Below are 288,358 nucleotides of genomic sequence, written 5' to 3' on the forward strand. Positions count from 1 at the left end.
TTATATCACTAATTACCCTTATTTGCTTTGTGCTATCTTCAATTGCATTTGTGTGTATAAGGCTGCTTTGAAGACTGGTATTTCAATAAAAGTGCCATCATTACAGAGGAAAAAATGGAGCAACTTTTCATTTTTTAAAGAGAAGTTATCTGAGGCTCAAGTGTCAGAGCAATTGTTCACTTACCTCTCAACGTGTCCTTGAACAAGACGAGAGCAAGACACAGACTGAAAGTTGCAAGCATTGGCAAGGCAGCTGCTAGTAAGACGTGTCTCTGAATCGGTGTGAAAAGATGGAAACATTTATTTGTGTCTTCTGATTCCAGGTAGGAAAACCATTTGTGTGCAGATGCACAACACAACACAATTCCATCATTTCTAATAAAGCAAAAAATATGGTGATAATAAATGACGGTGTCACTATGTAGGGGTTAGGAAACATGTTGTGTTTTGCATTTCCAGCCCTGCTTGAATGCCACAGTTTATGATAATGCACAAAGTTTACTGTCTAGTCTTTCATAAATAAATAAATACGAGCAGGAATCACCTATAAATGAGGTGATGGACGACATTATTTAGCTTGTTTTGACAGGGAACGTAATTGCCATCATTAGTCTCTGTGTCACTAACGTTCTACTTAATTATATATATTTGTGCTTACTCACTACATATCTTTGTTGTAATGTATTCACCTAGACAAGTGTGGACTGGCAGCTGCTGCACAACTGTCAACATCCCCAATTATAAATGAACAACAGTCAAAACAAGCTATTAAATATTTCTGTATTAAACAACTGTTCTTTTTCAGGTGATGTTTGTAAATTATTCCTACCCAGCCAGATTGCATTACAAATGCAAGTCACTTCCTACATTTTTAGTACTTAGTCTTAACAACAATTGTTTTAAACACATTTAAGGTTTTTCTCAAACCCTGGAGAAAAGCAAGATGCTTTATAGTTCAGATGTCTAGAAAATTATCGGTCGGTCAGCTCAGAACACATTATGATCTATTTTTATTGGTTCTACCTTTATTGTGAGTTGATATGTCCTAAAACAAGGGATAAAAAAGCTGATGACATTTCTAAAATACTTATTCATTGCAGTGGGGCAAAAAAGTATTTGGCAGCTGCAAATTGTGCACGTTCTCCCCATCAAAACGATGAAAGAGGTCTGTGAATTTCAAATGTAAAACATAATGTAAAAAAATTAATAAAACACAGGAAGTCACATTGTATGATGTTTTTATAGAATTTGTATATTGGTGCAGATAATATGTATTCGGTCAGTAACAAAAGTTCACTTTAATACTTTCGAATGTAACCTTTGTTGGCAATGACAGAGATCCAACATTTCCTTAATGTCTTCCCCAGATTTGTACCCGTTGTAGCTGGTATTCTGGCCCATTCTTTCCATGCAGATCGTATCTACAACAGTGATGTTTTGGGGTTGTTGCTGGGCAATACAGACTTTCAACCCCCTCCACAGATGCTCTATTGGACTGAGGTCTGGAGACCGACTAGGCCATCCAGAACCTTGAAATGCTTATTAGATAGCAACTCCTTTGTTGCCTGGGTGGTGTGTTTAAGATAATTGTCATGCTGAAATATCTTCAATGCTTTCACTTATTTTTGCCTAAAATCTCACGACACATGGTCCCATTCATTCTTAATACAGATCAGTCATCCTGTCCCCTTTGCAGAAAAGCAGCCCTAACGCATGATGCTTCTCCCACTCGCCCTGTTTGAGGGACACCGTCAGTGATCTTGTATTTATTATAATTTCTAATAATTGCTCCAATACTTGATCTCTTTTCATCAAGCTGCCTGCCTGTTGTCGATTGGCTCATCCCAGGTGCAAATCTAATTCCCCTGTATATTTGATGCCACCATTTTAGATGATATGTACTGTAACATGATATTGTGAATGCCCGGAACATTCACCCGAGACATTCATCCGCTGAGGAAAAAATGGGACCCTTTTTGACGAGTAAAAAGATAAAATCAATGTGACTGACAGAATGGACACAAAGTGTAAACCACTGTGTTTTCAGCTTGATTTTTTGTGTGTGTGGATGATTAAAGACCTTGTAGACTCAGATGGGGTTTAAATCTTATGATGACAGTACAGTTTTGGTCGTGAATCAAATTAACAAGAAGCGTTTTCTAGAAGAAATGGTAAATATTTGACCCATAGACATTTTCAGTGACTGACTTGAGCCATTTTTAACTCCTGATCTCCACATGTGTTCTTGTTTCCTTCAAATCGATCTTATGGTAAATGGTAAAATGGTAAATGGTCTGTATTTGATATAGCGCCTTCTAGAGTCCTGGAACCCCCCAAGGCGCTTTACAACACAATCAGTTATTCACCCATTCATACACACATTCACACACTGCTGGGGATGAGCTACGATGTAGCCACAGCTGCCCTGGGGCGCACTGACAGAGGCGAGGCTGCCGAGCACTGGCGCCACCGGTCCCTCCGACCACCACCAGCAGGCAATGTGGGTTAAGTGTCTTGCCCAAAGACACAACAACAGCAACAGACTGAGCGGGGCTCTAACCTGCAACCCTCCGATTACGGGGTGAGCACTTAACTCATGTGCCACCGTCGCCCCATATGGTAACATATGGTAACACGGAGGGAGTAGAACATAAGATAAATACAACAGTAGGCCATCCAACTTGTTTCAGAAAGCTTCAAATCAGGTTTCCAAGAATCTTTCTAAAACAAATACTCTGTCCTTTTTTTCTTGAAATTCAAAAAAAAAGAGAAAAAAAAGAACATCAAAGCAAGCTTCTGTGTTCCAGCCACAGTCAAAGTTCCTCAGTGCCTTCAGATGCCTTGGGGGAGTCCCTGGGTCTTTCAGCAGGATTTGGGTGTTTTTGTTTTTTTTTTTTTGGTTAGCCTTCCTAGTTTTGAAACCAATGAAGACAAGTCTTACACCCACCAATGGTGTCATCAATAATAAGAGAAGGTGAGGTGGAATTAAAGGGACAGACGAAACCACACTGGTGGAAGATGTGCCGTGACACTCCAGGAATCTGTTATTTGACAACTTCCTCTCTCTCATGTGAGAATCTGTCAGAGGACAGGAGACAGATTGCAAGGACACTGCCACCTCTTTTCATGTCCAGTCCTCCGGGTTTCATCAGGGAGGTGTGATTGAGGGTACGGAGAGTGGCAGAAACACTGGAGGATATCAGGTTCTAAACACCGCTGAATATTTCATTCTTTACAAAATGCAGTTAGTCCTCTTCTTCCACGTACGTTGAGGGAAACCAGCCCACCTGAGAGGAACAATTAGGTGGAACAACGTTAAATTTCTGCAAAAATAACATTTTCTGCCACCGTCGCCACAACTTGTCTTGAACGATCAAAATGTGATTAATCAATATTAATTAATTACAATGCCTCTAATTAATTAGCTTTTAATCAAGTCCGACCCAAAAAAATTAAAAAACAACTTTCCATTAAAAATTCTACTTGTCAATATCCTTTAGTTTAATCATTCTTAACTCCAAAACCCATTGTTTCATATTTATCAGCACCTTTGTTTCCCATAATAACCAACACTAATAGACTTGTGTTCCTAATTAGTAAAATTGTGTTACACCTACCCTGCCATCAACTTCTCCCTTCCACCACCCATTGGGCATCTTGGTGTAGATCCGGATGATGTCTCCCTTCTGTAGAGTGAGCTCCTGAATATCTTTGGAGCAGAAGTCATAACGTGCCACTGCGACCCCCACCACTCTAGGAGAAAACACTGAGAACGAGCAAAAGCTTTGGTTTAGTTCTGGGACCCATTCACAAAATATACTAGAACATTTTTTAAATTAAGATGCAGTTTCATGCAAAAATTCAATCAGTCTACTTTGCACGTTTGTGTCATCAGATGCAATGATTTCTTGTATTAGAAATAATAAAGGCAATAACATAAAAGCAACACGTGTGCCAAAGGAATGCTGTGTGTTTGTCAGGTTTTGTTGCACTTAAAAAGTGTAAAATGCTGTTAATGCAGCTTGAGTCATGCAGCACATGGATGCAAAATAAAAGTAACAAAGAGTTTCACGAGAAACTGTGGAAAAGAAATCCGACGTCCACCCTATTGGACCTGATGGTTCAAAAGTGAAAATTCATTCTAAAGTCAGTCCACGTGATGCATCCTAACTTATCAGGCTATGCAAGATTATTCCTACACATGCGGGTCAAGGCTCGTATCACATGTGAACACAAGTGTGGAGAGGTTTGCTTGCTTTATCTGCAAAAATACACATGGCACAACTGTGAAGATATGCTGCATGAAAGCAGCAGATTTACACCCACATGCTCACAAAGTCACATCATACCAAGAAAAAGGCTCCAGCCCACAAATGCATGCATGCATATACAATATGTGTGTACACAAGGCAACAAAAATAAACTATATCTAATCTATTAACACACATGCCATGCAAGCAAAACAAAAGCAGGGGAAACCTCCCAGTTTCTCACTTTTACTAATATTTTCAAGATATTCTCTGCTTTTAAGTTGGCTTTATTCTCAATTTTTATTGTAACTTGTTCTAACCGTGCACAAAAGAGCAAGCTCAAGTGTCTTTGTTGCCTTTTCTAATGTGTTTGTTGCAACTTTCTGTTGTTACTGTGTGTGCAACAAAATTTAGAGGTGTCAGAAGAATGCAGAATGACCAATTTATCATTCCAAAAAAGGGGGTCTTTAATGTGTTTAGGTGTGACTTAATTGAATCATCACAAGATTGCACACGTTAACAAAGATGTAGAAATGAAGACTGTTTATGTGGTGAAACCCAGAAAAAATGTGAACAGAGCAAACGAGAGACAAAGAGAGGAGAAAAGCTGCACCTGTACCTGACCAGAAAGGCGAGAAGGAGGGAGGAACAAAGCTGCAGCCGCCAACAGGAACTACAGAGAAACAGAGCAAGTGATGGAGGAGTGGGGGTGGAAGAGGGAGGAGAAAGGAGGAGGGGGGTTCAGGCCATAGTGGGAGCAAAGAGAGAACATAAGCAAAGTAAATAAGAGAGTGTGTGTGCAGGTAAAGGAAAGAGAAAAGTTGTCAGAGTCAATAAACAAGGAAAAGAGAACTGGTGAAGAGAGCTGAGTGAGAGAAAGGAGGGCAAAAACAGAAAAAACATCCAACAAATGGTCTTCTCACCTGGTAAATCAACACAAATCCACCAGTCATCAATCTTTTAATTGCTCATTTGTGTTTTTCACTTCATGACAACAGCCAAAAACTTTCACAAACTTTTGTTTTCCTTTAAGATTTTGGGAAGTAATTTTTGTGTTTCCTTCCTCAACGAGCGCAACAACTTTTATGCTCGTTTTGAGCGAGGGAACCTCACAAACACAACCATAACAGACATGACGCCAGACCACCAACCTCTGACTCTCTCCCCCACCGATGTACGAGCGGTGCTGAGCAGGATCAATGTCCACAAGGCTGCAGGCCCTGATGGCATCCCTGGGCGTGTTCTCAGAGCGTGCTCTGGGGAGCTCGCAGGAGTGCTCACAGACATATTCAACCTGTCCTTGGCCCATGCTGTGGTACCGGAATCCACCTCCATTGTCCCGATACCCAAAAACTCCAACCCATCTAGCCTCAATGACTACCGCCCGGTAGCACTCACCCCCATCACTAAGTGCTTAGAGCAGCTGGTCTTATCACACTTCAAATCCAGTCTCCCCCCAGCCCCCACCCTGGACCCCTACCAATTTGCATACTGCCAGAACAGGAGCACAGAGGATGCAGTCTCCATTGCACTGCACTCTGTCCTCTCACACTTGGACAACACCAACACCTATGCCAGAATGCTGTTTATAGACTTCAGTTCAGCATTCAATACAATCCACCCCTCACAACTCATCAGGAAAATGACAGACCTGGGGATCAGTTCCCTCACCTGCAAATGGTTACTGGACTTCCTGACCAACCGCCCTCAACATGTCCGACTGGATAACCGCTGCTCATCAACAATCACAATGAACACTGGTGTACCACAAGGCTGTGTGATGAGCCCTTTCCTCTACTCCCTTTTCACCCATGACTGCAGACCTGCTGATGGTTCCAACACCATCATTAAGTTTGCAGATGACACCACGGTGATTGGCCTCATCAGTGACAACGATGAGACCGCCTACAGGGAGGAGGTGGACCGTCTGACTGAGTGGTGCGACACAAACAACCTGCTGCTCAACACTGAGAAGACTAAGGAGCTCACCGTGGACTACAGGAGGAATGCTGACCCACATCCACCCATCCACATTAAGGGGACGGCAGTGGAGCGTGTGAGCAGCTTCAAGTTCCTGGGAGTCCACATCTCTGACTACCAACTGCTCCAAGCTGGTCAAGAAGGCTCACCAGCGACTCTACTTCTTGAGGACTCTGAGGAAGAACAACCTGTCCTCAGACATCCTGGTGAACTTCTATTGCTGCACCATTGAGAGCATCCTGACCAACTGTATAACAGTCTGGTATGGGAACTGCTCCGCCTCAGACCGGAAGGCATTGCAGAGGGTCGGAAAAACTGCCCAGCGCATCGCCGGAGCACCACTTCCTGCCATAAAGGACATCTACAGGAAGCGGTAACTGAAAAGGGCAGGGAAAATCATCAGAGACCACAGTCACCCATCACATGCACTGATCACCCTGCTGCCCTCTGGGAGGCGCTACAGGAGCCTCCGGACTAAGACCACCAGGTACCGGAACAGTTTCTTCCCACCAGCTGTCAGACTCCTGAACTCTGCCTCCTGACATATGACCCACGTTAAACTCATGGACTGCTTGTATTAACTACAGCCTGTACATACTTATAGTCATAGAATATTCATAACATACTTCATACCGTGTACATTATAACATACGTAATAGATCCATTTCTGTAATATACTTACACATCTACTATATTATTGCTAATATATATTGTAATACATCTATATCACGGCTAAAGCACTTCTGGATGGATGCAAACTGCATTTCGTTGCCCTGTACCTGTACATGTGCAATGACAATAAAGTTGAATTCTAAAAATTCTATTCTAATTTTGAAAGGATTTCAGTTACTGAATAAAAAAAGACAAATCAATATATTGTGAGAATAATAGTTGTAATAGCCAAAACAGCAGGAGAAATAACTGGCTACTTGTTTTTCCTTTCTTTTATTCAGCCATCATACTGGGCTAATATAAGTGCTAATATTCAGCTGGAATCATACTGAATTAGTATTTACAACTGGGATGTCCGATATCATCAGTCTGCCATTATTACCGGCCGATTTTGGCATTAAAATGTAATTTAGAAAAACATTGGTACTCTTTCTTTTAATGACACAACCTTTACATACCATACATATGTTATTCATCAAACTCTTCAGCTCTCTCTCAAAATATGACAGATCTGTGAAGTAAAAATGTGCCCTGTTTAGTGACAATATGCAGTCCTCACAGCACAAAGCTACATGTAGCTAGCAGCTAACAAACAACAAAAACAAGAGTCTTTACCCAAGGTTTGCTTTTCTCATCTGAAGATCTTTATACATGTTTTATCACCAAAATACTAACTAATACGCACAGCGTCACAGGAATGAGATTCAGCTGCGGTTGGAGACAAAATAAATATGGCGCTTTCCTCTTAATAACTTAAATTGAAGTTGTTTTCATTTTGCACAGAGAATGTTTACATTTTAAGCAAGAAAGATGGGAGCTATGTGATGTTAGTAATGTAAAATGGTTTCGTTTTTAATATTTTTACCCTGCAAATATCTGTTTCGGATTATATTGGTATCGGAAATTAGGAATCAGACTATATTGTTTTATCATATATCGACAAAACCGAGCATCCGTACTTCTAACATTTACAATATAAGACCAATTTAAGGGATTAAGTTCTAGATGATGTTTACGTTGCCATTTTAGTGCTGTCTCACATTCCATGCACTCTTCTGCAAAGAAAATACAAAATACATTTGAAGGGGTTTGAGGTGGGTGTACCACCAACTACTACAACCTGACTTTAGTCAGGAGCTGAAGGTATAAACCTTAATATTAAGACACCTTTTTTTAATATGCTGCGATCACATAAAGATCCAAACTCTTTTATTAAATCTCTCCTAGCTCTCTGTAGGTCATGCAACACAACTACCAGCATTACTCGCCTTTCCAGCTTCAGATCAGGTGAGCCAGAACAGCAGCAGGTGGGTAAGCGTGTGTCTGAGCACAGCACGGTGCCCTGACAGGGAGACGTCTCTGGTTCCATGTTACCGAGCCAGCGACGACTGCTCCCACGTAAAAGGTGTGAGCCAGCCGACCTTCACACCCCCTTCTATTAACACAACAATATAGTGCCATTCCTTCCACCTTCTTCCCTACAGGCAGCGGCCAACACATGCCAAGTGTCTGACCAAACTCCGGACAAAACAAACGAAAAGCCAAATTAACCTCCTGAAGCAATTAATCAGCTGCAAGTTGCTGATGCAGATGAATTAAGCACACTGCTTTTGAATCTCACCCATACATATTTTCAGTTGTTTCCACAATCATTACCGTAAGAAAATAAACCAGAGAATGCTTTTCTTGACAGACATAAAATTATCGTTCCATTGTGAATTATCTTCTGGCACCGGCGTTTGCACACATCCGCGATAAAACACACACAGCCAGACTTAATTAAACATTCTTGTTGGGGATTTTTCAAGCACATTTCTCCTGAGTTCTGATCGCTTTGCAGCAGCGTCTTGTGCACGCTCGCGCAGACTTGCAGCCTTCTTTTCTTCTTTGTCTGTTTTGTGATTCAAAAGCTTTTTTTTCCACCTTCTTTATTTTGCTTTTTTGTGACATCTATCTTTCCACAAAGGCTGTATACCTGACAGAGAATACAATGCCCACACTAGTCTGCTTATGGGGGTGGACGACTTAAGGCAATAATAATCTATCCCAGAATGCACAGAGCCAAGCGGCAGGTTTGTCAAGGCTTCGTGAGGAAAAACTGGTGCAATGAGTGGCAGGAAAACGCAAAAGCACCTCTTACCGAGCTGCTTTGAAGCCGGATGTGCTCGGAGACCGACTCTGCCAAAAGAAGCCGCGCAACGAGAATGCGGCAGAATTTTATATCCAAACAGAAACAAAGGGCTAACTTTGATTTTGTTCCAGCATTCATCTGTTCTGCTCGCCTCGGCTGCAGTTTGTTTACACATACATCTCTCTTTAAGTTAAGACAGTTTACCTTCAGCTGCTTCCTGCTATTCCAGATCAGTCCAGATTTGCAAACTTTTTCTCAGTTTTATGGAGGAAGTCATGGTCCCTCGACTGGACCGGGGTATTCCCCAGGTGTGTGTCAGCAGATGGCTGTCACATGTTGCTTTATTTATCTTTTTGCTGCAGCCAGCCCAAGTGGAATGTCATGTCAGTTCAGTAAAATTGTGAAGCCATCTCAGAGCTAAGCAGAGTGTGGAGTGTGACGTTTTGAAGTAGCAGGCTCCTGGTGCTTGCCTGAGGCACTGAGCCCTAACTGGGACCTCCCTGCCAAGCCTGGTGAGCTGCCGAGACTCTTTTTCATTCCTCTCAGTCGCCGTGTTTCCTGCTCTCTCTATTGTCTTTTTCTCTGTCTCTCCTATTCATACTGGGTTGGTTTTTGCTCTGTTTTGTAGCCACTTAAAACTATTATTACATAGTTAAAAAAAACTTCAGACAACACAACAACTTTAGAATCAACCAATAAATCATAACTGGCCCCACATATTAACTGGTCATGACAGCCTTGGTGGCAACAACTGCAGTTTCTCACATCGCTGCACGTGAAGGAATTTTGTCCCCCTTATTTTTACTATATTGTTTCAATTTATTGGAAGGTTTTACAGTGTGAACATGTTTAAAGGTGCAATTTGTAAGAATGAAATTCACATTTGGTTACTTCAGGCCGATTTTTAAGCTTTCTCACTGCCGTCCGTGAGCTTCGTGGTTGTTGCCAGTTACGCATCAGCGCCAGAAGATTCTAAATGACAAGCAAAGCAGAGTCATACACAGTGGGTGTTTTCCGGTAAGGAGCACTGACTACACGTATTATGGTAGAGTGTCTCCAGCAGTAGAGGAAGTGTGGTTGGTTACTGTCTTGCTGTTAGCTTGCTGTTATAGTTCTGAATGACTCATTCAAGGAAGTAAAATGCCACAAGTGGCTCATTATTCACTTCACAAACACATTTCATTGTAATATTGAGTTGATTATAATTGAAAAGTAGCTGGAGATTTTTTTAAAGCGACAGTGTGTATATTCCCTGGATAGGGGGCAGTAGATACCTAAATCATTGCAAGCAAGAATTATTTTTGTATTCAAGTAAGACCTTACCAACAGATGGCCATTAAGTCAAAAATCCCTGGGAGTGCAACCTCCAGCAAAATACAAGCACATCAGACTCCCTTTCATAATTGGCAATGAGTGGAGAGGTAAATGTGTACAACTAAACATTTATTATTGGTGAAAGTTTTGTAACTATTTGTTGCAAATCAGTAAATGTGTTTTGTCCTCACGAACTTCCGTAGAAGGAAACATGGCATTCAATATGGCGTTGCCCGGAGACTGAGACCCGCTCCCATGTATTTTAGAAGAGATTTTTATGGTTATATGTTATGGAACTGCCAATATTTGTCAACAACTGGGCATATTTTAATTCATTTACAACACTTGGATGGATATTTCCAGAGATTAATGGTAAAAACTATCCGTTGTCACTTTAAAGTGGACTGTTTGTTCCTAATTTATTGTTAGCATTGTTAGCTCAGCATTAGCCTCTAGCCTGCTTCACCCAATATCAACAAGATGATACAGTGACTTCTTATGTGTAAAAGAAAAAAACTCTGGATCCCTCTGGTTTACTGACTTCAGTTCTTTAAACAACTTTATGGCATTTTGCCGGCTGGTGTCGAATTACAAAATATTGCTGCATCAGCATTAGCTTGCTGCAGATTTTTCACAGATGAACAGTAACTACAGTAACTAACTAAGGAGAAATACTGACAATCCCCCCTGCCTGCTGAAAAGGAAATATGTTTCAATGTAACCTTCCTTACACATGATTGAGACATTAGACTGTTTTGGGATTATTTCACAGTAGAACTCTTACATATTGTACTTTTAGAAATTAACTCCTGATTTTTTTTTGTAATCTCGCAGCTCACGGATGTATCGCACTAAGACTTTGTTTCCACTTTTGTATTTATGACAAAAAGTTATGCTTCTCATTCATTAATGCGCTCCTCTAGCTGACAAAACAGAGCTAAAACACGTTATTTTACAATTATTATGCTCATGTTATGTTATGTTTTCATATATTTATATTTTAAAGATCTACTTGTCTACAAGAAAGGTCACTAGCTCTGCATCAGCCAAGGTATGTCCTCAAATGCCCAAGCACACTCTGTGATTGACATTTGTACATAAGCGATAGTCTAATGCTTTTTGGGAGGACTGACCGGCGCTCAGTTCATATTGCATGGAGCTCTATGGGATGGGGGGCGGTCTTAGCAGAAAAAAAAATACATGTATTGCCTATATTATATCACAGACAATCGCTTTTACATATTTTTTAAAAATCATACATAATTCCTGAAAAGGGAAAACTCCGTATTGCAGCTTTAAGGTCATTTTCCTATTGGATATTTCCAGCAAAGAGCAGAATCCATGGTTCCATTCTATCTATTACAGCAAGTCATCCTAGTCCATATACAGCAAAACAGCTCCAGACCATCATACTACCATCACCGTCATCACAATCGTCATGATATTCTTTTATCAGAAATGCAGAGTTAGTTTTACAACAAATATAGAAACTTTCAAAACCTCCTCCCACTTCTCCCAATAGTCTGGGGGATCATCAAGGTGGTTTTTAGGGAAATGCGTGACGAACCTTTGAGTATCTAGCTATTTTGCATTTGGAACTCCAGGAAATATTATTGTTGCTCAGTCTTTCTTAATGTTGAATCATGAACTCTGACCATAACCTCACATTAATGACACCTGCTGTGTTTTAAATGCTCTGTTTTTTGTTTGTTTGTTTGTTTGTTTGTTTGTTTTTGAATATATGTAGAAGGGGCCTGATGTGTTGCTATTTGAGTTCTTTTAGCCCAATTCAAATTGTCCTACTGTTTAATTCTACAGGTCTGACAGTAATCAGGCACCGGAGTAGCTAGTGAAACTGAACTCAGCTTTCCAAATATTGTTAAACCCAGTTATTTCATAATTTACTAATAGGCCCTATGTTGCCTTTAACACTAATAAATAAAACTTGAAAACTGCATTTTGTATTTACTCCGACTACATTTGTCTGCTATTGGATTGCGTTTGCTGATGTGAAACATTTGTGTAACAACAAAGGAATAACAGAAGTTTGTGAAGAGGCAACAAACGTTTTCGTAGCGATAAACACGAGCTGAGATCTAATTAGTTGGTTTCTTTTGGCAAACAGAACAAAACACATTTTGCTTTATTGTGTTTGTATAAGAACTTATAACTTTCTTCCAGACAATATAAAAATATTTCAGCGTTATATAACTTTTTTATGGTTAATGTTCATAGCCAAGTTAGCTAAACAACCTGTATCAAACTGACACCTTATGTCCTACTGTGAAGCTAATTTATCATATTCTGTTAATGTGTGATATTTAACAGTGCTGAACTTTAACAAGCTGTGTTTGCTTTTCCTTTTATATCCACACAGTCATCATGTCTAAAAAGAGGTTAGTTCTTTTGCTTGTTTTTAAAATATAAATGAGTCAGTTAAAGTAATAAAGACACTGCTGTCCATCCAGTGTTATTTTATTAGGTCATTTTAACTAATTACGAACGTGTGAGCTATAAGTAGTAAACATTCTGACTTGTCAAATAACTTGTTCAGGAGCTGTTGCTGTTATTTATCATTACAAAAAAAAATGTAAAGGTTGCATATCATGAAAAAACAACTTTTTGGAGCATTTTGTTGTAATTTCCTTGTGAGAAATACCCTAACCCTTTTTGGCTGCATTCATGCATTTTCCTGTCTCAGCTGCAATTTGGTCCATGTAAAGATTTTTCCTGCAAACTGAATAAATTAGTCCACTTGCGTCTAGTCTCGGTTCTGAAACCTGGATATTGTAGCGTGATGAATTGTCCATTTCTGACCTAAAAGGCCCTGCTCTGTTTTGCTCTGCTCAAAGCAAAACCAGAAGTTTCTGACACAGAACTAATCTGCATGAGATATTGCTCAAGGTCTCATGCTCTTCTTCTAAACTGTTTCTTATTTTCCAGCTCAAGAGAATCAAACAAAGTGTTAGTCCAATGATAAAATGTGAACCAATCTGTGAAATGACAATGTTTGTGATCAGTAGTATTTTAATAAGTAATATAACTTTAAACTAGCTGCACTGGACATTCTCATCCACATAATGCTTAAAGTCACATGACACATTTCCTTTTTCTGATCCAATCAGAACCTTCCAGATCTGACGCAAGGCGTGGTTTTGTTGGTGCTTGGCAAATCCCCTCTGGTTGTCCTTTTTTGATTCGACCGTAAATCAAAACATCCAAATTATAAAACTATGCCCACGTCATCTTAACCTCAGTTCAAAGCGTTCTAGAGAAGTTATCGGAGTGGCCAATCCATAAACTTTCCTTTTCAGCCGAAAGAACCTAACGACAAGCTGGATTAAATCTGTTGCATGTTCCACCTGCTGCAACGGTTCCTTTCAGAAAGCTGAACCATCACGACCCCTTTTTGGGTCTTGCTAGATGTCAATGAAACTGTTGTGACCTGGAAGTATCTCACCACTGGTCTGGTCGGCAGCCGCTGCTTTTCTACCGGCTTTGGTGCCAGAGGAGGTCAAGCTAGACCTCGACATTCCTGATCTAACGGGGACTTCCGCCAAGGGTATGCAGACCGGCAGAATGGCGTCTCAATGTGTGTTATAAATCTCCAAACCAAAGCTTAGAGCGAAACATCATCTTCACTCCCACCAGAACTAATCGTTTCTCTGGATTTGCTGGTTCTGACATATTTCGCACATACACCATCCTCAGTCTTACTTCACCGTAGTTACACCATACACCTAGTGTTTAAAGTTAGTCTTGTTTAATTTGTTTAGTAATAAATCTTTAAACTTTTAAACCTGACTCGCTCTCTTTCCTTGAAGTTAATACGAAGTGCTGCTCAAGCTCTGCAATAAAAAGATCCGATCTTCTGGTTAAATTTACTCAAAGATCCATTAAGGTGACATTTCATACCTCGTGATATTTCACATTTTATGGTTTCTAATTAAAGGTAAGAACATCTTCTCTACAATATTCTGTGGATATTCTGACAAATTATTTCTGCATTGGGGACAAAACACCGCCATAAAAACCATGCGTCCTGTACAAAGATGCATGCAATGGGGGCAGCACAGGATATGTGTGTGGACTGGGGTGGACTGGCCTATCTGGCATTCTGGCACTGTCCCGGTGGGCCGCTTAGCCAAGTGGGCTGCATGCCCAGCTTGGGCACCACTCCACAGTTGGTGATCTGCAGAACATTAGCTACATGGTAACCCAAAGCTAATGAGTTTTTCTCTGCGTTTTTAGCGAGAAAAATGCGGTAATGCATAACGAATCTTCTTATTGAGGAAATTGTCAATTTTATTTTACAAATGACCTCCTAAAAAAATGAAATAATACACAATGTGTAGAGCTTGGAATCTGAAAATGTGCAGTGCTAACTAGTTAAATAACTTGACTGTATGATAATATCAAAATGCTGTAGATGATGAGGATAAAGATTCCAGCTGTCCCTATGCAATGACACTGAAAATATTGGGCGGCAGTGGCACAGGAGTTAAGTGCTAGCCCCATTTTCGGAGGGTAGCTGGTTCAAGCCCTGCGCAGTCTGTCGCTGTTGTTGTGTCTTTGGACAAGACACTTAACCCACCTTGCCTGCTGGTGTTAGTCGGTGGCGCCTGCGTATGGTGGACCCACCTCTATCAGTGTGCCCCAGTGCAGCTACAATGTAGCACACTGTCAATGGCTGATTGTGTTGTAAAGTGCCTTTGGGGGTGCAGGACTCTACCTGCTATATGCAGGAGACAGATTCTTGAAAGGATGGGTGAAAAAACTCTGTTTTCCTGTTCATATCTGATCTATTTTTTTATGGGAACAGCCACAAAAGCTGGTCTTTGTAACATGTCAAAAACAAATACTTTGCTAAGAATGGCTTTCAGATATAACCGGCTCAAGGTATGATCTGAGCTTGTAGTATTTCCACCTGTCAGGTAAATAGTGTCAGGGAAAGAACCTGGATGCTTGTGTAGCAGACTCACCACTGCAAACCTTGGTAATGGCCTTAGGCATGTTTCCATTGGACAGCTCTCTGTAGGGAACCTGCAGAGTAGTGTCAAGGCTGCTGAAGCCCTCCTTCAGAGAGTGCTCTTTATAGTATTCTACCAAGTCCTGTGTAAAACCAGCAAAAAAGACAAAACACAACCATCACACCTTACACCTTTTAAGGCAATCACTTTATACTGTGTACAGATATAAAGACATGACTTTCAATACACTTAAGGAGGTTAAATGGAAAGGAGTAGCTAGTTTAATGTTGATAGAAGAACCTGAGAATTGTGAGAAACATTCACTCACCAGGCACTTCATTTAGTGTTAAATTAACAAGGGAACAACTCAATGGATTTAGCACCATGTCACCAAGATCAAATCAGCACTAACTGATTTCTTAAACACGATAATGAGTTCACCGGACTCCAACAGCCTCCTGAGTCACCGAATTTCAGTCTGGTCCAAAATCTTAAGGATGTGGCTGAATGAGATTGAGAAATCACATCACAGCTGACAAATCTGCAGGAACTATGTTACTATGCTAACACTTTTGTTAACTGTGAAGAATTAAGGCACTTCTAAAGGAAATCTACTTGATGTCCTACTTGATGCTAGGATGTACCTAAGAAGGAGGCCAATGATACGGCGTACATTTTAGGACACCCTCAGGTCTCAGGTGTCAGACATCAGACTATTAACCTTCAAAGACCTGCCATTGAACAGGTTCGCCAGAACTCATATTTACATTTTTACATGCTGTGGTGCCATTTTTTGGAGTATTTCAACTTTCTATACATCAATGCAACCCTTACATTCTAAATTTTAATTATATAAATGTAACATGTTCATAGCAACAAAATGTTTTACTAAACATTGCTATTATCTATCCAGAATTTGAAAATCGTTTTTTACACATATTTTTCATTATACAGAAAGGCCACAACTTTATCCCTCAAAAATGTCAATGGAAAAAAAGTTTCACACAATCCTTTCAAACAACCACTAATTTATTTGAAGTGCTTCCATAAAATAGCTTCTGAGATACACTCATTTATATAAACTGTAACAAAAATGAAAACATAAATAATAATAATCTGCAGGAGTCTAACAGTAGTGTTGAATATTTGTAGCTAATCTTTCAGTAGTATATGGTTTTCCTTTTCTCTCACTAATAATAATAACAATAATAAAAAATAATGCTTTAATATATACGTGAGGAAACTGAAAGTGAAACTTAACCCCTCCTTTCCACCGGAGCCGTCAGCAGCACGTTACTGCAGCAGCACGTCTTGCTCGCGTATGCTGCTGCTTGGCCCTTCCCACGAGACGCGAAGTAGCAGGGGAGCAGCTGTCACTGACAGAGCACGAAGTCATGCGATACTAGCAAAATCACGCGTGACTTCATCAGTAAACACAACAACAAGCAGGAGAAAACTACAACATGGCTCACATAACTCACCATCTTGCCCCAAAACCGCAGATACGTCACTCCATGCGTTATCCTTCTTGACGTTGTCTTTATAAAAACTGTGACTGGGATCAAACAGGATTGGGTACTTCTCCACTTCAGTAACCAAACTTTTGTCGTCCATTATGGAAAAACAAAGGAGACCGCTAGCTAGGTGATAACTGATTTTTTAAAGTAAAGCAACCGGAAGGCAGTACGTTTCTTTATTCTGAAAATCTCAGGAAGCTTCGTTCTGTTTCCGCGTCCGATTTCCTGTCTTTCCTTCCCCAAAAATGTCGAACTTGACCCGTTTCAGAGGCGTAGCGCGTAGAAAATAGAACCGGCACATAAGGGCTGTGACATGCTGCTCCTGAGACCCGGCTGACTCGCACTGCTGACGGCTCTGGTGGAAAAGGTTCTGTCAACCACAGCGGTTCCCATTAGCAGCTATGACGTGCTGCTGCAGTAAAGTGCTGCTGACGGCTCCGTCACAGCTCCGGTGGAAGGGAGGGGTAAGTATCCTCCGGTGTTGAAATGGCGTCAACAGCTTCGAGGAGGGAAGATGTACCTTTTGGCAGGTCCGTGAGTCATCAAAACGATCGTAGTATTGTGTGTGTCGGAAGATTGTAGTGGGAGTGTGATGTGTGTAGGATGTGTTTGCCTAAACGTATTATTGAAAAAAAGCACAAGAAAAAGCCGAAAGACTGGGATTTCAAAGAACTACAATTCGTGGGAAAATGGCGTCAAAGCAGGTGATTGGGTGAGTGATAATCATGCGACAGTTCATGTTGACACGAGCGTCTGTGTCTAAATGAAAACGCTTTTCTTATTTGCGCATTTTGGTTGTTTTTTTGCAAACTCATTAGCGGAAATACGCAGTGTTCTGGGACAGGTTCAGTGTGTGAGATTTAAGTTTAACTCCTCCTGTTTAATATGCGAAAAAAAAATTGTCCTATTTTATATAGTTTCAGTTCTACAAGCATTTGAACACAGATATGAAAATGGGAGCGCCGGCGCTCCCGCCGGTCTTAACGGGTTAAAGAAAAAAGCCTCAGGTTTCATTCAAAAATCCATTAGACATCTGAATAAATACTTCTAGTCAAAAAGGTCTCAGGAAAAAGCCAGTGGACAAAAAGGAATCAGGAAAAATAGCTTCAGAAAAATAAAGTTTTCCTAAGGAGTTTTTGTTTGACAACTTTTTTCCTAAAGCTGTCTTTCCTGAGACCTTTGTGACTGACACTCAGAAGCCTGATGGGTTTTTGAATGAAGCCTGAGGCTTTTCCCTCCATGGTTTGAAGTTTGACACCTGAGGATGTCCTAAAATCCACAATCAGGGTCTTTTCCCATTTCATTTCAACTGTCAGTACTTGAAACAAGCTTGCAAGCTACAAGTGTTTATTAACAGAATTTGTATTTCTATAAATAATATTTGCATTTTAAAAGAGAACTGCAACAGTTGTGTCAAAACAATTTAAATAATTTATTCTGCTGCAGTCAGTGGAGCAGAAAAAATGTCCCCACAAAGTCACATCCTTTACCAGTACAGTCTTGAACAGCCGACTCTCTGCGACGTAGAAGCATCCATCCTTGGTCAGAATCTTAATGTGCTTGACTTTGTCGTTGAACCTGTGGAGGATGAATATGACATGAGCTGCTAATCAACAATGCATGTTTACACAGCGATGGTGTCTATGGTGAATTCTCAAAGAGGTCTGCATGAACTGACTGTTGGCTGTCATCCGGAAAAACACCTTTGTTAAACTAAAAAGAATGATTACCACTGGCATTTCTTTGTTATTGTTACTGCTGTTATAAACCAATAGGTTTTCAGTCTAACATTGATTTTTTAATTTAGATGAGTTGTAGGAAGAAAAAAAAACAACACAAATCTGGTTAATTGGCCCTTTCGTAGCATTTTGACCTATTGTCAACTTTTTAAGTCAGGCAGATAAAGGTAGATATTGCAAAAATGAAACTAGAAAAAAGTTCAGTTGGGTATACAGGTTACCTCCCATTGCAAAAATGTCCCTTAAGGGATAAGTAAAGTACACATCTACAGATTAAAAAGGGCAGAAGTGCACATAAATTATTACCCATGTGTAGATGGTTGGAGACAGTTAAACATTGTAAATCTCCTAGTGCACTGCATAAAAGATGAGAAGAACACAGTCATGTTGCAAATTTCCTAATACATTATAAATATATGGGGAGAAATACAATGTGTGCTGAGTTATACACATTATAATGTACAGGGACTCCCTTACTCCTATATAATCCCAAGGCTGCAAACAAATAAAAACACATGGAAACTGACCGCTTGCAGTGTTTGACATTAGACAGTTTAGTTGATTAGTAGGAGCTCTCTGTATAAAGCCACATTATCTCAAACAGCCATCCTGATAAGGATCTTAAGCACTGAGACAGGCAATTAGGATTGGAGTGTTCAGAAACTGGCCCCGCAGATCAAAGCAGTGAATGAGTTATGGTATAAGCCCACTGAAATAAACCCGCTGAAATAGTGTGTCACGAACTAAACAGTCTTAACATCCCAACACCATCTCAGAGTGCTTCTTGCATCTGTGTAATCTGCTGCAAACACCATGCCAGATCACAAGGACTCAATGAGTGTTTACGTTTATTTAGGTTTTTTGGGGAAAAAATATTTTATGTCACTTGAAAGATATTCTGTATTAAACAAAGTTGCTTTTTGAGAGAGGAATAAAGCAGTGTCTAATATGCAGATAACGCCAGTTTTTATTGAAGATTCATGTGAAGAACGTTGTATCCGCTATTCTAGTGTGACAAGTAACCAGAAAGCATCATCAAGCTCTCAAGAAAACTGTGAGGTTGGGGACAAAAAAGTAAAGACCCATTAACGAGGGTGATGGGGCCACGGTGGCAGAGGAGTTAAGTGTCCACCCTATAACTGTAGGGTTGCAGGTTTGAGCCCTGTCTGTCATAGTCGTTGAGTCCTTGGGCAAGACGCCTAAGGGGGCCAGTGGTGCCAGTGAATCTATTTTCTGCCAGTGCACCCCAGGGCAGCTGTGGCTACAAAGTAGTTCGTCACCTGTATGTGTGGGTTAATGACTGGTTGGGTTGTAAAGTGCCTTGGGGGTTTGTAGAAGCCATGGTGCTTTATCAAATTCAGACCATTTACCAACCTTCCATGCCAGACTGAACTAAAAATCACCACAAGTTGGAAAATGGTAAAGAAAGAAAGAAAACTTTTATATAGCGCCTCTCACGATAAAAATCACAAGGCGCTTCACAAAAACAAAACAATTTATATATAAAAAAGATGTTTTTTTAATGATTAAAAAATGTTTCAAATGACAAAAAAATAAAAATTAATTTAAACATGTAAGGAAAGAGCAAGAGGAAAGTAATAGGAAAGAAGGAAATGGGTGGATCCCGGGAAAGGCGGAATAGGTAGAAAGAGCAGACTAAGTAGAGGGTGGTGATGAAGGTCACCAAAGCCAGCTTGAACAGGTGAGTTTAGCTGCTTTTTAAAGGAGACCACTGAGTCCACTGATCTCAGGCTGGGAGGGGGGCGGAGGGGGGGGGTTCCAGAATCTGGTGATGTTATACTCATTTAGGTTTATTCTTGGTATAAACATTATGGGATATCTCATGCACTATGACTTGGACAAAGACTGCACTGTTTGCATGTGTTGTAAATGACTGAGCTATTGTGGTTTTTATCTGTACAATTGACTCATCATTTGTCATTTTTGTATTTGAAAAGGTTGGTTAGGTGTGGTGGCCATTTTGAAAAGGGTTGGCTCTTAAAACTTTTGTAGGGAATCACCAAATAAGCTAGGCTTTGAACGAAAACATGGTCACAGAACACTCATCCCTCCCCTCGGGTATCTTCTCTCAGACACTTCTGCTGGAACCAGAAACCCACATTGCCAGAGGAAACGAGAAAGTGCTAAACACCAGTCATTGTTTTGTAGGTCCAAATGTCTTTTGTTGTCTGTGATTTCAATTGGTGTTTTTCTTTTTGGGACTCTGGTATTTTTTCCTACATTTGAAATGGTAGCGGTCGGCTTTTTCTCCTTATCTGATATTATTGAGCGGAGCGGCGCTGCTAATTTTCTCCACTCGTGTAGTGTTTGTGTTTCCAACATGTCTACTCAAATTGACTCATTCATTGGAAAGTAAACTGTCAATACAATGAATGTATGATTTTACAATACCATGCCTTATCCTGCGAGTAGAGGCCACTGCCAATAGGAATAATGTTTTTGTAAAGGAAGCTGTAATGATGTTTAGGCAGATCAAAGTAACATATAACACCTACATAAATCCCAGGATTTCTCAGCAGGGCGTTGTTCATAGGATCACATTTGCTGTCTTCCCATATAGCATCCTATACCACTAAACATTCTCAAGCTTTCCACATCAGATCAGCCTTCTATGTTCCATTGCTCGATCCACATCAGACTCTCACTTGTCCATTACAGACGCTTTCAGGGATGAATACAGCTCAGCAAGAGCGCTTTGACTGGTACACAGCCATGCAGTCCAATAAGCACCAAGCTGTGGGGCGCTGTGTGATCTGACACCTTTCTATCAGAGCCAATATAAAGGTTTTCACCAGTTTAATGGGTCTCTAATGGGATTGGCGGGATTTCACCACCTTCACACCTGGAACATATTCGTGAACATTGGGACCAGAGCTGATCCTGTAGCAATGTTCACTGATCATCTGTCATCAGATGCATGTAACTCACAAGAAATCCTTAAATTGGCCCATTTTTCCTGGTTCTTACAAATCAACTTTCTCGACTCATTATTTTTTACTTGCAGCGTAATACAAAATTTCTTGTGAGATATATGTGTAATAACTTGATTATTTGGTAATCAGGATATTTTGTGTTTTCTCTTACTCATAAATATGCAATGTATTTTCATAATTAATATGCACTGAAGCATTGAATGCATTTCATTTTGTTATTAGACAATTTAATTGTTCTACAGAAATGAGTTGAAAATAGAAAATCCATGTGATTATTTCATGATTGTTTGAGAGTTAAAATCCAGGTAATTAATTTCTGGCTAATTCATGATTTTGGAGGGTACTTGCGAGAAGTGGGTCAAGGAGAGAACGAGAGGAGAGTGGGAGGTGTGAGTTTGGAGCTGTAACATCCAGCAATGGTCAGTTTTCACCAACGGATTGACCTACATGTCACCGGTCATCTGCTGACATAAATTCCATTCTCTAAAGTGGATTTTACATCCTAGCTTCCAACAAACCCAGAAGAATACTGCAGCCTTGTTGACATTTTAGGAGGAACAAGATGTCAGGCCGTGTCCCAAGCAAAGCCTTCTGATAACACTGCAGGATTGCTCACTCTCTGAATAAAGTGACTATTTTTCAGCTCATATGAGTTAATCAATCGTGAAATGAATGAGCAAATGTTATATGAATAATAATAATGTCTTGATTAATCTGTGCTGAAATTAATAAAGTTGATTAATCTGTGCTTGAATTACTGAAGTTTGAAATGAATGGTATTATTACATTGAAAGATTTATATATTTGATGGTCAGTAATGTTTGATATGACAAGTGAATCATTATCTACACTCAGACACGAGGTTCATTAGAGATGAATTAAAGTTAAGTTAGACGTCATTCAATTCAATTCAAATTCAATTCAAAAATACTTTATTAATCCCAGAGGGAAATTAGAGTTTCAGTAAACACAATTATGAGATCAGACATACATACATAGACACATGACAAGAATTGGTGACTGTGGTCATTCGCAACTCGAGTCGCGCTACCGTAATAGGTCAAGAGGGTTTATATGAGGATAGAGTCAGGGGGAGGGGAAAAAAGGGCACTTCTGAGTTACCCTCAACAGAGAGGGTAGCTTTCCTATGCAAAACCCCCCCCCCCACCTCAGACAGATATGCATACAGACTTCAGACATTACACAACATAAGTGTCCACTAGGTGGGGAGGTAGGGTTAGGACTCTCCTCACTTCAGTGTGTGCAGCCGCATGGAGCAGCGCTCATCACCTCTGTTTGGACAGGGGAGGGAGATAATGGGTTTAAGGGCACATTGACTCCTAGATACGGTTCCACGGCCTTCACCGGTCACAGTCCCACCCAGGCTGGGATAGGGAGAAAGAGTTTCCATAGCGACGGCAGCATTCCACATTTCTTCTGGGGGAGTTCACACTTCAGCCTCACAGGCTCCAAGGGCACCAGATTCAGATAAGAATTGTTTTGGGGACAGACAGAGATAATTTCCTCTCTGCCTTAGAGTTCTGTTGGTTTTCAACCCCTCTAGATCCAATAATGGCGTAATTAATTCACAATTCAATACTTTATTTCACTCAAAGTTTAAATATACAAACTTCAAATCAGAATATAAGCATTCAAGTGAAATAGGGGGAGGAAGAAGAAAAAATCTTATATGACCTACCCCCTTTAACTAAGACAAGATAAATAACAAAAAGTGCAAAATAGCCTTATACACAAAAAATAAACCGCTCTCTTACTTCCACAAATAATATCACTACTAAAACATTAATCCTCCATCCTCAACTTACCAAATCATACGATTTTAGCATTTTATCTTTATACATTTTTTTGAATTGATCAGTAGTTGTACATTTTTTTAATTCATCATCCAGGTTATTCCATAATTTCACACCATATACTGAAATACACATTTGCTTTAATGTAGTACGAACAAATATCCTTTTAAACTCTGGTTTCTTTCTACTCTTATCATTTTTTGGGATTAAAACAAAGAACCTTTGTAGATTAGTTGGCAGCAAATTATTTCTAGCCTTAAACATAATTAGTAAAATTTTCAAGTTAACTAAGTCTTTGAATTTCATAATTTTAGATAGAACAAAATATTTGTTAGTATGTTCTCTTGGATTTGCTTTATATAGAATTCGCAAAACTTTCTTCTGTAACAGAAACAAAGGATTAGTGTTTGTTTTATATGTATTGCCCCAAACCTCAATACAGTAAGTTAAGTATGGTAAGATAAATGAGTAATATAATGTCTGAAGCGTTGAAATTTCTAGAAAACCTTTGACTTTGTTTAAAATTCCAATACTTTTGGATATTTTTTGTTTTATATATTTTATATGGGATTTCCAAGTAAGTTTATGGTCCAAGAGAACGACAATTCACAATTCAATACTTTATTTCACTCAAAATCTATCCCAATCTGTGCTGATCCATCAACTCTCTCCTTGATGGAATCCACCTTCTGTGCGAGAGCCTGAATCTCAGCCAAAGTTCCAAGCTTATGACTCATCTCGACAATTATATGAGTTTGTGCGTTCACAGCATGATGCATTCCATCCCTGAGCTCCGGGATTGAGCCAATATTCCTCGAAAGCTCATTAAATTTCCGGTAAGCCAGGTAACCGCTCAGGCCAAACAGCAGGAATCCCGACACCAAAACGACGAATATCCAGACATCTTCAGAATCCTCTACAGACACTTGAGAGAGGCAGATCAGGTTCCACTGTTTCCAGGAGTCCATGATATACCCAGCTGGCTCTGTCCCAGAGGGGCATCCGGGAGCCCGTTCTCCCGTTCTCATCGTTGAAAACATTTTGTCAATCGCGTTGAGACCAACTGACCAGATCCATTTTTAATAAATTCCAGTTTCCAGAAAAGATGCAGAAAGCGCCGTGCACACAAAGACAGGACAAAGAGCCTTGGGATGAGGAGGGAGAGGAGAAAAAAGCGTCTGTACTCTCCAAGAGCCGGAAGAAGAAAAAAAATGACACAGATATTTTCTTAGCCACAAATCAGAGCATCCTGTATCTGAAAGAAGGCGTGATGTTCTGAGGTTTGATTGTTAACACCCCTTAACATGGCACGTCCCGGTTGGCCAAGAAATCAATGTGAGAATATTAAAACAGAGCTCACTTGACGGTGAGTCAGTTCTAGAGAAAGCTATGGACGGGCCATCCGGAGCGAACCCTCTTTGACCCAGAGCATTTTCGACAAGCTGTCAAAAGCCCTGCTACACTCTGAAGCTGACACAGCAAACGGTTCCTGCAGAACAAAGCTGATACAGTTCCGACTCCTTAAGAGTCCTTCTAGACACAAACTAGTTCCAACCTGTGTGCCTGGCGACATCTCTGGACTGGAGAAGTCGGTACTGCGGCCAATCTACTGGACCTGGTTGCCCAGAGGTCCTCCGACCTCCTTGACCTCTGGATCCGCGAAGAGGGTCTCCAAAAAGGGTGAGGTAGAACACAGTAAGATTGCGTCTGATGCCATTTTGATAAGAATCAACTCCGTAGTTTAATGCAAACCAAATTCCTTTTATGTTTATGTTTGTTTATTTATTTGGCAGACGCATTTATCCAAAGCGACTTACAATTTATAACCTATAGAGCATGTTGTAATCTGTGGGGGAAACCGGAGTACCCGGAGAAAACCCACGCATGCATGGGGAGAACTCCACACAGAAAGGCCACAGCTGAGTTTCGAACCTGCAACCATCGTACCTTTTCACACCCAGAACTCAAGTTCTTCTAGATACAAGGTTCTGATAAAAAAAACACCATGAAATCACCATACATCACATCCCATCCTCTTAGATTCATCCATCGCAGTAGCCTTGGTTAACTTGTCAAGTTTTTATTTGTTTAGAAAATAAATTTATTATCTTTTATAAACCTGACTCTGTCTAAATTGAGACAAAGTGTGTTTGTTCCCTGGACAAAGCAAATAATCCTAGAATCTTCTGATTAAACATCCAAAGACCAAGCAGGTTGATACTCTATATTTATATAGAATATCACAGCTTATTGGTCATAAGTAAAGGTAGAATATTAAGCTTAAAAGCAACAACATTTACCCTCTACAGAGCTATCAAAGACAGAGTCAGAGGAGCTAAGCTAAGCTAAAGCTAGTGCTGCAGCCATCAGAGGGTTTGCCCTGGGGACAGCTGAACGGGAGGATCCAGCCACTCACCTGCATCATGGGACGAGAGCCAGAGAAGTTGGGACTAGGCGTTGTGTTTTTCTTGTGGTTGTGCGGACCACGAAATACTTTAGACTGGTAGTATTAATGTTTCCATTAAGGGATACAAGCTCCAACGCGCGCCACCGAACTTAAAGATAAGCTTGCATAGAATATTAAGAGTGCACACTAAAAAATTATTATTTTGGAACTGGGTATTTTTGTGTTCATTATTTGCTTTTGATTAATATAGAAACTTAAAATGCATTTTATTGTTAGTGTGTCATTTCTTTATTCAGTTGTGCATATAAAAATAGTATTTTACCACATATTGTTGTTTTGCCTTGGGAAACCTCTCAGGAATCAAAGTTAACCTTCTAAACTCAGTTTCTATTGACCCTTTGCACGTGACATCACGCCACTCATGTGACCGCCCTCTTCGCCATGATGGACGGCAAAAAGACAGTGTACACCCGTTGAAACTCCAGTGAAGGTAGTCAAAACAAGCCAGTTTGCAGCCTTTTATGGCTTTTATTTAGTTGATTTGACACTAAAATGTTTTTAGCTTGTTGCGTGGTTGGCTGCACTAACAGACAAGGACGTAAACTCAACTTGTTTTGTTTGTTTTTAATAACTTTGATGGAGACTGAGGACGGAGATGAACTGCAGCGATCAATCAAGCGGACTAGCAGCCCTCAGATTTACAGCAAACATATTTTTACCGGGTAAGATTAACGTTCATCTATTTCACGAGGAAGACAGGGACAGGGATAAATGTGATGTGTTTTATACAAGTTATTGATAATCCTGATGGGTGGGTATTTCACCACGGAGGATGCGCGCCGTCCACTGTAGTGTAAAGCGAGATAATTATTAATATTAAAGCTCCGATGTATAATTACGTGTTAAAATTACGTTATTTATTTATATGAGCGTCGGCGTTCAGAGATCTTCTCATTCCGGTGTGAGAGCAGCAGCTGAACCCGGTAACACCACCAGCAACAGAAGCTGGTAGGGATCCAGACTTTTTAAAAATCAGCTTTTGTGTGAAGTGAAACGCTGTTTACATCATAAAGTTGTAAATCCAGAGGGGTGAATTTAGGCAAAGTCAGCAACATGTTTACATCGGTGAATAGCTGCAGAGAGAACGTAAGCTAACGTTGGTAAGCTAGCTAACATACCGCTCTCTATGAGCCCCTGCTAGATGCGCTACTTCTTCTGATAACTGAACTGGGCATGAACTAGTTGAAGGAATGCTGGAAGAGTTTTGTTTTGGTTTTGATCGCAAAAACAATTTCAAGCTCTACTTTTCCCTTTGTTTAGTACTCGTGCCGCTCACTGTTTACATGCTTTTGCCGTCCAGCATGGTGGACCCACGTGATTAGGTGACGTGAGTGCAAAGGGTCAATACATTGGAATGTCTCTTTTGCCACAAACGTAACTAGAGATTAGAGGGAACCTATGCCCAGTAGCTAATACCATATTATATTGAGCTGGGTGGTGAAATGGCAGTGTGTCACAAGCAGAGTCACTGCTTTGCAAGTCACAAGTAAGTCACAAGTCTTTCCAGTCAAGTCTCGAGTCGAGCCCAAGTCAAAGACAACCAAGTTCAAGTCGAGTCCAAAGTCAATGATGTGGAAGTCCAAGTCAAGTCCAAGTCCTTAACTTTGAATTTTAAAGTTACAATCAAGTCATCTGTCGAACTTCAATTTAATGACAATGATAATAAATACATTCCAGAAATAAAGCTTCTTAAAATTTAATTTTTTGCTCAAACAAGCAGAAAGTGCAACTGAAACTGATTATAAACAAAGTGCTGCTGCATTTAGCAGTAAATCAAACCCAGAACGAAGAATGATTTATGATTTTTGTCCATGTCATGCCTCTTTTGTACTAAAATATCAAATATGCAAGTCATCATCAAGTCAACAGATGCAAGTTGATTCAAGTTGCAAGTCACCAAGTCGTAAGTCTTTATAGATTTTATCAAGTCAAGTCAGAAGTCATTAAAATAATGACTTGAGTCCAAGTCATGTGACTCGAGTCCACACCTCTGTGAAATGATTACATATGAATAAATGCTGAATTTTACTCTGTGTTTTGCGTATTGTGCTTGTTGTGAGTTATGTAGTGACATATAGAAGCCATCGTGTTACCTACTTTATACTGATGGCGTATTCGTTGAGCTCTTTACTCCTGTGTCGAACCAGATACGTGCTGTTGTCTCTGTCCATCAGCTCCAACTCTGCCTGGTACCTCTCCATCAGCCCTGCAAACCTGAACCATACATGAATAACTACAGCACTTACACTGTAATCAGTCATTCTGAATATGCTGATGAGTACACTGTCAATAAAATGGTGCGGGTGATCACACGCCATTTCCGCACACACACACACACACACACACTTACCAAAGGTATGCAGAATAATCGGCAGGTTTTGGAACCTGGCAGAGAAAAAAACTGTGGTTATTTTGTGTTTTGATACAGTCAATATAAAGGGGTGGGTGGTCATTAGTGGTAATGTGATATTCAAGCCACTTTTAATGGTTAAAACAAGTCTACAGCAAGAAAAAAGGCAATTCCCAGCACTACATCTCCTTGGCAAGACATCAATAGTAGTCATTATCTGCTGAATGCATTGTAATCACACTAAATTTTGCCTTATTGATTTGGAAAACCATAAACACTTACACATGGGTAAGGCCTCACAGCATCACTTGGAAAGAAGCCAATCTTGCTTGTCGCCAGATTTTTGCCCTGCAAAGGCAACCGCTCGTTAATCACATTATTTGTCTGGGTGCAACCACAATTCTTTCTGCCTCTCTTTGCCTGCATCCTCCCTTTTCCTCTTCCCCTCCCACTCTCACTCCAATAAATCCTCAGCAATTAGCACACAACAAGCAGTGCATCTAATTTGCAGGCCAAGTTAATTATGGTTCAAACACTGCCGGCAGTTAGACTTGTACTGCATCAAAACAAGAGCCTCGTTTAACACTAAATAATGGATCTTATTCTGGTCTTTTAATATCCAAACAGTGTGAGCTCTGGCTGATGCTCAGGACTCACTACTGCTTTTTAGGAAACCTGCCTGGAGCAAATTCAAGCTTTATATGCAAACTGTTAATTCCTTAAACAAATATTTAAAAGAAAATCTTTAGTCTTTTTCTAATTAAGCCATATTGGTAAAACTAATCACACTGGCTTGAATATGAAGTAGTTTTTTTGGTGTTCTAATTCCCAGCATTAAGGTTGGCATGAGTTTACAGATCTGAGTTTGGGGTCAATCGGCAGTCCATTCGAGTGAACCTGTGAGGACGAGAAGTGGTGACAGCGAGTGAAAGTCTTCCTGCCTCGTTTGTTTTTCTCCTCACTCCTCTTTATTAAAATGCTTTTTGGGGCCATGCAAGCTCTGGCAGTAACTAGATTGGAAAGCGAATCTTTACCCATCTCTATGATGCATTCTGAGTAATAACATTTCATCAAAGGTTTTTAGAGAGCCCTTCCCTATTTGTTATGCTTTCGATAAGCGTATGATAAAGATTAAACTTATTACTCTGCTGGCATAAACAGGCAGCAGCCAGAGGATCAAATGAAATTACAGTGATTGATTGTATTGTTCTGCCAGGGGGATGGGGGATAATTGCCTTCTGGGTAACAGGGGATATGAATTCTCAATGTTCTGTAATTCCATCCTCCGGTGCCACTGGGGAAGCGGGAGATTAAAGGCACCCTGTGGAGTTTTCTTTGTAAACAAACAGGGTTTTCTTAAGAGTCAGTGTTTCTCCCCAAATCATATTGTGTGTAACTATAAGACCTCAGAAACCTGTTGGAACACTGTCATTTATTGACTGCTCAAAAACAAAACTTCATTCATTAAATTGTTCTTCACCTTTTTATAGTGTATTCAACATTTACTGCTCTTTACTGCCACCAGCTGTCGATATACATATTTGACAGTAGTAATAGCGCAAGTGTTGATGATGCATGGCTATTCTGTAAGAATAGTCTAAACAGTTGTGTGCATGCTTTCACGATACTGTGTGTCCAAGTGCATTTTCCATGTTAATCCAAGGTCGTGTCACAGAGGAAACCAGATCCAGGAGGGAAATCCTCTCCCTAGCGACGCTCTCCAATCTGACCAGTAAAGATTAAAAATCTCTCCAACAAATACCAATCTGCCCTGAGGCCTATTCCCAGTGGGACATACATGGAAAACCACCAGAATGAGGCCCCCAGACATCCTAATCCCAAACCACCTCATGAAATTCTTTTTGATGCAAAGGAGGGATAGATGATGTAGCTTCTCACTCTTTCTAAGGAAGAGTCTGTCCATCATTCAAAGGAATCCCATTCCGTCTTTTTGTTTCAATGATCTTGTTCTTTTAGTTATGATCCAAACTTCCAGGGGGGTGGAACATCAACGGACCAATAAATCAAGAGCTTTGCCTTTCAGTGCAGCTCTGTGACACTATCTAAGACACTACTGCAGACAAAGTCCTGATGCACTGGTCCATCTCCTGCTCCATCCTACTGCCACTCATAAACAAGAAAGCCAAGTTGTTTGACTTACCTGGTCCTCACACTCAGCTATAGGTCATGGCTTGTCTTATGTAGGACTTTAGCCTGACAAGCCATGTGAATATATAATCTGGCCATGGCTCATAGACAGAGCTCCGTTGTGGGGCGCAATCTGTGGTTGTCTTTCAAACTGTACTCACCACCATGGATGTTAGTTAACTGGTTAGTCTACCATACTCCGTAGAAGAAGACCCAAATACATAATTTTTCTAAATAATACCTAAATCTACTCTTTACTCCAAAGTTGATGCCAAAGCTGTTTCAAACTTTGCCATCTTTGCTGTTTCGCTCCATCACAGCACTGGTGCTAATCCCGCCCACCAAATTGATAGAGCGCTGTGATTGGCAAGACATAAAACTGCTCAGGTCAATGGTAGACCACCTAAGGCTACAATGGAGCATGGCTAGACCGGCCTGCAGAGCAAAACCCTTTTCCTTCTGCTACTGTCTGTCTGGATTTCTAGGCTAGTAGAATTTATTTTTATACATTAAATGGAGCTTTTGAGTAATTCACATTGCAATGCAAACACATTTTAAGCTATTGATGTCGGAAAATTTGATGTTGTGATAATTGTTTTTATTTTCTAAGTTGTCTTGTAATTTATTCACTAAGATTTAAACCACAGCTATTATTTAGCTTCCACATAAAACGTTTAACTTGTAAAAATTTGAAGGAAAACATGCATGAGACGATTAAACACATCTGTGTCTGGTTTTTAACTCTAGTAAAATGTCTGTGTTTCTGAATAGCTGTTTGCTTTCTGCTAAGGATCAAACAAAGTTAAAGTCATCATCGTACTGATGAAATTATTTATCCAACCCATCCGCTGGGGGAGCGGTGAGCTGCAGACACAGCGGACCTTGAACTATTTGGTTGTTTAACCCCCAATCCAACCCTGTAATGCAGATTGTCAAGCAGAGAGGCACTGGGTCCCATTTTTAAGGTCTTCTTCATGACCTGACTGTGGATTTGAACCCATGATCTCCCAGTCTCAGGGTGGACACTCACACCACTAGGCCACTGAGCTGGTAGAGCCCAAAGTTTACACCAAAGGCATCCTCTCCAGTTAAAGACTGATAAGTTTTAAACACCATGTCTGTTTTTTCTGCTAAATCTAAATAATATGTTCCTATGTAAAGATTGTTCTGTAATGTTTGTTTTGTGCATTGGCACAAAAGATGGATGCGATCAAGGAGCGAGTGGACGAATCGGCATGGATTGGGATAGATTAATTTACGCCATTGTTGGATTTTGAGAGATTGAGGACCAGAGGAACTTTAAGACAGAGAAGAAATTGTCTCTATCTGGCCCCAAAACAATTTCTTATCTGAATCTGGTGCACTTGAGCCTGTGAGGCTGAAATGAATACCCCCCAGAAGAAATGTGGAATGCTACCGTCGCCATGGCAACTCTGTCTCCCTATCCCAGCCTGGGCAGGACTGCGAGCTGTGAAAACCGCTGAATCGTTCCAGGAGTCACTGTGCCCTCTAAACTCAACGACCTCCTCCCCCTGTCCAGACTGAGGTGACGAGCGCTGCTTATCGTGGCTGCATTCACTGACGTGTGGAGAGTCCCCAACCCTACCACCCCACCTAGTGGACATTTATGTTGTGTTATGTTTGAAATCTGTTGCATTTCTGTCTGAGGTGTTTATTGCATAGCAAAGCTGCCCTCCCTGTGGAGGGTACTCTGAAATGCCTTTTTTTACTCCACCTGACCCAGTCCTCATGTAAACCCTCTGATCTCTATTAAGGTAGCGTGACTCGGGTTGCGAATGACCACAGTCACCAATTCTTGTCATGTGTCTTTGCCTATGTATGTCTGATCTCAGAATTGTGTGTACTGAAACTCTAATTTCCCTCTGGGATTAATAAAGTATCTTTGCATTTGAATTGAATTGAATTGAACACTACAGTTTTACATTTTGAGGCACTAACTAACCAACAAAACTTCAACATTTTTGCAAGCTGTGCTGTTTGAGCAGCACTTTCATGCTTACACAAGATAGTTTTTATCACACACACACACACACACACACACACACACACACACACACACACACACTCACACACACACACACACACACACACACACACACACACACACACACGTGTGAGCCCTGGTGGAACAATGTAGGGTCCTGTTTATCAAAACACAGCTGTACATCTGGCTTTTAGTTAAGCTGTTTACAGTATCATTATGCTGCAGGCATGAATACACATGTGTCAATACATTATTCCTCTGGCTATCCTCTCCCAGCATGCATTGTTACCATGGCAACGAGCAACACAGTGCCATCGGGTCTGGTGCATGACATTCTGGTCATCGTTCAACTGGCTTACAAGAAGTCTCCTGGCATTCCTGTCCTCACCCTCCACCTTGTGCTGTGTCACAACATAAAGAAACACGGAACACTGGAAATTGGGGTAACTGCCCTCTCCCGGCTGTGCCGTTGGCAAAGTTAGCAGTCTGATTGGAGCTGCACCAGAAGGAGGATGAGGCGTTAATACCACCATAAAGCTGAGTTTGAAACAGCAAGGTAGGCTTCTGGAAAACCCAAGACAACGTTATCCTTTAAAAAATAGATGAGGTCAAACACCCTGGCATTGTAAGCGGGTTGCTAAATGTGCCAGAGTGTGAGGCTGTCCACCACCATTATAGCATCCACCAGAGGCTTAAGTGTTTGGTGTCAATAATCAACCAACACTGTGAATTACTTAAATCCTCTGATGTTGGTTCTGGTTCAGAAAAAAGAGTTAAAGACAGAACAGTTACACCGTCTAAAGGGAAACCGAAGTCCAACGGCAGTGACACAGATCGGTGAGCTAGTGAATACCAATACTCCACAATAGGCATGTTTCCAATAGGTTGATTTTACAGGAACTTCATGGCTTGTCTCCACTTCAGCTGGCTGAAAAGAAAATTTTCCAGGCCATTTTCAGAAACCAGCAGAGCACCTGAGCTGGGTTAGATACTTGGAATTGCCCAGTTGAAACGCTGAGCAAAACTTTTGGTAAATCTTGCTGATTTGGTTGTAACTGAGTAGGAAATTACATCAGCATATGCTGCCCCAAAGCATTTGTAAAAATTTGAAGAATTACTGGTGAAGCAGAATGGGAGTAAGAGAAAAAAAAAGCTGTGTTCACAAATTTGTATGGAGACTCAACAGCTGAGAGGACCGAGTCATCAAAATTTCCTGGAACTCCTATAGTAGAAACCCGGCTAATGTGGGACATGAGCCACTTCTTAGTGGAGAAGAAAATATGCAACACTGAGTCAAACTGGTGACTCTGCAAAGACTTTGCGTGAATCGCAGTCGCAGAAGTGGACATAAAACAAAAATGAGCTGAATGATACACACCTGCCACCAGGAGCTTTGCAGATCAGCAAACATCAACTCAATGACATCCCCTGCATGAATGCTCAGCGGGGGCCCACACTGGGGACTGGGGATGCCGCTGTAGTCTTTGATCACAATCATCCTCGGCAGACCTGGCAGACAAAGGACACGAACATAAACATTCTCTGCATTTAACCAAGACCCATGTTAACAATTGCATAAAACATGTCAGACACAAGAGCATTTTTATGTGGTCCGCAAGATAAATATCAAAAATATATTAAAACTGACCCGCTGGCCGATTTTACCTCAAAGACTACAACTCCCACAACGCTTTGCGGCATTAGCGCGGAGCCGAAGCACCCCCTCCTTCGTGTTTTTTCCAGCGTCTGCTGCCAGTGTCTGCAGCTCCGCTGTCTCGGACAAACTAAACACTCCTCTCACTCAGCGCCGGGTTTACTCAGCTATTTGCCGACGTTGAAGCCAAGAAACTGAGATTTTAACTGCTCAGTAATGTGTTCACTACTAAAAGAGAAAGTTTTCGAACTAACTTCCCGACATTGCTGATATAACTCCAGCGAGCAGCGACACGCTCAAATCAGCATGACTGTGTGGCTGCTGTAGTTTTTATTTTTCCTCCCCGACACACAACAACGTGGTCAAGCTGCTCAGACATATTCAGCAGCACAAACCTATTTGCGTATTTGATGTCATCTAATGTTGTCATTATTATGATGAAAATGAACAAAACAACAGGAGTCTCCTCCTCAGCTCAGAGCTCAACCCCATGATGCAGGTATCTGAGAGAGAGAGAGAGAGAGAGAGAGAGAGAGAGAGAGAGAGAGAGAGAGAGAGAGAGAGAGAGAGAGAGAGAGAGAGAGAGAGAGAGAGAGAGAGAGAGAGAGAGAGAGAGAGAGAGAGAGAGAGAGAGAGAGAGAGAGAGAGAGAGAGAGAGAGAGAGAGAGAGAGAGAGAGAGAGAGAGAGAGAGAGAGAGAGAGAGAGAGATTTTTTTGTCTCTGCGATGGACTGGCTCTCTGTCCAGGGTGTACCCCGTCTGATTGCCCATTGACTGCTGGAGATAGGCACCAGCCCCCCCGCGACCCTACGTGGACAAGCGGATTCAGAAAATGGATGGATGGATAAAATTATATATTTATTTTGTTGTTGGCCCGTTAGAAAATATTTAACCTACAGTAAAACAGAGTAGGAAGTGATGCCACTAGCAGCGTCTGAAGAAGTTTGCAGCCGCGAACAAAACTGTCAGCAAGGTAAAAAGAAACCTTTCCTGTGTTTTAAAAAAGAACCAACAGTGTATTTAGGAAATGCAAAGGCTGCAGATAGATGAATAGAATATAAAATCCCTTTATTGTTCCTCAGTGGGGAAAGCTAGATGTCACAGCAGCGATGACACTCATTAGAGGAGAAAAAAAGGAGAATAAAAATAAGAAAAATGAATAAATAACAAGAAAACATAAATCCTGAATAGATTTTAAAAATGCTGAATATACCACAAGTAATGAATACCACTGATGTGTTTTATTTAAAATTGACTTGCTTGTGTGTAATTTGATTATTCCACATTCAGGGTTAAGAAAAAAGATAATTTCTATAGCGCCTCTCAAGATAAAAATCACGAGGCCCTTCACAAAAACAAAAAATGTAAAAATATAAAAAATAATTTAGAAAATGGTTAAAAATATATTTAAAATGAGCAAAAAATAGACAATTGTGATTAAAAAATGTAAAGAAAGAGAGAGTGAATAGGAAAGAAGGAAAATGGTGGATCCTGAGGAAGGTAGAATAGGTAGGGGGAGCAGAACAAGGAGAGGATGATGAAGGTCATACAAATGCCAGCTTGAACAAGTGTCTTCAGCTGCTTTTTAAAGGAGACCACTGAGTCCACCGATCTCAGGCTCAGGGGGAGAGAGTTCCAGAGTCTGGGGGCCACAGCAGCAAATGATCTGTCATTTTTGGTCTTTAGCCTGGTGCGCTGCACAACCAGTAGGCTTTGATCACTGGACCTAAGGGACCTGCTGGGGGTGTAAGGACTGAGAAGGTCACCAATGTAAGATGGTGCTTGTCCATGTATGGCCCTATAGACCAGAACCAGCGGGATCTTGAAATGAACCCTGAAGTTGACTGGCAGCCAGTGAAGCTGGAGGAGAAGCGGGGTGATGTGGGTGTATTTGGAGGACTTGGTCAGAAGCCGAGCACAGGCCTTCTGAACCACCTGTAGACGGTTCAGGGAGGTTCTGCTCAGACACGTGAAAAGAGAGTTACAGTGTCTAAGCGTGAGGAGATGAAGGTGTGGATAACTGTCTCAAGTTCAGAGCAGGACAGAATGGGACTCAGCTTAGCAATGTTCCTGAGATAGAAGAAGGAAGAACGAACAAGAGAACTGACATGAGAATGCAGAAAGAGAGCTGGGTCAAAGGTCACACCAAGATTTCTGACGGAGGGTTTGGTGTGAGAAGCAAGCTGACCAAGAGAGTCTCTGACTTTGGGAACCAGCTTGTCTGGGGCACAGATGAGGATCTCAGTCTTATCTTCATTCAGCTGTAGAAAGCTCCCAGCCATCCAGGTTTTGATAGAGTCTAAGCAGGTGTGTAACAGCTGCAGCTTAGACATCTCATGGGGCTTAAAGAAGATGTACAGTTGGATGTCATCTGTGTAGATGGTAGAAGATTCCTTTGAAGGAGCTCAGGATGTGCTGAAGAGGAAGCAGATAGAGGAGGAAGAGCAGAGGCCCTAGCACAGAACCTTGTGGGACACCATGAGTAATAGAGGTGGTGGAGGACCTAAACTTGGAGACGGCCACAGAAAAGGAACACTCAGAGAGATAAGAAGAGAACCACTCCAGAGCAGATCCTGATAGGCCTACCCAGTCTCTCAGCCTCTCCAGTAGCAGGTGATGGTCAACAGTGTCAAAGGCTGCAGTCAGGTCCAGCAGGACCAGAACAGAACAGTCCCCTGTATCACTGTGAGTCAGAAGGTCATTGGAGACCCTAAGAAGAGCTGTTTCAGTAGAATGAGCTCTACAAAAACCTGACTGGAAGCTATCATAGATGTTATGTTCATCAAGAGCAGCTGTGAGTTGTTTAGCCACAACCTTTTCCAAGATCTTGGAGATGAACCGAAGTTTAGAGATGGGTCTGAAGCTGCTATGGAGAGAGGGGTCGAGACTCGTTTTTTTAAGAAGCGGGTGGATTACAGCGTTCTTAAAGTAAGTAGGGACCTGACCAGAAACCAGAGAAGCATTAATTATAGAGAGCACGCTGGGACCGATGGACTGAAAAGACTTTTAAACAAAGATGAGGGTAAGATGTCGAGGGGGCATTCAGAGGTCTTCGTAGAGTTAACTAGTTTGGTTATCTCAGGCAAAGAAACAGGAGCAAAGCTATCTAGGATGATGGGCCTGGTTGGAGTTGGGAGAGGCAGCGATAAGGCTGAAGGAGAGATGCTAGATCTAACTTTATTGACTTTGTCCAAAAAAGAAAGACAAAAAGTTCTCACAGTCTGTAACAGAGTGGATGGGGCTGTAGGAGTGGCAGGAGAGACAATACTGCTGATGGTGTTAAACAGCACCTTAGGGTTCCCTTTGCTCTGGGACACCAGGTTGGAAAAATAGGCAACCCTCGCATCTCTGACTGCAGAGTTAAAGGATGCCAGAAGATCCTTTAGGTGCAGCAGATGGATGTGGAGATGGGTTTTCTTCCACAAACGCTCAATTTTTCTGCATTGGCGCTTCAGGCTGCGAAGGCTGTCATTAAACCAGGGAGTAGGGTTCACTGCAGGAACTGATCTGGTTCTGACAGGACAGATGTTGTCCAGAATGGAGAGGCAGTGCTCATTAAACTGAGAAGTTAATGAATCTGGGTCGTTATCAGAAGAACAGGGTGGATTAAAAGCAGCAGAAAAATTGCTATCTGTGCTCTCATTAAGAAAACGAGAACTAACCATACGGCGAGCAGGAGGTGGGGATGCAGAAACTGACAAGTTAAAGAAAATGCAATGGTGATCTGAAATATAAACGTCCTCAGGACAAACACTGTCAGCATTTAGACTCAGGGTAAAAACAAGGTCTATAGTGTGCCCCCTGGTGTGTGTGGGGCCAGAAACATGCTGGGTAAAGCTGAAGGAGTCCATAAGGCTGGAGAAATTCATGGCAAAGTGATCAGAGGGATCATCAACGTGGATGTTAAAGTCACCAACAATCACCAGTCTGGACAGCTTCACAGTGGAGGATAGAAAGTCACTAAACTCCTGAAGGAAAGAACTGTTTGGACCAGGTGGACGACAGACCACAGCACAGTAGAACGGGTCCTTACGCCCGACTTTAATCAGCTGCAGTTCAAAGGAAGCAAAGTGACCAGAGGTTGTAGAGCTACATGGATGATGGTCTCTGAAAACAACAGCTAGGCCTCCACCACGACCAGAACCCCGGGGCTGGCTAAGAAAAGAATAGCCACTCGGGCAGAGTTCAATCAGACCAGAATAATCAGATGTTTGCTGCCAAACTTCAGTCAGAAACAGTTAATGCAAAAATAAGTTGGTTTCCAAATTAAAAGGCTCAAAATTGCATATAAGTTGATAAAAGAAACTGTGCAAATTTGCCGTCACTTTTTAAAAAAATATTAAGTTTGGCCCGCAACTTCGTCCCAGATTTTCATTTCGGCCCAGTGTGAATTTGAGTTCGACACCCCCGGCATAAAACATCAGCGGATGTGGCATGGCTGTTTCTTTGGATGAAGAGATAGTATGTGCACCAGTTTGGGTAATTTAATTTGTAGAACATTATGTCAAAAACATTACTGTTTTAACTTTTTTCACTACTGCAGCCTTGCAGCCAGTTATCCAATTTTTCTTTCCACTTTTTGCACAAAGTGCACCAACATTTACAACAACATCAAGCAATAAGAAAACTAAACAACAACAGCTCGTTTATAGATATATTCACTCACACATCCACCCACCAAACTTCTCACTTTTTTTTACACTCCCTAACTTACATGAAGCCAACATGCCAGGAGCAGACCTGGGCAAACTAGCTCTCACACACACACACACACACACACACACACACACACACATACACACACACACATACAGACAATAACACAGACCTGTATCCATCCAGATTCAAAAACAGGAGCACAACTGGGAAGGAGGGGCAATCTGAATAATGACTTGAGTGTTTCCTGTGTGAGTGATCGGTGGCATTACTATCACAGCATACTGCTAGGCTTTTCAATTCCGGGCCTTGAGGACCAGTATCCAGCACGTTTTGGTTTTAAATCTGCTTCAACACACCTGATTTCAGTCAGCAGGTGATTTACAGGTTTCTGCAGAGCCTGATGAGCTGCTGCACAGGTTATTAAACCACTGAATCTAGTGTATCGGACCAGACAAAACACTAAAACATGCTAGATATCGGCCCTCGCGGCACAGAATTGAATAGCCCTGGTGTATTGACACACCCTGGAGTATATGCTCATGTCACTGCAACAAGGTGAAACTGAAAGTTACTAGAAATAAAACTTTCTCCTGCAGAAAAGTTGCTATTTAAGATTGGTTTTTCGAGGTTCTGATGAAACTAAATCCTACAATGCAGCTCAAATGTTTCAGATTTCCTTCCAAAAAAGTTACGATTAGACAGAATGTTGCTCAAGAGAATGAGAGGCAGCCAGTGTTCCAAGTGGCAGTTTTTTTCCTGCTTCCCTGGCATACACAAAGTGTCACTGGGTAACATACCAACGGTTTCCTCTAGCTTTGAGGGGATGACAGGACTAGAAAAAGTATTGTGTACATTAGGTTCATATTAAGGCTGAACAATTTTAGGAAAATATTGAATTGCGATCATGATCTTTTTTTAGCAATCACACCCTTGTCTGGTAGACCATTGGCATTCTAGTCCTAATAGATGATGTGCGAGTTTAGCCCATGCTTCCTGGAGCCTTTCTGGAGGCTGTTGCTCCATTACAGTCGGATTATTCTTAAAATACTGCCGAGTTTAGTATCAAAAGCTTCAGTAGCTGCTTGTTCAACCTCATAAGATAACCAAGTCACCTCAACTTACTCCTCTCGATGTGGAGGAGAGTCTACTCTGAGTCCCTCCCAGATGGCCGAGCTTTTCACCCTATCTCTAAAGGGAGTGCCCAGGCCCCCTGCGGAGAAAACGCATTACTGCCATTTGTATCTGCAATCTCGTTCTTTCGGTCACAAGCTTATGACCATAGGTGAAGGTAGGAACATAGATCGACCAGTAAATATGGAGCTTTACCTTGTGGCTCAGCTCTCTCTTCACCACGACAGATTGGTACAATGCCCGCATCACCACAGATGTAGCAACAATCTGCCTATCAATCTCATGCTCCATCTTTCCCTCACTCATGAACAAGACCTCGAGATACTTGAGGCAGGACCTCATCTGTTACACAGTGAAGTGTAGTGAGGACAAAAGAAACATGATGACTTGGTCGATAAACAAGGAAAACCAATTTTATTTCCTCTGGTTCGAAAAAACAAAATCAGAAAATCCCAGCACTATTCAAAATGGCCACCCATCCAACTCTCTTAGCAGTCTCTGTCACTTTCAGAGAGAAAAAGATCCTTTGCCACACCCAGCAGTCCACCTGCATGTTACATTCCTGAATGAACACTCTTTGGTTTAAAGAAGACATGTTGCTACTCAACATCATCCCTGACCTGGAGAAGGCATTGTACCCTTATCTGACTCAAAACCATGGTCTCGGATTTAGAGGAGCTGATTCTCATCCAAGCTGCTTCACAACTGACTGCAAACCACTCCAGCGAAAGTCGGAGATCACGCTCTGAAGAAGCCAACAGGTCTGCATCATCTGCAAATAGTAGAGACCTGATCCTTTGGCCACCAAAACAGATCCCCTCAACTCCTTGGCTGCACCTAGAAATCCTGTACATAAAAGTTATGAACAGATTCTGTGACAAAGAGCAGCCTTGGTAGAGCCCAACTCTCACCGGGATCGAGCCCGACTTACTGCCAACAATGCAGACCAAGCTCTGACACCGGTCATAGAGGGACCTAACCAAAGGGACTGGAACCCTGGTTATCCAACACGAGAAAATGCCATAACCATTGGACGGCACTTTATTGAGGTCAATTTCACACTAAAACAAGATAATGACAAATATAACTTTAAAATATGCCAACAATCCCCAACCGTTGCATCCTAAATGATCAAATAATGCTTACAAAATGCATTGTGACAGAGTTGTACCCTAAAGCCTAATTTTTACTTCTCCGTCTGGACGGACGCATGCAATACCATTATTCGTCCTTTCAAGAGCTCTCAGACAGACTTGCAAGGATGGACAAAGTCAAGCTCTCTTTTCTAAACATCCGTCCAACAAGATGGAGAACGCACGCTCATGATTGGTCAGGACGCTGCTGTAGTTGACAGCGCCGCCATTGCGCCATCAAAAACATAAAGAGAGCTGAATATATCTAGCAGTAGACACGGAGAAGCTTTAAAAATTCCTTGCGGATAAACTCTAAAAATATGAACGTTTTATTCCCCCGTGACTGCAGGAGTGAAAATATACGCAGCAAGCCTTTTATTCGTGGCTGGAAATGATGGGAAACGTGGATTTAGAGGTGGCGACCGCATGGAGGTCAAGGAGAATGAGGGACTAATTTGTCCACATTAAATAGCAACAAATACAAAAAACACAAAACCTCACCACGGGAGTGTTGGGAATGCTCTAATTCACTATCAACCAGACCCTGTTTTACACATAACAGGGGGTCCGTTGGATTATTACACCCCTAAGACCTGTCCAAGACCCTGCAAAGACCGTCATCCTGAGTGAGGAGGGCCTAAACACTTCATTTAACTGAGAACACGGCTATGTCAGGGGTGTACGTCTTCAAATCGGTTATTCAAATAATGTTTTCATTATCAGGACTAATCACATTCACAAAAGAAAAATACATTTTCCTAACAGATCCCTAGTGCGTGCTTTGAATCTGCACTTGCAGGCAGTTCAGCTCTGACTGAAATCTAAACTGCCAAAGTGGCACCACCCTAAAAGCAGCAATTTATCATTCTGGGAAATCCATCTCTGTGATTCCTGAATGGCGCAACACCAATCTTTCCCTAGCGTGGCAGACTAACACAGCCACAAGCACAGGGCTAAGACTAAGACTAAACACTCCTGCCAACTTTAAAGACACGGCCACTAACTCTCCCCTGACTCACACATCTGGCTCGCCTCAGACAGATCACCCTTCCAGCTCCGGCTCCCCTGCAAACCAGCCTGAGGAAACTATTAGCTAGCTGTGACCTCTGATGAATGGGATATCTCACATTTGTGTTTTTAATAAGAACAATAAGCATGGCTGTCTTTCTCATAAACCCCTTATGGAAATTGATTTATCACAAAGGCTCAGCTCAGCAGTTGAGAATGAGGCGCACAGATTGCTGGGAGAGCTTTTATGCATTTCTTCTCCTGTGCCACTCTCATAATGATTCCTCCCACTCCAATTCATCTCAATGCCATCTAGGGTTTAGGAATCATGGCATGCAGTGAAAAAATAAGCTTTTTCCTTCTCTTCCTTCTACATATATTTGTTAAAAACTATTTTGTTAAATTTATCGGTCCATAGCTATTTTAAAATTGTTTCCGTTTCCTCCACCTAATTTCTCAGATTTTATTTTAAGGAGAGCATTTTTGAAAGTGTTTCACTGCTGAATAAAGTAAATGAGAGCAAATTCTCAAATCATTTCAAGGTTTGCTTTGTGCTGTCACTCATCCAGATTAAATCGAGGTCAGGTTTGGGGTAGGAGGATTTGGGTTAACCCTGATGTAAAGAATCCTTCGGGTTGGGATAACCACCTCTGTTTTATCCTGTTTGTGTTTCTACAGAGCTGAGATGAAAGAGCCAAAGGAATAACACGCTAAGCCATTGCAAGTTATAAAAACTGCTCAAGCGGTCAAACCATACTGACCTGAGCTTGGTGCTGTTGTGTTGTCCTGTGAATAGAGAAAAAAAGGTTAGAAAAGCAGGAAGGTAAGAGAACAGGCATGAAAACTGATAAATATAGATATAGAGGTCTCTAGCTTATGTGAAGGATCAAGCTGCCCTAAAAAACACATTTTTCTTTATCATCGTTGATCTTTAGGCTTTTGATTTGGTTATTTCAGTTAGTTAATTAGAACGTTATTATCCTTTTACATATTTTGTTTTAAATCCTGTTTCAGACTTACTGCTTGGTTTGATAAGGGTTATTCATACTTTTCCTTCAACTCTGGCATTTGTTACATCTTATGTATTTTTTTAAAAGCACAGATCCTATGATTCACCAATTGTTACAAGATGAAGACAATCGGAAATTCCTGATGCAAAAAAATAATGCATACAAATCTTTCAATTAATTGTAATTTTATTAATACATTTATCAGGTCTCATGAGCCAATGTTGATTTTTGTTGATAATACTTTGTAGCCAACATGCAATAAAAAGCTGAATAATGTTCTGGAAACAAAAACATAAACATGAAATAATTTTTATTGCTAATGTAATTCAGATCTTAGTGATGGTGCACATATATATAAAGTTTGGCTGCCTGCATGCACCCTGACCCTGTCATCCCCAGTTAGGTTCATCAGTCTCGGAGCAGGTCATAGATGGACCAGTGAGGATGCTTAGGCCCCAGCAGCATCCACTCCAATCTCCAACATTAACATAATAAACAAAACTTATATAATAAGTGTTGTTGTCAGCATGGATGTCACAAGCACATATTTCTTTACTTGCTTGTTATTATTATTATTATTATTATTATTATTGTTGTTGTTGTTGTTGTTGTTATTATTATTATTATTATTATTATTATTCCCTCTCCTTTTGTGTGTTTTCCATGTAAAGGAGGCCTCAAATGTCAAAAGCAGGATGTTTTACAGTGTTTTTTGTAATATATTTATAATTTAATTTATCTTCTGACTTACTTCCTGTGTTGTATTTGTGTTCTAAATATGTTTGGGGAGGGAGGACATGTTTTGTTTAATTAAACATAAAAGGTGTAAAATGATCAAATATGCTGTCCTTGTTTGTCTGTGGGGTTCATATATATATATATATATATATATATATATATATATATATATATATATATATATATATATATATATCATAGATGCCATCAGCATTTAATTTAATTCAATATGAGACTATTATTTTAATTCTTATTATCATTGCTTGGAACAATATTAGTTACAACAACATCCAATTTCCCTCTGTAGTTATTAAAGCATGTTTTTATTTGAATTCTGTTTGCAGTAGCTTGAATATCGGTTAGTGCTACGATGCTCCAGCAGACTCAGTGGAAGAAATCCATCACAAATTGGACATGAGCCAACTACAAGAAGGAAATAAAACTATAATACAGACATTTTATTAGTTTCATGAGAGAACTTCACAATTTATTTGAAATTCCAAAAAAAACAAATTTATCGTTGATGCTATTTGTTTTTAATGATCTTTCGTCAGTAATAAATTAGTCTGGATGGAGTTTAGCTGCTACGTTATTTCTCACCTATTAGGGCAGCTAAGATGTCTAAGTCAAGGAAGGGAAGCAGACCGGATCTTACCTTGGGCTTCTGCTTGACAGGATCTGCAGGCAGGTGAGAAACACACACAGTGAGAGGAATACAATACGAGCGTGGTGGCTTCTTGACATACAACCTCAGCTGTCAACCTCTGCTGGCCCCTTATCACGGCCCCTGAATGCATAAAACCCCTGACTGCTTCTGCTAAGGAAGCTTGTCAAAAGCTTGAGCTGGCTTAAGATGTCTGTTTTTAAGCAGTGGGGTAACTGACCTGAAAGCACAACTCTGGTGACTCGAACACAAGGCTGGACATACTATTAAAATTCAACTATGTATTTATACGACTGTTAAGACTATACATATAACTTAAGAATGTAAGAATGACATCCTGTGGTCAAATGTGATTACTACAAGCCATTTATTAAGCAAAAATATTAATCTCTCGCTCCTGTTTTGTGAGTTTGGTAGCTGTTTACGGGTCAGCACCAGAAGATTCTAGATAACAAGCAAAGACAACTAATGCACAGTAAGTTAATATGCAGATAAATACATTGTTATATCTGGTGTTAGCAGTCTTGGGTGTTTTACGGTAGGGAGCATTTACTATACTTATTATGGTAGTTTGTCTTTGGCATTAGAGGAAGTGTAGTTGTTTGCCATCTTGCTGTTAAAGTTCTGAACGACTCATCGAAGGAAATAAAACACCACGTTTGACTCATTCATTTCACACACACGTTTCACTCTAATATTGAGTTGTTTATTGAAAATGCAGCTTGAGATATCTTTAGAGTTGAATATTTGCTTCTAATTCACCGTTAGCATTGTTAGCTTTATGTTGGCCTCTAGCCTGCTTCACCCAATATCAGAGTAAAACAAAAAGAGGGCGTGGCTTTTAGTGGTATAAGAACTCAGTTTTACCGGCTTTGGTTATTGAAACAACTCTGGAGCTTTTGGGTGTTTTTGAAAGAAGAAAAACTGACTTTTTTTCACTGTTGAATTATTACATATTGCATATTTAAGGTGTTTGTTCACTGAAACTATGAGTGAAGTAAAAATGACGGATGAACGTCAAGTTTCCCACATCTATTTGTATTAAATCAAGAACTTTAAATCCTATTTTTTTAAATACCTGCCAGATATCTAACCAAAGAACAAAGTTTCCTGAATGGCACACAAGCAAATACTTTTACTCTAAGATGAATGAAAATACTTTGTAAATTTTAAGTACAGGTATTTATAGACTTTAATATTAAAGGCTGTAAGTTGGCGCCAGATAAAAGGTCACCAAAAACTTTCAGAAACACTCCGACTCACCTGTTCTCCCACAGACTCCCAGCCGACCCAGACACTCTTTATGAGCCCCCAGGCCACATTTTAGACAGAGATAACCCTGGTTAAAGATGCCCCTGGAGAGAGTAAAGTACTGGGTATATTTCACGTACAACAGAAAAGAAACACCTTGACATTTAAAATTTTCTGGCTTCTGTGACATTGTCAGGATAAATGAAATGACACAGGAAATGTCCTCCATCTTTTAAAGACCATAAAGCTTCAATTGTGAGCTCAAAACAGAGACAGCTAACAGTCTCCCTGACAGTACGTACATTATTTACATTCACTGGACTTCAACATGTTGTATTTAATTCAGCTGAGGCTATTTTGCAATTAATTTGAGGAAAAATGTCTAAGGAACCATCAATGTCATTGTGTCCGGTCATTCCTCCAGTATAGAAATGAAAATTGTCCTTATTCTGGAGCAAAATGTGTGCAGAGAAATAATTTTATGTATCAGTAATAATCCCTCCCATGATGTTTGCATCTTACCTGAGAAAAAGACGACAATTACTACAGGATGAGATCTTTTCAAACGTGTGCATCTTGAACTGGTGTGAGTTGTGATTAGCTTTTTCTGGATGGATATTTGATCTAAGACAGAAAAAGATACAAATTGATTGGATATCCTGTAAATTACTGAGTAAAATCACAGAAAATTTTACTTGATACTGCTGTTTGATAAAAAAAATTCAATACACTTTCCATTTGAGACAGCAATACTTTGTGTGAATAATTTATTAGAAGCTGAAAATCTACCTAAAATTGATCTAACAGCTGATCCAAACAGATTCCCAGCCTCCACAGTTGTTGTTTAAGTGTTTTTAATGCTGGATGAGTGAGTCATGATTTCTCAATAGCAAGCACGTTGTGACACGTGCATAAATCTAAAGAAGCAACGTAAAGCCTATCAAGCAATAAAACGGAGCAGTTTATTCGAGTCTCATTCAGGACAAAATTGTGTAGAAGTTAGAATCCTTACATGCATGCACACCGAACCATTTTGCAAAATGGTTAGTGAATATTGAAGAGCAAGTCACCCCCCAAATCAACTTTTTTATAAACGAGTGTCTAATCGTACTGTAGACATGTGTAGTCACTAATTGGCACTTTTGTGCATCTTAGTTCAAATTTAAATATTCTGCCTAAAACTGTTAGTGTTGCATTTTCTTCAGGTAAAAACTGCACTGCATTTGAATTTGAATCTGCCATCGCTATTGGCTAAGAGGTACCCTACGACATTAGCTGGTACCATATGATGTCACAATGCCGCTGTGAACTTGTGTGTGTGTGTTTGTTAGCGGCTCCGCCTTCTCTGTCTGTCAGGCAACGCCTCCTTGTGGCGCATTTTTCAAACATGAAACAGGAGTGGGGTTAAGCCAGGCGTACACTGTGTGACTTTTTCACTTTTTTGAGCTGATTTTCCACTCGTGCGAGAATCCACGAGATCGGGGCGAGTTTTGCGCCGAGCGTCGTGTAGTGTACAGGGGGTTACGAGAGGCGATTAACACCACGTGACCAGCTACCGATCAGCAGTCGTGAGCTCGCACAAACTTCTGGCGTGTTTAATATTTTGCTCGTCCCTCGTGAGGGTATCGCACTGTTGAAGCGGCACTGCGAGCAGCTGCGACCCAAAAAGTATCAGAACCGCTCACGGCGCATGCGCAATCCTGGATCGACACCGCTCGCCCGCTATTTCCCTAATCACACACGTTGTTCGTTTTTATTTCTACACGTTTTTTTTTAACTCACAAAGGATGTCAAAAAAGCGTGTTTGTTGTGTTCATGTCAAATTAAACTGATCACAAAACACAGATTTACTTTCTTTATTTCGTTTTCCTCATCCAACCCCCATAAATCCCTGTGTGTCCTCCTGCAGCACTCCTGAAGGACAACAGGCAAAACAAAAAAGTGTGACGTGTTGTGTAAAAACTGCTATTTTTAGCATATTTTTAGGGCCAACATGTTGCTACCAGACGTACAGTGTGAGCAGTCAGATCGCATCCGAGAACTGGGTCGTGCAGTGTGAGCACATGACTCGTGAGATCTGCCCTGCGAGGAAGTCGTACAGTTTGAGCTGAGGCTGAGTGCTACGAGTGAAAAAATCGCACAGTGTCCACCCAGCCTTAGACTCTGGTAGGGGGTGACTTGCTCTTTAAAGAGTGAACCGGCTCATCTTAGTTGTATAAGTTTGCATTTAAAAAGAAGAACATCGCAGAGTGGTCAAATGCAAACTGAATGAAGGATCTTGCTTTTGGTTGTCTGTGAATTCAATAATGAATGAAGAAAAAAAACTTTTGAGCAAGTTCCTATTTCCACATAAAATGTACAACTTGTGAAGGCTTTTCCAGGGAAGTTGCCATTTATTTCCAACTAACTGGAGGGAAATGTTTTCACCCAAATGTCAGCTCTGAGAGGAGCCAAAGCGTCAGCGAATCACATCCACAGGTGCTTATCGACACTAGGGGCACCAAGAGGTGTGTTTTCAAGTCCATCTGAGGACTTGAAAAGCACCGGGAGTGAAAAATACACTATTTCCTCTCCCCTCTCATGCATTGTGGGAAATGCACCCAACGATTTTCAGCTTGAACTCGTTGACCTTCATTCTGATACATGACTGGAAGAGCACTAAAGGTCAGAATCCCTGTTAGACTTGTATTCCTCTCTCTCGCTCAAACAGGAGGACTTTTCACACATGAGGAGGCATGATTGGAAAACATTGGCTCTCTTTGCACACAAGTCTGAACAAACACTGCTGGTCCAGATCCAGACTGACACTCTCTTTCTCTGCAATCAGCTTTTCAGGATTTGCTCAAAAATTTTACATAAAACTAAACTTTAAGTTTAATTTAATAAATTAAAAAAAAACAGTAATTTGCTTGTAATTCCAAGATGAGTTATTAGGATTTTCCAGCACATTATAATGGTGATGATAATTTACATATAAAACACTAGAGGTCCTTTACTTTAATACATTTGCAGGGGTTTATAGTAGAAATGGATGACTTGTAAGTTATACTCCTGTTAATCATTTGGATTTCTTTTTTAAATATTAATTAATAACTAAAATATGACACACTTTTTTTAAGCAGAGATTGTTTTTAGTGGGGAAACGGTAATATATATGAATAATAACAGCACATTAGGTTAGATTATTAGGCAACTAAACCCACAAGCTGACCGATTCTTTAGTTAGTTTTAGAATTTAAAGGTGTTAAGCCCTTGTTTAATCAAGGGTTAGGGTTAGGGTTAATAAATGCCTCTTAAGTCGTACTCTTGGGAAGAAAAACACTGGTGCACCATTTTCAGGAACTAGAAGTAAGCCACATCACAGCTAAGGGTGTTTCTCAATGCCAAGGAACCTCGCCTTGATGTCTTGGCCCTGTCCCGGTTGCCTAGGAGGTACGTCATCGGGAGCCACCAAGACGTGTTCCAAAGTTCATGTTCTACCAAGGCGTGTGTTCTCCGTTTGTCTTGTAGCCTAGCCTTGGTCAAAATTACCCAGAATACATTGCGTTATTTTCAAAAGAACGGCAGATCAGAAGCCGGCAGCTACTTCAGGGACAATTTTAAAGTTTAAAAGTCAACTAATTAAAAATGATTTTTTTTTAGATCCAAAGAAGTTATCTATGGTTGGTTAGATGCTTAGTAGTTGCAGCTTCGGTGGCTCGCGGGTAGTAACTCACTTCAATCAATCAATCAATTTTATTTGTAGCGCACCTTCCACAATGTTATCAGAAGCCCAAGGTGCTGAACAGCATCATCATAAAAACATTCCCAGTACCTGGGCATAAAAGCAAGATAAAAACATAAAATCATAAAATAACAAGCAAGCAATGTTACAAATACAGAGAGGTAACGGAATGAGACTGATCAATTAAAAACAAATGTTGGACAAAATAAAATCAAGCATCCTGATCAAAAAGAAGAAGTATTAAAAACCAAAATGTCAGGGCAATTCAATGAACCCTAGTGCTGAAAAGCAATCAAATAAAAATAAGTCTTTAGATGAGACTTAAAGACTTGAAGGGACGGCGCCTGCCTAATGCTCAATGGCAATTCATTCCACAGAGTTGGAGCCAAATCAGAAAATGCACGATAACCCCTCAATCGATATTTCGACCAAAGGACCACCAGACGTCCCTGCTCGGCTGAGCGAAGAGACCGAGATGGAGCATACTTGTGCAAAAGTGCAGTAATGTAAGAGGGGGCACTGCCCTGGAGGGCCTTATAAACAAGAGTTAAGATCTTAAATTTAGCTCGATATTGCACCGGGAGCCAGTGCAGAGTAGACAGCACTGGAGTAATGTGATCTCGACATCTGGTACCTGTCAGGAACCTAGCCACTGAGTTCTGTACAAATTGGAGCTGTGCAACCGTGCACTGGGCCAGACCGGCATACAGAGCGTCACAGTAGTCCAGACGGGACAGGATGAAAGCATGCAACACAGACTCCAGATGAGCTCTGGACAGCAGAGGCCTGATCCTGGATAGTCATTTCAGATTACAAAAACAGGACCTCACCACTGTATTTATGTGAGTGTCGAGATTAAGTGAGTCCATTTTTATCCCCAAATTACTGACTATTTCCTTTTCATAGGGGGTCAATGGGCCAAGGTCAAAATCAGCACCTGAGCCATTTCTTCTGCCAGGACTAAGTATTATGACTTCCGTTTTGCTCTCATTTACGTGCAAAAAATTAGAAGTCATCCAACATGTTATGTCCTTCAAACAGTCCAGTAAAGGAGAAAAAGATCTATCCTCCCCACATCGAAGGGGGAGATAGATCTGGCAGTCATCAGCAAAAAAATGACATTTCACATTATGCCGACGAAGAAGGACTCCAAGAGGAAGCAAATACACTGCAAATAGGAGAGGACCAAGGACAGAGCCCTGTGGCACACCCCAACGAAGTCTCACGCAGGGTGACGTCACCTCACCCATCTGAACACTAAATGTCCTGTCATGAAGGTAGGAGCGAAGCCATTGGAGGGCCTGCCCAGTTATCCCCACCCAACGCTGTAGTCGGTCCAGAAGGACTTTGTGGTCGACTGTATCAAAAGCTGCAGATAAGTCCAGCAATAGTAGGACAACATCGTTATCCATGTGTCACAGGCTATAAACGTGTCATTAAAAACCATTAAAAGAGCAGATTCAGTGCTGTGACCTGCCCTGAACCCTGACTGAAAGGTCTCCCATAAACCATTTGTATTCATAAAGGCGACCAATTGTGAATACACAACCTTCTCCAGCAGTATGGAAAGAAAAGGGAGTTTTGAGATGGGCCTGTAATTAGCTAAGGTTGTCACATCCAGCCCCGGCTTTTTTAACAGAGGATGAATAACAGCCTTCTTAAACAAGGACAGAACCATACTAGAAGTAAGACTGCCATTTATGATTGCCAAAAGTAAAGGGCCTATCACTGGAAAGAGTTCTTTATAAGTTCTAGGGGACAGCACATCACAAGGAGAGCCAGATGGTTTAAGATGAGCGACCAGTTTTTCCAAGTCCGATAAGGATACAGGCTCAAATGTTTCCAGTGTTGCCTGAGGTGGCTCTGGGAGTAGAGAGTCAGGTGGTGAGTTTGTAATGGCACCTCGAATAGCTGCAACCTTATCAACAAAAAAGTGAAGAAAGTCATTACAATTTTCAACTGTGGGAGGCAAAGAACTAGAATCAGAGAACTCAAATAGTGAATTTACTACAGAAAAAAAGAGTGCATGGATCAAGAGAATTTTTTTTCACGATATCAGCAAAGAACTTCACCCTCGCTTCCTTAAGAGTTTGCTGATAGTTAAACAAAGATTCTCTGAATATCTCACTTATATTTTTAATTTAATAAATATATATACAATTTAAAAAGTAAAAGCTTCGTTATATATGTAGAGGGGTGAATATTGTTGCTTTTAAGCTTAATATATTACCTTTACTTATGACCAATAAGCTGTGATATTCTATATAAATATAGAATATCAACCTGCTTGGTCTTTAGATGTTTAATCAGAAGATTCTAGGATTATTTGCTTTTTCAGGGATCAAACACACTTCATATCAATTCAGACAGTCAGGTTTATAAAAGATAAGAAATTTATTTTCTAAACAAATAAAAACATGACAAGTTAACCAAGGCTACTGTGATGGATGAATCTAAGAGGATAGGATGTGATGTGTGGTGATTTCATGGTGTGTGTTTATCAGAACCTTGTATCTAGAAGAACTGAGTTCTGGGTGTGAAAAGCATTTGGTTTGCATTAAACTATGGAGTTGATTCTTATCAAAACCACATCAGACGCAATCATGTGTGTCTACCTCACCCTTTCTTTGGAGATCCTCTTTGCGGATCCGGAGGTGAGGGAGGTCGAATGACCTCTGGGCACCGAGGTTCAGTAGATTAACCGCAGCACCGAAGCTTCAGTCCAGAGATGTCGCTAGGAACACAGGTTGGAACTAGTTTACGTCTAGAGAAGCTGCTTCTGAATAGCTGAAGGAACCGTTTTGCTGTGTCAGCTGTAGGCAGCTTTTAGCTTGTTGAAAACTTGTCAAGAGATGCGGTGGCTAGAGAGTTTTCCTCCGATGGCCAGTCAGAGTTAGCTCAACTAGCAGGATGCTGAATCTCTCAGAATGCTGAAATGATGAATCACTCCTCAGTGATTCTGTTTTAATATTCTCATATTATGGTTTACTTGGCCAGTCGGAACGTGCCATGTTCAGGGATGTTAACAACAAACCTTCAGAACATTGCGCCTTCTTTCAGATACAGGATGCTCTGATTTGTGGTTAAGAAAATATCTATATGCAGAAATTACTTTAACTTTAATTTATCTCTAATGAACATTGTGTCTGAGTGTAGATAATGATTCACCCTTTAAACCTAACATTACTGATCATCATAATAATATTCATTTCAACTTCAGTAATTCAAGCACAGATTAATCAACCTTATTAATTTAAGCACAGATTAATCCAAACATTATTATTATTATTTATCAACCATTATTGTTCATTCAACCATATGATTATTTACTATTATAACGGTTCAGTCCTTTATTCTGTGCAGGACAGCATAGATAAGCAGACAGGCTTGGCAGAGAAGAAACTTGAGAAGAGAACACGATGTTGACAATATGTTATCTGCCGTGGACGCCGCGGTCACGTGATGCAAGTCTGTTCCACTTAACTATTTTCTTTGACCAAGGAAGGACAGTGTTCTCGTAAGCAAGGCGCCTGGCCTTGCAAGGCGATGTCTTGCGAGGCCGGGTGCCTTGACATTTAGAAACACCCTAAGCTTCAGATGGCAGGATTTGGAGTCTTATTTCCTGATTTTTGTACATCTCGCCTCTGATTGGCTAAAAGCAACATGACTACCACCGACTTGCAACGCTGATGCTTTATCTCCACAAATAACACAGGCCTGAAGGGGTTATGCTGTGTGGTGAAGTTGCTAATGCTGATGATTAGCTTATACTAGTCGTGACATTCTCTGCTGTTTCCTGGATGCTAAACCAACAACAGCTTTTCCCGTCATTAGTCAAGATGGGTGAGTTCATGTGAAGGTGTGACGTAGATCTGTCAGGATTTTCAAATACTAGAGCTTCACTGTCGATTTTCTATCAGAAGTTAATTCAGGAGAAAGGTGTAGGAGACTATTCTCATGTTCCGTCTGCATGAAATACTCAAAGTGACCGATTATAATCAGACATAAGATTTAAAAAACGGTTATTCAGTGTTCCGCACTTTTCTAAATGAATATCTAAAGTAATTTGTATTTTCTACTTTGATTTAATATTTACTGTATGGATTTGCAGACAAACATATTCATAAGAAATGCTCGTTGAGATGAAAGACATTTTAACACAAAGATGTTTATATTTGTACAATCAGATAAAACACAAAAATACCTTAGCTTCTGCATGAGAACGCTTTTCATCCCCCTCAGTTTGTACACTTTTCACTTTCAGAGTTGGCCTCTTCTGGTGTCATCACCCAATGCACAGAGGCACACACAGCTCATTTCAGATAAACCCTCTAAATTGTTGAGAGGCAAAACAGCTTTAAGCCAGGGGTAATCTTTTATTTCTTTTTTTAATTTTGTAAAATATGCATTAAGCTTTGGGCATATATTAGCGGTTTTGTAAAACAGGAGTGTATAATTCATGTTACTGTGTTGAGAGAAAAGAGACGTATTAGACGTTTAATATACACCCTGGCAATCTGCCCTGCTGCTGCAGCAAACACATCCAAGATTATTGCAAAGAGCCATAAAAGGACCAAAACATCAAGGACGTATTAATGAAACACAAAAACCATTTTGTTCAGGTAGAAAATATAAATCACACAATTTAATAAAAAACACATTTATCTCCACATGACAGTGAACTGAAGAATCATCCAGACAGTATGTATTTTCAAAATGTAAAGGTGTTTGTGTGTGTGTGTGTGAGCGTGTGTGTGTGTGTTTTGTCATACTTTTGTCAGCCCGATTACAGCTAAAACCTGATCAAACAGCACATGAAAGAGTCAACAGTTCTTTCAGCTTTGAAACAACACATCTGCAAACAATGACAAACAAACAGCTTGTATGGTGTCGTCGTCCCCCCACCCCCCACCCACTCACACACACACACACACACACACACACACACACACACACACACACACACCCTCCTACTTTGTCATGCAAACTGTCACGACTGTGCCTCCCTGTACTCACATAGCCATTTCAAACTGCTCCAACCACTTCTTCTTCAGCTCTCTGGTCTTGAAGAAGAGTTCAAAACCAGTATGGCCCTGTTGGTGCGTCACATAGAACCCATAGCACCACTGTGGATGACAAGGAACACAACCGAAATTTAACAAGATGCTATCAGTCAGATCAGGTTAAAGTAAACTGTAAGGAAAATCGGAACGCTAAAATTGAGTTTGCTGGTGAAGATTCTCCGCGTTCCAGGTCATGGTAATCCAAAAGGGTTCAAATGAATGCAACTGGACTTCTTTGGTTTCTTGGAGACGTTTCACTTCTCATCCAAGGAGCTTTGTCAATTCTGACTGGTACATGAGAGAGTCGAGCTGTCTGTTGCTGCTTAATGAGCAGAAACTACCTATGAATACCCCTCCTTCCTACCCCCTGAGGAGTCATTGAAGACATCAGCCCCTATTGTACAGCAGCAAACAATAGAAAATTGAAGCTTGACCCTCCCATATTCCAGTCAGAAATGGCAAAGCTCTTCAGATGAGAAGAAAAATGTCTTCAAGAAACCAAGGAAGTCCAGTTGCCTTCATTCGAATCTCTTTGGATTAAAATAAATGTTAAAGTTTGAGGTTTTTTGCCATCTGCACATCAATTTTATGGAGTTTTTAACTTCGTTTATGCGTGTAATTCCTAAAACAAAAAACTGGTGTTAGAACAGCTACATAATTCAAATAAAATAAATAAAAATAACAATTCTTAAAAAATAAAAAGCATTTTGAAAGAATGAGTAAACTGTACTTTATCAAAATACACTTAGTAAGATTTAGTTACTAAATAAACAGAAATACATGTTTAGATTTAATCTTGCATGCACCCTGATTTTGAGAGACGTAACCTCTACACTTCATTTCTTTAAAAGCTCATTTTATTAACAGGACAAAACCTGTGAACAGGCTTTCCCCTCAACACAGATTCAAGTTTGAACTTACATCCACAATGCCCTTTGTGTCATTATAAAATCTCATTAAAAATAAGTACCAACTGAATTATTTCCAAAATTCCTTTAATTTAAACAGTGTATTGACAATGAAAAACATTTACGCACAAAATATTGAGTCACTTGAATGATTTACTCAAATCATTCTGAGTGAACCCTGAAGTTTCTGCTCATGATGCTCCAACAATGAAACGGTAGGAAAAAAAAAAGCATAGGGGCTGTAACGCTGTTGCTAATCCTCCGTGGTTCTACTGCCGGTGAGGTCACCAGCCTCACAGATCAACAAAAGTGTGCTGGCTGCTGGATTCTGTCAACATCAACAGAGCAGCAGCTGCACTGGGAGTTTAACCAGAGTTCAGCTCCAAGAGCACCGACAGACTTAAACTGTAAGAAAAACACTGAGTTAGTTTCTACTGAGAAAAAAATACTTAAAATGTATAAATAAATTATTCTCCACCACCCAGCCTTAGAGAAGTTGCACCCATTAGGACAAATATTCCCCAAAAATTGACCTTTTAATAAAAAAAATTGTGACACATTAAAGTGTCCAGGAACGCAATATTCTTTGTTTCCTGTTCTGAGTTCAGCATTCAGAGTCTGAAGTTTTATTTAGCAGGAAATGATTAGTGGTGCTAATTAGCCTGGGAAGACTTGGCTCATTTATCACCTGATATTAGGATCTCTGCCCTGAGGGGACAAATTTCCAGGAATACATTCAGAGTTAACTCTGTAAGTTACTCAGAATGATTTGAAAAGTTGAAAAGCAAAGTTTAAAGCTCTCATTAAGCTCACAGTTACGGGGCTGCCAACTTTTGAACATTTCAAAGAATGAGATAGGGTCATGGGGTTGGGAGCGGACAATTCACCGACTGTTTTAGAGCGTGCGGGAGGGGGGGGGGGGGTATTAATATTGAGACTATTTGTGCTCTACATTTTATTTATTTATTTCAACTCGAAAGATGATAGAGCCACTGACAAGAAAAAATAAAGAAAGAGAATTCTTTTTTTTTTCTTTTTTTTTTACCGTGTCCTGTCTGGCTGTGAAGCAAACAGAATTGATGTCTGAATGCTGGTAACAAGCCTTACAGATTTACTCTCAGGTGGAGCATTAAAGCGTCTGCTTTTAATGTCACGCCTGAAACTTAAAACTTTATTGTTATTGTTTTTGAATGCTTTGTAATTCCGACCAGACACAGAGACAGAGGTGAGAGAGAAAGGAAAAGAAAAGGTGGGGAGGGGGGTCCACAAAAATAAACAATAATGAACAAGAGTCTGCTTCTAGACCTGCAGAAAAAGACAAAAAAAAAGCAAAAGGGCAAAAAAATGGGACACAACAACAATACAACAAGATCAAGCTATCACTGCATCAACTTGATGAAGAAATTATATAATCAACATTGCTTAACTGAACAATAACACGATAATAAATCACAGTGCATTAAGTGCCCACCATAATCTTAAGACCTGTATTTAACGTGCCCAAGCCCATACTTTTGAGAGCACCATGTGAGCACCTGTGTGTGTACACGTGCTTGTTTATTTAAGGTTTCTCTATAGGAGCGTCCAACAGAGAGTGTGAGGGACCACAGATCCGCCCCCCAAAGATGCGCAGGAGATGGGGGGAGCTCCAAGTCTCAGAGATCCAGGCGCTGCCCCAGAACGCAGGAACCCCAAGGAGACTGCAACCAGAAAGGCCCCCGCCCCCCTCGAGAGGCACAGAGGATCGCCCCGGAGGGCCACAACCAGCAGCCGGCAGAGTCCCGGGAGACATCAGCGGCAAGCCCTCAAGCCCGCCCGCAGCCTCCCACCCCCTAGCCGGCCGAGCCCGGGACGCAGCGACCCGGGACCCAGGGGCGACCACCCCCGCCAGGGACCCAGCAGAGCCCAGGGACCCAGAGCCCAGGGACCCAGACCCCACCAGGCAGCCACCGGGATCTATCAGGCAGATGCCAAAATCTTAAACCCCCAGACCCGGTTGCCATGAACACTCAAGCAGACCAAGGCACAACCCCTCACACCAGGTGTGGCAGGGGGGAGGGGGGACGAGGATCTATATCATCAGAAGAAGTTCCAGGAGAGGGGAGGAGTCAAAGGCCCCACCTGACATATACAGTCATACACACACAAAAAAAGAAAAGAAAGAGAATTCTTACTTTTTCTCAGAATTCTGACTTTTAATCTCAGAATTCTGAGATTAAAAGTCAGAATTCTTTTTCTTTTCTTTTTTTCTTTTCTTTTCGTGTGGAAAATTTAACATCCAACTCTCCTGAACTTCTTCACATTATCTATCTATCTATCTATCTATCTATCTATCTATCTATCTATCTATCTATCTATCTATCTATCTATCTATCTATCTATCTATCTATCTATCTATCTATCTATCTATCATCTATCTATCTATCTATCTATCTATCTATCTATCTATCTATCTATCTATCTATCTATCTATCTCTGTCTGTCTGTCTGTCTGTCTGTCTGTCTGTCTGTCTGTCACACCCTGTCCTGTCTCCCCTTTTGGTTCAGCCTTGTGTCTCATTGACTGCTCCCACCTGCCTCTCGTTTTCCCAATCACTCTAGCTCCCGACCCCCTTGTATTTAAGCCCCTTCTGTTCTGCGTCTTGTGTTGGTTCATTGTTTCAGTGTCCTGCGTGCTTCTCATTAAAGTTACGATAAATGTCCTACCTGTCTGCCTGTCTTCCTCCCCGCGTTTGGATCCTCGCCTCACCTCCGCTCACCTCGCCCACACACTGTGACAGAATGAACCGACCCGTTAAAGGATCCAGCGGGGAGATTCTCCCGTGGGAGTACCTGCTCCGATGGCTCACCCCGAGCCACCAGCCAGCTTCTCCAGCTCCAGCTCCACCTCGCCGCAGACGACGGCACCGACCTGCACCCTCGGCTATCCTCTCCACCCTCCCGGAGCCTGATGAAAGATCGGACCGAGAGACGCACTCGGATCACTCCAGCTACGTGGGCACCCGCCTGGCTATGTGCTCCCCCGGGGTTGGTCCACGGCGTGGGGAGAGATGCTGGGCTCCACCGTAGTCCTGTGTTCCGGGACGGAGCTGTGAGCTCGCCGCTGCCCCTGCTCGGCGCAGCAGCTTGGACCTGCCCCCGGCCAGACCAGCAGTTCCGTCTCCGGCCCAATCGGCGCCTCCGTCATCTGCAGGCGGAGGAGCATTGGCTGCAGCCCAGCTGACAGAGCTCGTCAGTCTCCAGGCGGAGTTTGGCCGGGTCCGCCAGCTCGTCAGCTTCCAGGAGTCCCGCCTGGACGCTCTATCCTCCTCAGGCCGCCAGGAGAGGGTCTTGGTCCAGCCGGCGGCTCCCTCATCTCAGGGCCAGAGGAACGAGCCTGGGGTCCACCCAGCGGAGCTCGCCGGTCTCCGGACTGAGCTGGCACAGCTCCATCGGACGCTCAGCCTCAAGGAGTTTCAGCTGGACGGTCTGTCCTCCCTGCTCTCACAGTTTCTGGCACCACCAGTTCTGTCACAGCCTGTTCCAGCGGTGGCCCCTGTGGACGCACCGCATCCAGTTCCAGCGGTGGTCCCGGAGCTCGCACCACATCCAGTCCAGCCTGTCCAGCATCCAGCAGCCCCTCCCGCAGCAGCTCTGCCTCCGGCCCAGAAGCTGACAGTACCGGCCTGGAAGCAGGCGGTCCCGGTCCGGAAGAAGACGGTTCCGGTTCCGGTCCAGAAGCCGGCGGTCCAGGAGTCGACGCACCCGGTCCAGAAATCAGCGCCTCATCCAGTCTAGAGGTCGACGCCCTCTCCAGTCTAGAGGTCGACGCTCTCTCCAGTCCAACGCCGACGACGCCGCCTCCAGCTCAGAAGTCGAGGACGTCTCCTCCGGCGTCTCTGCTTCTGGTCACCGCCAGTCCTGCCCTCATCAGGTGCGGGCCCCCAAGAGTCCATCCTCGTCTCCTCCTCTGCCCCAGATGGAGGCCTCCAAGAACCCATCGTCGCCTCCTCCTCTGCCACAGACGCAGGCCCCCAAGAGCCCGTCGTCGCCGCCTCCTCTGCCACAGACGCAGGCCCCCAAGAGCCCGTCGTCGCCGCCTCCTCTGCCACAGACGCAGGCCCCCAGGAGCCCGTCGTCGCCTCCTCTGCCCCAGGCACAGGCCCCCGGACTCTGCTGGTCCCTGCCTCCTCTTCATCGGGCCCTCTGTCCCTCTCGGCCCTGCCTCCGAGTCCCCCTCCTCCAGCCCTGCTCTGTGTTCCTGTGGGTGTCTGGAATCTGCCCTTCGGGGGTTGGGGGGGGGGGGGGGGGGGGTGGTACTGTCACACCCTGTCCTGTCTCCCCTTTTGGTTCAGCCTTGTGTCTCATTGATTGCTCCCACCTGCCTCTCGTTTTCCCAATCACTCTAGCTCCCGACCCTCTTGTATTTAAGTCCCTTCTGTTCTGCGTCTTGTGTCGGTTCATTGTTTCAGTGTCCTGCGTGCTTCTCATTAAAGTTACGATAAATGTCCTACCTGTCTGCCTGTCTTCCTCCCCGCGTTTGGATCCTCACCTCACCTCTGCTCATCTTGCCCACACGCCGTGACACTATCTATCTATCTATCTATCTATCTATCTATCATTCTATCTATCTATCTATCTATCTATCTATCTATCTATCTATCTATCTATCTATCTATCTATCTATCTATCTATCTATCTATCTATCAACTATCTATCAGCAGTAAAGAGTTACAGCTACATGTCACAAATGGAACTTTTAATTATAATTAATGTAAATGTATTAAAATTCCATATAGGGGTGGGCAATATCATGTCATTCATAATATTACCAGTTATTATTTCCTGCAAAGAAAAAAATAATCTATCATGTTAAGCTAACTTCATGATGTAGTTGCATCCACTAAACAGAGGATTATGTTCATGTGGGTCATCACCATGAAGTTATTGAAGTTATCAAAGCAAACATGGCTGGAATCAGTTTCACTGTAATCTGTGTCTCTAAGTGTGTGTACTGCTGTAATGAGTGGATGTCCCCACTGTGGGACTAATAAAATGTACTATATTCTATTCTATTAATTCATACCAGCCAGTAGGGGGAAAAAACGTTTGAGGAATTTTGGCCTTTCTAGGCTTCCGTACAAGTAGCCTGGTTATAGAGGAGGGTTGTCTCACAAACAGGTGAAGCAGTGAATTTAAGGATTAGGATTCCTAATGTTTTAATTCACCGCGTCACAAACTAATGTAGGAGAGGGAACATGTGAATGAGTCATCACGGTAGGAAGCCCAGCTTGCTGTGAGCGAGAGTCGCGCGCGATCTGTGGCTGATGAGTGAAAACAAAAGAAAAGCATTCGGTACTGAAGCTCCATCAATTTGCATAAATTATGTGTGAGCATGGAACATCAAGACAATGATTGACTTTGTGAAGTGGCTTCTAATGACTCTTGTCGTGATTTGATGCTATATAAATTTACTGAATTGGATTGAATTGATTGATCATGTTAAATACGGGCTGCATGGTGGCGCAGTGGTTAGCACTGTTGCCTCACAACACGAAGGTTGCAGGTTCGAAACTCGGGTGTGGCTTTTCTGCGTGGAGTTGCGTGTTCTCCCCATGCATGCGTGGGTTTCCTCCGGGTACTCCGGTTTCCCCCACAGATCACAACATGCCCTATAGGTTATAAATTGTAAGTCGCTTTGGATAAAAGTGTCTGCCAAATAAATAAACATAAACATAAATACTAGTCACTGTCTTACACATGTCCCACGCCAGCACACAGCCAAATTACAACTGCACTATAGATGATGACAGTAGAGTGTTTTTCATAGGAAAAAGAAAACACGTCCCATTCTGGTGAGCTGTCAGATTCACATTAGCAATCAGCACCGTAGTGAGAAGACACCATCTGTGGACATCCATCAACAAGACATCAACAGGTCCTTTCCATGATAATATGGCCCACAAACGGTCCCTCAAGGCAAAGCAGGATTCTGCATAAGAACCTTAGAATGACTTAAAGAAGTCTTCCTAAATCTGGGTTTTCCAGAAGATAGAACCATGAAAAAATGTTTATTTTAGTGGTAAAATAGATGTTAAATCTGTAGTTCAGGTTGTGGATTCTCAGCTTCAAAGATAAAAGTACCTTTTTGCCTTCTCTGTCAGATGTGGGATTGTTGGTGACCTTAAAGAGGTTCAGATCTAATATGTCCTTCATCTCGTAGTTGTCGCCTCTTCGCTTGCAAACAACGGCTGCCACGTCAAACAGAAAGATGTGCCTAGAAAACAGGAAGATTGTTTCTTTTACTTTAGCAAAATGAACAAACTAATTGACAAAAAATAACACAGCTTGATGAATATTTCTTTGGTTTGACAAAAACATATGTTGACATAAGTAATGTATCGTGCTGAAGAAGAGCAACCTGTCCTGTTTCCTCTTGTCAATGTTGGACACCAGCCGCACCTCTCCGTCTCCTTTTGGTCGACCAAAAGTGAGAAGTGGCTGATTCTGCAAACAAAATGTGGACTTAGTTTAGAACATTGGACCTTCTACAATTAATTTTTTTAAACATACAATTTCAAATTTACTATGCATTGTCGTTAGGATAGAGTGAAAGAAATAGAAATCACGGAATAAAACTATGTCAGAATATGGTTGTAGGCCCAGTTCAGATGATGTCTAACCCAAATGTGCTAAAATGTCATAAAAGTAAAAACATTTAATGTCAGGGCTTTGCAGTATTGCAACTAAACACAAGAGACAGCACAGGTATGCAGCATTTTGAACAGTTGATCCATTAATTTGGTCCAAAAACAGCTGGATTTATCCTTGAGAGGAGTTATATAAACACGCGTTCCGATTGGTCATCACAGAATGTATACATTATTTTTTCAACAAAGAAAAAATTAAAAGTCTGTTATTTTTATTTTCAGTCTAGATTCTTTACTTCTGCATGAAAACATCTCAAGCAAACAAGGTTTAAATAATATTAGCATCTCGTTAACAGCTGATCACGTTAACAAGCCCAGAGTGCATGTTATTGATCCTGGTTTCTAAAAGTGCTCAGTAGGAAACTAGTGATTATCATATGTTCATCCATCATAGTCATCTTTATCTGACAATAATGTCCATGCCAATTTATTTATTTATTTAGCAGATTAAAAACAACTCAAGTTGACCAAAGAATTAGTGTAAAACAAAAGGTTTGAAAAACACATATTTAAAAATGACAACACAGGAAATGTAAAGGAACAAATAATACGCACAAAATAAATAAAAAAAATAAATCATCATCTGCTTGAATATAAAGCCAAGGAGAAACGTGTGCTTTTTTAAATCTACATATGATAGTGGTGTCCAATCCTGGTCATCAAGGGTGACCAATCTGCATGTTTTTGTTATTTCACCTGATTTATTAGCTGGGTTACCTGTTCAGGGGTGGTCAAGTTTTCCAGAAGCCTGGAAATCAGCCACTAATTAAAGGTGCATTGTGTAGAAATGAAGACATCCTGTGGTCAAATTTGGTTTAAACGACTCTGGAAGTTTTTGCCGGCCATCGTCACGTTTGTCGGTGCTGCAGTATTAGCTCGCAGGAGACACGACAACCCCACACTCACTGATGGTTAACAGTAGTCACGTCCCTCCTTCCTTTGTTTTGAAAGGAGAAAAACAGATAATCCTCGCAGCCAGCTGGATATAAAATATGTTTTAGTATAACCTTCCTTCCGAAATGACTGAAACTTTAAACTCTCTTGGGATTTTCTCACTGTAACATTCTCACTATATTCTTACATACTGCACCTTTAAAACATGGTGTGTTGATGTGAAAAGAAACTTATAAATATGCAGGATGATTGCTATTGAGGACCACGATTGGACATGACTGACAGGAAAAGGTTAGTATAGTTAGTATAGTGTTCTTACTGATCCTCTATGATGGTGCCAGGCCATTTGAATCCTTCAAAGTAAGCAGCAGAACCCTCAAGGTTATGTTAAAACGGACAAGGTTCCAGTACACAGAAGCTATGTCTAGATATCTTTGGTACGCTCTTGCTGTGTACTTCTAATTCCATTATTGGTTCTGTTTTAAACACAGAAAAGGTTTCTCTTTACCTTGCTGACAGTTTCGTTTGTGGCTGCAAACATCTTCAGAGCTGGCGCTGATGGTGGCATCACTTCCTACTCCGTTTATCCGCTGGCAGCAGAGGGCAACAACGTCCTCTGCTGCCAGCGGATAAACGGAGTAGGAAGTGATGCCACCATCAGCGCCAGCTCTGAAGATGTTTGCAGCCACAAACGAAACTGTCAGCAAGGTAAAGAGAAACCTTTTCTGTGTTTAAAAAAGAACCAAAAATGGGGCTATGTCTAGATGTTTGATGGGTAATTTGTTGTCAATGACTTTTCATTGGATACAAGTGGATTTAAATATTGCTGCAAATTTGCATGAAAGCATCCAGAGAAAGTATTAGGATTAGTACCTTCATCAAAAACCTGTCATATCCTTCACATGTCTTCTGCCCTCAAGTGGAGGCCAATATCTTTTCTGTTTATTATGGTTACTTTATTTCAGACATGAAAGGGTTAAAAACTGCAGTAATCTGTCAAAAATGAAAACAAAATACCTCATAGAGATCTCCATTGGTTTTTTTCTTGCTTAATCCACAAACCAATAAAGATTGAAAAAAAAAACAGAAAGAATATAACAAGAAGAACGACTGAGAGCATGGTAATTTGCATAACTGATGGCTGAGACTGACAGTTTCTTTTCGACCAGGTTCAGATGGTGGTTCAAGTGGAAGATCTGATTTTTTTTAAACTTTACAAAATAATTTTGACAGGAAATTGAGAGAATATTTAAAAAAAAAAACACTTATTCTAACAAATTAAAAACTAAATATTGTTTTGTTTACCAGATTTTCAATAGACCTCTGGTACTGGTCGATCTCCCTCAGAGTCTCATTATCTCTCTTCACTTCATTGACATACTGAGCGAGGTCCTATGGAAGCACAAAACACAAATACACAGAATGCCCATCACTTCAAATAGGAGGAAATAAAATATGTAAAAATAAAAAAATATTTATTTTTTAAAAGGTTACAGTCCAGTGCTTTAAAAAAATGGAACATTGAAAAAACTCACTTCCTCTGTTGTTGCATGATATGATCAATACTACATGGTGATTCCTAATGTTGCCTTTTGAATGTGTTAAATCCAGTGGTTTCAAATCCACCTTTATGATGATATGCTTAGGTATTGCCTCATACTTTGCACTCATATACTGTATAGTATTTTTATAAATGTTTTACTGTTTTATTCTAAATGTATGATTGTGTTAAGTTGTGTGCTTGAAAGATATAAAAATCTGCAAAAACAAGTTTCAATTAAATGCCAAATTTTTAAATAAGCCTATAATTTGTTAGAGTTGTTTATCTTTAGGGTTAATTTAGTCATGGTTGAGAGGTGAGCAGAACATGATGATGTTAGAAGGAAATTCAGCTCCCAGTGATGTGTAAATGTAAAGATCCATTTTATTTCATTGAGGTGGTCATTTTCTAATCAAAATGAGTGAAAGAGTTTTCTGCTTCAACAATCTTATAAAGATCATTCACTATTTAAGTAAGTGCAGCACTTACCTTCATGGCATCAAGAGCTGTCTTTAGGTTGTTCTTATCAGCAGCATCTTGAGTGTGTTTGACAAGTTCCTATTAGAGAAAATTGACAGAAAAAGAGATGGATTTGACTGAACTTATGATATTTGCACTATAATATTTCATTCTGTTCAATTTTTACCTGTTTTTACTATTTGAGATGACACAATTTTATTTTGATATCAGTTTTAGTTTTGATTTGGAAAAAAAACTTTTATTTTGAAATACTAAATATTTACAACATAGCTCATTTTTTATGTACATGATATTCTACTATTTAAAATTAGCTATGAAAAACAAAATAAAAAGTTCCATGCCAACAATAACAATATCAGATCTTGGGAGGATAACTGGTTTTGAGCAGGAACACAAATGTATGGAAGCCCATTCTTGCCACTCTGATATATATATATATGGAGTTTGCACTTCAAATGTCCACACCAGTAGTTTCTCCTTGTACCTTTAAGCCACTAATCCACTGATTTACAGGCTGAGCTAGTCAATCAGACAGTTGCTTTCTGTTTTTTTAGAACATTTATCGTTGTCAAGGATTCAATGAAAGCCTAAAATTGCTTCAGAGTCTCTCCCTCAACCTATTCATAGCAGTCACACTGATGTAGGTCTATTGGTTGCCTGTGGTGTTTGAACCAGTTGCCGTACCACTAGCAACTTCCAAACTATCCCACTGCACCACCAGAACCCTTCACACTTGAGTGTTTTCTGGTGGGACATTTGAACTTGTCATTTTAACTTTAGTACTTAAAAGTTTCAAAGCCAGTCATGATGAGAAGGATTCAAGTAAAGCCCATTTTGAGTTTGCACTTCAAATATCCATACTAGTAGATTCTCCTGGTTTTGAACCTTGGACTTTTAAGCTACCAACCCATTGCCTTAAAGGTTGAGCCAGTCAGTTAGCTACTTGCAATTGTTCTGGTGAATCATTTGACCTTAGCCTTTTTTTTACTTTTGTTCTTAAAACTTAAACAATTGAGATTTGAACTCACATTGTCTAGACTTCAATCTGCTGCTTTAACAGACTGCCCTACACAAGAACACATTTTCTAGAGCTTTTCACATTGACAAGAATTCACAAATACTCTAATTTGACTAATTCCAGGGATTGAACCCTGAAGTTTCTGCTCACCAAGCCAACACTTTACATACTGAGTCACATTAGAAGACAATAAGAAGTTGTATTGTAAAGGTTTTCATGTTGTCAAGAACTCACAAACACTCTAAAATTACTTCTTACTGGATTTGAACCCCAGAGCTTCAGGACACCAAGCCAACACCTTACAGACTGAGCCAGAAGAGGAGACAATGACATTTTATATTGCAAAATATTTCATGTTGTCAAGAGTTCACCACAAGTCTTTTACATAGTACTGAACCCTAAACTTACAGCACCAACACCCATAAACTACACAAGCAGACACTTGAAACTTGTTTTCTAAAGCTTTCATGTTGTCAAGAATGCAGATGAAGTCTACAATGTTTAGTTATCTCTGGCATTGAACCTTTAATCATCTGCACTCCAATTCAACAGCTTACAGAACGAGCTACAGAAGGTTAATGTGTCCTGGAAGTAGAAAACTGTAAACTAAAACTATTTGTCTCAACCTCTGATCTACCTGCATCTCGCTGGCGGTTTGCTGGTGAAGTTACTGAAACTTTAATCTACTTCAACTCACCTATTTTTATCACTAGTTGATTCAAAAAACTCCAAAAATTCCAAAATGTTTCCAAGACAAGTATGATGACCTTATAAGCTACTTGGCTTATGAATGATGTGAATAAATAATGACAACTCCAACATAAAAAGTTATATTTAATCACATAGTTCCCCTTTGCATCCTTGCATCTCATCATTTTCCAATAGAACAGACAGATGATCTTTTATATGTGAGGTCACATGTTATTTATAAAAAATAACAAATAGAGGCATTTCTGCACACATATGAAGTTCTACCACACTAACAAGACGCTTATTCCATTCTATCCATAAAATACACATTTAAATATAAATGTTTCTACACACAATTTGCATGACTTATGATGTTTTATATAAATGGAATCAAAGAACACAACTTTTTAAACATGAAATTCCAAATTAAGAGTCATCTGGGCAAACTTAAATAACTCTTGCATTAAGGTTCAGATCTCCAACGTCTGAAGATGATTTGACCAACAGAGCTCATCAGTATTCTTAGATATTGATAGACAAATATTTATAGCAGAATGTTCTTGGTGTCAGAAATTCTGACTCAGAATGGACTTTTAGAAAACCATCACAGTGATATCAAGTTGGGACCAGCCTCATTGGCCCCACATGTAGAAACTAATGGAATTATAATAAAAAATGTCATTCTTGGTTACTAATTAAACAACGTATAATTACATGCAATAACCCAATGTGCACGAAGTAACGATTTTAACTTTTATAAATCTTGAATAGTTCTAATTTTTGATTCAAAAACTTATCAAAACAGCATATTATTAAACACATTTGTGTTTTAAAAGGTCATATTTTAAGACTTTAACAACATCTGAGCCATATTTTCGGTATTATTTGAGGATTTTGTTAAGTAAGGATGCAGAATTGGTTGTGTGCGAATAAAAAATCAAACATGTGGAGGATGTCTCCCTCTAGTGGTAATGCACCACACAGCAGTCATTTTTCATTTATTAGTTTGTTTATTTATTGATAAAAGCACAACCAAAAATGGCTGAAATTTTGAAATTAGTGCTCAACACAAAAATTATATATAGTAAATAGTAAATCTCATTTTTCTGATTGCACAGTCAGTAAGAGGATTTGACAGAAAAACACTTTCTTTTTTCTGTTTCAACGACATATTTGAACATTTCTACCTACATCTGTATTTCACACACCTGTAGGAGGAGATGGTACTTTAGCACTCGCTGCATTGGGACAACCAGCAGGTCCCTCAGTGTGAACTTCCCATTGTTGGCCCTTTTAGAGCACTCCTGAAACAAATAAAATGGATTAACTCTTAACTATATTTTTGATTATTGCATAAACTTTAGAGGTTGTTTTAATTTCACTTTCTTTCTTTTTTTTCTCGCTGCAATCCTTCAATCCACAGCCTAAACCATGGCCACTTTTGCTGTTTAATGTTTTTGTGATTTTAAAGTTTTATGTCTACAATAAAATCAATATTTTAATAACTATATATATTTTTGGTACTGATCTGTTTTTTATTAGACAAAATAAAACTTGACTAACAATCGCACTCAAATGACTGTGCAGTGCACAATCATGTACACAAGAGGTCACTGCAGGTCACAAAAACATATGGCATGGCATCATACAGACGTTTTACCTCCAGCTTTAGGCGAACATCCTCTTTCTCTTTGCAGATCAGGTCTAAAATTGCAATAGCGATCTCGACCCGGCTACAGTAAATCCCATAAATGAGGAGTCTATGAGTGAAAATAAAAGACGTGAGGTCAAGGGAGGAATAAAAAGCAAAAGACAGACGACATAAAACATTTATAAAAACACAAATATAGCTGATGTGCGTTTAAAGTTTCTCAAGGTCCATAAAATGCAAATAAGAAACAACAAAAATAACATTTAGGAGTAGAAATTGAAAGTTGGGCTCTCTTAAATTATGAAACTGCAAATATAAATAAATAAAATTTATGAAAAAAGATATTTAGCTATTTTCTAACATTTTTGCAGTAATACAGCTTTGGTTGTTTATTGAAATTTTAAAGTACAGCTCCTGCACCCACTCTTTACCTTTCTTTGTAGTCGATAAAGATTTGGTGAAGATTTAAGGCGTTTTTGTTCAGAATGGAATCCTGCACATCCACCATCAGGCTCTTGTGCAGTTTTACCAGGTCCTGCATTGAATGAACAGATTGTTTGTATCTAATGGCACTTAGCAAGAGAAGGGAAACTGCAGCGTGACTTACGGGAATGTTGACAAAAACGTTGTCAATTTCAGCTACGGATAAAAACTTCTTCAGAGGATTCAGAAAATACTGTAGGGGAATCAAACACAAAGTTATACAACATTCCAGCTCATCTTTTTCCTATTTTTCTATCTACAAGTTTCAAACAATCCACAAGACACAGTGATACTCATAATGAAACCATTCACAGAAGTCTCATTAGAGGTCTAGATGGGCATATTAGGGAATTCACAACTGGGAATTCCCCACAAATGCCCCTAAAGCACACAAATGCATCCATCCGAGTGTTTTGAGCGCCACTGTCAACCAGATACAGTAGCATCTGTTACTGTTAAATCAATACAAATATCATTCTACAGCAGTTGTTTGAAATCAGCTTTTATAAAATAAACTTGACTGTAGTGAACACTTTGTGAGAGGTGCAGAGGAAATGGGTTTCAGCACCTTTTCAATGGACTCCAGCGTCTCTGTGTATCGCTCTTCCGTCTGTTTGATCTCTGACAGACAGCAGCTCCGCACATCTACCTCTACCTGCTTCTGACAAAACACACAGGCCAGAGAAAATGCTTTAACATCGTTGTCTGATAGAGAAATGTGGGTATGAGTTAGGTTATCTGCGGAAAAGAAACTGAAGTAAAAGAAGTAACTTGGGTGGTTCTGCTGAAATTAATATTTTTGTACTTCTTCTTAAGTGTTTTTGAAATCATCTCAGAGTTTCTCATTTCCTTTTGGTCCGAAACACTTTTCTTTGCCCTAGTTGCAGCTTTGATGTTGTGCCACATTTTCAGAACCTGCACAGAAGTTAGCAAACATATCTGTATTCTGATTGACCCGTTTGAAATGTGACTACCTCACCAGTTGGAGGTTAAAATCTTATACTTTCAAATCTGAAATGATTTTGACTTTTATTCTGCTTTAATAGCCTTGCTAAAATATTTGCTTCACAGATGGACAAACCTTTGAATCCACATTAATTTACAAAGGGTGATGAAAATACTAAAACAGTAAAAAACTTAAACTTCAAATAAAAATGTTTATTTTATATTTGCTAATAATAATAATAATAATAATAATAATAATACCGGCAGGTGGCTGAGGGAATGATTCGGATTTAAAGGTATAGCAATCGATGTTTTTCTTCCAGGTGGATCACGTTGTCATGGTCTGTGTCTGTGTCTCCCCTCATGTGTCTCCTTGTGTTCTCCATCCCTCTCTAGATTCTCCTTTTGTGTCTCCTAGCGCCCTCATGTGTCCTTGTCTGCGTCTCCCTCATGTGTCTCCTTGTGTTCTTCATTTGTCCCCAGATCTGCAGCCCTGCAGGTTTCCCTCCCCAGGTATCCCCCTCCCAGGTCCAGTGCTCCCGTGGTCCCCCTTAGTCACTCCCCTGTAGTTTTCCTTTCTGTAGTGTTTTCCTTTTAGTTTCAGCTGTTCATTTATTAGTCTCTTTTAGTGAATTTATTTCCCCCCACCGGTTCTTTGGTTCTCCTTCCTCAGATTATTAGTTAGTTCTTTTGCTCTTCTTATTTTTAGGTTTTGTCTTTAATCTTAGGTCATGTTATTTTTCTTCCTCTTCTACTCACTGCCCTCTTCCCTGATTAGTAATTGAGTTCACTAGGTTTCTCTCCCCACACACACCAGCTCATCCCCTCTCATCCTGCCCCAGTGTATAAAAGCCTGTCTGTGCCTCAATGTTTTGTCGGTTCATTGTTCGAGTCAGTCTCGTCTCGTTCCTCTCTCTAGCTTCTAGTGTTTCTAGGTCTCAAGTGTTTTATTTATTTTTTTGGGGGGGGGGGGGGGGGGGGGGGGGGGATTTCTCAGTATAGATATTAGGATTTTTGGATTTCTGGTTTTTGGCTCCCTGCCTTCTTGGATTACTCCTAAATAAAGGATTTTTATTTCGTCTTCCACCTCCTGCCTCAATCTGGTATCTGCATCTTGGGTCCTAAACTTCCTCCTAAACCAACTCGTGACACACGTCAACCATTGGTCTGCAAAAATGTAAATTTTTGGTGAAGCCAATCCTGGGTTAGTTTTCACTTCCTGCGCATGCGTACTCTGTGCACCCCCGCACTCTCATGGAAATCAGGAAGAGGCTAACGCAGTCCAGTCCGCTCCCCACAGACGCCGCTGTTGCCGGTTTTCTGCTCCAGAGGTAAGCTAACATTCTGCATGATATTTTTAGAGCCTCTTGTTACACATTACGGCCGGCAGCTACTTGTAAACAGGCGCTAAGAGTGTTGTGCAACGTGGAGAGGGCGGTTCTTTCCTGAAATTCAGAAACATTGATTGCTATACCTTTAATGATAGCCTACCTGGATGATGGATCTCAATCAATCAATCAATACTTTATTAATCCCAGAGGGAAATTAGAGTTAATCCCAGTTAGCTCCTTGGCTAACCAGCTAACTAACCTTACAATAATCTGTCCTTTGAGGCCATTTTGACTTCTGTTATCAGGTCAGATGTTCAGGTCCTGAAAGCCACTTTCATTTAGATGCCCCCTGTACACCGAGAGGTCAAATTTGAAAGTGCTGGTACAGCGTGCCGGTGCGTAGCGTCCCACTTAAAGCACTACAAATAGAAGACTGTGCGAGCGGTGTCCAAGAGGGTGTCCCGTCTCCCTGGTTGTCCTGGGCGATATATATATTTTTTACTGTTGGTTGTGAAGTCTAAAATGTCATCTTTACTCATATTATTAATAAAGTTCTCTGGAGAAAAACACTCAGATGTGCCTGTTTGACAACGTAGAAGTCAGCCAGAGGACAAAGTGGCTTCAGACGGCAGGGTTTGGAGTCATATTTACTGATTTTTGGATATCTCACGTCTGATTGGCTAACAGCAACACTACTCTACCACTGACTCAGTTTGTTCTGCAATGTTGATGTTTGATTTCCTCAAATAACAGAAGCCTGGAGGAGTTATGTTGTGTTGTGGAGTTGCTAATGCTAATGGATAGCTTCTACTAGTCCAAACGTTTTCTGCTGTTTCCTGGATGCTAGAACAACAGCCTTCCCCATCGTGAGTCAAGATGGGTGAGTCTATGAATGTTAAGTGAGTGTGAAGTGGATCTGTCAAGGTTTCATGAAGAGGTTTCTCAGTACACCTGTTTTTTTTTTTTTTTTTTTTTTTTTTTTTTTTTTTTTTTTTACAGAGAATTAAATAATCTTCACAACATTACACCCGGTTCAAAGTCTGGTTAACAACCCCTCTCCCCAAACAAATTATTCTTGGATCACACAGTTGACCTGTTTTGGATTAAAAACAGCAAATTTCCCCAAAAGGTGAGGGTTTTTTTTGTCTGATTTTTAGTACTTGTTACGAGCCCTGGGTTCCCCGGCGCCCGGCTTCTACTCTGCTCCGTTTTCAGCACCATGGAGAGCGCCTGGCCTCACTCACGCAGCTGATTCTCATCAGGAGTCCCATGGCTGGAGCAGATAAAAATCGCCGCTGCACTGGAGAGGAGAGGACTGAGAGGAGGAGGATTAACGAGAGAGAAGACACTTGTTTTTGAGAGCTTTTGGAGTTTATAGTTTCCCCCGGATGATTTGGTTCCACCTGCATGGGAAAACCTTTATGTTTAAAGTTCGGTTTTCTCTTGCTCTTGACAGAGCTTTGGTTGTGTGGGTGAGTTAAGTTCACCAGTGGACTTTGGGTAAGGCCTCCGGGCAAGCTCCTTTTGTTTCTGGCTTCCCTTTTGGAACCAGAGAGTTTTAGCTCTCAGAACAATATTGTTTTGCTCTTTAAGTTACTTTAAGCCCTCAGCGCTTTTTTCCCCAGCATAAATTAAACTCCCCCCTTTTAACTCTCCGTTTATAACCAGGTTTTCTCCCTTAGGGACGCTTTATGTTAATAAAAATGACTTAATTGGCTGTGACTTGGTGTCAGATCTTTTATTTTCATCCTCACATTTTTTGTGTTAGACCTCCCCGGATCCTAGACCAGGTTGAGGTCGTAACAGTACTGACTCCTTGTTTCTAATTAATATTAGCATTGTTAGCTCAACGTTAGCTTCTAGCCTTCTTTACCCCAAGTAAAACATAAATGATGCCGTGGCTTCTTGGGGTACAAGAACAATGCTGCTGCTCATTGGCCTTTTAAAAGGAGAAAACTTGACAACCCCCCAGCTTGCTGGGAAGGAAATATTTTTCCATGTAACGTTCACTCCTGCATGCATGTTTTGTGATTATCTTTGTAGAATTCTTACTTATTGCACCTTCAAACTGATGCATGTGGAGATATCAAGAGATTCAGTAGTGAATGAAAAACTATGAAAGGTTGAAGTGCATATCATATTACCTCAAGTTTTAAGTTAAACAAGCATCGTGTGTGTGTGTGTGTGTGTGTGTGTGTGTGTGTGTGTGTGTGTGTGTGTGTGTGTGTGTGTGTGTGTGTGTTTCCGTAATCTGACTCAATGTGGTACCAGTGGCAGCTGCTGCTCTGTCTTCATGAGGTCTTCATAGATCTCTCCTCCTGCATATTCTTGGTCTAGCCCGTATACCGCTGCATACAAGTCATCCTCGTCTTCAGGAATATTCTCGCTTCACACGCACGCACACACACACACAAACACACAGAGAGAGAGATTAATGACCAGATCCATTGTTGGTTTAAATGCTGCAACATAATTTAGTCGCAACAGTAAAACAAAAAAGACTTTTAGGTGTATTTTTATAAAATTAATTTTTGTCTTTGTCTTTGTCTTTATTATGAACATGTGTACATATACATAGTAATACACACAACATAAGTAACTTCTCCTTCTGGTTTTTTATTATTTTTTACACATGTTCAAAAGGGAGTAGGAAGAAGCATCAGCTTATTTAATCCCACCCCTTTCTCGAAATCAAATAACTAATTATTTAATGTTGTCTGGGAGTTTTTTTGCAAATTACTTTGCAACATATTCACACAAATGGCACATGGTTTATCAAGCTTGTATCATAAATACAAACATTTTGTGTTTAGGCACACACTTTTGGACCTTCTTCCTTGTATTTGGTAAACATCATGAGTTGAAGCCTTTTTTTAAACAGCATCATGTTTAGACATTGCTTCAATTCATCCCTCATTCTGTTCCACAGTTTCACACCGCACACAGACACACTGAAAGTTTTTTATGTTGTTCGAACTCCAGCATGTTTGAATTTTAACTCCCCTCTTAACTGATACCACCCCTCCCTTTTATGAAACAGTTTTAATATGTTGTCTGGAAGTAGTTATTGTTTACTTTATACATTAGCTGTGCTGTTTTAAACTGAACTATCTCTGGAAATTTTAAGATTTGTGATTTTAAAAATAATGAGTTTGTATGATCTCTGTAACCAGTGTTAAGAATGATCCTTAGAGCCCGTTGTTGTAACACAGATAATGATGATAATGCACATTTATAGGTGTTTCCCCAAACCTCTGTACAGTAACTTAAATATGTGGAAATAAGTGAAAAGTATAGAATGTGGAGTAACCTTTGGTCCAGAATGTGTTTGACTTTGTTTAATATTGAGATGCTTCTTGAGATTTTATTGCTTATATATTTAATGTGAGCTTTCCAGCTGATTATATTGTCTATTATTACACCAAGAAATCTGATCTCCTTCACTATTTCTATTCTCACACCATCAATTTGGATTTGTTCTTGTAAATTTAGGCTGCTGTTCCCAAACAACATGATTTTAGTTTTATTCAAGTTTAGTGATAATTTATTCCATTCAAACCATTTTTTTTTGTAGTTCTGAGTTGAGCATATGTAGGAGTTCCTTGAAATTATCCCCAGAACAGAAAATATTTGTATCATCTGCAAATAAAATTAACCTTAATGATTGTGACACCTTGCAGATGTCATTAATATAAAGAATGAACAGTTTTGGACCAAGAACTGACCCCTGGGGAACACCACAAACAATGTCCAAGCATGAGGAGTTGATTCCATCCAACTTCACAAACTGCTTCCTGTCGATCAAATAATTCCTGATCCAGTCCAGTGCCACCCCCTAATTCCATAGCGTTCCAGTTTATTTAGTAGGTAAAAATGTAACATTTTTATATGGATTTATTAAATGATTTTAATAAATCTTCCATATATGCAGCAAATAATTATGTAAGACACTGATTACTAGTAAAAAAAAAATAATAATAACAATGCAAACTCGTGTGTGTATATCACATTATTTTTCATCTATATCAATCTTGGTGTAAGCCCCACTGGCCCAACACCTGATGTGGGTGTTGTGTGCGCTCAGCAAAAAAACATAATTACTCATGAGTTTCCTCTGACACTAAAAAAGAAACTCAGCCAAAGCTTTTTACTAAAACATGTGGGTGGTAAGACCCCTGGAGATTTTGGATGACGAGAAAACGGTTTATTTCTGATTTAAATGATCACACATACTCAATCAAGTCAGCCAAATTGTTGTAAATGTCCTCGTCCTTCAAGCTCTGGTCAGTTGGAAATGGCCTGGAAGTAAGAGCAAAGAAAGAAAGAAAAAGAAAGAGGAGATATATTTTAAAAATAATCTCAATATAGAAAAAAACTGATGTGATTTTAGTTGGAGGAAAAAATGTTCGTAAAACTCTGTAAATCCACATTGTTTTAACATTACAAAAGTTGCATCATCATTGACAGCTCGTCTATAGTGGGTGCTGGGGCACCACCCTCCCTGACTTGATGGCAGAAAAACTATCTTAAAAGTAAATAAAACTACAAGGTATTTTCACATATTTACTATGAATGTGTCAGAGTTGCTTCATTGTGAGTGCCGACAAGCAATTTGAATTATTTACTCATCACTTTCACCAGCTGTCTGTTATTAAACAGTGAATTTCCTCCACCAGACTATAGTTTGACTCCTGGGACCCTGAAAAAAACGTCCCTGAACTGCAGCTAAACAGCCAATCATTTTGTTTGCTAGGGAGAGCTGAAGAATTTGGGGCCAATCAGAATCCATGAATTGAATGTCTCTGGGGCGCTATCGGCCAGTGCCCCTGATATAGATACAACTATGCTAGAAGGTGCTGGATCTCATTTTCACTTTCTTTGTCACTTCTTCATTTGCACACACTGATGGTTGGTTTAATGTGACGCTGTAAATTGTGTTCATTTGTTCTCATTTTCTGGGATTATATTGTTTAAAAAGACAATATGTAGTTTTTGCCATTAATTTCTGGAAATATCCATCAAAATGCTATTGAAAATGAATTACATGATGCCCAGTTGTTGAAAATTATTGGCGGTTTCGTAACATATAACCATAAAAATCAGGTCTAAAATACACGGGAGCAGGTCTAAGTCTCTGGGCGACGCCATATTAGATGCCATGTTTCCTTCTACGGGAGCCAATGAGGACAAATGCATTTACTGATTTGTAACAAATGGTTACAAAACATTTGTCATTCTTAAACTTTGTTGTTTTACACATTTACCTCTTCACTTGTTGCCAGTGATGAAAGGGAGTCTGATGTGCTTGTTATTTTGTTAAAGTATGCACTCCCCAGGGCTTTTTGGCCCTAATGGGTATCCGTTGGTAAGGTCTTACTCCAACACAAAAATACTGCTTGCTTGCAACGATTTAGGTATCTACTGCCCCCTATTGCCAGGAAACATGCACACTGTAACTTTAAAACAGCATCTAATTCTTTTTGTATGTTGTGTTACTGCCACCTACTGGCTAAACTGAATATTTTTGCTTTGAGCCGTGCAGCTTTGAGCAGATGATTGAGACACACAGGAGTGTTGATTGCAGTTTCTCTTAAAGGCTCACACAGGTTTGTGTATTTATTTTAGTATTAAAATCTACTTTATCTATAAAATTTGAAATTCTGTAACACTGTTTATTTGGAGGAGGGAAATTGTTGTTTGTTTTGGAATTGGAGAAGTTTTTCAACTGTCCATTATGATATTTATTATGGACTTAGAAAAAATATATATTTCACATAGAATTTTTTTCACCCACCGCCGTTGCTCTTCATGCGGTCTTGATGGTTTACTTACCTAAAATCTGTCCGTGCATCTACTTGTGGATAACTTCAATAATCAAATCATTAATTCATATATACATTCATATGTTTAGCTTGTGTCCATTTCCATCAGCGGGAGGGAAGCAGTGGACAACCTTGTCTCTTTTCCACAGCGACACACAGAGAAAACAAGACACGCAACTAGTAGCACCTGGGTAGGGGCGCCATAAAGCGGTGAAAGATTAGGAAGATTCTAAGGGCCCACAGCTGTCAGGGGCCCAAAAAAAGTTTCAAAGTTGAGTAAAAAAAATTTAGTTTAAAAATCACAAGTACTTTACTTTGCAGTATTTTTCTCATTTAAGACATTAAACAAACAATCTTTTAGTCTTTATGAAATGTATATTTATTCAGAGGTCCCTACTTTATTTTGACTAATTAATTTGAACACCCCCCACCACCACCACCACCCACCCACCCACCCACCCCTCCAACAGGAGAAAATGGCACAGTCCACCTGGCCGAGGGGCATTTCGCAGGCGAAGCCAGCTCACGCAGCAGTCAGACAGCAGAGTGCGCCATGGCTGCAGTAAAACTATGTTTGCAAAAACAGTCTGGGTCGAAGAAAGAAAGGAGAAAGGATAGGCAGAAGAGGGCGTCAGTATGTCACACAGTTTTTCCTCAAAGAAAGGTGGGTTTGGTTGAGTGGTTAAATTCAACCTGTTTGCTAGCTCTGAAATCCACAGTAAGAGGAACTATGTTTCATCTAATTATGGTAAATGGGATGTCGTCCTTGTCCCTACCAGAATCAGCAGCTGATGATATGTCAGCAGGTGTCCCCTCACAACCCAATGAACCTCAAGAAGGTGAGCAATGTAGCATGTTAGCTAGCAGCCTCATTTAAGGGGGTCTGTGGGAATCACTTAAGGCTCTCTTCTCTATCAGTACTATTACAAAGGAATATAAAAAGGCTATTTTGGGTGATAAACACATTGATATTTATAATTATCCTTGGTTGAAAAACAATCAGTAAAAATGTATAGATTGTTTTGGATGCTGGGCAGGTTGAAGCATTGTTATTCATTCTGTTAATGTAACATAAATTACTGTGAGATTATTACTATGAAGCACCTTTTTGAAGGCACCATACAAGAAAAAACAAACCTCTTCATCTACTAAATACCTTGAAATCAAATGTTTCAAATCTGACTGAATTATGGGAGGTTTTACAAGATGTAATTTGTTTATGTAGCTTTTAGAACACAAACCAAAAATCAATACAGAGAGCAAAACTGACACAAAAGCTATTAAAAATTGTAATAAATAAACTTAATATAACATTGAACACAATAAAATATGAAATCTAGTATTGATGATGGAGAACTACAGCTAATATCCTGCAGGAGTCTGTGCTGCATTTTCCCTGTTGTGCATTAATTTTAAAGACTGTTGTAACTTGGATAAAGATTTTGTCACAAATGATAGCCTATATTGTAACACATATCAATTTCATTATGTACAGAGCCTGGACCTTCCCCATGTCAGGTTTGGTCAGGACAAAGTATATACGTATTCATGCAAAGTTGTCCAACTTTAAAATTTTATGTAACCCTACCTGACTCCAGTTTGAACTGTGTGCTTATTCATTTTGTGTCTCTGATGAAGCCATGGAGACTTAATAAAGAAGTCACCTTATGAGCAGTGAATCCTTAATTTTTGTCAGTCATACAGAAATACTTGATTTCAAGAGGAAAGACAGCTGAAAATGTAGTTATGTAAAGCTTTGACACAACATGGAAATTTAATTAGATATCCAAATTTGAATTTTATCATCAAATAAAATTTTAGAATAAATAAACACATTTTAAAGGAGTAAAGGGGAAAAGGGGATTAACATCTTTCAGCATGTGCATTTCCTGCTTTTTCCAGCAGTGATATTGCTAATTCTGTTGAAGGAAATTCACTGTTTAATGAGAGACAGCTGGTGAAAATAATATGTAAATAAGTTAGAATGCATGTAGACCTACATAATTAAGCAAAACTGAAACACTAATATAAAGTATATATATTATATTTTTTTCTCCCTTCGAATCTGGGAGGGTGGAACCCGAGCTCCAGCTATGGACGAGCCCCCAGGGGGCCCAACTTGATATTTTTTCATGGGGCCCAAAACCTCTGGCAGCCCCCCTGCACCTGGGGTACAATCCCTAGTTGACCTGAATTTGCATATTTTTGGCTTGTAGGAGGAAGCTAGTACTCAAAAAACCCAAGAATATCTGGGGAGCAAATGCTATCTCTGTGCAGAAAGGCCAGGAATTGTACCTGTGACCTTTATTCCTTCCTTTGAGGAAACAGAGCTACCGACTGTGCCGTCATACAGCCTGAAATCGAATCATTTAAGGTGGAAACTTCTATTCTGGGTATTTTTGTAATTTCAGGTAAACAAAAAAATAATAATAAAGCAAAGGAAACATTTAGTTAGGCTGGAAACTTGTTTCTATATTGTGGTTGACCCTGTGGCTGAGGTGTGACAGTAGGAGGAGGATATGAAGTGGAAAAGTAGAAGGGCTTGAAGGGTCTTTTATCAAGAAATATATAAATATAATTCATGAAACAACTTACTTGAATCCTCCTTGTTGAGCAGCTGCTGTGTAAGAGAGCTTGGAGAGCGTATCCATAACCTACAGTGAAACCAAGATTTTGTTTGTTAGAATGATTCAAAGACACGTCAAAAGAAGGTTAGGGTTCTCTTAAATGTAAAAACATGCTCAGAATTGTAAATGTAATTTAAAACCTAAGGAAATGTGTATTCCAATCTATTGTCGGACCATCTTAAACTGAGAAGAGTTTGAGTTAAAGAGCTTTCTGGAGTTTTCTACTTTCAGAAATGTTGTATGGTTTATCAGAAATTAAATGTTCAATTATTTTATTTATTTTGAACAACAAAGCCAAAGCAATGCAACACACACACACACACACACATATACAGTATATATCATTGGAATCACAAGAATCCTAGCTTTTGAGTGTTGCAAAAAAGATGCAGATCTGACGTGGAAGATTTTAATGTCCCACCCACAAGACTAATTTAGAGGCATAAAAAAATCATTGCTCAAATGATCACCAAAGCGCTTGGCTAATCACAGATGGTCAAGTAATTCATCCAACTGCCCAACCTTGTTTTGTACACACACAATGATACTGCAGCAATGATGGTGCAGCACTGTTTATTTACTGTTTATATGTCTGTTTTGTCCTCCCAAACAGGAAATCAACATAGGTCAGTGACTCAAGAACTCCCTGCTCTCCCGTTTTGCAGACATGTTTTGAGCAGTTAAAAAATGAAAACTTGTTAAACTCATGAAATACATGGCTTCAGGTTTTTAGTGTGCCACTCCAAGATAATCAGTGGCTCCCATCTGGAAGCCAAGTTCAAAACTTCCTGGAGCTGTAAACATTTTTGTGTCTGTCTCAGTGTGACGGTAGGGATTCTGCTTCTATAGGGGATGGTTAACCCCATTTCTCTGATGAAGCACTAAAGAAACCCTTGTAGTAAATGTTCTGTTCAGAACGTTCGGATCTGAACACACAGTTTAATAATAAAAAAAAACAGTTAATGTTAATGGGGTAAGAAATACCCCTGTGTGTACTTTATCTCCTCTTCCAGTGTGAGTGAGTGCTGTGGCTTTAGCACACACAGGTGTGCCTATACGAGTCTTTTTTAGGGTGCAAGACTTCCTTTAAAGCTGTCACACAGTTGCACTACAGCAAGTTATTAAAAGTAACTGGATACTTTTTTTTCCTCAAAACTTAAGTAGTACTTCATCATTTTACCCATGCACTCTCAGCATGCGCTGTAACACCATGTAGTGTTTTATCACAGCTGGAAAGGTAAAACAGACTTGGCTCTAAGTTGCTGAAATTTTTAATTTCTTCTCTGAGAGAAATTTGCCACGGATCATTTGATCTTTGATTTTATTTGGGAATGACAAGAATTTTTTTAGAAAAGGACAAAGAAGCGATCTTTTATATAACACCTCTGAAGATAAAAATCACGAGGCACTTCACAAAAACAGAAAAATAAAACATACAAACTTATTAAATCATTTCATAAAAAATGGGAAAAGTTAAAATTGTGATTTAAAAATGTAAGGAAAGAAAAAAATGAATGGGAAAAATGTATTCAGTGGATCCTGGGAAAGACAGAATTAGTAGAAAGAGCAGAATGAAAAGAAGGTAGTGATGAAAAATCAACCATTTTTAAATATGAAGTTAAAATCTCATTGGTCGTCACTCACTGGTAAAAGTTTTCCCGGGATTAAGCCCATTACCTGGGGGAGCAGTGAGCTACAGACACAGTCGTACTGAAGAACTATTTGGTGGTTTAACCCCCCAATCAAACCCTGTAATGCTAAGTGATAAGCGGGGAAGCATTGGGTCCCATTTGGGAGGAGGGGCCATCTAGGGCCGTGGGTAAACGGTTATTTTTAAAACGATTATTCTGACGATAATTTTAACGAATAGTCGACTATTCTAATGACTATTGAGACGATTAATCTAATTATTATTTTTCTATTGCACAATAAATAAAAAACAGAAAATCTCAAATTCCTCAAAAAAATTGATAAATTGTTACTGTAAGAGAATAAACCCAGGCCTTCCATTTTGTATAACACTGCTTTTATTTTGTTGCGGTTGGTTATGTTCTGGTGACGTGTAGAACTTGGGAGAGCAGGCTGCTGCCTGAGAGGTGGTTGGAGACGGAGTGTCTCCATGCTGCTTTGTTTTGGTCACTTATGTGCATGAGGCGAGTGGTGTTACGACCCTTCCTGGGGAGTTTGGCTCGTGTGCAAAAAGGAAGGGACAATAACATGGGATTTAAAAGTCAAAATGATGATCAGGTTTATTTGTTTGTTTGTTTATTTTTATTTCAAATATTAACAATTAAAAAATAAAGTAAATAACATCATTTGTAACAATCAACATTGTTTGAAATGGAGGTAGGTTGAATTATGCACTTTTAAGGCCCTACCCCTTTACACATTTAATATTTCAAAAGAGAAAAAAAATCCTATTTAAACTAAGAGTATCAATTCATTCATTTTAACAAATTCACCTTTTTTTTTCAAAAAATAAAGATCATGGAAAGGAAAAAAGAAATACAACAAAGTCACTGTTGCAACAGTGCAGTCCAACAAAATAAGGCTCTCATCTATATACAGCATCAATAATTTATAAACTTTTCTTGGTTTTTACTGCTCTTCATTTCTATATGAATTAAAAATTTGTTCTCTGAATTTTCTTTTAAATTGGCTTATGTTCTTACTTTGCTTTATGGCATCTGTTAGGCCATTCCATATTTTAATACCTGCCACTGAGATACATCAGCTTTTTAATGTTGTTCTGAAAGCATGTGTTTTAAAATTCAAATGGCCTTTTAGGTTGTACCCTCCATCCTTTACATGAAACAGTTTCATTATTTTTAGGGGAAGTTGGTTGTTTTTTTGCCTTATACAGTATTTGTGCTGTTTTAAATTGAACCAGATCTGGAAATTTCAGTAGTCCGGTCTTTGTAAATAGTTGATTAGTATATTCTTTGTATCCTGCTTGATTTATTAATCTAATAGCCCGTTTTTGCAATAAATTAATTGTTTGTAAGTTACTCTTGTATGTATTTCCCCACACTTCCATACAGTAACACAGATAGGGTAAGAGTAGTGTACAATATAATGTATGAAGAGCTTTACAATTGAGAATATGTTTTATTTTTGCTAGGATGGCAAGACTCCGAGCCAACTTCCCCCTAACATATTCAATTTGTGGTTTCCAGCAGATTTTATGGTCCACGATTACCCCAAGAAATTTAAATTCAATAACCCTTTCAATTTTAATCCTATCAATAGTTATATTTACTACAATATTTTTATGTGTTTTCAAAATAACATGAATTTTGTTTTATCTAGATTTAAAGATCATTTATTTGTATGAAACCATTTTTATACCATGTATTTCTTTTGTGATTACCCCAAGAATCTGCTGCAAATCCACTCCAGTACAAAGAATGTTTGTGTCGTCTGCAAATAAAACAAATTTGAATAGCATTGATACTTTATGTATATCATTTATGTACATAATAAACATTTTTGGTCCTAGGATGGATCCTTGGGGTACCCCACAATTGATATTCATGAGTCTAGATTTATTTTGATCTATCTGTACTAACTGTTGCCTATTAGTTAAGTAGCTTTTAATCCAATCCAATAATACTATACCTCTGAACCCATACCTCTCCAGCTTTTCTAATAAAATATCATGGTTGACAGTTGTGGCATGAACGGACGAGCTCGAACAATGGAGCTATGAAGCTAACAAGCACATACTGCAAGAACAGAGATACATCAGAGACAAACTAGAAGATATCGAAGCAAGAGCAAGGAGGAACAATTTGAGGGTGAATGGAATTAAAGAAAGTAAGGAATGAACAAGGAGAAGAATCGCTCAAGAAAAATAAGGCGAACATAAAGGTAAAAAAATAATAAAAATGTTGGTTAACAAGAGACACTAAAGGATTAGAGCAGTGTTGCCAACTCCCCCTGATAGAAAGTAGCTGAAGTTGACCCAGAAAGTCACCCAGATGTCGCCAGATGATGTAAAATGCTAATTTACATATTTATGACGTCATCACGCCAGATTGGCTTTCATTTTCCCCACAGAGCTCCGGGAGTTGACGTCACTTCTCCCGGCATGCAACAGTTCAAATCAAAACAATGCCATATTGGAAGGCAGAAGCCTGCAGCTGGACTAACTCAATCAAATGGGAAAAATGGTAGATTCCTATTGTGCCCCAGGATGCAGAACAGATGCGGACGACATAAGGAATGAGCCATCTACAGGATTCCCCAAGATCCGGAGCGCCGCAAACGTTGGATCATTGTAATAAAATGCACTAGTGACCGGGCTAAAATGAAACTGTGGGATCCCGAGAGTAAAGGTTTTCGCTTATGCAGTGACCACTTCATATCAGGTACTGTGTATGATATTTATTTTAAATGCAGTTATTACGATTCTTAGTGGGCTTCCTAAACTTATTTTGGCGTGGCTTTTTCTGTCTTATTACTCATAGCAACAAGGAAACGTCACGTAAAATGTTGCCTCGTGATTTCTGCGTGCTGCTGTTTACGTGTCTTATGATCACAGCAACTAACCGGTTAAGCTGTATTTAATTTTTAAGCAGTGGTTGATCAATTGTCAGATCACACATAAAAAGCACTTTGGATTGCTATTATCTGTCTCACCGAGACAGCTCTCAGACAGATCCTGAGACGCTCCTGCCTGACATATTTATTTTATTCACGGAAAAAAATCAAACTAGTGATTTCTCTTGGTGTTCATTTTATACATTCAAACAGCATAGCACTCTATGTAAACTACTTACATGTAAATCTATGTTATTTGTCCATCCATCCATTTTCATCCGCTTATCCGGAGTCGGGTTGCGGGGGCAGTAGCCTAAGTCGAGATGCACAGACTTCCCTCTCCCCAGCCACTTGGGCCAGCTCCTCCGGGGGAATCCCAAGGCGTTCCCTGGCCAGGTCCGGTAAGAAGTCCGCTCCGACAGCTTCTGGTGTTTTTAAAAAGTATCCCAGGGGCACGGTAAGGGTCGGAGATGTTTAGTCTATTTAATTTCTGACTATATAAAACGATTTCTTCGATTTTAAAGTGTGAAGTAAACTCAGATGAAGTAAAATCCAAGCCGATCGCGTTCATTTTGTTTACCTTTTTTCCTGCCAACATGGCGTCTACTCTGAGAGTCACGTGACATCCGGAGCTCTACAGCATCTAATATGTATATATATATATATATATATATATATATATATATATATATATATATATATATATATATATATATATGTTTTCCTCTGCCGTGTGCTCGTTGGCCACTTGTGCACATCCTTGTGCACTCACAAACACAGTTTGCTCCCTCTCAGTGTATAAATGACCTCTCGCCATGTATATTTTCACTATAGAGGTTCTAACTTCCACGCGCGAGTCCCGTTCACACGCGTGATGTGGACCCGTGCATGCATTTTGGCACCCATCTGACGCCATACTATTTGCCTCCCCCTACAGCTCAAGAGAAGAAAGAAGATCAGAACTCTTTTCTTCTATTTAAATAATAACAAATACCTGTGTTAGTCCAAATAATCATGTAAAACTCATTGTTAAATCAATCTGTGAAATGAGAATATTAATTACTTGATACTATAATCCTATGATAGTATTTTAATAAGTAATATAACTTTTAAACTACACACTAGACTAATCACATGTAATGTTAATCACATGACACATTCCTTTGTCTCTCCAATCAGAGCTTTCCTTTCTGACGCGTGGCATGATCTGTGCGGTGTTTATATTTGTGTCCAATTTTGATTCGTCCATAAATCAAAACATCTGAATTATAAAACTAACTCCCACGTCACCCTTAACTCAGTTCAAACGTTAGAGAGTTGCGAGCCAGCCACTCGTAACTTTTTAACCACAAAGAATCTAACGACAAGCTGAAAAATAAACCTGTTGCAAGCTCCAACTGATGCAACGCTCCTTCAGAGTAAAAGCCGAACTCAATGACTCTTCATTGGTCCCGCTGATGCTGTCAACCAACTGCCGCTTACCTGGGGCATTCCAAGACTAGTCTGTCGTACTGTACGCTGTTTCACCGGCTGCGGTACCAAAAGGGGGGGTTGAGAACCTGGCATTCTGGATCTACACGGAGGTCTCCACAAGGGTATGTAGCTCGGCAAGATAGCGTCTGAATGTGGTTTTTGAAACTCCGACTGTAGTTTAGAGCAAAACATCCGCTCCCACACAGAACTAAGGCTTCTCCGGAAACAAGAGTTCTGATAACATTCCACATTTACACCATCTATCTTGCCTCATTCACAACCTAGATCCATTCATCACACAGTGTTAAGAGTAAAGGTAGAGTTAGCCTTGTTTTAAATTGTTTAGAAATAAATCTTAAACTTTAAAACTTGTCTCTCTCTCTCTTTGACTCTGGGTTATTACGAAATGTTACCTAATCCATCAATGAAAAGTTCCGATCTTCTGGTTAAAGATAGTATTCAAAGATACATCAAATTGATTTTGTATTTTCTATGGAATCTCACCTTTGATGGTTTCCTACGTAAGATGTAACTATTGATGCACTACACCAACAATACAATTCAACAAATGGAATAAACAAATATCAAGATTCCTTTGGAAAAGCAAAAACCCAAGAATTAGAAAATCTACCCTGCAACTAGCAAAAGAACAAGGAGGGAGGGCTGTGCCAAACATAAATTGGTACTGCCAGGCAGCGCAAATTGGACCACTCATAGATTGGTGTGACCCACAAAACTTAAACCACTGGAAAACAATAGAGACAGAAGGAAAATAAATACCAATCCAAACATTACTGGGGGAAAATACCAAAAATGAATATTGGACAAAAAATATAGAAAAATTGGACGCAACAAAGTTTAGCTTGGAAACCTGGTGGAAGATAAGCAAGAAACTAAAAATAGACAGAGAAATAAGATTACTAAGATGGATAGGTTGGGACTCGGACTTTGAACTGGGAAAGATGGACCATAGATTCAAAAAATGGAACGAGACAAGAATGACAGCAATAGGAACAATTCAGAAAAAAGGGGTGCTAAACAGCTTTAAAAAATTTGAAGTGGAAAATAAGGATATGTTTAGATATCTACAACTAAGAGACTACTATACCAACCGAATTCAAAATAAAATTCAAGGGAATAATCAAATAATAACAATGATGATTCAAACATACAAAACCAGCACCCAAAAGATAACTATCCTTAATATATAAAACATTAATAACTATAGAAAACCAATCAATGCGATATTTCAAAGAAAAATGGGCAAAGGAAATTCAGGAAGAAATACTGGAAGGGGAATGGGATGAGATGTGGGAAACACAAAATAGGACAACACAATCACAAAAATGGAGGGAATTTGCCTGGCAGAACCAAATAAGATACTTTATCACACCTAAAATTACAAGTAAACAAATACAGAAACAAATGAGCTGTTGGAGGAATTGTGGAAATATAAACCCCAACCATACCTATATATTCTGGGATTGCAAGAGAATAAAACCTTTTTGGAACCAAATATACAAGAACACCAAAATAATATATTGTATTCCACAGACATTTAAATTAATGTACCTAGGATCCATACAGGAAGAAATAGCAAAGGGAGATCAATACCTAATGAGGATACTTATGATAGCAGCCAAGAAGGCAATCACCAGGAAATGGCTCAGATCGGAGACCCCAACAATAGAAGAATGGAGGACAATAGTTGAAGATATACAGGAAATGGAGACACTGACCTACAGACTAAGACTGAAAGAGGAACAAATGCAAAAACAATGAGCTAAATGGAGACGTAATAAGCATATGGTTATGGGAAAATAAATGTCAAGGAGAAACCTGCAGATGAGCTGACCTTTATTTTATTTTATTTTGTTTTATTATTTATATATATTTTTTGCATTATAAGTACTCAAAAGGAAAAGTTGAATAATGAATGATAGGTAAGAGTAAGAAAGTCAAGAAGATAGAAATAGAAAGACAGAGGGTTTGACAGGGGAAGGAATAGAAACGTGTGAACAAATAAGAGAATGAGAAGAAAAGAAGAAAAAGACAAAGAGTGAAATGAATAAAGGTGGAAGAATACAAATGAAGGAAGACCACTAGAAAACCACCAAGGGAAAATGAAAAGAACTCATTATGAAGACGAAAAAACTCAGGAAGAACTTAACACTAAAAATATTATGAATGCTGAGTATGATGGGGAATGCGTTTCTAATGTAAAAGTGTATAAATAAAAGTTTCCAAAAAAAATAATTCCCTCTCGATTTCAGAAGTTTTAATTGGGACAGTTTCAGTACCTTCCAGAATGAGCCATTTAAGGACCCTGTTCTTTGAGGAAAACTAGCTGGAGCTGACCACGCCCACCCATCTTCTGCCCAGAATGCTGTAAGCTGAGAAGCTCCAACATCTGGTAGAGGTAGAGTTGCTGCTACTCCAGCAGCAGCTCTTTCTTGCACATGAGAGGTGGTTCTATTCTAATTTCTCCGTTTGTGACATCACAAACAGAGACTTTTTTAAATGGCTTGGTTTGGCCACATAATTCCTAAAACTAAAATTGCATTGTTTATAGAGGCATTAGAGACTCACATGGCATCACAAAAATATGAAAAAGGTGAGTTTTGCATAATATGTCCTCTTTAAGAAAGAACAATTATGCATCTTGTTCATCAAAGAGTAAAGAAAATGGTTCATTTGCTTTTCATGAAGAGATAACTAAATGCACTCATTCATTCACCTGGTCCCTTCACCTGTCTTTCCTGCAGGCTGCTGTTTGCAGCCACAGTGGAGCTTTTACTAACTCAGCAGTGGGATGTCGGTTAGAAAGCTCTCATTAGATATCCAGCGGACTAATGCTCAGCCTATGAGTTGAAGTTGGCACAACTCAAGCCCAAGTGGATTAAACTGGCTGAGATTTAAGATGCTCCCTTGGGAATGTTTGGTCAAAACCAGGACATGCATTTGTTGCTCTGCTTTACAAGCCTTCTTGGTGACTATCCAACTCAATCGCCAGGTCCAAACTGCAGACACAAACATTCCCATGATGCAGAGCAATCTTTTCCCCTCCAGAACCTTGTAAATTTGATGGATAACCTTTGAACATGGCAGAGATTATGCCACCCAGTTTGAATGTAGTGTACATATTTGCAGGCAGCGTCTCCCTTGTGGGATTACCAGCTGCCAGATTAACTGGAAGCTTCTTTAAAACACAAAAAACTGGACAGAAAGTAAAAATGCACACACGGATTCTCACACAACCCTAACCCAGCTGTTAATTTAACATTTTAATCACCTCTCATATAACAAATTACCTGACATGCTGCAATATGACACTTCATCATTTAGACATGGGATTTAAATTATGCAAATGCCAAGAATGTGCCTAATAAATGTTGCGTTGCATCATGGAACTTAAAGGCAAAGCTAGGAAGAAGGCAGTTCAGAGCAGCCATGCTTTATTCATAGGTGTTTGTCAGGCCCTCATGCTTTGAGCAACAGATTACTGGGGCAGAGCACTGCAGACCCACTGACCTAGTCACACACACACACACACACACACACACACACACACTGAAAACCACCTCCAACAATAACACAACAATAATCTTTTCAAAGGTGCACTATCAAGATTTCCATCAAATGCTCTCTTACACGAGTATGCACGGCTACTAAAAAGAAATGCAACCTCTGCTTATGTCAAAAGGTGCTGCAGAAATATTGAAATCTTTCATTAAATATTCTTAAAGTATATATTTATGTTCAGTTTCATTCAGGAACACAAGATTTAGCTCCGTGTTGTTGGTTCTTATGTGATATATATATATATATATATATATATATATATATATATATATATATATATATATATATATATATATACTGTGTGTGTGTGTGTGTGTGTGTGTGTGTGTGTGTGTGTGTGTGTGTGTGTGTGTGTGACTATATATAATATTTTAAAAAAAAATTATTTTACATCAAAATGCTGCAAAAAAACACAAATCTTTGTCTCACCTTTCCAAAATCTCGAACATCAAAGAGATCAAAAGCATCAAACAAGTCATTTTTCTTCATTCCAAAAACTTCACAGCAGGAATTCAGGAAGGTCCTGATGTTTTTTAAGCACAGGAACTGCAAAAATAACAAAATATGATCATTAGCTCTAATATCAACAGATTTAAAGCAACTCAATCAATCAAAATGTATTTATAAACTGCTTTTCACTCAGAAAATGTAACTCAAAGTGCTTTACAGATTTAAAAGACCCCACATATCCCACAAATGGACACCGACACTGGGCGCCCAGAGGAGGGAGGGCGAGGGCCCACACCTACACCCAAGCACTGCCTGAAGAGCACCCAGGCCACTTCTGCCTCCAGGACCAGGATTGGGCACCCCTTAGAAGAACAAACCAACTGGTTCTAAGTGATCTGCCATTAAAGAGGCAATGTGTAGTTTTTACCATAAATTTCTGGAAATATCCATCAAAATGTTGTTGAAAATGAATGAAATGATGCCCAGTTGTTGAAATTTTTTGGCGACTTTTGTGCCATACAACCATAAAAATGAGGTCTAAAATACATGTGAGCGGGTCTAAGTCTCTGGGTGACGCCATATTAGATGCCATGTATCCTTCTACGGGAGTCCATGAGGACAAAATACATTTACTGGTTTGTAACAAATGGTTACAAAACTTTCATCATTCTTAAACATTGTTGTTTTACACATTTACCTCTTCACTCGTTGTCAGTGATGAAAGGGAGTCTCATGTGCTTGTTATTTTGATAAAGTTAGCACTCCCCAGGGCTTTTTGACCCTAATGAGCATCCATTGGTAAGGTCTTACTCCAACACAAAAATACTGCTTGCTTGCAACGATTTAGGTATCTACTGTCCCCTATCGCCTGAAAAAATACACACTGTCATTTTAAGTAGAGTTTTAATCCTGATTACGGCCCTGAGAAGCTGATGTTGCTTTAATAAAAGGGAAGGTGAGCCACAAATCCTGAAAACTGAAACTGAAAACTTAAAAGTTCTGTTTTGGTGTCACTTCCTTTTAGGATGTGAGTCTTTGGGCCTGAGGTCACATGATGCTCAGAAACACACTTTGGATTTAAGGTGGAGGTTTGGGTTCAGAGTGGCTTGCAAACTCCAAAAAAGTCACTGAACATGTTGGTTGTGTGACGATCTGCAGAGAAAACTGATATCTTACAAGATTCTTGGAAACTTTTTTTTATCTCATCAACTCATCGTGGCAACGCCCGTAATCACCCCCACCGCCCCCCGGGGCTGGTGGTCTGCAGAGGAAGTGCTTGAGCATGGTGGTTTTGCACCACTAAGCACATTCACGTCTGACAAACTCAAATCTTGTGAATTGCATTTTTGAGGAATTGGCTGTAAAATATATTTAGTTTAGCTAAATTCCAGTGTGTTTTGATGAATTTTGTTTCCTTAATTTGCTAAAGGCTCTTTGGTGTGATTGAAATTTTGAAAGAAAAACATCTCAGGATGGACTTTTCCCAAAACGTCAGCTCTAATTCGCCTTGTTTTGATAGCAGCGCGCTGTCTTCCTGTCCTCCGAGTTATTCCCTTTGAACTCCTGCTGCCATTACTAAGATCTGAGCTCAGCGGGGGACAATGAAAATGCCATTTAGAAATCTGGAGCTCACTGACACACATGCCTTCCTCAAACCATGCTCATATGGCCTACAGCTGCAGGCCATGAGACTCAATTGTTCAGTCTGATGCTTTCAGTCTCTAGAAGATAAAAGACAAGTCAGCTCAGCAGACAGCAGATACTGACTGACGGCCGCAATTCGTGTGCTTAAAATCTGGTCCAAATTTTCAATTAACAATAAATTTAGGCAAATTTAAGTGTGGCTACATGTGTAAAAATGGATGTATTATCTGGTGAATCTTGTGGCAAAAACATCAACCTCGACTCAAAAATGTCACCGGTATAAAACGACTCATCAATTTGTGTTTTTTATGTGTAACGTTCAAATGTTTAGCAGTTTCATCCAAAGCAACTTTCAAAGGAGAATGTAAGAAGGCAGTTACCCCTGAGGCTGATAATGAAAGTTTTACTAAATAAGAAGTTTTATCTCCTAGTTGATCTACAGGGTCTAAATGATGAGTCCCTTCATCGTTTGTGGTAATGTCATACTTTCAAAAAGGCACAAAAAAGATGTAATCACCGGTGATGCTGCTTGCGGGTGCTGCTGCACAGGAAGTCTAGCTCTATCAGTCATTACATTTTATTAGTGAGCACTTAGGAAACTTCTGCTGCTCATGCTTTGGTTAGCATTAGTACTTTTTTGTTGTTGTTTTTTCCAGATTAACAAAGGAGAATGGCAAGATATGATGTAAGAAACAAAAACAACTAAAGTCTGCTAAAAATATGTATTTGTCTCCAGGGTTAATCATAAACTGTACAAGTTTCCAACAATAGGGGGTGGATCAAAGTGAGGATTTTATCAGACCTCTCCAGTGGCAGTGAGGAGTTTCTCAGGCAAAGAAATACAGATTCGGTGGTGAAAGCAGTGGCAGATGGTGAAAAAAAATTCTCAGTCCACAATAAGTATTAAAATAAACTACACTTCCAAAACAAACAATAATTTCTCTCCTCCAAATAAGCAGTCTTCCAGAAAGTCAATTTTCAGATTTACAGATATGGTAAAACTAAAATAAATACTGTGTGAGCCTTTAATAGAAACTGCAATCAATAACCCTGTGTGTCTCAATCATCTGCTCAAAGTTGTGCTGCTCAAAGCAAAATATTCAGTTTAGCCAGTAGGTGGCAGTAGGACTGGGCGCGATATACGGCCTAAAAATAAAATCTCCGATTTTATTTTTTTTTTCGATTTTACAATTTTTTTCCAATTCTCTCTCCCTCTCAGTTATTAAGAATAGCAATAAGTACAAATGGAAGACACTTAAAGCCAATTTTGCTTTTTATTTAATCACAAACAAGTCAAATGTAACCCTCATTTCTGAGATGAATAATGAATAAATGAACACCCTCTTGGAAAAAACGTGCCACGCTCCAAACAACGGATGATTTAATTCCTTTCTTAGGAACAAACTTCCCACTCTCAACAGTGGCCATGGAGTCGCTTGTTGTTGCTGTTTTGTGTGCGTGCTGTGACGTTGTTGTAGTGATTATGTGAAACTAACACTAAGGAAGCTTCGGGGGACCAAAAAGGTACTATTTCGTAAAAATTCAATTTACTTTTTTTTTTTATCGCCCGCAACAAAAATTTCTAATTCATTCATTAAATCGATGTATCGCCCAGGCCTAGTAACAGACATACAAAAAATGCTGTTTGAACATTTTAATCCCATAAAATTAGAATAAATAAAAACAATTTACAGCAACAGCTATGATTTTAGCTTTATATTAAACCAACAGTGTGTGTGTGTGTGTGTGTGTGTGTGTGTGTGTGTGTGTGTGTGTGTGTGTGTGTGTGTGTGTGTGTGTGTGTGTGTGTGTGTGTGTGTGTGTGAATGAGAAAGTGAGAGACTGGAAATGAGAACCAGCACCTTATAGCATGCAGCTAGTGGTTTTCTGTATCAGGGGTGCTGGATGACAGAGCCCCAGAGACATAAAACTCATGGATGCTAATTGACCCAAAATTCCCCAGTTCTCCCTAGCAACTAAATATGATTGGCTGTTTGGGTGCAGTTCAGGGGCACTTTTTCCAGTGCCCCAAGAGTGAAACTAAAGTCTGGTGGAGGAAATTCACTGTTTAATGAGAGACGGCTGGTTCAGATTAATTGTCGGCACACACACTTAAGCAAATCTGACACATTTGTAGTAAATATATTTTAGTTTTATTGACTTTTTCAATTTATTCTCTCCCTTCAAGTCAGGGAGGGTGGCACCCCAGTGCCCCCTATAAACAAACTGCCACTGGGTGAAAGATTTGCAACTTTTAATTTAAGAAATTTAAATGATAAAACAACTATATGAAAAGCAATAAAACAGGACTGTTATTAAAAGTATGGTCTTCTCAAAGGTTACTTAGTTTGCCTGCAGAGACTTTTTGACAAAGAACATCAACGTCAATTTCAGAATGTGTCAGAGACTAAATGTCTTCAGTTGACAAGCTTCACAATTTCAAAGCAAAATGAGGGAAAGCAGTTGGATTTGAACCTTTTTAACAGTGAGTTTATTTTGTTGTTTTTGCAGGAAATGTGGCAAAAATAAGCAAAAACACATGGGCATTCCCACAAATAACTTTGTTTGGATAGCTGTCCTGATGTTAATCTTCTACCAAACAGAAGCCTCGAACCTCTGGACTTCAACTCGCTTACTGAGCAAATAAATCCAAGTTGACCCATTTTTACATAAAGCACAATATAGTTCGTATACTTCCTGTTGTGATTTTATAGATCATCCTACCTGGGACATCTGTGGCCTGAGATTGATCTCCTTCAGGTTGATGGTTTGGGGTTTCAGGTTGTTGAGCAGCTGGCACAGCAACACCCCGTCCCGCAGGGTCTGAGCCAGGTCGAACACCTGCGCCGAGTCCGCCGTGACCCGGTGGTTTGCTGGCAGCACGTTGCAGCCGATCAGCCACATCGCGCACTGCCTCCAGTACTCCATATCGGTGCAAACAGCAGGTCAGTAGCAAATATAAATCTCGGAGCTGGTTTTAAATGTGCTCACGGCATGGCAGAGAGGAGCAGCGTGCTGCGCCGCGAGTCCGCGTCTCCAAACTCCAGCATCGCTTCTGAAGGGCGACGGACCTGCTGCGGATTATGAGAGCTACACATGGGGCGGCTGATGTGCAACCCCCCGTGTCTGAGCGAACGTCCCCTTCCTCCTTTGTAACTCTGCAAAGAGCAGCACGTTATAACATCTTAAAGCAGCCTGATAGAAAATGATGCTGAAATTTGAGCTGCAGCCTGCAGGGTCTTGTCTTATTTTGACAAATCAGACAGATGTAAAATTAAGATTACAGTTGTTTCAACAATTTCCACATTTTAACCATTTTGAGAAGATGAAGTCTGTATTGGTTGCCAAAATTTGGCTCAGGGGACAATTTTGGGTCTCCAAACACTAAATTGAGGGTCTGATCTCCAGAAGTGAAATACATTTGAAAATAAATCTAAAACACCGACTGTGTGAAACTCATATATTTAAATTTTGAGGGACTCCTGAAGGAAACCACAATTTTATCACTCTCTTAATTGGAAGGATGGAACTTTTTGGTCATAATAAATTGACTTTCATACTGAAAGATTGGGCTGAGAGAGAGAGAGAGAGAGAGAGAGAGAGAGAGAGAGAGAGAGAGAGAGAGAGAGAGAGAGAGAAAGGAAGGGAAAAGATCAAAATTATGAGGTGCATCAGTTGAACAAACTTTTTACAAATAAATTAAGATTTGCTTTAAATGAGAAAAAAATGGGAAGAAATTGTGATTAAAATTTTGAGGAAAATGAGAGATTACATGAATAAGAAAGAGGGTAAATCAGTGGATCCCGGGAAGGGTGGAACAGGTAGAAAGAGCAGAACAAGAGGATGAAGGCCACATCAAAGCCAGCCTGAACAGTTTAGTTTCATGGGGTCTGGGGGCCACAGCACCTGGTGCGCTGCACAACCGGTAGGATATGGTCACTGGACCTCAGGGACCTGCTGGGGGTGTGGGAATTGAGAAGATCACCAATGTAACATCATGCTTGTCCGTAGAGCCCTAAAAATCAGAACCAGGATGTTAAAATGAACCCTGTTTTACAAATAAATGATCAGTGAAACATTCTAAAAGAACACAATCAAAACAGTGGAATGTATGGAAGTAAATCTTATGACAATAGAGTTAAAAACATCTGTATTAACGACAAATGATGAGTTATGGATGCTGCTGTACAAATAGGATGACTTTGAACAGGAAGAGTCTCTAAGATTTAAACTAAAAAACTGATTAATGTAAGGAAAACAAAAAACAAGAAAGAATTTAGAATGTTTGAATAATCCAAAGGTAAATTTAGATTCTTGACCTAATGAGAAATTGAGAAAGAAATAATCTAATTAAGTGAGATTACTAAATTCTCTTATACATTATTATCCCCCAATGTTGTCGTTTGGACCCACTGGTTATATTTTCACACAGCAAACGTTGGAGGAGAGGTGTTAGCAATGATCTTAGCACCCCATACTCCTTTTCAACCGTTGAGAAAAGCCTCATGTGCTGCAGTGTAATTTTTACCATTCAAAGAATCATCCCACATGGACTGCATAAAGGTGATTAATCTGTTTTTATGTGTGCTGGGAAGCTGCCATCTCTGTTTCGGATGGTGACGGATCAGGGGATCTGACAGATGCAGAGAGAATTCCTCCTGCTGCGGGTAGATCACTGCTGTTAAGCCCCTGATAAACACAGGAAGGAAGCCATATAGGATCCCAGCATGTGGAGCCAGATGTTTCTGTAGACACACATCAGGTTCATTAGCTCCAAGAAACAGGTTGCTCTCTTGCTCATTCAATGCAACTCAGAAATAAAAGTCAAAACATGAACAAATTCTTTCAGTTCCTGTTTGTTGTTTTGAGTTTAATTTCCCTGAAAATAAACAGAATGATAACAAGCAAAAATGGTATAACAGACATAAATAATCGAGCCATTAAGAGACCTGAAGTGTAACAACAGTCGAACATAGTGGTCTTTTCAGTAAATAGCCTCTTACTTATCTAATTACATATCAATTATTGTGCAATTATGACTTAAATCTGCACAAATTTTAAATTAACTATTTTACTTTGACTTTTAATTATTAATTATTATTGTTGTTGTTTTTATTATTATTATTATTATTATTATTATTATTGCTAAAAATCATTCATCTTAAATTGTATACTATTATGCATGTTGTTGAGGCACGTTGACACCACAGATCACATCCACCCAAATACAAGTGTCAAACCTTCTCAAATATATTGAACAGAAAACATACATTAATCATTTCTGACTCAAAAATTTAAAAATAATTCATAATGTTTACAAATAAATTAAAAATGCCCTGCTTATCGTGATGAGTTTATGTTCTCGAAAGATGCCTGCAGTATTTCCGCTAATTATCGATACAATGTGGACACTATAATCAGATTTGGCTTTATTCTGTGTGTAAAATATTTTGTTACAAATTTATAATATATGAAAAAACTAACATTTAATTACAGATACTAATACTAATAGTAATAATAATAATAATAATAATAATAATAATAATAATTATTATTATTATTATTATTATCATTATTATATTATTGCTTCTATGCGTTCGTTTTTCTTTGTTTTTATTTTAAATTTATTTTTTCATGCATGCAGGCATGCAAGCGCAGCGCAGGCACGATACCGGAAATGGAACTACAAAAAAAAAAGAAAAAAAAAGAAAGAAAGCTGGACCGTCAAAACATAAACAGAGCAGACAACCTTGTGTGAACGCAGCTAGCTCGAATTGTTCTCTGACTTTAACAAAAAAAAAATATATTTTTTAAAAGCTTCATGCACGCCTTCCTAATGCAGTCTATTTGCCGTCAACGATATCCTAGTCGAGGCACTTATCTCGTTTGCTAAGTAGAGGTGGAGAAAACAATCTTCAATAAAGATTAGAACTAAGAAGTACGCCTCGTCGGGCCTTCGAGTAGAGGTAACGCTAGCTTTACTGGTTAACAAATAAAATACAGACTTACCCACAAGTGGCTCGTTCGCTCGAACTCAGCTCAGTTGTAGTTTCGATATTTGTTAGCCATGTACGCTAGGTAGCTTTAACTCGATCAAAACATCGTGACGTAGTTGAGCAGAAGCAGCTGTGCAGAGGATAATTTTGGACACCACCGAGAAAGCAGGGCATTAGTCGGGCCTTGGACTCAACTTGAAGTAAAATACTTAGTTTATGACTTTTGACAGAACGTAAATGCGTTAATTTTAGCCCAAGTGCTACTGTAAGGGCTAGATGCTAACAGATAACGTGTGTCTTAGCATCAGTTGTGTCTGCTGTTGATTACACTTTGAGGTGTCATGTCGGCTTGTTTTTGCTCACTTGCGTGTTTGGTCAATAAACTCATCTATTTTTTTTATTTATTTATTTTTGTTTTTCTGTGGCACTATAGTTTCTATCTCGGGACGGAATGGCAGAGACTGACAGCAAATGTAATGTGCCCAATGGTAAAGTGAAAAAACAGGCAGCCTACAAACGATTATAATCATTAAACCAGACATTTTACCAGAATAAATTTTTGTTTATCAGGTGGTTCTGAAGAAAAGGATCCAGAAGATCAACTCAAGGAAGAGGATGCCTCTGGAAGCAAAGAGGGACAATCACAGTCTGTTCCTGAAGACGGTGAGCTCATTTTTGTTGATGCAAACCATTTTTCTTTTAAGTTAACATAATTATTTTGATCTTAGTGATCATTTTCTTTATCATTTGCACATCTTTTAATCTCAGAAAGGACAGTGTTCTCTTAACAGCATGGCCTTTCCTATATCTGTACCTCCCAAAGAAACAGGGGAAGCATCTGGAGACAAACCTACACCAGATGTGGAAGGAGAGACTGGTAATAACCGAGAAGGAGATGAGGATGAAGATACAGACAGCATGGATGGCAGCGGCCTGTTTTCCTTAACTGAGGATGGCGAAAGGGAGAGTGAGGGGGGACGAAGAGAAAGGGCCAAAGTGAAAGAGAGTGAGAAAAGGGCAGCTAGAAAGAGAAACAGACCTGGTGGCGGCACTAACCACTCCTCCAGCTCAGATGATGATGAAGACGACGACGAAGAGGAGCAGAAGGATGACGACGATGATGATGATGACGACGACGATGAGGATGATGAGGCTATGGAGTCCTGGCTTGGAGCAGAGCTCCATGACTTGCGTGGCCCTATATGGCAGGCGGTTCCCTCGCTGCGCTCCAGAGAAATCGGCAGGAACTCCCGTCAGTTTGTCAGGCACGTGTGTGGAGCTCGTGGGCTCGTGCAGAGGCTGGAGCTCCAGGGCCGCTTGGAACGGCACACAGGCTGCGTCAACACGTTGCACTTCAACCCATCTGGCACACGCTTGGCATCAGGCAGCGATGACCTGCGAGTGGTGATTTGGGATTGGGCCATCCGCCGCGCTGAGCTGGAGTTTGACAGCGGACACAAGAGCAACGTCTTTCAGGTTAGGAACTGAGGAACCTTTCCACCGATTAACTATAATCAGAGTAATTTGTGATCATGAAGTTAAGATTAGTTTTCTCATGTCTTTGTTTTTTTCTAGGCAAAGTTTCTGCCACACAGTGGGGACTCCACCTTGGCCATGTGTGCCCGCGATGGTCAGATCAGAGTGGCTGAGCTCTCTGCCATGCAGCGATGCAAGAACACAAAGCGGGTAGGACAGCACAAAGGAGCAGCACACAAGGTGAGCCTGCAAACCCATAACATCATCAGGGGTGGACATTAACTTCAAAACCAACCGGCCAGCCGGGCCGGTAACTCTGAATATTTACCGGCCCTGCCAAGAATCTACCGGCCCCGCTGGTCAGCTGCCAAAATGAGTCAAAATAACAACTGAACCGTTTTAAATGTAATAAACCTTTATTTTGTACACATTCATAAACATAATAACGTATTCAAGTTTGAATTTGTTTGTTCCCTCAACAAAACACGATTTTGGCATCGCATACTTCCGGCATACAACTCAGTACATCACCAACTCCGCTTTGCTGTATTCGAGCCATTGACTGTGTTCGAGATGAGCTAGTTCTGCGCAGATTAGACCAGCGGTGATCGGCGAGCGGTGCATGCCGGTTAGATTTGTGTCGGAATTGACGCCGACTTGCTCTGACGTCATGCATACGTAGGCAACGATAACCTCGTGAGATCAAGGCGGCCGCAGATTTTGGAGCCAAGCCGCTGCAGTTGCTCTCCACCGGCTGCAAAACCTAGGGGATGACGGGAAACACCTGGCTCTCACCTGATCTAAGATCTGATTGGTTCATATTTTGATCCAAACATCCGGTGGTAGAACATGAAATGTTAGTTGGTCACATGTATTCTGTAAATCATGTAACGTTGATGATGACAACAATATAGGCCATAGAGAAATGTGTTTTGTTTTCTTTTGTCACGTTTCCTATGAGCACACTAAACCTACAGCTGCTAACCTTTACTTATTATTACAGTCATGTTTTCATATACAATATATGACATCCACAAGCACGTGAGGATGTGTTTCAGCTGCTAACAGGCACCAGAATTAAAATTGAAAATTGAACAAGTGTGAACGCTAACGCAATATCTTCATCCATAGTCACCCCCGAGCTACACATACAGGGAAGTCCAAGAGATTCAACTGGCAGAAACAACTGTTTCACACCATAGTCTCTCTCCTCTCCTCTCCTCTCCTCTCCTCTCCTCTCCTCTCCTCTCCTCTCCTCTCCTCTCCTCTCCTCACACACACACACACACACACACACACACACACACACACACACACACACACACACACACACACACACACACACACACACACACACTCACACACACACACGTAGAGGAAAAGAGCTGAGGAAATTGAGGACACCAGGTAGTTAAAAGAAAAACCACAGCGGAGCCGAGGCGCGCCTCGAATGGGGCGCGTCTGATCTGAACTGAGGAGCGGCCGGACTTCGTGAGCGATTCGCTTCGGGCGCTTCCGCTGCCGGTGTGTCCCCGGCGAAACGCCGGCTTTCAGCCACTCCCCCTGCTGCTTCCGTCTGCTCTCGTCTGTTTTCCAGGCGAGGCGCTGCTCAACTCGAACACGGCCATTCTCTGCGCCTCCCATCTTCTTTAAACCGCCAAGAATCATTTTACCTACGCACACGCGTCTCTGCTTCATACCGTTTCGAACTGTCTCGCTTCTCTTCACCAGTTTTAAAGCGTTTTGCCGGAGATTTCATCAAGAAATCCCATCCCTGTGGTGGTGCGATCTTCCTGCGTGCTTGTGTGTTTCTAGCGTGGTTCCACTTCCGTCTTTAATAGTGAACTTATAGTTCACGTGACTATAACTAATCGTGCAGTACGTGCACGGATCGTACAAGTGCAGTAGGTGGCTAGAGGCGCGCAGGTTCACGCGCGCGAAACGAAAACTGCGGCTTCCTACAGGGCGGGGCCATAGGCGAAAGCCGGTGTGTAAATGACAAATAAAGCTTGGGCGCCACCCGGGCGGTAAGTCGCCAAGTATTTACCGCCCGACGAGAAAATTTAGCGCCATTGGCGCTTGGGCGCTTTAACGGTCCACCCCTGATCATCTACTGGATGCTAGCTTATCGGTGCTAAATTACTTTTTGATGTGTGTGAAAACTGTTTATATTTGGTATTTCACGTAGACTCTGAAAGGTAGTGTAAAAAATAATAAATAAAGTGCTTAAAATACTATAGAAACATAGATCCATACTACTTGAAACATAATAAATTGTAGCTCCTTGAAAGAATTGAGAGATAGCAGTTGTACAGTTGCTCATGCACTTTTGTTTTCCTCTCTAACATCAGCTGGCTCTGGAGCCAGACTCTCCCTGTTTGTTTCTGTCTGCTGGAGAAGACGCCGTGGTACTGGGAATTGACCTGCGTTTAGCTCGTCCCTCCAAGTAAGTCGTTGCATTTTCACCGTTGTGGGTTTGAATGTGGTATATAAAGAAATTCAGACATGATGCATATTAGAGGCCGACCGATCTATTCAATGTTTTGTATATCGGCCGAAATTATTTTTGAAATCCGATTAAAAATAAATAAATCAGGCACCCGGGTGGCCAACTGCCGCCACTACTAGACTGAAGAAAGGACCCGAAGGACCCCAAACACACCGTTTTTTTTATGTTTTAAGTTTGTTTTATATGAAGTTCAATAAATATTAAGAGATTTATTGACTTATTTAATTTAAATTGCACACGGTGAGTGTTAAGTTGTCCTTCACAATCAATGTGCTGCTAGAACGTGTATATATCGGCCTTAATAATCGGCTATCAACAACAAATTTCTTTAAAAATCTGTATCGGCATCTGCCTTATAAAACCATATTGGTCGGCCTCTACTGCATATATGTTCTGTCTTTGTAGACCAATATTCAAACCTATAAAACAAGCTTTACTTAAAAATTACTGTAGCTTTTCCCTGTGTCTCAGAGAGGAAGGAGATAATTTACGGTTGACTTAAAATGACTAACAGAGTTGTAAAAGTTTTGATAGTGACAAAGATAGCCTAGGTGTTCTCAAGTATCCAAGTTCCTTGTTGCCAGTGTGCCGTTATATCGCTCTGTTTTCTTGGATCTTCTGTGTTTTACTCGATTTTAGACTCCATGATGTGTCTAATTATCTTCTTTTTTCCCTTATGTGCACAACAGTAAACTGGTGGTTGTGAAGGAGGGTGATAAAAAGGTGGGGCTATATACCATCTATGTCAACCCAGCTAAAACTCACCAGTTTGCTGTAGGTGGGAGAGATCAGTATGTAAGGTATGAACTCTGCTGTAGTTGAAGTGTTTATTGTGTCATTAATACTGTAAATAGATACACACTAATACAGTAAGATTTGATGAGTTTTATTTCTCACTTTCTGCAGAATCTACGACCAGAGGAAGATTAATGAAAATGAGAACAATGGAGTACTGAAAAAGTTTTGTCCCTCCCATCTGGTGTCCAGCGAGTCAAAAACTAACATAACCTGCCTTGTGTACAGTCACGACGGCACAGGTGAAAGAAGCTAAACACAAAAACACATGTTAAAGCAACACTTCCTGTTTCTCTCTCCTACTGGTTGAAAGCAGAATAACAACTGTTGTAAACAGTGCTGCCGCAGCCTGCCGTGGCTAGTGCTAACAACAAGCTAATGCGAGCAAGAGCCAACTGATAGTAAATAAGCCATGAATTACACAAATATCATTACTTACATGTCTAGTGGCAACAACGCCAGGTCACCATCAGTCCGTGATTTTGTAGGCTCCTTTGTCTCCCTCAAACTAGTGTACGCCGTTTCATCGTTCACTCTGGTTTTAGCGATTTGCTTCACCTCCAAAGACATACTCTCTTACTTTCACTTACAGGATCTGCCATGATGCCAAAACAGAAAAACGGAAAATTCTTCTTGCGCTTTTTATTGATGGTTGGCTAACTGAAAAGGCTAACTGCTAGCCTTTCTATGAGCTACAGGCGCAGTAAACAGTAAATATTTCCCACTAGTGTTCCTCCCTGAAGCACAAAACTGTTAAGTGCACATTCTGGTCAGCAAACAGCTGCAGAGGGCTGTCCAACGTCAAGCTCAAGAATTACTAAAACCGGTTTGAAAACAACAGCTTAAAGGGTTAAAATCTCTTTAGCGTTGCTTCAAAGGGTTACTATGCAGCTTTTTCATGTTTTTAAATCATTTTCTGAGCTAGTATAAAATGACACTTTACGGGGTTAATGTAAGGCCACCCAGCCCCTATCGCCCCCTGTAGCCAGAATATTCCACTTGCAACTTCAGACTGGCAGGCTGCTCTGTTGGACTTAGAAAAAATAGAGCTGACAAACCTGGCACTGCAGTTCACTTCCAGCACATTTTCTGCATGTTTTACATCATGAACACTGCGGATTTGTTTAATTTAGCGATGAATCACACCTCTTGACACTAAGGAAGGCTGGGGAGACATTTCAGCTGTTAGATTAAAGCGTTAAAAAGACAGCAAGGAGCTAAGTTTTGGTTTTGATTCTACTAAATGGATACTAGGGGGTGCTAAAAGCAAGCCAAAACTGTGTAGTTCCCCTTTAAAATACATAGTTGTGGAAGGAATTAATCTTTTTTCACGAGCTAGTTTCAAATTCCATGCTAATGAGTAATATTTGATCAAAATGGATGAAATCCCACCATCTCCAACTCAACCTCTCTAAAACTGAACTACTTGTCATCCCAGCAAAACCATCCATACAGCACAATATCTCAATCCAAAATGACTTCCTATTTCTGGCTCCTTCAAAGGCAGTTTGAAATCTGGGTGTTGTGATTGATGAACACCTGACCTTTAAAGATCATGTTGCCTCTGTTGCTCGTTCATGCCGCTTTGCGCTGTATAACATACGAAAGATCAGACCATACCTAACACAACATGCCACCCAACTCCTGGTGCAATCTACTGTCATCTCCTGCCTCGATTACTGCAATGCCCTTCTAACTGGTCTTCCAGGCTGTACTGTGAGACCTTCAAATGGTCCAGAACGTAGCGGTGCGTCTGGTCTTCAATCAGCCAAAAAGCACACGTCACCCCTCTGCTCATTGAGCTCCACTGGCTATGAAGACGCCAGCACACATCAAATTGAAATTGCTAACACTAGCATACAAAGTCCGAGATGGTACAGCTCCCATCTACCTGAATCCTCTTGCAAAGGCTTACGTCTCGGCCGCTCCGGTCATCACAGGATTGTCGGCTAGCAGTGCCTACACCACGCTCCGGACAATCCAGACTTTTCTCATGCATCGTTCCACAAATGTGGAATGACCTTCCAAGCACTACCAGAACTGCTGCTTCCTTTTCAATTTTCAAGAAACTCCTGAAGACCCTGCTCTTCAGAGAACATCTTCTTAACTAGCACCTTGCCTGCACCCGTCCCCCCTCTCTACTGTCTACTCCTTGTTCCCTACTCTCCATGACTGATGTCAATGTTGTTGTTGTTGTTGTTAGCCTCAAGGGCAACATGCCGATTATCACTTGTAAGTCACTTTGGACAAAAGCGTCTGTTAAATACATAAACATAATTTGCTATGCTAATGAGTAATAATTTCTCATTTTCAGCATATTTTTACACATTCTTCATTGTTTTCTTGATTTAAAATTCCCAAACTCTCCACTGTTATGTTAATGACTCATCCAGTCAGGTTTATTTTATTACTTAAAAGCATTTAATGTGTCCTTCTTTCTGTAGAGCACAGACGGAAGTCGATTTAGGAAAAATAACATGGATTTTGGTTGAGACTATCATAATTATTTAACAGCTGTTCAATTCAAATTCAAAGATACTTTATTAATCCCAGAGGGAAATTAGAGTTTCAGTACACACAATTCAGAGATCAGACATACATGGGCAAGACACATGACAAGAATTGGTGACTGTGGTCATTCGCAACCCTGAGTCGCGCTACCTTAATAGAGATAAGAGGGTTTACATGAGGAACTGATTCGGGTGGAGGGAAAAAAAAGCTACACTCCCACCAGGAGGGCAGCTTTGCTCTGCAAGATCAGCCATGTACGGCGCTCAGCCACTGTAGCCACAGGCGGGAGGGAGTTCTCGGGAGAAGCGCAGAGCACATTGACTCCTGCAGGTTGATGACCTCGCCAGGCTGAAGTCCACCAATCCGTAGGCGGGGGGGGGGGGTCTTTAAACTGATCATTCCAGTCCTTCAGTGAAGCCAATTTAGGTTTTTAAAACTTGTCCATACCATCCGGTGACCCTCTCCGAGATGACATCCCTTTTGCACACTAATACCGGTATTGCAGCTAGAACATTGTCCAGCTTACGATTCACCTCAAGTAGCGTCCCAGTCTGTGAGTTCACCACACGGACGGTGCTTTCCTTGGGTGTGGGTTGCCCTCCAATCGCTCCCGTCTTCCCAAATTTCCAGAAAACCAGATATCCTCCCACTCCAATCAGGAGAAATCCAGTGATCATCAAGCCTAATATCCACATGTCTTCGACGTCCTCATTGGACAGCTGGGAGAGGCATACGATCTTCCACTCCCTCCAGGGATCCAGCATATACCCCGCCGGGTGTGTCCACTGCGGGCATGTGGGAGCCCCCTGCTCCGTTCTCATTGTTGAAAAAATCTTATCAATCGCGTTGAATGACCAATTCCTCAAATCCATGGTTAAAAATAGGGTTTTTCAGAAGAAATGCAGAGAAGCGCTCTGTGGGCAGGCAGGACAAAAAGCCTTGGGGAAAAAAGATAAGGGAGCAAAAAGAGAAGCATCTGTACTCTGCGAGTGCCAGGAAGCATGCAAGTCCTTAAACCTGTTTCCCTCCATTTGTCGTTGCAGAGCTCCTGTCCAGTTACAACGATGAAGACATCTACCTGTTCGATGCAAACCACAGCGATGGGGCCGACTACAGCAGGAGATATAAGGGACATCGAAATAATGCCACTGGTATTTCAGTTCATCAGTCTTTAGTTTTATGTGAACCCATTGCTGGAGCTTTAACACAATTCTGCATCAAATCTGTGGCACAGTGAAGGGTGTGAACTTCTACGGGCCACGCAGCGAGTTTGTAGTGAGCGGCAGTGACTGTGGTCACATCTATCTGTGGGACAAGGACTCTGCTCGCATCGTCCAGTTCATGGAGGGAGACAAAGGAGGAGTGGTGAGCTGGGGGGGGGAGTGCAGCATGTTCATATATTAGCTGGATTCAGTTACTGTGTTTGAAAAACACACTCATGTGTTTATAAGTCTGAAAGTTTTATGGGTATGAAGAGGAAGACTTGAGTTTGGGTCGTGGTTTAAATGACTTGCTACATTTGATATTAGATTTTACAGATTAGATTAGATTTTTATAAACAACCATGATCTTTTGGGCTTATCCAGGTGAATTGTCTAGAGCCACATCCCCACCTGCCAGGAATGGCCACCAGTGGGTTGGACCATGATATCAAACTGTGGGCCCCCACAGCTGAGAGCCCCACGGTACTCAAAGGCCTAAAAGAGGTATTCATTTTTGATCTGATATATTAATTTCCTCCTATGGAGTGTGTTCTTTGTCTTAATGGGTTTTCAGGCTGACGTTTATAGTAACACACCGTATATTCACATAAAAACTTCCCTAATATCATCTTGATGAGTGTCATTACTCCTTAGCTTGTTACGTGCTGACTGGTGTTCAAATGCATTATAAATGCATTAGTTTTTATTTACTCTGCAACAATCAATGTTTATTTTGTTAATGAAGGTGATGAAGAAAAACAAGAGGCAGCGAGATGAGGACAGCATGCGCCACGGTGACCAGTATGACACCCAGCTGCTGTGGTTCCTGATGAGACACATGAGAAACCGAAGACCTGCGAGGGTAAGCTAACAGCTAACGGTGTGTGTAAAAGTCATCGACATATATACTGGACAATTCATTTCCATAGGCTCCAATATCACATTTTTGAGGCCAAATGGGAGGTGGCCGCCACCGCCATTTTGACCGTATCACAGGTTCCGTCAAGCCCAGACAATTCCACAAAAGGGAAGAGAGGTGGAGCTGAGGGTGGGGCTGTAAGGCTGGGATCAACTGACGACACCCGGTCGAACTAGCTACAAGCTAACCCAAAGCTAATGCAGAGGTGGGAGCTAAGCTCATAGAGGTAGCAACCTAGCTACAACCAGAGTTAACTGTGCACAACACCAGAGCTTCTGAGTCAGAGATACGCCGGGCTGACCGCTGGGTAAAACCGGGTGGAACACAGAGGTCTCCGAGACCTCCACAAGCCGGCAGCCGCACAGCAGACAAGCGCCGCTGCGATCTGAGATGCGCAGAGCTGCCGCTGGGGAGAACCGGGTGGAAAGGTTTCCATCCCAGAGCTCCACAAGCCGGCAGCCCACGCAGCAGACAGAAGCCGCCATCAGACAGAGATGCGCCGAGCTGCGGGGAGGGGAGAACCGGGTGCAAAACATCGGTCTCCCGAGAGCTCCACAAGCCGATAGTCGGAACCCAGCTCCACCAACATGTTATATTTCAACCCATTTTCTAAAGTGCAGCATTATGTTAAATGCACTGGGTTTTACCCTATTACATTTAAATTTCATGGTTAAACAGTACATGTTAAAATCTAAGCTCAGCTCGGCAGTGACCTAAAATACATAAATATAATTTTACTTACCGAAAAAAATCAAGTGGAGACTCCTTGGACGCTCTATTAGTGCAATTAATGCCACAGCGAGTCATTTTGTCCAACAATTGCACAAAAAATATCCAAAAAAGAATACACAAACACAGAGACTCAAAATCCCGGAGCAGTTTCCAAGCCAGACCGAGGCTCTACTGAGGCCTTTCCCCGGAGCTAGCTCTGCGGTCACGTGGGTCTGATGCTCATTAATTATACAGAATTTTAGGCTTTTAATACACTTAAACAGAAGAGTGAGAAAAAAATTCACCCCCCCTCAGAGTTGTCATGAGTGTAAACTAGATAATTTAAACCAAAAACATGTTCTGGTACCAGGCTGTAAACATGTTTATTTCTGCTGTGAAATTGGTATTTTTAACATGGGAGTCCATGAGGTTTTGCTCGCTTCTGACACCAGCCCCCAGTGGATGAGGGTGGAACTGCAATTTTTGGTACTTCTGGGTTTGACTCAATTTTTGAGCCGCATTGTGGGGGCTTGGTAAAAGTATATACATTTAGCCACAACCTTCACTGGACCAATATGGATCACCTATAGAGATTTTCAGCCATTTTTAACCGTGCTTGAGTCTAAAAATCATAAATAATTACCTGAATAGGCTTTGTTGTGAAATAGCATTCAGATCCTACAGAACTAACGAGCTAACAGCTCCTGGCTTTCTCAGCATTTCATGGGATTTTTTTTTATAAACCCTTATACCGCAACTACCCAAAGATCTCTACGTAAATAACTGTTAAAGGTGTGGTTCTAATTCTTATTTCTGATTATTATCGGTCACTCTGAGTTTGTCATGCAGGCTGAACATGAAAAACAGTCTTCTACACCGATCTCCTGCATTAGTTTCTGATGGAAAATCTAGGATGAGAAAATCCTGACAGATCTACGTCACACTGTCACTTAGCATTCATGGACTCACCCAACTTGGCTCATGATGAGGTAGTCGTTGTTGTTGGTTTAGCGTCCGGGAAACAGCAGAGTACGGCTAGTAAAGGTAAATCGTTAGCATTAGCAACTCCACCACACAGCAGAACTCCTTCAGGCTTGTGTTTTCTGTGGAGGTAAAACATCAACATTGCAGAGCAGAGTCGGTGGTTGATTCATGTTGCTGTTAGCCAATCAGAGGTGCGATTTTCAAAAAATCAGGAAAATACGATTAAATCCTGTCTGAAGCTCAGCTGTGATGTGGCTCATTTCTAGTTCCTGAAACAAGCACACCAGAGCTTTGTTTTTCCAGAGTATGACTTACAAGGTACTGCAGTTGAATTAAATGAGTGAACCAAACCTTTAATGTGAAACCGACAGAGCTGTTAAGGTTTTTAAAATAATATTGCTTGAACGGCTGAGAAGTTTAGGAGATTAGAGCTGTTGGGTCTTTGCTACGTTTGGATTTGGTTGCAGCTGTTTCTGAGAACAGAGGCTGCTCGTCAGGCTAGCCAAGGGTAAGATAATAACTATCTACTTAAAAATACACTTCAAAAGAGCAGAAAGGTTCTTCTAAATGCAGTAAATTTACATTTAATTAGCATTTGCTCTGGGAGAAATGAGGAACTAGCATTTGAGCTCATGTTTCATTATTGTCTAAAATGTGAAATCAGAGGAACATGGATATGTTTTTGATTTGTTATTAGTTATTTTTAGTCAACAGATTGCCCTCAGCAAACATGTTTGCTTGAGATTTTAAAACCTTTCTAAGCAGCTTGTTGGACAGATGGTGAAAATCTGACTCATCTCTTCTGTCTTGGTCCAGGCTCGTCGTGAAGGAGCAGACACGGACACGGAGGAGTCCTGGAGCTCTCCTGATTCCTCCGATGAGGAGGAAGGAGGTCCAGACCATGTCCAGTGCATGTCATCTTGAGCCACACACGAACGCACACACACACATACCCACCGATTTATACACACTTTATTGCCCTTCGGTCGATGCCCACAAGCAAGCATTATTGACACACTCGAACTTGGACGAGCTGCTGACTCTTACACACAAACCCGGATTTTCATTGACTTTAAACAACTGTTGAAGGGTGGAGATGCTTGATGTCTGTTGAAACTGCAACACACTTCCAGATGTTTTTGCAGCAGCTGTGCACAGAGGTTTAAGTGAGTGCTTAACCATTTGAACGCCCGTTGGTGCAAACTTTGTTGACGTGCTCTGCATAGACTCAGACAGAAGTATTGTGTGTACGGTAACGAGTACCTCCAACTTTAGGCCATCTGTAGTGAACTTTTAACCACCAGCAGACCATCCCTTCTACCACAGCTCTTGCACTTGAGGGGCTCAGCTGAGAGTGGCTGCAGGCTTATGCCCTCAGAACTAAATTAACTGTGTGGAAACGTCTAGTGCTCACCTCTGGCTTTCCCCATTTTTTTTTTTTTGAGCTGCTTGAGACACTAGTTCATTACCAAGTTCACTTTGAATCAGGGATGCTTTACTGTGTTTCATGACAGGGGGAGAGCTTGTTATCAGGAAATCCACCGTAAAACCTTGTTTTGTTTTACAATGGGGGATATTTTGCACTGGAGTGTTATTTTTTTATTTGACTAAGGAGAGGTGGTTTTGTTTGCTTCCACCAGTCTTCGCTCTGTCCTCCCTCCACTCAGAAAATGAACCAGGAAAACTTCTGTTTGCTTCGTTAACATGACATTTGAGAGAAGTATTCAGCCTGTTTGTATGCAGCTCTGTTGGGAGCTCACAGTTGTGACACTGGCCATGAGCCAAGCAAGAACAGAGTTTTCTGCGGTTATTATTTGATTCAATTGTGTTTTCTTGCCACGAGTCTGGAAATGTGGACAAAATCCTGCAGGCGGTGGCTTCATATTAAAGTTGTATAAGTCAGCGCAGAAAACTCTTGGCGCCAAAACAAAGTAAAAAGGAGCAACGTTTTTCAGAGAAGTGCTCAGGCTCATCCTCAGCACCTAGAGCAGAGCGTGCTGCGTTAAGGCTGGCTGAACGACGGGGAAGAGAGTGGAGGGGTCAAAGTGCTCGCCAGTCATTAGTTGTGTGAGTGCGATGAAGTTCAGCTCCTCTCATTTTCTATGAGAACTGTAGTTGGTTGAATTCATATGTACATATATAAATATATATTAGAATTGTTAAGACTTTAGCAAATAATGTTTGAAAAAAGTCAAAACCCTTCATTGGCATCGAAGCAGAGACTTATATTCTATACTGTAAAAGGACAAAATACTTTTAAAATTCAGAGATCTGATGTGTCCATTTTCTGTTCGGGTTTCCTTCCCTTAACATCCCTCTTCAATGAACAAAACAGCTGTTTCAGGTTTTGGTTCTACTTCCTGTTCTAGTTGTTGATCCATAACTTGGAACAGTTTGATCCAGATGTTTTCCACTGGCTACTTTTAGCACCTTGCATATTAAATGAGGCTTTTGATTACCAGTTTGTTTCCCCATCACTACCCAATGTTGCATTTTACCGATTCAGTTGGAAATGTGTACAGTTTGTGCAATAAATAAAGACAATGCTCTCCACTTTGTTGCTGTTATTGGGGCAATGGTGGCTCAGAGGTTAGTTTGCCCTGTGGGTTGCAGATTTGAACCCAGGCCACCGCAGTCGTGTCCTCTGGCAAGTCGCTTCACCTTCCTCCCCTGTTGGTGGTGGATGGAGGGGCCGGTGTTGTCCCAGGGCAGCTGTGGCTCCATCGTAGCTCATCAGTGTGAAAGTACAAAGGATTCTCTGTAATGTAAAGAGCTTTGGCGTTCTCTGACTCCGAATGGCGTTACGCAAGTGCAGGTCATTTGGTTCAACAGAAAACTTTATGCTAAAACTGTCGTGTTAAACTTAGAGGTTTTCAGCAAATTGTGTTACTTTAATAGTTTAAATGTAGATGAAAGTCCCCAAAATAGTTTTGAATCCAACTGTGGCAGAGCCCTGTACCCAGAAGGTTAGAGTCCTCTTGCCTGCTGGTGGTGGTCAGAGGGACTGGTGGTACTTGTGTACCTAAGGGCAGCTGCTACAATGTAGCCACATTGTAGCTCATCACCACTCGTGTTGTAAAGCGCCTTCGGGGGTTGTAAAACCCTAGAAGGTGCTATATGAATACATTTAAACTTCAGCTTTTCCTGCCTGTTGCCCTTTAGGAGTTTGGAAGAAGAGGGAAAAAATGTTCTACAGGTTTTGGGTTGTGAAGTATTTCTGTTGTAACAATGGCCCGTTTTTAGAAATGAACTTATTGGATTTTTTTTCTTCATATTTTCAGATCTCAAATACACGTACTTGACAATATCTTGGCCTTATGTCAAAGTTGCATGACCTTGATTTGATCTAAATGGGAGCCAGTTTATGGCTCCTGGCTGTATGTCAGATGCAATGATATCAGTTTAACTTGCCATGATCTCAAAATCATTTCTGAGAAAAATTTTATTCGCTGAATTCTAGTGAGATCTCAAATCATCATCTCATCCAAATCTAACACACACAAGCCTGACTGAACTGGTGCACGCTGCAGTTAAGGCAGAATGGTGTCCAGAAGAAAAGCAAATCTATGAAAACATTTACAGAACACATCTGCAACTGTAACCATCTCATTTTAAAACCAAACTCTTGTCACCACTCAAACTTCACAAGAAAAACTGCAGCTGAAACCAGAAGGCAACGTTGCATAAGCTCATCTTTAAAGAGTCATTTGTTAAATACAAAAAGTAAATGTGGGGAATTGAGCTGCTTAAAGCTAAAATGTATCCAAAACAAAAAGTTGTTGTCCATCACGTGTAACGTTGCACCTCCTGCGTAAAGAAGATGCACAACACAAAAGCCAGGGGGCGGAGTCTTATTCCTTGTATTGTAAAAACTGCTGCAATCTTTTCCGGTGCTCTGCAGACATCTCCACAGCACTAAGGAGTTAAAAACAAAACAGTATTACTGTCATTGTTAACTTTCCAGACTAAACCCCACATTTAAATGCATTGGCAGCCTTACTTTAAGTGATCTCCAAAGGTGGTTGTAATCCTGTAAATGGCGGTCTTGAGCGTGGCCCTCAGAGCAAAGCGAAGCGTTTTGTAGGTTGAGTCTTCCATGCTGCTGGTCGACCTGACGGGCTTACTGGACGCATGAGGCAGCTTGAAGTGTCGGTCCACGGCCTTAAAATGAAAATGATGCAACCGATGTCACCGAGCATCTGGAAGCATGTGACCTGGCTGCTGTTCAACATCTTAAATATTATCGCTTACATTTTCTAGACAGGTCTGGTTATGAACATGAACCATAAAACTCACACAATCCCATTAAAACGACTGGTGTGTAATTCCAGAACACAAACTAAACTTGCCTCTTGTAAGAGCAGCATGGAGCTGAGAATACTGGGTAGTGTAGTCTGAACAACCCCAAACTGGTCCTCTGTGAAGGAGGCTTGAACTAGGTACGACAGCCCTAAACATAAAAAATTATAAACATTGAATCATCATATCGGATTTGAATGAAAATGGTTACAATCTCGTCTCACCTTCCAAAGCCCAGATGTGAGCCTGGCTGTCGGCGAACAGAGCCTGACTGGAGGCTTCTGGGAGCTGAGGGACACAACATTAGCTAGTGAAACTAGCCCTGACTAATATGGCTTTTATGGCCGATTAGGTCAACGTAACAGGCAATAAATGTGCTATGAGACTTATAATAGTTTTGAAATTTTGAGATAAAAAACTTTCTCCATTACTGCTCATGTTGCAAAACAAGTCTGATTTCTGGAGTTTACATGGAGATAAACAAGTTAGCCATCTCAATCTGAACCTGACCACAGCGTAACTGGAGAAGACATCAGTGAAGCGACGACCAGACATCTACACCCAGATGGAGATCGAAGAGTTCAAAAGGTGAGAGTGAAACAAGTCCAAACAGATCTTTTGTGCAACAATTCTGCTTCGCTTTTGTTGCATTTAAAACTATTCAACTAATGTGAAGACTTGAGAACGGCGTTGAACCTCCACTCTGCTGGGATTAATGAGATTTTTCTCACCAATTCAGAATGAATGTGGTCTTTGTTTTGTTTTAAATAACTGGAATATGCATGTGTGTTAAAACCACATATTCTGGCAATATTAGAGCATTAAAGACTTTAAATCAGGGTTTCTTTTTTTTTCCTAATTAAAGAAGCATCCTTATGGCTTTGCTACACAGATCTGTAATCACAGAAAACCTCAAGAAGAAAGTTTACTACATGATGATAAATATCAAAGTCTAAAAGTTTTGATATGATCAGAAAAAAGGTTTGTGGACATTTGATGAGCTAAACTAAAACAGACACAAAGCACACGCTACATAGCTACCCAACTCATGCAGGTTAATGTTAGTGAGGCTCATGAAAATAAAAACTAGGTACATTAGCCATGTGCATGACCAGAATCAGAAGCAGCAGCTAAACTAGCGACAACAGAAACTCAGCATGCAGGAGACCCTCGGTGTTCATGCTCACTTCTTACCTTGTTAAACAAATACATTATCAGCACCCGCTTTGCCAAGAAGTGTTTAACCTGAATGAGACAGTTTCAACACATTAATAATGATGAGCGTAAACAAATCATATTTATCATGCTAAAGGTTGAACACCATAGTGACATCTAGTGTGCGGAGGTTGTAAAAGCAACAATGGAATGAGGTTGCTAGCAGTCGTGGTACCGGGTTTGCTGCAGATGCATGATGTTCCGATCCTCGTCTGTGGTCACAAGTTTTGGGTAGTGACCGAAAGAACAAGATTGTGGATACAAGCAGCTGAAATGAGTTTTCTCTGCAGGGTGTGTGGGCTATTCTTTAGAGATAGGGTGAGAAGTTTGGTCGTCAGGGAGGGGCTCCGAGTAGATCAGCTGCTCTTCCGCATTAAGAGGGCCAGTTGAGGTGGCTCGGGCATCTGGTTAGGATGCCTCCTGGACGTCTACCTGGTGAGGTTTCCCGTGCATGTCCAACCAGGAGAAGACCTAAAGGAAGACCCAGGACACGCTGGAGGGACTATGTCTCTTAGCTAGCTAGGGAACACCTTAGGATTCCTCTGGAGGAGCTGGTCCAAGTGGCTAGGGAGAGGGAAGTCTGGGCCTCCCTGTTTAGGCGGCTGCCTCCGCGACCCGACCCAGAATATGCGGCCAAAAATGGATGATGGATGGATAAAATATAACTTTAAAAGCAAATACTGTACCTTCCTTCTGCACACCTCTAAACGACCCATGGACGCATTATTTTTAAAATAGCTTTTTATCCATAATCAAACTTTAATTTGAACTGTAACCAAGTTCCTGTTGGAGATTTATAACCAACTACCTACATTTCAACACTAGAGTTTTTTATTTAATGGTGGTGAAGCACCTGTTCTTTTCTGTTCTGGAGAAACTGGGCCAAAAAACTTGGTTTGGAGATTTCCTGCTTCGGACCGGGAACAGTGGCTGGGGAAGGTGGGGGGCTGCCATTGACCTGTAAATCTGAAGAGACAGAAGCTAAAAACTTTTGAATTAATGCTACATTTGAAAATTACCACTGAAAAATACCAAGCTAGGTTCTAAACCTACGAAGAACCAAACAAACGAGGTGAACTTTTATCTTTTAGAGTGACTCGATGGTTACGAACCTGTGGAGGTGGACCAAAGCTTTGGGGCTCTCCTCATAATGTGTGGGCTCTGCACAGTCCCGTGCCATGGCGAGCACTGCTCCACAGGAGCGATGAGGCGTCGCAGAGCGGGGGATGCAAAAGGACTGTCCAGGTCTGGAGTGAATGGTATCGTCAGAGGGCTCTGAGAACTTCCTCCAACAGACCGGGCAAAAGCTATATTTGGAGTTTTCATTAGGAACACGGGCCTTGGACTCATCGGATCTTCTGTACCTGAAATATAATTATTGCAAAAGCTAGTAACAGAATCAAACACACATTAGTCAGAAAGTCTTGATCCAAATCAAACCAGTACTTGATGGCTCAGAAGTTATCCTTTCACTTCCACTTGACAGTGATTTAGCTCTGCCGTTGGTCGCCACGGTTTCATGATAGGCTGCGAGCCTCTGGGTCAGCGCAGCCAGCAGAGACAAACACTCTCCACTTATGGCATTCCAGTTATGAGGGTGTCCACCTGGAAGAGTAAGAATGAGAAATACATAACAGAGAGTAAACAAACAACCACCCAATGAGCTCTTCTGTGTAAAGATCACCTGGCTGACTGAGGCTGAAGACTTCACTGCGTCGAGAAGGAGAGTGTTGAGACAACAGAGCCAAGTCCTGCAGAGCTAGAAACTAACATTTGGGAAACACAGCAGTGATCAAATCTGTTATTAAATAGAAACACGTGAATTAAAGGAGTTTTTCATACCTTTAATATCATTGGCTGCTTGTCAGTGAGCACTTTGGGGAGACTCTGGTGGGAATCCTCAGTGAAAGTCGACTGCACAGGAAAAGTGTACACCTGCACAGAAAACACTTTTGGTCTCTTTTCATTCAACTTCTTAAGATGATAAAAACATTTTGGCATTACCCTCTTGCCCCCTAGAGTTAAGTGCACTTCTGTTTTTTTTATTTTTTATATGAATTTTAAGACTATTTTCTTATGTTTTATGTCTAACCCTAACTCTAAAGCTACAATGGCAAATTTGGAAAACAGATCAGTGTGAGATGCTCACAGTTCAACAATATCAGAGAAGGAGGAACAGCCGGCTGCTAGGACAAACTACCAGAGTCCCAAAAAGTAAAACACCATTTAAAGTCATGGACAACAAAAAAGACGATTGGACCTAGAAAACAGTGACTGGTGTTTAGCACCATCTCGTTTTCTCTAGCAATGCTGGTTTCCGGTTCCGGTAGAAGCATCTCAAGGACGATACCCGAGGGGAGGGGTGAGTGTTTATGTTAAAAACCTAGCTTGTTCTGTAGATTCTCTATAACTAGGGATGTTTCGATCACCTATTTTTGCTCCTGATCTGATTCCGAGGCATTTGATTTTGAGTATCTGCCGATACAGAGTCACGATCCGATCTGATACTTTTCAGGAAAGCATCAAAATATGGACGCATCCAAGTTGAGCTTTACAATACAATAGACTTGATCTGACAGCGGGGAAATTCACGTACTACAGCAGCACAAACACTTGAAAAGGAAGAAGACAATCACAAGTTTCACTCGTCTTTCTTTAAAGTTTCACTTTCACTTGTTTGGGAAATACACTATTCAAAAGAAACCTGTTTATATTGTGAATACATTTAAAAGTAGCAGGCAGTGTTGCTCTCATTTCAAATAGTTTACTCACTCAGTATGCAGCCGTACTGAACAATGCGTGTTGATGTGACGGAGAAGGCAGTCAAACATTTTCCTACATAACTGTAGCTCCAGCGCTAGAAGTCTAGTCTAGTCTGTAGGCTATTTCTCTTTGTTTATGAGTGTATCTCTCTTTGTCGGCTGACTCCACGTCTTGTCTGACTTCACTGAAATGGGACTGTTCGTGGCAAACTGGGATTTAATGGAGACTGGTGATACGCTTTGCTGATGCCCGAAAGAAAAAGCCGATAGCGAAAGTAGTTTGTTTGAAGGCAGCAAATCATGGAGCTGTGTCCTTTCCAACATGTTGAATGCTCAGCACGCACACATTACAAGTGTTGTAGCTCTGCCTTGTCTACCTGGTTTAAAATACCACCAAGCTGCAAACATTTTAGCTCTCCTGGGGACACACGTTGGCTCTGCGTTAGTCTGCTAGGCTAGTTAACAGCTGCACCTTGGTGTCCGAGTTCCTGCCTGTGGTAAATCGTGTGGCGTTACTGTGTTGTTTTCGTACAAGAAACAAATAATACCAATGTAGAGGAAGTAATTGAAATGCTAATAAAGCCGTTTATATTCTATTTGAAAATCTCTATTTCAGGATGAATTTAAAAATTTATGTTTATTGCTTTAAAAGCTTAAATCAGATTTATTTCTCCCGATCCTTTATCGGGCCCAATTTCCTTTTTTTTTTCCTTTTTTTTTGTGTGCCCTGTCTGGCTGTGAAGCAAGCAGAATTGATGTCTGAATGCTGGTGACAAGCCTTACAGATTTACTCTCAGGTGGAGCATCAAAGCGTCTGCTTTTAATGTCAAGCCTGATACTTAAAACTTTGTTATTGTTTTAGAATGCTTTGTAATTCCGACCAGACACGGAGTCAGAGGTGAAAGAGAAAGGAAAAGACAAAAGATACCACAAAAATAAACCATAATGAACAAGAGTCTGCTTCTAGACCTGCAGAAAGAGAAAATAAAAGCAACAAAAAAATAAATAAATAAATAAAGGGACACAACAACAATACAACAAGATCAAGCTATCACTGCGTCAACTTGATGAAGAAATATATAATCAACATTGTTTAACTGAACAATCACACGATAAAAAATCACAGTGCATTAAGTGCCCACCATAGCCTTAAGACATGTGTTGAACGTGCCCAAGTCCATACTTATGAGAGCACCATGTGAGCACCTGTGTGTGTACACGCGCTTGTTTATGTAAGGTTTCTCTATAGGAGCGTCCAACAGAGAGTGTGAGGAGCCACAGATCTGCCCCCTAAAGATGTGCAAGAGACAGAGGGAGCTCCAAGTACCAGAAATCCAGGAGTTGCCCCAGAGCACAGAAACCCCAGGGAGACTGTGACCAGAAAAGGCCCCGCCCCCCTCGAGAGGCGCAGAGGATCGCCCCGGGGGCCACAACCAGCAGCCGGCAGAGTCCCGGGAGATATCGGTGGCAAGCCTACAGGCCCGCCCGCAGCCTCCCACCCCCTAGCCGGCTGAGCCCGGGACCCAATGACCCATGACCCAGGGGCGACCACCCCCGCTGGAGACCCAGCAGAGCCCAGGGACCCAGATCCCACCAGGCAGCCACCGGAATTGGTCAGGCAGATACCAAAAATCTGAAAACTCCACGGCCCCTAGAGCCACGACCCAGGCTGACCAAGGCACCGCACTCCACACCAGGTGTGGCAGGGAGAGGGGAGACGAAGATCTATATCACCAAAAGAAGTCCCAGGAGAAGGGAGGAGTCAAAGGCCCCACCTGACATTAGAGCTGAAACAGCTAATCAATTTAATTGATTATAATCGATTATTAAAATAGTTAACAACTTTTTTAGTCATCGATTAGTTGTTTAATAATCACATTTTACCGCATAAAGTCTATTTTTACCACAGTCTGACATCGGTTACAATCTGTTAAATTTGCCGCCAGTGTGTGGCAGTAATGAGCCACTGATCTACCAGTGGAGCCGTAGAAGAAGAAATGAGCCAATAAGTGCCCTCGGTTTTCATGACGTAACACGTTACTGACGCGCATCTTGCTGTGAGAGATGGCGGAACAAGAAGAAATACGGAAGAAAAATAGAAGCGACAAAACTGAAGAGAAACCCCAGACAAAAACCTCAACGAGTATGGGAGCACTTCACTCTAGATGCCATGAAAAGACGGGTGACCTGCAAAATATGCCAAAACCATCTAGCATGGCACAGAAGCACGATGTCCCTAAGTGAACATTTGAGACGAAAACATGTGGGGGCTGATGCAGCAGAGGAAGAGCCAGCCCGGTAAGTAACAGAAAATAAACAAGCTAAATATACTACACGCAGATCAAATTTGGGACTTAGTGTTTTAGCTGAGTTCGTTATAGTGGATGTTAAACATGTTTTTTGCCGCGTCAGTTTACGGTGTTCTACTTCTGATTGACTAGATGCAATCGTGAATCTCCTCCGTGTTGTGTATCATGCGCTTGCCAAATTTAGCACATCTGTTTATAAGAATGTTCTCGTTAAGAGAAAAATGGCACAAACCCATAACTATGTTCCTCATTCAAAAAAGGACAACTCCACAGAGAAAAATATACAGACGAGCTGTGTCCAGGTGAATATAACGCGGCATAGCTGTACGCTTTCAATTTTTAAATACAGGAGAAATTCAGAAAGTCATTTTTTTTACTATTAAAAGGCTGTTTTACTGTGTAATGCTGTAAAACGCCTCACAACGCATTTTTTATCTAAATAAATTATCACTGTATATTGTTAATTAATTCAAATAATATAATATTGATTTAGTGTTGTAGTGTGTGTGCTGCTTTATACTTATGTCAGTCAATTTGTGTTTCTTATGCAGAAAAAAAAAACCAAGCAACGATGGACAACTACACGGGGAACAAGACACTCACCCCCCAGCAATGCATACCACTTACAAACTCTATTCTAGATTCTACATAATTTTTTATGGAATTTACCTCTTATATTTTGATGCCAAAAAATTATTCTGGACTGATAGTTTGCACTGTTTAGCTCATTTTACACCGCTGACTGTGTTTATGTGCAATAAAATCGATTGCAGTCAACTGCACAATTCTCCTATGTTTTTCTTTTTCTTAACTGAAATGTATTCATCACTTGTATAGGTTAAATAGCTAAACAATAACAAACCGATTAATCGAAAAAAATAATCGTCAGATTAATCGATTATGAAAATAATCGTTAGTTGCAGCCCTACCTGACATATGCAGTCATACACAAACACAGTCAAACACTCCCTCCCTCATGCTCTCACATACACATACAACCAAAGACTTACAAAAATGCAAGCCGGACACCCACTCATGCTCCCCATACACACCCTATTCACTCTGGTCCCGGTACTGCTGCACATGGGGTACAACCATTACTGGTTCCAAGAGTTCGACCCTTCCTGCTGGGGTGCTGATGAGCAGGCTCCCCCGCCCAACGCTAAGCACAGCAACCCACCACCCCAGACCCCAACCAGACGGCCAGATCCCCACTCCTAGCCTCCAGTCCCAGGAAGCCAAGCAACAACAGAGGTGTGCTAAGACCCCTAGTCTCCATCCGCCTGCTCCAATGTGGTGTTAACTCTATCAAAAGCCTTTTCTGCATCTAGAGATAATATACTAGTTTCTATGTTTCTACTGTAAGAGAAATCTATCAAATTAAGTAATCCACGTGAGTTTGTGGATGACTGTCTACCCTTAATGAAACCAGTTTGGTCAGGGTGTATTATGAAGGGGGTTACTTTCTCTAATTTTTTTGCCAGGGCTTTACAAATTATTTTGAGATCAACATTAATAAGAGAAATTGGGCGATAGCTGGTAGGAAATGCAGGGCCCAATTTCCAATCACGTCACGTGATCGAATCGGAGCATACCTAGGTATAACAACTTTAATTATTTCAAAATCCCCTCTATCATGGTTTTAAATCTACCATTTAGTTCACTTTTGAAGAGAAAGACACCATGAAAGAACATACCTCAGTGACAAAGATCCTAAAGAGCAGCAGTGTGATGTACCAAGTGAAGAGGAGGAAGGTGGCACTGATCCAGAGATGATAAAGCAGAGAAAGGTCCAGCAGTACAGCTATGCTGTCCAGAGGATGGACAGAGCTGAAAAAACACGACACAAACACAATCAGATTTTAAATTGGTGCAAAGACACAACATAGTTATAGGCATATTTAGACGTGTGCACAGACCCTTCTAACTGTAGGTTCAGAGTTTTGCACACCCATGTTTTTGGAATGTAACCTGTAAATATTAAATTAGAAACCAGTTACTTGTGCAGAAAACAGACAAACTAATATAAAACAAAGAAGTGAATTACCCAAAAAGAAATACACAACAATGTAATTTCTGACAGAGTAAAACGCCTGAGTGGCGCTACACTTCAGCACCAACGGCAGCGACCCTTTGAAACGAAGGTATTTGTGTTGCTGAGGAAACAATAAAACACACACAAAAAATTAGAACTATGCAAAATGATGGCATTTATGCTTTCTAAAATACTGAGCTAATCATTTACTCAGATTCTAGCATACAGATCAGTGTTGATACCATATATAAGTACAATTAAAGCTTATGATTGCCATCACTTGGCTTAATTACATTGCTCACATCACATACCTGAACTATTTGAAAAGAGATATAATTGATGTTGTGGATCACTCCCAGAAGACTATGAGAGAATCCAACAAAGGCTCCCGCCAGCAGAAAGATGAGATGATGCTCATTAAGACACATCTGAGAGTAACTGTTAAAACCACATAGAAGCAAATGAATTATGGATGACACACGTAAAGCTCAACATAAATCTGGACTATTAAGTAATTACCCGTCACTAATTTTGCATGGGCGGCCAAGCATCTTGTATCTGTGACCTATGGTGACGGCACAGCACCAGCCTACGATCACGCCCATGAGGCAGTGGCCTATGGAGTTGATAAACTGGCGAGGATGAAGAAGCTGACTCAATAATGCAATTTTGGAGCAGGCAATTGTTGGAATAACTAAAAAACAAAATACAGAGAACATGTTAAGACAAACAAATTAATAAATAACCATTTTAACAACACCTGCAATGTACCTGTGTAATACTCCAAGATCAGGAAACCAACCATGACGATCACACCTCCCAGCAGAATGAAGGAGAAAATTGAACTGGCACTTATCAGTGACAGGCATTCTGTTGACACACACACGCGCGCGCGCGCACACGCACGCACACACACACACACACACACACACACACACGTTTTACATACAACTTCAAACTGATCCAATTATTTTTTTATTTTAATACAAGACAAACCTGATATTGTCTGGATGGGTTGAAGAAGACTAAACTTGCTGAGCAGCACAAAAACTGCGGTGGTAGGTGGTAACAGGAGGACAGACCAAGCAATGCTGGCTGCCGCTCTCCAGCAAATGACCTGAACAGAAAGACAGCTACTCCACACAGCTGCAGTTTGTTTTAGGAATGGATGCGTTTGCCACAGTAGCGTGCATGAGCTCGTCATTAGTATCCAAATGAATTTCAGAACCAATTCCACCACGTCAATTTGAACACTATTTCATTTACATTAAACTGTGTTAAATACCACGTAACCCTGTCTAAAAGAGAAACCAAATAGTTAGCACGTAGATTCGTAATAAATAAACTGTTTACTTAACAATTACACACTAACAATAATGGTAGCAAACGTTTTCAGACGATCATTAACAAAACCGCTAAACTAAATTCCACCAACTTTAGACTGGTGTGTCGTTAGCAAGTTTATTATTATTGTCTAATTATTATTATTTCACTGTCTTTTTATTTCAAATTGCTTGCTTCTCAAATGTAACTTGTAGTTTTCTTAAACACAAAGCTAATATAACATTAAGTAAATTCCAGTGATTGGTAAATTTCATTCATGTAACAAACGTAAACAAGAAATGAAGTTTTCAAGGAGCTAGCATGTTAGCTCACCCGCAGCATGTTTTTAGCTTCATAAATTGCTTTCAGGAATAAAAAGACTCACCTTACGGATGAACCAACAACTCGTCTCTGTAGAAAACATGTTGCTTAATTAAATAGAAACTCACTAGGTGTTAATAAAAGCTTCAGCTCTCCGGCTGTCTCACTATTTAGCCCTACTTTTTCATATCGCGCCACATGCATTCAAAGGGCCTCCGAAGGACACCGTTAACAGCTGCCCATCCTATTGCCTGTTTCCAATCGTTTCACATAAATATGTTCAAGTCCAGACTTGGTTTTTGAGCTTATATGAAAATTTAATCAGGTAAGAGAAATTAACAAACATTTATTTAAAATCATGTAAAGATAGATATGTTACAATTACAAACACATATTGTACACAGTATTACATTAAACAGACAACATTGAGAAAAAGCAAAGGAGAAAAAAAAGAAGTTCCTGTTTCTAATGACATATACAAAGCAAAACAAATCTAATAAGTATGGAGCTAGGATTAGGACAATATTACATGTAACGTGTAGCAAGTTTTGTAGCATGTTTTGTAACTGTAACTTTTGTTGCATATAATTCACGTTTTGTAATGCGTAACCTCAGTTTTGTAATATGCCAGTCTTATTTTGTCTTATCACATAATTCTTGTTTTGTAAATTCAATTAAGTCTGTCATGTTCAGTGTCCATGCTGATGAAATCCTTTATTGGCTTCATTGTGCATTATGGGATTTCTCATGTTTCCAAATCTTGAACTGTGTTTTTCTGGAACAGCCTTCAGTCATTGTCCTTAGAGGTGGTCTTGGTTTCAAAAGCATTAGGTGGAAGCTTTTGGAATGTGCTGACAGACATGTCAGTCTGAGCTGCTTTGTGAGAAAGTGGTCTCTGGGTGATAACAGGGAGAGTAAGCTGCTCCCTTTGGATCTTCTTGTCTTCCCACAGCTTCAATAGACGGCGTTGGTTATTAGTCATATCCTTGAGATTTTGCTGCAGCGACCGTACTTGGTCTTCTAAAAGTGTCTTGGTGGTGACTGTATTTGACAGCTCTGCTGTCAAGTCATCAACAGTCAAACTAAGTTTTGTAGATTTCTCTACCAGAGAGGTGCACTCACGCTCCTTCTCACGCAGGTCATTGACTACGTCCTTGGTAGTCTTCCCGTTAAAACTGGGGCTGTTCTCTAGCCCAATTTCAGTCCGAAGAGTCTTCACTTGTTTCTTTAGTTCTTTGGTTTCAGCCATCAGGGTCTTCAGCTTTTGTCTTTGAGCCTCAGATGAACGCATCCTTGTCTCATACTGCCTGAGTTTCTCCTTTAGAACACTCTCTCTTTGCAAAGCATCATCTCTTTCCTTTCTGCAATTTTCCAAAAGCTTCAGCATCTCAAATTTGGATAGTTTATCACTTTTACCAGATGAAGCCATCCTACGGAAAGGTGTCAAAAATGAAGGAAAGACTAATATTGCATTCCCTTTGAAAAACAAGATCAGAAACTCCTAGGGTGATGAGAAGTCCACAAGCATCAGCACCTACCTACATGGCTAAGAATGAGTTGGGTGACATTGCTCTGAAAGGATTATCTGTTAGACAACTGGCTCCTGTGTAACCCAAAGCTAAGGCTAGAATAACCATTAATTATGGCGCCACCATCCCTTTGACACCGTGTCAAGTAACCACATTTTTCCCCCTAATTTGTTAATTAATCTAAAAAGTCTGCCCACGCTAATCTGTGTAAATAATAGGCACATGTCTTAACAAGAGTTTCCTCTTTGCAGGATGTGGACCACACGCTGACAGTCTGCGTGCTGTCATGTATTGTTCAACATTTTCCACAGCAGGTGATCTGTTCACCCAAACTGTGAGACTAGATTTTATCAGTTGACTCCGCCACACGACAGGTAAGATGGATAAGTAGGCCAAGAAACAGAGAAATGTTCACTTTGAAAGTCAGACACTCGCTTTTAAATGTTCAGTCTCTACAGGTTAGTTACAATCTCCCTCTAAATATTTAAAATGTCCAACTATCAAACTGGACGCGGACCTCTAACGCTGGCAAGAACTGATGCAAAAGTCTACGTTACCTGCCTGGTGAGAGTTAGGAGTGGACTCAGTGGTCTCATTTAAAAAGCAGCAGATCTGTTCAGGCTGGCTTTTGTTTGACCTTCTGTTGATTTTTCTGACTTCCTATTTCATGCTGCGGTTTCTATTAATTGTGCTTTACTCGGGATCCTGTATCACCATTACTTACTAGTTTTTGTCTTCATATCAAATTTTATTTGACATTTTTCCCATTTTTTTATATTTTTTATCCATTTTTATATGTGTTTTATTCTTTAATTTTTTTTGTTCTTGTGAAGCACCTTGTGACTTATTTTGAAAGGTGCTATGTAATAAATAATTTCTATGAACAGCAAAGAGGGGAGAACATTAAAAAAATTATAAGACAGTGTTACTAGTTGGTAAGTAGATGCATTTTCCCTCCACTTTTTTAAAAAAATGTCTTCATAAAGTGAAATTACTATTGAACATTAACCCCCCCATGTAAATTTCATTAGTTGTTTCATTTTGGCAAAAATAAAAGATCGATCTTTAACTTTTCAATCAGAAATAAAAACAAATTTCCAAAAAAAGATTAAAAAAATAAATAAAAAAAATACTTAAAAATGAGCATTTTTAAATATTGAAAAAAAGAGTGCAAAGAAACTTAATTACATCCAATAAACACTCGCTATGACCATAAATTCAATCCACTTTATTATAAGCTGTTTGCAAAGAAAACAGTTTATTTATAAAGTATTTACAAAATCAGTTGACAAAATTTTCAGGCCAAGCTTTGGCATTAATTGAGGGCACTTAACTATTAAGAAAAATTAATACAACCTCCTTTACCTTTACAGAGTATATGATAAATATTCCTGGAAAATCTCAACACCAATAATTGTTCATACATTAAACTTCATAGACAGTACAGACTCGCCCTATATATTATATATAAAATAAATGCACATATAAAATACCATCTGTACTGTTGAACTCCATGTGCAAACTTGCTTTTTCACAGATTTTACATAAGCATCACAAAGCCTGAGCTAATGTATTCTGTGAAATACTACACCCCAATTAACCTAAAACATGTTTAGAACCCATCCCATTAGAAGTAACAAACCAGCAACCAGTTTTCATTTTCAGAGGTTCTGCTGCTGCACCGAGCTAGACTGTTGGAGTGCAGTTGAAATCCAATCAACCCATGACCTCACCAGCACAGGAACCCGATTCTTTCTAATAAGGCAACAAGGGAACCTGTAATTTGACAAAAAAGAATAAAGATTGGTTTGGGAAAGAGAAATTATGTACAGTAGGGCTGCACGATATTAGAAAAACCTGCAATATGCAATAACTGATTAATATTGCGATGGCGATATTACTTGCGACAGATATTACTTGCGATAAATAAAAACTTAACTCAGGAACAAAAATAATCAAAAACAAAGAAATAAAAAAAATGACCAAAAAAATCATAAAAATGAGAAAAGCAAAAGATGTGAGGAAAGGGAAAAAGAAACTGAACAAGATAAGGTAATCAGCAGATCCCGGGAAAAGCAGAAAAAAGCTAACTCAGGTGTTTGCTAACCATCAAAACTAAGTGCCATCAGCCACGGAGGCGGGCATCTAACCTATGAGAACCCACCCGATTGGCCAAATGGGTGAAGAGCTCTATTTGATTTGTTTAAAAAAAACATCATGCTTCCGTTTGATTGACAGAATGCATTATGTGTAGCAAACAGTTAAGCTGACCATTCATTGCAATATTTATCTGTTCTTTGCGATATGCATATTGTGCATGCTGATATCACAGTGGCGACATATTTGCGATATATTGTGCAGCCCTAATGTACAGGAGGTCCGGTGTCATGTGTTTGACTCTAGTTGATAAAATAAAGGTACATTTAATCTTAGCCAGAAAAATAGACCCAAACCTGCAACTGAGAACAAAATTCTCACGACATTGGTGAAATAAAAACACCAACTTAAGTAAGGCAATGGTGTCCAATCCTGGTTCTCGAGGGCCACCATCTTCCATGTTTTTGAGGGTTCTCTGCTCCAGCACACCTGGTTTTAATCAGTGGATGATTATCAGGCTTCTGCAGAGCTGTAAGACCTGCTGGGCAGGTAATTCAACCATCAACCGTTCTGATGTGATGAAGCAGGGAACAACTAAAACATGCTGGATAGGGGCTATCGGGGCTCAGGATTGGACAACACTGGTGTGAGAAAGAAAAACAGTCTGATGTCAATATATCAGATTTAGTCTTGAGCTTCTTTTTACCTTCAGGTAATTAAAGGCTTCGTTGTCAGCGGCGTTAGTTTGATTGTCATTGCTGCAAGATCATTTATATGTGGTGCTGTCTCGGGAGTGCTGAAGAAGAAGTTCTGAAAACGAACAAAAAAATTACATTAATGAACAAGTTAACTCATTTATTAATACATTTGCAGCCTTTTGAGTCATTGGCCCAATCCCAATACTCGCCCTGCGCTTTTTAGCAAAGTATACTTCGAGAAGGTACACAGTAAGGCTTCGAGTGCGTGGCACACGTGTGTGCAAATAATTAGAGGCTGATGGATATGGTTTTTTTAAGGCCGATGACGACTTTTAAAGAATTTTGTTGCCAATGGCTGATATCTAGAGCCGATTATTAAGGCCGAGATATTGATTATATTATATATATATGCACGTTTTAGCAGCACATTGATTGTGAAAGACAACTGAACACTCACTGTGAGCAATATAAATTAAATAAGTCAATAAATCTTAATCATTATTGAACTTCAAATATAAAACAAACTCAAAACATTAACATCAAATCTAAACTATACATTAAAAATAGTGCAAACATTAAACACCAAACTTAAAGGGATATTCCACTCAGAAGTAACATTTTGTCTGTTAAATTTTCCAGAGTTAGTTAAGCGAGTAAAACAATTTTGTAGCTAAGAAACTCAGTCATTCTCCTGATCTGGAAGTAATAAGTTTTGCTTCAGCTTAGTGTAAAACAATGTAAGTTGTACATTGTTTTATTACCGTTTATTTCAACATAAGGTGACCTGGAGCACAGTGCTGTTGAGTAGGCTGGCTCACAGTGTTTGGGGTCCTTCGGGTCCTTTCTTCAGTCTAGTAGTGGCGGCAGCTGGCCACACAGGTGCCTGGTTGTATTTATTTATTTTTATTTTTTAATTGGCTTTAAAAAATAATTTTGGCAGATGGCCGATATAGAAAAAAATGGAATATACCGGCTGGCCGATATATTGGTCGGCCTCTACAAATAATTGCTGAATTGCAGGGAGCATTGTGTCATCGATCGCAATGCATGCCAGGATGCTGGTCGCTGTGATACTTTAAAAAAAAACTTCATTAAAAACTTTCAAACAATTATTTGAAATAATTTTACATTTGCTAGTATTGAGATTGGAGCAATCTCTGTGGGTAAAATGGCTCCTGTTTCAGGAACTAGAAGTGAGCTAGAGGAGAAGTGAGCAGAGCACGTCAGGATTTGGAGATCTAAATCCTGATGTTTGGACATCTCGCCTCTGATTGGCTAAAAGTAAAACGAGCATTTAGGGACATCCCTTAGTTAATGCAGATAGGAGACCTTACTCATGAACAGGTAAGTCTTTAAAATATAAATATATGAAAAGACAACATAACACAAGCATAATGAAGAAGAAATAAGACTCCAAATCCTGGCATCTGAAACTATGTTCTCTTCCAGCTGACTTCTACATCCTCAAACAGGCACACCTGAGCTTTTATTCTCCAGAGAACAACTTATAATGGCATTCTTTCTTACTACAGACCACTGCAAATGTCTTGAAAATATGAATTAAGTTTACCTTTAAACAAAGATAACACCCAGACTGAGTTAAGTGTGAAGACAATATTCTTTGTTATACAAAAGAATGAAAACACTTTGACAATCTATTCATCGTCATCCTACAGACACGGGGTTACTGTCATTTGTACAGCAATTACATGGATGTAACAAGACATATGATACACCTGCAGACCTGACAGCCTTTTGTCACACCAGTTAGCAAGCATGGTCACAGTTTCCATTAACAAGAGTCTCCCCAAAGAAAACTAACTTGATCCCATCAGCTGCATTGGTTTCCCAGAAACATACAGGGAGAGACATGCAAAAAAAAATCAAGATGGCAGGGTAATGTAGTCTGTGATTGAAACAAACAAGAGGAGTCAGACTTTGCCACGCTGAAATCACTGAGGAAATGAGAACGAGTCAATCATTGTTACCTACACCAATAAGGGCAGGCAGGATAAACTAACCAGATCAGAGGGGAGGAAAAGGTAGAATGTCAAAGCAGGACAATGAGTGTTAGATCTTATTTCCCCATTCGGACTCTTTTCAATATCTTTCAGTCGGTTTAATTACAAGATGTAAAACCAAAGTCGTGAGTGAGAATAATTACCTTACAACCTACAGCCAGCAGCGCGTTCAGCAACAGAATAATGGCGATGACGGCAATCGTGACTCTGGGGTTGTCGTCTCTGACTGCGGGCCAGAAGGTCGTCACCAGAACCGAACCAGAAACACAAAGGGCCACCACCATGAAGCACCACCTCAGCCACTCTACTTGGATAATCCACAGGACCTGTTCCAAACATGTCCACAAGTTATGTCAACTCTTTGTACATGAGAAATCATACATTGACCAATAGAGACCAACATTCACCCGTACATCACACAATGCTTCTCAATAAGAGGTTTCTGAACTGCAATGACATCTTCTGTTGTAGTTCCTTTTACATCAGTGTAGGGCTGCAGCTATCGAATATTTTTGTAATCGAGTACTCTATCGAATCTTTTATCAATTAATCGAGTACTCTAATAAATTACCCTTTTGTGTTTGTATCAAATAGCATTTATAAAATATGAAATACATTTTAAAATGAACAAGCAATTGCCAGTTATTCAAGTTTTATTCAAAATTAGTTTTCAAAACTTCAGCACTTCAACTTTACTTCACAGTAAACAAATGCCTGTGCAAAAAATAAGTATTCACCCTGAGCAGATTTTCCCCTCGTGCGAGAATCAAACAGCGCCAGAACCGCTCACAATGCATGCGCAAACATTGTTTGTCAGCTATTTCCCTATTAACACATGTCCGTTTTAATTTCTACACTATTTTTCACACACAATAACAAGGATTGTCGAGAAAGCATGTTTGCCGTGGTTATGTCAAATTATACTGATCACAAAACATTTATTTCCTTTATTTTGTTTTCCTCTCACAAATACCTGTGTCCTCCTGCATCAATCCCGAGGGACAACAGACATCAATAACAACACAATAAAAAGTCCGACGTGTTGTGTAAAAACTGCTATTTTTAGCACATTTTTAGGTCCGACATGTTGCTACCAGACGCACAGTGTGAGCTAAAACTGAGTGCTACAAATGGAAAAGTCGCACAGTGTCCGCAGAATAGATAGCGGACCTCCGAGTCCGCTTGTAGAAGTGACATTTACATGTGGACGTTTTCTGGTCAGGTGCTGCAGCATCGAGGATGTGATGTTGTGGTAGGCTAAATCCATTTAGCAGTATTTACACTGGACTACGTTTTCCGCCTGGCGACGTGAAAAATGGTCCCACACCTTTGATATTTTTTGCCTTTTTCGCACTCCACCAGGGTCCACCATGGCTTGAGAACAGTGGCAGTTTTACCATTAGGCATAAGTTGGCGGCCGCCTGGGGCCCCCTTGTGTTGGGGGCCCCCTAGCCCTGACCCCCGGCACCCCTCTGTTAATGCCCCAATATTCTTATTACCAACCTGTCGCCGACGACGGGATTAGACATGCGCAATTCTCATTGCCATAATTCCTGAACCATTCAAGAAATCATTAAATTTCCAAAAGTGCTGAAAAGATTAAAAATGGGGCTTTCTGTGCATATACAATACATTACGGTAGCCACCGGTATTCCCTGTCTTGAGTGCAACGAATCACAACACAGATTCAGAGATGTGCTGAGTTTGTCATCCAAAATGCTCCGTTTTATAACTTTTGAAAGGCTGATCAGATTCAAAAAATTCCAACAGTTCCTAAAAGGACATAAAAGCAGCTTTCCAACGATCTATAGCATGAAGCAATCAGAGTTATGGAAAATATCGCTATGAGGGGAAATCCTGCTGTACAGCCTGACTGAAGCGGAACGCAGGGCCACGGTGAAAGCGGATAACGGAATGGGGACGCTAATTAGCATAAAAAGCCGGCATGAAATTATGGAAATGCCTCACAGAAAATCAACACGATATATTAGGTGTCCCAGAAGGCTAATATCTGAATACAGTGACCACGAAAGAAGGACAGATCTCCGTGGAACCAGGGTATGAATGTTTGTTCAGTCTTTATTTTTTATTTGAACAACCCTCAACTATTTGCTAATTGTTAGATTCAGCTTAATTCCAGCATTATTTATCTTTTTACAATAAATAAATATTTTTGCTAAAACAAATGTTTTTGGTATAGCAGTGCACGGTGTGCAAGAGTATCACTCCATGGCAGTGTGAGGTCTGCAGGACTCTGCCTGCAGCTGGAGAGAAACTGCTTCAAGGCCTACCACATCAAATAAAAACATCCGAAAGTTTACAAAAATAAATGGTCTTAAAAACTGCTACAAGACACCAAGGTTCAAACTTTTTTAAGAATAGATGCATTACAGTTCAAAGTTTAAATTGTTTGCCCAGTAATTTTGAAGTCCCTGTTCAGTAAAAATGTAAAAAATTAAAATCAGTTTTTTTGCTTTTTTCACTTTTAAGCTGATTTTTCAAAGGCTTTAATAGAAATAAATTCTAAATACAAACCATACACTGAAAGCTGAGGTTGTTCTGAAAAAAGGAGAAGAGTTACACACACTTTGCACTTTTTATTACAATTTTACAACCATAAGATTAAAGAAAATACCAAGCGGCCCTGTTATAATTATGGTCATAAGAGGGTTATTAAGACGGCGAAGCACAAACAGGAAGTGATTGGTAGTCATTCCACTCCAATCCAGTTGGTGGCGGTAGTGTACCAAATTGTTGTTTGCCAAGTGCCATAAGACCACAAATTAGAAGAAGAAGAGAGGCAGGGGCGTTCGTAACAAACCCAAAGCGATAGTCAAAACATTAAGCATGACATGGAGTTATAGTGGCTCCAATAAGAGAAAGAAGCAGCATGCTTCATAAAAGCTTTTATTTTCACTTCGGAAAGTGACGTCGTTTTTCGATGTAAACATCAAAAGGAAGCAGAAAGGAAAGACAATGGAAAATGTTTAAAGGGAGGAAAGCATAACTAAAATGGAAAATAGACCACAAAAAAAAAACAGCAAAGGCAAAAGCATAGGAGCACTGACAGGAAAAAGAAAGCAGAGCAAAAAATGAAAGCGCTCAAAGGGCGGGAATACAGGAAAAAAGAGGAGGACTTAATAAAAAGGGAAAATAACTCGTGTCAGAAGAGGAGAGAGTTTCGCAAATCCAGTTAAAGGTAAGATTGTCGAAAATTTAGTGTAAGGGGCCCCATGTCTGTGTTCGCCTTGGGTCCCCAAATTGCTAAATCTGCCACTGCAAGAGAAAGTTGTTACATTTGCTACTCGCATGTGGATTCAGTGCAGTGTGCGTCACTTATTTCGGTCCAGGTGAAGCATGACCCCGGGCGATTGCAAAGCCATGAATTAATTAAACATGAATTAAACGAAGCCTCGTGGCGGAGAATTTGACTCGAGGCTTTTTTGCACTCAAATTATTCGAGGTACTCGAGGATCTTTTCAGCCCTACATCAGTGTTTTGATTACATCTTTGCTTCAACAGGTGGCAGAGCTGCACGGCTTAGTGGCGACTAAAACTTTTCAAAATAAAGGCTTTTATTCTTTCAGAATCTATAACGACCATAAAAGGTTGCCAGCTATTGCAGCCTAAAAGATACAATAAATACAGTTTAAAACACCAGTAGACTCCAGTTAATAAAAGCAAAGAAAAACAGCCCGGATGTCCAAGCAGTGCAGGAAAAGATAATTGTCCATATGCCCCTATTTTGCCATCTCTCTCCTCCAGGACAAGCTGTCCCTCCTCACCGTGCTCAACCCCATCTGCCGGTGGATCACCATCTTCCTGATAGATAGGAGACCGCACGTGAGGCTGGGGAGGAATGTCTCAGACACTTGGACCATTAAAATTGGCACCCCCCAAGGATGTGTCCTCTCCCCTCTGCTCTTCTCCTTCTACACCTCCAGCCACCAGTATGTGAAGCTGGTTCACACATGACACCACCCTCATTGGGCTCATCTCAGACAGGAACTAGTCTGCCTAGGGAGGGAGGTGGAACGTCTGGCATCCTGGTGCATAATATCAAACTGGAGCTGAATGCCCAAAAGACAGTGGAGATGTTTGTGGACTTCAGGAGAGTGTGAGCTCCACTGCCCCCCATAAACCCGATGGATACCCCCCAACTCAACAGTGGACTCCTTCCACTTTCTTGGGACCACCATCATCCACAACCTCAAGTGGGAGATCAGCTCCCTCATCAAAAAGATCCAATAGAGAACGTTCTTCCTGCGACCGCTGAGGAAACTCATAATGCCAATGAGCCCATCCTCACTTTCTCCATCACTGTGTGGTATGCAGGGGCCACAGCCAGGGAAAAGCAGACAACAGAGTGTTGTGCGTTCAGCAGAAAAGGTGATCAGCTGTAGCCTTCCATCAGTCTACTATCTGCACCTCCAGGACTCTGAGACATGCAGGTGGAATGACAGGAGACCCCTCTCATCCTGGTCATGGATGGTATAAACCACTCTTCTGCCAGAAGAGTGGTTTGTACCAACTTTGTTTCTTTTCTTATCTTTCTTTTGTTTTTATTCATTAAGGATGTAAGAAAATATCGATATGGCAATATATCGTGATTTCTTTTGTGTGATATATCGATATTCAAAAGCCGTGTATCTAATTTCTGGAAGAATTTACAGGCAAACATTTGTTTGTTTTCTTTTCTTTTGGTGCTATTCAAACACTAACCGCTAGTTGGCAGCAGTGTGCAGTGGGTTTTGTTTCCACCACTGAAACCTCATGTTAAACATGTTACGTATCAGTTTGGACTGTATTTTGAATTTTCCTACAATAATTCCAATCTAAAAAAAAACTAAAACAAAACGCTAATATCGTATGGCTGAACGTATCGCAATATATCGTATCGTCTCCTCTGTATCGTGATACGTATCGTATCGCCAGAATTTGACCAATACACATCCCTCATAATGCATCACAGGGCTGGACGATATAGAAAATAGTATATCGATAATTTGTTTTAATATTGATCAATATCGATAATTATTGAAAAATATTATTTAAATAGTAGAAAATGTGTTTTACGTGCAGCTCTGGCCATTTTATTTTTGGTATTTTTATTTTTTCTCTGCCTCTTCTTTCTGCGACATCTTGCTGCCTCATGCTCTGTTTTGGTTTGAGAGGGGAGGGCCTGGTGACGTTGCTTGCCCAAGTCTGTGGTTTTGATTGGTTAGGAGTAAGTAGTGAGTCCAGTATGCTGTAACCTGATAGGTTATAATGAAAAAAGGTTACAATGAACAACAGTAACTTTTTTTAATCAAAGTTTTATCGACGCATTTTTTTTCTACCGCACCACATGTCTATCAATAGATATTCTGAACTACTGAATTATCGTCCAGCCCTAATGCATCATATTTTTCACTTGTATGTTTTGTAAGTAGTAAGTAAGTAAATTTTATTTATATAGCACTTATCACAGACATAGAATCACAAAGTGCTTCATATGGATCAAAACAAATTAAAACAAAGTCATAAAATCATAAATAGATTAACATCATAAAATCAAAATGCTAATTAGATTGACATCAGAAAAAAAAAAGTCATAAAATTATAAATTTGCATAAACAGATGAACGATTAAAAATTTGAGTAAAAAATAAGAAAATAAAAGGTTTAGTTAAAAGCAGCTTTAAATAAAAGGGTCTGTAGCTGTTTTTTTAAAAGTGTCCAGACTGTCAATGCTGCGTAAGGATAAAGCAAGATCATTCCAGAGTCGGGGTGCAACAGTCTGGAAGGAGCGATCACCTCGACTTTTGTATCTGCTCTTTGGAACTTCTAGAAGCTTCTGGTGTGTGGACCTGAGGGCTCGGGTTGGAGCATAAGGCTTTAACAGTTCAGTAATATAGGGAGGAGCTTGACCATGTAGAGCATTGAAAGTTATAATCAGGATTCTAAAATGAACTCTAAAGTTAACGGGTAACCAGTGGAGAGACATTAGAATAGGAGTGATGTGTGCTATTCTGTTTGCTCCAGTTGGGAGCCTCGCTGCAGATTTCTGGACCAACTGAAGGCGGTCAAGGGCTTTTTTGTTAAAGCATGTGAAAAGTGTTTTACAGTAATCTAGACGGAAGGAGATAAAAGACATGGACAACCATTTCAAGTTCATGTTTTGACACCAACCTTCGCAGTTTGGAGATATTTCTTAAGTGATAAAACAGTTTCGGACCAATGTTTTTGAGTGATCTTCAAGAGACATTGATTGGTCAAAAATAACACCCAAATTTCTTAAGTTTGTCTTGACGGCAGAGAATAAATGACCAAGTTTTAGACTAATCAGGGGAACCATGCTCTCAGGGCCAATGATCAGACATTCAGTCTTTTCAGAGTTTAACGGAAGGAAGTTATCTTCTAGCCAGCTGGTGATAGCTGATAGACACTCTAGTAATTCAGACAGTTTATAGAACTCAGAATCCTTAAAGGAGCAGTGCAGCTGAATGTCATCTGCATACAGGTGATAAGAAACATTATGAAAAGAATCAAGTATCTGTCCAAGAGGGTGTATGTACAGCAGAAACAACAGTGGACCCAAAACAGAGCCTTGGGGTACCCCACAGAACAGATCAGTAGAATCTGACATGATTTGGTTTATACAGACATTGTAACTTCTGTTAAGGTACGATCTAAACCAGTCTAGAACAGTTCCAGAGATCCCCACTGAGTCACCAAGTCTGTTAATTAAGGTGCGGTGATCAACAGTGTCAAAAGCTGCAGAAAGATCTAACAACACAAACATTGTGAACTCCCCATTGTCTGCAGCCATCATGATGTCACTGGAAACTTAAGCAAAGCTGTTTCTGTTGAATGCTTTTTACGAAAACCAGACTGAAATTTATCAAAACTGTTGTGTAGTTCCAGAAAAGTAATCAGTTGATCTGCCACAACCTTTTCCAATATTTTAGAGATAAAGGGTAATTTAGAAATGGGTCTGTAATTTTTAGGCTGAGATGAGTCCAAACTTGTTTTTTTAAGGATAGGTTCAATAACTGCATGTTTGAAAACAGATGGTACAGAGCCAGATTGTAGGGATAAATTCATAAAATCTACAATGCATGGGCCAATTTGGTCAAACATCCTGATTAACAAGGTAGTAGGAATGAAATCAGCAGGGCATGAAGTTGGTTTCGTGCGTTTCTGAATGAGGCAAATGTCCTGGAAATCTACAGGAGTAAAGACAGACCATGACTGAGAGGGAGGGGGTTGGATGGGAGGGTAGGAAGTAGATGGGGGTGAAAAACTTGCCCTGATATTTCTGATTTTATTCTCAAAGAATGCTAGAAAGTTGTTACAGTCAGACCTTGAGTAAACTGGCATAAGAGGGGCGTAAGCTGAAACAATCTGGTTTATGGTGTCAAACAGGACAGAATTATTTTTGTTTACAGCAATCAGCTGAGCAAAGTAAGTGGCCCTGGAAGTTTTTACCATCTCATTCAGAGATATAATCAGTTCTTTAAAGTACAGCCTGTGACTTTCTAATCTAGTTGACTTCCAAGGTCTCTCAGCTCTGCGGCATGTCCTACTGAGACTGTAAATATTTTGATTAATCCAGGGACTTTTTCTCTTGCTAGAAAAAGTAACCTGCTTAACGGGAGCTACTTTACTTTTTTTTTTTTTTTGCACCATTCCACTAAAAGTAACTTCCTAGCAATGAGAGACTCTCACTTACTTGGCAATAAAACACAATTCTAATTCTGATTCATTTGCACTGATTCTTTCAAACACCATAAGTTGCATGATTTGTACAATTTTAATATCAATTTTTGGATCCTTAAAGCTGAAAACAAAATTGAAATACTAATTAAATTCATTTCAGAGCCTTCTCAGATGGTGTAGACTAAATCTATTAGAACGTTTCACACCAAACCAGTACAATTAATGACACAATATCAAAATTCTAGGGGCTTACCACGGCTGGTATGTAAACAGACAGGGAATATCCATACACACAGATGATCTCCATGAACGAATAGGATACCAGATTCAAGATCTTATTGTTTCTCCACAGCAGGAAACCCCAGAGGCCAAGAGGCACGAGCCAGGCATAGGTGAAGATCGCTGTAGCAGCGATGGTCACTGCAAAACACAAGGGGATCAATATCAAAGCATAAAATACATATTTTACTCTCATAAACTAGGGATGTCCCGATATAACTTTTTTACTTCCGATACGATACTGATATTGCAACCTTCAGTACTGGCCGATACCGATATCAACCCGATATGATATCAGCACAAATCATACATACTTTTACATATTTCGTAGTGTGGAATGTATGAAAGGCTTGGTTAAGTGATAATACTCAATTGGACAACATGAGCCAATAACAGTAAGTATGAAAAAAATGACAATTTCTTAACATTTGGTTGGAAAGGGGTGAGCCTTAACGGACTGCTTATATCAGACATTTTTTATGCAGTCCGATTTAATCCAATAGTGTTTTTTGGCTGATATCAAATTGCTTCTGATATCGATTTCCAAACGGGACATCCCTATCATAAACTATGTGGACTAATGTCAACAGAACTGAATTTATTTACCCTTTTGAAACTCTGGAGTATATTTATAGCCTGAACTGCCAAATTTGTGCAGAAAAGTGGAGATGTTTCCACTGATGGCACATGCAAACACAAGTGTGGTGCAAATCCAAAATGGTCCTGAAGACACAAATAGTATCAATTAGACATTAAATGTGTTGGTTTATGGGAGTCGACAATTAAATCATCTTTATGATACATACGGTATGACAGAAGATTAACAGTAGTGTAGGTTTTACTACATGGAAACTAACCATATAGATCAGGATTTTTCCTAAGATAAACTTGAATGAAGTTCTTTCCAGGCCAAGGTAACATTGATCCAATGATCCTCTCCTTTACCTGAAAAATCAGTTGGATTTTTACCAAATTAAGAAAGCACTTGTTCTGAAGCTCCCACTCTTAAAGTCCATATCTAAAAGAAAAAATCTTACATGATGGGTCTCAACATCAAAGAATGCTTGGTAGTATTCAAACGTCCAGAAAGGTGCACTTTTCTTTTGCCCAGCAAGAAGCTTTAACCAAAACAAAATAAACATAATCAACCGACATTTCAAACATTGACATTTATTAGTTGATAAGAAGTCTAAATTTTTCCTCTTAGGTCAAGTCTTACTCTGACCTCGGTTTTGTCATCAGAACCAAGTGGATCATCATCAGCAACATCTGGGGGAAAACCACCTGCAGGTCCTTGCCTCTTGGCCTTCAGATCTTCATCCCCGATGCTAATGGTGACCACATCTCTATTAGCATCCATCAGATTTGCAGCTTCTTCAAAGTCTAATTGAATGTAAGGAAATAAAAAATGTTCACAAATTTTTCAAGAAAACAAGCTGGTTATGTTCTAAGTGCTTTATTTTTTAAGCAGCAAAATACATGAAAATAAATTTATTCCATAATTGTGATGGGACTGCAAAATGAAAAGTTGGACTAGATCAGGCTTCTTGAACTAATAATATGGTAAACATGCACATTCTGATGGAAAATAAGATTTTGTTACACATATTTACTAATTAAAACAAATGATGTGTATATTTATAGTCTGATCTCATATATGTGCATTACTACAATGCAGACTGATGAGACTGTATGTGATCTAATGAACTCTGTAATCAACAGCTCTCTCTAATGATCAAGTGAGATGTTTGTTCTGCAATTTCTTATTTTCCTAGAAAATTATCTGCTCAACAACTGTCTCTATAATCAGTTAAGAAAAAAACACCCAAGCTGGGTTTTTCTGCCACCCATCCTACTTTTGCCATCCCAAATGCACCTATACTATTGTAAGGATTTTTTTATTTTAAGATAATAATGTTAAAGAAACACAAAACGACCCATTAAAATTTGATATTTGTTGATTATAATCTTGGAAATATTTCAAAATAAATTTTGGTTGAAGTTATGGTTCAAGACCGACACATGCTGAGTAGCATGAAAAAATAGAGGACACTGACCTCTGAATTCAAACGGATCGTTGTTTGACGCCGCCATTCACTTCCAGTAACAATGTTCTTTTCTTGAGAATTTGTTAATGTCGCACGATTTGGTCTTTGAAGGCTGTAAAAGAGGGAAAAAGTTTTTCAGATTTCGTGTAAGTTGATTTAACACGTAGGCAACACCTCTAGAAAGTTAGCATTAGTTACCAAGTTTTAACGTTAAAACTCATTGTGAAATTAACTGTAGAGCATTTATAAAACAACAATATTAAAAAAAACATACTAATAACAGTAAAGTACTGAAACTCAAATTAAATGTTACCAGTTTCTCAAAGAAACCCCATAAAATTACTTCGTCGCTGTTAGCTAGCTTAGCCTTGAACAGGAAATGACAGCCATGTGATGTAAACAAGACACGTTCCTGTTATCAAATATTTTCAAAACAAGAGCTTTATTGTTTTAAACTGACTATATCGTTCATAGTTCTGTGACATCTGCGTAATTTTGATTTTAAACGTTTTGGTTGTATAAAAATGTACTACATATGACAGAATGTTTGTATTTTCGGAACAAATTACAAGCATGCTTTGGTAGTGAACTTTTACTTTGAAGTTGGTATTCAAAGGGCGGAAACGTCTTACTCCAGACTCATAAAAGATAACTTGTAAGAGAAAACATGCTGCTAATCAAGTAATTGGCGTTACGTTTTTAAGCGGGACAAGAGAGAGCAGTTTAGACATTTAAAAAGATGATCTTGGTCGAGGTTTAAGCTAATGTAGCGCATTACTGGTGCTTTTTGTGAACGTTTTAGAGTAGCCATGCTTCAGGCGGTAGCGTGGTAATGGATAGTAGTGTTTATGTTCGAGAAAGAGGCAGCCTTCGTCGAATGACGTTATCCTGGCACAACCAAAGCATTATCCTGGCACAGCCAAAACCAGCAACATCATGCAGAAGAACGAATCCTCTCGTGCTGAGAAAAGAGCATTTTATTTTCACCTACAATGAAGAAGGAAGTCTGCGATACACCACTAAATCTCTCTTTGACATCACTCTGCTGTTTGTGGCCAACAACATTCAGCACGTGGACTCTTTGGTAGGCTTCCCAGAGCAAATAGGTGATAAACTGTTTGCAGCAGCAGAGGAGAATCGTGTATTTTTGAACCCAGACGTGTCCCCAAAAGCCCTGAAGCTTTTCACTGATGCATATGGGGAGAATGTGCTTGGGTCGCTCTGTTTAAGAAACAGGTAGGTTATGTTGTTGCAACTTAAACTACCTGCTTCACCGGTTTTATTGATCTTGTGTGATCTGTTTCTTGTGCATCTTTAACTTCTGCAGGTTTCCACTCCTGCATGAGCGAATAGACGAGATAAAGATGTTCCACAGCTTGAAGTCTCTGGACTTGTTTGGCTGCAGACTGGGAGATTATCATGAAATATTCCAGCATCTAACATCCACACCACTAGCAAAGTAAGTCTCTTCAATCAAAAACTGAAGGAAATATATGTGGTATTCCATTTTTTAGTTATTTTCTTACACAGTTTAGTAAACATTACCAACAAAAGAGAACCAAAAACACAAAGACTAGAACCAAAACCAGTAATAACCCTTCCATATATATATATCAAAGGCATAACAGAAAGAATAATAACAACAATGAAAGACATAATATCAACACACCAACAAAACCATTATTGACTGTCGGAAAAAGATTAGTACACCCAAAGGACAACATATCAACAGATAAAACACGTAGTGTCGAAATACCATGCAAACTGCAATAAAACGTAGGAGAAAACGGACACCATCTTAACACACGAAAAACAGAACGTCAAACGGAATGCAAGTGGGAAACAAGTCGAAGACGCACAAGAGCAGCAAAACAAGAAGCAGAAACAATAAAGAAATCAGCTGTGACGGACCACTGCATAAGAGAAAACCACATAATGGACTGGGACGGTACATGGATCATAAACGCAGAACAACAAAAATATAAAAGACGGATCAAAGAAGCAATAGAGATGAGACGTGCGTACAGGACCATGAACAGAGACGATGGAAAATACACATTGGATCATGCATGGGACTGTGTCATCAGTGTAGCATCATGAATGTCCTGTTTATGACCTAAAGGTCATGATCTGCTGTGTCTGCTCGAGCAGAGACATAAAGTCTGACGGCCTAATCTACATGAGATAGATAGTGGCCAAGGTCTTTCATGCACTCTGCTCATCTGAACTGCTTTACCAAGCGAAGACAAGAACTATTCTGATAAATACATAATCAACAACTTTGTTAATTACTAATAATAATGTGAGCCCAATGTTCAATCAGTCTGTGAAATGACAATGTTTATTACTTGATATTATAATCCTGTGATCAGTAGGAATTACTTGATATTATATTCCTGTGATCAGTAGGAATTACTTGATGTTATAATCCTGGACATTTGCACTAGACACTAAAGACACGTAATGCTAAAGTCACACGACACATTTCCATTTGTCTCACCCAATCAGAACCTTCGTGTGTTTGTATAACCCTTATTTCCATGTCAAATTCTGATTCACCAGTAAACCAAAATATGACAATTATAAAAACTATTCCACGCCACCTTTACTTGAGTTCAAGCGTTCTAGAGAAGTCTCGGACAGGCCATCCGGGCTTCTTCTTCAGCCAAAAAGAACCTCAGACAAGCTGGATAAAATCTGTTGCAAGTTACACCTGACCGCAACGATTCCTTCAGAATAAAAGCTGAACCTCACGACCCCTTCAGGGTCTCGGAGACGCCAGTGATAACCTGTCGTGACCTGGAAGCATTCCAAGACTAGACTGGTCGGCACCGCTGCTTTTTTACCGGCTTCGGTACCAAAGAGGGTCCACGAGGACCTCGGCAATCTGGATCTGAACGGAGGCTTCCCCTGGGTATGTAGACCGACAGATGGCGTTTCATGTGTGTTCTAAATCTCCTACTAAAGTTTAGAGCGAAACATTCACTCCCACTCAGAACTAACTGCTTCTCCGGATCCGCTGGTTCTGATAATAACATTCCACACACACACACACCATCATTCATCACGTCTCACTCCACCTTAGTCCATCAGTACACAGAGTGTACAGCGGTTAGTCTTATTTAAATTGTGTAGAAATAAATTTCTTAACTATTTTAAACCTGACTCTCTCTTTCCTTGGAGTTAATACGAAGTGTCGCTTAATCCCTGCAATAAAAAGTTCCGATCTTCTGGTTAAAATAGTCAAAGTTCCATCAGATTGATATTTCATAATTCTATGGAATCTCATATTTTATGGTTCATAAATAAGATGTAAATGACTCATTCTTTACATCAGCAAGGAGGATGCGGGCAGTAGAGGGCGACACTGTCCTCTGCTGCCCGCGGATAAAAGGAAGTGACGCCGCCAGCACTGGCGATCTCCGAGGATAGCTAGAGCTACTAGCTGAAACATGTTAAGTAGTTTTTACTAAACTGTGTAAGAAAATAACTAAAAAATGGATTACAGACAAAAACACAGCATGAACGCACAAAAGAGGAGATATATGTGGTACGTTATTAATAGCTGCTTTTCCTCCTCAGCAGCCTGATCCAGCTGTTTCTTGGTGGTAACCATCTGTCTGACGTTGCCCTGCAAAGACTGACCTTGCCCTTACGGATGATGCAGAAGAAACTGGACTGTCTCCAGCTCCTGGATATTTCCTGTTAGTAGTTTTTCATGTGGTTGTTGACACAAATTCTACTACCAATACAAAGGACTTTTGTTTTTCTTCATACAGACAATCCCATTTCAGAGCGGGCTCTCCGGTATCTCAAATGCTTCCCAAAGCTTTTAAAGCTTGATGCATCCGCAACCAATATGAAGGTAAGATGAAATGATTTGCTTTTAGCATGTGAGCTTATGTAATTATTATTATTTCTCTGACAGCTTTGTTAATTTTACACAACCAGCTTGACGCAGGATTGAGGACGACTGTGTGGAACCTGTTGGGGCTCATTCATTCTGACCGACCCCTGGAGACATTTGATCACTCTGGATGTAAAACTGAAGGTTGGGCAGAGCAGGTAAATAATTTCAGACATAAATGAGCACAGTGTGCTACAAGAACAACACAAAACTGATAAAAAATGATTTATTTGCAGGTTGTAAATCAGTGGGAAACAAGTGGCTTACAAGTGCCAAAGCAGAAGAGAGTTGAAGAATTGCGGGCATCTGCACTTGGTTTTTGTAAGTTGCTTGGTAATTTAAAGACCATTTATCTCCACACACTAAATGATTAGTTTATTTTTCCCTGTAGTTGGCAGACAGAGGTTCATCAGAGATGCGATGAACACAGCGCCACTGACCGGTGAACAATTGACAGAGTCCAACGCAGAGAAACTCCATTTCTGCAAACCTGTAACAAACGATTTCACGAAGGAGACGCCGGTTCCTTCTGCAAGAAACCACCAAGTCCCGTCTTCCTGTTGTAATGTCAACAAAAGGAAGGGAAAGTCAAGCAAGGATGGCACATCACATCACAGTCCCCCTAGCAAGCGTTCAATCTCATCGGGTTTTACAGAGGAGGACTTAGACTTGTTGAGCAGCTATTAAAAATGTGGCCATACCCAAGCACTATGAGGGTGACAGAACGATGCGAGAGAAACCAGAAGTATCCTGTTATACTTTAACGTTCAGAAATTCTAAAACTGTTTTTTGTTAAACATGTTTATTCTGTAAATAAATTGTTGCATTTTGAACGTCTTCCTTTCTACAGTTTGGAAACTCACCCAAATAAATAGCTGAACATCCACAAAGACTTGGAACAGTAAAAGTGGACAAAATGTCCTCTTGGGTCTTCCTGCTTTATAACGCTTGGGTCCTCATAAAAATACACACCGCCACAACCCTTCTGGACATATTCAGTAGCAACTTTAACCATGAAGCGATAGTCTGCAAAGAACTGCTGACCTTAATGTATCACTTCATGTGTCCACGTTGTTTTATTCTTCATGTTGCCCAAAGTTGTCTTGAGTGCAGCTGTCTTACTCAAGCTGCTGAAAGCATTATAAGCTGCTCGGCCATAAAACACACTAATATTTATTGGAACCACCTCTAGCTTTGATTACTAGTCACACATTCTCTGTGCCATTGTTATAATAAGCTTCTGCAACGTCACAAGATTTATTTCCATCCTGAGTTGCATTCATGTTTCACCAACATTTTGCATTAATGATGGTAGAGTCTGACCGCTGCACAAAGCCTTCTCCAGCACATCCCAAAGATTCTCATTGGGGTTAAGGTCTGGACTCTGGTGGTCGATCCATGTGTGAAAATGATCTCATGCTTTCTAACCCCTCTTTCACTATCTGAGCCCAATGAATCCTGGCATTGCCCGTGTCATCAGGAAAGATGGAATAACCTGGTCATTCAGTATATTCTGGTGGTCCGTCGACCTCATTCTTGGAGCACATCCTGTTGCTGAACCTAGACCTGACCAACTGCAGCAAGCCCAGATCATAACACTGCCCCCACAGGCTTGTACAGTAGGCATTAGGCATGATGGGTGCATCACTTCATCTGCCTCTCTTCTTACCCTGATGCACTCATCACTCTGGAACAGGGTCCATCTGGACTCATCAGACCAGTTTTTATTAATGTGTTGGACAGTTCTTAACCCAGTTGTAGTCGCTTCTGCGTCTCTGATGTTTTCTCTACATATCAATGATCTGACCCGTCTCAGACTAACATATTTTTCACGACCACCAGATGCCTTTCATGGTTGTTTAATAAATGAAAAACAACTGATTGTACCGGTTAGGGTTAAATAACTTGTTGCAGCCCATGCAGAAATTATCCAATAGGAGGCTCAAACCTATTTGCTTAGTTAAATCTGGGCGGTGACTTTTTTTATTTTATTTTTTTGGTTTGGCAGTTTTATTTCAGCTAAACACAGCTGCTTTCAGCAAGCACTTTCCACGGGCTTTTATAGGTGACATCAGTGCAGTTCCCCTTAAAATCCAATTATTGGGAATCTACCTGAAGGAAAATTATAACTCTGGAAAAACTACATTCTTTACATAGTGGCAGAAAGACTACCCAAGTGAGAAATAGTTATAATTAATTACTTGTGTGGTTTCTGACAGAAGTAGCAATCAATACATTATTATAAGTTAAATGGGAACAAATGGAAGTTTCTGACAGAACGAATGAGTTGTTTTTATGGACTGTAGTCAGACCTGCTTTGCTCTGCTGTGTGCAGGTAGTGTAACTCCATTTCACAAACACATTCCATCACAACTTCATTGTGAAAAAAGTGACAAAAAGCCAAAGTCATTCGCTCCAGCCGTGCATGAACAGCTGGCTGCAGAGTCAGCAGGATATTTGTGAAAGTATAAATAATTGGTCAGAAGAGATTTGCATGCTCCACAGAACACGTTGAAAAAGTTAGACCTTTGTTTACTTTGCTGCAGGTTCACACAGAAGCTTCAGTGAATTTAAACCACAGACAAAACTAAAATGTGCTTTTTAAATAATTTTCTTGCCATGTTGCGGTACTTGTAAAGAACTTTAACATACAGCAACAAAAAAATCCACCTCAAACAGTTTTCATGAATTGCACTTCTTTAAGGGAATAAACTGAAGCATAAAAGCCTTTTTGTCTCATCATAGATTTTACTGTAGAATGTTATTGGAACATCACTGCAATAAAAACATGAGAACAAATGGGAAAAGTCTGCAGAGTTAGCACAAACTAATTCATCAAAAAGCTGTAGGTTAAGGGTGACACTTGCATCACTTCAAGTCACAAAGAGTTCAAATAAACATTCAATAAACGACACCTACACAGCAAAAATTAAAGAAAAGCCCTGAAACCTTTTTATTGTACTACCCTGATTAGTCTGTAATGCCTCCGTTATACCCATTAATCACCCTAGTTTCAAATGCGTCAAAAAGTTCAGTTGATACAAAATGTTCTGCAAGTTCTGCTGATACCACAAGCAGTTTGGGTCTTCATTTTGAGGATAAAAATCAGGTGAAGATTATTCCTAAAGGTGGAAATTGCTTCTGGAGTTCATCTTTGGATTCTAGATGTCAGACTGGCCCAAGTTGACCTTGGATGGAAGTGGTCCCGCCTCTTCCTCTGTCCCTTTGGAGGAGATGACGATCAGAGAGGAGGATGGGTAAGGAATCAGTTTCTGTTCTTTCATATAGTCTTTGTCACCGTAGATGCTCAGTTTCTAAAAGGAGAACAATTAAAAAAATTTTCAGTTCAAAAATAAAATTGATATAAAACTTCCAGGATCTAGGCAAGATGTTTTTTCCCCCTAGATTAGATCTTAGTTCTAAAGAGATGTTGGAAAGAACTTCTCAGGCTTTACCTCAGCAGGTACATACTGATCCACAGCAGTGGCCACTGTGGCACAGCAGATCCAGATCAGGGCCAACACAGACAGGAACAACGTTGATGTCAGGATCCACCCTGGTAGCCAAGGGTTCCTGATGAGAAAAGTGCAAACTCTAAGCTTCAAAGAGGCAAGAACCTTGGTGCTAATAAAACTCTTGCTCTGTCCAGATAATCAGCTCCCAACAACAGATATAAAAACAAACAAACCTGGACAGACAGCTGAAGAGGTTAGATCCATCATCATAGCTGCGATCACCAGACATATCTCTGTCCCTCTCTTGGATTAAAGTGCGATGGTATTCTTTGTAAATAGGATTGCTTAGATCAGCAACTTGAAGATAAGAAACAAAAAACTTGTAAGAAACCTAAGCATACTTTCTTCCATGCAAGGCAAAGGGAATGGGGGTGTAGTGATTAATATTATGACAACAAAAAAGGCCAGAGAGATTAAGGATTATGAAATGCATACAGCTTTTCTGTGGCTCCTCCTTAATGTCTTTGTTCAATTCAAGCTGGGAAAAGAACTCCACTTGTGGTTCAGTCTGTGAAATACGAGAAATAGAGGGTCAGAATTAAAAATATTTGTTGAATAACAGAGTTAACCGTGTTGTTTACAAATAAAGTTAAAGCAGATCATCAAGCTCGTGTCTAAAATACCTGGAAAATGACAACTTTTCCATCATCAGCCTGTAGGTAGAAGGTCCAGGAGGAAGTGATGAAGCTGTGGGCCTGACTCATTACATCATCCCAAAACCCTCTAACCAGAGTCAGTGGGAAAAGTAGATGAATCCGGGGCATCATGGCCTCCAACTGTAGAAACAAATTAAATACTGTGCACACTGTCCCTTCGAAACAAATCTGTCCAGTAGATCAGTGTACCTGTTCAACCCGCTGCTCAGCAAATGGAAGCTGATTATGACATCCCATGATGCATGCATACTGTTCATCAGTCTGGATGTATGCTTCCTTGCAAGCTGCAGAGGTTTGAGAAAAAAACAGCTGGTAAAACAGGACCACAGACAATAAAATTATAAGAGGAGGTGTTTTAGGTCTGAAACTGGTGTTAGGGTTGCCAGCAAACAAACATTTACTGCTTCATTGTTAATGATTACAAGGCTAGTCTTAGAGGCCTAAAGGCTGTGTAGAAACAGATTTAAACAAGCAAAGGCTCAGTTTGTGTCTTACTTGATTCACATTCGGATTTAGTCTGATTCAAATCTTCGCTGTCACGAACAAACTGACAAATGGAGAAAAGTCGACAGCCCCTCTGGCAGGCATAGAGTTCCTCCTCCTGTAAAACAAACGAAAGATCGACGACACATGACGCACTTTTGATTATTGCCTAAACAACAAATTTATACAGCAGACAACAAACCATCAAAAGACAGAACAAACATTTTAAAATGGCCATTTTCGCCAAACGTTAGCAAGCTAGCGCTAGCCGAAACAACTCCCGAGCAAAATGAATACTCACCCGTGGATACGTGTGCAAACTATATGTCATTCCACATGACTTATGGCAAGATGCTGTGTTCCCCAAAACGCTGTCAAAAACGTCTGAAGACGCAAAAGCGCACACGGAGACAGCAAAAAGTCCCAGAAAATAAACATAAAGAGACACCGTTCCCATTTTGGCTGAAAACCCAAACAAACAACACTCTCCGTCTTCTTCCTCATCTACCCTAATCGGTTCGTGTTCTCGCGAGACTTGCGATAAATGTTATTCATGACTCCCAAATAGTTTTTTTTATATATTTTCAAAAATTATGACATTTGACTTAAATTATATGGCTAATATTTGGTATAGAAAACTAAATGTTTCATGATAAAACTCGAATCTATAAAGAAGTAGCCTTATATCAGATTTTATGTTTTCTTGAGTCACATCTTATTTTTGGTCCTTTTTGCATGCAACAAACAACATCGTTTCATTGACTGATTTTTACTAAGATTATAAAGTTCACAGATAAACACTAGAATTGGATGTTCATTACGTGTTTTATATCATGTTTGAAACAAACAGGTTTCAATTGCCCTAACCGTCAGTTAAGCAATTCCTCACTGTACTTGAAGGCAGCATCACTACTGCAAGAAACTACCGGAAGTATTTTACTTTCAGATGCCTTTACGCTCCGCTACACACCTACTGGCATTTATACACAATGGATTAAAAATCGTTCCTATTTTGAGATAGAAATGGTTCAATATCTTTATTTTTCACGTGGGTGGGTCTGGAGCGGTAACATTTAACCTGGCAACTGCTAGCATCTGTTAGCTTAGACTCAGTTAGCTCAGAAGGTCACTAGTTAGCTCAGAAGGTCGGAAAATAGATTGTTTTAACTTCAAATTCAAGCTGCAGTTTTGTTTTCTGAAGATGGACAAGTTTGTAGTTCGGCTTCCTAAAGGTGAAATACCCAAACAATGGAAAAGCGACGAAAAGATTTACAAACAAACTACAATTGAATCCCTACGGGTGAGCAAATCGATGTTATGTGAATTGAGTTCCTGATAGATATGTTTACTTAGTAGCTTTCTCTGGTGTTTATGTAAGAGAGTGGTGGTGATTGAGGACATCATGCGTTACAAGTCAACGCTGGAGCTGCCAGAACAGAGAAAGGAAAACCTGCTGAGTGCCCTGACAGAGCTCAGCAAGAAGATCCCATCCAGAGAGGTGCTAAAGAGCACTAAAATAGGTACAAAACAGGAAAACCTTGTTTCCTTTATGCTGTGCTGATGTCCACTGGTTGGTTATAGAAGGTTACAAAAGCTATGCAAGTGTGAAAAAGGTCCTTGTTGAAAATATCTTTCCCCTCAGGTCTAACTGTCAACAAAATGCGAAAGCATCTTGATCCTGAGGTGAGCTCACTGGCAGCAAAGGTTTACAATGACTGGAGGACTTTTATTGAGGAGAACTCCAATAAGCCATCTATTGAAGTACGTTCTGACAAACAATCTGAGGGACTCAGGAGTAACGCACGAAGAATGCTGTCTAATGCACTAGAGGTCAAGGTGAGAAAAGGCCTCTTGGTTAAGTTTGTAGTCATAGTTGAACTCCTTTTGTTTTACTCTGATCTCTTGATTTTCTCCTAAAAATTGTAACAGTCTTCTCTTGTTTGTGTTTCTGTCTGACACACAGGAGGATTCTGGTCTTATAGACAACATGGAGAGAGAGGTTTTTCACCAGAGCCGGCGGTTAGTCAGCAGTTCATACAGGCGGACGGTTAGAGCGCTGGTGTTTGCATTCAAACACAACCCTGATGTCAGAAGTGAAGTGAAGGACAGTAAAATATCAGTTGAACAACTTGTATCTAAATACAAAAAATAAGAAACAGAGCCTCAGACAGTGAAATCTAAGTTTTTAATGCATTCACATTTTCATGAAGCTTATATCATCTTGTTTGTCTTTGCTGAAGAAAATGCAAAACAATTGAATGTTTACACTTTTTTTACTGCAGATAAATTGTTAATTAATAGAAATGATGACCAGAAAAAACTTTGTCTTTTGTAGCTGATTTTAATTTCTAACAGATTTACTGTATAGTAGTCAAGTTTCAAGTTAAGCACAAGTCCAAATGGGCAACGGTGGCACAGGAGTTAAGTGCTCGCCCCGGAATGGGAAGGTTGCAGGTTCGAGCCTCGCTCAATCTGTCGCTGTGTTCTTGAGCAACACTTAACCCACCTTGCCTGCTGGTGGTGCTCAGAGGGACTGGTGGCGCCTGTGTACGGCAGACTCACCTCTGTAAGTGTGCCAGGGGTGTGAATGGATGAATGACTGATTCTGTTGTAAAGTGTCTTGGGGGGTTCCAAGACTCTAGAAGGCCCTATATCAAATACATGTCATTTACAAATGATCACAGTTTATATCATAATTAAAACAGGCTTTAATCAAAGTCATGGCATAAATGAAATGCTATTACAGCCACATAAAAAATCTGTATTAAGTTTAAAAAAGTAATGAATAGTTTGAAATATTGGCATTATTTTACCAAACAGCCAAGCCTGGCTACAACTGATCTGGGAGCAGTGTAGGATAATCAACAGAACAATGAACTTTATAGAAGTTTTGAAAAGGATATACTTAGCAAAACTCGACTTTTGCATAATTTTCTGCTGCCATGTGGGTCTCTACTGCCTCTATAAACACTCCAAATGTGAAAAAACCCATTCATTCATTTTCTGTCAGTGTTTGGTTTTAGGAATTATACGACTAAAACAGTTTGAAAAGGCTGTTTGTGATGTCAAAAATTGGCAAATAAGCATACAACCATCTCTCACTTCAGGAGAGATCTGCTGCCGGAGGAGCAGCGGCTCTACTCCGAACCCCTCCCGGGAATCAGAACTTCTCAGCTTATAGCAGCCTGAGTGGTAGAGAGGTGGGCAGACCAGCTCTAACTTGTTATTTTTTTAAGTGACAGAGCCCTGAAACGACTCATTCTGGAAGGTACTGAAAATGTCAAAAATAAAACTGCTAAAATCACTTAACGTGACCATAAAATAATATTTCTTGAGAAATAAAGTCACATGTCTCCTTTAATATTATTTTTTAAATCACTAAAGAAGCACTAACCACACAATAGCTATCACCATGAGAATGACAGCTAGAACACAGATGCTGATGAAGACAATATCACTCAAGTCATGAGGCTCGGTTTGTGGCTCTGCAGCAGAACTGCTGCTGTCTCCATCCGTCTGCTGGGCCTGCTCCTCCAGGCGACGCTCCTCTGCAGAAATGATCGATACCGAGGCTATCTTGCGTAGTGCATCGCACTGCACCTTATACTCCTGAACGTTCTGCTGCTTCCCATCGGAGAAGTCTATGTAGAGCTTGTTCACAAGCATGGTAATGTTCCGGTGTTTCTGTAAGGAATCAATATGCCATTAATTAAAGAATGTAGATATTTGTCTTTAAAATCATGATAAAGAAAGCTAGGTACCTGGCTGGCTGTGCCACAGTTGACAAACTGTGCTAGTATTTTGTATGAGGTGGCGGTTAACTGGGCTGTGCAGGTTGGGTTGCCCAGGTAGATGCTTTCCCGGTCCAGCTGAGGTAAGGACTGTTGAGGGATCAGAATGGTAAACTCTGATCTTGTGCAGCTAACATTTACAGGCACCACTGGGAAGAAGACAGCTCAGTCATTTCATGAGCAGCGTAAGAAGGAAAGGGAGAAGAGTTGTTTGCTTAGATGAATGTTAAAGATTTGCTTTTGGCAAGATCAAATTTTGCTGGGATTTGGACGGCAAACATAGCAAGCAGTTGGTGACTATCCTAAACCTACAGTCCCCACGGGATATGTAGAATTATTAATAGCCAATTAGCTCTTTATAAAACAGTCCAAGTGTTTTTTTTCTTTCCCTGTTTGGAAATGAATCACATTTAAGTTACTTTACCTCCCAGATAAGAGGCAGTGAATCCTCTGTGAGCATCAGTTCTGTCTGTGTTGAGTACCACCAGCAGCTTGTTTCCCTTAGAGATGAGAGACGGAGGCTGCTCCCTGCCACACCAGCGCCCCAGCAGGGCGTTTGTCTGGCTGTCCCCGTCGTACACTGCCACAAAATCATAGTCACATTCCTCCGATAAACTGTTTCGGCCCTCCAGGTCCAAGATGGGAAAAAAGAGTTTGATCCGGTACCCAGCTTCCAGGTTGATGCTCCAGTGGCAGTTGATGTTATTGGGGTAAATGTTGGGGAAATGTGGGCTGCTGAAGTTCCCACTCACAGTCGTCAAGACCTGCTGGCATTCACCTATTAAAGTACATTTAATAAGTTAGTCTTTATGGAATATATTACTTCTTGTGTGATTATTTTGTAACAGTTTTTTAAGAATGCTTTATAAAGGCACACTTGGCAGTTTTGTCTCGCTTCTAGCCCTCCTTAGTGTCCGTTTAGTAGAACCAACAGCGAAACCTATCTCCTTGCTGTGCATTGTCTTTTTAAAGAGCAAGTAATGCCTAATTTTTTTTCTGATAACCTGTATAGATGAGTGTCTAATGGTGCTGTACACATGTGTAATCATTAGTGTTGCAGTTTAGTGCAACTTACTCTAAATTTAATATTTCAACCCAAAACCATCATTATATCTCCATCTTCAGGTTAAAACTCTGCTCCACATTTATGTAGAACCAGCTGTGGCTGATGGCTAAGCTGAAAAACGTGACATTGTCAGCAAAGTACTACGTGGCTGCACCACACTGGTCTCCAGGTGAGACAGCCGCACCTCCGCCTGGCTCAGCCACTCACCTGCCAATATGACAAGCTGGCTCTGAGCCACTCGCCCATGGACGTAATTTTTGTTTGGGGGGGTTGTCCCCCCACTTTTTCCAAAGTCAAGTTTTGACCCCTGCACTTTTTACCATCCCAAAACAATATTACGCTATATTAAATTGACACCGGTTGAGCTCTAGGACCAAGCGGAAAACAACCGTTTGTGTTGAAGCCTGTTTCCCATTAGAGCATACTGTAAAGATTCACCCCCCCGCCCCCCACCCCACTTCTAAAGGGAAAATTACGTCCATGCGCTCGCCTCCTTGAAAAAAATGCCCTCCTCCCCTTTTCATCTAATGATCGCGTTTAAGAGGAAATCCTCCAGAATGCTGCAGAACCTGTGTCTGCTCTTCTCCTGAGCGGTAAGTCTTGTGTGAGTGCGTGCTTGTGTGCACGCACTCGTTAACAACTCGTTTTTAGACTGAGAAACTGTGACAGCACACGCGGGGAGGTTGAGTGGGGTGCGGTCTCCCACTGCCTTGGTGCCGCTCTCTCGGCCCGCCAGGAGAAGTGTTTTCCTAACAAGAAGTGTGGATAAAATACGTCTCCACCCAGGCCTTGACCCTCACCTTAACACCTTAGCAGCTGAAATGTCTCCCCAGTCTTTATTTATGTTTATGTATTTAGCAGACGCTTTTGTCCAAAGCGACTTACAAGTGATAATCGGCATGTTGCCCTTGAGACTAACAACAACAACAACTTGACATCAATCATGGAGAGGAGGGAACAAGGAGTGGACAGTAGAGAGGGGGGACGGGTGCAGGGAGGGTGCTAGTTAAGAAGATGCTCTCTGAAGAGCAAGGTCTTCAGGAGTTTCTTGAAAATTGAAAGGAAGCCCCCGTTCTGGTAGTGCTTGGTAGCTCATTCCACATTTGTGGAACGATGCACGAGAAGAGTCTGGATTGTCCTGAGCGTGGTGTAGGCACTGCTAGCCAACGATCTTGTGATGACCGGAGCGGCCGGGCCGAGACGTCTACAGGAGTGATTCATCACTAAATTAAACAAATCAGCTGTGTTCATGATGTAAAATGTGCAGACTGCATTCTCTAGTCCTCGAGGGCCAGTATCCTGCATCTTTTTGTTGTTTTCCTGTTCCAACACGGTTGAATCACCTGTGCAGCAGCTCATCAAGCTCTGCAGGAGCCCGTTAATCACCTGCTGATTGAAATCCGGTGTGCTGAAACAGGGAAAACACTAAAACATGTGGGATAGCGTCCCTTGAGGACCGGAGTTTGACACCTGTGCTGTAAAGGGTCATTTTAGCACATACTGGCTCAAGAAAATGATGCAAAACTATAAAAAGTTGCAAAGCATCCCTTTAAAGAGAATGAGTTTCACAAAAGGAAAAGTGTTTATAGTGAATCGTTTGGGTTTATGGGAACTCCATTAAACAGTTCATAGTTTGATGAACATAAAGCCTTTTGTTTTCAGCTAAATTAGCTTATGCATTTTCATGTTTAATTTGTCAGAATGACTCAAAGGCAGCATGAGATTTCATAAATTAAAATGAGAAGTCAGGCCAAGAAATGAACTATTCGTTTTACAAAGAAACTATTTATTCCTGTGTCATTTGTTAGAACATTGTTCCTAGTGTTGGCATTTTAGAAATAAATAAAACAAATAAAATATGGTTTTTGCATCAACTGAATTTGTTCCTCTCTGCCAGCTGGTTTATGTTCAACTAAGTCAAATGGGAACAATCTGTAAACAGCTGTCTAAACGTTGTTCTGCAGACCTCCCATTGGCTTCACGTCTGCATTTTGGCTGGACTGATGAAGGACTTGGATGCTTTCTCTGCGCACGGACTGGTTTTGTGAGAAATTGAGCTTTGCATTATAGCTGGACTGTTTAGAAATGCCATCCAAGTAAACAGAGTATGTTTCATGCCTTTGCACATTGATGTGGTTTGTTGACGTCATTCAGTAAAGCGTAATAAACTAAAGTTCTTGTAACTACAGCCACATCACAGATCCAATTGTTCTTTTCCTTCTCACTCCATTTTCCCCTCATTACCATGTATGCTTTCATGGGCTTCAAAGCAACACAAATACACATATTTAAAAAACACAGACTGTTTAAGATTTGCAGCAACAGCATTTGACATTGGGTTTTACTTCCCCGTGGTTGCAATAAAAACACAAACACTGGAGCAAAGAAACTACCAAATTCGAGTTTCCCACCTGAGTAGTAATACGCCTTGAACCCTTGTCCTCCGATGTTGAAATCCGACTTGAAGACAACTAGGAGTTGATTGGACGTTGTGACTGTGTTGGGAGGTTTATCTGCCCCGCAGTATTTCCCAAGATGTTGATGACTGACTGTCGGGCCATCAAACAGAGCAACAAAGTCAAAATTACATCCCTCATTATTTTCCAGCTGGAAGTCCAAGAAGACCACAGTGACTACGCTCGTGTTGGACACTTGGATCGACCAGGAGCAGTCTGCGTTGTTGCTGTACTCCTGAGGGTAACCTGGGCTGGAGATTATACCTGATAGTCCAGTCAGGACACCACCACACATATCTGAAGAGCAGAGGAGGAAAACTTGTTATGTAGTTAGACAAGGCCATAGATGTTAAATATTCTACATGCAAATCAAGAATAATTACTTATTTTTTGGGGTGATTAAAGGTACAATATGTACCTTTAATATGCATGAATTTTACAGTGAAATAATCACAAAACAGTCTAATGTCTTGATTATGCTGGAAGGAAGGTTACTTTGAAATAGATTTCATTCTCAGGTGCCTGGGAGTTGTCAGGTTTTCTCCTTTCAAAAAATCTATAGAACAACTTGGTCTTTGTTTACAGTCTTTGAGCCCCCAGGGTTTCCAAGTCTGTGCCAGCTCGCCGTGCCAGCATTTGTAATTCCACATTGGCCGGCAAAATGAAGCAGTGTTTTGTAGCGGACCTAAGCCAGTAACAGGAGTGACCCAGAAGTTGTTTCTTGTTACCATTATAAGCCACAGCATCCTTTTTTTTATACTCTAACCCTTTATAGAGCCAACTTCTATTTTTAGACACCAACATCTATTTTTAGACTCTACTACTGACATCATAAATGATGTCAGTGTGACTTTTCGAGAATTCTTAGAATTACAAGATTTCACCCAACACATCATCAGACATCAAGCTAGTCACAGTTGGCGCCACAGCACCATTCGACCAGTCAGTGCAGATCTGATGCACCACGCTGGTGTGTCTGCAGAACTGAAAAACTGCCTTCCTGCAGCTCGATCTCTCCTGGTGTTTACAGTATGATCTCGAAAACTGACATTGCTAAGTTTCTGAAACTCTCACATCACAAGTTTGACTAGTTGTGCTAAATAAGGATATTTGTGTTGTAAATGTTAAACGTAGCAAAGTAGGTGAAATCATAGCATGAAAATCAAAGCTGCCGCGTTTGATCAAGTAAAAGAAATTATGTATATTTTTAGGTAAAATCCATTATTTTTTCTAAATAATAATCTTCATATTGATGGTAAAAGAACAGGGCCACTTTGTTTTCTCGGATTTTCTGCAGGAAATTTTTTTTTTAATTGTGAAAACAAAAGAAAACATTTACTATGAACCTCAATAATACCCTAGGGTTGAAATTTTAAGTTTTAAATTAATTCAATGAGTGCCCTATAAAGGGCTAATATTGGCTTAAGAAGGCTAGAGGCTAACGTTGAGCTAACAATGCTAATGTTATTGTCTTTGATAGACTGGTTTTGCACATTTCTAGACAGGGAAAGATGAATAAAAATAAATAGTGAAAAAGTCTGAGATTTTAATTATTTGCTTAAACCATGTTTAGCTTTGTTAACATAACCATGCGCTGCAAAATCAGAAGAATCCTGAAATGTGTAGACTCGACACAGGGTGGGGCTACACATAGGGAGCCTTAGTCCCGCCCATCTACTTCCGGACCATGGGTCCCCGGAAAAATGAAAAAAAAAAAAAAAGAATGCAAGTCAACGGGGCTAAATATGCTATTTTCTAATTCTGCATGTGTTGTGCCATTGATTTCACATATGATGTCTGTGAATTTTAAAGAAGTATTTTGATACCAAGAGCGCGCTTATTTTTGAACAGAGGAAACGATATTTTAGGTTTTGTGTGAAAATAAGTCCAGAACTACAAATGCACTTCACAAAAGTGACATCATCAAACCAGACACGGAGAAACCTGAGGGAAAATGGCTGTAAGTTAAGCAAACTTCTCACAGGAGGAAATAACCACCATAAATCTGGCTATGTGGCAAGTAGCAGCTACGTTAGGGGAGAGGAGATTGTGTGGTGATGTCACAAATGCGATGTGCCAATTTCTGGTGGGTAGTCATGCTAATTACAAACTTTTACAAGCTAATAAACTTCAAAGTACGTGACTGGCGTGGTCGAAACACCCATCATTAGTTTTCATTTAAATTGCAGTACAGCATATGTGCGATCCAGGGTCTAGCAAAGCAGATTTGAAAATAGCGTTTTTTTAGCCCCATTGACTTGCATTCGTTTTTTCGTTCTTCCGGGACCCATGAGCCGACCGGAAAGAGAGGAGACTTAGACTCCCTATAGAGATCTGGCTGCTGCCAGGTTATTGTTAGCATGCTCAAAATCAGCTATTATAAGTTATATAAATTTCTGTGGAACCAATACAATCGATTCTATTCTATTATCAAGACTGGGCAATAGCAGTATGAAAGATGGTTCAGAGTAGTACCTCAAATTTAGATGACAGTATGTCCAGAATATGTTTTAAAAGCATTGAGAGGGGTGTTGCAATTTTGGATAATTTCTGACGTACTCCTCACAAAAAAAACAAGATACCTTTTCTGAAGCCAAAGCTGAAACCCCGGAAGGCCACATGGCGGTCTGAATGGAAAATAATGGATATTACATTCCAAGAGGAGGTGAACTGAGGTGGAGTGTTATCACCACAAAATGTCCCGAGAAGGTTCCCTTCATCTTCAGATACACCGTTGTAGATTTTGATGTAGTCGTAAGAACAAGTGTTGTGGTACTCCAACTGAAAGTGGTGAAATGTGAGGAGGATTGAGGAGCCTTCTGGCACTACAATCAGCCAGGAACAATGAATGTTGTAGGGATACATTCCTGGGAAGTTCGGGCTGGAGATGTTTCCAAATGGAGCAGAAAGGATTCCTCCACATTTGACACCTTAAATAAAATAAGTTTGAATAAACCTCAGATGTCTGTTTTTCCATTGCACATTTTACTGTTTTCTTGCAGATAATCTATGAAAATGCAAAATAAGCTGACACTGAACTACTGAGGCCTAGCACTGTCTGCATAAACAGTACACACAAAATAAAACACTCCTATTATATCTGCCGTACAAAAAAGTCAAAACTCACCTTTTTTAGTAAAAGCCTTGTCAACGAGCAGCAGTAAATAAATGAGTGTGGCCGCCCTGAAACCCATTGTTATTGTGAATTCAGCTTTTCTTAACCTCAGCTCCAGTTCTTGCAGAGATACACAACTGTAATGTCGCAGTCGCAGCACACTGCCTCGAGGTAATAGGACTTTGAAAAATTCATCCATGGCCTGAATGGGGAACCTGACGCCGATACCCACAGGCCGAGCTTTGCCCTCTTTGCTGAATTTTAATGACTGATATCCAATGAGCAGGAGAGGCTTGTCAGGACACTGTTTCAGAGAGAGCTGATGCATTTTTAATGATGGTCACACATACACAAACACACTCTGACAACCAGCTGGAAATGGCATTGATGAAGAGAGAGGAGGAAATACTGTATTTTTAGGAGTATATTCTAGGAAAAGAATAATCTCACATAATCTTTATTTATCAACATCTAAACTGATTATCTTTACCTGAAATGCAAAGAGGCAGAGAATGATTTTCATGGGTGTTTATTTTTAAATTAACTTAAGACCCATTGAATTCAATTAAAACTTCAGTATATACATTTACAGCTGATTAATGTTAAGGGGAAATCTAATTGAAGATGGCCACCAAAGCCAACTGGCCTAGAAGATCCTATATAACTGGTTAAAAATGAGATAATTTTAGCTGATGTGGAACTGAATTTTGTATTAGCTCAGAGTCATTCAAGTGCTAACACATTGTTCCAGCATAAGATTTCAGTTTGAAACTTTTGAATGGTTGAGGTCTAAGCCACTGATTCCCTACCCTGACTGAGGCCCAACCCTCATAGTGGGTTAGGGTTAGGGTTGTGGCGCAGCTACAGCATACCATTTCCAGCAACTAGAGGTGAGCCACATCACAGTTGAGCTTCAAATGACAGGATTTGGAGTCTTATTTCTCAATATTTGGACATCTCACCTCTGATTAGACAACAACACGACTCTGACACTGACTTGCAACATTGATGTTTGATCTCCACAAATGACCGAAGTCTGGAGGAGTTCTGCTGTGTTGTCGAGTTGCTAATGTTAACAGTTAGCTTCTCTGCTGTTTCCTGGATGCTAAACCAACAACAGTCTTCCCCGTTATGAGTCAAGATGGGTGAATCATGAATGCTAAGCAGAGGTGTGGACTCGAGTCACATGACTTCGACTCGAGTCATTATTTTAATGACTTCTGACTTGACTTGATAAAATCTATAAAGACTTACGAGTTACGACTTGACTTGGACTTGAATGCCAATGACTTGCAACTTGAATCGACTTGCATCTGTTCATTTGATGATGACTTGAGCATATTTGATATTTTAGCACAAAAGTGGCACGACAGGGACAAAAATCATGAATCATTGTTCATTCTGGGTGTGATCTTGTTCTGCTAAATGCAGCACTTTGTTTATAATCCGTTTCAGTTTCTGATTGTTTGAGCAAATAAATTAAACTTTAAGAAGCTTTAATTCTGGAATTTATTAATTATCATTGTCATTAAATTGAAGTTGGACAGTTGGCTTGATTGTGACTTGAAAATTCAAAGTTAAGGACTAGAACTTGACTTGGACTTCCACATCATTGACTTTGGACTCGACTTGGACTTGACTCGAGACATGACTGGAAAGACTTGTGACTTACTTGTGACTTGCAAAGCAGTGACCTGGTCACACCTCTGATGCTAAGTGACAGTGTGATCGATCAGGCTTTTTAACTCCTAGAGTTTCACTTCTATTTTCTATCATATGCTAATGCAGGAGATTTTTCCGTGTTCCACACCTTTAAAAAACATGCAATCCTCCTTTAGTTTTAAACCCTTCAAGGCAGACTTTTCTGGTGTTGGATAATTAGTTTGCTCTCTGAGACATGACCTAGGTCATGTCCTCATTTGATATCTGTCCAGTATAAAAGTAGGTCGGTATGTTCATTCTTTCCACAATCAGACTAGACACGCCTGTGGTTTCACATGGTGTTCTTGTAGGGTAAGATGTGTGACACACACAGATCTTGACGTGTACTGATCCACATCTATATTAGACACCGAGTCATGTTTTCAAGACCACCTAAAATGTCCGGGTCCTGTTTTTTGTTCAAATTTCTCTGCTTCTACATAAACCAAGCTAAAACTGAACCACTACCTCATTGTTTTTATTGAACTACTGCTGTGTTAAAGTGAAAGTGAGCTTCCATAGTTACAGTGCTCTCCCGAGCATCTCTCCAATGTGAGGACCAGAACCAGGAAGGCTCAGATGGATTCACATTCTGAGAACCAACACTGGAAACTTTTAGACTTTATGTAGACCCGTTTTGATCTATCGTAATACACATTCAAGCTTTTCTTTCAAACAAACATGAATACAGTGGCTCAAGCACACACATTTATACACCCATGTGTCGAATGCCAATCATATTCCATGACTCACTCCCCCCTTTCGGCAGTCTTATAGCTGAAGAGTGCAGACACATGTACATAACCATGACCCAATGAGGCGTTTTAAAAACAGAGAGATAAAGTACCCTTTGTGAAAACCATCTGCAAATGAATATTTGCTGTGAAGGCAGACCTACTGAAGGGACATTTAATAGCTGCTGCTGAGCTCCACCAGTCCCCCCACAAACCAGCTAGATGGTGCTGTTGCACTTTAAAAACAAAGACAAAATCCCCACTGGCTTCTAAATAGTCACGGCAAGCTCCGAGCTGAAATAAATAGGAATGTGATGAAAATCAGTCAAGTGTTTTCCACACAGAGGTCTGTGAGAATGGAATGAACTGCCTTAGCTTTGAATTTTAATTCTGTCCTCTCCTAAAGCTCGTCATTGTTCAAGGATGTGGGGTACTGGGCAACGGTACAATGTGTTTCAGAAAGATACCAAGCATCTGGAGCAATTTAATCACCTATTAGCAGGAAAAAGCTAAAAAACAAAGTATGGTTGAAAATGAATTACAGTAATTCAATAGCAGTTAACTACTATGGAGTATTCTACGTTTGTGTTTATGTTCAGGTAAAAAAACACAAATAAGAAAATAATAGCAACACCTAATAAATAAGTCAGATGCTTTGACAATGTGTTACCTGACTTCCTCTGCTTGTGTCTTGATGTGGATGGGAACTCTTGATAGGGAGTCACATAAAGTTAGCAAGCCTTCAGAAAATTAATATAAACTAATTAGCTTTTAAAACACCCTTTATCTACATCAAAACACATTTTATAGCATACTGAGTGTGTGTTAAGTCAATTTACCTTCTTGCTCTGATGATTCTCAGCATCTCCTGGTGTGAGAGGAATGCATAAGCATAGATGTCAACGGACAATAAAAAGTCTTCAACAATACAAAGCATTTTTGTGAATAATTTGGGAATTTTTGTCTTCCTTTTGCTAGAATAGGAGGTAAAATTACATTTGTTAACGACTTGGTGACCTTTTTCTTGTATAAATGCTTAAATCTTGTTTCACTCTGAAGGCAATAATCTTCCATTTCCAGTCTGTGCTGCCTAACAGCCAGAGGTTTTGTTTTTCCCCTCCCATGCTGAGATTTTGTTAACATTTCTACCTCCGTCATACCAAGGACGATGCTGTTATGTCATTGCGCTGCCAATTCAGGGAGCTCAGATTGGATTATGGGCCGTAATGAGCTCAGCCTCCTTCTATAGTTATGAGGGTAATGAAATCTGTTATTCGAGTTAAGGAGCAAAGAGGAAAAAGGACAGACTTCCATTGGCAACTGCTGCCATACCGTCATCCCTCGTCAGGTGAAATAATGTTTTGGATGAGTTTTTGTGATTTCTGTGAGTTTGATTGGACATATTGACAAAATAAACAATGAAAAAAATCTGAGTTTGCAGCTTTTTGTGCTGCAGAAGTTCTTGTTGTAAGGCATTAAAATGAATTTTACAGTCTGGTTTAGACTCTGTGCTTTTTACATGATTCCTGCATTGTTTTACATGTGTTAGGGCGAGTATCCACACCAAAGGGGGTAAGTGTTTGCATGTACAAACAGCCCGTTAAATTTCCCAGAGCAAGACCAGAAATGACCATGGAGTTAGGTAACAAAACACAAAACGCAGTTTGACCTTTTTCACCGAGACTTGAGTGCAGGAGAATCATTTGGAGAAGTGAGGAGGACTGCAGCACCTTCTAGCATTTTACGGAGTCATTTTAGATACACTTTATCCTTGACATTGTGCTGTTATATGATTTTCTTTTCTAATACCCTGGAAAGGTTGACCTTTGTTATTTTTGTTGTCCTAGTTGATGCTGCATGTGTTATTATTAGCTCTCCTTTTGCAGAAGACAAAAGACTTCCTGATGCATTCATGGCAGGCCCTAGAGATTTGAATCGTTCCTATGCGTGATACATGTTCAGCTTCATACGTTTGCCATCAACCAAACCATTTATGTTATTATGCTGATGCACCTCACCCTTGTATTTATATAATTTTATCTTTTGTCATTCTTTTCCCTGCACACTTCACATTTATGAACAACCTAACTGTTTATAACTTCATATTCAACCCCAAACCCACCCGTATCCCCCAAGTGTCAAAACGAGCAACGTGTTGGAGGGAGCATATTTTTACAATCTAATAATTGGTGTCAAATAACAACATTTTATATGTATATGTTGATGATGTATTAAATACTTTATGAAGAAAGAACAGCACATTTTAGGCTTTAATGATGGTTTGCTGAAGAGTCCAGTTTGGCAGGTCTTTTGAACAACAGCTGGTTTAATGTGTTCACACTCGCCTCAGCCACACAACTGAACATGGGCTTCTACCCAGATTGACTGTAATATCTATGCATGTTTCCTCAATGGAGTTAGAAACAGGAAAATGTATCAGCCAATAAGACGTAGTATGGCACAGGAGGAAGGGCTTAAAGACAGTCCTCAACCATAAAGTCCCATCTAGTGTGTGTGTGTGTGTGTGTGTGTGTGTGTGTGTGTGTGTGTGCGTGTGTGCGTGTGTGTGTGTGTGTGGAGCAGTGAGCAGCAGCAGTGGCTGCATTCGGGAACTATTTGGTGGTTTAACCCCCCAATCTAACCCCTTAATTCTGAGTGTCAAGTAGGGAGGCGTTGGGTCCCATTTTTTAGTCTTTGGTGTGACCTGATCTGGATTTGAAGCCCGGTCTCCCAGTTTCAGGGAAGACAGATACTGTTTAACCAGATTTTTATACAGTTGTTGATGAGGACAATATTTTGATAAAAAAAAAAATGAATAAAAGAAAGTGCTAAGAGCATGGATTAGTGTTTATATGCATGAACAGAGAGACAGTGGGGTGGACAATGTCAGGGTTTGAACTGAGAGTAGGTAGGAACAGGAAGTAAGACAAGGTCATGCAAAACAATTAAAGCTTAATAAAGTTCACATATATACAAAAACAAAACTGCAATTATGGACTGTTAAACAATCAGATATATGCAGGCACATAGCAATTGTAGCTTTACTAGTTTAAGTAATCTGGAATATTGAGGTTATGATTCTCAGCCGGAAAAGGGCGGATTACTAGGATTTACCAGTGGATCTACTTTCTGAACCTCACCACGACCTTTGGTCAATGACCAAGAAAACAGGAATAACACAGAATATCAAAGACTTTCATCTACAGGGTGGCCAGGCTCAGCCTTGAAGATAAGAGGCAGGAGCTCAGACATCCGCGTGGAGAGGAGGCAGCTGAGGTGGTTCAGACCTTCAGTTAGGAAGCATTCTGTGAGCCTCAAGGTGAAGGTTTTGGCCCTGTCCTTTCTGTAGGAGACCGAGAGGCTGACCCAGAAAATGCTGGAGGTATTAAATCTAAAGGCTAGCCTGGGCATGCCTCAGGATAAATAAAGTAAACATGGAAAATGGAAATGATCAAGCTGAAAATAATTATAATTGTTTTGTTTATTGTTTTAATGCATCACCTTTTTTCAATGTACTCTTTCAACAGTAACAAGCAAAAACAAAATAGTTTAGGTTTGTACTCAGTGTCGCGTTGCGGGTGTGGAGATGATGGACCATGTGTGGTGGAGCAGATCAGGAGGTAAAGACGCAGGCTTCAGATAAAGTAAAATGGTTTTAATGGTGGGACGGGAACGAACAGCACAAGACAACGATGACAAACAACCACAATGATCTGACAAAGACTGATACAAGGAGGGAGGTATAAATACACAGGGCAAATGAGGAACACATGGGCAGGTAAACAAGGGGCAAGTGAAATAAGGACTAATCAAGGGCGGGAGAGAGACAGTCAGGGAGGCAGGGGCAGACCGTAACACTCAGGACCTGTCCACACGTAGCCGGGGATCTGCCAAAACGTAGATATTCATCCACACGAAAACGGATCTTTTTAAAAACTCCGGCCAAAGTGAAGATCTGCGTTTTCTCCGTTTTGGGTGTCGGCGTGAGGACATACAAAACCGGAGTTTTAAGGTCCGCAACGTCACTTTCCGCGACAAAAAAATGCTGACATCACGTCTGCGACCTGTGTTTACACTAGCCGACAGCATGGATGCCCTCAGAGCTGCGCTCGCTTTATCAACTGTCCAAGCGCTTTTTGCTTGTTTGTTTTTGCAAGCGGAATTACTGCTCCTTGCGGAAGACCACAGACGAAGGACGAGGTTAAAAACGGGGGAAGTACTGCCACCTACAGGTCTGGCATGTCCTTAACAACGTATTTATCCGGGTAAGTGTGGACAGAGTTTCTTTTGAAAACGAGGTGGTGTGGATGCAAGTTTTTGGAGGGGCGGATATTCGTTTAAAAAAAAACCCGGCTACGTGTGGACTAGGCCTCAGAGGAACTCTAGTGGAATAACTCCTAAACACACATTCCCCTAAAATCATACAGTATGGAAATGAGTCTGCAAAAACATAGAAATCTGTCAATGTACGAGAAGCATGAATACAACTTCATTTGTATTAATTTGCACACAATCCACGTAGTTTGCTCTAATTCACCCGTTTGTCATGAGGTACGAAATAACCACAAAGGACTATTTAAGAAAACACTAGAGCACCAAGGGATTTCACACAAGCTGCCCTCCTGGGAAGTTGATGAAATGGTTACATGATACAGAGAAACATCCCCCCCACACAGGCTAAAACACATTTCCATATTCCATTCCTGGAGACAAAACACATTTGAATCAGGAAGGGACATGTGAAGCATAAGATGCAAGAGCGGGGAATAGAATAATCTGAGTTTAGTGACCGCACAACCTTTCGAAAATAATAAGGTGGCTGAAGTTGTCGGCAAGCGTGGAGGGAGATTGGCAAGATTTTATCACACAAGACCAAAGGCATATTAATCATATTCTGGGCACATATGAGCACAACAGTAAGAAAAGAGCTCAGGAAAGGTTAATGTGGGGAAATAGATGTAATAATGTGCAGCTTTAGAATACAAAAATGGTGCTTTCAGTCTGCAGCGAAGCAACCGTACACACTTTAGTCACGTGTCGCTGTATATGTGGCAACAGGAGGAAAATGTGATGAAAAAAGTGTATGCCATCTGCCAAACAGCATGAGTTCAGCAACAAAACAGAACTGTTTGTGTGTGGGAAGCTCAGCTGGTTAAGGATGTCAGTTTGAATCTGACTCAGCCTTTCCTGCGTGACATCCACTTTTTCTCATGCTGCCTGCATCTGTGTGCAGACAAATAATCTCCAACATCATCTTAATCAGCATCAACATCCTCCACTGCAGGCCCATAATCCTCAGCAAAAACTCTTCAGACAGACGGGAGACTAACTATTTTCAGTTCTATTTCTGATTCATTATGACCTTCAATAACAATAAGACAGAAAAGAAAAGAGGAACAAATACATTCAAACTGGAGCTATTCTGCCCAGCGACAGGCCAGTGGGCTGTAAGCTTTACACCTCTGCTTCAAATGCAAAATCAAAGAGGCTGTGTGCTCATCAGCAGGCTACAGAGCCAGAGATCTCCCTCTTTGTCTCATGGCGCCGGCGTCTTGGCAGCTGGCCGTGCTGCTTGTGGCGCCATCGCCTTCTTCTACTAATAAATGCAGACGTGAATTCAAAGGCCATGTTAAAACGTAGCAACATAATTAAGGCCTTTATTCTCCAGACGGCCAATTTTGACAGCGCACACACACAGGAAGGAGACCTAAAACACTAAGAAAAGCCAAAAAAAAAAACAACAACAAAAAAAAAACAGATATAGCATATCAATGAAAATCATTTGGTAGACAGAATCCCAGACAGTTTATAAGCAAATCAGAAGAATTCTTGGCCAAGATTCATCGTCTGTTCTGGTGTTGAAAAATTCTGCTACCAGTTTTTTCTAAATGAATGTGAATATCAATTACCAAGTTTGTGTTTTGCTTGCAGACGTTTTACAAAAAAAGTCTCCCTTTCCGATTGCTAAATTTCTTAATGGGATTAGTTAAAATGATTATACGGACTGATTTATAGGCTCTGCACTACACCCGTTGCTGCTCATTGCACCATTTTGTTTACTTCCACAAACAACAAAGCTACATTTATTTTTTGAATAACGAAGCTGTGACGGTTGAGTAATGGGCCATTCCCATCTGTACCGGGTCGGCCCGGGCAGCGTAGGTTGTTTACATATCTGGGTGGCCTGGTATTTTTCCGGGCCAACCAAGGCTCATTCTCAGCCCTCTTCTCGAGGGGGTCTGCTTCAGGCCGACCAGGGCCAACACACCCACTGCTGACAGCAAATTCACACCTTCCATTAGAGCAAGCCTCTGATTGGTGGGTAGAATCAGCCCACATGGGCTTAAGGCAAGGATGTGTGGAATCAACCGGGCCAGGTTGGGGCCGACTGGGGCTACCCGGCCCGGGCCGACCCAGTACAGATGGGAATGGCCCATATACCGACAGTGAAGAGATTGCACATCATGTAAACTGGTCAAGAATCTGAAAAGGGACGTTTAAAAACATCCTAAATAGAGAAATTTACAGATTATAGGTTGAATATGGAATGCGAACACCAAAGCGACATCTAGTGTGTGGAGGTTGTAGTTGCAAAAATAGAACTAGGTTTCCAGCCGTTGGGAGGCAAGGTTTGCTGTAGACGCGTGAAGTGACCAGCCAGCACCATGTCCAGTGACAAATCACACAGGGTAAGGGCTAATTTCTACTAATAACTTTAATTTACAACAGTATTTAATGTTAGCAGCTGCTTCACTTGCCGAGCCGCCATTTTCCACAGTGCCAGCCTCCATGTGCCGAGCCGACTGTTTGCCGTACTTTGCAACCCGCAATAGTGCCCTCTACTGGCTGTGAGATGTAAACATAAACCCTGTGTCAAAATAAATATTTGATTATTTTTTAAATTGAAATATAGCTTTTAAAGGAAATACTAGACCTTCAGTATGCACACCTCTACATGCCCATGGAGGTATTATTATTTTTGAATGTAGCTTTTTATTACATTGTTCCATATTCAACATTTAAGCTACTTTTTAAAAAAGAGTAATAACTAAGAAATAGATTAATCTAAAAAAATGCTGTTCCAAACTGTTAATTTTAATGTAAATTTATTTGGTTTCCAGGAGGAGATGCCATCTGAGTCTATTTTTAATCATTATTCTTAATAACCTAGAAGAAATCACATGTATCATGTCTGAATACTTTATCATTGCTGAAAAGAGAGGATTGAACTGATATTTCTATCCATCCATTAGATGGTTATCCCTCTCCCCCTGCTGACCCTCTCCAGCTCCTCCTGGGGGATCCCACAACATTCCCAAGCCAAAGAAAAAATGCAATTCCTAAACAACTTCTACGTATTTGATCTCCCTATGCTAGAAATGCAGATATCCTAATTGAAAGCCTGAACAAACTCAGCTCACTTTTTGCATCAAAAAATGAAAAAGAAAAAAGCTATAATAATGCTCCTCTGCAGAATAGCATCATTATAGCTATTTTTCTACATGACTCACAAGTTTGAAAGTAGATGGACCAGTAAACAGAACTACATCCTCAATACAGCAGACAAACCCAGCCCTCTGTCTCTCCTCCTCCATCCAACCATGACTCAAACCAGAAACCAATAAGATACCTGAACTCTGCTTGAGTCGGACTCTTTACAAATGTAGTGTTATAACATTAGACACAAATGTGTCGTTTAGAATTTTATGAAGCCATGCTGACAAAAGCAGGTTTTTAGCAATTGAATTTGGTTCTTATCAGCTCAGAAGAAAATATGTTTTTTGGATAATTATTATGAAAAAAAAATTCCAGAGCAGCTTTGGATATAAACAATAAACAAATAGGATCACACCTTCCCAGTGGCCTAGTGGCCATACCAAAAACTTTAAAAATGAGACTCCCTGCTTGACACTCAGCTTTAAGGGTTTGATTGGGGGGTTAAACCAAATAGTTCCCAAGCACAGCCACTGCTGCAGCTCACCACTCCCCATGGTGATGGGTCAAATGTGGAGATGAATTTTACCAGTTTGTGATGATGACTAATGGGATTTTAACACTCATCCATTATCTTTTAAAGGCACACTCGGCAGTTTTACTTGCTTTTAGCACTCCCTATTGTTTCTATGTGGAAAAAACAAACAAAAATTAAACGTATCCTCTCGCTGTGTGTTTGTCTTTTTAACGCCTTAATGTAACAGCTGATATGTCTCCCCAGTCTTCATTAGTTTCTAGAAGAGTGATTCATCACTAAATCAAAGAAATCAGCTATGGTCACAATTTAAAACATGCAGGAAACGTGGTGGGAGCAGACCACTGCTTTGCCATGTTAGCTCCACTCCACTGCACAGCTCCCTCCACCAGCAGGGACTGGACCGGCAACTCTGAAATTGCAATTGCAGTATTCTTGCCATAGAGGGCAGTGGATGTGGATGTGAGTGACATTTCATTAACCCTGTAAAGGGTCGTTTTAGCACTTACTGGCTCAAGAAAATATTTAAAACTATGAAAAAGTTGCACAGTACCCCCTTTAACAGCATTATCTTAAAGAGATACAGCACGTCTGCTAGCAAAAATCTAGAAAAGATATTTTTACATTTCTTGAGCTTAGCACTGATTCCGATCTAAACCTCAAGACATCAGCATAGCAATTTCCCTTTTCTGTGGCGTGAACGGTTGTTGTAATAAGCAGGTTGCTGCTTCACAACAACACTCCCAGCCTTCCATCACAGTGCTGTGCAACATCAATCAGGACTGTGGGTATTAATGGTGCTTCAGTGGTCATCAGAGAAGGGCAGCCCACTGATAGATGAGGGAAAACAACACAAACAGCCTCATGCACACGTGAAAAAACACAAACACACTCCCATCAGTCCACATTCAAGTAATGATTATGTGTTACAGTATGAAAGAAACTGGCAATCCACCCACAAACACTGAGCTTCGTGCACATAAGGGTAATGAAATGTGAGCATCTCCATACAGTTTTATAGCACTAAAAACATTCAGTGCTTTAGAGCCAGACTATTAAGATAGACCTAGTTAAACTCAGAAATTGGTCATTCTGGATCCCAGGAGCGTAGTGCATTCAGTAGCTGTTAACCTTTTGTTTCGTTTACCGCCAATGTCCCCAAAACCATTAATAACCTGGTGGGATCATCCTGAAATGACCCAGGAGAATGTTTTCATTGGTTCTCAATGAGGGGTTGATTTTCTCCAACTGTTTATTCATGCGTGGTGATTGTTCTGTGGAATTTTTTGAATTTGTATCTCAGACGAACACACCAAGTTTGTTCCGCTGTGATTACAAACTTCACTCAAATTACACTCTGCTTGCACACCAAGAATCAGGGAGTGAGGTGTTGCATGATTATAGGTTTACTCTGTTTTTAGCATTGTTTTGTGTCAGATTCCTGCCGTGTAACAGGAAGCAAACTGATGGAACAGCAGAGAAGATATAAGACACCACCTTTTGTCAAACATTTTGACAGGTCTATTGTTCTTTGACCTCTTGACCTTTCAGGCCTATTATTCTTTTGACCCCTGACCTTACCCCCCTTCCCTAGCATCAATCAAATGGACAGGTGTATTGTTCAATGACCCAATGGCCTTGGCAGACTCGTGACCCAAACGTACGGCGGGTGAAATATTAACTTTTTTCACAAAAAACGATGCACCTAGCAGTTTCAGCTTGTAGGTGAAATCACGCGCCCCCATCAGGCAAAAAGCATCACTGGCCCTTGTCAGTTTAATTCTGAGATTGACAGAATTTAAAAGAAGTCTTTCACAAAAATATATATCAGAATGCAAGGGTCCTATCAGATCCACTTCTCTGGAGTTTTCTGTAAAAACCGCTCGTTGATTAAGGCCTGAATTGGGGCCGTTAATTACAACGATTGAATCGTGTGCACCTGTGGTGTCTTTAAAAAATAACCCCGCACTGAATTGAGATTTCAAACTCGCTTCAGAAAAGTTCAGCAGGGTTTCGATAATCGCCCTGCAGGGATGCGTGGCGCTGGACTGTGAAATCAGACGGTCGCCGAGAACCACGTCACATTGTGAGAAAATCGTGTTTATCGGGTAATTAATCAGAGCTGTTGCAGCACCATCAGCCAGCGGACTGTCGTCATCGTTTATAATTTTCACCCGCAAAAGTAGAAGAGTGTCATTTAAATCTAAATATTTCTCTCCATCTCCGGGGACAAAAAATTCTACAGGTCCGCCGTCCGTCAGGGCCGCTATGGGCAAAATTTCGTAGACAATTGCGTCATGGGGACGGTGAAGAGGTCCAATTCACTCAGCGTACAGTCTGACGATTTACTGCGGAGCAGTGACATGATTAAAAAAATATATCAGAGCTGGCTGACGAGACTTCTTCCTCTTTTGCTTGCGTTTTGTAACTGGAGCTTTGATGCGCCGGTCGCTTCGTGATGTAGATGTCTTTAAACGCCTGCCGGGGGGTCTTTTCCGAACTCGCCTCGACAGAACCATGAGGCCTGACCCCTCTTGGGCATTAGGGTCAGTGATTTTACCGACGGCTCTCGTCAACACATCTGACACGATTCCGGTAGCGGCCTTTTTGAGATGCGGTTTAGCCAGAGCAAATCCTTTTTTAACAAAAAAAAAAAAACACCACTAAAACCTGGTAAACCATGACCGGCCTGAGTGACGTAATAATTGATAAAACGGTTGGGATCGTTTCTCTGCAGGTGATAAATCATGTTTGCAAGACGTACGTTGCGCCGAGCGTAACTGACTCTCTCACCCTGTTTCACGCGCGTTATATTATTGTATTTCTCTGCTGTGCGGGCCTGAAATGAAGCCTCACCGTTGTTTTTCCGTATAAGAAGTGAATCGGCTCATTCTGATCAGATTTTATTTCGATATGAATGCTTTCTATATGATTCGTAGAAACGCTGATGTAATCCACAGAGTTAAACACATGAGTGACCGTGTGACCGAAGGTACCTTCAACTTTCACCGTACATAATAAAGGCGCGAAGACGTCGCAGACCAACTGCTTGGTCACGACATCCGTGTAGCAGTAAAATTGATATAGACCGCCTGTTAAATCGGGGGGGTGAGGCACCGATTTGATCGGTTCATCGAAGCCTGAAGTACCTTCAGGCGTCAACCACTCACCCGCGTTATAACCTAACAGATAGGCCAGAGGCGCTAAAAATCTAAATTCTATTTCATCGCCGATCTGATATTTGAGAATGGGGTCGGGGAATCTGTGAATGAGATAGAAATCAGGATCAATATCTGGGAGTAATCGGAGCTCTGTTGATTTTTTCAGGTTCTTTCACTCGTCGCCATTCAACAAACGCACGATCGTTCGGTAAATTAAACCATGAGTGAACATAAGTGATTTCAGACAGTCCCACTTGCCACCTGCCATTCAGATTGATGTGACGGGCTAGATCGGTTCTGTAACTGGCAATCGTGTTATTTTTAAACACTTCGTTACTGGCATTAGAGGGTAGTGTGATATAAAAACCCTCCTCTTGTCTCAGATCCATTTTTTATTTTTTGTATCTGTTTTTTAAACGTCGTGCAAGTCTGAGGCTTTAATCCAACTGGAAAAATTTTTAGGCCAAGCCATTTAACAAAAACTTGCTTCTGGCCTCTGTAAGTTCTGCGCTTTAAAACTTTTTCAACGTGGAAGGATCGTTCGGTCGATAAGTTTACTTTCTGCAATTCGGCTTCATAAAATGACCCTTCAATTTTTTCCCCATCAAAATCTTTGAGTTTATAAACCGGTGGCGATCGATGAAGACACTCATCCACGGTGAACAGCTCGTGCGTGAAACTCTGCTCATATTTTTTATCAAAAACACCTCTGAGTTTGGCAATTCTCAAAACGTCACCCCTGTTAAACTTCATTTTCTTTGCAGGCTTCAGTGTGGTGGTCCCGAAAAGGTTGCAAAACACTTGCCATTGATTTTCCGTGTTAACTTCAAAGGGGGCCGTTTTGATAGAAGAGTGGTTGCTATGATTATAACCTTTCACCAAATCTTGAATCACATCTATGTAGCGATGGGTGTTTTTGGCTGTGAAATATCTCCACATTCTACCCTTTAGAGTCCTGTTAAATCTCTCCACAACGTTGGCCTTTACGCTGCTGGCTGTAGCAAAGTGCACAATTCCGTGTTTCTTCATGAGGGCTTCAAATTTCTTATTAAAAAATTCTTTACCGGAATCCGTTTGCAATTTTTTAGGGACACCGCTGTCTTTCAAAACTGAAGCAAAAGCTTCTGTAACATCTTTCCCCGATTTGTTTTTCAGGGCTCGTACATAGGCTTTCTTTGAAAATACATCTATGACGGTTAATAGGTAATTAAAACCGTCGTTTGATTTTGACAAGGCTTGCATGTCGCATAAGTCAGCTTGAAACTGTTTTAGCGGCCCTGAGACAAAAACCTTATTTCTCGGAAAATGAACTCTTGCAGGTTTGTGGAGTGTATAAGCGTCTTGTTCTGAGAGAAAATCACGAGCCTCGTCCGTTGAAACTTTATCCCCAATCTCTCATTGTAAACCGGTTCTAAACCTTTCCACACCACCGTAACTGCCAGTGGCGGAGCTTCATATGTGCAACATGTGCGGCCGAACAGGGCGGCAGTCTGGAGGGGGCGGCATTTAATTAATTTATTTTTTTATTTTATTTTATTTTATTTTTTTTTCTTCCATCAACCGATACATCAACAAAACATAGAAATCACATGTTCTTCATAATAATAATAGTGATGAGTGATGATAATAATAATATTTCTGTAATAAAAGCACAACAAAGTCATTGTTTGCGTTTATATTGGGATTTTATTGCGCCCCCTTGTGTCCGCCGCACCTCTGTAGTGCGCTCTTTAGCGCCCTTCTTCAGGTGGGGGGCGGAGGGATCTCGGAGAGTGATGATGGAGGGATACAGGTACCGTTTCACATATCACCGCTCACAAACATAATGAAGAAGAAGCGGTCGAAGCCATCTGGTGCCCAATTTCGGAAAAAAAGAAAAGAAGAGGAGGAGAAACGAGGAAAAGATGCAGGTATGCATCTCTTAATTATTTAGTTGGTATTTTTCCCGCCTGTCCCCCAACTTATTGATTAACTAACCTCTCTAATCTGTACGTTTTGCATGGTGCTATGATGATCCCTTCAAATGTCTTTTGCTAGCTTCTTACGTTGCATGTATTTAGAACTACTTCCAACCGCTAGCTTTTTCTTTGCCAAATGAGCTTTTATGAAAAGCTAAGAGTGGGAAAACCGAAAGGCTGATAACCAAACGCTATCAAATTAAAATGAGTCTTTGAGAATTTTGCTGAAATACATTGACGGCGGGCGGCAGGTCTCGCGCCGGCGCCATTCGCCTTTCTTTTTGGACTCGGGAAATGAGCTACGTATTATTTACCCCACGAAAAACGGAGCGGCAGCGGGCTGCTGGAGGTGCCCTGCTAGTAAGATCCCGTGTATACTGTTAACTGCCATAAAATAAAAACTATAATAGCTAGAGCAGTCTTTTTTTTAGCTGAAAGTTGAGACTGTCTCGCCTTTCAGCACTGTACAAGTCGATGATGTCATCGTGTTGCGTTAAGTGTGCTGCACAGCACACCGCGGCTATGTTAACTCACAGTGGCCTTGAAGCAGCGTGGGAGAGTTGAAGAATTTAACCAGTTAAAATGGATTCATGGATATTTAATCAATAGTTGTGGCTCCTCTGGTCATTTAGTTCTTTGTGTGCCGGAGACATTTGCTGAATAAGGAAATAAAAACTTAAAATGACAAAAAAAATAGGGGAAAACACTTGTTTTGTATCACATTAATTATTAATGATTAATTGATTGTTGGTATTTCAACTTTTGGTAAAGGAAAACACACAATTTCCAGGCAGCCCCAGTCTGGAGAAGTGATGGTGACATCAGCCATTAAAAATAAATAATACTCTGAGGTTTTTATGAATAATTTGTACTTTTACTTGAGTATTTCTCTAAACCAGTACTTTTACTTGTAAATGAGTAATATTTTAGCAATGTAACAGTACTTGTACTTGAGTACAGATTTTCAGAATTCTTTCCACCACTGCTGAAAACTGTAAATGCTCATTGTAACATGTTAATTAAAATGCTTAAGCAACAGACGTGACATGAAGATTGTATTGTTTGTTTTATGCAACATCAGGAGCCCTACGCAGATATTTTGGGATGACATCAGCTGCCACTAAGGAACAGCCATCTACCTCCACTGCTCATAACAGTAGGCCAGTATTTGAACTTGAGGAGGGACAGTCTGCTGGCACCACATCTGCCCAGGAAGATACTTTAGGTGGGTTTTGCACATGTGTGTGTGTGTCCAGCAAACATTTAGCTATAGACATTTAAATAGTATTTTCACAGAATATGGGAATTGTTCCATATAGCAATGTGGTGAGTTATGCTTCCATTTTCTGTCAATAGAGAGACCTACCAGTATATGTGAACTTGATGAGGGACAGCCAGCTGCCACGTATCCCCAACAAGATATGTCAGGTAAGTTTTGCACAAGTGTGTGTGTGTGTGTGTGTGTCCTGCAAACATTAGAGAAATTTGAATGTCACATATTGTATTTTAATAGAATATGTGAAATGGTCCACATAGCAATGTGTTGAGTTATGCTTCTGTTTTCTGTCAATAGAGAAGCCTGAACGATCAACCAATGAGTCCCAGTGAAGGTGATGATGAGCCTCTTTCTTCAGACCCAGCCAAGTGGTCATCACCAATAACCAACAACATACGCACAGAGCTAGTTCGAGGAGGACCTACCAAGGTGCCAACTACTTTCATATTTCCCAGGAATGAAGGCGATGGCAGGTGTTGTCATCATCACTATTTCAGTAGAACTTTGACAAGTGGTGAGAAGGTGGCCAGGAGCTGGATGTTGTATTCGGTTAGCAAACGTTGTTATATATAATACACTCCACGCAATTTGAAACAAAGTTGTAGGTGTAATTTTTTTTCTTGTGTGTGTGTGTGTGTGTGGGGGGGGGGGGGGGCGTCACGGGGTATCTCGCACAGGGCGCCATTTAGGCCAGCTCCGCCTCTGGTAACTGCCCTGATGTTTTGGTGAAAAATAAAACTTTTTCATTACCTCCTCCATCTCTGATGAATGGTTGGCAAAAATGATGCATATTCGTTTTCATTAGTTCTTTTAATTTCATAAATTGTACACACTATAAAAAACAACCGTCAAATAAGATGATTAAAATCTAAACACACACAGCCTAGTCAGAAATAAAATCTAATGACGCTACCGTCAAATATAATGAATTAAATCTAAACACACACAGCCTAGTCAGAAATAAAATATAATGAATAAAATCTAAACACACACAGCCTAGTCAGAAATAAAATCTAACCCCCAAATTCCACTACCTCCGCTCTGCTCCGCTCCGCTCTGACACGAACGCCGGAGCAAAATGTGTCCCGTTGTAGTCAATCAGAGCAATTCCACTACTGCGGCCGTGCTCCGGCAGTGCGGCGCCGTGCGCCACCCTCTGTTCCGGCGTCCGGCAAAAATAGAATCGATCCTATTTTCGCCGGAGCACCTCCCCAGTAAATGGACAGAAATCACAACCGCCCAACAGGAAAAGGAGCAAGCACAACTTCCGTTTTTCACAATAAATCGATAAACAAAAGCCGTTTTTTGTTTCATATGCACAGGTTTAACAACTTTTAACAACTATCAATTAGGGATGCACCGATGGATCGGCATTTGATTGTAATCGGCCGATAGCGCCCCTATCGGTTTTGATCGGAATTTTCAAAATAGATCAAAGCAAACCGATCAGGTAGGGCTGTCACGGTAACCAGTGTAGCGGTAATCCCCGGTAAAAAAAAAAAAAGAAAAGTTGACAATAATAATAACCGTCTTGTTTTTTAAAAAACTATATTATCTTGGTGGGTTTATCGTGGCTGCGGTGTAGGCGCGGTGACCCTTACCAGCCACCATATCATCGGCTGAAGTTGCCGGCGGCACATGCGCGCTTTGCTGTTTACAACAAAACTTTCTTGAAGCTAAAGCTGAAATAATGGTCAAAGGAGGAGACGGCAGCGCTCAGGACATTTATTATCCCTCAAAGAAGACAAAGTCGGAAGTACGGGCATCTTTTGGATATTTGAAGAATGCCGAGGGAGTTCATAGGAGACGGACGGCTATCCTGTTTGCAGCACGTGCAGAAAAAGTGTCTGTGAAAGGCAGCAACGCTTCAAATCTCATGACACATCTGCGTGACCATCACCCACAACTCTACAGTCAACGCAAGGCAAGTTAACGTTAGCGTTTTAGCTAAAATGCGTGATACGAGGATTTGGGTTGAGGGAGAATGCAACGAGTCGCTATATAAAGCAGCCGCAGCGCCGCTACCTGCATATAAACCGTGTCGCGGACACCCCCATGTTGAAATGACGCTATGCATTACGGGGCTCCCAGGGGCAGATAAGAGTTGGTCTCTCTCCGAGAATAATTATGAATTTAACAATGATTACTGCCTGATGACATTTTCCCACATCTGCAAAGCTCACTGGAAGGACACAAACTGAGGACAATATTTTCCTGATATAGGGATTATTACTCAAGTAAGGGTAAAAAAGTATCTGATTAGAAGGCTACTTGAGTACTGAGTATCATCTGATCTAATATTTTTAAAATGATGACATCAAACAGACATAAAATAAGAAGTTATGGGCAAATATTGGTATTTTAAAGACTAAAGGGGAAAAATGTAAACAAATAAACAACATAATTACAAAATAACACATTTTAGGCAAAATTTAGACACAAACTGAGGACAATATTTCCTGACATACAGGGTTTATTTAATTGTGTGAAAATGTAGCACGTTTAAAAAAAATACCGCGATAATACCGAAAACCATGGTAATTTTGGTCACAATAACCGTGAGGTTAAATTTTCACACCGTGACAACCCTAATACAGACCATTTTAGATTAGGTTACATTTCCTTTATTCCCAGATTATGTAGTTTGTAGCACTCATTATAATGTTGTAGAAAATTTCTGGCCAATCCACGTGATCGGTATCGGTGATCGGTATCGGTGATCAGCATTCTTTGATATCGGTATCGGTGATCGGCAGCAAAAAACCTGATCGGTGCATCCCTACTATCGATGGCAGCTGAAGTTTAAATGCACAAAAGTAAGCCATAAATACAGTTTCCACTATCAAAGTAGTCACACTTTGTTGATCCAAACACTGCTGATCTCTCAACACAAATGATGGGCAGATTAAAGAGTTCATGCCGATGCTTCTCCCACACAGCGGGTGTTTGGATCTAACTTCCGCGTTTATTGCTCGGACTGTATTGCAAGATCTCGAAAATCCCGCGCATGCTTGTTTGCCCACCTCAGGTCTCCGCACCAGAGCGGAGCCGTTGTAGAGCGGGTACCAGTAAAAATTGAGTTCGGAAGCGAGCGGCTGCGGAAGGCGGGGGCAGACCAGAGCGGAGCGGAGCGAAGCGAAGGTAGTGGAATTTGGGGGTAATGACGCTACCGTCAAATATAATGAATAAAATCTAAACACACACAGCCTAGTCAGAAATAAAATCTAATGACGCTACCGTCAAATATAATGAATAAAATCTAAACACACACAGCCTAGTCAGAAATAAAATCTAATGACGCCGTCGAATATAATGATTATAATAAAAAAATAAAGTTGTAGAAGAGACCCTCCACAGCTCACTCCACCACCACCCCGGACAGTGAGTCCAAGTCAGCTTTGGTTAGGCGATCGTACACCGGAAAAATGTCTTTGTGAATGGGCATCACAGCCCTGAATCCGTGCAGCTGCATCACAGCCATGGTGAACAGAATCTCAGAGTCCATAGGCTGGAAGCCGTGCAGACTGAGAAAACTTTGAAGAGCCGGAATCAGTTTAGGTGTTAAAACCCTGCGAATAATGTCCGTAAAGTGAAAATCGTAAAATAATTCATTTTCAGCTACATAAAGACATTCGTGTTGCCGTTGACTGGGGTGATTGATCTTGCATCCGTGGCAGATGGTAGGTAAGTGAGCTTTGATCGCCATGTTGACCAAGTGAAGAAGACCAATTTTCACACGGTCTACTTTGTCTTCTGAAAACACCCAGTCAGGCAGACGGTGAGGCTCCTCATCTGTGCTCTGGATGTCGAGGGGTTGCACACCCTCCTCCTCATGACCAGGCGGCGGCTCAGGGTTTGATGTCACCGAAGGTTGATCAGCATCTGTACTCGCAGGAGTATCGTCGACCCAGGGCCTGAATGGTACATTAGCAGAGACGTTCTCCGGAACCTCCAGGATGGTGGGGAGTCGTGGTAGGTTATCCTCTGGAAAGCATGGTGGCGCCGATGTGGGCCTCGGACTGCCATTGTATCTCGGCGGTGATGCCTCCGGAAAGCATGATGACGCCGCTGTGGGTCTCGGACTGCCGTTGTATCTCGATGGTGATGAAGCCGTTAGTACCCAGCTCGGTGGCGGGCTCCATAGGTCATCAAGGCTCGTCTGATTGTAGAACCCCATCATGCTGATGCCTTAGATCGTCTGGATGAAATGGTTTCTAATGGTGTCTTGTATCTTCTCAGCAGTGACATGACCTTAGCAGGCGCTTTGTTTTGCGAATTTGGTACAACAGACTTTGTATTTTTCTGGGTATTTAGTGAAAGCTACACAGTGGACATTCTGCTCCTGCCCTCATGGTCAGACAGTGTTTTGCCACCCCCTCATAGTCAGGGAAGCAACTGTAACACTTGACCATCTGTCAGGAAGCAATGAGCTCACACTGATCCAACAAGCCACAGAGGCCAAGGGTCAACAGCAGGGACAAGGACAACATTTTACTATGTTTAGAAAACTGAAGTGCATCAAATAAACCTACGGAATGAATGCTGATTCTGTGCACTAAGATTGTAACTACAGTGACAATTCCTGTCAACGCCTCAGATCATATCAATTATCACTACATTTTACATTACAGGTCAAAGATAAAATCATAGCAGTGATATTTGAGTAAAAGGTCAACTTTACTCATACTTGTAACACATTTGCAGTGGTCACTATAGTAGGAATGAGTGCTTTATTGCTTTTCTCAGGAGAATAAAAAGCTCAGATACTCTTGCTTGAGGACAGAGAAGTCAGCTGGAGGAGAAAGTAGTTAAGGCAGCAGGATTTGGAGTCTTGACATCATGCCTCTGCTTGGCTAACAGAAACACGACTCTATCTCTGACTGTTTTGCAACGTTGATATTTTATCTCCACAAATAACTCCAGCCTGAAGGAGTTCTGCTGTGTTATGGAGTTGCTAAAGCTAATAGTTAGCTTCTAGATGTCCTATGCTGCTTTCTGGATGCTAAAACAACAGCATTCCCCGTCAAGAGTCAAGATGGGTGAGTAGTGTAGTAGTGGTGTGATGTAGATCTGTCAGTCTTGAACAGAGTTTTTTTGCTTCTATTTTCTATCCGAAGCTAATGCAGGAAATAGAAAACTATTTTCACGTTCAGCCTGCATGTTAAACACAGAGCGACTGATCATTTCCAAAACAAAAGAAGAAAAAAGACCTCCTTAAAGAGCAAGTAATGTCTAAATTAACTTTTTTTTTTGCTGATGAACTGTATAAATGAGTGTCTAATAGTGTTTTAAATGTGTATATTCATTATTTTAGCGTTTTGGTGCATTTTCTTTAAAAATTAAAAATTCAGCCTAAATACCACAGTATAGCACCACCTTCAGCTTAAAACATAGAATTTGAGTCATTTTGAATAAATTTTAGCCAATGGCTAAAGAGTAAGATACTACGTAAACCAGTAGAGTACTACGTAGCAGCTCTGTGTCAAAGTTATAAAAGCATCGAGAGTCTCGGCCACGCCTTGTGGCGAGTTGGGAATTGGATTTGCAAGCGAGTGTAGGAGGTTAGCCGTAGTTCAGCATCAGCATATAGCATTAGCATATCCTAGTCTTTAGCATACCTTTCAGTGTTATACATACTTATTTAGTGTTAGCTTGTTTGTTGGATATTGTAGTTTAGTTAGTGTTTGGCTGTTAGTGTAATTAGGAAAGTAATTCAGGTTAAGTGCTCCATATCGTGTTAGTATGGTGAGAAGGTGTAGTGTAGTGTGGTTGCGGTGGCTCTGTGGGGTTGCACTCCTTTCCGCTGGACTTAGAAGTTAGGCGCCAGTGGTTGCGCATAATCGGTGTCTGGAAAACAGTCAGCTCCCGCCTATTGCTGTAGTTTGCAACCAGCATTTTACCCACGATTCTGCATGTCTCCGTTTGAAGAGGGAGGCTGTGCCCACTGTGGCTCTTCCGCGATTTAGATGCAGCCCACCGACTGTGCTCCCCCACCATGGCGCGCTCCAGTCTGAGGTGAGTAAGCTAAATAAAAGTTTTGACATCTTCTAAAGACAATTCCCTACCTAAATGCAAAGTTTGAGAGACATGGTTCACTCCCTTTAGCTAATATCAGCCTGCACTGCCTTTGGAACGGGATGGTTAGAATCAGCGGCAAATCGGAACATGTCTCGAAGCCCTGGCCAACAAAACGGTCCACATGACTATTACTGTCAGGCTCGGAGAAAATTCGGGTTGCTTTTGTGTCAGTCGGTAATTCTGCAACAGTGACTAACGCAGCACTAGTTGACAGACAGCATTACAGCGTGAAATCCATCTTGTGACCCGGTTCCGGGAGGAATTCTGTTCAGGAGGTCGCATTTCAGGCTCTCCACATCACATGTGACTGACTTTTACGTTATAATAACGATCACAAACTAGGAATGTTATAAAGCGCCTATATAGGACAGTTTCTTTTGTATATTATCTGACTTTATAAACTCCAACAACAATGTGCTTCTATTTTTTTTTCAGGCTAAATCTACCCAAGACACTGGCTGTCAGACTGATTTAGTAGTCTTCAAGAATGCACTTGTCCAGGCTGACGTGAAGCCTTACCCATAGCAAAGGTGAATTATTTTTAATAATCTTCTATGTAAACATTTTATTATTACCGACTAGTTTTAATTTGTTTTACAGATTATTGTTACACGTGATTTTATGCTCTTTTAAACATTTATAAATGTGCTACTTCTTTGTTTTTTACATAGCCACCCAGAATAGAGCTCACACCCGCTGTGTGTCTTGTGACACGGGGACCATGATGGAAATTCATCTTCCAGAAAGTCCCAGAGCAGCGTCCACACCCCTGAAAAGACCAAGATGTGAGGTGTCTGCTGTTGATTCCAGCTTCTACCTCAGTGACAGTGCAAGCTAAGAGAACTGTTCAAAGTAAAAAAAAAATTAAAACATTTCAGAATTTTTAAGATATTAACAATTAAATAAGTATGTGATTACATCATGACATCATGAAGGAGGCTACTGATTCTGGCCCTGTGACACTTGGTGGTGACGTGTGAGCTGATTCACCTGGTAAATAACTTTTAAATTTAATATTTTATTTTTGCTATCAAAAGTAAATTAACAATAACCTGCATTATTGCAGGACACTCAGCAAAATATGGACTCTACACCATGAGGCAGGCACACGTTAATACTCTATAAGAGCACATAAGGTTAGCAACACCACAGATTATTGTACACTGTCCTGGATTTGTTTTCTTTCTGCATGATTTGTTTTCTTTCTGCATCTCATTAGCCTGGCTGATCACCTGATAACTCCTGTCATCTGGTTGTGACAGCATGAGGATGTCCTCACACACCTGTAACCTATCAGCTCATCTGGCAGAATAGAGAGAGAAGAGACAACACCACATCTCCTGTTCCTGGAAAGCCTTCAGCCATACTTCGATGACTGAGAACCTCCATCAGCTCTGTCTCCTGTCTGCCTACAATTATTATAATAAATATTGTGTTTGACAAGTTTTTTGTGCTGCCAAATATCTCATTTTTATTCCAGTTGTGATATTTTAATGGATATTTATAAATTACATTAATTGAATTATCACATTGTTGCATGTTTAACTAGCTCTAATGTGATGAATTAAACTAGCAGCTCACTGTGAAAAGCTCGTTTTAATTTCAAGCATGTTTAAGTATTTATGGACATGAACAAAAACAGGAAATATATAAATTGAGATTTATTTAATTAACATAACAAATAAGGGGGAAAGAATCATTGAAAGGCACATTCTTCTGGAAGCTCCTGATCCTGACGACACCAGCGGAGACCAGCTGCAGACACCAGAGGACCTAGAACCAAGAGAGCAGCTGTTATCAGTAAATAAATAAATCCGGGCAGTTTTAGTGGGCTGAACACATTACAGAATAATTTTCTCATGGGGTATTTTCATACATTTCTATGCAGCAGACTGTAACTTGAGCTCCTGGAGAGCTGCTATCCAGCACGTTTCAGTGGTTTTCCTGCTTTAACAGGTTAGATTAGCTGTTAAGCAGCTCAGCTATTTGTTGCTGAATAAAACCAGGTGTGTTGAAGCAGATAAACCTCTAAATTATGCTGAATTCTAGCTCTATTGCCCTGGAGCCAAACCCTGCAGCTAATCTGACGCTATGGTTAATGGCTACTTACCATTCAGAGCTGGTTCTGTTGGGTTGGTTCCGGTAGTTTAAGGCAACTCACAAGCTCAAAACAATAAGGCTCAGGTCCGCTTGTCTCCTCCAAATAGACTTGGTCCCTTTCTTCTCGAGTGTCTGGGTAAGGAGGGGGAGAAACGTCCTCCACTTCCAATAACTGCTCAGAGTGAAGGGAGCTAGCATCGTCTAGTTAGCTATCGTCTTCGTCACTGCAGCGGCTCCGCCCCCTCGGTCCTCCAGGCAACGCCTACTACAGGGTGTCCGCGGGGTTTTAAAAAGTATTAAAAAGTGATAAATAAAAATAGTCAAATTTAAGGCCATTAAAAGTGTTAAATTTGGTCTCAGAGGTATTATTTTTTCCAAGTTAGGTATTATTTTTTTCAGACTATCAGGTGTCGTATTCTGAACATCGACATAGAAATATATTCTGAATGAAATGTTTTGAACGATTATAAAAATAAAACAAGCCGATTATTTGCTCCTCCCACTTGAGCTGCCCTGAGTTACAAATGAAGCGCTCCGTTGCCAACTTAGCGACTTTGATGCTATTTCCAACAGCTTTTCAGACCCCCTTCTTGACGTTTTAAATCTTAAAAGTACCTAGCGAACACCTCAGAAACATCTCTGGTAACCCTTAGCTACTTTCTGGATAACTATCGTCGACATTTCCTGCTGCAGGTTAGCTAAACACTCCGCCTGCGCTCCGGACCGTTCTTCAGGACATTAGGAAAGGGAATGATGTAGTGATGTGTCAGTCGCTAAAGAAACGGCTCTCGGAGCCGGCTCCCTGTTGGAGTAACCAGAGTGAGTGACACACACACCGTACCTGCGGGCTCCTGAGCCACTAAAAACGGCTAAGTGTGCGCGTGCGGCGTGCTAAACACACATGCAGCTTGCCCCGATTGCTGTGAGTCCGGGTTGGGGGGTGGGGGGTGCAGCTGTGGTTGGGACAATTATTACATTAACTGATGGACTTGTAAATAAATAGTTTATAAATAAGGTAGAAATAAGTTCCTCACGCTGATAACTAATAACTAATCTCTCTGAGGACACGGTGCTAGAGCACTCTCCTACAGCACCTTGACATGACTCAATAAATGCTATGCAACATTTTGTGAACATCAATTTATTTGCATTTATTTGTTATAAATGCCACTGTATAATTCTTGCTGTCAGTATTTGCAAGATATTGGTATTTGGGTCTGTACGGGTTAGACTTAAATGAGTTAAACCAAGGTCTACAGCCCTTGGGTCATAAACTATGAGCTATAAGTATATTGGTCTTTTTATACTGGGAATCAGGAGTTCTTTTAGTGATCATCTTGTTTCTTGTTTATTTTTGCCCTGATTGTGCCCTGAGCAGTTTTATGACTGAATAAAAATAAATTAAAAAAATCTACATAAATTGAAAAATCGTCTTAAATAATCGAGATCTCAATTTCAGTCACAATAATCGTGATTATTGTTTTTGCCATAATTGAGCAGCCCTACTTTAGCATATCCGGTCACATTATGATGACGTCATATTCAGTGGTCGTTCTGCATCATTCAGGCCCCGTGGTCAACTGTCTGAACCGCTGAAAAGAAGTGCCTGGCTTATTTTCTAAGTAAAATAAATATGCGCAATACGTTGTCAACATCAGTGAGTCTCTAAGTCTATGCTTTTTGAATGTTATATATGTTAAAATATGTGTAAATAGGTCGCTGATTAACACTTGCAATTTAGTGTTGTGACGGTTTTAAAAAAATTCTGAAGGTAGTAAAAAAAAGTATTAAAAAGTAGTAAATTTTACTTAAGGATTGCTGTATATACCCTGTACTAATGTTGCAGTTTTTAAAATTGATACGTGGGTGGAGTAAGACTCTGAGAGGGACATTACCACTTCTTTAATTGTGTAAACAAGAAAAATGTCATTGCACTGTACATGTATGTAGTTCAGCTTCATTAAAAAAAATCTCGTAAAAAATCATAAACTGTCAAATAAATTAACAAATGTCAGACCTCTGGAATGCGCCACCTTGGTGTATGGTGAGATAAAACAATAATAAAAGCCTTTCAACCTTTACATCCACACCTTCACAGTAATATATTCCACTAATTTGTTCCGCTTTGTGATTAACAAATAAAAGAAATACTTAATTGAAAAATCTATTTCCAGCTTCTGCGTGCCTAAAAGACACCAGATTTTTCTTTCAGTAGGATTTTCTTTTATCTATGTTGGCAATCTATTTGGAACATAAAAAGAATTTTAAAAAGCTCTTAAAGTTATTAAAAGTTATTTTCAAAAGAGACTTTAAACTGTCCATGACAGCAGGAAACTTACTTTTCCCCTTGACTCACAGAATACATTGCGTCACTGGCATATGCTTAGACAAAAAGCCCCTCGCATTAACTGGAGATTAAAGCCTGGCCTGACCAAATGGCCCTATTTACCCACAGATTCTGTTTCAATTAGCACAAAGACAGCTATGAAAAGACATCCATTACCTCCCACAGCATGTTGTCAGTGGCGTCAGCGAAGTGGGAAGAAGAGGGGAAAAAGATTGCTGTCCCGCTACTCTTAAGAGACCATTTTGTTCCAAACAGAATTGCTCTGCTGCCCTTCTTTAGCTCTGACACATCAGCCATATCATGTTTCTTCAAAGCCTGTTCACAATCAAGCTTTATTCTTGCACGGATGTCCTGCAGGGTGTCCAAACAGCAACAGAAAAGTAGAACACTCACTTTTTCAAAGGATAATTTTATTTTTACATCATTGGTGTTTTGCTTCTAGTGCCTATTATTTATTAGAAGGATTTTGGATATTTGTTTAAAAAAAACCTTTAAAGACAAAACATGTTTATGTATTTAGCAGACACTTTTGTCCAAAGCGACTTACAAGTGATAATCGGTATGTTGCCCCTGAGGCTAACAACAACAATAACAACAACAACTTGACATCAATCATGGAGAGGAGGGAACAAGGAGTGGACAGTAGAGAGGGGGACGGGTGCAGGGAGGGTGCTAGTTTAGAAGATGCTCTCTGAAGAGCAGGGTCTTCAGGAGTTTCTTGAAAATTGAAAAGGAAGCCCGTGTTCTGGTAGTGCTTGGTAGGTAATTCCACATTTGTGGAACGATGCATGAGAAGAGTCTGGATTGTCCTGAGCGTGGTGTAGGCACTGCTAGCCAACGATCTTGTGATGACCGGAGCGGCCGGGCCGAGACATAAGCCTTTGCAAGAGGATTCAGGTAGAAGGGAGCCGTACCATCTCGGACTTTGTTAATTGTTAATTTATTTTCTCACTCAGCAGTTTCATTCATCACTCATGCAAAATACAACCATCAATGCAAAATACAATCAACAGTCTCCTAAGTGACAAAAAAGGGGGAGGAAGAAGACGACTTGTATGACCAACCCCTTTCTACTTCATACAATATAATTTACAGAATGGCCTTATACACAAACCAAGTATAGAACTTCCTTATCTTTGTAAACAAAATCACAATAAAACTTATCAATATACTTATTCAATATTTACTTATCAATCATAGGATTCAATGATTTTTTTCTTTATATAGTCTCTTAAATTGATCGGAAGTTAAACATTTTTTCAGGTCATGATCCAGATTATTCCATAATTTTACTTCATATACTGAAATACACATTTGCTTTAATGTTGTTCGTGCAAAAACTCTTTTAAACTCAGGCTTCTTTCTTTTTTTTTTCCCATCATTTGAAATCAAAACAAAAAACTTCTGTAACTTCACTGGCAGTAACCTCTTTTTTGCCCTGAACATAATTAGTAAAGCTTTCAAATTAACCAAATCCCTGAATTTCATAATTTTTGATTCAATAACAAGTCTATTGGTATGTTCTCTAGCATCTACTTTATATAAAATTCTCATAGCTTTCTTCTGTAATAAAAACAAAGGATTAGTGTTTATTTTATATGTGTTGCCCAAGCCCCCACAATGCGGGACAGAAATTGAGTCCAATGCGTAAGTGAAATAAATTGCAGTTCCACCCTCATCCGCTGGGGGCTGGTGTCAGAAGCGAGCAAATCCTCATTGACTCCCATGTTAAAAATACCAATTTCACAGCAGAAATAAACATGTTTACAGCCTGGTACCAAAACGCGTTTTTGGTTTAAATGATCTAGTTTACACTCATGACAGCTCTGAGGGGGGTGAATTTTTTTCTCACTCTTCTGTTTAAGTGTATTAAAAGTCTAAAATTCTGTATAATTAATAAGCATCCGACCCACGTGACCGCAGAGCTAGCTCCGGGGAAAGGCCTCAGTCTGAGCCTCGGCCTCGCCTGAAAACTGTTCCGTCATTTTCAGTCTCTCAACTTAGACCATTAGTTGTAGCATTTGTGCGTTCTTTTTTTGGATATTATTTGTGCAATTGTTGGACAAAATGACTTGCTGTGGCATTAACTGCACTAATAGAGCATCCAAGGAGTCTCCACTTCATTTTTTTCGGTAAGTAGTTATATTTATGTATTTTAGGTCACTGACGCTCTTGCACTAGCTGAGCTTAGGTTTTAACATGTACTGTTTAACCAAGAAATTTAAATGTAATAGGGTAAAACCCAGTGCATTTAACATGATGCTGCACTTTAGAAAATGGGTTGAAATATGACATGTTGGTGGAGCTGGGTTCCGAGTATCGGCTTTTAGAGCTCTCGGGAGACCTCTGTTTTCCACCCGGTTCTCCCCTCCCCGCAGCTCGGCACATCTCTGTCTGATTTCGGCTCCTGTCTGCTGCGCGGGCTGCCGGCTTGTGGAGCTCTGGGATGGAAACCTTTCCACCCGGTTCTCCCCAGCGGCAACTCCGCGCATCTCAGATCACAGCGGCACTTGTCAGCTGTGCGGCTGCCGGCTGGTGGAGTCAGAGGCGGAGCTGGCCTAAATGGCGCCCTGTGCGAGATACCCCGTGACGCCCCCCCCCCCCCCCCCCCCCCCCGCCCCCCCCACACACACACACACAAGAAAAAAAATTACACCTACAACTTTGTTTCAAATTGCGTGGAGTGTATTATATATAACAACGTTTGCTAACCGAATACAACATCCAGCTCCTGGCCACCTTCTCACCACTTGTCAAAGTTCTACTGAAATAGTGATGATGACAACACCTGCCATCGCCTTCATTCCTGGGAAATATGAAAGTAGTTGGCACCTTGGTAGGTCCTCCTCGAACTAGCTCTGTGCGTATGTTGTTGGTTATTGGTGATGACCACTTGGCTGGGTCTGAAGAAAGAGGCTCATCATCACCTTCACTGGGACTCATTGGTTGATCGTTCAGGCTTCTCTATTGACAGAAAACAGAAGCATAACTCAACACATTGCTATGTGGACCATTTCACATATTCTATTAAAATACAATATGTGACATTCAAATTTCTCTAATGTTTGCAGGACACACACACACACACACACTTGTGCAAAACTTACCTGACATATCTTGTTGGGGATACGTGGCAGCTGGCTGTCCCTCATCAAGTTCACATATACTGGTAGGTCTCTCTATTGACAGAAAATGGAAGCATAACTCACCACATTGCTATATGGAACAATTCCCATATTCTGTGAAAATACTATTTAAATGTCTATAGCTAAATGTTTGCTGGACACACACACACATGTGCAAAACCCACCTAAAGTATCTTCCTGGGCAGATGTGGTGCCAGCAGACTGTCCCTCCTCAAGTTCAAATACTGGCCTACTGTTATGAGCAGTGGAGGTAGATGGCTGTTCCTTAGTGGCAGCTGATGTCATCCCAAAATATCTGCGTAGGGCTCCTGATGTTGCATAAAACAAACAATACAATCTTCATGTCACGTCTGTTGCTTAAGCATTTTAATTAACATGTTACAATGAGCATTTACAGTTTTCAGCAGTGGTGGAAAGAATTCTGAAAATCTGTACTCAAGTACAAGTACTGTTACATTGCTAAAATATTACTCATTTACAAGTAAAAGTACTGGTTTAGAGAAATACTCAAGTAAAAGTACAAATTATTCATAAAAACCTCAGAGTATTATTTATTTTTAATGGCTGATGTCACCATCACTTCTCCAGACTGGGGCTGCCTGGAAATTGTGTGTTTTCCTTTACCAAAAGTTGAAATACCAACAATCAATTAATCATTAATAATTAATGTGATACAAAACAAGTGTTTTCCCCTATTTTTTTTGTCATTTTAAGTTTTTATTTCCTTATTCAGCAAATGTCTCCGGCACACAAAGAACTAAATGACCAGAGGAGCCACAACTATTGATTAAATATCCATGAATCCATTTTAACTGGTTAAATTCTTCAACTCTCCCACGCTGCTTCAAGGCCACTGTGAGTTAACATAGCCGCGGTGTGCTGTGCAGCACACTTAACGCAACACGATGACATCATCGACTTGTACAGTGCTGAAAGGCGAGACAGTCTCAACTTTCAGCTAAAAAAAAGACTGCTCTAGCTATTATAGTTTTTATTTTATGGCAGTTAACAGTATACACGGGATCTTACTAGCAGGGCACCTCCAGCAGCCCGCTGCCGCTCCGTTTTTCGTGGGGTAAATAATACGTAGCTCATTTCCCGAGTCCAAAAAGAAAGGCGAATGGCGCCGGCGCGAGACCTGCCGCCCGCCGTCAATGTATTTCAGCAAAATTCTCAAAGACTCGTTTTAATTTGATAGCGTTTGGTTATCAGCCTTTCGGTTTTCCCACTCTTAGCTTTTCATAAAAGCTCATTTGGCAAAGAAAAAGCTAGCGGTTGGAAGTAGTTCTAAATACATGCAACGTAAGAAGCTAGCAAAAGACATTTGAAGGGATCATCATAGCACCATGCAAAACGTACAGATTAGAGAGGTTAGTTAATCAATAAGTTGGGGGACAGGCGGGAAAAATACCAACTAAATAATAAAGAGATGCATACCTGCATCTTTTCCTCGTTTCTCCTCCTCTTCTTTTCTTTTTTTCCGAAATTGGGCACCAGATGGCTTCGACCGCTTCTTCTTCATTATGTTTGTGAGCGGTGATATGTGAAACGGTACCTGTATCCCTCCATCATCACTCTCCGAGATCCCTCCGCCCCCCACCTGAAGAAGGGCGCTAAAGAGCGCACTACAGAGGTGCGGCGGACACAAGGGGGCGCAATAAAATCCCAATATAAACGCAAACAATGACTTTGTTGTGCTTTTATTACAGAAATATTATTATTATCATCACTCATCACTGTTATTATTATGAAGAACATGTGATTTCTATGTTTTGTTGATGTATCGGTTGATGGAAGAAAAAAAAATAAAATAAAATAAAATAAAAAAATAAATTAATTAAATGCCGCCCCCTCCAGACTGCCGCCCTGTTCGGCCGCACATGTTGCACATATGAAGCTCCGCCACTGGGTGGAGTTCTCGGGAGACCTCTGTGTTCCACCCGGTTTTACCCAGCGGTCAGCCCGGCTTATCTCTGACTCAGAAGCTCTGGTGTTGTGCACAGTTAACTCCGGTTGTAGCTAGGTTGCTACCTCCGTTAGCTTAGCTCCCACCTCCGCGTTAGCTATGGTTTAGATTCAGGTTAGCTTGTAGCTAGTTCGACCGGGTGTTGTCAGTTGATCCCATCGACATTAATATAGATTCAGACACACCCCATAACACGAAACACCCCAGTGACTACCTGTAGCCCTAGTCACCTGTATTGCTAATTAGTGGACACACGTTTCAATAAAATGTCGCTTTGGTCACATTATTTTCTGTTTAAGGTGCCATCATTTTTGTCCAGACCTGTTTTTTAATAATTCTGTTAAAGCATTATTAAAAAATGTCTGACATTTATTAGTTGAATTTCATATAATTTATAATTACTTTTGTCAGATTCAGGTTGCTTCTGTGACTTTTTTCCTTCATTAACTGAAGGGTACCAACAATTTTTTCCATGGCAGTATGTAATGGTACATAGGAGATTAAAGGAGATTTTAATTTAAAATTTGTAAATTAAGCAATTAAACTTTACCACAAGCATCCAATGATGTTGTTTATTCACCACTCCAATGAGATACTTGTAGAGCCCTGGGTCGATCTGAGGCAACATCAGAAAAAAATAAGAGTTTTGACGTTTCTTTGAAAGAAACTACAGCTTTCCCAGATATTAAAAAAAAAAACTCTCATACCTTCATCTTTGGCTTGTTCTGTTGCCAGATTTTTGTCATCTCATATGAGTCCATCACAAAAGCGCTTTCACAACTTTTTTCATTGAATTTTTTGACAAGCAGTGTCAGGTATGAATTGATAACCTGTTATTTAAAAGGACATACAATTCAATTACTAAAGCAGAGAAATGAAAGTTCACCCAAAAATAAACGAATACTTACCTCACTTTCCAGTTCCTTCTGTGGACCAGTGTTATGTATGTCACTAAAGAAAAATTTATATAGTCCAATCTTGGACAGCAGCACATACATTTTTCCCCTTCCATGCATCGTTAACATCTAAAAAAGAAAAAATTAAAATGCTTTAGTATATAAACTTGTCTTATTTGAACTGCTTTGGTTCTATATATTTTATTAATCAATTAACAATATATTAAGGTGCTTAAAGTAATTGTGTTTTTCACGTTTTAGTGTCTGAGTTTAAAGAGTTTTGTTTCAACTTGTTATACTTACTTTGGATAATGGACGGATCAACTGAAGTGGTAGAAGTCCCTGTGGTCTTAGGAGCAGTGGGTGTAGCGGTGGGTGAAGCAGAAGGTGGAGCGGTTGTCACAGGGGGTGTGGGTGGAGCAGAAGGTGGAGCGGTTGTCATGGGGGATGTGGGTGGAGCAGGTGGTGTGATTGTGACGGGGGTTTGGATGCAGCAGAAGGTGGTGCGGTTGTCACAGGGGGTGTGGGTGGAGCAGAAAGTGGAGTGGTTGCCACAGGAGCAGAAGGTGGAGCAGTTCTCACAGTGGTGGGGAATCCAATGGCAGTCTCAGAAGTAGTTGGATTGATTAATGGATCCTCGTTACACTTCCGGGGTACCTTGGGTTTCTGCTCCGTGAAGGGCGTAAGATGATCCATGTTGATCTTGGGCGTGATCATACCTTTACTGTCCTGGAGATCCACACTTTTTCCAATTATCCCAACAATTGTGTAGAGACCGAGGTAGTTAGGATCTAACTTTACCCCCTTTCTCTGTTGGCTCCTCACATTGAGTCGCCACACTTTCATCCCTACCTGAAAGATAGGGGAGACCTTGCCTTTGCCTTTTATTTTGGTTTTTTTGCTTGTCTTTGAGGAAAACACAGCTTGAATGGCTTCATCTCGTTTTATGATGTTTTCTGTAGCCTCCTCTAAGGACAAATTGTCCTTCACACAATTATCAATCTTTGAAATAAAAAATATGAAAAAAATTAAGTGTATAGACTTCTTATGACATGAAAACTAGTTAATGCCATACATTTGTGATGAAACCTCACCCTGTAGTCATCCGGGATTTCAGATGGATATCTAGCTTCTCTGCCAAACATCATAAAACAGGGTGACAGTTTCATTGTCACTTGACACTTGGTTCTGAGGCCGAATATGATGGCATCCAAATGCTTGTCCCACCCTTCTGGTTTGTTTTGCACAAGTTTATTCAGGGATCTAAATGGTAAAACAAAAATCAGATTGAAGTGTGATCTAAAATCAAGTGATAACTGTAACCAAAAAAAAAATAAAATAAAATAAAGATAGCAGTTAAAGCTACGAAACATGTACAAATTTGAAAGAGAAGATATACCTTTGTATTGTGCCATTCATTCTTTCCACCAATCAATTTGTCTGGGGGTGGTATGGAGCACAAAGGCTCCTCCGAATGCCCAGCATTTGACACACCTTTTGGGTGATCTGTTATAATTAAATTTAAATGTACACATTACCTTAAAACTATAATCAATAAATCAAAACTTTACAGTGCAAGACAACACAACACAACACAATGTCTAAAAACATTTTGTGTTTGAGCCAAACTGATACTTACCTCATTGACAAACTCCTTCCCTTGATCAGTAAGGACTCTTTTATGAGCTTCAAACTGGTACACAAACTTTAATAGACACTGGGACTTCTTCTGCACTTTTGCTTTTCAAGGGATATGCTTGAGGCCACTTGGTGTAATAATCGATCAGTACACATATGTACTGATATCCACCAGACGTAGCCTTCAGTTTTCCTACCAAATCCATCCCAAGTACTTCAAAAGGCTTGGTAACCCTATGCAAAAAGAAATACCGATGTCAGTCTCAAGTGTCATTTAGCCTATATTGTGATATGTATCTCAGTCCAGAAAAGGGCAGTACAGTACTGTGAAGGACCCTCAAGCTCCCAGGCCTCTGGTAGAGGACCCGAGCTTGGAACAGGGCGAGAGGAGAGAAAAAAAATTATAATATATACACATATATATATATATATATATATATATATATATATATATATATATATATATATATATATATATATATATATATATAAATAAGACAGCAGAGTGGGAGATATAGATCTATCTTACTTTTATTGCTGTGTACTCCACCTTTTGTTTGATCACAGTTTTGCTGGCCTGGCATTCCACACACTGACGCACCTGAGAGGAAGTTTTAAAGATAAAATTAAATTACGTACTTTTTTGAAAAGAATTAAAACTCAATGTGATTTCAGTTGATTGATATTTCTAGATTTATTTCAACCTTACACAGCTCTGATAAGACATCAAGAATGTAACTGAACACTGACCCACAATGTTATGTCGTCAGACATTCCAGGCCAATAAAACCTTTTAGAGATTGCCTGGTCGTTTTTTGCCCACAATGAGCTCCCTTGCTGGCATCATGACAATTGAGGAAAATTTCATTGGCTTGCTGTTGGCCAACCAACACTTATGCTTTTAAGGAATTTGGTTTGCCAGCATGTTGAACATAGAACAATTCTCCATCTGTGATAGGCAATAAAAATTATAATTAACAATATAAAACTTTATACTCATTCATCACATATATAATAAGAAAATTTCACATAACATTTATAAAACATATCAATGTTGCATTTGGCATGCTTCAAAAGAGCCTGGGCAAAAACATTCCATGCTAGTTGATAAACTGCATTCAGTATGCATCACACAAATATACTTGAAGTTACTGGTCCATAAGGAGTTTTTTTCTAAATAGCAAAACAGGAATACTTTTGATTAACAACATTAAATAGGTAGGTATATGTTCTGTAATTCCATGTGAGTTTCAAAAAAAGTACAATATGGATCGAAATGAAGGAACTAGGGGTGGGCCGTAATCGGCGTTAACGTGCTGCGGCAAAGCCAGACTCTTATCGCGCGATAAAAAAAATGACGCCTTTAATCTATTCTTCACATTGCGCGGATGGATACCTGGTTGGCGCGGATGTATACTCGGCGCGGATCGTCGACATATAAGGCGCGGATGTATACGTGCGAAAGAGAACATCTTTAATGCCAGAGGAATCTTCAAACGTGACGCGCCGACATGGATGCACCTATGAAGCCGCTGGGTTTGCTCCAGGGAAAATTTATTTTTAAGAAGCTTCCCAATGGAAACCTTGACAAGACTAAAGTTGTTTGCACATTGTGCAATGCGGAATTTGTTTACTGTAGAAGTTCTTCCAGTCTCAAGTACCACCTAAACGCTAAGCATCCCTTAGCTAATTTGGAAGATGCTGGGCCAAGTGTTGCGCAGGGGAAAAGTTTTCGTCAAACTACTATGTTTGAGTGCAACCGAGGCAAGCCCATCAGTGCAGCTCTATCAAGTAAGCTCACTAATCTCCTTACTCAGTGGATTGCCATGAGCTGCCGACCCATCAGCGTGGTCGAAGATGATGGGCTCGAGCTTGTTCTCCAGGCGGCCACAGGTGACTCATCCTACAATCTACATGCGAGGCGAACAATTGCGAGGAAAGTACATGACCAGCATGCAACAGAGAAAGCCGCAAAAGATGAGAAGTTGGTGGAGGCAACTTGTGTAGCACTGACTGGGGACCATTGGACATCTGTCAGTGATAACTACCTCGGTGTTTCTGCACACCTCATCGATGCCAGCTGGGAACTTCACTCCTTTGCTTTAGGTAGGCTATGTCCTTTTAAATTTTATAATTAACCAATATCACGCGAGAGGGAGTGCTGTTGTGTTGAATAAGCATTTGTGTGATTCATATCATTAATACGTAAATAATCACACCAGTGCTGATATTTGGCACAACAGCACTCCCTCTCATGTGATATTGTTTTTATACAACAGTTCTAAGAGCAAATTTTCTTAATTAACAATAATAAGCGACATAAGATTATAATTTGTTATTTATGCAATCATTTATTTAGCTCCGCCAACACAAATAGTTCCAGCTAGAAAGCTGTTGTCAGGCAACACAAAAATAACACAACATAACATTAGAACGCCTGATATTGTCTGTTGAGTGCTGTTGTACTCCAATATCAGCACTCAAGGAATGTCTCTTGTCCAATCAAATTACTTGGTTAGAACTAACTGTTGTATAATTTAATTTAATTAGCCTACTTATTAATTAGCACAACACCATGAATTACCACCACATTATGTTTGCTTCTTAATGATTGCTAGTTGTTTACTGCTTGAGAACTTATTCTGATCATTGTTTGACCGTTAGGTGTGATGAAAACAGAGGAGCGCCAATTTGCAGGCGCTTGCACCAGGCAGTTTCTTGACGTTGCTAATCAGTGGGGGATAGCTGACAAAACCAGCACTATTGGAACAGACAGCGCTCGTAACATGGTGGCAGCAGAGAGGGTACTGCCATTCGAGCATTCGCCCTGTGTTGCACATGTTATTCAGAAAGCTATAGTAGTGTCACTTCGGGAAAGTGGTTTTGATGGCGTTCTGGTCAAGTGCCGTAAAGTGGTCGGACATTTCAAACACAGTCCAGCAAACTCAGACGAGCTGAATGCCCAGCAAGCCTCCCTTGGACAAGAACAGGAACAACTTGTGCAAGATGTTCCAACACGGTGGAATTCCACCCTTGAGATGGTCAAACGCGTGAGGCGAAACAGAGACGCACTGCACACAACGCTGTCTCAGCAGAAGCACAATCTTGCCCTCCCAACAAATGCGGAATATGAGAAGCTGGCAAAGCTGGAGAAAATGCTGGAGCCATGCAGGTATGGTCTACAAAGATAACATGTTCATGAATTGGCATACAAGTTCTTTGAAATGTCACTTTTGTATCTAAGAACCACCTGCCCTTAAATGTAATGTGATTAAGAATTTAAAAAATGTGTAATCGGAGTCAAATGAATCGGTCATTATTTATTTCTCTCTCTCTCTCTCTCTCTCTCTCTCTCTCTCTCTCTCTCTCTCTCTCTCTCTCTCTCTCTCTCTCTCTCTCTCTCTCTCTGTGTGTGTGTGTGTGTGTGTAGGTACATCACTGAGCTGCTTGGTGGGGAAAACTACGTATCCTGCTCTGTGGTTCTACCTGCCCTGTGCCACCTCCAGCACGCAATGAAGATCTCAGATGATGATCCTGCCTATAGTGTGCGATTCAAGGCTGCCTTCACCAAGGACCTCAACCAGCGAAGGGAGAACATAAACCTGGAATGGCTTAAGGTATATCAGACACAGAAGATAAATGCATTATTTGACCATTATGATCTAAAGGGGTTCAAATAAAGGTATGTGAACTTATTTGGTTTTTTGAAGATGTTTCACTTCTCATCTGAAGAGCTTTGTCAATTTTGGCTGGAATATGGGAGGGTGAAGCTCATAAACCATAGCTTTATGTTGTTGCTTGTGCTCTGTTCTGTTGTTGTTGCTTAACAAGCAGAAGCTACCAATGCATACATGCATAGTCTCCATAATGAATGGGCACAGCTGCACAGTTTCTTTCAGTGGATGGAGACATGCCTTGTGGGGGGTTTAGACTCTTGAATGGCCTAATAACATCCTCTTCCGGGATAGTTAGTGGCGTGTTGGAGGAGGGGGGCATGCCTTTTGTGAGGAGACTTCTGGGGGCATGGAGGTGTAGGTGACCTTGTTGAAATGGAGATGTAGCTGATGGGTGATGTCCTGGTTGGCTGTTGGGCCATCATAGCGGCAATCAAACTCTTTCTACAGTCACTGATTAGAACTTGTTTAAGCCGGGCGTACACTGTGCGACTTTTTCACTTTTTTGAGCCGATTTTCCACTCGTGCGAGAATCCACGACATTGGGGCGAGTTTTGCGCCGAGCGGTCGTGTAGTGTACAGGGGGTTACGAGAGGCGATTAACACCACGTGACCAGCTGCCGATCAGCAGTCATGAGGTCGCACGGACTTCTGGCGTGTTTAAAATTTTGCTCGTCCCTCGTGAGGGTATCGCACTGTTGAAGCAGCGCTGCGAGCAGTTGCGATCCAAAAAGTATCAGAACCGCTCACGGCGCATGCGCAATCCTGCATCAACGCCGCTCGCTATTTCCCTAATAACACACACTGTTCGTTTTTGTTTCTACACGTTTTTTTACTCACAAAGATTGTCAAGAAAGCGTGTTTGTCGTGTTCATGTCAAATGAAACTGATCACAAAACACAGATTTACTTTCTTTATTTTGTTTTCCTCATCCAACCCCCATAAATCCGTGTGTGTCCTCCTGCAGCACTCCCGAAGGACAGGCAAGACAAGACAAAAAAGTCTGACGTATTGAGTAAAAACTGCTATTTTTAGCATATTTTTAGGGCCGACGTGTTGCAGTCAGGTCGCATGCGAGAACTGGGTCGTACAGTGTGAGCACATGACTCGTGAGATCTGCTCTGCGAGGAAGTCGTACAGTTTGAACTGAAGCTGAGTGCTGCGAGTGAAAAAGTCGCACAGTGTACGCCCGGCTTTAGCTTGTTGACTATAGGTCCTCTGTTGAGTGGGTTTATTTGGCTTGGCAGTGATTTGCCTCAGCCCTTTCCACACAAAAGTCGAGTCGTTAGCTGAGAATTGTTCTTTCAGCCTCTCGGAGTACCTTGATTTAGCATTTTTCTCCTCCCTACTGAACCTGTAGTTCGCCTCTTTAGTAGCTCTCTGTGTCTTTGTTTTTAAATGCAGTCTCCTTCTCATCTTGAGCTGACTGAGTTTGGCTATGGTTTGTCGTTATTGAAATAGTCTGGTGAGTGATGGAACAATGCTGGAATCACAATATTTTTGCTCCACGCACAAAATTTTATCCACAAGTGCACCCTGGGCTGCGTGCACGTCTGCGCTCGGCAGGATGTAGACGTGGCCAGAATAAATGAGGAGAAATCACGGGGAGAGTACAAAGGGTTACAGTTGAAGAGTAGGCATTCTAAATTAGGAGAACAGTGCTGGGAGATTACAGTCACATCAAAACACCAAACCAACTGTTGTTAGTATAACAGTTCAGTTTCAGTTTCAGTTTTAGTTTATTTGTCATATGCAAGTTAGCACAGGGTCAACATTGCAATGAAACGTGTATGACGAGCAGCGGTCTCTCAGCAACATGATACAGGAGAAAATATAATAAAATATAATAAAATATAATAAAATAAAGCAAAAAAATATAGTAAGGAGCAAAATATTAGAGAGACATGGTAAAAGGGAAAAGATGACTAAATATATATGTGTCAATAAAGAAAATCCTGAAAAGAAATATGACGGGAGGGCAGATGGGATATTGCACAGGAATGAGCTGCAGAAAATTACAGTATTGCACTTTAGATATAAATTACAGTATTGCAGGATATAAATTATGCAGGATATAGATTACAATGTTGCACTTTGGATATAAATTACAATAACAATAAAGTGAAGTGACCAGTACGGATTAAATATAGTACTTGTGAAGCTGCAGGGTAGCTTCTGAGTCCTGTGTTGTGTGTGTTTAGGTGTTGTGGTTGAGGTGTCGTATGGCTTGATGATAGAAACTGTTTTTAAGTCTTGTAGTCCGAGCAGACAGACTCCTGTAACGTCTGCCAGATGGTAACAGGGAGAACAGCTGATGTGCCGGGTGGCTGTGGTCCTTGATGATGCTGTGTGCTTTCCGGAGGCATCGTTGGAGATAAATGTCCTGAATGGCAGGAAGCCTCATGCCAGTGATGTGCTCTGCTGCTTTCACCACCCTCTGTAGTGATTTACGGCTGCTGGCAGAGCAGCTTCCGTACCACACTGTGATGCAGCTCGTCAGCAAGCTCTCAATTGCACACCTGTAGAAATTTGAGATGAAGCAGGCGCTCACGCCAAACTTCCTCAGCCTCCTCAGGAAGTAAAGCTGCTGGCGAGCTTTCCTGATAGTAGTGTCTGTGTGAAGGGTCCAGGAGAAGTCCTCAGTGATGTTGACTCCAAGGAACTTGAAGCTGCTGACCCTTTCGACCTCGACCCCGTTGATGCGGATGGGTTGGTGTTCCCTGACTGGTCGTTTCCGGTAGTCCACTATCATTTCTCTGGTTTTGCTGATGTTGAGAGTCAGGTTATTTTCCAGGCACCACTCGTACAGTGCCATCACCTCCTCTCTATAGGCCGTCTCATCATCCCCTGTGATGAGGCCTATGATGGTTGTGTCATCCGCAAACTTGATGGTGATGTTGGTCTCATGTTTAGCAACACAGTCGTGTGTGAACAGGGAATATAGGAGGGGGCTAAGCACACAACCCTGGGGCGTACCTGTGTTTAGGATGAGTGATGAGGAAGTGTGCTTACCAACTCTCACCACCTGGGGCCTGTCTGTGAGGAAGTTTAGAATCCAACTGCAGATCGGTGTTCCCAGCCCAAGGTCGACGAGCTTCGTGGCAAGTCTTGAGGGGATGATGGTGTTAAATGCCGAGCTGTAGTCGATGAAGAGCATTCTTGCATATGTATTCCCTTTCTCCAGGTGAGTGAGGGCGGTGTGTGTTGCCAGGGCGATGGCATCCTCTGTGGCTCTGTTTGTCCTATAGGCAAACTGAAGAGGGTCCAGTGTGTCAGGGAGGGAGGAGCAGATGTGACATTTGACCAGCCGCTCCAGGCACTTCATGATGACGGATGTCAGTGCAACAGGACGGTAGTCATTCAGACAGGAGACCACTGATTTTTTGGGGACGGGAATGATGGTGGATGCCTTGAGGGACGTCGGGACCACTGACTGCCTCAGGGAGAGGTTGAAGATGTTGGTAAACACCTCTGCCAGCTCGTCTGCACACACTCTGAGTAGCCGGCCTGGGATGCCGTCTGGTCCTGGAGCTTTGTGAGGATTGACCTTTTTAAAGGCCCATCTCACAGCTTCTGTTTCCAGAGTTAGAGTTGCAGCCTCACTGTCCTCTTGAGGGTGGAGGATCTCCTCTCTGTTGTCTGCATCAAAACGAGCATAGAAGTTGTTCAGCTCGTCTGCGAGAGATGCAGTGGGCTGAACACTGACTGTGCTGACCTTCTTGTAGTCAGTGATGCAGCGCAGTCCATTCCACAGTCGCCTGGTGTCAAAGCTGTGGTAGCCGGACTCCATTTTGTCCCTGTAGTCCTTTCTGGCCTTTTTTATGGACTTTCGGAGGTCATACCTGGCTGCTTTATATGCGTCAGCATCTCCAGAGTTAAAGGCAGAGGTTCGCGCTTTTAGCTTGGCGCGAACGTCTTTATTTACCCAGGGTTTCTGATTTGGGTATATGCGGACAGTGGTTTTTGTGATGATATCATCCATGCACTTCCCAATATATCCAATGACAGAGTCTGTGAGTTCATTGATGTTGCCATCAGCTGCATCCACAAATATCTGCCAGTCAGTTGTCTCAAAACAGTCCTGCAGGACCTCCTCAGCCTCACTGTCCCATTTGTAAATAACTCTGGAAGCTGGTTTTTCCCGTTTTAGTCTTTGTCTGTATGCAGGCAGCAGCAGAATGGAACAATGGTCTGCCTTACCAAAAGCTGGGCGGGGGAGGGGTTTGTAACACTCTTTGAATGGAGTGTAACAATGGTCCAATGTTTGATCACCTCTTGTGGGGAAGGAGATGTGCTGATAGTATTTGGGGAGAACCTTCTTCATGTTGGCTCTGTTGAAGTCTCCCAGCACAATAAAGGCAGCTTCTGGATTTTTGTTCTCAAGTCCAGTGATGATGTCATACAGTTCGTCCATAGCCGTGGCTTTATCAGCGTGTGGTGGAATGTAAACAGCTGAGAGGAGAACTGAGCTGAACTCCCTCGGGAGGTAAAAAGGCCTGACTTTAACGGTCAGGAGCTCGAGGCTATGAGAGCAGTAAGTTTTTAAGATACACACATCTCTGGCCCACAAGGAGTTAACCATAAAGCACACCCCTCCTCCCCTCTTCTTGCCTGAGTCCTTCGTTCGGTCTCCCCGGTAAACAGTGAATCCATCCGGCGTGATGGCGCAGTCGGGGACGCTGGGCTCCAGCCATGTCTCCGTGAAGGCCAGAACGCAGCAGTTCCTGATGTCTTGCTGGTGTTTAATCCGTGCACGCAGCTCGTCAAGTTTGTTGTCCAGAGACTGGAGATTCGCGAGCAGGATGCTGGGGAGAGGTGGCTTGCTGTTTCTCTGTCGCGTTCGGCACAAAACTCCAGCACGTTTTCCCCTCTTTGTTTTCCCTCGACGTCGTGCGAGTAAACAAAGGATCCCAGGCAGCACAGCGTCCACGGAGTCAAAACCTGCTGTAAAGTCCGAACTGGCTGATGAACGTAGCTCCAGAAGCGCTTGTCTGTCATACCGCGTGTATGATCGCGCTGTGCGCACAGTAATAGAGAGCAGAACAAAATAAATAATAAGATTTTTGCTGAGATGACTGGGAGCTCTCGTCGGTGCTGCCATCCTACGGCGCAACCTGGCAAATAAGGCATTAACAGACACCTACACCTTTTGGTTTTGCCAGAGTGATCGCTCTTGCGGTCTTCACAGTGGAAATGAAAGCCATCTAGTAGATTGGTCAAATGAATAGATGAATGAGTCATGAACAAATATGGAGGTTAGATTTGGAAAGTGAAATTTTCATCAATAATAATTATGTTTTATTTATTAAAGGTGGCGACTGCCTTAGATCCACGATTTAAGGACCTCAAGTGCTTTCCCAGAGCAGAGAGGGAGCCGGTGTGGGTAAAGCTACGTGAGTTGGTGAAGGGACAAGAACCTACTCTGAAGCCACTCAGGGTGGAGAACCCTGAGCCACCCAAGAAGAAAAGAGCCCTTCTACTAATGGGATCAGACTCAGATTCAGATGAGGAGACACCAGTAGACAACACTGTGGAGAGGTACAAGGTAGAGCCCAGTGCCAATTTAGATCAGTGTCCACTGAAGTGGTGGTCGGAACTAGGGATGAGCGAGTACACCACTATCTGTATCTGTATCTGTTCAACCAACTAAATTATCTGTATCTGTACTCGGAATGGGCGTGGCATAACCCAGAAGCGGGTGTGGTTTAACCGGAAGTGGGCGTGGTTTACATCAATATATTATTTTAAGTCTGAAATTGATATGGAATGATCAGAAGTTGATTTGTGTATTGCTTATTTGAAAACTATTTACAGAGCAGCCTCAGAATTGAGATTAAATATTTTTGATCACAATAGTAAAGAAACTATTACAGAACAAGTGTTTCAATAAAATCAGAACATTAATTTTTAAGTGCATGGATTAATACATCTGAACTTATGCAGTAGGAACTAGGAAATATGAAATGCTAGAACCAGACACAACTTTATTTATATTTTTTATTTTAATTTGATTAAACAGATTTTTTTCTTAATGTTCTTGGCATTTTGCCACATACAAAGTTAAACAAAACAATGTTGATTAAGGTGTGTGTGTCTGAGAGAGATAGAGGGTGAGAGGGAGAGAGATGGAGTTAAAAAAAAAAAACCCGACCGGAGCGGAGGTAGTGAGTGACTGACGCAGCACGTCAGCTGCCTTGTCAAATGCACCATGTAAGTTATGAAAAAAGTAGCTTTAAATATTCTACCAAAAAAGAGGCGAGCTGAAGAAAACCTAGGGAAAACTGAAGAAACGTGAGCAACAGTGAAGCAATCACAGCGAGATCCGTTACTGTCTGTGTGTGTGCGTGGATGAGCCGGACGGACTGAGCTCCCAGCGGGCTAGAGAGTTTTGTGTGTAGGGAGGGGCGGGCGCTCTATGTGACTGGCCAATCACAGAGCGTGAAGACAGTCAGTTACCCAATAAGGATTTTCCTTCAGCACGATTACAGATATTTATGAGGTTTACTCGTTTCATGCTCGTATTAGTCAAAAATGCTGTATCCGTACCGGATACTCGTCTGAAACGAGTATCCGGCTCATCCCTAGTCGGAACACACTGCTGTGTATGGTAAGATGGCCCACATTGCCCGTAAATATTTGGGGACTCCTGCCACAACTGTCCCATGTGAGAGACTTCTTTCTTTAGCAGGCCATATTGTGCAGAAGAGAAGATCTAGTTTGTCATCAGACAATGTGAACAAGCTGGGCTGCTTGAGTGACTGGTGGAAGAAGGAGAAATAGAGCTTGGACTGATTGACCAAATGCTACTGACTGTTAATAGTTAATCATGACCTATTCTGTAGACCTACAGTGCAGAATTTGTTGAACTGAATAAACAGCTACTAAACACAAATACTTATTGATCATTATTTATTTTCATCATCAGTTATCGTAGTAAAACTGCTTTATCAGTCTGTGATGCATTTTTGAAACAAGAAATGTGCATCCATTCTCAAAGACTTGCTTTTATTCATTATCTAGGTAGCACACATATGTCTTTGGCAGAATTTGAATGAGCCATTTTAATCTAGATTAATTCCAAGATTACAGTGAGATTAATCTGGATTAAAAAAATTAATCTATGCCCACCACTAGAAGGAACATAAATACGTTTTTTCTTGGTTTGATACTTTACACTGCATTGTTGTTTTCGTGGAGAAAAAACAAACACTGTACTCATGACTGACCTTTTAAAACATTCTTAGGATGGAGCATGTACATAAGGCCTAGGTTATCTTCCCGAAATGAGGGGACCAGAGACTGACAATGAAGAAATGTAGCATAATTCCTGTCACATTGTGTAGCATGCTAAATAAATCCAAATTATACTTAACAATAAATGGTGGTGAAAATGATTTTATAGTTGGTTGTAGGGTATAGAAGTAATAGTGAATAAGCTACACTACAACTGACATCAAGAAAAAGTTAAATTAACAAAAGAGCATGTTTTAGTTCATAAAGATAACCCCGTTAAGTATACGTAAAGCCAACTTATACATTCTACAACCTGGTCAAAAAAATAATAATTAAAACATAGCAGACTTTGCGGTTGTGTAATGAGCAGAAAAACTGGTTATGAAACCAATAAACCTACCTTGGACCTCAAAACTCTTGGCTTTTCAACGAAAGTTGGACTTCTGTGAAAGAGAAATACCAGGGAGATATATTCCTTCATTTTTGGAAGCCAAAATTTGACTATGCAAGGTTGCATCCATCTTGCAAGGCCTGTTGAGGATATCGCACTGCAAAATGCGCTGAAAGTTGATGCAATTAATGAATTTTATTTTTATTTTTTTTTTTTGTTGCCATTTTTGGGGTGTTTAAGATTGTGGAAGATACCCAGCATCCTGTGATGGGACTAATAACATCAAGTCTGTTGTTGAGAGTGTAATCTCTTCAGCCATCGTCTGTTGGGGTAGTAGCATCAGAAGCAGGGACCTGAAAAGGCTCAACTGCCTAATAAAAAAGGCTGGTTCTGTTCTGGGGACGACTGTGGAACCACTGGAGGAGATAATGCAAAGAAGGATTCTCCAGAGAATCAAGAAAATGATGGACAACCCTGAGCATTCTCTTCACAAGACTGTCCGACAACGGAAGAGTGTCTTCAGTCAGAGGCTTCTTCTGTTTCGCTGCAACACTGACTGCTACTGGAGATCCTTCCTGCCAACAGCCATTGTAATATACAATAACTCTTTGATGACTTGATTATTATTATTATTCTGTGCTACTACAGCAATAAATTTCCCTCTGGGATTAATAAAGTATTTTTGAACGGAATTGAATTTGAATTGAAGAGATAATAAATAAAGTAATATTTAGGTCAATTTAGCCCTTTACAGGTGACCAGGACACTAATCAATTTTTGGCAAGGGAAATGAACATTTTTTGCCATTTTTGGCGTGTTTATGAATGTGGAAGATACCCAGCATCCTGTAATGCGACTAATAACATCGAGATAATAAATAAAGTAATATTTAGGTAAATTTAACCTTTTACAGGTGACCAGGACACTGTACTCGATTTTTGGCAAGGGAAATGATCATTTGTTGCCATTTTTGGGGTGTTTATGATGATACAGTGGACAGTATGAGTACAATAACATCAACAGATAATACATAAAACCCTTATTTGGTCAATTTTAGCTTCCATGAATGTAGCGGAATATAGTTGGTATATTCTTACACTTTTATTAAGGTTCAGAGATATCACTGACCCAAACCTGGGCTGGATCATTAATCTTTGGACCTGGCCCTTAGAATCAAAAGAGGTTGTTTTTACCACAGGGAATTTTATTCAAACACCTTGTATTGAATTAGAGACGAGAAGAGAGAGAGATGGGACGTTTAAGAATATTTATTTTATAATTATTTGAAACAATCTCCAGGACTAACACTCTAATGATGGATGCAGATGAATGTAATGCTGAAGTGTTGGTGTGTGTGTGTCAGTTCAGAATCTCCATCTGGTGGAGGCGAGTCTGAGTGCAAGATGTTGTTTGCCCTAACTGACCGACGATGGACTTCAGGAGGAAGACAAGAGACGCAATCTATGCCGATCTACGTGCCGTGCGGAGACTTCCGTGTTAGATCCGGTTGCCAGGTCCTCAGACCCTCCTTGTGCTGGAACTGGTGAAACAGCGTCGACAGCACGACAAACCAGTCTGAGGATCGCCTCCCGGTACAACGGCAGGGTTTCAGCGTCCCGTAGAGACCCCCCTTATTGGGTCATAGAGTTCAGCTTTTATTCTGAAGGAACCGTCATCTTGTTGATAAAACGACAGAGTTTTCCAGCTTGACAGTTCTCAGCTTAAAAGTAGAAAATACAACAGCTGGCCAGTCTGTACTTCACTTAGCGATGATGGACATCAGATGGATTTGAGAGCTGGTTGAGTACTTGGTTAGAACTCCGTTGGAACTGCGTTGGAACTACGTTGAAACTGAATTAAAATGGCGTTGTTCTGTTTTATTAAGCTAGTTGTTTATGATTCTTAGCGAATCGGAGTGGACAGATTAACTAAACACCACAGAGCTCTGCCACGCATCAGAAAGGAAGTTCTGATTGGATGAGTGAACAATGCGTCATGTGTTTACCTTATGTGGATCAGGATGTCTAGCTCAGTTAGCCCAAGTCCTGTTATTCATTAAACACATAAATCATAACATTGTGATTTCACAGATCGGTCACCTGATTATTATTGACCAACAGTTGTTTTGATTAGCTTTATTAAAAATAAAGTTCTTTGATTAACTAATGAAACGCATTCTTCGTCCTTCTTCTGTCTTCTTTGCTGGAATGTAAACATCAGAAGCAAGCACACAACCTTGGCAATTTATGCACACTGTCACTGTGTCAAAGGGCAGCTGTTAAGGGCAGAAATGGCATATTCATAACGCTACAATGAAAAACTGAGCGATTCAATCACTTTTTGGCAAGTAAAATGTCATTTTTGGTGTCTACAATTAAATAATCAATAAAGAATTTAAAGATATTTTGAGGTGTTTCTTATAGGTAAACAGGAGGGTATAGTCACTATTTGGCAAGTGACAATCTTAATTTTATGTGCTGAAGTGCTTTTATCTTTTCACTTTTAAATAGAGCAAAGTAATGTATAGATAATAACCTACACAGTGTCATTGTACAGCAAAGCTTGGTCAGTTTAAATACTATTTTTCAAGTAGAAATGTGCCCCAAACTAGTTAACTGTGGCTCTGTGTCAAGTGGACTAAAGAAAGGAAGGGGGGAAAAAATCAAATCGCTGGAGAATTGTTTATTTCCATTTATACATAAATTATAACATTGTGATTTCACAGATCGGTCACCTGATTATTATTGACCAACAGTTGCTTTACAGTTCGAGACCCGCTCAGTCTGTCGCTGTCGTTGTGTCCTTGGGCAAGACACTTAACCCACATTGCCTGCTGGTGGTGGTCGGAGGGACCGGTGGCGCCAGTGCTCGGCAGCCTCGCCTCTGTCAGTGCGCCCCAGGTTAGCTGTGGCTACATTGTAGCTCATCCCCACCAGTGTGTGAATGTGTGTGTGAATGGGTGAATGACTGATTGTGTTGTAAAGCACCTTGGGGGGTTCCAGGACTCTAGAAGGCGCTATATCAAATACAGGCCATATACAACATTTGACTTTATATTCAATGCAGGGCACCATTTTACATTGTTTATTTATTTTTTAGTATCAAGGCTGTAACATAAAGAAAGCCAGTTCTTACCACAAAGCATCGTTCAATCGCAAATATTGCAAAAAGGATTGATATATCCTAATTGTGAACATTTAAGACAAATAGCAACACTTAAAACAACTTCCGAACTGGAAAAAACGAATATCCACGATAAATATCTGTTTAAGTACCAGACGAGGTTATCTCTGCTTTCTCAATGTCCATATTGCTAGATATCTTGAGTTTTAAGGTGCAATCTCGGGGAATTTCGTCTAGAAATGCAATTACCCTAACCATGTGCGATCCCGCGGTGGCTAATCATTTTTTGGCAGCCAGTCGCTTTTTGGCACAACACCGGCTGCAACTCATCACCTGCTGAGTGGAAAAGATAGCTTTGTGTGTGGTTTTTTTTAATTTTATTTTTCTCAGACCTGTTTTCTCATCGGGGATTGTTATTGCCATATTCGGTGTGTCTGACTGGCCTTAAGCGTTAGCGATCATTTTTTGGGATTTAGTTGCGCAACCATTGTATATACAGACTTGTTGTAATTTATTTTTCCTCCCTGCTTGATATTAATTCAGTTTCCTTTATTTAATTATTTATATTTTTTCTGTTTGCCAAAAGTGCTATATATTTAGTTATTTTCCCCGAATGGGTACGTTTTATAACTTAATTTTATTTAAAAAGCTCATTTCCTCCCTTAACTGTTATTTCTTTATAGTTGGCTCTGCCTACCAACCTAGTAAATATTATTTAGTTGTACATGTTTTGTTTTGCGCCCGTGAGAGGTCTTTTTCAAGACAACATAATTGGAAAGCGCAAAAACAGAGAACTGCTGTAAATTAAATAAAAAACAGAAATGTTGAACGAGAGCTATGAGTTAGTAGTCATTTTATATTAAATGCTGATTTCAGTTTGTTTAATTTGATATAGAACAGAGCATGTTTTCACTATTCTTGATTCAGTAATATTTGGGAGCCGGGTTGAAAGGTCGGATGGAACAGATGTGGCCCGTGGGCTGCCATTTAAGGTTCACTGGTGTAGAAAGTTGTGAGAAACATTATTAGCATCAGTGGGGTTTGAGCTTCATCGTGAGTGGATAAAATGTGTGTACAATCTGATTTTAAAAAGCAAGACAGAAGAAAAGGCAAAAACTCACGTATGAGGGATTTCCTGTCATTTATTTGATTGTAGGTTTAGTTGTGTTTGAAGGACATAAAATAGGTTTACATAGTCTTGTAGCCAAGGTTCTGACATTTCTTTAGAGGTGCAGCATGCCAATGTTTATTGCTATTCGGGGGCCCTCAGGTCGAAAGGGTTGGGGGCAAGGTGGAAAGGTCTGGCGGGCCGGATGTGGCCCGCGGGCCGCCGTTTGCGGACCACTGGCATATATGCGGTAATGAAGTCTGCTTTGTTTACAGCTGACTGGCAGTTCCAAAGTCCCATAGACAGTTGGGTGTCTTGGGGAGGGAGGGCGTTGGTTGGTTTTAGCAAGCAGAGGTTTTGAAGGTTGCGAAAGTGGTTTGCTCTGTGTGACCTTCCTCTGAAGCCAGTGATCACAGGTATAGGATAATGGCACATTTTGCAAGGTGTCGATGGAGCAGCGTCTGGGTCAAGTTTGTTTGCTCCGTGTACCTGCTCTGTGGACACGCGCAGGTAGACACGTATGTCTTTACCCCGAAGTGTCTTCACACCGGAGGGGCTGAGACACAAGGGCTGACGCTTCAGTTATGCCACCAAACTTATGCTGTGCTGCTAGTTGGAAACAGGTGTTCATGCAGCAGCTGATTGCAATGGTTGAGACCTAGAGCACCTGATGAGTGTTTTCAAGGAGGGGAGAAACAGCTCGTTCACAGCCCCTGATTGCACTTATTGTTTTCAGTTGGCCCAAACCGGAGCTAATAGACAACAGGATTACCCACAGATGAGTTTCCTTCTCTTTCCCAATGGAAGATAGTGCAAAGCAAAAGTTTAAGAAGACAAAAACAAGCACTAACAGACACTCAAGGCCCTTCGGTGCAGATTCAAGCAGATAAATGGTTACAAAGGATTTAACCAAACCACTAGAGAAGAAAATACATTTGAATATCACATCTTATGAAAAGATATTGGAAATTAAGCTGTTGCACATTATGATTGTTCGCGATTCAATAGTTATTTTCAAGCAGATGGCAGGAGGTTAAACAGCTTATATGAGGGGGTCAGAGGGATCTCTCACAATGTGGAGAGCTTTTTTCTTGCAAATCTCATTAAGAATTGTCTCTTAAGAAGAGGAATCAGACCCAGATGGCCCCCTCATCTCACCACATTTTCCAGACTTTTATTGATTCTGCTGCTACAGCTATATCAGTAGTGACCAGTGAGGATGTTTTCAATCTAAAAGTGTCTTAAAGTGTGCTTCAGCATGGTGACGAAGTGCATCTTGTGCTGAGATTTATTTCTTTGAAATATCACTCTGTCCTGAGCAAGTCTTGTTAGCCTTAAGATGCTTAAATGAGCCTCCCAGCTACTAGTATATGTTCCACTTCTGCGCTAAAATATCTTTCATTCAAATTTCTGATCATTCCTACCGTTGGTGGATCCCCAGCAGGCGTTATCAGACATCATGTGCAGAATTTGACAGCATAGTCATAAAAATCAAAGGACTGAAAACTCATCCTTGAGGACCCTAGGGCTCAAACTATTTAGCCAAATGTCAGTATCATCTAACTATTTATAAAGCATTTTTTGATGCAGCAAATGACACTCAAAGGCCCTGTCCACATGTAGCCGGGGATCTGCCAAAACGTAGATATTTTTCTACATTTTGGCCTGTCATCCACACGAAAATTGAGTTTTTTCACACGAAAACGGATCTTTTTAAAAACTCCGGCCAAAGTGAAGATCTGCGTTTTCTCCGTTTTGGGTGTCTGCGTGTGGACAGACAAAACCGGAGTTTTAAGGTCCGCAACGTCACTTTCCGCGACAAAAAAATGCTGACATCACGTGTGCGACCTGTGTTTACACTAGCCGACAACATGGAAGCCCTCAGAGCTGCGCTCTGTCACTACCCGATCCATCAATTGTCCAAGCACTTTTTGCTTGTTTGTTTTTGCAAGCGGAATTACTGCTCCTTGCGGAAGACCACAGACGAAGGACGAGGTTAAGAATGGGGGAAGTACTGCCGCCTACAGGTCTGGCATGTCCTTAACAACGTATTTATCGAGGTACGTGTGGACATTTTTTTTAAAACGAGGTGGTGTGAATGGAAGTTTCTGGAGGGGCGGATATTCGTTTTTAAAAAAAACCCGGCTACGTGTGGGCTAGGCCAAAGTGCTGTACAGGGTTAAAAAAATTACCCACAACCGTCAATTTCCCACCCCGCATATCAAAATGCAAGAGCCCCATACCTCCCTCCCCCATACTTTCTTTCACACTCCATGCACATACAACAACACCTACTACTACTACTACTACTACTACTACTACTACTACTACAACAACTACTACTACTACTACTACTACTACATAAAATGGCTTGTCTCCATCTGGTGACATCATGGACGTAATTTTGGGGGGGGGACAGGGGGGACATGTCCCCCCCACTTTTTCCAAAGTCAAGTTTTGACCCCTGCACTTTTTACCATCCAAAAACAATATTACGCTATATTAAATTCACACTGGTTGAGCTCTAGGACCAAGCGGAAAACAACCGTTTGTGTTGAAGCCTGTTTCCCATTAGAGCATACTGTAAAGATACACCCCCCCACCCCCGTGTCCCCCCCACTTCTAAAGTGAAAATTACGTCCATGGGTGACATATAATTTCTTTATAGAAATTAGATCAGTCAGTTTGTTTCAGTTAAATCACCTTGTAATGATTCATGTTTTAATTCAAAAAGTTAAACATTTTCTTCACCAGTTTTAAGTTTATAGTTTGATGAAGAAGATGCTAATGTTTAAGTATAAAATAAGTCAAACCATAAAAATGACGTCCACTATTTAACAGAGCACCATTTTTATTCAAATCGCCCCAGTTATGATTTTTTATGATACATGTGCTGCTTTTAACACGTCTGCTCATTAACTATAACCTTTCTGCCCTTTTTTCCCAGGAGAGCATTTTATTTTCATAAATTATTGGCATTTGGTGTGTGAGAGTGTGTTGAGAGCAGAGAGGGCCCCCATAAATGACCCTGCATGCACTCACTAGGTGAAGTTGCATGTCTGCATCTGCAGCTCTGACATAAGTAAGACAAGAAAAGACTTACATGCTGTGCGGATGCCCTTTCCATTATGCCAGGATTTGCACTTTATGTCACAAATTTTTATTTCTGAGTGACAGCATAGAGGGAAACCAGGCGAGGTCACCAGCTCTTCGATACGGGAGTACCTGTCAGCGTCAGCAGGTTCACAACTGGTGATGTTTAAGATCAACATGGGGCAGTGGACTTCACTTTAAGGGCACATGCCACATTAAAGTCAATTGTGTTGCATTCATTAGATCTATTAGTCCTAATGTTTAAGGGGCAACAATGAAATCGACCTGAGTAGAGGGATTTCTGCTGGAATGATCCCGCTGACAGATCTTCCCCTCCAGGGTCCTGCTTGTCAACTTTCTTTTCAGCTGATGGCTCATATCTGCTTTTTTCATGAGCTTTAATTTACTTTTGGTCAGTGTCCTAAATTCCCTAGTGTGAAATCACTTTCATATATGTCACATTACTGCACAGTGATGTCACTCTGAGCAGGATTTTCACAGGGATAGGTGGTCCCCTGCTACCACAGGATGCTCAACCAAGCAGGAAATTGAAAAAGGTGGAGCACCAAGTTTATAGCCCATCATCTTTATTAAGGCTTGTTTGCACAGGCAGAAACGTAAGTGTGTTCATTTCACGCTTAAATTTTGAAGTGCTAGCTCTACACACTTCCTACTTATCATCAGAGGGGAGCCAAGACAGATCAGCTGTTTTGCCATCAGCCATTTAACAGATGGTGACATCAGAGAACATTATCTCAGCATGTGTGGATGTACCTGAAGTGAGGAGTCGACAAAATCAAAGAGGAATTTATGTGGAAACGCCGAATACAAATTACCCCGTGATCCGGCAGACTCTCTGCTGAGATAAGGCCGCTTTTAAAGAAAACTACAGTTTGAAGACTGATTTTTCAGCCTCATCTTGACATGTTCAGTAATTCCTTTTGAGCCTGCTGAGTGAAGTCAGAGCAACATTTTCCTTCAACTCAATTCAATTCAAAAATACTTTATTAATCACAGAGGGAAATTGATTTGACTGATAAATTGATTGATTGAGCACAAACTCAAGATTACGCAAATAAAGAATCAAAATATGTCCAACTTAGTATTTATGTAGAAGGAAGGCATGATAGTCTGACCTCTGATGGGAAGTTGACTTGTTATAGCCACAGATTTAGAGTTTCACCTTTTTTCAAAACCACACCTAGTCTGAGTTTGTATGTGCTTTTGAAAAGGTTGCCATTCAAATGGTTTAATCTTTTTGTTTTACAATCTTCCGTTATTATCTTCATTAGTCTCTGACCCAATGCCAGGAAAACAAACTGTCCCCAATGATGGAAACATAAAAGCCATCATCTACTTTTCTTATTCTCTCTCCGTGCTCTAAATGAGTTATTTGGGCCAAATGTCAGATTATTTCTATCAAATTATAAAGCTTTGCTTTTGGGTTTTATTCAATCATGTAAAAAAAAAGACAAATCTCAGCAGGTTTTCATGTGGTTTTAAAGAACAGTTTTTATCTAACAACTCCATCATAAAGCTGAAATCCTAAGCTGGTGGTTGTGTTTTTATTTGCTTCCACCACCTCAACAAAAAAATCCACAGATCTAAAAAAAAATCAAAGATAAACGCAGAAAACTTGGAGAATCTAATCATTTTTCTTTTTCAAAACGACAAAGGGTTAAAGGGCTTTTATAAAGACTATTTTGAAGTGAGTTTCTCTGTAAAAGTGATCAATAATTCATATTTTATAGCTTCAGTTTGGAGAAACAATGTTTGGGATTCCCTAAGTGTGGTGTGCGAGCTGCCGCTAGGGGGTGCGCGAGGTGAAAAGTGTAACGGCTGCGGAGCTCAGAGAAGTCTGTCATATGTCACCATTAGTGTAGCCAGAAACTCTTTTGTGGGTGGGCCAAAGAAAAAGTAAGTGGGCACAATAAATGTAATTGAAAACAAGTATATTTTGCGCGTGTGTCCTCCACATGTGCCCTAGCTTCATAATAACAATGCGCGGAGCTTCAGCGCTCTGGCCTGCGCACGCCTTTATGTTTCGTATTTGATCATTTTTAACGGTGTTGGAGGAATCTGAAGGTGGTGAGTCATTCTGGCAGATTGTAATTAACACCCTGTCTCATGTAGGGATGCACCGATCAGGTTTTTTGCTGCCGATCACCGATACCGATATCAAAGAATGCTGATCACCGATACCGATCACCGATACCGATCACGTGGATTGGCCAGAAATTTTCTACAACATTATGATGAGTGCTACAAACTACATAATCTGGGAATAAAGGAAATGTAACCTAATCTAAAATGGTCTGTATTAGGGTTGTCACGGTGTGAAAATTTAACCTCACGGTTATTGTGACCAAAATTACCACGGTTTTCGGTATTATCGCAGTATTTTTTTAAAACGTGCTACATTTTCACACAATTAAATAAACCCTGTATGTCAGGAAATATTGTCCTCAGTTTGTGTCTAAATTTTGCCTAAAATGTGTTATTTTGTAATTATGTTGTTTATTTGTTTACATTTTCCCCCTTTAGTCTTTAAAATACCAATATTTGCCCATAACTTCTTATTTTATGTCTGTTTGATGTCATCATTTTAAAAATATTAGATCAGATGATACTCAGTACTCAAGTAGCCTTCTAATCAGATACTTTTTTACCCTTACTTGAGTAATAATCCCTATATCAGGAAAATATTGTCCTCAGTTTGTGTCCTTCCAGTGAGCTTTGCAGATGTGGGAAAATGTCATCAGGCAGTAATCATTGTTAAATTCATAATTATTCTCGGAGAGAGACCAACTCTTATCTGCCCCTGGGAGCCCCGTAATGCATAGCGTCATTTCAACATGGGGGTGTCCGCGACACGGTTTATATGCAGGTAGCGGCGCTGCGGCTGCTTTATACAGCGACTCGTTGCATTCTCCCTCAACCCAAATCCTCAGATCACACATTTTAGCTAAAACGCTAACATTAGCTTGCCTTGCGTTGACTGTAGAGTTGTGGGTGATGGTCACGCAGATGTGTCATGAAATTTGAAGCGTTGCTGCCTTTCACAGACACTTTTTCTGCACGTGCTGCAAACAGGATAGCCGTCCGTCTTCTATAAACTCCCTAGGCATTCTTCAAATATCTAAAATATGCCCGCACTTCCGACTTTGTCTTCTTTGAGGGATAATAAATGTCCTCCTGAGCGCTGCCGTCTCCTCCTTTGACCACTATTTCAGCTTTAGCTTCAAGAAAGTTTTGTTGTAAACAAAGCGTGCATGTGCCGCCGGCAACTTCAGCCGCCGGCAACTTCAGACAGTGGCTGGTAAGGGTCACCGCGCCTACACCGCAGCCACGGTAACCCACCAAGATAATATAGTTTTTTAAAAAACAAGATGGTTATTATTATTGTCAACTTTTTTTTTACCGGGGTTTACCGCTACACTGATTACCGTGACAACCCTACCTGATCGGTTTGCTTTGATCTATTTTGAAAATTCCGATCAAAACCGATAGGGGCTCTATCGGCCGATTACGATCAAATGCCGATCCATCGGTGCATCCCTAGTCTCATGCAGGTGTTCTGACATTGTAAACCTCACACACATCATTATGGATGTAACAAAATAAATCAAGAAATGATTGCCATCTGAGCATTTTAGCATTATTATATTATTTATTATATTAGCATACTGACTGTGGGACAGCATTCTAACAGCGCGCTGAAGATCTGAAGTTCAGAGAGCGTCTGTCAGAGGTCAGACGCGTTCCAGTGGAACCACGTCTCACGGGTGCATAAGTGAGCACATCTGGGCTGGGCAGAAGTAATTTTACAACGTTGGTTTAAATAGCGCCAATAACGAGACGCGGTGACTGGAGCGGCTCATGGAGCGGCTGATGGAGCTGTGCCGCACACACACACACACACACACACACACACACACACACACACACACACACACACACACACACACACACACACACACACACACAGAGTTTCAATAAGCACACGCGCCACGCCGTCAGACTGAAGGCAGAAATGAGCGCTGCCTCCTCCGTGATTAAAAAAAAAACTTTTAAGAGGTTTTATAACAACATTTTTCATTCAAGATCAAATAAAAAATTTGCTTCAATTTTGGGATGACGTATGAAATTCGAGTCCGCTCCAGCCAGTGGAGCCAGTCATGAACCTGACCACAACTCATTTTACTGCAGCATTTGTTATTCCAGTCCGTGTGGCAGCGGATCACAGATTCAGCCACACCATAAAACAGCGATAAGTTGGTCTGAGGCAAAAGTGAACCTCATGGCTATAGCTTTTCCATCTTTTCCCTATAGACATTTGATTACACACAAGTAGGTGATCAGTTCAGGTTTATGCAGAGCAGAAGGAAGGAGAGAGCTCTGGTTAAATGTTCCTGCTTTAAGAAAACCGTTAAATTGCATTGTTGATGTGCTACCTGGGCACTCTAAATATTGATTTAAAATTAATTCAAAGGAAATTGTAATGGTATCGAATGTTTATTAATTAGGGCCTACTATTTAAAAAATGAAAGTGATGGGGAAAAAGGTCGATCATATTTTTTTTAACCCTGTCTGTCGAGTGACTGTTTAGCTTGACATCTGATATATACATATATATATATATATATATATATATATATACATATATATATATATATATACATAGTAGGGCCGGGACTTTAACGTGTTAATTACGATTAATTAATTAGAAAAAAATAATGCGTAAAAAAAATTAACGCATTTAATCGCAGCTTGCATTTGAAGCACCTCGGAACCTTTGTCATTGCACGACTTCCTCGTAGACTGAATATAGAATAGAATAGAATTCAACTTTATTGTCATTGCACATGTACAGGTACAGTGCAACGAAATGCATATCACTGACGCACACAACAATGCACAGTGCTAATAGCTACTAAAACGGATTAAAAACAGAAAGAAGTTGCCTTGCTCGGACTGATGCAGGATTTAGGAAACACGTCCGCCTCTTTTCTTAACTTGGAAAAAAAAAACTTCCAGACAACAACGGAGTCCGTGTCGCAGACATTTTTCTGCAGCTGCCCGGTTAAAACAGAAGCACTGAAACTTTTCTGATGATTTTCTAAACAATTCTGTCGGGGAATTATATGTTTCTGAGACGAGTCACTGTCTAAACATCACATGCATTACTATCATTAAGCAGCGAGGTGTGCTGAAGCTGTCATCAGCTAAGGGGCGGTGCATCAGGGGCAGCAAGAAATGAGGAAGTTGTGATCAGGCTGGAGATCACACCAGATTCCCTGCAGTAGGCGTGAATCTGCGGGTCTGCAGCATCCCCTTCTTAACATGTGTAGCGTTATGAATATGCCATTTCTGCCCTCAACAGCTGCCCTTTGACACAGTGACAGTGTGCATAAATTGCCAAGGTCGTGTGCTTGCTTGTGATGTTTACATTCCAGCAAAGAAGACAGAAGAAGGACGAAGAACCCCTGATGTGGGGGCTGGGGGGTGCATCGACATGGTCAGGACATAGAAGGGGGAGCGCAGCTAAATAAGTTTGGGAACCGCTGATCTACAGGACTGATGACCTAACAGGCGATCCAAGCACCAAGTGTATCAAAGTGTATAGCTGTCCTGGAATAACTCCATTATGACATCAATGCATTAATGTTAACATTCATTTTTCATGATATGGTTATTTACAAGTATAAATAGCAGCAGAAAGACATCACACCTCTGGTTCATTCAGGGGTCAGCTTTGGCCATAATCTTCTTTTATTTCTATTGAAAAAAAACAACAATAAACAGTCATCATTCAAAAACTATTTACCCTAATAAACTGTCACCCTGTCATCAAGTTTGCATTACACAGTTATTTTATTGTAAATATTAGCTCATTCCTACAGGACTTGACCCGTGGATGCACCAGAAGTGCTTTTGCTGTTATTTAGAATTCCATGTGAAAAACTGCACAATGAAAAATTGATAGCAGGAAGGTTTGGAAAATAATCTCTCCTGAGCTGCTGTATAATTTGAGATTGGAGCCATTTCAAGGCTGCACTAAAATTACTTCTAACAGTGGTAATATCCAATGAATATTTTTTTTTTTTTACCCAGCGACACACAAGTGGCCAAAATAATATTTTAAATGCAACACAGTTGGCAAAGAAGTGGGACACTTCACTTCTAGTGTTAGGCTTTGCTCTGTGTTGGACACAATGTGAAGGTGAATAGGAGGTATGCAGGTGTACTCAAAACACTTTGACTGAGAAACCAAGGGTGAGAAAACAAGCAAAAGTATGTGCTAATTGCTGGGGGAAATAATCTTGCCTAAACAAAACAAAATGGTGTAGAAACTGAGGAAACTCTGAGGGATGTGATTACAAAGCAGGAACAGGTGAGCTGATGGCCAATGAGACACGGGTGTGCAGTTGGTTATTGGGGCTCTGAGGCAAAAAATCTGAACCAAACAAAAGCATGCTGTAACAAAAATGTGTTCTTTCCATCTCCAGCAGGATTTACAGAAGCACAACTCAGTTTGAAAAGTATATGCAATCAAAGATTTTGATTTATTTTATTTAAAAATTGGAATATGAAACAATTTCATAAAAAGTTTTTTTTTAAAGTAATACCTCCACTGGGCATTTAGAAGTGTGCATAATGAAGGTACAGTAATTCCTTTATAAGCTATATTTTAATAAAAAAAAAATCAAATATTTATTTTGACAGGCACAACACTGGGTTTATGTTTACATCTACCAGCCAATAGAGGGAAACCTCTGCAGGTTGCCAGATATGTTGAACAGTCTGCTGTTTTAGCTCCACAAATAACACAAGCCTGGAGGAGCTTCTGCCATGTGGTGAAGTTGCTAATGGTTAGCTTAAACTAGTCGGGGTGTTCTCTGCTGTTTTCTGGACACTAAATTAACAACAACATTCCCTGTTGTAAGTCAAGATGGATGAGTCCATGAATGTTAAGTGACAGTGCGATGTAGATCTGTCAGGCTTTTCTGTTTTCTACTAATGCAGGAGATAGGTAGGGTTGTCACGGTATGAAAATTTAACCTCACGGTTATTGTGACCAAAATTATCACGGTTTTCGGTATTATCGCGGTATTTTTTAAACGGTGTTGCATATGTTCAGAAAGCATTGATAGTCCTCTTCGACACAAACTGAAATAGTTCTGAAAAGGTTTAACAGTGTTTATTAAAGCTAAAATAACACAAAGCCTTAGCAAAAGTGCAACTTTTCACAAGTAAAGGAACAAATAGCTTATTTTTCTGGAACATGTTACAGTAGTCAGTGCAGGTTTAAATTATACAAATCCAAACATTCGAAACATAAACAATATGTAAACAAATCAAAGAAACACCACTTGTTTTCTCATATACTTGTTTTCTTCATTATCAAAATGAAAATCTAAAACTCCAGTCCACACTTGACTTGAGCACTGTACAAGTCAACCTTAAAAAATATGTATTTAAAATAAATAGCCACTTTAAACAAATTACTAAAATAACTACTACACTATGTAATCAAATCCAAACGTTCAAGTATAAATGGCATTGAATAAGTAAACAAATCAATGACAAGGAACTAATTGTGTATTTCTCTTCATCATCAACAAATAAGATGCTTCATCCAGCAACAGGGTGTCCGTGACACGGTTTAAATGCTGGCAGAGGACGCTGCGGCTGCAGTATATAGTGACTCGTTGTATTCTCCCTCAGCCAAAAGTCCTCACGTCATGCATTTAAGCTAAAATGCTAATGTTAACCTACCTTGCACTGGCTGTAGAGACGTGGGTGATGGTCACGCAGATGTGCCATTAGATTTGAAGTGTTGCTGCCTTTTGCAGATACTTGTTTCCTGCACGTTCTGCAAACGGGATAGCAGTCTTCTATTAACTGTCCCTCAGCATTTTCAGAAATCCAAAATATGCCCATACTTCCGATTTAGTCTTCTTTGAGGGCTGATGGATGTCCTGGGCGCTGCCGTCTCCTCCTTCGGCCATTATTTCAGCTTCAAAGTTTTGGTGCCGTTGCAAACTAAAAAGTGCGTGTGCGCGCCGCGGGAACTTCAGCTGAAGCGACGGTGGCTGGTAAGGGTCATCGCGCCGAAACCGCGGCCACGGTAAACCCACCGAGATAATATAGTTTTTTAAAAACTGGACGGTTATTTTTATTGTCAACTTTTTTTACCGGGGTTTACCGCTATACCGGTTACCGTGACAACCCTAGAGATAGGTGTAGGAGACTACTTTCATATTCAGCCTTTATGAAAAAAAGTCATACTGTCTGATTATGATAAGAAATATTCATTAAAAATGGGGTTTTCAGTGTTCCAAACCTTTAAAACACCTTTTTAAAAATAGTATTTATTTATTCTTTATTTAACCAGGAAGGTCCTATTGAGATTAAAAATGATTGAATACTTATGAATACTATACAAAAAACTTGTAGGATTTTACACGGAAGAAACAATAGCATTATTAACAGTAAAAGCATTAAAGCGGCTTTCCGGAGTAAATCTCTTATCCGAATGCACCAATCGAGTGGCTGACAAGCATATCACACAAAATATCTGTTGCTTTGTTTGTTTAAGATCGCAACTTCACATTTCTGTTTATTTATGTGATTCTGTAGCCGACAAACAGAGCTAAAACACGTTGTTTTATGAGTATTATTCTCATGTCATGTTGTCTTCTCATATATTTATATTTTAGAGACTAACTTGTCCGTGAAAAGTTCATCAACTCTGCATCAGCCGAGGTATTCCTTAAATTTGAAGCACGTAAGCAGTTGTCTAACGCTATTGGTTAGTTCTGGTCGGCGCTCAGTTCCCTATTGCACAGAGCTCTGCAGAGCAGGGGGCGTGCTTAGCAAAAAAAAAAAAAAAGAAAAAAGACGTATTGTTTACATTTTATCACAGTACATGATAAGATTATCACTTTTACGGATTTCTGAAAAATCATACATCATTTCTGAAAGGGGAATACTCCGGAAAGCAGCTTTAAGTCTAAAAACTTTAACCAAAACTTCACAGATGATCTGGTAAAATCTGAACCCTGAGGTAAAGACGTACTTTTTCCAAGTGTAATGTATGCGTCAGATGGGTGCCAAGTTTTTTTCCGCTCCTTACCCTCTACCTCATTGGCCCATTGGTTTCCTCTCGGAGCACAATGGGGGTAGCGGAAGAACAAATCTGATTCTTTCTTTAGTAAGAACTGTCATAGCTCAGTTGGTAGAGCCGATAACAGTCACTCAGAGGATCTGAGTTTGAATCCAGGCAAGGACAACAGATAACACATAAGGTTATTTTTGTTTTTTTTTTATTCCAGTGATATCTTTTACAGTTATGACCGATCAACTGTCATTAAATGTCCGAATGTGTGCTGGAAGTGCAGTTGAACTTGAGGAAAATATATGACTCTGGAAGAGAAGGGAAGATGGCCATTGACACCTCAGCTCAGTGCAGTCAAGAATTACTGGTGTTTGGGTAGTCCTGAACGTGTTGTGATGCCCCCACCATCTCATTGGGTTTTCATTTGTGTTTAATTGTGTTTTTTCTTCTGTTGTAGGCAGCTCGTTAAGCAGCCTTGGAGGCACCTGGGCTCAGGGTGTGGTGCTGCCTATAAAGCCTACTGTTTTTCTGCTTTCACTGGGTCTCTACTGTGTGGTGGAGAGTCCTCACTGGCCATTTTCTGTTCATTAACTTGCTTTAGTAAATCCTTACTTTGGTTAAATAAATCAGTTGTTAAACCCCCACTCCTCTGTTTGGTCCCACCACTCCTAGACTGGGTTGTAACAATTTGCAGACAGATTTCTGAGTATCTCCTCCTTTGGTATACAGATCCTCACTGAGCCAAGTACTGTGAACAAATAGTTGCTCCATGATGATATTATCCAGCAAGGTCCTGTTTTTTGGAAACAAGGGTGAAGTAATGAAAAAATAGAAAAAACTCATTGATAGGATGCAGCATATGGCCTGTAAATATGGGGTCTCTATGTGCCTGTCAAACACTGACCATGGATGGTTGAGAGCTCAGAAGCATGCACAAAAAGTGAATCAGGATGTCATATGATGCAAACCTAAAGAAATTGAATACAGGTTGATGTAGATGTTCATAATGAACGAGACAACAAAATATGTATGCCCAAAGGTGCAATATTTAAATAAATTAACATTTAAATTATTTATATGCATCATTAAAATAAAATAAAAACATATTTTGAAATAAATAAAGTGAACCAGAATTGACTCAGTCCATTCAAGAATTCAAAATGGACAGTTATGTAACTTATCAATTAATTATTTGAAAGGAAAATTTGTCAATTAAATGCTGAAAAAAATAAACAATACATTAATGGGGCAAGAACTTTTAAAACAGACCTACACCCACAAGTCTATTTAATATTACAACTTTGACAGAATACAAATTCTCTCTCTCTCTCTCTCTCTCTCTTTCTCTCTTTCTCTCTCTCTCTCTCTCTTCTCTCTCTCTCTCTCTCTCTCTCTCTCTCTCTCTCTCTCTCTCTCTCTCTCTCTCTCTCGAACCCCCACTCTAAGGGCCTTCCCCGTGTATTAGTGACTCATATTGTAATGATCATGCTCTAGTCACTCTATTTAAGTACAACCACAGGCATAAAGTTTACAATCAGTAGTTTTATTTCAGTATGTATTTTTCCAGTATCAAAAAAATAATTGTTATAAGGTTAAAGCTTATGTACACTTTTTTAAACACTGCCCAGCAAACATTCGGACATTTAATGACAGTTGAACGGTCATAACTGTGAAAGAAATCATTGGAATTAAAATAAAAATATATATATATATGTTATCTGTTGTCCTTGCCTGAATTTGAACCCAGATCCTCCAAGTGAAAGTCATCAGCTCTACCAGCTGAGCTATGACAGTACTTAGCAAGGAAAAAATCAGATTCATTCTTCCGCTACCCTCATTGTGCTCCGAGAGGAAAACAATGGGCCAATGAGGTAGAGGGTAAGGAGCGGAAAAAAACTTACCAATCAGGGGACCGAAAAGATCAGCCACAGGCCACGCCTCCAGAGTGCCAAAACTCCCAACAGCCGAGCGCGCAGAATCAGAAACCAAGCGCATGTTTTCCTCTGCCGTGTGCTCGTTGGCCAACGTGCGCACGCAAGTTTGTCACTTGTGCACATCCTTGTGCGCTCACAGTTTGCTCCCTCTCAGTGTACAAATGACCTCTCGCCATGTATAATTTCACTCGAGAGGTTCCAACTTCCACGTGCGAGTCCCGTTCGCACGCGCGATGTGGACCCGGTGTTCTGACAAAAGGTCCTACTTTGGCAAAACGTCCTACCCGTAGGATAATTTTACGGTGTTTTACATGACACAACCCTAACCCAAAAAATCAAGTATCAACGTCAATAAAAAGTACTAATACTTACTACTTACCTATTTTCCTGCAAATATGACAACGGAGTAGCATTCCCTTTTTGTGTTGTGCGCATGCGCGCACATGCTCAGGAACATCGGGTAGGACGGTTTACGGGGTAGGAGAAATTCCCAGAACACCTGCACCCATCTGATGCCATAGTAATGTTGTCTTTTCATGTTTAGCCTTTGAAGAATCACACAGTAACGTAGGTTACAAATGCTTTTATGTACAAGCCTAACACAACAAGCTGCGGAGGTTCCCCTGAATCATTTTGGGAGTTCGAGCAAATAAGCATTTTCCCTTGTGCTGACTTCTGCAGAATTAGCAAGCACGGTTAAAGAAGAGCACTGAGATGGAACAGTTCAGGCTTGTACATCATTCACTGTAGTGAAAAAAAAAGACAAAAAAAGGGAGCTGCTTGAGACAAAAGTGGGTCATGGAAGAACATCTTAAGCTTATCTGTGAAATTCTAAAAAGTCATTTGCTGGGAATTGGATTTCTAATGACACTAAATGGAGTTGGAGCTGTGAAAGTTTTCTGCATGAGCCCCCGCTTCTACAACCCCTACGAGACTCTGAGGCAGCGCATGAGGGTAGTAAAAGCAGAGCTTATGGAAATGAACGGGACCGCGTGAGAATCACATTTCATTGTGCTTTATTAAACTTTATGGCCGCTTGATGAGCCCTGAGGCTCTTAGGTACGATGTGGTTACTTTAGACCTTTACTTCTTTATTTTTTTAAGCAATATATGTATAAACATTTAATTGCACTAGCTGACAATTGGATCAGCCTACAGGAGGTTGTTAAACTCGTGTCAGGAACGTCTTTGCTGTTAAGTGTTGTACAGCAGAGTGAACAGCTTTATTAGGGCGATAGGGCATGCTCTTAACTGTTATTGATTTAGAGATCAGCTGAGGTTAAGTAGAGATCTGTCATGTGGGGATGTAACAGAGAATAAAAAAGACAAAATTTTGACTTTTGCACAGTCTGCTGATGCGATTTGTTTTAGTGGCTGAGGTGGTTATTGCTGTTGTTGAATGGGAACATGATAAGCACAGATTGGACCTGGGTTGTAGCTTGTGCAACAAAAATTCCTGTCGGGGCTAACAATCACCCAAAGCCTCTTTGTTGCAGGCTGTAGAGGTAGCATACGTATGTAATTGACCAATCAGATTGAATTTCCATATACATATGGAAATTCAATCTGATTGATCTTTGAATGTTTATAGTCAAGTTTATAAAAAGTAAGAAATTAATTTTCTAAACAATTAAAAATATGACAACTAGGAAACGCTTCATGTGATGAATGAATCTAAGTGGATGGAATGTGAGGTGTGATGATGTGTGAATGTGATGTTCTTCGTATCTGGAGAAACTGAGTTCTGTGTGGGAGTGAATTTGGTCTGCTATAAACTATAAGTGGTGGTTTATTAAACCACATCAGATGCAATCGTGCTGTGTCTACCTCACCCTTTCGGAGACTCTCATTTGAATCCGAGATGTCGGGGGTCAGATGACCACAAGGTACCGAAGTTCGTAGAAAAACCGCAGTACAACCAGGCCAGTCCAGAGTCGTCTCCAGGTCACAACAACAGGTGGACTTGTTTTGTGTCTATGAATGGACTCTGAAGGAGTCAGATCTGTGGCAGCTATAGCGTGCAACAGGTTTTGACAGCTTGTCAAAAGATGCGATAGGAGAAGGGTTTCCTCCGATGGCCAATCAGAGTTAGGCTCAACTGACTCAACCCGGGAAGGGATTTTAGTTTTATTAACCTATATAATGATTTAGTTGGCCAATCAGAATTTGACATGTAAATGGGTTTTGCCAACAAACTCAGATACACACCTCCCTCAGATATGAAGATGCTGATTTTGTGGATAAGAAAACTATGTGCAGTGACATTAATTTTAACTTGCGTCATGGAGATATGGTGAGGGTGTCTTGTCCAGTCAGTGCACTGATTAAATATATGGGTCATATATTTCATTTAATCCTTATTAATCTTTCATTGTAATAATAATATTAATTTCAACTTCAGTATTTTAGCACAGATTAATTAAAACATTTCATCTAACCATATTGTCCATTTCATTTTATGATTAGTTATGAAAGTTCATCGTTCTTGTTCTGTGAAGCAAAGCAGTCTTACATAAGAGGGAGCTTGCGAGGGACCTTGGGCAAACAACAGTATCTTTCTTGCAGATTAAAGGCACCAGTTAAGACTTATGTCTCCAAATAGCCAGATACTGAAGAGGTCAGACTGTAGGTGGAAAACTCACCATTGCTGGAGGCTACAATGCTAACTTTCTTTCTTTTTTAGGGGTTGATTATCCATGCTCTACAGCCAATGGAGGACTTGGGTGACCATTATGCTATTGAAGCTGCACCAGCAATTAAAATATGCCCAATAAGCCAGAAAGGTATTTTCACACAATCTTTTATCGACACAGTCTCCAATACTCTATGGTTATCCATTTTCTTAAAGGGCAGGTTCACTGAGACGCCATTTTCTTCACTTATTTCTGAAGAAAAAATAAATAAATAAAAAAATCAGTCACTTTGAGTTAGGGCTGGGCGATATGGCCTAAAATCAATATCACTGTATATTGAGGAGTTGACCTCGATAACGATAAATAAACAAAAGTCGTCCACTAGATGCGGCTGTCACGTGTATTAGGTTGAGTCACATTGTCATGTGACTTGAGGTGTTACAGCTTCTTAAAGGGACATGAACGTCACCAACCTACACACAACTTTTCATTACTGAATTTATTGATATGGGAAAAATTATATTAGTTACCTAGAAATTTTGATAATGATACACTTTTGAATTATTACCCAGTCTCATGCTGAGTTTAACATGCAGACTGAACATAACTGAAACTAGCTCAGTTCAGAAAAGCCTGACAGATCTATGTCACACTGCGGCATGCATGGATTCGCCCATCTTGGCTCATGATGAAGAAGGCTGTTCCTGGTTTAGTGTCTAGGAAACAACAGAGAACGTCACAGCTAGTAGAAGCTAATCGTTCGCATTAGCAACTTCACCACAGCAGAACTCCTCCAGGCTTGTGTTATGGGCCATTCCCATCTGTACCGGGTCGGCCCGGGCCGGGTAGCGTAGGTTTTTTACATATTTGGGTGGCCCGGTATTTTTCCGGGCCAACCAAGGCTCATTCTCAGCCCTCTTCTCGAGGGGGTCTGCTTCAGGCCGACCAGGGCCAACACACCCACTGCTGACAGTAAATTCACACCTTCCATTAGGTCCCACTGATTGGTGGGTAGAATCAGCCCACATGGGATGTGCGGAATCAACCGGGCCAGGCTGGGGCCGACTGGGGCTACCCGGCCCGGGCCGACCCGGTACAGATGGGAATGGCCCATTAGTTGTGGAGATAAAACATCAACGTTGCAGAGCAAAGGGAATCAGTGGTAGAGTTGCGTTGCTGTTAGCCATTCGGCGGCGAGATGTCTGATATCAAGATATTAGACTCCAAATCCTGCCTTCAGTTTATGTTCACCAGCCTTTGATCAACTGTTTCTTATACTGTACCTTCTGCACTGTACCTGCTCACCCTTTACCTTTGTCTTTTTTCACTCTTAAATCTGATATTCATTTGTATGTGTTATAACTGTGCTGTCACGTTGGTTTTAATGTTCATGCTAGTCCGGCAAATGAAAGCACATTCAGTTGCCTCTGTGTATGAAATGTGCCATACAGACAAAGTGACCTTGCCTTTTGCTGCCAGTTGCTCCTCCGGCTGACTTTTACTTCCTCAAACAGGCGAGAGATTTTACTCGAGAGAACGACTTACAAGGCATTCCTTCCCACTAGAGACAACTGCAAATGTATTAAAACTCAGGAAAGTTGTCCTTTAAAATGCATATGTAACGTGAGGAAGTATGGGTTTTCTGTGCCAAAGGTCGTATTTGCCCGGCTGGGTCAAAGCTGGGTCACGCAGCAACTTTCACCCACAGATTAAGACCTGAGCCGACAGCAAGTCTGAAGAATTCCACAACAATCCAACACCTGCAGCTTCCGAAGAAGGACTTCACTGATTAGCTAGTCATAATAAAACAGTCTTAAACTTCCCTTTCTTTATTTTAAACGTTAAATAATCATTTGATCATTTTGATCATTATAAATGTATTTTAATCAAATGAATGATTATTATGCTTTGGGTAATCATAATGAACTATAATGAATCAGTACTTAATTAAATAATGTTTTTGAAGATGTTTAGTGATGACCTTCACACCCGCTCACACAGGTCTGGATTCACAGTAACTCCAAAACACATTTGCTCTGACGCACAAGTTTGCTTTAGGAAGAGAAGTGGTTTTTGGTAAGTTAGTTAGAACGAGATTGAGAACGAAAGAAAGCGGACGTGCGGAACAAACGCCAACGGGGAAAGGAGCCCTGCCGGCTCCCCCCCCCACGCTATTTCTGTCAGGCCAGACAGAATAGCTGAAATGCAACCAGCTGACGCAGACTCGTCCAGAGTCTTTGATTTCTGAGTTAATTTAAACTTGAGAAAGCGCATCTGCCAAACGCTTCATCAACGTGTACCGAGGTCAACTCTGGACTGGACCGTCAGCACACCTTCGTCTTCTCTGCCAGCCAAGGTGTGACCTGGATAAACATCCTCCGAGGTCCGGATCTGAAAGAGGGTCCTGAGTACGGTGAGGCAGAACACAATAGATAGCGTTCTGATGCAGTTTTTCTAATAAGAACTAAAGTTTAATTCAAAACATCATTTTTCACTCAGATTCACCTTTTCTCTCCCTGAAGCAATCTCATACACATGCATGCACGCATTCATAATTCCATCATCCTCAAATCTTAGCACATTCAACACAAGGTCTATTTGTGCAAGCTTAAAATATCAACTATTAAAGATTGTCCAACAAGGTTGCCAATGTTGATTATTTTTCCTATGATTGTCATTTCAAATCGTTAGTTTAAATTGAAGAATTGAAACTCTTAAATTTCAAACTTGTCTTTTCATTGAACTGAAACACAGACAACCGGATATGATCGTGAGTTTATCGATGAAAACAATCTTTGAGTCTTCTTATCTCTATAAAATTTGGTTATTACTTTATTAAAATTAATATTCCAGATTATTATGTAGGATGGTTCATCTTTCATAAAAGAGCCATAAACCATTACACTACACATAGAAACAGATTTTAATACACCAACACCAACCCACCCACACACACAACATATATACCAAGTAGTGTTTCTATGGTTACATTGTGATTTCTTAGTAAATATTGTATTTAGTAAGAGATTAACTTTATTGTATTTATCCTAGTGAATCTATAATTAAACAGGTAAACTAGTAGTACCACATTCAATCATCTTCTGTTTAATTCTACTCAGAGAACTAGTCTGTTTACTCTCAGGCAGAGAGGTACACGAGGGGCGGGACTAGCCAGCTCAAAAATAACCAATCAGAAAAAAAGATGGAATTGCTGAGTCGACTGCTGCACAGCGCTATAGTTTTTTTAGCTGTTGTAAAAAAATGGCGTCTGGCAACAGCGCAAACATCTTTCTTTAGAAGAAAGGCTTTTAGAGCTTCTACTTGTGGTTTTAAAGATGTTCAAGTCATTTAGAACAGAGGAAAGACGCCATCTTCATTGTTTGAGACACTCAGTGTTGCGGTGTGTGACATCGATGCTCAGTGCTGACTGGCTCGGTTTAGTTGAATAGAAGAGTTCCCAGACCCAATGCTTCTCATAAGGAAGCATGGGGCTAGATGTGTCAGCTTCTGACTGTTTGATCACATGAACATTTCTTTCATTTCCATTGATCTGTCTAATTCTCTGAAGAAACCTGCTTTATGTCAGAGGTTTATCTGGAACGCAAATAATGACCAGATGGCAGAAGGAGCACATTGATTATTGGCTTTTGCTGAAATCTATTACCTTGTCTAGACTCTCGTCTGAGTTCCTTCATTTTTATTTACCACCACTGCTCCTTATCGCCACCTAAGTTACATAAACACATCAAACGCTCCTCACTAGCAAAACCCCCAAACCTTCATCCTCCACCCCCCGCCGAAACAAATAAATAAATAAATACAAGCAAAGTGGATTATCTGTGACTCACTCCAACATTCGTGAACACTTGAAGAAATTTCTAATTTGTTAGATTATCTTTGAAGTGACAGTCATGCATAGTAATCCCAATTTATGCTAACGTGCTGCTTCTTTTCCTCCTCTCCCACACGGAGGCTGACAATATTGGCATCCCTTGGTTTTGATGTGTTTGTGCCATCAGTTTGTGTATGCATGTGTTGGTCTGTAAATGTTGGTGCGTGAAATGTAGAATGGACCAGTGTGACTTTTTGCACCGAGTCTGTGAATCCTGTGCCGTGGATGCTGCTCATTGGTCTAGCGGTGGTGCAGATAATTAACAGGAAGAAAGGTCTGCATAGATGCCAAAATGAACAGAAGGGCACAACACAGATGCCAGCTGTGATGTAGAGGGTGGCTGCCTCTAGATTAACAGAGTTCATAGAAAAGGTGAGCTTAACAGCTTCTGTGACAGCATCAACATCACTTCCATGGAAATACCTGGTTTGTGTTATTTTCTGTTTGAGATAAGTGGGAAGAAGATACGACAAAACTATGACTTCAAATGTTAACTCACTACAGCTGCTGTATATTGTATCGTCCAGGAATGGTCAGTTTTCACCTACAGAATGACCTACATGCTACATGTCATCTACAGACCTAATTCCACCCTCTAAGGTGGATTTTACATTTGATCTTCCAACAAGCCACAAGGTTCTGTAAACCTTGTTGACGTTTCAGGAGGAACAAGATGTCAGCCTGTGGTCCCAAACAAAGCTTTCTTTCGATAACATAGCAGAATTGCTCACTCATGAAAAAGGAACTTTTACAGCTCATTCAATTCAATTCAATTCAATTCAAAGATACTTTATTAATCCCTGAAATTAGAATTTCAGTACACACAATTCTGAGATGGCTGTGCGGTGGTGCAGTGGTTAGAGCTGTTGCCTTGTAGCAAGAAGGCCCTGGGTTCGCTTCCGGGCCTGGGATCTTTCTGCATGAAGTTTGCATGTTCTCCCTGTGCATGCGTGGGTTCTCCCCGGGTACTCCGGCTTACTCCCCAGTCCAAAAACATGACTGTTAGGTTCCAATCCAATCCAATTTTATTTATAAAGCGCATTCCCAAGGCATTACAACCAAACAAGGCGCTGTACACTAAAAATGTTAATTAACAGGCGGTATACAAACATGTCGAACACAGATAAAAGATAAAAAGGAAATACAACAAAATTCCCCAAAACTAACAGCTAAAAATCAATAAGACACAGCGAGAATAAAAATTAGAAAAACATTTTTAAAAAGAACCTCAATAGTATGGAAGTTGATATTGTAAAGCCCATTTTTAAACAATGCAGATGTAAGTGATGGTCATAATTATGTTATATAAGCTAGGTTGAAGTAGTGAGTTTTCAAGCGTGATTTAAAAATGCTAGCTGTTGGTGCTTGCCTCACTAGCAGTGGTAAAGTGTTCCACAGCTTCGGTGCACAGACAGAGAAAGCCCTTTCTCCACGGCTTTTTAAACGTACATTCGGAACAGCTTGGAGGAGCTTATCTTCAGACCTGAGAGCACGCGGCAGGTTGTAGTAATGGACAAGTTCACACAGATATGGAGGAGCTTGATGGTTCAAGGATTTGTAAGTCAGAAGCATAATTTTGAAAGTTATCCTAAACTGCACGGGCAACCAGTGGAGAGATTTCAGAATTGGAGAAATGTGTTGTCTTCTGTCAGCTCCAGTCAGCAACCTAGCTGCTGAATTCTGGACCAGCTGAAGTCTAGAAAGAGCTGCTTTACTGATGCCATATAAGCAGGAGTTGGAGTAGTCCAGCCTTGAGGTGATAAAAGTGTGGACCACAGATTTCAGAAGATGGACACTCAGGATGTGCTTTAGTTTCGAGATGCGTCTTAGTTGGAAAAAACATGATTTAACTGTGCTATTGACCTGGGCATCCATCTTCAGAGCCTGGTCCATTTTTACTCCAAGGTTGGAGATTACAGAGGATACATTAGGTGAGAGATAGTTTAGGTCAGGTTGACGAGTAGCCGTGGTACTATTAGGACTGAAAACAATTAAGTCAGTTTTGGAGTTATTGAGATGGAGGAAGTTGTCAGCTAGCCATTGCTTGACCTCAAGGATACAATCAGACAGAACTTTCGTTGATTGAGTTGGCTTAAATGAAAAATAGATTTGACAGTCGTCAGCGTAAAGATGGTATGAGACAGCGTGCTTTCTGAAAATGGCTCCTAAGGGCAGTATGTAGAGGTTGAACAGTAAAGGGCCGAGAATTGAACCTTGTGGGACACCCCAACGTAGAGGCTGTGACTCGGCTGTGAGGTTGATTGGTCTGTCCAAATTGTCCTTAGGTGTGAGTGTGTGTGTGCATGATTGTTTGTCCTGTGTGTCTCTGTGTTGCCCTGCGATGGACTGGCTCTCTGTCCAGGGTGTACCCCGCCTGATTGCCCGTTGACCGCTGGAGATAGGCACCAGCCCCTCCCCTGCAACCCTGCGTGGACAAAGCGGGTTCAGAAAATGGATGGATGGATGGACAATTCTGAGATGAGACGTACATAGGCAAAGACATAGACACATGACAAGAATTGGTGACTGTGGTCATTCGCAACCCGAGTCGTGCTACCTTAATAGAGATCGGAGGGGTTTACATGAAGATTGGGTCAGGTGGAGGAAAAAAAAGGCACTTCAGAGTTACCCTCCACAGGGAGGGCAGCTTTGCTATATAAAAAAACCAAAAAAAAAAAAAAAACCCACCTCAGACAGAAATGCAACAGACTTCAGACATAACACAACATAAATGTCCACTAGGTGGGGTGGTAGGGTTTGGGACTCTCCTCACGTCAGTGAATGCAGCCGTGATAAGCAGTGCTCATCACCTCAGTCTGGACAGGGGTGGGAGGCTGTTCGGTTTAGAGGGCACAGTGACTCCTGGAACGATTCAGCGGCCTTCACAGCTCGCAGTCCCGCCCAGGCTGGGGTAGGGAGACAGAGTTGCCATGGAGATGGCAGCATTCCACATTTCTTCTGAGGGGGGAGAATTCGTTTCAGCCTCACAGGCTCAAGGGCACCAGAATCAGATAAATTGTTTTGGAGCCAGACAGAGATAATTTCCTCTCCGTCTTAAAGTTCCGTTGGTCCTCAACCCTTCTGAATCCAATAATGGCGTAAATTAATCTATCCCAATACGTGCTTATTCGTCCACTCGCTCCTTGATCACATCCATCTCCTGTGCCAAAGCATGAATCTCAGCCAAAGTTCCAAGCTTACGGCTCATCTCGACAATTATATGAGTATATATGTTCATTCACAGCGCGGCATAATCCATCCCTGAGCTCCGGGAAACAGCAAATATTCCTTGACAGCTCGTTAATTTTCCGGTAGGCCAGGTAACCTCCCAGGCCAAAAAGCAGGAAACCTGACACCAACACCATGAGTTAATCATTAAATAATAATATGGTTGAATGAACAAATGTTATATGAATACTAATGAAATGTTTTGATTAATCTGTGCCTAATTCAATGAAGTTGAAATGAATTTTATTATTACAATGAAACATTTTGATATTATGATCAGTAATGTTTGATTTAACAAGTGAATCATTATCTACACTCAAACACAATGTTCATAAGATATAAATTAAAGTTAACATCACTGCACATAAATATTTTATTACCCACAAATCAGACCATCCTGTATCTGAAAGAAGGCATGATGTTCTGAGGTTTGTTGTTAACACCTCTTAACATGGCACGTCCCGAATGGCCAAGTAAATCATAATATGAGAATATTAAAACAGGATAGCATTCTGTGTGATTGAGCATTCTGCTAGTTGAGCTAACTCTGACTGGCCATCGGAGGGAAACTCTTCTCACCGCATCTCTTGACAAGCTTTTGACAAGCTAAAAGCTGCCTACAGCTGACACAGCAAAACGGTTCCTTCAGCTATTCAGAAGCAGCTGCTCTAGATGCAAACTAGTTCCAACCTGTGTGCCTGGCAACATCTCTGGACTGGAGCATCGGAGCCCCAGAGGTCATCCGACCTTCCTGACCTCCGGATCCGCGAAGAGGGTCTCCAAAGAAAGGGTGAGGTAGACGCACATGATTACGTCTGATGCCGTTTTGATATGAACCAACTTCATAGTTTAATGCAAACCAAATGCTTTTCACCCAGAACTCAGTTCTTCAAGATACAAGGTTCTGATAAACACACACCATTCAATCACCATACATCGCATCCCATTCACTTAAATTCATCCATCACAGTAGCATTAGTTAACTTGTCATGTTTTTATTTGTTTAGAAAATAAATTTCTTACCTTTTTATAAACCTGACTGTCTGAATTGATATGAAGTGTGTTTGATCACTGAAAAAGCAAAGAATTCTAGAATCTTCTGATTAAACATCCAAAGACCAAGCAGGCTGATTTTCTATATTTATATAGAATATCACATCTTGTTGGTCATAAGTAAAGGTAATATTTTAAGCTTAAAAGCAACAATATTTAACCCTACAATATAAATAGGAAAAGACTGAATGCAGCATTGTATTTAACCTCAAAAGTGTGAATTTTGAAGCTCCAAGTTAGGAAAATCAACTAAAAGTTCATTTATAAAGCACCTTCCACTACCTTAGCAGGAGCCCAAGGTGCTGAACACATTTATTTGATAAAAACAGCATCCAGTAAGAACATACAAGGTGAGGGTAGGACGCACGCAACGCCATTATCTGTCCTTGCGAGCCTGCTGGAGAGCCCTCTGAAGGACGGACGGAGTCGAGCTCTCTTTTCTAAACATCCGTCCGTCGAGACAGAGAACACAAGCTTGTGATTGGTCAGGGCACCACTGTCGCCTACACCGCCGCTTTTGCGCCCTCAATAACATAAAGAGAGAAGAGGATAACTAGCGGCAGACACGGAGAAGCTTGAATAATACCTCGCGAAAAAACTCTAAAAATATTAACATTTAATTCCCTCGTGACTAGAGGAGTGAAAAGATATGCAGCAGGCCTTTTATTTGTGGGCGGAAATGACAGGAAACATGGGTTTAGAGGTGGTAAGTGCATGAAGAGGTGGAGGAGAATGAGAGACAAATTTGTCTGTGTTAAAAAGTATCTTATATATAAAAAACATAATATAAACGCACTATCTTGGACCGGATACATGACAGAATATCACAGAACAGCGTTATGCTCTCTGTTGTTCTTGCGGGGGATTGCTTTGCAACACTCCCCAGGAGATGGAGAAGTATGAGGGCAAAATGTCTCCATCCGTGCGTGCGTGCGTGTCTCTCCCTTTTGGAGCTGACGGAGAAGTATAAATTAGGCTTTAGATCAACCTGTAGACCAAGATCTTCCGGCTCAGCTCTCTCTTCACCACAACAGACCAATACAAAGCCCACATCACTGTAGACGCAGCACCAATCCACCTATCGGTCTCCCAATCCATCTTTCCTTCACTCGTGAACAAGACCATGAATACTTAAACTTCTCCATTCTGGGCAGGACCTCATCCCGGACCTGTAGAAGACATTCTACCCTTTTCCGATTTAAGACCATTGTCTTGGATTTAGTGGAGCTTATGATCATCCCAGCTGCTTCACACTCAGCTGTGGATCGCCCAGAAATCCTGTCCATACAACTTATCAACATACTCCCAGAGTACCCCCAACAGGGCCCCCCCCGAGGCATGCGGTTGAACGCCTTCTCATTTCATTCATTTATTCATTTATAGAGCACCTTCCACAACCTTCAGCAGAAGCCCAAGGTGCTGAACACAACAATAAACAGGTAATTGCATCAATAAAAACAATACAAAATAAAAAACAGTTGTTTAACAGTTAAAATCAAGACAAAATTGCAGACCCCAGTGGCAGAAATGCCTGGGCATAATAATGAGCCTTCAGACATGACTTTAAAAAAATCTGGAAGGAAGGATTCTCTAAATCCATTGTTTCATATCCAGGAAAAATAAACAAACATTTTTTTAAATGAAGAGCATGGATGGGAGCACCACTGTGGTTAAAGTATTGTTACTTTTAGCACCTGTTAACTGAAACTGTCTGTTGGTACCACAGCTGCTTACGTGTGAAGAAGCAACTAGAAAGAATGTGTTTCCTGTAGAATGGCAGCCTCATGTACTTACTCCCCCTTTGCTGAGCTTGTGCACATATAGAAATATGATACATGTATACACAGCATTTAGAAATCTCTGTAATAGTGCACAACCATCACTTTGCCTTGATAATGCAAACTGTTCTAATGTGAAGAAAAGTTTCCAGTAGTTGAGAGCCAGGTTCAGACAGTCATGAGTCGTTAGACAAAGTGCTTTTTCTCGTTGATTTGATATTTTCCTCGTCCCCAAGTAGAGCTCTGGTTAACATTTCATGGTGCGAGCTATAACCCGTAAATCAGATAAGCCTGAGTCAGCATGCTTGTTTGACTTTTTCCTTCCATTTGTTGAAACAACAACCTCTTCACTGTTGCAGACCTTAAAAATGATTCGTCTTCCTGGCAGATGAAAGGAGCAGAATATCACAGAAGCAGTCGGCAAATCGAAGCTACTGTTATTAATTGTCAGTGCACTTAAACCCCCTATGTAAATCTTGTGGAGGAAATAAATAGCTTTACATTTCTGTTGTTTTGGTCAGTCATTAACTTCATGCCTGCTAAGCTGGATGCTTTGGTGATTGCACATTTCTCGAGAATCCAGTTGTTTTGCAAGGTAAAGAGTCCTTTCTCTGTATCCCAGGTGTAAATAACATATGTTCTTGTATTCTATTTATAGAATGGCATTGTTTTAATGGGAGGCACATTTTCAGTGATTTACTATGGATTTATGTTTGTGCAGACCTGGAGTTTTCTACTCCCTGGAGGCATGCTAACTGCTTTCCTTCGTCTCTTTTTTATGGCGAACTCGTTGCAGCTTATGGTTGCAAAAATGAAGCATAGCTGCAAACATAAATGCTCTTGCCAACTGTACAGAGATTGTTGACAAAGCTGAAGTGAGATATTGCATTATTTTTCTCTTGCACAGCCAATAGTCTAGATGGAAGACCCACAGGATCTACTATTTCTTTTTGAAAAAGCTAAAATGTTCTTTTGGGGGGTAAAACATTTATATTGACTAGAGTGAAAAAGAAATGAAAAAAAAAAAAACAGATCAGCATAAATTATTATTGATCAAATTATAGTATTCTAATACATTTCAAAATAAATCCAATGAGTGTGATTAGTGTGCCTGAATATATGTGAAAAACAAACAACGTTCATCATCATAATAGAAATCCTAAAATTAAATATTTAAAATAGCTCAATTTAAAAAAGGCATTAGGAGCACGCACAGGTGTTTATTTAGGCTAGATTATATGAAATTAGAAGCACAACTGGGAAAAGTTTGCACTGTTTGTTCAAAAATAATTATTCCTTCTGATAATGACTTTATAATAATACAGAAGTAACAAACGACCATAGTTTCAGAAGAATATGGTTGAAGAATATGGTTATATAACACAATGAACTCAATATATTTAATGTTGTACAGTTTTATCAGTAACTTGTCACGATCTGCCCCTGCCCGCCTGACTGTGTTCCTCTCCTGCCATGATTACCCTTAGTGTTCTCACCTGTCCCTCGTTTACCTGCCCATGTTTCCCTAATTAGCCCTCTGTATTTAAACCACCTGTTTTGCCCCTGTCCTTTGTCAGTTCATTGTTGTTGTTTGCTGGGGTTCCTGTTCATCCCATCCTGCCATTAAACCATTTTTACTTTATCTGAAGCCTGCATTTTTACCTCCTGCTCAGCTTATCTACACATGATCCATCATCTCCACCTCCTACACCGTGACATAACTTTATCAACTCATTAAATATTTGGGATCAACTAGAAAATGTTTACTTTCAATGAAAACACAAAGTTAGCAAAAACAGTCAGAACTGCCATCCCACAGCAGAAGTGTAGCAGGCGAAGATGTGATGTGTGTCACTGTGCCCGCACTAGCTTACCGGTATGTGTGCATAGCTTACATGTGTGGGTTCGTGCGTGCATGTCGCAGTTGAAGGAAAGAAAACATTTATTAAAAAACGTACCACATCTGCACCTTACCAGAGTGAAAATATTCTGGAAGGTGATGTTTGGTCACCTTATAGCTGCGATCCAAGAAAGATGATGAGACTTTGTTATGTTAGATAGTACTTGGTCTCATGGCTGTGCCTCTAAGAAGGAAAAGTGGTGAAAAATTAGCCCATTTTCCATCTTTATTCCCCTGGTGATCACATGTTGCACTCCACAATGCAGCAACAATTTACCATAGTGGCGGTAGTAATAAGCAACAAGTAAGGACTCGTAGGCCTCCAACTGCATCGGTGATGTCATGAGCCCTATTGCAACTGTTGTAAGCAACCCTGCTGCAGCCTGCTGTAGCTAGTGCTAACCAAGCTAACACTTACATGAGCCAACTAGTAAGTAAATAAACCACGGAATAAAAAGATCCACACTGTTGGACAAAAATATTATTACTTACAGTCCAGTATCAACAAAGCCAGGTCACCTTCATTTTGTGATTCTGTAGCCTTCTTTAGCTCCCTCAAACTAGTGTAGGCCATGCTGATGTTCACTCTGGTTTTAGCTCTTTGCATCAACTCCAAAGCTATCACTCGCTTAATTTTACTTCCAGGCTCCGCTGTGATGCCAACAAGAAAGCAGCCTTCTTCTTTTCTTCTTCTTGTGCTTTTTATTGAAGATCTACAAATTGAAAAAGCTAACTGCTAGAGTAATAGCTAACAGCCATAAAGGAGATAAAGAGACCCCCAGGACACCTACACACTCATAAATAACATTTAAGTGCAATATCTGGCCATCAGAGGGCTGCAGAGTGGTGTGAAAAATAAAACTTGGTCAACAATCACAGAGATCAGTGTTAAAGGGAGACTATGCAGTTATGGCTTGCTTTTAGCACCACCTAGTGTCCTATCTCCTTGGTGTGCATTTGTGTTTTGAATGCCTTAATCTAACAGTTGAAATGTCTCCCCAGCCTTCATTAGTGTCTACATGAGTGTTTCATCACTAAATTTTAAATAATCAGCCTGTGTTCACAATCTAAACCATGCAGGAAACATGCTGGAAGCAGACTACAATGCCAGGTATGCCACCTTCTAAGTCCAACAGACCGGACGGCAACTCTGAAGATGCAAGTGCACATTCTGACCACAGGGGGCGATAGGGGCTGGGTGGCCTTTCGTAAACCCTGTAAAGAGTCATTTTAGCACATACTGGTTTAAGAAAATGATTTAAAAATATGAAAAAGTTGCTTAGTGTCTCTTCAAAGCTCTAGCTTAAAGTTAAAAAAACTATTTAGTGTTACTTAGCAAAAGTAAACAAACAAATAAACCCACAGGGGAGTTAATAAATTAATAAACCAATATAACTAAGTGAATGTGCTAAATGAATTAATTACAAAGTGAAGCTTCATATTGTTGCCTGCTTGGCATGCCTGTGAGTCAAGCGCTGCATTTATTTCTGGCAACAGGCGCTCCATTTTACTGCAATTAATATCAATCTTTCACTGCATTAACATGCAATACGGGAGTCTTTTTTGTAAGTAGAGCTAATCAGAGAAGTGAAACTGATGAAAACTGGTGAATGTTAGCTACCTCTGGCACATTTACATTCTTTTGTTGATTACTGCGCAGAGTCCGTGACACTTAAATAAAATTACACTCCCTCTAAGCGAAGAAAATTTTCACCGCTGAGGAAAGAATATTAACAATCATGTTTTTGGAAAAGTGATAACGCCTTGATGAGTAACTTTTTCTTTTTTATACCTATTCATCAATACTAAACTAAACACTCCACTGAAGGCTTTTGTAGATGGTTTTGCAGCGTAAAAGCTCAAAGCTTGATAACAACAGTTAATTTCATGCTGCCATAGATAAATGGATAAAAAGAGTCACTAGACTTGTTTGGGATTACTGTGTTTATGTTTTACTGAATGATGCACAAATTTTGTGTTAAAAGGTGTGAAACACTGAAAACCCATTTTTAATGATTATTTCTGATTATAATTCTGAGTTTTTCATGCAGAGTGAACATGAAAGTCTCCTACACCTATCTCCTGCATTCACTTCTGATAGAAAATAGACGGTGAAACGCTAGGATGTAAAAAGCCTGACAGTTCTACGTCACACTGTCACTTAAAGATATTGGCCAGAGGCAAAATTCCTTTGAATGGCACATGTAAATAAGTATGTGACTTTAACATTCATGGACTCACCCATTTTGACTAACAACGGGGGAAGGCTGTTGTTGGTTTGGTGTCTACGAAACAGCAGAGATGGTCTCAGCTAGTAGAAGCTAATCATTAGCATTAGCAGCTCCACCACACGGCAGAACTCCTTCAGACATGTGTTGTTTGTGGAGATAAAACATCCATGTTACAAAGCAAACAGAGTCAGTGGTAGAGGTGTGTCGATGTTAGCCAATCAGAGGCAGATGTCCAAATATCAGGAAATAATACTCCTGTCGTCTGAAGCTACTTTCTTCTCCAGCTGACTTCTCCATGCTAATACAGGTGCTTCAGGGTTTTTCTCGCCCCCGAGCGCGACTTACAAGGCATTTATTCCTACAAAAGACCACTGCAAATCAATTGATTCAACAATTGTTTAACACATTTAATATACAAAGAAATCTGTTGAACTATTCCATTTTTGGTTCTTTTTTAAACACAGGTAAGGGGTTTATTTACCTTGCTGACGGTTTTGTTTGCGGCTGCAAACATCTTCAGAGCTGACGCTGATGGTGGCGTCACTTCCTACTCCGTTTATCCACGGGCAGCAGAGGACATTGTCGCCCCCTGCTGCCCGCTCTCCCCTCTCCGATGACGCAGTCCCATGCGCGATCCAATGAGTAGACTCCATCGTGTCTGCTATTGAACTATTGTTTGATGATATTTACATATTATTATGATGGGAAAAGGATAATTAAATTTGAATTATGCGCGTGTGTCCTTTCATATCATTCAGAATCAAAGCAAAACAAGAAAAAGCTGTATTTACTCTAAATTTACACTAATAGATTCAAACAGACCCAGTTGTGGATGAATCATTTTGTCACATTGAGGTAATTCTGTATTCTACAAACTGTGTTTTGGAAATCAGCAATTGTAATTAGCAGCAAAGGGTCTGTTTACACGTGCAACTGGAAAAAAATATCCCACACTGTAGCATCTGTGCTAGCTTCGAGATGTCAGTCAATACGCTTCGCCCTTGAATGTGAAATGAGCAAGCTACTCTTGACTGCTGGAATCTCCAAACACAATACTTTATTTTTAGGGCAAATGTTTGCAAATTGCAAGAAACATTAGGCTGCATCTGCAAACACAGTCTGTTAAGGCGTACCCATGGTGCTTTGTGGGTTTACATGTTTACATAAATTTATATTCAACAGAAACAATGTTTGTTTTTAATTTCTCCTTTTTGCAAGAGAAATTAGCTTTTCAGCCTCAGTTTGTAACGAGAGATTCCTCATTTGCGGTCTGCTAAGTGCAATGTTTGGTTTTAGAGGAGAAAAGCATAAAGCGAGAAGCAGACTTATGGGTAAAAGCTAATTGCTCCACTGGTTCATTAGTAGTCAAGCTGAGAAAGACTGTGTGGTTCTCTGTCTTGCCTCCCCATGGCTCGTCTGAGAAGAGAGCTACACTTGATATGATGCAGCGCACTATTCTCTCTCTGCTGGCATTACAGAGATAATGATTGCTTCAGAAGGTATTTATAAAGTTAAACAAACCTTCTCCTTCACTGGATGCTTCAGTTTCAACATTTTCGGTGTTATTCCCATGGCCTTGTCTCACAGCTTGTCTCCCAATGCTGGCATGTTTTCTGACCCCAGGAATCTCATCCAGCTAATGGTGGCAACTCAGCCTCGAGATGAAAGAAGCACCATTCTCAGGTGGTCCACTATCGATCAGATGAAGGCAGCACATATTCTATCTTTATCAGCTCAAGCAGACACTTCCAACATGTAAAGAAACCTTTAGGCACTCTGGAGCACATTTGATGTGAGATAGGATCTTTATTTTGCGGGGGAAAATAACACTTGCTATAGATTATTGATTTGTTAGTATTTTTAGAAGCACAGGCACATTATGTTTTATATATTTGAATTAAATTTCATTAACTTTCCACTGAAAGTTTCATTATTTTAGTTTAGAGTGAAGCTGAAAACAAAGCAAAAGATGTGCACGAATTTTGTGATCATTAATATTTAGTATCTTTTTTTAACTATATGCAGATAATTAATTCCCCTGTTATTTTGTCCCATTAAATGTTAATCCTCAAGCACCAGCTGGACCAGCAGACTTTACATAAAGTAAAGTATAACCATACTTAATGTGTAAGGATGAAATAATTTGATCATGTTCAAAAAGCAACAAAATGCAAAATATTTTTTTTAAAGACACACAAATATTTTATACTGAGCTTTTTTCCTTTTATATTCATTAGGTTTTAATATTTATTTATTGTACATTTTATTTATTATGCCTTTATAATTAAACTAATTGTAAAATTGCTTGTTTACGCAGGCAGAATCACATTTTTGTTTCATTGTAGGTGTTTAAAAGAAATCTGTCACAAGGTCTGTAATTAAGAACCTAAAAACAAATGAGCCTCTGGAGAGCAAACGGAGGCAAAATAACATGAAAGCAAGATTCCAAAGATAAATGTCTATAATAAAAAATGAAATGACACAAATAAATTAAAGCATGAATACAAGACCAGAGGAAGGGCATGCACACAAGGCAAATAATGTAAGAAACTGTTGAAAGGCTGAAAACCTGTAACTACAAATGCTCAGAAAAAAGACTGCAAAGTTTATGGACCAATCCCTCTGTGTCATCAACTTTAGGTTTCTTGGAGGCTGAAATGAAGTCCGGTGGACGGTTCCCTCCACTGCCATCTTGGCCGTGTTACACATCTCAACACTCAAGTACAGTACAAAAATAGGCAGATGGAGCTAGACATTGAGAATGTGAGTCAGCCATGACACTTGGCTAAAAGCTAACTGTTACAGTTGAAAACCAAGGAGCCAATGATAGTATGAATAAATATGTGTTTTTAAAATTGTGGGAGCAGTAGTACTTTTAAATCCTTTTATATTAAAACAGTATTTGAATTTTACCATCTGCACATGACTTTTTATCACCAACCCTGGTCGTAACATAAGGGGGGCTCATCCGGGATCTGAAATTAATGTTACTGTGTTTTATGCTGTATTTATTCATTTTAGAATATCTTGTGAAGGACTTTTAATGGTGTGTCTTTCAAACTGTTTTATTAAGGATTTTAGGGATGAACTGATAGGCTCTGTCTTCTTCCTCGTGTATTGTAAATATGTCCTTTAATCTTTCTATGTATTTTTAAGAGGTTTTTTTTGTACTCTGTGAACAAGTCCCTGCTAGGCATTCTCTTTAGGATGGGTCTGTTTGTTCTTTTTGTTAGTGTTGTAGTGATGGGTTTAGTGTTGGCCGTCAACCTGGTGGCCATCTCGGGAACACTCCGTGGCGCTGGGGGGCGTGCTACAGAAATGGGCCACCTCTCAACGCCACTGGTTTTGTGTTTAATCTGTCCACCACAAATAATCCACATGAAGACTAGGGAGGAGTTTAGCAAGGTCCCCCTAAAGTAGCTAGAGGGACCTTTCAAAAAAATAAAAGGACTAGAAAAAACAAGAATTTTGAGCAATGAGGAGTGAAAAATAATTGTTTAGGATGGAACTTGTTTTGTTTTTTTCTTTCTTTTAAGGGAGGGGGTATTACAGTTACTGCCTCTTTGCCCTGGGAGCAGGAGCTGTGGATTTGAATTGGCGTCATCTTCTGCTGTCCAGAGTACTTCAACATATTAGAGGAACGCCCAACATGGGATTATGCTCCTCCTCCTCCCTTCAGCAGAAAAAGCTGCACCGGATTCTGTTGATTAGTACCCGAGTATAAAATGGCAGAGTTTCCAGAAGCACAGGGGGATCGGATCTGTGCCATCTCCCCAATCACCCCACTTTGGTTTCATTTGCTTTTTAAGGGTTTTTCTAAAGAGCTATGAGCTCTGTATGTATAATGGCCTTTGGGCTTTGTGTTTTGTAAAACAGAAGAGGAGTCAGATCCCAATGGCTTCCTCCTGCCACAACAGGTGTGGTCAGAGGACTTTTGTTTGTAAAAATGTTGTGGCCAGTTTAAAGTATTTTGTTTTACATTTGAAAACCCAGGAGCCAATGATAGTATGAATAAATGTGTGTTTTTATCATTGTGGGAGCAGTAGTACTTTTAAATCCTTTTATATTAAAACAGTATTTGAATTTTACCATCCTGCACATGCTTTTTTGTGTTACGCCCATCCTTCGTTTTAATGCCAACCCTGGTCGTAACACTAACTGAACCTGAAGGAGGTTTGCTGGTGGTTTTAACTAGAAAAACACGGTTGAGGGACTCCAACGTGAGGTGTGCAGTAACTCACTGAGCTGCAATATTTCTGTGGTATCCCTCAGAGAGCTCCACAGGCAACAAGAACAGCTTCGGCCTCAGACCTCAGTGATTGGAGCAGGGCGCCCAGGTCGCATGAGCTCCCGCTCCGCTCCTCTGTAGTGATCAGAGACTTGTGGGGCTGCTGCTGTCATTTAAGTGAATGCATTTTGCCTAACCCTAACCATTACTAGTCTATTCCTAATCTTAACGCTAACTAAAAGTTAATTTACACTACACCTCTAAAATCAAGTATTATGTTTTTTTTTTATTGTTGGGACAAGCCAAATGTCCCCATAGGTTAAATGTAAAAAAGTCCCCAAAATGTAGTACAACTAAAGCACACACACACACACACACACACACACACACACACACACACACACAATGAGCTGGCCAAACCAAACTCAAAGACCCAGCCGTGCTGCCCAACATGCTGCAGTTAAATATTTTCAGTAGCCCCAGGTGAGAAGCCTGGACATGTTGAAGGGGGACAGGAAGATAGCTGTTTCGCTGAAGGGCTTCATAAATTCCAGTTTAGAAATTATGACCATGGGCATCAAAGAGCCAAAACAAATTCCCCTCTATTAAGGTAGCGTGACTCAGGGTTGCGAATGACCACAGTCACCAATTCTCGTCATGTGTCTTGCCCATGTATGTCTGATCTCTGAATTGTGTGTACTGAAACTCTAATTTCCCTCTGGGATTAATAAAGTATCTTTGAACTGAATTGAATTGAATCACTAAAACTAAAAGCAGGATAAAATTTCAATCAATCTGTGATCTTCTGTCACAGTTAAAAACATCCCAGGGTGCTCGACAGAAGTAAAAATGTAAATTATTACATTTAGCACAGTTCGATTCAGTCCAGCCAATCTGTCCAGTTGTTAAACATCAAATTATAATTCAAATGGATTCAGTATAGACAGAATCAGTAAAAATGTTTTCAAACCAGTGAAAATCGTGATCTGATCTTGAGTTTGTGCAGAATGTCGGGTGATAGTGGAAAAGGAGGTCACTCCAATGATGGGATGAGACCTCAATCAGAACCAGGTTCAGGACTTGTGGCTTTTGACAAAGGAACTGAAAAGAGACACAAATAGGAATACACGAAGAACCGTGTGTCACTTTCACCTCATCACATTACACTTTTTTTTAGAAAGTCTTGCAGGTATATTGTGAAGCGAATAGTCTATCTAGCCTGGCCTGCCAGACTTGTCGGACTAATGGGCTCGACACACGGGAGGCGACAAACGACCGCGATCAGCGAAATTTGTCGCTGTCGCTTTTATTACCTGTCACACGGGAGGCGATCCGCGGCAGCGGCCAGCGGCAAAGCCGTCTACGCATTCTGTTCCATGGCGAAATCGAAACTTCTGTTGTTTTGTTTGGCTGTGTCAGGTTGGAGGGAATTAAGGTTATTTAAGCGGTTCAGTTAATAAAGTGGTAGATATGATGTTTCACAAGGTGCTGCTAGAGTTATGTGAAATCTTACTTCTGATTTTACTATATAAAACATAATAATAATAATCAACTTCTCCTCCATGTTTGCTCGGAGATGTGCGGAGCATCCTGCCCACTTATTGGTCAGTGAATGAAACCTCCGTTGATTGGTCCTCGTCCGAGCGACAGCGATGAAAAGTTGAAAATGTTTCAACTTTCTGGGATCGCGTCGCTGGGTCGTCCGTGCACGACACGTGCACGAGTGCAAACTTTCACACGCACGTTTTTCGCGTTTCGCTTAGTAGGAGAGAGACCCGCGATTATCGCTTTGTCGCGCATGTCTCATTGAAAATGAATGGAGGAGAGGCGATGTCGCCTCCCGTGTGTCGAGCCCATAATTCTGCACAGAAATCTAGTCTGGTTACCCACAGGCAGAGAGCCACACAAGGGGCGGGACTAGGCAGCTACAAAAAAAAAAAAAAAAAAAAAAATCAGAAAAAAGGTGGAAATGCTGACTGTACAGCGCGACGCTGTCATTTTTTAGCTTCTGTCAAAAATAGCATCTGGCGACGACGCAAACATCTTTCTTTAGAAGAAAAGCTTTTAGCGCTTATTCTTGTTGTGGTTTTAAAGACATGTCCAAGTCATTTAGAACAAAGGAAAGAGCCGCAGCAAACTCCGCTTCAGTCTTCATAGTCTATGAAAAACTAAGCGTTGTGCGACCAAGGCTAGGCTACAAGGCACCTCCCATTTTTCCATGCTCAGCTAGATAAACGGCTAACAAACGGAGAACGTTGGTTACGTATTGTAACCCCAGATTCGATGAGTCTAGTTGCAGCCCTTAAGCTAGCTGCTATTGGAAGGGTGATCTCAGCATGAGCCAATCATGAAGAGCTTAAATATATGCCCACCAATGGTGGGCACCCCCCGTGGGTATATAAGTGGAGCGACTCCACTGTTCGCCTCCGATGGCTCTTGGTCCTATCAGAACCAGTGGGGGCCACTGTCTTAAGGGCTGCGACTAGACTCATAGAATCTGGGGTTACAATACGTAACCAACGTTCTATTTCATCTAGTCTTAGCCCTTAAGCTAGGTGCAATTGGAATAATGCACAGCTGGATGAGTTTACGCCACACTGGTTAGCTCAAACCAAATGGGCACATACAATCTTAGAGAGGGTCACTCAGCCTAAGCCTAAAGGCTTAGAAGGCTGAGGCAGCCAGAAAGAGGAGTGGGGTTCCCACTAAATTGATCATCCACAAGAGGATGAATTTAATGATCCACCGATGTAATCACCGGCTCATGTATGTGGGGTAATAAGATAATAAGGAGCCCAGGGTGACAAGAGGGGAATGGATTGAATGGACCCGTTATGAGGGGAGCATAGGTAGTGATTGCGAACATATCCATCTGGATATGTATTATTGTAGTAGGGCAGATGTGAGGCCGTAATGTTTTCACTCAGCCTGTTGGGGTCCAAGCACTGAACAAGTGATGGATCCTGAAGAAACATCTTGTAAGTAATAACGAGTAAAGGAACTTGGGGAAGCCCATGAAGCAGCTAGGCAAATGTCTTCTATTGACACACCACTGTGGAGCACCACAGAAGAGGAAATACCTCTGGCTGAGTGAGCCCTGAGTGTCTCAGGAGGATCCCGCCCTGATGATTTGTAAGCGAGTGAAACAGCGTCACATAGCCAGTGTGAAAAACGCTGGGTCGACAGCGCTTGCCCAAGGGAAGAGTCTGTAGTGTATAAACAGGCTCTGTAAGCGACGAATCCCTGAAGTGCGAGACACGTATTGTGCGAGCGTGCGCACTGGGCAGAGAAGGTGGGAAGCTGCCTCCTCATCAGAATTATGGGGAGGAGGAAAAAGTCCAGCCAATGAAATTGACCCGGATTTGAAGGAAGTATTAATGTTATTGGGCACAAAGGCTGGGTTGGGGCATAAAATAGCAGACCCGCATCTTCCCGGATCCTGAGGCATGCAGGAGCCACTGAGAGGGTGGTTAGGTCACTCACTCTCTTGACTGATGCCAGTGCCAGCAGCAAAGCAGTTTTGAGTGACAGGAACTTGAGTGAGACCTAGTCCAAGGGCTCAAATGGGGCTTCAGATAAGCCGTGCAGAACCCCGTTAGGTCCCACTGGGGAAATAGTGGGCGGGACACAGGTCTGTTCCTTTGACACTTTTTAGAAAACGTTTTGTGAGGGGATGTTTGAAATCAGATCTATCTCCAAAACCTTGGTGACAGGATGAGATAGCTGCAGCATATGTTTTAATAGTGCTGAATGCAAGGCCTCTGTCCATCAATATCTGCAGAAACAATAGGACATCCGCCCGCTAGTAGGAGAGCGCTTGAACAATCTGCTCTGTGCACCATTTTTGGAAAGCTTCCCATTTAGCAGCATAAGATGCAACAGTAGAGGGTGCGTGCACTCTGAATCGTGTTGACCACATCACGCGGCAGCCCAGAAGCTTCTAAGCGTGACCACTCAGTGGCCATATCCACAGCCATTGGCCTATTTCTGGAGGATGTTTGATTATTCCTCCCGCCTGGAGGAGGGCGTCCGCCCTCCATGGGAGCATCCACGGGGAGCCGGACACCAGTGCTTGTAGGTCTGGAAACCATGACGCGGACAAACGTCTGGGAGCTACCAGAATCACCGAGAGCTGTTCCGACCGAACTCGGTCCAGGAGTCGGGGAATCAGTGGGACTGGCGGAAATGCATACAGGAGCATCTGAGGCCAGGGCTGGTGTGAGAAGGCATCCGCTCCGAGCAGGGGGTGGTCCCGTGGTCTCAGGGAAAACCACAGGCGACACTGTGCATTTCCGCGAGCAGTGAACAGATCCACCCCGAACCTGATCCAGATCTGTGATATCAGTGCGGGTTGCAGACGCCAGTCGGAGTCGCGGGGTCCCCCTCTTGACAGGATGTATTCTGCCACATTCAGGATGCCTGGAATGTAGGTGGCTTTGATGGACAGCAGGTGGACGTGTGCCCAACACAGTAAATCTGTGGCTATGCGCAATAGTGGGAGGGATCGAACTCCCCCATGGCGATTTATGTAGGCTTCCACCACCTGGGTGTCTGTGTGAACTTTGACATGATGGCTTTTGAGAAGGGCAGCAATGTGTCTGATCACATTCCTCACTGTCATAAGCTCCAACATATTTATGTGCTTGTGCATGTGGGAGGGCCTGCGATCTGCCACCGTATAGAATAAGCACTTGCCTCCCCATCCCGACAGTGACCCATCTGTAAATACAGAGAAGTGTAATGTAGGACGTCAGATGGGGACCCTGTGTGAGAGGATGCAGGGATTCCCCCAGTGTGAGAGATCCCTGCTCACTGAAGGGGGAATCCTCAACATACGTCTCTTCTGGCGTATCGGGTGCACCCAGAGGCAGATGAACCAACGGTGCAGGTGTCTCGTGTGTAGTAATCCCAATGGCACCACAGTGTGGGCTTCAGCCATCATGCCCAGACATTTCATAACTAATAGGGCTCTCAAGATTTTGCGGGGTTGCACCTGGGAGATCATAGTGGTGAGATCTGCCGCTCTCGCCTGGAATAGACGTGCCCTCATTAGGAAGGCGTTCAGCTCCACCCTGATAAACACAATCAACTGGGATGGAAAGATGGATCTTTTTTCCCAGTTTATGGAAAACCCCAGGGTTGACAGGTGCTCTATTAACTTCCTGGTTTTCTCTGACGCCTCATCTTTTGACCGGGCGAATAGGAGCAGATCATCCAGGTAAAATAGAACCCTCATTCCCACCATGTGCAATGGCTGGAGAGCTGTCTCCAGACATTTGGAGAAGGTGCGTGGGGCAAGTGAGTAGCCGAAAGGGAGATGAATGAACTGGTATTGAACTCCCTTAAACGAAAAGTGCGGGAACTTCCGGTGTTTGGGAATTACTGGGATGTTGAAGTATGCGTCTTCCAGGTCTATTGATGTGAACCAGTCCCCGGAGCGCACGTATTCTAGGACTTGCCTCATTGTTAACATGCGAAAATGCATCACTGGTATGGAGCAGTTGAACAGGGAAAGGTCGAGTATTGGCCTCATTCCTCCCAACTTCTTCGGTACTACGAAGTAGCGGGAGTAGAAGCCCAAGTGTTCTTGCCCGCGAGGAACTTGGGAAATGGCTTCTTTGGGCAGAAGTTCCCGTAGCTCCAGCTCTAGGGCCTGAGATTATTCCTGTGATGTGAGTTCCATCTCCACGATCCCGTTGAAGGGAGGAGGAGCGGACTGAAAATGGAGTGTGTGACCGTAATGAATGGTGTCTGATATCCATTTGCTCATGTGACAAAGGTGGCGCCATTCTCGTGTGCGATCCGACAGCAGACACGTGTTCGAGGTCATGTGAACTATATCTGAGGACTGGGATCGTACCCTTACCACTGTCACTCGCACCAGAGGAGAACTGGGGGCGACCCATGGAGGGCTGCGCTCAAAAGGGCGAGTGTGAAACAGCTGGAAGACCGCAAAACATGGTGTCCAAAGATAAAACGATGATTGGGAGCCGGGCCCGTGCACGGAGATGATAAAATGCCAGTGGATGGAGCTGCGCTCTGTAATGCCGTCCATGGTCGCGATAGCGTCATGATGACATCCCGTCCCACCCTACGTTGTGGGGGAGCGGGGTGTGTTGGGCCTGGTTGGAAGCTAGGGCCAGTGCGCAAATGGAACGCACCTTTACTGCCGGCTGTGGGCGTGTCATGTGATTGACTGCGTGAACATAGAGGTGTTTTGCAGTGCTTGGTGTGGGGAACATGTGTGAGGATTCGGCAGAAGATTCTGCAGAGGACTGTAGAATTTTGCTCTCATTGTAACGTTTCTTGGGTTTTATTTCAAAACCAACGTCAGCCACAGAGTTAACGTTACAGTCATTGACACACACATTCCCCGAACGAGTCATTTTCTTGGTTGCTTTCGGCGAGGTTCTTGTGACTGAGAAGGCCAGGATGACATCTGCTGGTTCTTTCGGAACCGTTGGTTGTCAGATTTCTGGTCCCACTTCGGCTCCACCTCAGCGGGAGGCTGACTCCGAGGGGCGGGTGGTGCAGCTGGGCATTTGAAATTTCCCCGCTGGCCCCAGTGTTTGCCCCATCCTCTGGGGGAGCGGCTATAGTGAGAGGTGGACCAGGGCGGATCAGGTCTCGCACCGTGGGTGACAGTTCAGCTGTCTTTTGAGCTCTCTCGATGGCGCTCCTAAGATGGGGACCAAACAGAATGTCAGAGGTGATAAGGCCTTCCAGCATTTCTCTGTGCAGGTGTTCGGGAATAGAGGGCAGGGCCTTGAGCCACAAGGCCCGCTGGATAAGGGTTTGCCAGGCAGCAATGTGAGCAGAACCAGTGAGTACAGCAGCACACAGATTGACAATGGCATCAGCAGTCTTGCTAATGATGTTTTTTGACTCGTCAGGAGCGTTGAGCTTTTCCACCATTTTGGAGATGCCAAAAGCAAGAATGGCGATGTTATTTCCCTATTTTCCTGCAGTGCCAGTCTGGAAGGCGCACTGGTGCGGGCAATCGGTGAGCCGTGCCAGGAGCTGGTCATGTTTGGATGCGGGAACTGCTCGCGCTGGCCAGTGAGGTGGTTCTTGGCGCCAAACAGCGAGGCCAGGTCTGGCTCCAGTGGAGGAACGGTCAGACAGCCCTGGTCGGAGAAGCCCTCGACTTTTATTATGGGCGCATATGTAGAGACTGGTGCTTTGAGCTTAGCAGGCTCGGAGAAAGCGGCGGACCAGCAGCTCATGGCAGCGGGGAAGCGCGGCCAGATGGGGCCTGGACAGCGTGTTTGTGTGGCCCCAAAACTTCCCGCCAAATCATCTGCTTCAGGTGGAGCCGGTTCTGGGACGGCTTAGCCCCTTGCGGATCGCAGCCGCAGAGATGTTGGTAGGTAGCTCCTGGAGCAGTACTCTGACTGCTGGCAGGGAGGAGCGTGAGGGCATTGGAGCAGAGGAACCTGCTGAGAGAGGCTCTTCGACCTCCTTGTTTCCCAGTAGGTAATAAGGGCTATGGCAGCCAGCCTCGTTATATTCCTCAAGGTCGTTGCCATCTCCCAGCCAGTTGGAGCAAGCCGGCTCCTGACCGACATTGAAGAACTGTAAGGCTTTATCCAGCGAGTATGTGTCAGCCACCGGAAATTCATCGTTGTCGGCGGAGGTGAAGTACTTTACCCGGCGGATTTTTTCAGCTAAGGGCAAAGCGGCACAAAATGGCCAGGCCAGCGTGATGAACCTCGAGACAGACCTCACATTTGGCGTGAAGGTCGCCGCTGGAGATGAAGCCCGTCTAGCAGGCCGGGCAGGTCCTCATGTCGCTGGACATGCTTGGTAATTAGGATAATTTGCTCTTGGATAATGCTCTTGAAAGATAGCTCTTAAGCTTGGCTGGAAGAGATAGCGGAGGCGAACAGTGGAGTCGCTCCACTTATATACCCACGGGGGTGCCCACCATTGTTGGGCGTACATTTAAGCTCTTCATGATTGGCTGATTCTGAGATCACCCTTCCAATAGCAGCTAGCTTAAGGGCTAAGACTAGATGAAATAGAACAGACGCCTTGGAAGCACATGATCATTGGAACACACCTTGGTGGTTCCTGATAATGTCAAGGCAAGGTTCCTTGGCATTGAGAAACACCCTTGGTAATTGTGACTTTGCAACATGGCTGAACACATTCTGTTAGCCAGTTAGAAGCAAGGTGTGTGCATATCATTAATAATAATGAGCAATGCTGCTGTGTTCAGCCCACCTCTGCACCAGCAAACTTCTGCATCTCAGAACAGGAGCATCATAGCATTTATTTATTTATTTATTTTTTAAGTGACACATAAGGTCACTTTCATTTTTCATTTACATTAGAAAACACTACAGATGTATTGAATAAACAAGTTAACCGCACCTTTAGGAGTTAGACCATATACACTCAACAAAAATATAAACACAACACCTTTGTTTCTGCTCCGATTTTTCATGAGATGGACTTAAAGATCTAAATATCATTCCAGAAACACAATATTACCATTTCTCTCAAACATTGTTCACAAATCAGTCTAAATGTGTGATAGTGAGCACCTGTGCTTTGCTGAGATAATCCATTCCACCACACAGGTGTGCCACATCAAGATAATGATCTGACATCATAGTAGTGCACAGGTGTACCTTATACTGCCCACAATAAAAGGCCACCCTGGAATGTGCAGTTTTTTTTTTTGCATTATTGGGGGTCTGGGGACTCAGAACCAGTCAGTATCTGGTGTGACCACCATTTGCCTCATGCAGTGTAACACATCTTCGCACAGAGTTTATCAGATTGTCAATTGTGGCCTGTGGAATGTTGGTCCACTCCTTTTCAATGGCTGTGCGAAGTTGATGGATATTAGTGGGAACTGGTACACGCTGTTGTATACGCTGGTCAGGCACATCCCAAACACGCTCAACGGGTGACATGTCTGGTGAGTATGCTGGCCATGCAAGAACTGGGACATTGTGTACATATCCTTGCAACATGGGGCCGTGCATTATCTTGCTGAAACATGAGGTGATGTTCATGGATGTACGGCACAAAAATGGGCCTCAGGATCTCATCACGGTATCTCTGTGCATTCAAAATGCCATCAATAAAATGCACCTGTGTTCTTCGTCCATAACAGATGCCTGCCCATACCATAACCCCACCACCACCATGGGCCACTCGATCCACAACATTGACATCAGCAAAGCGCTCACCCACACGACACCACACATGCTGTCTGCCATCTGCCCTGAACAATGTAAACTGAGATTCATCCGTGAAGAAAACACCTCTCCAACATGCCAGACGCCATCGAATGTGAGCATTTGCCCACTCAAGTCTGTTACGGCGACGAGCTGGAGTCAGGTCAAGACCCCGATGAGGACGACGAGCATGCAGTTGAGCTTCCCTGAGATGGTTTCTGACAGTTTGTGCAGAAATTGTTTGGTTATACAAACCAATTGTTTCAGCGGCTGTCTGAGTGGCTGGTCTCAGACCATCTTGGATGTGGAGGTCCTGGGCTGGTGTGGTTACATGTCATCTGCGGTTGTGAGGCCGGTTGGATGTACTGCCATATTCTCTGAAATGCCTTTGGAGATGGCTTGTGGTGGAGAAATGAACATTCAATGCACGAGTAACAGATCTGGTTGACATTCCTGCTGTCAGCATGCCAATTGCACGCTCCCTCAATGCTTGTGACATCTGTGGCATTTTGCTGTGAGACAAAACTGCACATTCCAGGGTGGCCTTTTATTGTGGGCAGTAGATCCCTGCACGGGCCTAAAATCTTAGCCTGTGTCCGGCCTGGCCCGAGGGAGTGGAGCCCCAGCCCAACCCGGTCCAAAAAGGTTTTCAGGATTCTCTGGCCCAACCTGAGCCTGACTTTTTTTTTTAACCTTCCATAATGTTTTAGCGTGATAGAATGCTCAGCATTCTAATTATCTCTGAGAAGCCTTCTGCAGTAAAAAAAATAAAGAAAGAAAGAAAATAAAGAAAAACAGCATTCAATGCAGCTTTTTTTTCTAACAGAGCATATTTTTCGAGCAGCAGATGAAATTTACGAACACTATAGTAATTGGATGCGTTTGTATATTTAATCTGCTCAGAAAATGCGCTCTTGTGCAATTAGAAAAAAAAGCAGCATTCTAATTTTCTAACTGCAGCGCGCATTTTCAGAGCGGCAGATAAAATAAACGCCCACAATTAGCGTTTGTAAATTTATTCTGCTGCTCTGAAAATGCGCTCTCCGTTGGAAAAAACCCCAGCATTGAATGCTGTATTTTTTTAACTGCAGAGCGAATTTATTCACAGAAAAATAGAATGCTGCCGTTTTCATGAGAATAAACGAATGGTTTCTGACATATCAAAGTGGACATAAAATGGCATTTTAGAATAGGGGCACATGTTTCAATCAGCAGTTTGAGAATTTGTTTATATAGGCGCATTTATAAACCGCACAGACCTTAACTGAGCTAACGGTGTGTGAGAAGCAGGCAGGTGCTGCTGCATTCAAGTGTTTCAGTTTTTTTTAAATGAATTCGATTAAAAATAAAGGCGCCCGGCCCGTGTCCGAGGTAATTACACAGTCGTTGGCCCGAAGCCCGGCTCTCGGGCCGTTGGGCCGGGCCGACCCGAGGGCCTAGGGCTTCAGTGCAGGGCTCTACTGTGCACTACTCATGATGTCGGATCAGCATCTTGATGTGGCACACCTGTGAGGTGGGATGGATTATCTCAGCAAACAAGTGCTCACTGTCACACATTTAGACTGATTTGTGAACTATGTTTGAGAGAAATGGTAATATTGTGTATCTGGAATTAATTTTAGATCTTTAAGTCGATCTCATGAAAAATCGGAGCAGAAACAAAGGTGTTGCGTTTATATTTTTGTTGAGTGTAAATATATCATCGGTACAAAATCATACCTATCTTTAATAATGTATTACTACTTGGTACGGTTCAGATTGTTAATTGCCCCATCCATCATTTCCTTGGCTTCAGCTATTCATTAGTAGTTTTGTGAGATCTTTACCTATTTGTGTTTATTTAGTTCACCTCAAAGGTTTCTTGACCAGGCTTAGTCGCAACAAAGAACCTGAAAAGGTTTTGCTTCCGAATGGACTTGGGCTTGGATCAGGGAAAACCTTATCAAACGTGCTTTCACACTTTTGCACATTGAAAAATATGAAAGACGTATTGGCATGGTGCTCAGGGGTCCTTACAAAGAGCTGTTATGTAGTGAGATGAAAGTTGCTCTGATCACACATGTTCTCTGTAGAAGCATAACAAGAAAATGGAAAAACTAATGTTTTGAAATGTGGCAGCAGAGTTGATCTATTCATCCATCTACATCCCTGTTAATGTTGGTCATGTTTGTTTTTCCATCATCATGGACACCCATTCCATCTTGTTCACACTGCCATTACCGGGCAATGCCCATAGTCTATTTCCTAAGTCTGCATCACATTCTGTAGATCTCTCTAATAAACACAGGTCAAATAGCCTTCATAAATCATAAAGCACAGCACTTTTCCTCTGGTTTCGTTGCAGCTCTACTGTAATGGAACAAGGAGCCAAGATAAATTGTTATTACTGCTCCTGTAGCAGGAACCACAGTGGGGAAAAAAATCAATTGTATAATCACTCGAAGAGCGGAGGAAAGGGCGACATTGAAGTGTTCCTCCATTTCAGGTTATTCCTCTCATGCAGGCTTAGCGGCATTCACATCTCAGGCAAGGGGCAAAAAGAGCAAAACACGGGGAGGAATGATTCGTAGGGAACAGCTCTCATCCAACTCAAACCCCCAGATGGAAATAACAGGTACAGGACTCTTTGTGGCAGGCATTACAGTTCATTTGTTTTCCCAGGAGCTCATTTTCATTAGCAAAACCAATTTCCCCACAAGTCCTCAGACTGAATAATAAACACAGACTTCAAGCAGAGAGCAGGTAAAAAACAACGATCCAGATCAAACTCGTCTTAAAATTTTTTTTACGGTGCTCTTTTTCCGTTTGGGCTCCAGGTAAGAAGTGTCATAGTTTGCAGAGCGTGTCATAATCATTCGCCTTGGGAGAAAACTGCTAGAGAGCTAATCATTACAACTCTGTCAGCTCGTCAGAGGCAGGGTGCATTCCTCCAGCTCAAATTCGGGCTTCTCGTCTCTCCGTGAGAGTTCCGCTTGTCAAAAGGGCCAATGCCAGTGTAAACGGCAAGTCTGCATCAAAATCCAGTCAGAGGAGAAATTTGTTTTGATGCCGATTGAGGATTAAGGCATGTCTTCCTTTAATCAGAACACAGTAACAATGTTTTCAGCAGTTAATGAAATTAACACGTTTTTATAATACATTAGCATAGTCTGACTGTAACATGACATTATGACAAGGGAATTATCGTATGTTTTTCACCAAGCTCTTACATACAAACAAATATTCCATCCCCATCAGTATGGTTGGTTGCTTAGAAACATGTAGTCAGAAAAATTAATCATAAAATCCTTACAAAAATGGTAAATTACCATTATTTTTTGCCCCTTCTTAGGATCCTGGTCCCCCAAGGCGCTTCACAACAGAATCAGTCATTCAACCATTCACACACATTCACACGCTGGTGGTGATGAGCTACATCGCAGCCACAGCTGCCCTGGGGTGCGCACTGACAGAGGTGAGGCCAGTGCCACCAGTCCCTCTGACCACCACCAGCAGGAAAGGTGGGTTAAGAGTCTTGCCCAAGGACACAACAGCAGCGTTCTCTGGTGGGAGCCAGGGTCAATCATTATTGGACGACCCGCTCTACCTAAGCTGCTGCTGTCCCTACAGCAGTACCAACAGTACAATAGACAATGTTCAGATTTGAAGCTACAATCATGGTCTGATCTCTTGGTTGGTCAGTTTTGCAACTTTTTGTTTAGCCTATATTACATTGATTTAGTAAAAGTTTAGTATTATGGGCTCGACACACGGGAGGCGACAAACGAGGGCGATCAGCGAAATTTGTCGCCGTCGCTTTTATTACCTGACAAACGAGAGGCGATCCGCGGCAAAGCCATCTACGCGTTCTGTTCCATGGCAAAATCGAAACTTCCGTTGTTTTGTTTGGCTGTGTCAGGTTGGAGGGAATTAAGGTTATATAAGCGGTTCAGAGTTAATAAAGTGGTAGATATGATGTTTCACAAGGTGCTGCTAGAGTTATGTGAAATCTTACATCTGATTTTACTATATAAAACATAATAATAATCAACTTCTCCTTCATGTTTGCTCGGAGATGTACGGAGCATCCTGTCCGCTCATTGGTCAGTGAATGAAACCTCAGTTGATTGGCCCTCGTCCGAGCGACAGCGATGAAAAGTTGAAAATATTTAAACTTTCTGGGATTGCGTCGCTGGGTCGCCTGTGCACAACACGTGCACGAGCGCAAAATTTCACATGCACGTTTTTCACGTTTCGCTTGGTAGGAGGGAGACCGGCGATTATCGCTTTGTCGTGCATGTCTCATTGAAAATGAATGGAGGAGAGGCGATGTCGCCTCCCATGTGTCGAGCCCATTATCAATGACATTTTCTCTAAAAAAAACTTGGAAAAACTTGATTTTGACTTATTTTTAAAATATTAATTGTTGACATTCAGTTTGTGTGTTTTGATGTACTTGGAGAAGATGCTCGAACATATCCCTCGGGGGAGTACTATGGAGGGTACCCCAGGAGTATGGTGTACTTGATTAGGTCTCTGTATGACTGATATCAGAGCGTGGTCCACATTCTTGGCAGTAAGTTGATCTTGTTTCCGGTGAGAGATGGACTACGCCAAGGCTGCCCTTTGTCACCGACTCTGCTCATAACATTTATGGACAGGATTTCTAGGAGCAGCAAAGGTGTTGATGGGGTCTGTTTGGGTCTCTGTTATTTGCTGATGATGAGGGAATATACTTTATTTTAAACCTCGCGTTGACGCAGGCAGCAGGCTGCATCTTGTTCACATACTTGCTGTTGCTCTGCACGTAGTACTGAGGACTCTGCCAGGAGGCACAGGAAAAAACTCAAGCTGGGTAATGTTGAGATCACAAAAGGAAAAAAGACAGCAGTGGTATCATAGATGGTATGTAAGACCTCTAAACCAGACATGGCGGGACAATGGCGATTACGTGTTGCTTGTTTTTCTGATAAGACACACTCCTCCGACTGGTTACTCGCAAACTGCAACTTGCAAATGTGTCACGTTAATTTCAGAGGATGTGCAGAAATAATACTTCAAACAAACGCACATTACATGAGGCAGTCGTGATAAACACGCATGCACGTGCCTCAGCCTTAGCGTCATCAGACCATGATCTCCATCTTTTGCTGGAGCAGTTCAGAGCCAAGATGAGGATTAGCACCTCGAAAGCTGAGTCTTGAGTCAGAAAAGAGTAGAATGCCTTCTCCAGGTCAAGGATGAGGTCCTGCCCCAAATGCAGGAGTTTAAGCATCTTGTGGTCTTGTTCATTAATGAGGGGAAGGTGGAGTGGGACACTGACAGGCAGAGTAGTGCTGTGTCTGCAGTAATGTGGGCGTTGTACCGGTCTATCGTGGTGAAGAGAGAGAGCTGAGCTGAAAAATAAAGCTCTGGATTTAGTGATCGATCTACGCTCACCCAAGAGCTTTGGGTAGTGACAAAAAAAATAAGATCACAGATACAATTGGTCGAAAGGAGTTTTCTCAGCAGGGTGTCTGAGCATTCTCTTAGAGATGGGGTGAGAAGCTCGGTCATCCAAGAAGAGCTCAGACTATGTCTGCAGATCCTCCACATTGAGAGGAGCCAGTTGAGGTGGCCCGGACATCTAGTTAGGATGCCTGGTGAGGTATTCCAGGAATGTCCAACTGGGAGAAGGTCTAAAGGAAAAGCCTGGACACCCTGGAGGGACTATGTTTCACAGTTGGCTTGGGAACACCTTAGGATTCCCGCCGAGGAGCTTGCCCAAGGGGCTGGGGAGAGGGAAGTTCACTCTGCTTAGGCTGCTGCCCCCCGCGACCTGACCCCGGATAAACAGAGGAAACTGGATGGATGGATGAAAACGATTATACTGTTGAGGGAAATAAAGATTCATCAGAGATATTCCAAATGTCTTGGTTTGTCACTTCTTCGTTCTTGTCACTTCCTTTCTTGAAATTTTGTGGTTTCTAAAACTTGACATTTAAGTAGAATCACACATCTTCTTCACTGTTTAGTGAAAATGGAAAGGAAAGAAGGATGTTACTTAAGTGGGCCAGCATTTTGGTTACGTCTGCTCTAATCTTGATAGCTCATCTTTAACATTCACAGCAGCACTTTGTCCGCTCCCTAGAGCGACCAGATCAAATTCTCAATTAGGCTTGCTGCAAGTGTGCCAGCGACCTTGAGAGGAGTTTCCTTTTTTTAAGTGACTCCTGGTTTGAATGTTAAGCCTTTAAAGTCACGCCAGGATAAACAGGTACACAACCCTAGGAAAGAACCGAGGAAAAAACATTTACAAATACAATTAATTTATTTGACATAAAAAAGTAAAATGAGCATTTACTTTAGTAATAAATAACAGAACTAAAGGAGATAATGGTATGTTTGTTTACTCTCTGTTTTGTGACAGAGAATAAATTACAGCAAGCACAAACTCACACCTGATACATCATTTCTAATTGGTCTTAAATTGAAATGCCGAGTTAATAAAAATCAACTGCTCATGTTTTCTTGGAGTGTTGAAACTCAGAAGGAAAGTGATTAAACTGCTTATTAAACAGGTGAGATTCCCAAATAGTGGCATGATTAATTCCCTCAGCAGCACCTTTTGCAGAGGCACAAACATAAATATAATGGTTTTCACCCTGAGTCTGTTTCACTGTCAGCCCCTGGTGCAGATTTAAGTAGTCCAAGCATAACTAGGGACACAAACACTGCAACCCTGGTTAGAAGAAAATGTGGTGAAGGCACCCAGGCTGTAGTTCTTAGAAATAAATGTAATTCAATTAATTACAGAGCAAGGATCGAGGGATTTTGTTTTAAGAAAACAAAGTGTTAACTAATGCCGTTGATGTCTTAAGGTGTCACTATGCACACAAGCATTAGTGCATGTCTGTCAGAATATGAAGTGATGAATGTTGGTGTTTAGAGCCGTTCACACAAGCACCAACAGGCATGATATTAGATTAATCAGCTGGTTTTCTGGGTATGGATGGAAAAATAAAATGTCAGCATCCAACTATAATGAAAACAAAAACTTTTCTAGTATCTGTATGTGTCTAAACACACTCATTTGGTTTGTTAACAGAAATAACTAACCAGCCATAACGATGGCATCAAATCTCTCGTCACGATCAAAACCGTGAAGAAACATGTTGAAGGAGAGGGTGATTTGCAAGTCTGTGGTCGTTCAGTATGACTGGCGACAGCTTATCGAGCACCCTCAACAGAATCAGCCTCCGACAGTCTCTAAGCCAGGGGTCACCATCTGCGGTCCTCGAAGGCTACCATCCTGCACATTAACTGTTTCTTTGCCCCTACACACCTGATTGAAATGATTAACAAGCCTGTCTAGAGTTAGACGTGGTAAGAAGAGGATTAAATTACTCCATGCAGGTGTGGCAGAGCAGGAAACACAGAAATCTAGCAGGATGGTAGCTCTCGTGGACTGGAGTTAGGGACACCTGCTCTAAGCAGCGTCAAAAAACCTATCATCATTGAAAATACAACTAGGGAGTGGTGCAAAAAAACTAGTGACACGTGTACAATGCCAGACCAGCATTAGCAACAGTGGAGGCTACACGCAAGAACATGTGAACCAATCCTTTTTGGAGTCTCGGAGTCTGATAAATGTGTTAACTGTGGTGCCTTTTTCTTCTTTTCATCGTTGCTGTCTTGGTTATCGACGATAATCAATGAACCAATTCTGAACACTTATGAACGTAGTGGAATATCTCAAAAACCATTATTCAATACGTTTTAAATGTGAAGATAAATACTGTAGTTCAATCTGGTTAACTCAAGTTGCTCACTTTATTAATGTTTTAGGACAGGTTTACTACTAAAAGAAAAAAAAACTTTATGCACATTCTGGCATAAAGCTAACAAAACTAAAATATGGAATTGGGAAGCATTTCAGTTAGTTGTTGTGATAAGGTTTTCCTAAAAAATAAACCTGCTGGACAAGTAGTGGGTCTTTTGAATTAGATAAATAAGAGGTCTCATAAGGATAGAAAAATATGAATAGAATTATTTACTTTCTGCATGTAGATTGGTTTTATAGCAAATCTGGATTCTTGATGTGATGGCGAGCCGAGCCCAGATGGACTGTGGACAGGTGTAAATGGTGTGGCCAGCCAAGACATTCTTTCGCAGAGGAACCTACACGAACTGGAAAAGTCTACACAGATCTACAGATAAGATACAAAACACTACGCTACCTGGATAGCAACGACGCTCAGTAACTGAACTCTAAAGATTAACCTTTTATTTTTTATGGGAAATAGCTCTCTTTTATTTAGGGTAAATTGTTGTAAATAAATCACCATTGTTCAATATTCTGAGGTCTAGCCTTCTTGATAGAACCTAGTAGATGCCTGACTAAACTGGTCTCCTCTATAGGTGCTACAATGACCATGTCGCCAGCTGCGCTGCCACTTTCCTTGTCTCTAAGTGTGCTTGCACCATGATCAGTGTCTACTTAAAAGTTTTACACATTTTCCCACCAAGTTTGCGTGGAAAATGACCTGCTAAGTTTTCAGACCCCGCATTGTGTGTAAGCAAGCTTCATAAATGAGCCCCCAGATCATCTCAAACCAGTTTCTTGAACATAAGTGTGGGCGAGTCAGTGTAGCCATATTGTAAAATTACATTTATGTTAATTTAATTTGTTCGTTATTTTTTCTGTTGATTCTGAAACATGTTTCAAAGACAGTATAATTTGGCATCTGCAGCACTGCTCCTCTCCTCTTCAAATACAGCTCTACTAATTTTATCTGTTAGTAATAAAAGCTCAACTTACACACTTGATATAATATGGTCTAAAAGCTAGCTCTTGACCTTGCTCATTTGTTTTATTGCTTCCTACTTGAGAATTTCTGCCTGCAGAGCATTTGCTTCACATGTTTCATCAGCTGATAACTGTCTCCCATATAGTCTCTTTAGTTTTCTCCCAGATCTTTGTTATCATCTGGTTTCCTCCCCTGTTCACCTTCCTTTTCATGTTAGGATTTCTATTTTTGAGGTTATTTGTATTCTTCCCCTCCAGCACTTTTTGATAAGACTGAATATTTTTTGGTCTGTTTTCTTACCTGCTGGGTTCCATTTTTTGCTTAACTTTGAGGGTTTCTATTATTAACAATTTACTGCCATTTGTTTTAACGATGGCTATGATTACATTTCTGATCAAAAAATAAGTTTGTAAGACAGTAAATCTCATAAACTGGAGGAAAAAGCTTTACTACCTCATTTTAACTTGCAGGTGCATCTCCTTTTCACTTGTTTATCAGACTTGTCAGAAATCTCAGTGATTCACACTCCTCAAAATAATCAACCCTCAGCGATAAGCTTGATCATAGAAGAAAGAAGGAAATATAAATTTGGGGAAATTTCTAAGTCATTATCATTTTGCATCATTGTTGACTGTTGACACTTCAGCTTCTGTTTTGGGATTGCTGGCAAAACATAATAGGCAACATTTTTGGCGTTAGAATGAAATGGTGCTGAGAGGAAGTTCTTCTGCTCTTTTGATGGAATCCAGAAAAAACAAGTAAGTTGTTATTTTTAAAGCTACAATCGCAAATTTGGAAAACTAATTAGCATTAAACATTTTTTCCATGCCTCCTAACAACGTTCCAACATAGCTTAGCTATAAAAAAAACAACAAAAATTGGTACATAACACATTTCGGACGTTGGATCATCAGGTTATCGGTCTCGCAGAACAGTTGTGCTTTCTTGTATCCTCCATTGATTACGCACTTGTTTATTTTTGCAACAGAACACCATTGATGTAGTGGCTCAGTAATATCAGAAACAGCTGGCTGCTACCACTTCAACTTTAGGACAAACTACCAGAGTCCCAAAAAGGAAAAACACCATTTCATTTCATGGACAACAAAAGACTTCTGGACCTAGTGTCATGGTCTGTGTCCTTGTAGTCTCCAGCTCTCTCCTGGTTTCCCTCATATTTCCCCCTAGTCACTTTATACTTAGTTATCCCATCCCATTTAGTTTAGTATCCCCATAGATTTAGTGTTCTGGTGTATAGTTTCAGGTCTATTAGTTCTCTTATCTTTAGTTCTCCGTATAGTTAGATTATCCAGTCAGTTTCTTCCTGTAATACAGTGTTCCTTCCTCATTTAGTTAATTAGTCTCTCCTGATCCCTTCAGCTTACACGCCCCACACACCTGCTACCAGTTTCCTAACTGCTTCCCTCTGTGTATAAAACCCCGTCTTGTCTCTCAGTGTTTGTCGGTCCATTGTCTTATGTCAGCGTTGTTTTGTCCCTCCCTACTAGTCTCTAGGTCTCTGCTCAGTAAGTGAGCTTTTGATTTTTGTCTGAGTTTAGTTATTAGGTTTTGGCCTCCTTCCCTTTGGATTTTTGGTTATCTTCCTAAATAAAGGATTTTACTTTTTCAACCGCTCCTGCCTGAGTAGTCTGGATTTCTGCATTTTCGGTCCAAACCTCCTGCACTCAACATGACATAATGGACCGACCAACCATGGATCCAGCAGAACCCTTGGCTACATCGACACCAAGGCACCCAGACAGGTACCTTGGCGACCCAGACACCCAGTCCGAGCTCCAACGTCCTCCAGACGCCAGAGTTGTGCCGCCTACTCAAGAGGCTGCTGCTCTGCAGCCTGAGGCCAAGCTCCCACTGTCATCACCACGATGCCGCAGAACCCTTCACCATCGTAAGCCTGCTCTCATGCTCCAGCCTGAGGGTCCAGGACCGGTGGGTTGGTTCATCTGGGCGGACCTCCAGGACAAGTCCCTCTTCATTGACACCCAGCTGGCTGTGTGTCCTCCGGGGGTTGGTCCTCGTTGTAGGGAACGTTTCCTGGCATCTTCTCCAGCTACGTGGGGTTCCTTGCCACAGCTCGCTCCAGTGACTCTGTCCCGGCCTGTCCAAGAGGCTCAGCCTGTCCTAGAGGCTCCGGTCCAGCCTGTCCAAGAGGCTCTGCCTCCAGCCCCGTCAGCGCCATGTCTGGCGCCTTCATCCCCCCCTGCAGAGTCTTCGTCCCCTCCGCCTGCAGAGTCTTCGTCCCCTCCGCCTGCAGAGTCTTCGTCCCCTCTGCCTGCAGAGACTTTTTCCCGTCTTCAGAGTCCCCGTCTTCAGAATCCCCATTACGGGGGAGCTGGAAGCCCTCCACTTACACACCGAGAAGCAGCCAGGAAAAAGTTCCAGTTTCTACCTATATTACATTATTTATATGGACTCTCAGCGTACCAGGACTTTTCCTGAGTGGAGAGGCAAGAGCGGCAGAGCGTTGATTGTTGATGCACTTCAGGCTGGCAACTGTGTCCTGCGTATGGCACATTACACGATAGTTCATGTTAAGTGAACTGCCTCTAACCGTGCATCAGTCACCTTCCTTGCTGGTTTTTAAGTCTTTTAAGTTTGAAGACGCATTTTTATGTCATGGCTTTCCTTCAGCAGATGTCGTAGCATGGCTTAATTGTCCTGCATGTAATGTGTTCTCTTTTTTTATTAGGTTTTATCTTTTTTACAGCTGTTTTATACTGTTTTACTTGCACTTGTTGTTTGCTGCATTGTCCAGCACCTTTGGCGATAAGGTAGTAGAAGGGGCTTTATAAATAATGTGAAATGAAATAAAAGTGGTCGAACAATTTTCATTCTGCAAATATTTTCTAGTTGCTTAATACTGCAAAATATGCAAACTGAGAAATATTTCACAGTCTATTGCATAAATAGAATAAGTCTATTGAAAACAAAAATGTATTCCTCATTGATATTTAGGCTGTATAAGACCAGGGGTCTCAATTATCAAACATTGCGTGGAATCCTTACTAAAACCGTACTTCAGCTCGGCAAAAAAATGTACTTACGCCAAGTAGATTTGTGATCTATCAAACATGGAGTACGCACAGCTGCACACAATCTCCCCTTCATAAATCAGAGACTAACGAGAAAGGTTTTCAAGTGCTTTTTACAAATCCCACCCTCACCACGCCCACTTTCTGCCATAAATGGTCAATGCAAAGTGCCTTGTGGATCTCATGCATATACATAAGCCGGCTTGTTGCAACATTTTGATCACAACCGCAGAACAAGGAAGCGCTATTTCACAAGCAGAAGTTGAGGTACTTGTGGGTGAGGTGGAGAAATGAAAGGAAGTGCTTTTGCAAAACAAATAAGAGAAAATCCACGTAGTGGCACAGCGTTGTTGAAGCCGTCAATGTTGTGAATTCTTCATAGAGATCTATGGCGGATATAAAAAAATGGTCCAATCGGGATTCGATCCCCAGACTCCCAGGTGAAAGCTGCGCACGCTAACCAGTCACCTAAATGGAGATCTCCTTAGTCCAAGTAGCCAGTGTGCATGATTAATCGGGTCACAGTGACAGGACGCTCACACTGTCACAGACGCATGCCATTCTGTCTCAATCTGTCCCTCTGCTGATATTCTGCATTCCGTATTCTGCGCTTCAGGCTGTGTGTGTGTGTGTGCGCGTGTGTGTGCGTGTGGGAGGTCTTGTTCTGTGTGGAAACGAAGCAGTACAAGTGATAATGCTGCAGGATTTCATAATTTTATCCTTCTCAGCAGCAGCACTGCAGGTGCTCTCTGTGTCCAAAATGTGTGTAAGCAAGGTCCTTAGTCAACTTCAAGTTGCGCACATTTTGCCGCTAAGTTTTCTTTCATAAATCCAGTAGCGGTTTTAGGCACGGGCAGACAGGGCAGTTGCCCGGGGCAGCATTTTTTCATGACACAAAAGGGGCACACAGGCGCTGAGTCAAAAATAATAAAGAAAGAAATCTGCGCAGCACCGAGGTTTCCTACTCTATCTGTCATATGACTGTGTCTGGATTGGAAACAGCAAGTTGGCGCCCCCTGCAGCTGCAGGCGCTCCTGATGACTGAGAGGGTTCAGGTGCACTGTGTGTGTATGAAGAAGAGGAAGGGGAGGGGTGTGGCGGGGGAATTCACCTCTGGGTCTTTCCCAAATGAAATGAGTGGGTAGGGGCTGAATCAACTGTATTAACATGACTAAAGTCCATCACATCTTGATGTTCTTCCATTTAACGCACAATTTCATTCATAATATCACAAACACAGGCCTATCATTCTTTCAGGTTTTTCTGAATTGTGTGAAATGGCCGAAAAAAAAAGAACTTTGTGGCCTTGAAGATTCATTGTTCTTATGGGTAGGACTGTTTTGAAACTCAATTCATTATGAAAATCTGTTTTAAAAAGTCACATCTTAATGATCTCTTTCAGATGAGTTTCCCTTCATCTTGATTGCTTTTCTAAGATTTACTAAATGAATTATTTCACACAACCCTCTGCTGAATCTCTTCCCATTTTTGCCACATGCAATATTTTATTAAAGTTGCAGTTTTTTAAAGATTAAAACTTTTAACAAATGAAGGAACCGCTCACAAATGTGTCAGACAAAAGCCTGTCACCAAAAAAAAAAAATATATTAAAAGCTAGTTGGATGGATTGGGATTTAGGCAAGAGATTCAAAAGTTCCTAAAACCTGAAGCCTCTTCTTCAGCACCTCAATATTCCCCCAGGAGGTTTTCAGAGTTTTGAGGCTTGTTCTGTAAAGCTGGTGGGGTGGAGGGGTGGGGGTGGCGGTATAGAGGACCAATCCCCTCGGATGGTAACGTTAACATTGTCGCAGCCTTGTCAGAGATTTCTGATCAAGCCAACAGAAGGGAATCTTGAGAAAAGCTTGCTTGCAAGCCGTGTCGTGAAAACAACACACACCTTCAAAGATGGCTGTTTCATCAATAAAAGCTTAGACGTGTGATGATGGTGGCATCCGGACCGTCACCTTATGACATATAACAGGAGCATCTTTGCTCTGGCTGCTGTTACAGCTCTACTCAAACATTTTCATCAAAACCACATTTCTTCCCCTTTTTTCTTCACAGTTTTTAAAATCATTCATCCTTTTTTGGCCACTTATCCGGGGTACCCTCAGCAGAGAGGCCCAGACATCCCTCTCCCCAGCCACTTAGGCCAGCCTGTCTGGGGGGATCCCAAAGCCTTCTTTGACCAGTCGAGAAGATAGTTTCTCCAGCATGTCCTGGGTCTTCCTTTAGGTCTTCCCCTGGTTGGACTTGCCCAGAAAACCTCACCAGGGAGGCATCCTAATCTGATGACCGAGCCATCTCAACTGGCTACTCTCGATGTGGAGGAGCAGAGGCTTTACTACGAGCCCCTCCCGGATGACCAAGCCTCTCACCCTATCTCTAAGAGAGAGCCTAGACACCCTGCGGAGAAAAGAATTTTGATCATTTGTGATCTCGTTCTTTCAGTTACTACCAAAGCTCGTGACTGTAGGTGAGGGTTGGAACGTAGGTCAATTGATATATTGAGAGCTTTGTCTTCCGGCTTAGCTCTGTTCACCATGACAGATCGGTACAATGCCCGCATCACTGCAGGCACAGCACCAATGCGCTCCATCTTTCTCTCTCTCATGTAAAAGACCCCAAAATACCTAAACTCTTCTACTTGAGGCAGGACCCATCCCTGACCTGGAGAAGGCATACTGCCCTTTTTCGATTCAAAATCATATTGCACCAATTTCTTGCATTTGTGGTAGTCCTATTTTTTTTTCCTCTAATTCAGTTTGTTTTTCTGGATATGTCAACAAGAAACAATGCAGCTGCATTGAGGCAGTGTGCAAAATACTTTCCAGGTGATTTCAACAGAGTCCAACTGAATGGATGTCTTCTTTTCTGTTAATGGAGTGACTCTGTATTTCTCAGTGGCCCAGTCTTGTAAGATTAATGACGGGGGCAAAGCCCTGTTTAAGGCTCATTCATTACCACGAGCGCATCTCCCTGCAGCCAAATATAACACCATGCATCATTGTTCTCACAGCTCTCTGGACATCTCTGGATCCGTTTTCTGGGTGTGATTTCCTACTCAGAAGGAGATAGCTGTTGTGACGGCAGAAGTGCACTTTTTTTTTTTGTGATTGTGGATATTAAAAAAACATAAGCACATGCTCAAGTGTTCCTATGCACACAAGGAGAACATGTATTCCTGCCAAGGAAGACATAAAACCTGTCAGAAAATACAAATCCCTTGAGAACATAGTGCTAATTTTATTAGCAGGATTATGGCTTTTGGACAATTTGGAAAGAATTTGATCAATGTTATCAACTTGATTAAATTTATTTCATCATTTAATTAATTTTATTGCCAAAATCCGTGCTTGGAATATATCAGGTCAAATAATTTGTTGCATAGACGCTAAAATAGTCAAGTTGATGTTTTGAGAAAAAAAAAGATTCATGTATTATTTATGATATTACAATAAATGTTCTTTAAATGTGTGGAACACTGAAAAACACATTTAAAATTTTTAATTTCTGGTTATAATCGGTCACTCTGAGTTTTTCATGCAGGTTGAACATGAAAATAGTCTCCTACACTTATCTCCTAAATTAGCTCCTGATAAAAAGACGCTGAACTCTCGGATTTGAAAAGATCTACACAGCACTGTTCCTTAAAGGGGCATTATGGAAGTTTGACAGCCAAGACATGTATAGAAATAATAAATGTCTTCTTCATACATTCTCCTGCAATGCCCTGGTCCTGTAGAATGAGCCCTGGCATTTTTACTGTGATTTCCTGTTTTCCTGTAAAATCACAAAAAAGAGAGATGCTCGGGTCGAGCGGGCTGCTTCAAGTGCGTTCCCGCTCAGGCATAGCTTGTAGCATTTGCTATCCGTAGGTTTAGCAGCAGCGAGTGAGGTAGTGCCAACTCAGCGACTTTGTCGCTGTTCCTAACGCCTAGTGACAAATCTACCTACATTTCTGAGGACCCTTAGCTACTTTCTTCTAGATATTTCCTGCAAATTAGCAACAAAATAGCCATTTTTGCTCCGAACCATTCTTTGAACGTTGTTTCAGCTGTCATCAACGATACAAAAGTTACAGATACGAAAGACGTTACTGGTGCATTAGCTCACCTAGTAAAACATCAGACTCTCGTGCAGAAGATGCGAGTTTGATTCTGGATGTAAACATAATTTATTTAGAATTTATTTTTTACATTAATGGTATATTTTTTTACAGTAAGATGCCCAAATTTTTATTTGAGACTCGCCGAACGGCATTGAATTCACAGATTAAAAAAAGATGTGGGTTCAACTTTCATTTTGGAACAATTTTTCAAGCAAGGGAAGGGAAACTCTGTGAAGCTGACAGACTGACCCATCTTAAACCTTTGTCGGCTGTGCTGAAGAGAAAGGTACTGAACCAAATTAAATAATTAATTAGCTGTGCGTTCTCCTGTCCTCTGACACACACACACACACACACACACACACACACACACACACACACACACACACACACACACACACACACACACGGGACTGTCTCAGCTGTTAGGCGTGTGCACGTACAGCATGCGCGCCTCGTGCACGAGCCTACCATTGAAGCTGCTGTTATGCTTTTGGCCTGAGGGGGCAATCGCGAGCATAAAAATTCAAAACTCTGTAAAGTCCCTTTAACATTCATGGAGTCACCCATCTTGACTCATGACGGGGAAGGTTGTAGTTGTTTTAGCGTCAAGAAAACAGCAGAGCACATCTCGGCTAGCAGAAGCTAACTGTTAGCATTAGCAACTTCAGCCCACGGCAGATTTCCTTTAAACTTGTGTTATTTGTGGAGATAAAACATCAATAATGCAAGTCAGTGGTAGAGTCGCGTTGCTGTTATCCAATAAAAGGCGAGATGTCCAAATAGAAAATTAGACTCCAAAACCTCCCATCTGGAGCTCACCAGTGTAACAAGTGTTCCACACCTTTAAACGTGTTTCCCCCTTGACAGTCTTTGGTTTCTTTCATTTTTCAAAATGAAACTGAGAACATAGCTACAGATTTTCTTGCTTCACAGCTCTCATTATATAAGTTATATCTAAGAGTGGGATTTTAAAGTTTACTTAAAGCAATTACTCTAATTAAGACTAGGGTGACCATATTTCCATTTCCACAAAAGAGGACAGGGTATCTGTGTCTATGACGTCTCACTATGGCAATACCACACAAACCATGTTGGGACCCATTTTTTTGTGAGAACTAAAATTCATATCAGATTCTGCCAATAAAAGGGCTCTAAAACAATTCATATGTAAATAATTTGCATATTTATTGCTAAATCTCTTTTTTCTGCCTTAGTGCTACAACAAGGTTTTATTAATAAGAAATTATTATACCTTTTGTTTTACTACAGCATCGGTACGCTTCTTGTGCACAGACTGTTAAGGATGCTTGTTTTAGCTGTGAGATTAGACGATAGGATGAACGGGAAAAAAAAGTTGTCACAGACGCCATGGCAACTTTCAGAGAATCCACAAATAGTGGCTTTAAAATGGTTTTGTTACTTTTTGCAAGTTTAGAAAAGAAGCAGATGAGACAGCATGTCTGATAAGTTTGTTTTTCATCTGATAACATTAGAACATGTCAGTAAGGGGAAGGTCACGTGACCCGGACCAAGATGGACGCTTAGTGTTTAGCTCCACTCCAGACCACTACTTTTTTTACCGACCCGCTGCATTTATTGTTCGAAATTTTCCTCAAACTCGCTCGCCAGAGATGCCGAGAACACAGCGTGACAAGGAATTCCCTATTTTTTCACCTGCAACCAAGAAGAAACCTGCTCAACAAGCCGCCAGTGCGTCTGCTGAAACCGAGCCCGCTGGCTCGCCGGAGCTAACGCATGCTAGCCAGGACACCATGGACCAGATCCTCGCTGAACTAAGGTCTGTGGCCTCCAAAGTGAACGGCATGGACGAATCTATCGGCACTCGCTTAACAGTTATGGATGGCACCTTAACTGAGATAAGGGCTTCCATTACCTCGGTGGAGGAGTCTGTGTCGTCTTTGTCCAGCCGGGTGTCCCTCACGGAGACTCGCCTGGGGGAGGCGGAGGGGAGGATCTCCACCGCCGAAGATGACCTGGAGTCCCACAGGCCTCGCCTGCTTGCACTGGAAAAATGTGTTGACCGCCTTCAGCTTAAACTGGATGACCTGGAGAATCGCAGCCGCCGCAACAACCTGAAGATCGTGGGGCTGCCCGAGGGAGTGGAGGGCGACACCTCGTTGGCGAGCTTTCTCCGCTCCGCCTTGCCGGCCCTGGTGGGTCTTCCTCCCGACTTCCCTGCGCTGGAGATCGAGCGCGCTCACCGAGCCCCGGCTCCCATACCGGAGAGGGGCAAACCACCAAGGAGCGTCCTGGTGCGCTTCCTGAGATTCCCTCAGAGGGAGGCTGTTCTCAGGGCTGCTTTGAGGAAGCGCGACCTCCGGCAGGGCGATTCAACGCTGCGCATCTACCCGGATCTGTCTGCAGAAACTCTTCGCAGGCAGCGAGAGTTTGATGCTGTGGGGAAGGCATTGGCTCGACTTGGAAAATACCGTGGTTTTGCCCATCCGGCTCGGCTCCGGTGTCTTCACGAGGGCCGGATCATTTTCTTTGACTCTCCCGGGTCGGCTGCTGCCTTCTTGGACTCGCTTAAATGAGGTAACGAGGAATTAGACATAGATTATGAGTATTGACTTTTATTGGGTCGGTTCTGTTACTCCCCAGACCCCCCGTTGCTAAGTGCTTATATTATGCTTGTTTTGCGGGAGGGGGTGGGGGGGGTGCTCTACAATCCCTGCTTTGGTCTGCAGTTGAGACGCCGGGTGTTCCTCTCGTCGCTAAGATCACATGTTTAGATATAGTTCGGAAATGCTACTCACCACGCTCGGTGACTGTTTGGAAAAGTGTGTTATCCTGCTGTTTGGGAGCAGGGTGGGGTGGGGTGGGGGGGGGGGGGGGGGGCTTTTTTTTTTTTTTTTTTTTTTTTTTTGTCGTGGTTTATTGTTTCTCTTTGCATTCACGACTTTATTGGCCCTTTCCTGTTTCATAGTGGTGTTTACTCTGTCTTCTTATGACCCACCTACTTAATTTTGTTACCTGGAATGTCCAGGGTTTAGGTCATGTGATTAAAAGAAAAAAAGTTTTAACTTTTCTGAAGAGACAAAAGATTGACATAGCGCTTCTCCAGGAAACCAGGTTATCTGACTTGGAGCATTCAAAGCTCAAACGAGACTGGGTAGGTCAAGTTTATTTTTCATCCCATTCGCAGAATAAAAGGGGCACGGCTATTCTTATAAAGAGGAATATTCCCTTCACCCTCCTGCATGATGTAAGGGACCCTGAGGGGAGATTTATTTTGATTAAGGGTCTGATTTTTGGACGCCCCTTTAGCATACTCAATGTTTATGCCCCCAACACAGACTCACCGAACTTTATATCTCAAATAGTGCTACTTTTTAATCAACACTGTGATGGCTTTGGCTTTATGGGTGGTGATTTCAACTGCATACATAATGCTAGGTTGGATAAATCCTCATCGGCGCCAGTATCCAACCCAAGGGCTTCGTCAACTCTCAAAGGTTTATGTATGGATTCTGGGCTAATCGATGTCTGGCGCACACTAAACCCTAATACGAAGGATTACTCTTTCTTTTCACATCCTCATAATTCATACTCTAGGCTCGATTATTTTTTTTACCCCTAAACACTTCCTCTATTCTGTTCAATCTTGCTTAATCGGCCCGATCACCATCTCAGATCATGCCCCTGTTTATCTACAGTGCGATTTAATTTCTGACATCCCTAGGACACCCAGCTGGAAATATAATACATCACTACTGAACGACGACTCCTCTTGCGCCTTTGTAAGAAAAAGTCTTTCTCAATATTGGGCTGACAATAGCCTTTCACCAGTTTCGCCCGCTATAATATGGGATGCAGCGAAGGCTACCATGCGCGGTCAGCTCATCTCCTATTGCTCTTTCAGAAAGAAGACACTGGAGAAAAACAGAAGGTTTCTTGAATCAGAAGTGGTTAGGCTGGAACAGACCCACAAGCAATCTTCCACCCCTGAAAATTTCAAGGCATTAATTGCCGCCAGAACAAAGCTTAATATAGAATACACTAATCACGCTCGAAAACTGCTTCTCTATACTAAGCAGAACTATTATGAATTTGGCAACAGATCGAGCCGCCTCCTCGCACACCAATTAAAAAAACAGATTAGTGAGCGTTCTATTACTGCAATAAAAATGGACAAAGGGAAAGTCACTTATGATCCGTCAACTATCAATAAGACTTTTAGAGATTTCTATAAATCCCTTTATTCGGCAGGACAATGTGATCCAGATGGAGCTGCTTATTTAAATAATATCTCTTTGCCCTCTATTACGGAAGAGGACCTATCCTCTCTTGATGCAGCCTTCAGCTCGAATGAGGTATGGGCAGCAATCCAGTCAATGCCAAACGGAAAATCCCCTGGCCCAGATGGGTTTCCGGTGGAATTTTTTAAAAAGTTCTGGCCGGAGATTCAACCTATTTTCCTGCCGGCTCTAAATCATATCAAATGTGATGGGATCCCCCCATCATGGAGATCCGCTTCTATTAGTCTGCTGCTAAAAAAGGACAAAAATCCCCTCAACTGTACATCTTATAGACCCATTAGCCTTCTTAATGTGGACTATAAAATTGCGGCGAAGGTTCTAGCACGTAGATTGGAAAAGATTCTTCCAAAATTAATTCACCCGGACCAAGCAGGCTTCGTCAAATCAAGGTATGGGACCGACAACGTACGCCGAGCCCTTAACATTGTTCAGTATCTCAACCAACATAAAGACCCTGCCGTGATTATCTCCCTTGATGCCGAAAAAGCTTTCGACCGGGTAGAATGGCCATTTCTATTCTCGGTGTTAGAAAGAGTCGGCCTGGGGCCTAACTTTATCAATTTAATTAAATCTTTTTATTCTAATCCCACAGCTACTGTTAACACAAACGGATTATTGTCAGAAAGTTTTCCTATAAGAAGGGGCTGCAGACAGGGTTGCCCACTGTCCCCTCTATTGTTTACTCTCTTTATCGAACCTCTTGCTGTCACAATCAGAACCAACCCAGATATACTAGGCGTTAGGGTATCTGACACCAACCACGTGATTTCATTGTTTGCAGATGATGTCCTCCTATATTTGACTAATCCATCTATCTCGATTCCGGCGGTCTGTAGGTCCATTGCTAAATTTGGCACCCTCTCTGGCTACAAAATCAATATGGATAAATCGATTGCTTGCCCTTTCAATATTCCTCAGGCCGAGGTCCCCCATTCCACTTTCCAAATCTCTAAGAAAGGATTCAGGTATTTAGGAATCTTTATTACACCCGTCCTGGACGATCTTTTCTCAACCAATTACGCTCCTCTCATCCAGAGAATTAAATCTGACTTAACCAGATGGTCCACTCTTCCCACATCATTGTTGGGTAGGGTCAACACAATAAAAATGAACGTCCTCCCACGTCTTAATTATTTATTTCAGAACCTCCCCTGTTATTTACCCCCCTCGTTCTTTAAATCCCTCAACTCAGAGATTTCACGCTTTATTTGGAACAATAAACATCAACGAATAAAATTTTCTACGCTTACTAAATCGAAGCAACTAGGAGGCCTCTCCCTACCTAATATACAATTTTATTATTGGTGCTCGCAACTCAAAATTATATCGGACTGGTTCTCGAACAGAGAGTCATCCCTGTGGGTTGAGTTGGAAACTCTGGCCTGTCTCCCTAGAAGACTAACCTCCCTTCCTTACATTGCTAAGTTCGACCAGATAGGCTCTTTCAGAGATAACACACTGGTTTATAATACATTATTGGCCTGGAGGGATGTGAAGAAGTATTTGAGAATTCCACCTTTTATTTCAATCCGGTCCCCTCTGGCCTTAAATCCAGATTTACCGCCACTCATTCGGAGTATAGGCCTTTTGAGCTGGTCCTCCTCGGGGCTGAGGGATTTCTCAGATCTGTTGTCCTCTAGTTCTGTTAAACCTTTTGATCAGATTAGGGCTAACTGTAATGGTAATATTGGTCACACAGACTTCTACAAATACCTTCAAATCCGTCATTATATTGAATCCCTGTTACGGTCTGCCTCATTTCGTTTGCAACTAACTGAAATAGAAAATACTTTTACTCTTTCTAGATCCCCTAGGGGCCTCCTCTCTAAGTTTTACGCCTCTTTGCTTAGTTTGGAATCTTCGAGTTTCGATTCTGTAAAGCGGGTGTGGGAGCGTGATCTGGAGATGAAGATTAACCCTTTGGATTGGCACAAGGTCTGTATGGGAACTTTCCCTAAAACTACCTCCATTGCCATACAGGAACAAAATCTCCGATTTTTCTATAGAACCTATTACACACCAGTTCGCCTTCAGAGGATGTTCCCCACCCGCTCCAGCCTCTGTAGTAAATGTAAGTCTGCCAATGGAACATTCTTTCACCTTTTTTGGTCTTGTAATGTTATTCAGGCTTTCTGGAGGCAGGTCCACTCAGCAATTCAGGACATTCTGGGAGTACGTTTTCCAATGTCACCCTTGTTCTACCTTCTTAATGTTGACCCCCAGTTACTAGCCGCACATAAAAAATCCTTATTAGTTATCCTTAGATTTCTAGCCAAGAAATGTATTCTTTTGCTCTGGTTATCATCCCAGCCCCCTACGCTTAGCCTGTGGGTTGCTCAAATATCTGCCATCCTTCCTCTCGAAAAGCTGACCCATGACTTACACCATAAATATGACCTATTTACGAAGATTTGGGGGCCTCTTCGCTCTTTTTTACTTAAACCATGACTGCTTTGTCTCCGTCTTTACTGTTCCTTTGCATGTACTGTATACTCTGTGCATATGCGTATATGTATACTGGCACCTATATGTAAGTGAATCTGTAGGTGAATCTGTAGGTGTGTATATGGACGTATGGGCATGTTTCCATGCATATATGAGTTTTATTTCTATTTACCTACCTATAGTTTCTCCGTCCTCGGTCTGTGAACAGTGGCACCAGGCTATCGAGACACACGCCCTGTACGTTCTGCGCCTTTATTGATATGTAGGCAGATGTGTATGTATGTGAGTATACGTATGTGTATGTATACGTACGGGTATGTGTATTTATATATTATTTATTTGTTTTTGTTATTATTATTATTATTATTATTATTTTTTTTTTTTACCTTATTATCTTTTGTTAGTTATTAGTTATCCTTTTTTATCTACTTCTTTTCCTTTTCCTTTACTTGTGTAAAACTTTAAAATTCAATAAAAAAAATGATAAAAAAAAAAAAAAGAACATGTCAGTAATGTCTGAGGGGCTTTTACAAACACCATATAACTAATACTCCTGGACACGTGATTTGGAATTCTAGGATGTCCATGGAAGATTCCACATTTCTTGCCTCTGATTAGCTAGAAAGGCTCTACTACGATTGACTGTTTAATTTAGCAGCAAACCGACTGTCCTTCTGCCACCAGCAGAAAGCTGTTATGGGGAGTTTTGTAAAAAAATAAAAATAAAATAAAATAAAATAAGTGAATTTAGCACCATAATAACCATTCTGTCCTGTTTTGCAACACATTTTATGTTGTATGTAATGGTTTAAATTACATGTTATATAATAAGCCATAAGGCATAGGATTCCATAGAAAATATGAAATCAACCTTATGGACCTGTGAGGTTATTTTAAACCAGAAGATTGGAACTTTTTAATGCAGGGATTAGATATCAGCTTTGTATTCACTCAGAGACAACAGAAGAGAGAGAGTCAAGTTTAAAAGTTTAAAAATGTATTACTAAACAAATTAAACTAGACTAATTTTAAACTAAATGTATGGTGTAACTAAGGTAAATGAGACGGAGAATGGTGTAATGTGGAATGTTGCTCAGAACCAGCAAATCCGAAGAAGCGATTAGTTCTGATGGGAACTGAAGGTGATGTCTTTGCGTTAAGCTTTAGTTAGGAGATTCATAAACACATTCGACGCCATTTGTCGGTCTACATACTCTGAGCAGAAGTCCCCATCTAGTGTAGCGGCCCACTTGGAATAACCACGTAAGATGCAGAGAGCTTCGACTGGTGCAACTTTAATCCTCTCCTTCTTTCACCTCGCATTATGACACCGTGAAAACTATATGAACAGAAAATACAAATATCACAGTACTATAATATTTCCACAAATAATGCATAGAAATCATGTTTACATTTTAAACTTAACACAAACAATTTTAGTAAACAAATAATGAATTTTACATGAAAGTAGCCGTTTTTAGCCGTTATAAGTTGCAGTTCTTATTTAAATAAAATGACAGTTTCCTTCCATTTGAAATCAAATGAACAACCCGTGAAATCAAATAAACAACTCGTTTCACACTGAATACACCATCAGTCTCCCCCTACCTCCTTCTGCTTCCAAGGGCGCTAAGTTTGAGCTCAGCCCAGCCTATCTTCCATACTTCACTGCGATGTCCCTTAAACATGACATACAAACGGCACAGATATGAAGTGAACCACTGTAAAATACCCTTTCACAAGTTTCCATGTGGAATATGACAAATAAATAACATATTTGCATGTTTTACCAACTCTGGAGCAACACGAGCATGTCGTTATGATGAGCCGGGAGCAGAACGTTTAACGTTTACAACAGTAGAAGAACAAGAAGTAGTAGAAGAAGAGGTGGTGCTCTTCAAAATAAAAGCACAAAACGTAAAGTGACAGAACTGCATTGTTTACCATGAACATCATTTGCTGCCATTTACACTCCCACCAAATCCTACTACAATGAACGAACGAGTACACAAAGAGCAAGTGAATTGTATAGGATTTCTTGACTCTAATAAATGAAAACCTTAAGTTGAACTATCAGAAGTATGTAGCTGAACTGTACAACATACACAATGAAGTCGTGTGCACACAAACAGTTGTTACTGTCTGTTCTACTCAGTTCTCAAGGAGAAGCACTAATTTTTGGATTGGTCTCTCAATAACTGAAGGTTTGGAGGGGGGATCTTGTTTTCTTTGAGGTTTTCGCTCTCCTACTTGCACTTTGACTCGACGGACTAAGCCATCGCTGTCTTGAACAGTCTCCACCACTCGTCCTAGTGGCCAATGATTTCTCGGGAGGTTGTCGTCTTTAATGATGACAATATCATTGACTCTGAGGTTACGCTGAGGTAAGTGCCATTTTTGTCTTGTGGATATGTTGAGTAGATACTCCCTTTTCCAGCGACTCCAGAATTGTTCAATGAGATACTGAACTCTCCTCCATCTCTTCGTAGCGTACAAATCTTCCTTGACAAATACTCCAGGGGGAGGAAGAGCAACTTTAGATTTCATCGTGATGAGGTGATTAGGTGTTAAAGGTTCCAGCGCTTGTGGATCATTGATTCCATCGACTGTTAATGGGCGGCTGTTAACGATGGCCATGGCTTCATATAACAGTGTTCTGAGAGAGGCATCATCAAGTCGACCTGGGCACTGTGCAAAAGTGGCATTTAGCACATTTCTAATGGTTCTGATCTGCCGTTCCCAGACACCACCTGCGTGGCTGGCAGAAGGGGCGTTAAAGACAAATTCGCACTGCCTCTCAGTCAGGAAGATTTCAAGTAGTTTGGAGTCACATTGTTTAAGTGCTTCCTTAAACTCATTTCTGGCACCCATGAAGTTAGAACCTTGGTCACAATGTAGTTGTCGAACAGCTCCTCTGAGGCTGATAAAGCATCTCAATGCATTGATGAATGAGTCTGTCGACAAATCTTCGAGCATCTCGATATGGACAGCTCTAGAGTACAGACATGTGAAAATTAGGCCATATCTTTTGTATTCTTTGCGGGCTTTCTTTACAATGAATGGGCCAAAACAGTCCATGCCGCTATACGTAAAAGGTGCTGAGGCTTCAAGACGTTCTTTAGGGAGTTCAGCCATCCGCTGGTTCTCTGTTGGCCGTCGAAGTTTCCTGCAAAGCACACTGGTGCGTATCAGCTTAGCAACCAGCTTGCTCCCACGAATGATCCAGAATCCATTGTTCCGGAGCTCCATTTGTGTCTGGCTTCGACCCTGATGGTGTGTCTTAGCGTGGTAGTGGGACACAATCAGCTTAGTAACATGACTGTTGTTTGGTAGAATGACTGGGTGCTTGACTTTGTGACAGAGAGATGACTGTTTTAATCTCCCACCAACGCGGAGAAGTCCTTCAGACCAGAAGGGATCAAGACTGAAGAGAGAGCTTGAGTTTGAAAGGTCTTTTCCACCTTGAAGCATTGTTATCTCATGGGAGAAGGCTTGCTGCTGTACGATTTTAATTACTGACTCAGCAGCTCTCTCACGCTCCTCTACAGTCACATGTTCACTACATTGTGTTTGTTTAGACCTCAGTCTCTTGATTCTTGCAACTACCTTTACAAGTGTTGTCCATGATGAAAACTGACTTAGATGCCTGAGGATTGCAGTTAGTGGTTTCAGCTGCAAGCACTTGAATTGTTTTGACCTCAGGATCACCGACGAGTAAGTCTGTTGAAGTGCTGGGCATTAGATGTAATTCACACTCCCAGAGAAACTTTGGTCCTCGCAGCCAGTTCGTTGAGTGAATGTCTGAAGCACGAAGACCTCGGGATGCGTGGTCGGCCGGGTTTTCGGAGGTGTCCACATAATGCCATTGATTAGGATCACTGTTATCTCTAATCAGTTGAACACGGTTTGCAACAAATATGTGGAACCTGCGAGCATCATTGTTGATGTACCCAAGCACGACTTGCGAATCAGTCCAGAAGAATTCTTGATCAATTTTCATGTCAAGTTCACATTTTAACATGACACTGACCTTTGCCGAAATCACAGCTGCTGCGAGTTCTAGCCTCGGGATACTTGTGACCTTTGAGGGTGCGACCCTTGCTTTCGCCATCACAAGACTGCAATGGACTTCATCCTTGTCATTTTTGTACCTGAGGTAAGAACATGCACCATATCCCACACAGCTGGCATCTGAGAAATGGTGTAATTCTACTCTGACAATGCCATGAAAGTCATGTGGGTGGTAACATCTCGGAACTGAGACCTCGGTTAACTTGAGAAGACCGTTCATCCATTCCTCCCACCGTGGTTTCACATCTTCTGGGAGTGGGGCATCCCATCCGATGCCTCTGTGACAAAGCTCTTGAAGGATATGTTTTCCACTTAGGCTGAAAGGAGCAATGAATCCGAGTGGATCGTAGAGAGAGGCGATGACAGATAGACAACCACGTCGAGTTGAAGGCTGATCTTTCAAGCTGATGTTAAAGCTGAAAGTGTCGTCTTTAATTGACCATTGAATGCCAAGCGCACGTTCTGATGGGGTTGGATCAAACCCTAGAGGCTCAATCTTTGCTGCTCTTTCAGAAGGGTCCAAGCAAGAGAGCGCTGCTTCTTCATTCGAGTTGAATTTGTGAAGGCGCAAGCCTCCCTTTTTGCACAACTCTTGTGACTCAGAGATCAGTTTCTTGGCTTCATCAATTGATGGGATGCTGACTAACCCATCGTCAACATAAAAGTTTTTCTCCATGAATGTTGATGCTAGAGGATAGCTAGCTTTGTGTTGTCGTGCTAGATGCTTTAAGCCAAAATTGGCACATCCAGGGGACGAAGCAGCTCCGAAAAGATGAACCACCATCCTGTACTCCTGTGGTTCCTTCTCCAAATCTCCACCTTTCCACCAGAGGAACTTCAGATAATTCCTGTATTCAGGAGTGACAGAGAATTGATAAAACATTCTCTCAATATCACAGATGATGGCTACAGCTTCCTTCCTGAATCTGCAAAGTACTCCTACCAGAGGATTGATTAGATCAGGTCCAGTTAGTAGAGTGTCGTTTAGCGAAACACCCTGGAATTTGGCAGAACAGTCAAAAACGACTCTCAATTTATCCGGTTTTCTGGGGTGGTAGATGCCATGATGTGGAAGGTACCACTCTGTCTCTCTCTCAGATGTTGTGGGGGCAGGCTCTGCATCACCCTTGTTAATCGTTTCTTCCATGAATGTTTTGTACTGATCATAGTATTGTTTGTTGGCCTTTAATTTCTTCTTAAGGCACTGTAAGCGAACTGTGGCTATCCTCTTGTTGTTTGGTAGGTTGGGCAGACTGTTGCCTTTAAAAGGGAGAGGCATTTCATAATGCCCATCTTCCTTCTGTGTGATGTGGTTACTGAGGAACTGTATGAAATGAAAATCATCCTGGGACACATATTTGTCCTCATGAGTTCTCTCAATGAAGTCTGATTCCAGGGCCTTTAGAACATCTGTCGCTGATGGAACTGGCAGTTCTTTTACTGTTAGCCGATGCACAAAGCTTTGACCTCCTTGTCTGTCTAGGTGGGGGTTTGATGAGCCTATTATACTCCATCCTAGTTCTGATCTCTGTGCGAACGGTTGGGTTTTGTCCCCTAAGATAACTTCAAGAGGAGCCAGTGCTGCTGGACAGTCGTATCCTATTAGGAGCCCTACATCACAGTCTTGGAGGGGTGGTAACTTATCTGCCAAGTTTTGGAGATGAGGCCACAGTAATGCTGTTTCCTTTGTTGGAACGTAAGACTTGTCTACCGGGATGAAATCACGGCTGTAGGCTTGCTGTAGTTGAATGCAGCTCTTTGAATGGAATCCTCGAACTTGTAGACCACGAACAGTCTTGCTCGATATGATTGTGTCAATAGCTGTCATAGTACTAAGTTTCAGCTGTACTGGCTGGACGTTCACATTCAGTTTGTCAGGTACATCTTCTAACACAAATGTTGAGTCACTCTGCGTGTCCAGTATTGCATATGTAAGTATTTCTCTGTGTGGTTCTTGTACTGAAGACACAAAAACTGGGACGATACTTGAGGTAGCAGAAGCGTGTTGTGTTAATGTATGGGACACAACATTGTGTGTTTCCTGACTTGCACGTTCTTCTGTGGAAGTAAAGCTGTTTATTGTTGCTTCCACAGGGTTTTGCTTCCTGTCTTCGTGTAAGCAGGTTGGGTGACGACGGCTGCATATGTTGCACGTGTGTCGTCTCTTACAATCCTTGGTCATATGACCTTTTCTCAAGCATCCAAAGCAGAGTCGATTTTCATGTATGAATGCCTTTTTATCTTCAACACTCTTTGCTGTGAAAGTGGGACACTTTGTGATGCCATGAGCTTCACTTTTACAGACAGAAAAAGGTGATTTTGGTTTACTGCTGTTTGTCTCGTTTCTCCTGAGTGAAACTCTTTGGTTGTATGTTTGTGTTGAAGGCTTTGACTCTCTTTGGGATTCTATCATCTACAGGTTTGAAATTTATCAACAGTGGAGAAGTAATAGGATTACAAGCTATCCGTGCTTCTTTGCTCAAGAACTCTGTGAAGCATGCAAGATCTGGATAGTTTCCAGATGTGTCAAGTTCATCCACAACAATTCGACTCCACTTTCGGACGATCCATTCTGGCAGTTTTTTGAGCAATTTGTGGTTTTCCTCACAATCGTTAAGGATAGCTAGTCCTTTGACATATGGAGTTGCTTCAGTGCAGCTTTGGAGAAAGTCGGCGAATTCTCGTAGTGCTAGCGGGTCGTTTGTGCTGATCTTTGGCCATTTCATGAGCTTGTCACGGAAAGCTTTCTGTATGATGAATGGGTTCCCATATCTGTCTTGTAAAACTTTCCATGCTCCGTTGTATGCATTCTCTGAATCTCGATAAAAGAAACCTTCTACAGCTTTGCGCGCCTCTCCAGCAAGATAATTTTTGAGATAAAACATCTTCTCACTCGCTGGGAGTGGTTTTCTGTCAATTAGAGTCATGAAGGACATCTTCCAATCAGTAAATCTTAAAGGGTCACCACTAAAGGTGGTGGGTTCAGGGACTGGCAAGCGATTCATACTTAATGAGCTGGCGATTGCTTGAGCTAAACTGACATACTCCTGGGTCACTGTCTTTTCAGGAGCTACCTGGTGAGGTTGGAATGAAGCAGCATCTGGATTCAATGGAGGTTCAATTTGTATTCTGTGATAAGCAGAGCTAGTTTTGTTCTCAATTTCTTCATTGTGGCTCTCAAAATCTTCAAAACTGTCATATGCTCTCACACGAGCTGCTGCTATAGCGACCTCTTTTTCTGCTTGTAACAGTTGCAGTTTTGCTCTCTCTTGTTCCAACTGTTGTTGCATTTTCACCTCTCTTTGTTTCATTTCTGACAACATTTTTGCCTCTTTGTTTCCATTCACTTTCTAACTTGTGAAGATGTGCTTGTTGTGCTTGAATTTCTTCCATGGCCTTTGATTGCTCCAACTTAGCAGCAAGCTCTGCTTCTGCATCTACTCTACCGCTGTGGGTACTGGCTGAGTGTTTGCTTGATTTTTCTAATGACTCAAATGAACTTACAGTTTCAGTTTTAGTTAGACCAAAGACAGACCCATATTCATTTTTGTTTAATATTTCTCTTACTCTTTCCTTTTCAAGTTGATCATTATAATCTTCATCAATAGTCTCTAGACGGTTGCTTATGAGATCACAAATTTCCTTTGTCAGCATACCACAGGCATCCATTTTTTTGACAATCTCTGGCGTTGTGTCGCTGTTACGTAGAATAGACTCATACTGTAGTTTTACAGCACCATACTTTGCCTGAATGTCTTCGTGTAATTTGTTGAGGTCTTCTAATGAGCAAAGGGTTTTTAATTTTGTCCTTGTCTCCCTTGCTACTAGCTTCCAAGCATTATAGGCTTTTTTAAATGTTTTTTCATGTTTTTGACGTCTTGGTCATGCATCTCTTGGCCTTTCTCTGTTAGCTTTCTCTCACGTGAGCTAGACTTGAGTGGCGTGTCTGTGGGATTGTCTGTTTCCTCTGTTGGGAGTGACATCTTGTTTGTTTATGTAACTGCTTTGAGTATAGCGTGGCTTTTGATTGTCCTATGCTCAAATTCACACCTATAAGCTGTAGTTATCCTTTACCACAGAGTAATATTCATCAAGCATTTACAGATTATGGACATTCAAAAGGATTTTTAGCATAAAACAGTAACCACAAAATGTCATAAATGAGCACTCTATATTAATAGTTAAAGAGCTTCACCTTTTAAACCCTTTCATAAACAGACATGTCATGAATTATTATTCCACGTGCCATCGATCTTGAAATATTCATCAATTTCAGAGTTATTATGTGTTGGCAACCAGCTCACAAATTATTTTGACCTCAACATATTATGTTGGTGTTTAAGGCACATAAATTACGCTGCAAGCTTGGTTGAGCGTAAATAGTTCCTTTGCTCCAGTGTTGATCTTGCCTGTGATGGATGTGAGTGCGAGCAAAGTTAGGTGACTGGGAACAGGTTGGTTGGATCTCAGATGAGATGGCGTCAGCTTCTCTGCAGGGATGGCAGATCTGTTGCGGCCAAGGAGTTTCCACTGTAGCGGCCCACTTGGAATAACCACGCAAGATGCAGAGAGCTTCGACTGGTGCAACTTTAATCCTCTCCTTCTTTCACCTCGCATTATGACACCGTGAAAACTATATGAACAGAAAATACAAATATCACAGTACTATAATATTTCCACAAATAATGCATAGAAATCATGTTTACATTTTAAACTTAACACAAACAATTTTAGTAAACAAATAATGAATTTTACATGAAAGTAGCCGTTTTTAGCCGTTATAAGTTGCAGTTCTTATTTAAATAAAATGACAGTTTCCTTCCATTTGAAATCAAATGAACAACCCGTGAAATCAAATAAACAACTCGTTTCACACTGAATACACCATCAGTCTCCCCCTACCTCCTTCTGCTTCCAAGGGCGCTAAGTTTGAGCTCAGCCCAGCCTATCTTCCACACTTCACTGCGATGTCCCTTAAACATGACATACAAACGGCACAAATATGAAGCGAACCACTGTAAAATACCCTTTCACAAGTTTCCATGTGGAATATGACAAATAAATAACATATTTGCATGTTTTACCAACTCTGGAGCAACACGAGCATGTCGTTATGATGAGCCGGGAGCAGAACGTTTAACCTTTACAACAGCAGAAGAACAGGAAGTAGTAGAAGAAGAGGGGGTGCTCTTCAAAATAAAAGCACAAAACGTAAAGTGACAGAACTGCATTGTTTACCACGAACATCATTTGCTGCCATTTACATCTAGATCAGGGGGTGTAAAGGTTCAGCTTGACTTTATGGAGCCGGAGCCTGTAGAAGCAGCCACGGCAGCCGACCACCCGTCTTGAGATACTTCCAGGTCACGACAATTTGATTGGCATCTGGTGAGACCCAGACCTGGGTCGTGATGGTTCAGCTTTTATTCTGAAAGGAACCATTGCAGCGGTTGAAACAGCAGCAGATTTTATCCAGTTTGTCGTTGGTTCTTTTGGTTGAAGAGGAAAGTTACGGATTGGCCACTCCGACACTTCTCTTGAATGCTTTGAACTGCGTTAAAGATGGCGTGGGCATTGTTTTATACTTCGGATGTTTTGGTTTATGGTCGAATGAAAAGTTGACAGATTTATCAAGCACCACCAAAATCACGCCTCCGTCAGATCTGGCAGATTCTGATTGGATCAGTGAAAGCAATGTGTCATGTCTTTTAACGCTACGTGAGATCAGTCCTAGTCGAACATTTAAAGTCATATTACTCATCATATTCTATAGGATTATAATAAAGTAATTAATACTTTGGGGCGACGGTGGCACAGGAGTTAAGTGCTCGCCCCGTAATCGGAAGGTTGCTGGTTTGAGTCCCGCTCAGTCTGTCGCTGTCGTTGTGTCCTTGGGCAAGACACTTAACCCACGTTGCCTGCTGGTGGTGGTCGGAGGGACCGGTGGCGCCAGTGCTCGGCAGCCTCGCCTCTGTCAGTGCGCCCCAGGGCAGCTGTGGCTACATTGTAGCTCATCCCCACCAGTGTGTGAATGTGTGTGTGAATGGGTGAATGACTGATTGTGTTGTAAAATGCCTTGGGGGGTTCTAGGACTCTAGAAGGCGCTATATCAAATACAGGCCATTTACCATTAATATTTTGATTTCACAAATTGGTCACATCTTATTTATTGACTAACACTTTGTGTGATTAGCATATTAAAATAGAGGTCTTTGATTTATTAAAAGGAGAGTCCATTCTTCATTCTTCTGTTGAGCTGAAAAGAAGCAGTTTATAAGCAAATGCATGAGACCTTGAGGCCATATCTCATGCAGACTAGTCCTGTGTCAAAGGAGAGGGGGGAAATGACTTTTGGTGGAAAACAGTCATTTAATTCTGTTACATGTACGTTTCATAAAAAACTAAAAACGTAAAACGTGCATTTATAATCTTGTTGCATTTATCAAACTGTTGGACTTACTTCACATCTCTTGGCTCTCAAGCATTAGAGTACACAGGACAAACATATGTGCCTTACCTGGGTGTGACATTTAATAAAACTGCCTTATTCTGCCCAGCTGTGTGCATCAGGTCTGTTTCTTTTCTAGAATAATAAAAACTGGTGGAAAAACAGGTCGAAATCATAATCCGCTTTAACTTAATTATTGATTAAATGATACAAATTTAATCTGATGACAAGAGATATGCTCTAACTTGTAAACAGCCTTAACCTGTTAAAATGAAAACATAGGATAGCCTACTAATTAAGTAATACGATAACCCTAATAGAGGCAACAGATAAAATGTCAGTCAGTCAGTAATAAAATGCAGCAAGATTTATTACAAGTTCACATTTGACGTTTTTCAGGTTCTTTTATGAAAGAAACTGAAAGTAGTGTGTTGCAAAACAAGAAAGGATGTTTATTATAGCGATGAGTTCACAGTTTCTTCAAAAAAATCCTCAAGATCTGGCTGTAATCTTAAAAACGCTCAGTGCGCGAAAACTGTTTCCTCTTTCACGAAATAGCCAATCGCAGGAGAGCCCTTCCAGCCAATCAGAGGTGAGAAAGGCGGGACCTTCCTTGGACATCCTAGAATTCCAAATCACGCATCCTGAATAGGGTATGGATGACACAGAGGCTTCTGGAGAGCCCAGTTATGGGGATGGGGGGTGTTCTGTTTTGCCTTGTCCCCCAAAATGCCTTGAAACGGCCCTGGGTGTATGACTGAGTTTTGAAGGTGATCTGAATTGTATCAGATGTATAAATATGACATGTGTATAACTTATTGTTTTATAAAAATTGTAGTGGAGATAAATCTATTTACATTTTACTTTTCAAACATTTTTCTTTGTTTTCTCGTTTTTATTTAACTATTTTCCTGTCCTGTCTGTCTCTCATCTTCCTGCATCTCCTCTAAAGACTCCAGAAAAACTGCTGCCTGGATTCTTACTTTTTCACCTCATCAGTTACTTTTGAGCAGATCAAAGGGATCTCCTGACCACAAAGCGGAGTGCGCATTTCAATGCTGCATCAGTGAGGTGAAATCACCGCAGCACAGGTGATGAGCTCCGCAGTAGCAGAGCACTTCAGGCACAAACAAGACAGAAAGTAGAGAACATGAGCGGACATGAACAATCGTGTGTTAATTGTAGTTTTTTGGTTGCACCACTTTGAGAATGGACCGTGCACAGGACGCAGCTGCCTGGAGCGCACCAACGATCAGCTCTCTGCTGCTTTCTGTGCTTTCCGCTCAAAGAAGCCCCGGTATACTGAGAGTCCATAAATGATGTAATATAGGTAGAAACCTTTTTTCTGGCTCTCCCTGGATGTGTAGGATATCCAGTCCCCCCATAATTTGATCCCTGCTCCTGGATGAAAAACCGGACTTTTTCATCAATACAAGAAACCCGCCCGGACGCTCCGGACAGAGAGTGAAAAGTGGACATGTCCAGGGACAAGAGGACGTATGGTCACCCTAATTAAGACTAAACCAAAGTGTTCAGCAAAAGTAACTTGGACAATACACGTCGTAAACACTGTGATTGAAAGGAGGATTACAGCTTACGATGTATCTTGGTTAGATTACCATTTGAATTATGACAACCTTTTAAATTCATCAGCTGGTGAAGTGTACTTGGACCCAGTATGCTCGTTGTGCGACTGCAAGAAAAACACGTATAAAACATGTGTGAAAGAAGCACTGTTCGTGTTTGTGTCATGTGCCGGGGTGAGTACTCCTCTCATTTTTCCATCTTTGAGTTGTGTTGTTTCAGGAGAGGGAGGCTCCAGCTGCAGCTGATTTGCAATCAGCAGGTCTGGCTACAAAAGGAGGATGGAGAGCACTCCTCGACACCGGATGATTACTACAGCTTGGTAGTTTCCTGCCCTCTTGCGAGTCTTGGATTTTGTGCTCTAGTGTTTCTAGGATTTTTTGTGAACCTTTGGATCTTTTCCCTGTGCTTACCCGTTACCAGGTTTTGGAACATTTTTGGACTTCAGTGACTTCTCTGGATTACGTCTCTGGTTTTCTGCGACTCTTCAGGATTACTCACCTGTGCCCCATAGATTTCCAGACACAGCTCTCACCATTCTCCATTCCTCCCGGCCGGCCCGCTCTCCTGCTCACCTCTCGCTCCCTCTCCTGGACACCCCACGTGGATTCACCCCGGCACCCAACCTACTAGAGCTGAAACAACTAATCGATTTAATCGATTATAATCGATTATTAAAATAGTTAACAACTTTTTTTAGTCATCGATTAGTTGTTTAATAATCACATTTTACCGCATAAAGTCTATTTTTTACCACAATCTGACATTGGTTACAATCTGTTAAATTTGCCGCCAGTGTGTGGCAGTAATGAGCCACTGATCTACCAGTGGAGCCGTAGAAGAAGAAATGAGCCAATAAGTGCCCTCGGTTTTCATGACGTATCCCGTTACTGACGCTCATCTTGCTGTGAGAGATGGCAGATCAACAAGAAATACGGAAGAAAAATAGAAGCGACAAAACGAGAAACCCCG

The 288,358-nt window shown here is 41.1% G+C and overlaps 9 protein-coding genes across 17 annotated transcripts; 3 read left to right on the forward strand and 6 right to left on the reverse strand.

The window, feature by feature from the left end:
• Positions 1-2,879: 2,879 nt before the first annotated feature.
• On the reverse strand, positions 2,880-94,254 carry LOC107383565 (guanine nucleotide exchange factor VAV3). Of its 3 annotated transcripts, none has more exons than XM_015956295.3 (28): positions 93,839-94,254; positions 89,450-89,566; positions 79,392-79,450; positions 75,208-75,273; positions 73,243-73,360; positions 69,267-69,356; positions 68,823-68,891; positions 68,647-68,750; positions 68,225-68,324; positions 67,773-67,868; positions 64,866-64,934; positions 64,142-64,228; positions 61,654-61,739; positions 61,377-61,509; positions 54,299-54,408; positions 46,081-46,182; positions 45,571-45,662; positions 44,299-44,321; positions 42,657-42,681; positions 33,690-33,820; positions 28,441-28,506; positions 28,159-28,193; positions 27,906-28,022; positions 18,325-18,412; positions 15,330-15,459; positions 4,870-4,923; positions 3,618-3,766; positions 2,880-3,287 (listed from the first exon to the last, which is right to left on the reverse strand). In XM_015956295.3, exons 1-28 carry the CDS (start codon positions 94,040-94,042, stop codon positions 3,246-3,248), a joined length of 2,562 nt encoding a protein of 853 aa, XP_015811781.1. In that variant the 5' UTR covers positions 94,043-94,254; the 3' UTR covers positions 2,880-3,245. The 3 variants fall into 3 exon arrangements, with proteins under 3 accessions (XP_015811781.1, XP_015811780.1, XP_015811782.1); XM_015956294.3 differs by having other exon boundaries at positions 69,267-69,359; XM_015956296.3 differs by lacking the exon at positions 4,870-4,923 and having other exon boundaries at positions 69,267-69,359.
• Positions 94,255-96,847: 2,593 nt separating this feature from the next.
• Positions 96,848-109,371, forward strand: dcaf8 (DDB1 and CUL4 associated factor 8). 4 transcript variants are annotated; one of them, XM_015956298.3, is made up of 13 exons: positions 96,848-97,080; positions 97,544-97,598; positions 97,681-97,773; positions 97,934-98,586; positions 98,686-98,826; positions 100,938-101,032; positions 101,785-101,895; positions 102,002-102,132; positions 105,445-105,552; positions 105,636-105,766; positions 105,988-106,107; positions 106,349-106,465; positions 109,034-109,371. In XM_015956298.3, the coding sequence occupies exons 2-13, from the start codon at positions 97,562-97,564 to the stop codon at positions 109,139-109,141; spliced, it is 1,845 nt and encodes a 614-aa protein (XP_015811784.1). In that variant the 5' UTR covers positions 96,848-97,080; positions 97,544-97,561; the 3' UTR covers positions 109,142-109,371. The 4 variants fall into 4 exon arrangements, with proteins under 4 accessions (XP_015811784.1, XP_015811787.1, XP_015811786.1 ...); XM_015956301.3 differs by having other exon boundaries at positions 97,940-98,586; XM_015956300.3 differs by lacking the exon at positions 96,848-97,080 and adding an exon at positions 97,218-97,310.
• Positions 109,372-111,807: 2,436 nt separating this feature from the next.
• ndc1 (NDC1 transmembrane nucleoporin) lies at positions 111,808-122,716 on the reverse strand. The gene is made up of 18 exons (XM_015956297.3): positions 122,546-122,716; positions 121,834-121,954; positions 121,609-121,707; positions 121,357-121,531; positions 121,149-121,275; positions 120,850-120,958; positions 120,722-120,773; positions 120,500-120,632; positions 115,574-115,666; positions 115,416-115,497; positions 115,178-115,336; positions 114,844-115,095; positions 114,585-114,697; positions 113,711-113,761; positions 112,741-112,804; positions 112,567-112,667; positions 112,218-112,378; positions 111,808-112,132 (listed from the first exon to the last, which is right to left on the reverse strand). The coding sequence occupies exons 1-18, from the start codon at positions 122,582-122,584 to the stop codon at positions 112,069-112,071; spliced, it is 1,995 nt and encodes a 664-aa protein (XP_015811783.1). The 5' UTR covers positions 122,585-122,716; the 3' UTR covers positions 111,808-112,068.
• Positions 122,717-123,145: 429 nt separating this feature from the next.
• Positions 123,146-124,122, reverse strand: zgc:113691 (uncharacterized protein MCAP_0864). Its single transcript, XM_015956302.3, has one exon. The coding sequence runs from the start codon at positions 123,908-123,910 to the stop codon at positions 123,269-123,271; it is 642 nt and encodes a 213-aa protein (XP_015811788.1). The 5' UTR covers positions 123,911-124,122; the 3' UTR covers positions 123,146-123,268.
• Positions 124,123-125,217: 1,095 nt separating this feature from the next.
• yipf1 (Yip1 domain family, member 1) lies at positions 125,218-139,270 on the reverse strand. Of its 3 annotated transcripts, none has more exons than XM_015956306.2 (10): positions 139,167-139,270; positions 138,863-138,965; positions 138,031-138,188; positions 137,843-137,923; positions 137,663-137,750; positions 137,412-137,528; positions 136,780-136,946; positions 128,970-129,152; positions 126,814-126,917; positions 125,218-125,786 (listed from the first exon to the last, which is right to left on the reverse strand). In XM_015956306.2, exons 2-9 carry the CDS (start codon positions 138,897-138,899, stop codon positions 126,816-126,818), a joined length of 933 nt encoding a protein of 310 aa, XP_015811792.1. In that variant the 5' UTR covers positions 138,900-138,965; positions 139,167-139,270; the 3' UTR covers positions 125,218-125,786; positions 126,814-126,815. The 3 variants fall into 3 exon arrangements, with proteins under 3 accessions (XP_015811792.1, XP_015811793.1, XP_054598413.1); XM_015956307.3 differs by having other exon boundaries at positions 139,197-139,216; XM_054742438.1 differs by lacking the exon at positions 139,167-139,270 and adding an exon at positions 139,052-139,072.
• Positions 139,271-139,489: 219 nt separating this feature from the next.
• Positions 139,490-143,593, forward strand: lrrc42 (leucine rich repeat containing 42). 2 transcript variants are annotated; one of them, XM_015956303.3, is made up of 7 exons: positions 139,490-140,089; positions 140,181-140,312; positions 142,436-142,557; positions 142,633-142,718; positions 142,805-142,918; positions 142,997-143,081; positions 143,152-143,593. In XM_015956303.3, exons 1-7 carry the CDS (start codon positions 139,686-139,688, stop codon positions 143,445-143,447), a joined length of 1,239 nt encoding a protein of 412 aa, XP_015811789.1. In that variant the 5' UTR covers positions 139,490-139,685; the 3' UTR covers positions 143,448-143,593. The 2 variants fall into 2 exon arrangements, with proteins under 2 accessions (XP_015811789.1, XP_015811790.1); XM_015956304.3 differs by having other exon boundaries at positions 139,512-140,089; positions 142,439-142,557.
• A 1,892-nt stretch (positions 143,594-145,485) lies between these two features.
• Positions 145,486-147,940, reverse strand: tmem59 (transmembrane protein 59). Its single transcript, XM_015956305.3, has 8 exons — positions 147,716-147,940; positions 147,427-147,532; positions 147,121-147,215; positions 146,899-147,051; positions 146,711-146,783; positions 146,449-146,572; positions 146,216-146,333; positions 145,486-146,074 (listed from the first exon to the last, which is right to left on the reverse strand). Exons 1-8 carry the CDS (start codon positions 147,869-147,871, stop codon positions 145,922-145,924), a joined length of 978 nt encoding a protein of 325 aa, XP_015811791.1. The 5' UTR covers positions 147,872-147,940; the 3' UTR covers positions 145,486-145,921.
• Positions 147,941-148,310: 370 nt separating this feature from the next.
• tceanc2 (transcription elongation factor A (SII) N-terminal and central domain containing 2) lies at positions 148,311-149,727 on the forward strand. Its single transcript, XM_015956308.3, has 4 exons — positions 148,311-148,714; positions 148,793-148,934; positions 149,057-149,250; positions 149,378-149,727. Exons 1-4 carry the CDS (start codon positions 148,616-148,618, stop codon positions 149,564-149,566), a joined length of 624 nt encoding a protein of 207 aa, XP_015811794.1. The 5' UTR covers positions 148,311-148,615; the 3' UTR covers positions 149,567-149,727.
• Positions 149,728-150,564: 837 nt separating this feature from the next.
• cdcp2 (CUB domain containing protein 2) lies at positions 150,565-158,170 on the reverse strand. The gene is made up of 6 exons (XM_015956408.3): positions 157,855-158,170; positions 157,310-157,657; positions 154,683-155,024; positions 151,630-151,983; positions 151,176-151,354; positions 150,565-151,098 (listed from the first exon to the last, which is right to left on the reverse strand). The coding sequence occupies exons 1-6, from the start codon at positions 158,168-158,170 to the stop codon at positions 150,793-150,795; spliced, it is 1,845 nt and encodes a 614-aa protein (XP_015811894.2). The 3' UTR covers positions 150,565-150,792.
• Positions 158,171-288,358: the final 130,188 nt, after the last annotated feature.

The sequence above is a fragment of the Nothobranchius furzeri genome, chromosome 11 (assembly GCF_043380555.1).
Source record: "Nothobranchius furzeri strain GRZ-AD chromosome 11, NfurGRZ-RIMD1, whole genome shotgun sequence".
Taxonomy (NCBI): Eukaryota; Metazoa; Chordata; class Actinopteri; order Cyprinodontiformes; family Nothobranchiidae; genus Nothobranchius; species Nothobranchius furzeri.

Excerpts from the sequence above, each read along its gene's own strand:
- LOC107383565 (XM_015956294.3), bottom strand. The coding sequence starts at position 94,042 with ATGGAGTACTGGAGGCAGTGCGCGATGTGGCTGATCGGCTGCAACGTG. Across the intron at positions 79,451-89,449 it reads ATGTTCGAGATTTTGGAAAG|GTTATGGATACGCTCTCCAA; the intron begins GTGAGACAAAGA and ends GTTTCACTGTAG. Across the intron at positions 33,821-42,656 it reads CACAACAGCACCAAGCTCAG|GTCTGCCGAGGATGATTGTG; the intron begins GTCAGTATGGTT and ends TTTGTCTGCCAG.
- dcaf8 (XM_015956298.3), top strand. The coding sequence starts at position 97,562 with ATGGCAGAGACTGACAGCAAATGTAATGTGCCCAATG. Across the intron at positions 97,774-97,933 it reads ACAGTCTGTTCCTGAAGACG|AAACAGGGGAAGCATCTGGA; the intron begins GTGAGCTCATTT and ends TACCTCCCAAAG. Across the intron at positions 105,553-105,635 it reads ACATCGAAATAATGCCACTG|TGAAGGGTGTGAACTTCTAC; the intron begins GTATTTCAGTTC and ends TCTGTGGCACAG.
- ndc1 (XM_015956297.3), bottom strand. The coding sequence starts at position 122,584 with ATGTTTTCTACAGAGACGAGTTGTTGGTTCATCCGTAAG. Across the intron at positions 120,774-120,849 it reads TGTTGTGTATTTCTTTTTGG|GTTACATTCCAAAAACATGG; the intron begins GTAATTCACTTC and ends TAATATTTACAG. Across the intron at positions 112,668-112,740 it reads TCACATCTGGGCTTTGGAAG|GGCTGTCGTACCTAGTTCAA; the intron begins GTGAGACGAGAT and ends TTTTATGTTTAG.
- zgc:113691 (XM_015956302.3), bottom strand. The coding sequence starts at position 123,910 with ATGGCTTCATCTGGTAAAAGTGATAAACTATCCAAATTTGAGATGCTG.
- yipf1 (XM_015956306.2), bottom strand. The coding sequence starts at position 138,899 with ATGGCGGCGTCAAACAACGATCCGTTTGAATTCAGAG. Across the intron at positions 136,947-137,411 it reads TACTCCAGAGTTTCAAAAGG|TGACCATCGCTGCTACAGCG; the intron begins GTAAATAAATTC and ends TGTGTTTTGCAG. Across the intron at positions 129,153-136,779 it reads CTGTTTACATACCAGCCGTG|GTCCTGTGGATTATCCAAGT; the intron begins GTAAGCCCCTAG and ends TGTTTGGAACAG.
- lrrc42 (XM_015956303.3), top strand. The coding sequence starts at position 139,686 with ATGGATAGTAGTGTTTATGTTCGAGAAAGAGGCAGCCTTCGTCGAATG. Across the intron at positions 140,313-142,435 it reads ACATCCACACCACTAGCAAA|CAGCCTGATCCAGCTGTTTC; the intron begins GTAAGTCTCTTC and ends TTTCCTCCTCAG. Across the intron at positions 142,719-142,804 it reads CATCCGCAACCAATATGAAG|CTTGACGCAGGATTGAGGAC; the intron begins GTAAGATGAAAT and ends TTACACAACCAG.
- tmem59 (XM_015956305.3), bottom strand. The coding sequence starts at position 147,871 with ATGGGAACGGTGTCTCTTTATGTTTATTTTCTGGGACTTTTTGCTGTC. Across the intron at positions 147,052-147,120 it reads CTGAGCAGCGGGTTGAACAG|TTGGAGGCCATGATGCCCCG; the intron begins GTACACTGATCT and ends TTGTTTCTACAG. Across the intron at positions 146,334-146,448 it reads CTCTTCAGCTGTCTGTCCAG|GAACCCTTGGCTACCAGGGT; the intron begins GTTTGTTTGTTT and ends TTTTCTCATCAG.
- tceanc2 (XM_015956308.3), top strand. The coding sequence starts at position 148,616 with ATGGACAAGTTTGTAGTTCGGCTTCCTAAAGGTGAAATACCCAAACAA. Across the intron at positions 148,715-148,792 it reads CTACAATTGAATCCCTACGG|AGAGTGGTGGTGATTGAGGA; the intron begins GTGAGCAAATCG and ends TGTTTATGTAAG. Across the intron at positions 148,935-149,056 it reads GCTAAAGAGCACTAAAATAG|GTCTAACTGTCAACAAAATG; the intron begins GTACAAAACAGG and ends CTTTCCCCTCAG.
- cdcp2 (XM_015956408.3), bottom strand. The coding sequence starts at position 158,170 with ATGCATCAGCTCTCTCTGAAACAGTGTCCTGACAAGCCTCTCCTGCTC. Across the intron at positions 157,658-157,854 it reads CAAGGCTTTTACTAAAAAAG|GTGTCAAATGTGGAGGAATC; the intron begins GTGAGTTTTGAC and ends ATTTTATTTAAG. Across the intron at positions 151,099-151,175 it reads ACTGTGGCACAGCCAGCCAG|AAACACCGGAACATTACCAT; the intron begins GTACCTAGCTTT and ends GATTCCTTACAG.